Here is a 288,358-nt window from a genome sequence, read left to right on the forward strand (position 1 = left end):
GATGCCCTTTCTTAATCCAATTGAAAAGTCTATGGTGGGAAAATGTCAGTGAGTATTAAAATACTTGCCTGCAGTTTCCCTTGAGCAGTATTGCAGTCAAGTCAGTTTCTCTTTAAAGAGTCTGTGGGCTGGCAAGCTTCCTGACGGACATATCTTCCCAAATCACCAGGTAAATCACTCTTTGGTGTGTACTCAAGGTCATTCTGCCCTTCAGCTCTGCTATCATCCATGTTCCATTTATAATTTATCATCTGGAGAAATCCCTGGAAGATATCAGAAAAATGATCCTAGCAGTAACAGAGGTTAAAAGCAAATAGATAAGTATATATCTCCCTCACAAGAGTGTAAGATTAAAACTGATTTTCCCCAGACACAGAAATGAACTTGTGTTTTACATTTCTTAATTGACATTTGCTGATATGAATCAAATGATTGAACAGCCATGTGAGCCAAATCGTGTTTAAAGCTTTGGATAAAATAGCCATGAATGGAATAGATGCTGTTCCTACCTTTGAGAGCTTACACTCCGGTGGGGCCGTGCAGCGGCTATTTACCATACCTCTCTGACTGCCCAGCACCCTCTCAGTGCTTCTCCAGTGTTTGCAAATTTTCCACCTAAGCAAACCTACCTCCCCAAGGAAGATCCCCCAAACTCAATATGCTAGTCTCTCTTGCAATGAAATCACAGGCCTACGACTATAGCTCTGCTGATCACATACACAGTTGATATTAAATACAAAAGAAAATGCCATGAAGATAAAGTCAAACACAGAACTTACTTTTTCTGAGGGTGGCATAAACATTGCAAAGTCATCCAGGCCAGAAAAGGATCATTAATATAATATTTGGTGCCCAAGGTGTAGAGTCAGTTAACCAGCCTCATGGTATCATTCAGGTATTTTCTATATTTGTGAGATCCAATATGGTAGCCAATGGCCATCTGTATCTATCGGATCTTTGTACTGTGGCTAGTGCAACTGATAAACTACCTTTTTAAATTAAAATTTCAAAACAGCTGTTTCATTCACTTATTGGAAAACTTTTAAGTATATTTGGAACAACTTTGTTATGTATATTTACTTTTTCAACTGGAAATTTTATGAAGTCAAAAATCAGATCAGGTTTTCTGATGGAAATTTAGTACACAAATTGAGATGGATTGTTATATAAAATACACACAAGATTTTGAAGACTTCAAATAAAAAGTAATGTAAAATATCTCATTAATGATATCTTCATTACATGTTCTACTTATATTTTTGAGTGATCAAGGTAAATACAATATATCCTTAAATTAATTTCACTTCTTTCATTGTACTTTCTAAACGTGGCTATGGAAAATTTTACATATGTGGCTCATGTTATATTTTTGTTGGACAGCAATTTTCTAGACCAGTGGTCCTCAAATTTTAATATACATACAACTTAACTCAAAGGCATGTTAATTAGTGTTTTAATTGACAGGAACAGAGGGTGAATCAAGGAAGGAGTCTGAAGAAATAACCTTTCAGGTGAAGTCTGAAGGTGAAGGTGTGGGGAGAAAGCTGCTACAGAGTGAGGGACTAGCATGAGCTAGGATTCTGACTCAGGAAACTGACCGGTACTTCTGGGAAGATCCAAGAGGCTCTTCAGCAAATCACAGTGAGAAAGAATGAAAAGGTGGTAAGAAGTGAGAAAAGCAGGTGGGGACCAACTGGTGTGTGGTTCTGCAGGTGTTGGTAAGGAATCTGAATTTTATTCAAAGTGCAAAGGAAACAGATGAAATACTTTCAGAGGGATCTGATACAATTTCTAAAAGATTACTCAGGCCAGTGTCCGAAAAACTGATTGTATATGAGTCAAGTGGAAATGAAGAGGCCAGTACAAGGGCTATGAGAACAATAAGGCGAGGTCTAAGTAAAATATGCCAAACTCAGCTAATGGAATTCTAAATGGTTACTGACAGCAATGATGATGAAGACTGTACAAATACTAAAAATAGTTTAGGATACAATGTTAACTGAAAAGAGAAGAATATAACATGGAACAGATATTATGATTCACCTATGTGAGGTTTTGTGTGCATACAAAGACTTAAATGAGACTACACCCCAACTACCTCAAAAAAGAAAAATAAACAGTGGAAATATGGACAATTTTTTTCTTTTTTATTGATATTTTCCTCAAAAACTTTAAAATAATGTAATATTATTTTACAACATAAATTGGGAAATTTTATTTAGTTAATTGAAAGATTTCTCTTGCTTTTTCTCTTGGTAGGGTGACATATTTTTATCAGCCCAGAAGATAAAATTGTTGACAATATAAGTCACATTTGCATTTGTGTTTATCACTGAAGAGTGAGTTTCAGTTTATTTTTTTAATACAAAGAGGCATTCTATTAGTTTTTCTATATCATTCTTTGCATTGCAAGCACAAAAAAGATATCTGCTTGAAGAATTTCTAATTATGTTAAAATAAATGCATCAGATCTCCAACTGGAAAACGATGGTGGCTATCTGATTTCCAACCTCCCCATATAATATCTCAGCAACAACAACAAAAAAAACATATCTTCCAAATCGTTAAATAGTTAAATGCTTAATGATTTTTGCATGCTAAATCTATATCCTGTTACCTTTTATCATACAAAAAGAGCTCTAAATGTATAGAAACTATACAAGTATTATTATTAAAAGTGAATTTCTCTATAACCTTGAATAAGGAAAAAGGCTTTCTAATGATGACTCCCAAATCCAGATCTGAAATCTATCTTCTTCACTGATTTTTTTTGTCTCTCTCCCTCAACTAGAAGGTAAACTCCATAAGATCAGTTGGACTCTCATTCGTTTTCTTCATTATTAACTACTGGTTTATAGTAGATGTTCAATAAATGTCTGATGAGGAAAGGGGAAAAAATCCAATTACCAAAAAATAAAATTTAAAAATCTGACTTCTGACAAATTAAAATCATTTGCACAGCATAAGCACATAGCAAAGTCAGAAGGGAAACGAAAAACTGGGAGAAAATAATTGCAATATATATCACTTTTTTGAAAAAGCCAGCTTAAATCTCAACATTCAAAAAACCTAGATCATGGCATCTGAGCCCATCATTTCATTGCAAATAGATGGGGAAAAAGTGGAAGCAGTGACATGTTTTTTCTTGGTTTCCAAAGTCACTGCCGATGATGACTGCAGCCATGAAATTAAAAGACGCTTGCTCCTTGGAAGGAAAGCTATGACAAACCTAGACAGCATATTAGAAAGCAGAGACATCACTTTGCTGACAAAGGTCGCATAGTCAAAACTATGGTTTTTCCAGTGAAACGTGAAAGTGTAAGTTACTCAGCAGTGTCCAACTTTTTGTGACCCCATCGATTGTAGCACACCAGGCTCCTCTGTTCATGGAATTCTCCAGGCAAGATTACTGGGGTGTAGCCATTCCCTTCTCCAGGGAATCTCCCCGACCCAAGGAATAAACCCGGGTCTCCTGCATTGCAGGAGAATTCTTTACTGTCTGAACCACCCAGTGTCTGAAGCCCAGTGTTTTTTCCAGTAGTCATGTACGGATGTGAGAGTTGGACCATAAATAAAGAAGATGGCTGAGTGCCAAAGAATTGATGTTTCTGCATTGTGGTGCTGGAGAAGACTCTTGAGAGTCCTTTGGACTGCAAGGAGATCACACCAGTTAATCCCAAAGGAAATCAACCCCAAATACTCATTGGAAGGACTGATGCTGAAACTGAAGCTCCAAAACTTTGACCACCTAGTGTGAAGAGCAGATTCACTGAAAAAGACCTGATGCTGGGAAAGACCTGAGGGCAGGATGAGAAGGGGGCAACAGAGGATGAGATGGTTATATAGCATCACTGATTCAATGTACACAATTTTGAGCAAACTCTGGAAATCAGTGAAGGACAGAGTGTAAGATACATTTTGGGCTGAGACAGAAAAGGAGAGACGACTTCAACAGAGGTAGGTTACCTTTGTTTAGCCAAGGAGAGGCGACAGTCAGCCTAACCAGGCTGAGCATGAGAAGGATCAGGGAGGCTTCATATTGTATACCTGTGGTGGATTCATTTTGATATTTGGCAAAACTAATACAATTATGTAAAGTTTAAAAATAAAATTAAAAAAAATTAAAAAAAAAAAAAGAAAGAAAGGGAGGTTTGTGGAAGCGATAAGGAAACGTTAGTCAGGCGGAACATTTTAGGTAATCTTTAGATGAGATGGCATTTGTAGTTGAACAGTGGGTGGGAGGTTTCTGGGCAGGGGGTGATAAGTCCCAGGTAGATGCCACTGGTCCGGAGCATCAGGGCAGGACTTAAAGTTCGGTTTTGTTTTCCCGGAAGTTAGATGATTCAGCAAGGGCCTTTGAGACCATTGTTTTCTTTTCTAGGCCCCAGGACTCCTTCATTCCAGACCCTGAAATCATAAAAAATGGGGAAAAGGGCACTGTATCTCTCTGGCTACTTCCTGCTGGATAGGGGCGACATTCTGGGTCTGGAAAGGAGGATCATCCTAGGGCCCAGGGTCTCCTTTTCCTGAGGTCAGGGTGAGGCTCTCAAGAAGAATAATGGTCTTGACCTGGTCTCAAGAGATGGCCCAAATCCGTTCTTGGAGAAATCTTTAAAAGAGTGAAGAGACAGGGTCCAAATAAGAGAAATAAAGTGATAAGTACCAACGGTCCCAAGAAAGGGAGCAACCAAGGGAGGGCCTGTTGGAACAGGTTTTGGGGACTGTAAAGGTTTTGTAACTCTTTTTCGGCATTCAATTCTGTCTAAGTTCTTTGACTCTGCCCTGGACTATGCCTGTTTCATTAACAAAAGAGCAGCAGTCCTCTCCTAGGAAAAGGCGGGTCCCTCCTTTTTCTGGGGTGAGAAGGTCCAGGGCTCGCCTACTTTGTAGGGCCACAGAAGCTAATGAGTTAATTCTTTGAACCGAAACGAAGGACTCCACTACCTGCTCCATATCCTCATGAAATTCTTGGGACAGCTTGTAGTAGAAATGAGCCAAGGTCGAGATGCCCCCAGTCCCGGTGCCTAGGGCTGCTGCTATGCTGGTCCCAATCAGGAGTGTGGCTACGACAGCTCGTTTTTGTTTGTTTGTTTTTGGTGGGAAAGTTCCCTTTGTGGGTAGACTATTTGTTCTATCTCTTCTTCTTTGAGGAATGTTAGACCTGGGGTCAGGAAGACCAAGATGCAAGGTCCAGGGGAGTCAAAGGGGAGACATGAATATGCGTAGGTCCTGCAGAGAATGAAGATTCCCAGGTTGGTGCAATTATTTGTGTTGTGAACAACACAAATAGAGTAGCTGATACAGGTTAGGTTTGAAAAGGCTGAGAGAAGGACACTGTCAGAGACTGGCCCAGTGAGTTGTGTGGGGGAGGGGAGGTTTTTGTAGGGGAGGGGAGGTATAGTTGCCCTGTGACAACCAGGTTGAGGGTAAGGGAATTGCTATGTGTGGTGAGGGAGACAGTGACATGCATATCCAACACTGGGATGTGTTGTGTGTACTGGAAGAATTGGAAAGGAGAGTTGAGAAGGCCGGTAAGGTGTTGGTTGTCAGAGGGAGGTTTTAGGAGAGGCTGTAATTGGGGAAAGAGGTCTGTAAGGCTCAAGGTTGCCTGTAACTGGGAAATTATGTTCTTTATGACTTGTTCTTGTTTCTTTTCCCTATATTGATCTAGTACCCACCGCCCCATCTGAGTACCTGCAGTGAGTAATGGGATGGAAACATGTTTCTTCCATTTGGCTTATGACAGATGCTCATGAAACTCCTTCTCTTTTGTACTTTAATAGTGAGTAGGGATTTAGACTCCCACCACCCCCACCCCGCCCCGAGGTTCATGGTCCATGGTCTTGGAGCCGTGTTGTAACATGAGGAATGAACATAGGAATAAATGTCTGAGCAGGGGCAGGGACTAGCCAGAAGGCAGGGGAATGCAGCAAGGACTAGGAACAGGGGAGTCATGGATCTGTCCGTTAGTGCAGAGGAAATAGCACCCTAGGAGTAGAACACAGCTAACAGCGTAGGTGATACCAACGAAGAGATGAAGGAGAGGTGACCAGTCCTGAGGGGAGACAGTTACTAGCCGTATAGCAAGGACTAAGGTTAAGAGTATAGTTATAGTTAGAGAGACAGGGAGATGCCAGTCAGGGCGAGGGGTGGAAGGCCCCAAGTTAGTGGTTGCTTGAATCTGAGGAGCAAGTGTTCATTAGGATGTAGAATGATGTAGAGAATGAGAGTACAGAAATCAATTTCATCTGGACTTAGGTTGTAGAGGAGCCACGGATGAGACACCAGCATGGTCAGATCTTTGAAGGAGGTTCCTATTGGGGCGCTGGTCCAGAGATCTTGTAGTAATTGGGGCAGGAACAGTTGTAGGTTGAGGAGTGTCCAGGTCATTCAGTGTCCTCTCAGATGGTTGACAGGAGATGTCACTGGGTGATTTTTAAGGAGGTGGTCCCTGAGAGGGAGACCTGATCAGTGTCAGTTAAGGAGGGCAGCCCAGGATCCGAGGTGACCCGTTTTAGCCAAGAGAGGTGTACCCAGGAGGTGACCTTCTTGAGTTTAGCTGCAGTCAGGGTAAGGAGGATGATTTTGAATGGTGCCTGCCATTTAAGTCATCCTGGGGATTATCAGACAGATAGAGCATGTACCAAATTTGTAAAGGGGGTAAGGGGGCTTGGGGGTCAGGGGTGGGCAAGTTGTGGTTGACGTATTTCCAGAGGGCATTGCAGAGTTCTGCCAGCAGAGAGGCATGTAGGAAGCTTGGTATGGGAGGAGATTCACGGGGAGTCCAGAAGGGAGCATGGGCCTTCTGTACATCACGCCAAAGGGGCTCAGCCCCAGGATGAGGGATGAAAGAGTGAGTGTAGATAAGAGAGAATTTCTCTGGTGGTGGGAGGGTTGGATGGAGTCAGGGCTAAGATGACAGGGGACTGGAGGAAGGGAAGGGACAGGGCTATCTCCTTTGCCTTCTGGTCTGCGGCATTGTTATATAGGTTGGTATGAGACTTCCCTTTTGATGTCCCCTAGAGTGGAGGATGGTGGCTTTGTTTGGTAAGAATGCTGCCTCTAGAAGTTTGTGGATCAGGTCTGAATTAATAATGGGGATCCCTTTTGGGTTAGGAAACCTCTTTCTCTCCATATTAGGATGTTTGAGTGAAGTATGTTATAGGCATATATGGAGTCTGTGTGGATATTAACCCTTAGATTTTTAGCCAGAGTCAAAGCTCTAGTGAGAGCTATCAGTTCTGCCTGTTGGAAGGTGGTGTGAGGTGGCAAAGGTGGAGCTTTTGATTGTGACGAGGTCCCCCTGGATGATGGCATATCCTGCCATAAAGGGTGGGGATTCTTGAGAGCTGCCGTCAATGAACCAGTGTGGGCTGTCTGGGACTAGGATGGGCTGATCTGTTAAATGTTGGAAGGGGTTTGGGTAAGATCTACTGTTAGGCTGCAGCTATGTAGGAGGGGGTCTGTTGTAGAGGACATGGGTAATAAGCTGGAGGGGTTAAGGAGAGAGCAGGGGGAGAATGAGAGCAGAGGGTCGAGAAGAAAGACATGTGGGACCTGTACCCTGGAAGGGGGAAGAGAAAGGAAAGCCCGATGTGATAGTAAGTCTTGGAAGGTGTGTGGAGAACAGACTGTTAAAGGGGCATGTTAGAGAGTTTATTTGCTTTGGGCACGAGGGCTGCGATAGGAGCCATGGCCTGTATGCAGGGAGGCCACCCTTTGGTCACCATGTCAAGCTGTTTTGACAGATAGGCTACGGGAGCCCAGGTGTCCCCGGCCCACTGACACAGAAGTCCCAGGGCCTGTCCTTGGTTGGAATGGGCAAAGAGAAAGAATGGTCTGGTGTGATCTGTCAGGTAGAGAGTTGGCACTCGGAGGAGGCTCTGGGTGAGCTGGCAAAGAAGATTGGCCAGCGAGGAGGGGTTAAAGAGGAGCTCATCCAGACATCTTTTAGTTGCCTCATAGAGCGGCTTTGCATGAGGCAGAAGTTAGGAATCCAGATACGGAACAAGTTGAGGAGGCCAAGGATAGACAGGAGCTCCCTTTTCATTTTTGGAAGTGGACAGTTAATTAAGGCCTGGATTCTATCTGGGGCAATAGTTCTTTGTTGGTGGGATATGGAAAGCCCCAGGAAGGTGACATTTGTCTGGGCTATTTGGGCCTTAGATTGGGATGCCGGATAACCGCAGGATCCCAGGGCCCTGGGGAGTTTGGCAGTATGTTGGAGGCAGAGTTTTTGGGTTGGGCTACAAAGGAGGAGGTCATCTATGTATTGGAAGAGATGACTCGAGGCTAGGTTGAGTGTCTGTAGGTCCTTTTGTAAAGCCTGTCCAAAAAAGTGGGGGCTGTCTCTGAACCCCTGGGGGAGAACTGTCCATGTTAGTTGTTGGCAAACATGAGTCTCTGGGTCTTGCCAGGTGAAGGTGAAAAGGGGTTGGGAGAGGGGGTTGAAGGGGATGGTGGAAAAGGCGTCTTTGAGATCTAATACGGTGAAGTGGGTTGCAGTCACGGGTATGGCAGACAGAAGGGTGTAAGTGTTAGGGACTACTGGGAATGTCGATGTGATGTCCTCATTGATTTTACGCAGATCCTGGACCAGTGTCCAAGAGTTTGGTCCCTTCCTTACTGCCAGAATAGGCGTGTTGTGTGGTGAATGGGTAGGAATTAAGATGGAGGCTTGAAGAAGATGGTCTATGATAGGCTTAAGTCCCTTGTGGGCCTCCAGGGTGAGAGAGTACTGTTGTTGGGTGATTATAGTCGAGGGGTCTTTTAGGGTAATGTGGACTGGGGGATGATGTTTGGCTATGGATGGGTGATCAGTGTCCCTTACTTGGGAGTCTAAGGCGGGTAGATCCAAGGGAAGGCCAGGGGTGGAGGGAGAGGGACAGTCCAGGGGCCATCTGCATGGAGAATATAGAGAGTGTATCGAGGGAAGGTATGGTAATAAAGGCCCCCAAATTGGATAACAAATCTCTCCCTAGGAGTGCCATTGGGCACTGAGGGATTATGAGGAATGAGTGTATGAGGGTTGATTTTCCAAATTGACAGAGTAATGGAGGGCTGAATTTTGGCCTTAAGGGAACTCTAGAGACCCCCCTTGATTGTGAGTTCTGACTCTTGAGTTGGGCCAGAGCAGGAAGTTAACAGAGAGAAAGCATCTCCAGTGTCTACTATAAAGGAGGTCTTTTTCCTGGCCGCTACGCAGTCTACCCCTAAGTTCTGAGCTTGTGTCCAGGACATGGGCCGGGGGGCTGGAACCCGGGTACCATCATTGGAACAACTCTTGTAGGGTTGGGCTGGGGTTCTGGGGAGAAGTGAGGATCTCTCCAAGGGTGCCAGGGCATTTCTGTGGACATTCCACTCTCCAGGTCTGGGAAGTGGGGACCTCCCCAGGGGTGCCAGGGCATCCCTGGGGACAGTCCATCTTCCAGTGTCCCCATTGACCACAGATTGGGCATGCTTTTGTGGCTGTGGGTTCAGGCACTCCTTTGCCCAGTGTCTTGATTGGTTGCATTGGAAGCAGGGTCCAGTGGGTGGGGGAGCAGTCTTAAGCCCCGGTCTGGGATGACTTGGGCCGGGCTGATCTCTTCCCTTAATCGCTGCCACCAAAAAGGCATATTTAGCTTTCCTCTCACAGTCTTTTTCTCTCTTAGCCTCCTCCTCTCTATTATTGAACACTTTGAAGGCTACTTCTTGAAGGCCTCTTTGGGGGGTCTCAGGGCCTTTCTCTAGTTGTTGAAGCTTGCGTCTAATGTCAGGGGCGGACTGGCTGATGAACTGAACATGAAGGTAGAGTAACCCAGCAGGGGTGGTGATATCTAGGTTGGTCTACTTCTGGACTGCCTCTGTGGGGCATGCCAAGAATAAGGCTGGATTTTCGTCTGCCCCTTGGGTGATTTCTCTGACTTTATCATAATTGACATGAATATGAGTATTTTTCGGCATTCCTTCTAGAATGCAGGTAATCATATGATTGAATCTCCTGATACCTGGGTCACCAGGATGGTATGTCCAGTGGGGATCTAACTGAGGCACCGCTTCATCAGTAACTGGGCTATCCCGCTCTTGGTTATGCAAGTGGTCGGCATGCACTTTCACCGCTTGCCAGATACGGTCTTCTTCATCTGGGATGAGAGTGGCATTTAGGATATACTATACGTGACTCCATGTGAGGTTACAGGCCTGGAAGAGTCTCAGGAATTCTTTTCTGTATCTGGTAGGATTTTCAGAAAATGATCCTAACTTTTCCTCTATCTGGCTCATGTCTGACAATGAAAATGGCACGTGGACTCGGGGGCCCTCTGGTCCTGCCACCTCTCTAAGGGAAACATGTATTGGGTAGGTGACCGTGTGGCAGGGGTGGAGGGGGAGTCAAGAGAGGTTTCGGGGCCAGGAGGTGAGTTGGATGAGGGGGAAGGAGAGGATTGGCAGGGTGGCGAGTAGGGTCGAACTCCAGGGGCGTGGAAGGTCATGGTCTGCGGTTAGTTGAAGAAGAAGAGCCCTTTTGCTTGGGAGGCAAGGTGCATAGAAGGACCTTGTGCATGGAGCAGGCCTTGCATAGGGAGGGCCTACTCCAAAGGGCCCAAAAGTCTTGGGCCTATGGGACCTCCGACCACTTGCCATTCCATTTAAAGAAGTCGGTGAGATTTTGAAGAATGTTCAAGTCAAATGTGCTGAACTCAGGTCAGCGGTCTTGATTGTCCAATTGGTATTGAGGCCAGATCTGTATACACAGTTGTTTTAAGCAGTTAACTTTGAGTTCAGTGAGTAAGAGTGGGTTGAGATTTTTGAGAACACAGGCCAGAGGGGAATCCTTTGGGACAGATTGGCCAGACCCAATAATGAAAAGGCAACAGAGGCTCCTATTGGGAGTTCGAGTCATCACCCGTACTCACAATAGGGGTTATAAGAAGAGAGCTCTGTGTCGAGGTGAAGTGTCCCCCACCATCACTTACAGGGTGGCCTTAGGCCGGGGGTTCCTGGGATCTGGAGAGGACTGTTTTAGGGCACCTCTAGAACACCGTCTGGATCTTACCTTACTCTAGGGGCCAGCTTGAGTGGAGTGTTGCACATAGAGTGGTCGAATGGCAAGAATTCTCTATTCTGGAGGTCGTCAGAGAGAAAGAGAGGGAAAGGGGGTAGACCTGGAGGCCTGGGGGTACCCAAAGCACCAATAAAGCCTTAACACAAGGCTTGCACTGCTCACGAAGGCACTAGGAATCCCCAAGGGGAACTTATGAGCCCTGGCAGAAAGGGAGCTCGGTGGGTGTTCACGTTCCCAGATTCCAGGCAAAGGGAAAATAATGAGAAGGAGAAAAAGCAAGAGCGAGAGAGAGAGACATGAGTGCCTCGCCCTCCCCTGGGTTTCGGCACCAAGAATGTAAGGTATAGTTCAGGCCCAGGCAGAAAAGCAGGAGAGATGACCTCAGTGGAGGTAGGTCACCTTTATTTAGGCAAGGAGGGGAGACAGTCAGCCTAACGACCAGGCTGAGCTCTAGAGGAGGCTTCATATTGAAAGGGAGATTTGTGGAAGCGATAAGGGAAACGTTAGTCAGGCAGAACGTTTTGGGTAATCTTTAGTTGAGATGGCATTTTTAGTTGAACCGGGGGCGATAAGTCCTGGGCAGATGTAGGGGGTGAGAGGTTTCTGGGCAGGGGGTGTTAAGTCCCAGGTAGATACAACCGGCCCAGAGCATCAGGGCAGGACTTAAAGTTCGGTTTTATTTTCCTGAAGTTAGATAATTCAGCAAGGGCCTTTGAGACCACTGTTTTCTTTTCTAGGCCCAAGAACTCCTTCACAGAGGAGCCTGGAGTGCTGCAGTCTGTGGGGTTGCAAAGAGTTGGACATGACTTAGTGATTGAAAAACAGCAACATAACTTTAAAAGATCTCATATATTGTACACAAAAACTTTTAATTGAAAAAACAAAACCACCAAAATCCTACAGATTTGAACATATAATTCACAGAAAGATGAAAAATTATAGCTTATGAGTAGATGTTCAATTTCATGATAAGAGAAATGCAAGAGATACTTCCTGTCCCATCAAATTTGAGAGGGGCTTCCCTCATAGCTGTTGGTAAAAAATCTGCCTGCAATGCAAGAGACCTGGGTTCAATCCCTCGGTTGGGATGATCCCCTGGAGAAGGAAATGGCAACCCATTCCAGTATTCTTGTCTGAGAACCCCATGGACACAGGAGCCTGGCAGGCTACAGTCCATGGGGTCTCAAGAGCTGACTCTCACAACTTAGTAACTAAACCACCACCATCAAATTGACAAAACAGATAAAAATCAAATACTTGACAATATGTTTTGTTGGTAGAGATGTGGGAAGCAGGCATTAACATGCACTTCTGGTGGGAGTCCACAGTGGTATATTCCCTTTATAAGAGAATTTGACAGTATTTAACAACCTAGCAATTTCATTTCTTCTAATTTACCCTGAAATTACAGTGCCAACAATACATATTCTCAATCTATCACCCCAGATTTCTCCCTTTCCATATGCAATTCAACAGTCCTATAATACATCTAAAATTTCTTTGCCCACTACAAAAAAGAAACTGCTCCTCTTTGCTAACAAAAAGAAACACTCAAGAGACAAACTAGGAAAAAATGAAGCTGGTTCCATTCAAGGCATGGGGAGACTGGGATGAAAAGCATATGGGAAGGATCAACCTTCTCTGAATATATCTTTCTGTTTGTTTTTGACTTCGAGAAGCTCTACATATTCAAAAAACAAAATTAAATCAACAAAGATGGGGGAGGGGAACCCAAAACAACAGGGACAACAATAACAACCTCAAAAAACTAACACTGGAAACAAGTGACAATAAATGAATCCAACTACACAATTAAAGTTGGGGCTGGAGAGGGAAAGTTTGACTAATTCAAGTATATTGCGTGCAAAGTCACCTCAGTTGTGTCCAATTCTGCTGAAAAGCAGGATGTTTGTGAGATTTGACATATTCCCACAGATTGCATATTTGTAGAGAAGGAAAAAACAGCAACTGTATAATAGAAATTTCCAATAAATGGACCTACACAATGAAGTCTTTAGGGAGAGAGGGATATGGTATGTGCAAATTTCAATGGTTCAGAAAAACAATAATGCACACTCATATATAGGAAAAGAGCAAATGATAAATGGGGCAAAATGTTAACAATTGGTGAATCTGGGTAAAGGGTACATGGATGTTTTTGTGCTACTCTTACAAATTTTCTGTTTGACATTATTTCCAAATAGAAAACAAAACAAAAACTAAATTGTACACAAATGCCACTTTTCCACCATCCTCTGAGTAAATGCAAGTGCCACAAATGATAAACAGAAAAATATCCAAACAGCAACGTTTCCATCTTTCTTTAATTGGGGGCAGATCCTTGGGTATTTTACACAAACTTAAAGAAACGATGAAACATCTTATTTAAATAGTTAAATAAAATAGGTACATTATGTACTTAGTAGCAATACTAGTATATTTCCTCTAAAATGTGAATTTCTTACAGTGCAGTCTTTTAAGAACCAAGCATTTAATGCCACACAAGATAGATTATAAGAATAAAATTACTTCCTAATGGATACACTTTTAAGACTAAATTGATATTTCAAAGCATATGGCTATTACATGAATTTCTCCCAAATTTCTTTTGAAAAGCTGGTATGGTCATATTGAGAGGGGAAAAATTCATCAAACTCAAATCTCACTTTTAATCAGAAATTCTTGTGAGGCAAGAAAATGAGAATGTTTAAAAGTTGATTTGTAGGGCTGCTAATAATCAACCATGGTGAAAAGGAGAAGATGAGAAAGAATAGTATCTTAAAATGGGCATGAGAGCTAGAAAACAGAAACCTGGATTTAAAGCCTGCTTCTTCCTCTTAGAAGTCACTTAAGGCAAAGGGCGAAATTCTCTAAGTTAGGATTTTCTAAATCAGTAGTTTGGTTCTCATTGTGGTACCTGACCAACACCATCCTCATTAACCAGGAACTTGTTATAAATGCAAATTCTCAGGTACCACCCATAACCTATGGAGTTGAGGTATATCTACTGACCTGTGTTTTTAAAAGGCCCTGCAAGTTTTTCTGATACTTAACTTTTCGGAACCATAAGTCTAAACTACAATGAAATCATAGTAATAAAAAACCAACAATAGTAATAGAGTCCATCCTAGGATTATGATGATGATTAGATGACATATTACGCATGAGGAAGTGATTTCTAAACTGTTACAAAAACTCTCATCATTAATGGCAGATTATTACTGTGTGACATAAAATTGTGGGAGAAAATCTTAAAACCAATAGTACTTTGGGCTTTTATCAAACTGCCCTTTTGCAAAGCTTCAAAAAAGCTTAATTCCCTAAAACTTCCTACACTTGGTGCTAGGTCTTGCACAGACGATTGCTCATTAAGCTTTATTGATGCTAACTGAAATAAGTCCAGTTGAAAAAGGTCATTGGCAAGAATTTTATCTCTTGTTTTTGACATGGTCAAACTGGGAATTTTAAACTTCACCAAATCAACCAAGTTATTAATTTTGAAAGACAATTTAGCTTCTGTGTTTAGAAGCACATGTTGTCTTTGGAGTTATGCTATTGGGTACCACTCACTGCTGTGTGATTTTGGCAAAGCTAATTACTCACACTGGGCCTCCTGACTTTGCTCATAGGACAAGAGTGATAATAATAATATTCCCCTCATTGGGGCTTTGAGAGTCTTAATTAAAATTTTAAAGAACTTAAAAATGGCCTAGTACACAACAATAAAGATTATTCCTGTACCCTGAATGCCACACTTATTTCATTCCCTTTTTATTTCATTTTTTCCCAACTCGCTTTCTTCAGAGTTTTATGCCCCACTGCCTAAACACTTTCTCTTCTTGGTATCTGCACATTTTTTAATGAAGATGAAGACAGGCACATATATCAATAGACATCTTAAATGTTTTTTATTTATGAATGAGTAACTATTTGAGATTCATTATACTGTTCTGCTTGACCATATAGTGAAATAAATTATTTTAAGAAAGTGTGGATCAGGAGAACTCCAAGATAACCATCCTCAAATTCAGGCCTACTCTACGGTATCAGGGCTTCCCTGGTGCCTCAGACAGTAAAGAATCTGCCTGCAATGCAGGAGACCCAGATTCAATCCCTGGGTTAGGAAGATCCCCTGGAGAAAACAAGCTACCCATTCCAGAATTCCATGGACAGAGAAGCCTAGTGGGCTACATACCATCCATGGAGTTGCAAAGAGTGGGACATGACTGAGAGACTAACACTTTCATTTTTTTCCTACCATATCAGAGCAAAATCTAACATGTGATCTCTCAGCATGGGAACCTACCTTGCCTCTAGCTGACTTGATAATTTGGCCTTAGCTTTCTCAGCTATGTAACTGGGAAGTTGATCTAGACAATCCATGAAGTCCTGTCCTATACTAACTCTTTGGTCCTAAATAAAACTAAAAGGTAAAATTACTCAACTGTCATATATCACCTATTGCTTTGTTTTTTTTTTTAATCATCTTCAGGCATTTAAAATGTAGGCGTAGGGACTTCCCTGGTAGTCCAGTGATTAAGCATCTGCCTTCCAATGTAGAGAATGCAAGTTTGATCCCTGCTCTGGGAACTAGATTCCATCCCAGCAGGTCATCTAAGCCCATGCGCCACCAATGAAAGATCCTGCATGCATCAGAATTACAACTAAAATTCGACACAGCCAAATAAATAAATGTTTTAAAAATAAAATGTAGATGTATACATGATCCTAAGTAGAACTATAAATACACACAACACCAAATTATACACAAGGTACTCATTAATGCCCATTGATGAACATGTATCTTCAAATTTCAGAAATTAGGCTGAATTAATATACCTCCAAAAGTGAAACCATTCAATTTTCAAAATGCAATAGTATTTAAAAGTTTTCATATTAATTGTTGGCAAATGTCCACTCTAATTGGCATGATCAGACCAAAAGATTAAAAAAAAAATTATTCTAATTATAAAGCAATATGGCTTTTCTGTAAAATATCTGAAAAATGTATAAACAAGCATAAAGAAGTACTGTGTATTTACTAAATTAGGATCTTAAATACAATTTTACTTCCTCTTAGAGAGAACAAGAGCATTTTCCTGTATTTTTAAATATTTTCCAGACATGAGTTAATGACAGAATGATACTGTAAATGATGGACTTACCGTTGCTTTAAAACTAGCATTTATCATATTTTAAGAGCTATGTAGAGCAATATGTGACTATTTGGGGAAATTATGAAATAACCAGTAGTTAAAATTTCAGTAGTCAAAAGTAGCTTTTTAAAAAGCATGTATATGCTCTTATCCCCCATTATGAAGTAGCAAAGCTTTTGAAAAACCAACTTCTCTGAGGTAAAATTTACATACACTAAAACATACACATTTTAAGTGTACCATTAAGTGTACACTTCCATGACTTCTGCACATGTGTACACCTGTAGAAGAGCAACCATTATCAAGATATAGATGTCCATCACCCCCCAAAAGTTCCCTCTTAACCTTCTGCCATCAATTTCCTCTTCCTGCTGCCGCTAAGTCACTTCAGTCGTGTCCGACTCGGTGCAACCCCATAGACGGCAGCCCACCAGGCTCCCCCGTCCCTGGGATTCTCCAGGCAAGAACACTGGAGTGGGTTGCCATTTCCTTCTCCAATGCATGAAAGTGAAAAGTGAAAGTGAAGTCGCTCAGTCGTGTCCGACTCTTAGCGACCCCATGGACTGCAGCCTACCAGGCTCCTCCATCCATGGGATTTTCCAGGCAAGAGTACTGGAGTGGGGTGCCATTGCCTTCTCCGTTCCTCTTCCTACCGCCAGGCAATCTTTGATCTGCCTTCTGTCACTAGGATTAATCATGCCTTTCTAGAATTTCATATAAACAAAATAAAACAGTGATATATTTGTGCCTGGCTTCTTTGCTCAGCATTTTCTTAACAGACATTTATCCATGTTGTTGCATATACTTCAAACTTTCCTTTGTTGCTGAGGAATATTTCATTGTATGGATAGATACAGTACAATTTGCTTATCCATGGATTACTTCCAGTTTTCCTTTTCCAGTTTTCAACTATAAATCTTATGGATTTTTCCCATCATTTTAAAGTTTGGCTATAACATGCACATATCCTCATTTATTTAAATGTTCTACCTCTGTTGGACATGCAAGCACTTTACCATGTTTTAAAATAATAACAAACACTGTTATAAATATCTTCATAAATTCAAATATTAACAGAATCTGATCTGGGAATAAGATTCTTTTAATCTTTTAATGGTTTGGAAATATTTTCACTTTTTTTTTTAGATTTCAAGGGTACAAATAAGAAGTTTGATGTCTGCCTGCTTCTTTTTCTTTTAAAAAATCTTTTAAAAGTAAGATCTTTTTAAAATTATATTTAAAAATTTATATGATTTTAAATTTATGCAAGTTCAAATATATCTCTGGGATATGTATGGGACATGATTCTTTTTTAAAAAAAAGTTCTTGGAACCTGCTCACCATTTAAAACTTTTTTTATTGGAGTATAATTGCTTTATAATGTTGTGTTACTTTTTGCTGTACAATGAGGTGAATCAGCTATATGTAAACATGTAGCCCTTTCCTCTTGAACTTCCCTCCCTCCCCACCCCATTCATCTAGTCATCATGGAGCACACAGCTGAGCTCCCTGTGCTGTAGAGTAGGTTCCCACTAGCTACCTATTTTACACAGGATGGAAGTTCCTTAGAAAACCAAAAATAGAACTACCATATGACCCAGTAAACCCACTCTTGGCCATATAGCATGAGAAAATCATGATTTAAAAAGACACATACCCCAGTGTTCATTGCAGCACTATCTACAATAGCCAGGACAAGACGGCAACTTAAACGCCCACCGACAGATGAATGGATAAAGAAGATGTACATATACATAATGGAATATTACTCAGCCATGAAAGAGAACAAAATTGGGTCATTTGTAGAGATGTGAATGGATGTAAAGTCTGTCTTATAGAGTAAAGTAAGTCAGAAAGAGAAAAACAAACACCATACATTGAAACACATGCCAAATCTAGAAAAATGGTGCAGATGAACCAATTCACAGGGCAGGAATAGAGATGCAGACATAGAGAACAGATATGTGGACATGGGGTCAGGGGAGCATGAGATGAACTGGGAGATTAAGACTACATATACACACTCTCCATTTTAAATCTGAAAATTCAAATATTATAGCTCGGAATTTTTAAAAAAAATCTCTTTACTGTTTGTTTCTTCTAAAACTGCTTTGAGCCTGCATATTATTCTCATATTGGACCTCCTCGATGTGCATTGATATTTTAAAATATTTTTATTCATGATTTCCATATCTTTGTATTCATTCTCTATACTACCAATATGTTCTCTATTGATTGAATGGTCTAAGCTGTTTTTGAAAGTGAGCATTTTATAATTTTTATGTGATTAAAAAAAAAATCTCAAGCCAAATTTCCAGGAACTCTTCTATGCCTTCCAATGCCATGCTCTTAAGGTTTCTTATTTCATATAAATTTGTGTATCCATGTATATATATATATATATATATATATATCTACTTTTAAAGTTTTTCCTTCAAATCCTTTTTTTAAGCTACTACATTTCTTTAAATGGCTTGATATCACTCTTTATCTTTGAATGTCAATTGAGTAGAGCCTCCTAAGCACCTGAGTATTTTAAGGCAGAATTTCTTTTGCAGTAGTAAACCAGTTGCTGCTGCTGCTAAGTTGCTTCAGTCGTGTCCAACTCTGTGTGACCCCATAGATGGCAGCCCACCAGGCTCCCCCATCCCTGGGATTCTCCAGGCAAGACACTGGAGTGGGTTGCCATTTCCTTCTCCAATGCATGAAAGTGAAAAGTGAAAGTGAAGTCACTCAGTCATGCCCGACTCTTCGCGACCCCATGGACTGCAGCCTACCAGGCTCCTCTGCCCATGGGATTTTGCAGGCAAGAGTACTGGAGAGGGGTGCCATAAGCATTATTTGGTCAATTGGTTGAACTGTATGAGGAGAAAGCTCTTTCTTCTCAAAAGTAAGCTGGGAAAGGCTATTCTGACCTTCTGGCTGCAATGCAAAACCAGCCCCTTCCAGAGCTGTATGCAGCAACCAGGCAGGAGTAGGTGCCTCTTACATCACCAGCTGCCCATTCCCACTCCAGAGCTCTGGGTCAGCCTCATCTGCAGAATTAAGCATCTTTCAATTTCAGGAATCCTCATACCATCTCCAACTCTGCAAGCACTGACATACACCTGTATTTTCTTTTATTAGAACTCGACATCTTGTATATCTGGATTTCCTCTAGGCTCCAACCATTCATCCAGTTTTAAATATTGTGCTCTTTGGCAGAATGTTGAGACCAGGTAGACCCCTATTTGACCAAGAGATGAAGTTTCTCAAAAACCAGGGACTAAATGTTTGGATTTTAACTTAAGGGCAACAGGAATCCACTGAATTTTAAACAGGTGAATGAATGTGATTAAATCTGTAGTTTAAGAAGAAATAATCTAGATTCAGTCTGTTCATATCCCTGGGGGCAGGAAGAGTGGCTATAATGGAGACTATAAGAGCCTAGATTAGGGCAGAAATGGAGGCTTAAATACAAATACAGCTGAGTGGGGATTTAGGTGTACAGTCAGTGGTACCTGGTTGTAGACTGGTTATTGGGGCTGATGGAAAAGGAGACGTTGACCAGGTTTTTTGGTGAACCTGGTGGATGATTAACTCTGCAATGATGCACAAAACACAGCGGGCCATATTTATTTTGGAGATGATGTATCCTTGCATCCTCTAATACCCATGTAGCAGTATATTTATAAATTCCTAGAGGACTGACTAAAGAGTGTGTGCATTTGAATTTTGATACATATGGCTACAGTGATCTCCTTTACATCCCTCTGGGTGGTCCCAGTGCACCAGCCCCAGGCATCCTGTGTCCTGCATCGAACCTGGACTGGAGATTTGATTCCTATATGATATTATACATGTTTCAATGGCAGATTCATGTTGATGTATGGCAAAACCAATACAATATTGTAAAGTAATTTATCTCCAATTAAACTAAATAAACTTAAATTAAAAAAAATAAAAATAAAACAGAGATAATCACAAAAATAAAAAAAGATTTTAAACATGATTAAATTATGACAGAGTAATCATACAACTAGATAAATTATTTATGTTTACATAAATCATTGTTGTTGTTTTTTAGTTGCTAAGTCAAAAAAAAAAACTGATTTGGGGGTGGAGGTTACCTAACACATGAAAAATGATGACTTGCTGTCAGTTTGATTTTTACTTTTTTAAAAATTTTTTGAGAGTAAGAATGGACCTCTTCTAAATGTTTGGAAGACTAGAAGACAGTTATCCATTAATCTCCCTGCTCAATTTTCTATTGGTGGTTTTCTTTTCCTTATAATTTCTAAAAGCTTTTTATCTAGTGAGGACATCAGGTCTCTGTGGCCTAAGCATTGCAAATAGTTTTATCAGTTATCAACAGAATGTTTTGTTATCTACAGAATGTTTTAATTCTTATGTAATCAAATTGCTCAATTTTTTCTTCTGTGATTTCTGAGTTTTTAAATAATGTTTAGAAAATCTTTCTCTATTCCATAGTTATTTAAATGTCCTCCTCTCATTCTTTTACCTAGTATTTTCATAATTGTATCTTTAAGCTTAAATATTTAATTCATATAGAACTGATTTTGATGAAAGGAGATAAGACTCCACACATGCCTACTCATGACCCTAAAACATTCACTGAATAACCCATAATTTCCTCCTTAATTATTTTAAAATAATACTTTTTTTTAAAGCCATGAATTAAATTTCTGCATGTATATCTTTATTTTTGAAATCTCCATTCTGATCCATTGAACCTATAGATTTTTGTGTTGATCAAAACTGTTTCAGTTATTGTGATGTTATATTTATTATCTATTGAGGCTTATTCCATTCACCGCTCTTGAGAAACCTATATGCAGGTCAGGAAGCAACACTTAGAACTGGACATAGAGCAACAGACTGGTGCCAAATAAGAAAAGGAGTACGTCAAGGCTATATATTGTCACGCTGCTTATTTAACTTATATGCAGAGTACATCATGAGAGACGCTGGGCTGGAAGAAGCACAAGCTGGAATCAAGATTGTGGGGAGAAATATCAATAACTTCAGATATGCAGACGACATCACCCTTATGGCAAAAAGTGAAGAGGAACTAAAAAGCCTCTAGATGAAAGTGAAAGAGGAGAGTGAGAAAGTTGGCTTAAAGCTCAACATTCAGAAAACGAAGATCATGGCATCTGGTCCCATCACTTCATGGGAAATAGATAGGGAAACAGTGGAAACAGTGTTAGACTTTATTTTTGGGGGCTCCAAAATCACTGCAGATGGTGATTGCAGCCATGAAATTAAAAGACGCTTACTCCTTGGAAGGAAAGTTATGACCAACCTAGATAGCAATATTGAAAAGCAGAGATATACTTTGCCAACAAAGGTCCGTCTAGCCAAGGCCATGGTTTTTCCAGTGGTCATGTATGGATGTGAGAGTTGGACTGTGAAGAAAGCTGAGTGCCGAAGAATTGATGCTTTTGAACTGTGGTGTTGGAGAAGACTCTTAAGAGTCCCTTGGACTGCAAGGAGATCCAACCAGTCCATTCTAAAGGAATCAGTCCTGGGTGTTCACTGGAAGGACTGATGCTGAAGCCGAAACTCCAATACTTTGGCCACCTCATGCAAAGAGTTGACTCATTGGAAAAGACCCTGATGCTGGGAGAGATTGGGGGCAGGAGGAGAAGGGGACGACAGAAGATGAAATGGTTGGGTGGCATCACCGACTCGATGGATGTGAGTCTGAGTGAACTCCGGGAGTTGGTGATGGACAGGGAGGCCTGGCATGCTGTGGTTCATGGGGTCACAGAGTCGGACAGGACTGAGCGACTGAACTGAACTGAACTGAACTTTTATTTTAATTGATAGTCTTACTTGGTTATTTTCTAAATAGACTATAATTAGACTGTTTTGAAAAAAAATTTGATATTTATATTAAGTGAAAGTGAAAGTTGCTCAGTCCTGTCTGACTCCTTGGGATGCCCGACTGTTTGTGACCCCATGGTCTTCAGCTCACCAGGCTTCTGTGTCCATGAGATTTTCCAGGCCAGGATACTAGAGTGGGTTGCCATTTCCTTCTCCAATGGACTATATAGTCCATGGAATTTTCCAGGCCAGAATACTGGAGTGGGTAGCCAGTTTCCTTCTCCAGGGGATCTTCCCAACCCAGGGATCTGATCCAGATCTCCCACATTGTAAGCAGATTCTTTACCAGCTGAACCACCAATTTAATTTCCAGATTTATAGATTAATTTGGGAGGAAATTCTTACCTTTATTATGTTTAATTTTCTTAGTCAAAAGAATCTCTATTCACTTATTTGTGTCTTTTCTTCTCCTTTGTGTATAAAATTGATAACTTTCTGATTTTTATTTGCATGAGAAAAAACTATTAATTGTTTAGTCACCTCTAGTTAAGAGCTTTATAAGTGACTGTCTTTGACTTTCCACATATAAAACCATATTATTTGCAAATGATAATTTTCCTTCCAATTTTTATGATTTTTCCCCTCTCTTATCTAATTGCATAGGCCAGTAACTCCAGAACAGTATCAAATAATCGTGATGACAGTATGCAATCTTGTTTTGTTTTCTCTGACTTTACTGGAAATGCTTTAGATGTTTAACAAATAAGAAAAGTTTTACCAGCTTTCGGCAGAAAAAACCATACCCTGTTTCTGTACTTTCCAGTTCTCCTAAGGTTTTCCTTGTTGGCTTTCGTCTAACATCTTCAAAGTTGGAAACTCCGGCCATTTGTGTAAAGATAAATTACAAAGTATTGGGAGCATCCATTACTCCAAAGGAAAAACTGTGGAGTGTGGACAGTCAGAGCAAAAGGTTAGGAAAAGTTCCTTTAGGACAGGGCCAAGCTCTGAGAGTCACTTGATAGAAGGAAGAACTGGAGCGTGGGGAGGAGTCGGGGCCACCCCCGCCCCCAGCCTCGCGTAGGTGCCACCCGCGGAGATGAAATGTGAGCCCGGGTGGCCGAGGACGCTGGATCTGCTGCTCAGCCTGCCGCCAGACAGTCCCGGGGACAAAGAGACCTCGGCTACAACGGAGCCCCGCGCGGCCGCCCAGGCTCCCCACGAAAGCTCCCAGAGCTATGGCCTGGTCACCGCGCCACCCCGCTTTCCAGAGCGCTACCCGCTCCATCTGATCGCCCTCCGGCGCCCCCATCCTCTCCCGGTGCTGGAGTCGCCTTTGGCTCCCAGCCTTCTCTACAGACCGGTTCTGCTTGTCCTTCTGTCCTGGCGCGCCACCTCCGGCCACCGGTTTGGATGGACGCGCGGAGGGTGCCCGGGTGTCCAGGGGTCTTGCTTCCGAAGTTGGTCCTACTCTTTGTCTGCGCAGGTCGGTGACCTAGGGCCGCGGGAGCGGGGGGACTGGGGCTCCGGGCGGCGCTGGAGTCACTGTCCGGGTAGCGCGGGTTGAGCGGGGCGCGGTGGGAGGTCAGAGGCCGGGTGGTCCCCGCCGGCAGGGGAGAACCCCGCGCGCGCCCGCCCGGGGCTCGACCTCCACGCGGTTCTGTTTTGTCCTTTTCCTTCCACGTGTCCTTTTCTCTCTCTCTCTCTCTCTTTTCCTTTCTCTCCGTGGAACAGATATTAATAACCCCAACCCCAAATTTAAGGGATTTTCTTTTTATTTTCTGGATAGGGTGAGAGTGGAGACAGCAGTGGAAGGAAAGCATTTTTTTTTTTCTTTAAGCACCTGAAGTTCAGAGATATCACTAAGATTTTCAGATAAACTGGCGACTTTTCAGTAAAGGCTACCGCTGCCTTGTACCACCTTCACATGCTGAATATTCCAGATTTTTCTTTTCAGAAACCAACCCAAAAAAAGCCATAGACTGGTGTTTTCGTTCTTTAGAAGATGATTCTCAAGTGTGGTGAACAGGGCAACTGGAAGCTTTGAGTTGAAATATACAGTTTTCAAGAGGCATAAATTCACCCAGAGTCTAATTTGTTTTTGTTGAGCTTGTTAAGCCCTTGTTTATAGATGAAGAGTATATCATTTCCCTCATCCTAATTTTTCTTGGCTAGAATTGCTAGCTAATATTTGATATAGCGAAGCGGTTTTTTTGTTTTGTGACTGATGTGAAGCCCAAAATGGTCTTTCCTTAGTTATTCAAGTATAAAGTTAATTGCACATGCAGTTTTCCATCTGCTTCATATTTTTAAAAAACAGGATAAAAGCAGAGTTTTTGTAAAATTTTTCATGTCTCTGACTTCCTATAATAAAAGCCACAGGCTTACCTATGACCTTGCAATACTAAATTTATATATAGTACTGTGATTTACCTTTTGATATTTGCAAAAATAATGGCACCTGAAATGAAGATGGTCTTCAGTATTCCTACCTGAACATCAACAGAATTGAATTTCTCATTCAACCTTGGGAGAAATGAGTCATGATGATAACTCCTATATAAATTTACACTCTATTTTTAAAAAATGTAAATTAGTGGCCATCTGTGAGTTGTTCCAAAGATATTTTATTGTAGGGAAAATGCTGACCTTCGAATACAAAATGCATAAAATAGGGAAAGTACTTTCTATTTAATGAGAGTCCACATCGTAATGTGTTTCCAGCACTTACTTCTTTTACTTAAGTCCTATAAAGTTTGCAGAATTTGATAGTCTAACAGAATCAATTGCATTAATATCCATTTTATATTAAAATCTTTTCACTAAGTGATTCGGAGCGATGACAATTCACTTCCACTGTTTACCAAAAGAAAACAAAAATGAGAAAATAGAATACAGCAAGTGAAATTTTAATATCTTCACTCATCTTCAACCACATCATTGAACAACTTTTTCTTGTTCTTTTGTCTATTTTATTCTCTTTGGTGAGCTGAAACTTCTGATTTTCCTTCCCTTCTTCCTGTTCCCCCAATGTTAAGTGTACACCCCAACCCCCCATCCCCCAGGATTCAGGGAGCCCAAGCAGCTGGCCAGCAGGGAGCTTGATCAGTGTAGAAGTTTTTACTCCATTCAGTCCTTCTCCATCTGCATCCCTCCTCAGTACATTACAAAATCATAACTCACCAGAGCTAGGTCAGCTTATCACCTTTGATAAATGATTAGCTAATGCATTTCTGATATTAATTCCTGAGCTCTTTATTTCAGAGGCTTCTTTATGCTTGCAGCATTTACTCAACTACTGTTTATTGAATGAGGTATGCTGAGTGATGCCTAGGTCATACTTTGAGTCTTGTCTGGAAGATAAACTATACCCGTTACTCGACATTATAAAAAGCTGTATTATGGAAGAGAGACAACAGTGTACTTTAGGTATTCAAAGGAGGAGACTTTACTGCTGACTTAGGAGTATATGCTCCGTAAAAATGATGCCTGTTTCGTTTAGCATAATATTCTCAGAGACTAACAAAATGCCTGGCCCATAAGAGGAGCACAATAAATATTTGCTCAGAGAATTTGAATTGAGGAGGGTTTTTAGGACCTAAACCTTTGAAGTATAGCGAAGCCTTGGACATAAGATGAAGTAGGATAATGTGTAAACAAAGGCAGAAATCATGAGAAGTGTAAAAACAGACAATACAGTTGGGTTGGAAGTAAGAGATAAGGCTGGAAGTGAGGATAGGGATGAGATGAGGGAACACTACAGAAATAGAATTAATCCAGAAGTGAAGCGAAGTTGCTCAGACGTGTCCAACTCTGGGCCCCCATGAACTGTAACCTACCGGGCTCCTCTGTCCATGGCATTTTCCAGGCAAGAATACTGGAGTGGGTTGCTATTTCCTTCTCCAGGAGATCTTCCCGACCCAGGGATTGAACCCAGGTCTCCCGTATTGTAGGCAGACACTTTACCGTCTGAGCCACCAGGGAAGTCCGGAATTAATCCAGACACCCTGTTAAATGGATTGCGAGCTTTAATGGGACAAAAACCTGTTGATGCACTGTCCGTGTGTGTGTGTGTGTGTGTGTGTGTGTGCGCGTGCGTGCACGCGTGCGCACACATACTCAGTTATGTCCACCTCTTTGCGACTCCATGGACTGTAGCCTGCCAGTCTCCACTGTCCATAGAGTTTTCCAGATAAGAAAACTGGAATGGGTTGCCATTTCCTTCTCCAGGGGATTTTCCCGACCCAGGAATCAGACCCATGTCTCTTAAGTCTCTGACATTGACACGCAGATTCTTTACTGCTGAGCCACCTGGGAAGCAGTCCATAACCTGAATTATTTTCCCCAGAGAAAATATATTAATACAGGATCCATTTGTTAGCGAAATAAAAGCAAGGTTTCTATACCTGAAGCATTGTGTTTGACTTTGGAGTCACTTTTGGAAAGAAATCCAACGGAGTGTTTATATTATTATCTAACTCCCACTGCAGGCTACAAAGACAGGATTTGGCCAAGGTTTTAACCTTCCTGGCCTGTGCCAATGATTTCTGTCCCCTCCCTTTCCTTCCTTTCTGATCCTTAGCTGTGGATTACAAGAGCCAATTCTGAGCAAGTGCTTGGAGCCAGATGCTTTCCTGTTCTACACATTCCTTGAGAAGGGAGTGGGGAGGCTTCTTCCAGATCCTGCCTTAAAGTCACTGAAGAAAATTGGAGCTGGCTAATTTTCAGGAATATTAACTTGAGTATTAGTAGTAATATTATTTATCTTCTGAGGGCCATTGGGATGTTCCATGCTTTCGCAAGTGAGAAGTTGTCTCCGTATTGTCCAAACTGTGATCTTTATAGGAGTATTTTCAAATGAACCGGAGAAAGCAACTAACCTCTCAAGAGAAGTTTGAGGTGTGATTGACATCCAGGTTTGGAAATGTTGTGATAGTGAGTGTATTTGTCATGCTAGTAAAACTTCCCTTTTCAGTTATTTTAGATCCCTGGGTCAGGAGGATCCCCTGCAGAAGGAAATGGCATTCCACTCCAGTATTCTTGCCTGGAGAATTCCATGGACAGGGGAGCCTGGCGGGCTACAGTCCATGGGGTCGCAAAGAGTTAGACACAACTGAGCAATTAACACACACTTTCAGTTGTTTAATTCTGGGAAGCAGAAAAAAGTGCTGGAAAATGCCATAAAAATAATAAATAGTGTGTGACAGGATCTAGATATTTGCTGCAGGTATAATCCGGCTTCTTGGCGACAAGACTTGGGGTTTGGTTTCCTGAAACGTTGGTTCAAAATATTTTGATAACACTGTGACCTTATAATAATAGTAATTGAATCTTTGATAATCTTGGAGAGCTTAATAAGATGTCACTGTCTTGGGTGTTGTTCAAAAAGGATCCTGAGAAGCTACTGAAACATTACTTGTCCTGCTCCACCAGAGTAAGGCGGGGTGTCGGCTCTCCCACTATCTGAATGGCTTTTAAGTGCACAAAGCAGAACATCCCAGCTAAGTGCTTGAGATAACTGAGCAGTCTAAATATTTGAATTAAACAGTACTAAAAATGAGAGCTATGGAAATTCCCTGGGAAAATGGTAAAATAAATTGCAAAAAGCATACACAGACTATTAATGCAAAAAGCATTAATGTCAATAAATCATTAGATCACGTTTCTGTCTTCAGAATTTTAAAGTGGATTTAAGTAGAGTTACTGAATCTTACAAAGGTAATTATTTTCCCTTTTCATGCCTTCTTACCACATCCTTGAAGAAAACATTAAGGTTTTTTCATTTGTGAAGTAGAAATAAAATTGAGGGAAAGAAAACATGAACTTTTCACTTGTTCCACAAAGGTCATGCATTATTGATAGAGGTGAATGAACTTTGCTAGTTTTGTGATCACATCAATTTGTAAAGAATTATTTTGTCAGGGAGGTGATTTAAAAGCCAAATCTATATTTTCCTCTCTAGACAAATCAATTACATGGACCTGCAGGCATAAATATAACATTTACACGTTTATATTATGACTTTGACAGGAAAACAAAAGTCTTATATAATTTTGATAAGAATTATTGCCTTCAGAGATTGAGTTGGAAATGACCTATTTTGTGATTCTTCAATGTGTAACTCAAATTATCAGACTACACTTACACATGTTTTCTTACATGTACGTGAAACTCACATATCCATTATAATTTATACCACTGATTATCACTGATTGTAACTAAAAGATAGGGCTTCCCAGGTGGTGCTAGTGGTCAAGAACCCACTTGCCAATGCAGGAGACATAAGAGACTCAGTTTTGATCCCTGGGTCAGGAAATCCCCTGGAGAAGGAAATGGCAACCCACTCCAGTATTCTTGCCTGGAGAATCCCAGGGGCAGAAAAGCCTGGTGGGCTACAGTCCGTGGAGTTGCAAAGAGTTGGACATGACTGAAGTGACTTAGCACACACATAACTAAAAGATAGCCTTCACTTGTTAAACATAAATCATTTAGATGAAATAAAGAATTTTTTTGACAGGTAGGGTAACTTTTATTCAACATTTGGTATACTTTTCCTTGCCAAAAACATGGAAAAAAGAATAATTTGGTTTTGTCAGCTCTGGTATGTCCTTTTTAATCAGAAAATACTTTCTCCCTTCACATAGTGCTGTTTCATAGCTTATTGATTCTTAAATCTGACATTAAATAAACTCTTAATTATTCACCAGTTAATTATCTATAGAAACTTTTTCCCACAGCTGACTCCAAATGGATTGACAGGATGTGCAGACTCATATGTGTTACCTTATGTATGCACGCTGTAATTATGAAGGCAAAAATGGTAGAGAAAAGCATATAATGCACTGTCATGAACAACATTCATTATTTTAAAATGATTTCCAGTTGTTATTATTCATGCCAACACTTTCCGCCAAATATATTTAGGATTAACACTCTGAAGTCAAAAGACTTTATCATTTAAAATTTATTGTAAGAACTCTGTTGACAAAATGAATGTCTGATTGTTTGGATCATTCATTCCTCCCTTCATTGTCTCTTTCAACCCACTCTGACTACCCATTATGGTGCTTGATGCAGGAGGTTCCAAGAATGGTCTTTACCTTTTCTAGATTTATGTTTGATAAAGAGGAAGAGAGCTTCCCAAGTGACTTCGTGGTAAAAAAATCTACCCACCAGTACAGGAGACTTGGGTTCGATCCGTGAGTCAGGAAGATCCTCTGGAGAAGGAAATGGCAACCTCCTCCAGTATTCTTGCCTGGGGAATCCCATGGACAGAGGAGCCTGGCAGGCTACAGTCCATGGGGTCACAAAAGATTCAGACAGGACTTAGCAACTACAGAACAACAAGGAAGCAAGACTAGTTTAAATGTTTACAAATGTTTTAGAATTCTGAGCACTTTGAAAATCTAAATGCACTAAAGAGTGGTCATTGATCAATTAAGATCTAAATTAATTTTTTTGTAAAGCTGCGATTTTAGAATAGTAACTATGTGGATGTGGTTTTTATTTTGTAGAGGATTGCCTTGCTCAGTGTGGCAAAGACTGCAAATCTTACTGCTGTGATGGAACCACACCTTACTGTTGCTCCTACTATGCCTATATTGGGAATATTCTTTCGTGAGTATTAATCACATTTGGCAATATTGGTACTCTTTCCTTTGCCCAGTTATGTTTTGAAAAAGTGCTGAGTTATCTTTTGAGTAGGAAATTTTTAAGATTGGCTGTTGATATAAAATCCTTACTGGAGATTCTAAACACTCATGACAGTCTAATGTGTCATATTTTTTTCACTAAATGTGTAAATTAATATACAACATAAATTGCTTTTATTAGAAGTTTAAAAGATATTCTTTTATTGCTTAGTTTGTATTTATGATAATAGTAATAATAATGTCCTAAGTAGATCATATGCATAGTATCAATCCATATTTTAACATTGTAAATGATATATTTTTGTCTGCTTTGTTAAAAGATTAGAGTTTGTCATTTAATGATAGCCAGTTTATTTTGCTACCCATGTATATGTCAGACTCATCCAGTAGACCTCAGGGGAAAGAAACTTTATAAATAAAAAGCAATTGAGACATGAAAGGTCAGTTTTTACCTAAGCAACTTCAGGCAACAAGATTAGAGCCTAAGAAAAGCTAGGTGGCAACAGTGTAACCTGATAACCAACTACAAAATCAGTGAAACATAACACAGAGAATATGTCAAGCATTTGTCTATAACTAATTAATTTATTTTAGAAATGCTTCTGGGCAAGGGAAATGGACAAGCAGAAGCTGCCTGCAGGGTTGTATGTCTGAGAACTGTGCAACTCTGTCCTTCTACACACACCTTCAAGTTGAGAAATAGAAGTCAGAAAATTAAGAACATATGAATTTCACCCATGGGTGACCATCACTCAAGGCTTTCAGGAGTCTGCTTCTGTTCTCCTTACTTTGTATTTTTCAAGTGACAATCAGGATGATTTGAAAACTGTTCTGTTGTGACTCTGTGTTCTATGAAGGCTTAAGTAGAGCCAGGAAAGATTCCTCACTGAGTGATACATGCCTGTCCATTTTAGGCAGCTGTCCATTGAGAAGGTCTGTAAATCATCCTCTGTTTCCTGAGAACAGAAAACCTGGCGTAGCATACACTTTCTAGACGCAAAGTGGGGTTGATCTTTAGAGGTTATGTCTTGCTGAATAAGGCCAGAAAGAATGAATCAGAGTTCAGGATATTTTTGAAGATTGTCGTGGCGATGGAAGAAATGTCACATTGTCATAAATACTGATGAATAGGATTTAAACAGTCTTTGAGATACGTATAAATTCTAAATAAAATGTTTGAATTTTTCCTCATTGAAGACTTTGTAGAAAAACGTTAAGTCCCCTTACATTTAGAGAAAAGTAAGAATCAGTTCAGAATACCTTAAGTAAAAAGACAAATAATGATGTTTTGCATTTGTATATCATTTCGTGCTTTTTAAGTAAATTAAAGTACTTGATTACTAAATTCAGATTTTATTTTTGGGTGGTCTTCACACTCCAGAGGCTGCTTGTTCCAGGCAGATGTGAGTGGGCCTCATAGGTGGTATAGGTTGGAGCAACCTGGGGTCAGAATGCCTCTGTGACTCTTTGGTCCTCTGGCACCTGGCCCAGGTCTCTGCCCACTAACTGCATCATAGCATGCATTGTACTCCTGTTTCTCACCTCGTAGATACCTCCACCCTGATCAATATATATAGAAGACATAAATACTTATTAATCAAAGTACTTAAATATTTTTAAATTTACCATTGGGCTTTACATGTTTTATATCTACCATCAGATTGTTCTCTCTTTTTTTTTAATGGTACCTGTCCTTTGAACTGATTTCATCACTTGGTAAAGAATTCATTGAGTTATATATTTATCTATGTTTTTAGGGCCATGTACTTGTTATGTTTGAAAAACAGAATTGTGTTCTGTGGATGGCGGAAATAAACACAGATGGCATAATATTTCAGGCAGTTAAACTGAATTTTCTCTTCAAAATAGAAGCCACCAAGTAATTCCCTTGCTAAACAATTCTTAGAGAAAAAAAGAGCTTTAAAGTGTTTTCCCCACTGGATAAAGAATACATTTTCAGGATTTCCAGTTATTGTTTAAGATTTGAAAAGAGTTAACTCCACCCAAAGCTTTCCTTTTTTTTTTTTTTTTTTTTTTTTGAATTAAGGTGGGAGGAATAGAAAAAGAGCAAATAATTCCGAGAATGCTTACAAAAGTTCTTTCATGCACATGTTTTCAAATATTACTATTTTGGAACTCATAAACTCTGCTTCCTCTCTTGCAAGCATCTAGGCACAGTCTTAGTAAAATCATTTTAATCATCCTAACAAAAAATTTAATCTTTGTGGTCATCAGTAAGGTAATAGGCAAGAAAGCAGTAAACATACTGGAATGTTATATACCCTAACTGAATAATTTTATAAATTGGTTTTAATTTGGTTTCTAGTCTTATTTATTTTTAAAATAGAAAATGTCTTGGCTTAGCTTAAAATGAGCTAAAGAGAATATAAACTACAATTTGGGCCATTGAAGACCGTGTATAAATTGGTAAGGTAAGGCACACTTGATCCTTCTTGCTGAGTCCTCTCTCCAAAATAATCAGAGTAGAAATATTTAGCCCTTAATTCTGCTTATTTCAGCTACCCTTTCTAAACTTTTTAAAATTAATCATTAAGAATTGTTTTCAAATAGATCCCAAAAGCTAGCATTCAATTTACCTTTTAGTTTGAAAGTATTATTTGACTTAGATCTCTCCCTTTTACATATTTTATATTCTAAATATGAGTTAATTTTGACAAATAAATTCAGATCTACCCCCTTTTTCAGTTAGAAAATTTTAAATTCATATCTTGTGAGAACAATTTAAAAATTAAACTTTAAAAAATAATTTTAACAATAAAAATATAATTGATATGTAACATTATACTGATTTCAGACATACAACATAATGATTTAATATTTGTATATACTACAAAATGATCACTACAATAAGTCTATTTGACATAAATCTATTTAAAATGTCATGCCTGCTTTTGCTCATTATGGTCACGGATATTCACTTCCATATAAAAAACTAACTATTAGTTTTTAGAATTTAAGGATAATTTTTGCAAAAGTCAACATATACTGTGCAATCAATTATTTACAGATATATATTGCATGTCTGTTACCATAGCAGCATAAGATCCAAAGATGAATAAATGATGTGCCCTGACCTTTATGATCTCTCAATCTAATAAGAGAAAAAGATGTACACAAATAATTCTAATTCAGTGAATTAATTTATGAAGTGTTATTGAAGGGCCGAGAAGAGAGAAAGCAATTAAGTGTGTGTATGTGTGTGTGTGTGTCTAGAAAGAAATGTTTAGAAAAAGCCTCATAAATATGAAATTTGAACAGTTTTAAAGAAAGTAGATTTTTACATAAGTGAACAGTGAAGAAAAGGAAGTGCATTCCAGACAGAGTCTCCTCTATAAACGCAGAGATTTAATAAAGGAAATGGTCAGTTTGGGAAAACCCATGTTGGTCAGTGTTGCTAGAAAAGGAAGGTTAAACTTTAGGTAAGACAAAAGGTAGATACTTACTTTTATAGACTTTTATTGGTAGATTACATAATCTTATTGGTCATGTTTAACAAAACTAAAATAAAATAATTTGGTATTTTTCTGGAAATAAGATAGCTGGTTTCATGTAGAAAGGACACATTCTTAGATCTCACTAAGTGAAAGTGTTAGTTGCTCAGTTGTGTCTGACTCTTTGTGACCCCATGGACTGTAGCCCACAGGGCTCCTCTGTCCACAGAGTTTTCCAGGCAAGAATACCGAAGTGGGTTGCCATTGCCTTCTCCAGGGTATCTTCATGACCCAGGGATTGAACTGGGTTTCCAGCATCGCAGGCAGATTCTTTACCGTATGAACCACCAGGGAAGCCCCTTAGATACCACTAACATGAGGGACAAAGGTGAGAAGCCACCAAATGAAGATTATTATTTATTCCATAGAAAACAGACTTAGACTGAACACTTTGAGGTATTACACTTTTTAGTACCGTTTATGATAGAATGTATGACTTGGGAACTATTGGTCCATTTTTGACATTTTTTTTTAATTTATTTACTTTTTATTGAAGGATGCTTTACAGAATTTTGTTGTTTCATGTCAAACCTCAACATGAATCAGCCATAGGTATATAGATATCCCCTCCCTTTTGAACCTCCCTCCCGAATCCCTCCCCAACCCCGTACCTCTAGGTTGATACAGAGCCCTTGTTTGAGTTTCCTGAGCCATACAGCAAATGCCCATTGGCTACCTGTTTTACATATGGTAATGTAAGTTTCCATGTTACTCTTTCCACGCATCTCACCCTCTCCTCCCCTCTCCCCATGTCCACAAGTCTGTTCTCTATGTCTGTTTCTCCACTGTTGCCCTGCAAATAAATTCTTCAGTACCATTTTTCTATATTCTGTATATGCGGGTTATAATATAATGTTTATCTTTCTCTTTCTAATTTACTTCACTCTATATAATAAGTTCTGGGTTCATCCACCTCATTAGAACTGACTCAAATGTGTTCCTTTTTATGGCTGAGTAATATTCCATTGTGTATATGTACCACAACTTATTTATCCTTTCATCTGTTGATGGACATCTAGGTTGCTTCCATGTTACAGCTATTGTAAATAGTACTGCAACGAACAATGGGATACATGTGTCTCTTTCAATTTTGGTTTCCTCAAGGGATATGCATAGGAGTCAGATTGCTGGGTCATATGGTGGTTTTATTCCTATTTTTTTAAGGAATCGCCATTGCAGCCATGAAATTAAAAGACGCTTACTCCTTGGAAGAAAAGTTATGACCAACCTAGAGAGCATATTCAAAAGCAGAGACATTACTTTGCCAACAAAGGTCCGTCTAGTCAAGGCTATGGTTTTTCCAGTGGTCATGTATGGATGTGAGAGTTGGACTGTGAAGAAAGCTGAGTGCCGAAGAATTGATGCTTTTGAACTGTGGTGTTGGAGAAGACTCTTGAGTGTCCTTTCGACTGCAAAGAGATCCAACCAGTCTATTCTGAAGGAGATCAGCCCTAGGTGTTCTTTGGAAGGAATCATGCTAAAGCTGAAACTCCAATACTTTGGCCACCTCAAGCAAAGAGTTGACTCATTGGAAAAGACTCTGATGCTGGGAGGGATTGGGGGCAGGAGGAAAAGGGGACGACAGAGGATGAGATGGCTGGATGGCATCACCGACTCGATGGACGTGAGTTTGCGTGACCTCCGGGAGTTGGTGATGGACAGGGAGGCCTGGCATGCTGCTATTCATGGGGTCGCAAAGAGTTGGACATGACTGAGCGACTGAACTGAACTGAACTGATAACCATCTTCCATAGTGGCTGTGTCAATTTACATTCCCACAAACAGTGCAAAAGCATTCCCTTTTCTCCATAACCTCTCCAGCATGTATTGTTTGTAGTTTTTGATGATGGCCATTCTGACCGCTGTGAGGTGATATCCCATTGTAGATTTGATTTACATTTCTCTGATAATGAATGATGTTGAGCATCTTTTCATGCGTTTGTTAGCCATCTGTATGTCTTCTTTGGAGAAATGTCTGTTTAGGTCTTTTTCCCACTTTTTGATTGGGTTGTTTGTTTTTCTGGTATTCAGTTGTATGAGCTGCTTGTATATTTTGGAAATGAATCTTTTGTCAGTTGTTTCATTTGCTATTATTTTCTCCCATTCTGAGGATTGTCTTTTCACCTTGCTTATAGTGTCCTTTGCTATGCAAAAGCCTTTAAGTTTAATCAGGCCCCACTTGTTTACTTTTGTTTTTATTTCCATTACTTTAGGAGGTAGGTCATAGAGGATCTTCTTTGATTTATGTCATTGAGTGTTCTGCCTATGCTTTCCTCTAAGAGTTTTATAGTTTCCGGTCTTACAGTTAGGTCTTTAATTCATTTTGAGTTTATCTTTGTGTATGGTGTTAGGAAGTGTTCTAATTTCATCCTTTTAGTGTAGCTGTCCAGTTTTCCCAGCACCATTTATTGAAGAGGCTGTCTTTGCCGCATTGTATATTCTTTCCTCCTTTGTCAAAAATAAGGTACCTATAGGGGCATGGGTTTATTTCTGGGATTTCTATCTTGTTCCATTAGTCTTTATTTCTGTTTTTGTGCCAGTACAATACTGTTGATGACTGTAGCTTTGTAGTATATAGTCTGAAGTCAGGAAGGTTGATTCTTCCAGTTCCATTCTTCTTTCTCAAGACTGCTTTGGCTATTCAGGGTCTTTTGTGTTTCCATATGAATTGTGAGGTTTTTGTTCTGGTTCTGTGAAAAATGCCATTGGTAATTTGATAGGGATAGCATTGAATCTGTAGATTGCATTTGGTAGTATAGTCATTTTCACAATATTGATTCTCCCTACCCAGGAACATGGAGCATCTCTCCATCTGTTTATGTCGTCTTTGATTTCTTTCATTAGTGTCTTATAATTTTCTATGTACAGTTCTTTTGCCTCCTTAGGTAAGTTTATTCCTAGATATTTAATTCTTTTTGTTGCAATGGTAAATGGGATTGATTCCTTAATTTCTCTTTCTGATTTTTCATTGTTAAATACATAGAAATTCAAGTGATTTCTGTGTATTGATTTTGTATGCTGCAACTTTGCTAAATTCACTGATTAGCTCTAGTAACTTTCTGATACTATCTTTAGGGTTTTCTATGTACAGTATCATGTCATCTGCAAACAGTGAGAGCTTTACTTCTTCTTTTCTAACCTGGATTTATTTTATTTCTTTTTTTTCTCTGATTGCTGTACTTAGGACTTCCAGAACTATGTTGAATAATAGTGGTAAGAGTGGACACCCTTGTCTTGTTCCTGATCTTAGAGGGAAAGCTTTCAGTTTTTCACCATTGAGAGTAATGTTTGCTGTAGGCCATGTCAAGGCAGGTTCCTTTGATGTCCATTTTTTGAAGTTTTAATCATAAATGGGTGCTGAATTTTGTCAAAGGCTTTTTCTGCATCTATTGAGATTATCATATGGTTTTTATCTTTCAATTTGTTAATATGGTGTATCACATTGATTTGTGTATATTGAAGAATTCTTGCATCCCTGGAATAAACCCAACTTGATCATGGTGTATGAGCCTTTTGATGTGTTGCTGAATTCTGTTTGCTAAAATTTTGTTGAGGATTTTTGCATCCATGTTCATCAGTGATGTTGGCCTGTAGTTTTCTTTTTTGTGTGTTGTCTTTGTCTGGTTTTGGTATCAGGGTTATGGTGGCTTTATAGAATGAGTTTGGAAGTGTTCCTAACTCTGCAATTTTTTGAAAGAGTTTTAGAAGGATAGGCATTAGCTCTTCTCTAAATGTTCGATAGAATTCTCCTGTGATGCCATCTGGTCCTGGGTTTTTGTTTTTGGGGAGATTTTTGATCACAGCTTCAATTTCAGTGCTTGTAATTGGGTTGTTCATGATTTCTAGTTCTTCCTGGTTCAGTCTTGGAAGATTGAACTTTTCTAAGAATCTGTCCATTTCTTTCAGATTATCTATTTTATTGCCATATAGTTGTTCATAATAGTCTCCTATAATCCTTTGTATTTCTGCATTGTCTATTATAACATCTCCTTTTTCATTTCTGATTTTGTTGATTTGTTTCTTCTTTTTTCCTTGATGAGTCTGGATAAATGTTTGTCAATTTTGTTTGTCTTCTCAAAGAACCAGCTTTTAGTTTTATTCATCTTTACTATTGTTTATTTCATTTCTTTTCCATTTATTTCTGCTCAGATCTTTATAATTTATTTCTTCTAATAATTGTGTGGGGTTTTTTTCCCTTTTTCCTGTTGTTTTAGGTGTAAAGTTAGGTTGTCTATTCAATATTTTTCTTGTTTCTTGATATAGATTGTATTGCTACAAACTTCCCTCTTAGGAGTCCTTTTGCTGTATCCCATAGGCTCTGAGTTATTGTGTTTTCATTGTTATTTGTTTCTAGAATTTTTTTGATTTTTATTTTGACTTCTTCAGTAACCTGTTGGCTATTTGGAAAGGTGTTGTTTAATCTCCATGTGTTTGTGTTTCTTACAGTTTTTTTTCTTGTAATTGATATCTAGTCTCATAACATTGTGATTGGAGAAGATGCTTGAAACAATTGCAATTTTCTTAAATTTACTGAGGTTTGATTTGTGACCCAAGATGTGGTTTGTCCTGGAGAATGTTCCATGTGCACTCTAGAAGAAGGTGTATTATTCTTCATTTGGATGGAATGTCCTGAAGATATCAATGAGATCCATCTCATCTAATGTATCATTTAAGACTTGTGTTTCCTTATTAATTTTCTGTTTTGATGATCTGTCCATTGGTGTGAGTGGGATGTTAAAGTCTCCTACTATTATTGTGTTACTGTCAATTTCTCCTTTTATGTCTGTTAGTATTTGTCTTATGTATTGAGGTGCTCCTATGTTGGGTGTCTAGATATTTACAATTGTTATGGCTTCCTCTTGGTAATCCATTGATCATTATGTACTGTGCTTCTTCATGTCTTGCAATCTTCTTTATTTTAAGATCTGTTTTGTCTGATACTAGGATTGCTACTACAGTTTTCTTTTGCTTCCTATTTGTATGGAATATATTTTTCCATCCTCTCAATTTCAGTCTATGTGTGTCTTTAGGTCTGAAGTGGGTTTCTTGTAGACAACATATATATGGGTCTTCTTTTTGTATCCGTTCAGCCAATCTGTGTCTTTTGGTTGGAGCATTTAATCCATTTACATTTAAAGTAATTATTAATATATATATATAGGTTCCCTTTGCCATTTTCTTAATTGTTTGGGGTTGATTTTGTAGATCCTTCTTCTCTTGTATTTCTTGACTATATAAGTCCCTTTAACATTTGTTGTAAAGCTGGTTTTGCGGTACTGAATTCTCTTAACTTTTGCTTGTCTGAAAAGCTTTTTATTTCTCCAACAATTTTGAATGAGATCCTTGCTGGGTACAGTAATCTTGGTTGTAGATTTTTCCCTTTCAGTACTTTAAATATATCCTGCCATTCCCTTCTGGCCTGAAGAGTTTCTGCTGAAAGATCAGCTGTTAAGCATATGGGATTTCCCTTGTATTTGTGTTTAGTCTTCGTTAGTTTGATTAGTATGTGTCTTGGTGTGTTTCTTCTTGGGTTTATCCTGAATGGGACTCTCTGTGCCTCTTGGACTTGATTGACTATTTCCTTTTCCATGTTGGGGAAAGTTTCAACTATAATCTCTTCAAAAATTTTCTCATACCCTTTCTTTTTCTCTTCTTCTTCTGGGACCCCTATAATTCAAATATTCATGTGTTTGATATTGTCCCAGAGGTCTCTGAGACTGTCCTCAGTTCTTTTAATTCTTTTTACTTTATTCTGCTCTTCAGAAGTTATTTCCACCATTTTATCTTCCAGCCCACTGATTCATTCTTCTGCTTCAGATATTCTGCTATTGATTCCTTCTAGATTTTTAATCTCAGTAATTGTGTTGTTTGTCTCTGTATGTGTATTCTTTCGTTCTTCTAAGTCATTGTTAATTGATTCTTGCATTTTCTCCATTTTGTTTTCAAGGCTTTTGATCTTTACTATCATTATTCTGAATTCTGTTTTAAATAGTTTGCCTGTTTCCTCTTCATTTATTTGGACTTCTGTGTTTCTAGTTTGTTCCTTCATTTGTGTAATATTTCTCTGCTTTTTCTTTTCTTTTTTTTTTTTTTTTTACTTACTGTGTTTGAGGTCTCCCTTTCCCAGGCTTCAAGGAAAGTTGAATTCTTTCCTTGAAGAAGGTTGAATTCTTTCTTCCTTTTGGTTTCTGCCCTCATAAGGTTGGTCCAGTGGTTTGTGTAAGCTTCTTATAGGGTGAGATTTATGCTGAGTTTTGTTTGTTTGTTTGTTTGTTTGTTTTTCCTCTAATGGGCAAAGCCAAGTGAGGTGGTAATCCTGTCTGCTGATGATTGGGCTTGTATTTTTGTTTTGTTTGTTGTTTAGATGAGGCATCCTACACAGGGTGCTACTGGTGGTTGGGTGATGCCAGGTCTTGTATTCAGGTGGTTTCCTTTGTGTGAGTTCTCACTATTTGATACTCTCTAGGGTTAGTTCTCTGGTAGTCTAGGGTCTTGGAGGCAGTGCTCCCACTCCAAAGGCTCAGGGCTTGATCTCCTGGACAGGAACACTGGTCCACTGGAAGGCACATGGCTGGGAGCTGGAGTTTAGGGATTGTGGAGCAATCCCAGGGCAAGGACTGCTGTTGACGATTTTTGCATGGTTCTATATATTCTTTTCCACTGGTCAGGTACTCCTGTCCATTCTCAGCTGGTGTTCTTCATGCACTTCTGTACCTGAGGGTGAATTCTTGATGTCTCCATGGAGAGAGATGTACTCCACATCCACCTACTCCTCCAACATCTTGTTCTCCCATTCCTACCTCCATTTGTGACATTTTTGATCAGGGAGTTAAGTACTTGACAGTTAGAAACCTCACTGTGTTTCAAAATGAGAACTGGGCCAATTTACAAAGTAAACAATTTCTCATCATACTTGACTCTCAAACATTTCATCCAGCCACTTTTCTCCATGGAAAATAAACATTCTGTGATGAATATGGAAAGCAGTGTTTCAATTTTGCTGTTGATGAAATTGGACTGACATTTCCTGGAGATAGAATCCAACATAAAGATGTGGTTTATTGAGTGTTACTTAAAATTAGTAGAATTTGAAGGATCAGAGGATGCAAGTGAGTAGCTAATTACTGTTAATAATGAGGCAGACTAAAAGCAGGACTGTATTGAAAATAAAGGAAAACTGCTATGTGAGTAAGAGGATAACTGTATGATATTGAACATAAACCAAATGACTGGATTAGACAATGGGTTAGACATAGTGAGCCAGGTGGTAGAAGATGGAGGAAGAACTAATCATGGAGATCCTGGTGGGATTCAGTTTCTTTTCTTCTCAATGAAATGTGAAAGATGTATTGCCCCAAGTTTTGCAAAGACAGCTAATAAATATCAAAGCTGTGGTTTTAGAAAAGGCAGAGGAACCAGAGACCAAATTGCCAACATCTGCTGGATCATGGAAAAAGCAAGAGAGTTCCAGAAAAACATCAATTTCTGCTTTATTGACTATGCCAAAGCCTTTGACTGTGTGGATCACAATAAACTGTGGAAAATTCTGAAAGAGATGGGAATACCAGAACACCTGATCTGCCTCTTGAGAAATCTGTATGCAGGTCAGGAAGCAACAGTTAGAACTGGACATGAAACAACAGACTGGTTCCAAATAGGAAAAGGAGTACGTCAAGGCTGTATATTGTCACCCTGTTTATTTAACTTCTATGCAGAGTACATCATGAGAAACGCTGGACTGGAAGAAACACAAACTGGAATCAAGATTGCCGGGAGAAATATCAATAACCTCAGATATGCAGATGACACCACCCTTATGGCAGAAAGTGAAGAGGAACTAAAAAGCCTCTTGATGAAAGTGAAAGTGGAGAGTGAAAAAGTTGGCTTAAAGCTCAACATTCAGAAAACGAAGATCATGGCATCCAGTCCCATCACCTCATGGGAAATAGATGGGATAACAGTGGAAACAGTGTCAGACTTTATTTTGGGGGGCTCCCAAATCACTGCAGATGGTGACTGCAGCCATGAAATTAAAAGACGCTTACTCCTTGGAAGGAAAGTTATGACCAACCTAGATAGCATAGTCAAAAGCAGAGACATTACTTTGCCAACAAAGGTCCGTCTAGTCAAGGCTATGGTTTTTTCCCGTGGTCATGTATGGATGTGAGAGTTGGACTGTGAAGAAGGCTGAGTGCCGAAGAATTGATGCTTTTGAACTGTGGTGTTGGAGAAGACTCTTGAGAGTCCCTTGGACTGCAAGGAGATCCAACCAGTCCGTTCTAAAGGAGATCAGCCCTGGGATTTCTTTGGAAGGACTGATGCTAAAGCTGAAATTCCAGTACTTTGGCCACCTCATGCGAAGAGTTGACTCGTTGGCAAAGACTCTGATGCTGGGGGGATTGGGGGCAGAAGGAGAAGGGGACGACAGAGGATGAGATGGTGGATGGCATCACTGACTCAATGGACATGAGTCTGAGTGGACTCTGGGAGTTAGTGGTGGACAGGGAGGCCTGGCATGCTGAGATTCATGGGGTCGCAAAGAGTCGGACATGACTGATCGACTGATCTGATCTGATCTGTGGTGTTATAGCCATGTTATGCATGAAAGCAAAACTGAGTTAAAAGATAGAGGTTTCACATTTCCAAATGGCATTTGAGGTCCTGTACTCAACGAGTAGCTGAGCATTCTGAATAAAACACTTGAGGCTGTTCAAATACGGACAGAAACATAATACAGCTTGAAACCCCTTTGTCATTGGCAAGAACATCATTTGAATTAAATGAATCAAAATGTTCTGAGCACTTAGATATGAAAGAAAAAAAACCACCTATGAAAAGTACATACTGAGCAAATCAAAGCCCGTAGGAGTCTTGTTTTTGTTTTAATGATGATAGAAAGCTAAATAACTAATATAATGTTAAAATAAATATAAACTTGATTTTCATGTTAAGGAGGTGACTTTTGGAAAGCACTTGAGGGTGGGGGCTGGTTGTCAGGAAAACCAACCCTATGATTAGGGAGTTGGAACTTTCAGTCCCAAACCCTGAACCTGTCAGGAGGAAAGAGGGAATGGAGACTGAGCTCAGTATCAATGACCGGTGATTTAATCAGTCATGCCTTTCTAATGAAACGTCCATGAAAATGCAAAAGAACAGGCTTTGGAGAGCTCCCAGGTCAGTGAACACGTGGAGATTTGCAGAGAATGTCATGCTCAGAGAACGGTTTTTTGTTTAGTTTAAGTAATTGGATTTTTTTTTTTTTTTAGTGTAGTAACAAATTATGTTTGGCCTTCCCAGGTGACACAGTAGTAAAGAATCTGCCTGCCAATGCAGGAAAACCAGGTTCAATCTCTTGGTCAGGAAGATCCCCTGGGGGAGGAAATGGCAACCCACTCCATCGTTCTTGCCTGGAAAATCCCTTGGACAGAGGAGCCTGGCAAGCTACAGTCCACAGGATCTCAAAGAGTCAGTCAAGACTGAGTACACACACAGAAAATAATGTTTGCTGTAAGAAGGTAGCCATTGTTTCTCAGAAGACCTGTGTTATATGTTTTACATAAGCACATTTTATGTATTATTAAGAGCAAATATAAATATGCAGATATCTAAAACTTCTTTGAGTCAACTCTATTCAATCATACTTGCCTATGTAAATTAAGCTTCATTATAAAAAACATTGTTTTTATGAAGGGCTACATAAAGTTTTTAGAACATGTTCCCAGCAATTTATTTTTATAATATGTACAGAGATATTCTGTCTTCTATACCAGGTACTAGAGGACATAGCTGTGAATCAAACACAGTTCCTGCTCCTGAATGGCTTCTAAGCTACTGGGAAACGCATTTTTTACGTGTGTGCATGCTTATGTCTGACTCTTTGAGACCCCATGGACTGTAGTCCATCAGGCTCCTCTATGCATAGGATTCTCCAGGCAAGAATACTGGAGTGGGTTGCCATTTCCTCCTCCAGGGGATCTTCCCAACCCAGAGATCAAACCCATGTCTTCTGGGGCTCCTGCATTGGCATGCAAATTCTTTACCACTGTGCCACCTGGGAAGACCCTTGAGGAACATAGTTTTTAATTTAATAGGCTGTGGAAAGGATTCAACACAGTTAAATCAGAGAGGAGTTTTAGTCCAAACTTAGGGTGCTAAGAAGACTTCCTGAAGGAGAGTAATTCTAAGATGATCCTTGAAGGAAACAGCAATCAATGAAATCCATCACTCAGAGTTAAAAAAAAAAACTTAGACTAGAAATAGAGAGGAAAATTTCCTATCCGAATAAAGATCTCAGGAAAAAACAAATGCACATAAAACCCTACCTCAGACACCATACTCGATTCTATGATGTTATAACCCTTCCCTTTAAAGGCAACTGTAAGATAAGCTAGCATCTTTGCAATCCCATGGACTATAGCCTGCCAGGTTCCTCTGTCCATGGGACTCTCCAGGCAAGAATACTGGAGTGGGTTGCCATTTCCTCCTCCAGGGGATCTTCCCGACCGATGGATCAAACTCCTGTCTCCTGAAGCTCCTGCACTGGCAGGCAGATTCTTTATCTCTGAGCTACTGGGAAAGCCCAAGCTGGCATCCAACACCTCTCTATTCAGCATCCTGCTGTCTTGGTCAACAAGACAAATGAAAAAGAGATGATACAAATTGGAAAGGAAGGAACTAAACTGTTATTATTCACAAGTGATGTGATTACCTATATTCCTCAGACTATAAAAGTGAATGAGAAAGTTCATTAAGATGGCAGGACATAAGATCAATATATGAAACTTAGTGCATCCCTGTACATCAACAACACTCAGAAAATGTGATAAGCGTGTGTGTGTACACAAATCTCATTTACAACACCAAAGACTGAGTACCTATTAAGAAATCCACTAATTTATGCATGGCACTTATGGAGTAATATAAATATATAAAAGTTTCAAGAGATGAAAGGGAGACGTATAGAAATTGAGATATACCAAATTGCAGATGGGGGAGTACAAGGATGTCAATAATTGGATATGTCAGTTCTTCCTGAACTATGTATAAATTTGGTGAAATTCTAATCAAAACCCACAAGACCATTTTTTTTTGTTGAGTTTGACCGTTCACAGATAAACTGATAGGATATAGAGCTTAGAAATTGACTCATGTATCTGTGGGACTTGTTAGGTGACAGAGATGGCATTACAAACCAGTAGAGGTGGATATATTATTTAATAAATGCTTCCCTGGTGGCTCAGAGGTTAAAGCCTCTGCTTGCAATGCGGGAGACCTGGGTTCAATCCCTGGGTCAGAAAGATCCCCTGGAGAAGAAAATGGCAACCCACTCCAGTGTTCTTGCCTGGAGAATCCCATGGACGGAGGAGCCTGGTGGGCTACAGTCCACGGGGTTGCAAAGAGTCGGACATGACTGAGTGACTTCACTTAATGCTGAGAAAGTAACTGTGTGGATAAATATCAAACTAGCCCATCACACTTCACCCAAAATGGACTAATTACAGAAAGACAAGAAGCAAACATTAACAACATTTAAAAAAGAGGTAGAATGTCACGATCATATCAGGACAGGAAAGATTTCTAAAATAAAAGATGAAATGCACAAATAGCAAAAGAAGAGATATACTAAATCACTGAACTCTGTACTTTAAAATGATGAATTTTATGGTATATGAATTATATTTCAATCTTTAAAAATGTCCTTTTGAATATGTGCATACACGCTCAGTTGCTCAGTCATGTCCGACACTTTGAACCCCATGAACTGTATGTAGTCCACCAGATTCCTCTGCCTATGGAATTTTCCCAGTAAGAATACTGGAGTGGGTTGCCATTTCCTACTACAGGGGATCTTCTTGACCCAGGGATCGAACCTGCATCCCTTGTGTCTTCTGCATTGGCAGATGGAGTCTTTACCGCTAGTGCCACCTGGGTATCTGTTTTTTAATTGTGCAAGGCAATAATTCCATAGGCAAATTTCCCACTTGTAGAATTGCAATTCATATGATTCACAAAAGATTAGTGTCCAGAATGCCTCACAAGGAAAATGGACAACGTTCGCTCAAAAGGAATAACGGAGCAGAAAACCTGAAGGGCAATACACATATGGGAGATGCTGCCCCTAGCTAGCCAAAGCAGGGAAGTGCAGTTTAAGACAGCACAAGACAGTCCAGAGCTGTCAGGCTGTCAACACTCTGTAATTCTGATAGCACTGAGCATTGTGGACAGCGTGAAAGGGAACTCACACTGCTGGTGGGGAAACACAAACCATTATCAACACTTGAGGAACAATCTGACCACATGCAGAAAAGATGAAGGTGGGCATCTTTTATGACGCAGCAATACCCCTCCTACCTATCTCCCCTAGAAAACTCCCAAATACACCCAAATACATACCAGGAGACATTTTAACACTGGTTGGCATATTAATTAAAATAACAAAACATTGGGAGCAACATAAATTCCTTTCAGAGGAGAATGGATAAGTAAACTGGAGTATATTCATACAGTAGAATGGTATATAGCAATTAAATCCAAGCATGTTAGTGTATCATTATAGTAAATCTCAAAATGGTAACGCTTTGTGAAAGACAGTGAACAGAAAAAGAATGTGCCAAACATGCTACTGTTTGTGTAAAGTTAAATGCAGAGAATACTTCTGTTTATCAAGAAACATGCATATGTGGTAAATATGGCAGAAGCCCAACAACACTGGAGTAGGTAGCCTATCCCTTCTCCAGGGGATCTTCCCTATCCAGGAATCGAACTGGGGTCTCCTGCATTGCAGGCAGATGCTTTACCAACTGAGCTATCAGGGAAGCCCCTGCAGAGGGGTGTTGAGAAAAGTATTAAAAGATGCTTGCTCTTGCTCCTTGGAAGAAAAGTTATGACCAACCTAGACAGGATATTAAAAAGCAGAGACTTTACTTTGCTGACAAAGGTCCATCTAGTGAGAGCTATGGTTTTTCCAGTAGTCATGTATGGATGTGAGAGTTGGACCATAAAGAAAGCTGAGCGCCAAAGAATTGATGCTTTTGAACTGTGGTGTTGGAGAAGACTCTTGAGAGTCCCTTGGACTGCAAGATCAAACCAGTCAGTCCTAAAGGAAATAAATCCTGAATGTTCAATGGGAGGACTGATGCTGAGGATGAAGCTCCAATCCTTTGGCCACCTGATATGAAGAAGTGACTCATTTGAAAAGACCCTGATGCTGGGAAAGATTGAGGGCAGGAGGAAAAGGGGACAACAGAGGATGAGATGGTTGGATGACATCACTGACTTGATGGACATGAGTTTGAGCAAGCTCCAGGATTTGGTGATGGACCATGCCAGGGAAGCCTGGCATGCTGTAGTTCATGGGGTCACAAAGAGTCAGACGTGACTGAGCAACTGAACTGAACTGAACTGAGACAAGTACAGATGATTTTTGGGATTGCCCAGAAGGGAGGGGTTTCCTGGGTGTGAGACTTTCAGTGCTACAGTTGGGAAAGTCCAGGGACAAGTCGGTCACCTCAGGCAGAAGAGTAGGTTGGCCTTCAACTCTAATATTTTATCACTCTAATAAAGTATGCAATTTATTAAAAATTACAAATCTGAAATGTGTTATAAATTATTAACATGTAATAAGTGTATATAGTGAGTATGTAGGTTTTTTATGTTAGTATCTGTAATTCTTTTATTTTATTTTATTTTTATTTTATTTTATTTTTAAACTTTACATAACTGTATTAGTTTTGCCAAATATCAAAATGAATCTGCCACAGGTATACATGTGTTCCCCATCCTGAACCCTCCTCCCTCCTCCCTCCCCATTCCATCCCTCTGGGTCGTCCCAGTGCACCAGCCCGAAGCATCCAGTATCGTGCATCGAACCTGGACTGGCAACTCGTTTTATACATGATATTTTACATGTTTCAATGCCATTCTCCCAAATCTTCCCGCCCTCTCCCTCTCCAACAGAGTCCATAAGACTGTTCTATACATCAGTGTCTCTTTTGCTGTCTCGTACACAGGGCTATTATTACCATCTTTCTAAATTCCATATATATGCATTAGTATACTGTATTGGTGTTTTTCTTTCTGGCTTACTTCACTCTGTATAATAGGCTCCAGTTTCATCCACCTCATTAGAACTGATTCAAATGTATTCTTTTTAATGGCTGAATAATACTCCATTGTGTATATGTACCACAGCTTTCTTATCCATTCATCTGCTGATGGACATCTAGGTTGCTTCCATGTCCTGGCTATTATAAACAGTGCTGCGATGAACATTGGGGTACACGTGTCTCTTTCCCTTCTGGTTTCCTCAGTGTGTATGCCCAGCAGTGGGATTGCTGGATCATAAGGCAGGTCTATTTCCAGTTTTTTAAGGAATCTCCACACTGTTCTCCATAGTGGCTGTACTAGTTTGCTTTCCCACCAACAGTGTAAGAGGGTTCCCTTTTCTCCACACCCTCTCCAGCATTTATTACTTGTAGACTTTTGAATCGCAGCCATTCTGACTGGTGTGAAATGGTATGAGGCCACCATCACCCTAATACCAAAACCTGACAAAGATCCCACAAAAAAAAAAAAAACTACAGGCCAATATCACTGATGAACATAGATGCAAAAATCCTTAACAAAATTCTAGCAATCAGAATCCAACAGCACATTAAAAAGATCATACACCATGACCAAGTGGGCTTTATCCCAGGGATGCAAGGATTCTTCAATATCCGCAAATCAATCAATGTAATACACCACATTAACAAATTGAAAAATAAAAGCCATATGATTATCTCAATAGATGCAGAGAAAGCCTTTGACAAAATTCAACATCCATTTATGATAAAAACTCTCCAGAAAGCAGGAATAGAAGGAACATACCTCAACATAATAAAAGCTATATATGACAAACCCACAGCAAACATTATCCTCATTGGTGAAAAATTGAAAGCATTTCCTCTAAAGTCAGGAACAAGACAAGGGTGCCCACTTTCACCATTACTATTCAACATAGTTTTGGAAGTTTTGGCCACAGCAATCAGAACAGAAAAAGAAATAAAAGGAATCCAAATTGGAAAAGAAGAAGTAAAGCTCTCACTATTTGCAGATGACATGATCCTCTACATAGAAAACCCTAAAGACTCCACCAGAAAATTACTAGAACTAATCAATGACTATAGTAAAGTTGCAGGATATAAAATCAACACCCAGAAATCCCTTGCATTCCTATACACTAATAATGAGAAAACAGAAAGAGAAATTAAGGAAACAATTCCATTCACCATTGCAACGGAAAGAATAAAATACTTAGGAATATATCTACCTAAAGAAACTAATTCTTTTATTTTTAAAAATCTTTATGATTAAAAGAAGGAAAGCAAGGACAAAGTTTGATGAGAACAGTAAGAGATTGCCTGTGCTTAGTTGTTCAGTCGTGTCCAACTCTTTGCAATCCCATGGACTAGCACACCAGGCTCCTCTGTCCATGGGGATTCTCCAGAATCCTGGAAGAAAACTGAGGGGGTTGCCATGCCCTCCTCCAGAGGATCATCCCAACCCAGAAATCAAACCCAGTCTCCCACATTGCAGGTAGATTCTTTACCACCTGAGCCACCAGGGAAGCCCAAGAATTCTGGAGTGAGTAGCTGCCTGCAATTTCAAGACCAATTCCATGGTGTGGGTTTTCCAACACCACAAGCAGTTAACTCAGTTCTGACACTGTGGACCTTGGGACAGGATCAGATCCACAGGTTAAGTGTCCAGTCCTACATGACTGTTCCCCCATTCCCCAGTTTTAGCCACCAATTGCAAGTCCAGGTTGTCACCTAAGGTTCTGAACTGTAGATTAGAGGTTCCAATGACCCTTGGATTTGATTAATTTTCTGGAGTACTCACAGAACTCAGAGAAACAGTTTACTTACTGGAATTAAACAATGTAACTCAGAAATGGGCTTCCCAGGTGGCTTAGTAGTAAAGAATCTGCTGCAATGCAGGAGACTGGTTCAATCCCTGTGTTAGGAAGATCCCTTGGAGAAGGAAATGGCAACCCAACCCTCTCCAGTATTCTTGCCTGGAAAATCTCATGGGCAGAGGAGCCTGGGGGGCTATAGTTCATGGAGTTGCAAAGAGTCGAACATGACAACGCAACTGAACACACACAACACAACTCAGGAGCAGTCAGATGAAAGAGCTACATAGGACAAGGTGCAGAGAAAGGGACAGAAGCTTCCATACCCTCTTCAGGTGTGTTCTTCTCCCCAAATCTTCAACCCATGTAGCTCTCCAAACCCTATCCTTTTGGGGTTTTATAAAGGCTTCATTAGACAGACATGATTGATTAAATCACTGACCATAGATGATTGAACTCAACCTCCAGCTCCTCTCCTCTCCCTGGAGAAAGAGAACAGCAAACCAACCCATGAAAATTCAGGAATACACTGCATTTCTCCCCTTTTACATTCCATTAGCCTCCTGAAAAGCATTCTACATCTATTTCAGGTTCCCTAAAAGTGTTCTTCATCCCTTCAAAACTCCTTCACTACCAGAATTGATATGTCCTTCATCAACCTGAACTCACCTTCCATGGTGGTGGGACAGTGAATACCTTAATTTTCTTTTATGTTCTTTTTCTGTTTTATATTATGTAAAAGATAGGATTTGTGATATCTCAGTTCATCCTGAATTGAATATATTGCCATAACAAAGCAGTTTATGTGAGGATGCATCTTTATTTTTTCATCCATGGGAATGTGCTGAAAACAAATCACAGCTGGTCATATATTCCAAGTAGGGGCCACTTTCACTAGATAGAAATCAAAGTTGTATTTTATAAGAGAAAGAGTGTTTTGTGGTGGGAGAAATTACTAGAGTGAAAGGAACTATCATTTATTTAATGCAATCTCTGTCCCAGACGCTTAAAATATATTAGTTTATTAATATTCAGAATAGCCCTCATGGCCTGGGTTCCTGTCTATACAGATGAAGGCGTTGAGACTCAGAGTTAAGTAATTTATCTAATTTCACACAGCTAGCTGGCATTTAAAACTACCTGTGAGAGCATTTAAGTCTTTAATCCATTTTGAGTTTATTTTTGTGTATGATGTTAGGAAGTGTTCTAGTTTCATTCTTTTACATGTAGTTGTCCAGTTTTCACAGCATGACTTGTTGAAGAGTCTCTCTTTTCTTCATTGTATATTCTTGCCTCCTCTAAGTTCCTATAGGTGTATGTTTATCATTGGACTGTCTATCTTGTTCCATTGGTCTATATTTATGTTTTTGTACCAGTACCATCTTGTCTTGATGACTGTAGCTTTGTAGTATAGTCTGAAGTCAGGAAGGTTGATTCCTCCAGCTCCAATGATATATTAATATGTATATATGGAATCTAGAAAAATGGTACTGATGAACCTATTTGAAGGGAAGGAATGGAGAAGAAAATGTAGAGAACAGACTTGGGGATACAGTAGGGGAAAGAGAGGGTGCAATGAATGTATACACTATCATGTGCAAAATAGATAGCTGATGGGAAGCCGCTGCGTAATGCAGGGAACCCAACCTGGCACTCTGTGATGACCTAGAGGGGTGAAATGGGGACAGGGAAAGGAGGCTCAAGAGGGAGGGCATTTGTACATATAAATATGACTGATTCACAAATCCCTTATGATTATGTAGTGGAAGTGACAAATAGATTAAGGGATTAGATCTGATAGAGTGCCTGAAGAACTATGGACAGAGGTTCATGACATTCTACAGGAGGCACTTACGGAGACCATTCTCAAGAAAAAGAAATGCGAAAAGACAAAATGATTGTCTAAGGAGGCCTTACAAATAGCTAAGTAAAAAAGAGAAGCTAAAAGCAAAAGAGAAAAGGAAAGATATACCCATCTGAATGCACAGTTCCAAAGAATAGCAAGGAGAGCTAAGAATGCCTTCCTCAGATCAATGCAAAGAAATAGAGGAAAACAATAGAATGGGAAAGACTAGAGATCTCTTCAAGAAAATTAGAGATACCAAGGGAAAATTTCATGCAAGTATGACCACAATAAAGGACAGAAATGGTATGGACCTAAAAGAGGTGGCAAGAATGCACAGAAGAACTATACAATAAAGATCTTCATGACCCAGATAACCACAATGGTGTGATCACTCACCTAGAGGCAGACATCCTGGAATGTGAAGTCAAGTGGGCCTTAGGAAGCATCACTGTGAACAAAGCTAGTGGAGGTGATAGAATTCCAGATGAGCTATTTCAAGTAATAAAAGATGCTGTTGAAGTGCTGCACTCAATATGCCAGCAAATTTGGAAAACTCAGCAGTGGCCACAGGACTGGGAAAGGTCAGTTTTCATTCCAACCCCAAAGAAAGGCAATGCTAAAGAATGTTCAAACTACCACACAATTGACTCATCTCACACGCTAGCAAAGTAATGCTCAAAATTCTCCAAGCTGGGCTTCAAAAGTATGTGAACTGAGAACTTCCTGATGTTCAAACTGGATTTAGAAAAGGCAGAGAAACCAGAGATCAAATTGCCAACATCCGTTGGATCAGAAAAAGCAAGAGAGTTCCAGAAAAACATCTATTTCTGCTTTATTGACTATGCCAAAGCCTTTGACTTTGGGGATCACAACAGACTGGAAAATTTCTTAAAGAGATTGGAATACCAGACCACCTGACCTTCCTCCTGAGAAATCTGTGTGCAGGTCAAGAAGCAACAGTTAGAACCGGACATGGAACAATGCACTGGTTCCAAATTGGGAAAGGAGCACTTCAAGGCTGTATATTGTCACCCTGCCTATTTAACTTATATGCAGAGTATATCATGCAAAATGCCAGGCTGGATGAAGCACAAGCTGGAATCAAAATTGCCAGGAGAAATATCAATAACCTCAGATACACAGATGAGACCACCTTCATGGCAGAAAGGGAAGAGAAACTGAAGAGCTTCTTGATGAAGGTGAAAGAGGAGAGTGAAAAAGCTGGCTTAAAACTCAACATTCAAAAAAAACGAAGATCATGGCATCTGGTCCCATCACTTCATGGCAAACAGATGGGGAAACAATGGATACAGTGAGAGACTTTATTTCCTTGGGCTCCAAAACCACTGCAGATGGTGACTGCAGCCATGAAATTAACAGATGCTTGCTCCTTGGAAGAAAAGCTATGACAAACCTCGATAGCATATTAAAAAGCAGAGACATTATTTTACAGACAAAGGTCCATCTAGTTAAAGCTATGGTTTTTCCAGTAGTCATGTATGGATGTGAGAGTTGGACCATAAAGAAAGCTGAGCACTGAAAAATTGATGCTTTTGAACTGTCGTGTTGGAGAAGACTCTTGAAAGTCCCTTGGACTGCAAAGACATCAAGCCAATCAAAGCTGAAGGAAATCAATCCTGAATATTCATTGGAAGGACTGATGCTGAAGCTGAAACTGCAATACTTTTGCCACCTGATGTGAAGAACTGACTTGTTGGAAAACACCCTGATGCTGGGAAAGATTGAAGGCGGGAGGAGAAGGGGACAACAGAGGATGAGATGGTTGGACAGCATCACCGACTCGATGGAAATGAGTTTGAGTAAGCTCCCGGAGTTGATGATGGACAGGGAGGCCTGGCATGCTGCAGTCCATGGGGTCGCAAAGAGTCAGACACAACTGAGTGACTGAACTGAACTGATGGAAGAAACCATCACAGCATTGTAAAGCAATTTTCCTCCAAATAAAAATATATAAAAAGAACTACCTGTACCTGACATTTTTCAACTACTTCCCATTGGTTGGTGCAGAACTGAGGATTTCAAGATGGAATAAATGAAAATTACTCATTACTATGAGATCTAATGAAAATCTAAATATCATATTTTGGTGGGAGTCTTTTCCTATCCTCAATCTGGATTAAATTCCCTCCAATATGCTGCCATAATTGTATCCTTTCTTTACCTTGCTATTATTTATCACTGCATTCAAGTTCCTAAATGAACTGTTTGCTCTTCCACACTCTAGACTCCAAAAGGACAGGAAGTTGGCCAATCAACCACTGAAGGTACAGGGCCTGACCAACTAATGATCTGGAGTGGATCATTGTGGACACAAGTTATCCTCCACTGAAGCATGAAAAAGCTGATATTATGTGAATTCTAAATAAATATTTTTAGATAAATATTTTCTTAGAAGAATCCGATCATAATTCAAATATGTTATTGATTTCATAGAATTTCTTTCATGGAGAACAAATCAGCTATCAGTACAAAATAAAAGGAGTGATTCTAGGAAGTTGGCCATTACCCTTATCACACTGTTTATGATAAATTATAATCAGATGATAGGAATTAGAACTCAAAAGCCAATTTGATTAGAGTGATTTAACTTCTTGTCATGTTTCATTGTTCAGTCGCTCAGTCGTGTCCACCTCTGTGACCCCATGAGCCACAGCACGCCAGGCCTCCCTGTTCATCACCAACTCCCGGAGTTTACCCAAACCCATGTCCATCGAGTCGGTGATGCCATCCAACCATCTCATCCTCTGTCATCCCCTTCTTCTCCTGCCCTCAATCTTTCCCGGCATCAGGGTCTTTTCAAATGAGTCAGTTCTTCGCATCAGGTGGCCAAAGTATTGGAGTTTCAGCTTTAACATCAGTCCTTCCAATGAACACCCAGGACTGATCTCCTTTAGGATGCACTGGATGGATCTCCTTGCAGTCCAAAGGACTCTCAAGAGTGTTCTCCAACACCACAGTTCAAAAGCATCAATTCTTCAGCACTCGGCTTTCTTTATAGTCCGGTTCTCACATCCATACATGACCACTGGGTTTCATTGTAGAGCACATATTTTAATGTGCTCTATCAATGCTCAGTGCTTCGATGGAAAAAATTGAAAAATGACTCCACTGCAAAATGTCTGGAACCCAAAGGTAGAAGGTGCTTTGCTCTAAATGCTGACTCAAGCATATAATAGGAGGTCTAGCTTTGGTCCTACCTACCTCCCGTCCAGATCTGCTTTGGCACAATTCACGTATTTGAATGTGTTCTATCTATCCATGAGACAGTATGATCTGTCAGTCTGTGACTTTAAAGGCAACAGGCTCCTGTACAACTCTTCACTTGCATAATTGTTGGAGACAGAATGTTTAATGATAAAATTGAGGAGGCAAGAATTATGCATACACAGTGATTTTTATTCCCTTATATTGGAAGAATTCCGGCGGGCAGCTGCTGGCCTGAGCACACTATCTTTCAGCTGTCTCTCCATTGCCAAATGTTAGGATGAACACACCCATAACTAATGAAAATTTCAGAGGCAGATGATAACCTCATAAAGTGTAATAGGATTCCAGCAGAAAGTGCCATGGGTGAAAGCCTTGGGAATTTAACCCCCAGTAACTCAGGGATAAATAGAATTTGTAGTTTAGATATTCATTCTTAAGGAAAGAGAAAAAAGAAAGTCTTACAGTAACAAGAAAAATGCTTTTCTATCTATGCCTTTGCACAAATCTGACTGAAATAGAGAAAAACATGACAAATTACTTCAAACATACTCAGTAGGAATTCATACTGTCAAAAAGGTAAACAGACTATCTTTTTGTGCTTCATTTTGCAAAAAAATAAGTGCTACCATGGTTGCAAAGGACCAACCATACATGTGATACAACACTTTTCCTTTAAAAACACCAGGAACAATACAAGGTCAACTTCCAACATATTGCATGTAGGGAAATATTTGAATTTATATTATCAAATACATGGTGAGGACTCTTCTTTCCAGTTTCAATCTCAAGCTGTACCCAGCCTATATTAAGTAAATTGACTTTCTTGCCCTCTGTCAGGTGAAATTAAACAGGAAACAACTCTCCATGATTCTGTTATTAATTAATAGTAGTTTTAAAAATAAGGGGTGTAGAAGAACAGCTGAGAAAGTTTGGATTCACCAAATTGGGTTTGAGCTCCTCTTCTTTCATGCTGTGTAAATTTTATTCTTCTAATATCATTGAACCTCTGTTAATTTGTAAAGAGGGAATAATAGTAACAACTTGCCTATCTCGCAGAATTAGATGGAAGGATATATTTGCACATAAAAGTACTTAGAAGAGCTTTGAATTATGCTCCTGTCATTAATGAAAACACTGCTTTGAAAACATTGGGTGTGTGGGGAAAAAGGGAGAAGACGGGAAACAAAATGACTTCTCCAAGGTCATTCAGTAAGCTCGTGGCTGAGTTGCAGAGGGACCCTTCACGTGTGAGGCCATCTTCCTGGTCCTCTCGGCTAAAATATGGGCATCTCTCCTCAGGAGAGCTTTCTCAGCTTCGAGTGAAATAAACAGCCGTCTTAATCAAATGTGATTGCAGTCGGATAACTGCAAAGGCAGCTAATTAAGTACTCTCTCCTGCTGCCCAGCAGTTGCTGTAAGCAACAGACAGCCCCAAAGTCATGTGCGTTAAGTAGCGAATATGCCATGTTACCCCAGGCTGACCTGAGAATTAGAGAAGCTGACCCAAAACAGGGTAATCAGATTTAAATAAAAATATATAAATCAGGTTTATGAAAATACCATATATGTAATGTCAAAATCAGAGGGCAATGATTTTGCTCTACAAAAGGATTCGTTACAGAGTTCCAGTTAATTTCCTTTGCATAATTTACTTTATTGGGGTGAGTGAAAAGTGTTAGTCGCTCAGTCCTGTCCAACTCTTTGCGACCCCATGGACTGTAGCCCACCCCACTCCTTTGCCCATGGGATTTCTCAGGTAAGACTACGAGAGTGGGTAGCCATTTCCTTATCCAGGGGATCTTCCTGACCCAGGGATCGAACCTGAGTCCCCTGCATTGCAGGCAGATTCTTTATTATCTGAACCACCAGGGAAGCCCCATTTTATTCATAACTTTTCAGGAATATATATAGCACATGTGACTGTCTCATCTCTATTGTTGTTGTTCAGTCTAAGTCACGTTCAACTCTGCAATCCCATGCACTGCAGCACGCCAAGATTCCCTGTCCTTCACTGTCTCCCTGAGTTTGCTCAAACTATGTCCATTGAGTCAGTGATGCCACCCAACCATCTCATCCTCTGTCATCCTCGTCTCTTTCCCTCAATCTTTCTCAACATCAGGGTCTTTTCCCATCATCTCTATTGATAACATGTCAATAATTAATGCACAAAACAGTATCCTAACTGACAGCCATTTCAGTGGACTGGTCACAGTAGTCTCTAGATTTGAGAATGCCTTTTCATGTAAAATGGAGAAGGAAATGGCAACCTACTCCAGTAATCTTGCCTGGGAAATTTCATAGACAGAGGAGCCTGGGGGGCTACAGTCCATAGTGTCACAAAGAGTCGGATATGACTGAGCAACTAACAACAATATCTCATGCAAAAATTTACACTTGCCCTGATTAGACATTTTTTTAAATTGTTAATCAGTAATTCTGTCAATATGTCAGTGCTTATAAAATATATAAGAATGAAAAGGGCAATAACTTATCTCTGATGGTATTGTACATAACCTACATTTTGTAACAATTGCCAGACTGAAAGTATTTTCAGTGCTAGCAAATAAATGCCAGATGGCATGCTGAATACAAAGTCATTGATCATAGCAAGGATCAGCTGAGGTCTATCAGTTCTAAAATGAGTTTCCTTTTATTCAGCTTGTTGGCTTTAAACAACTTAAGCTTATTATACATTTGCTCTGTGTTCATGGTAAAATTGTTTTTGTCTCATTACCTTTCACTGGGAACAATGGTTCCAGTTCTGGTCCACACAGAGAGCACACTCCACTCTCTGCCTCCCACTGAATGCAGCTCTAGAACTTGGATATAATGTAGGGAAAAGGTATTTCAGGTAGATGAAGAACCATAGCATATGAAGATTAAGGAACAAAACCAAAATTCAAAGTGATAGCAAACTAGCTATGAGTTTACCAGGTTGTTCCCCCACCCCGCTCTGGCTTCCCTGGTGGCTCAGCAGTAAAGAATCCACCTGCCAATGCAGGGGGACACAGGTTTGTCCCCTGGGTCAGGAAGATCCCCTGGAGAAGGAAATGGTAACCCACTCCAATATTCTTGCTTGGGAAATCCCATAGACAGAGGGGCCTGGAGGGCTACAGTCTATGGGGTTGCAGAGTCGGACACGACTGAACAACTAAAGAACAGCAACAAACATAGCCCAGAGTACATAAGTAGGCTTCAAGACATGGACAGAGAGAGATACAAGGAATCTCTCTGGTTCTAGCAAAAGAAGCTAGGTCTCTTTATGGTCACAGACGGTGGTGGAAGTCTCCCAGTGTTTTTCTTTGTTCTCTTGAGCGGTTTCTAAGTGATCTTCTGGTTGCTGGAGCAATGGCAGGAACAGGACCTGACAGGAGCCTACCAGTCTAAGCATAGAAGGCTTCCTTCCTGATCAGAACGATGTAATACCAGGAGGGCAGGGTGAATCCCCATTGCTTTTTTTTTTCTTTCCCTTCCTACTGTTCAACCCTGGAAATGAGCCCATTTGTGTAAGTATGCAAAAAAGCAGAGTAAATACAGTCCATCTTTCTGACCAGAAGACCACAAAATATGGCCCCAGGGAACCAGAGAAGAACTCACAGACATGACCCCTAAAGTTGCTTGTGAACCCCTGGGCTCATCTCAGATTGCACATGAATGGAGCGGATCCTAAACAGTACACCACTGACCTGAAGAATGGAATACAGGATATACAGCTGCCCAAGACCTAGATTGACAGTTGAGGGGTGTACACATGGAACAGGTCCAGACATGCCCACAGAGGCTTTGGAAATGAAATTCGCATTGAAACCGCAGCCCACAGAAGGCATAAAAGTCAAAAGGAGAGATTAAAAATGTTGATATTTGGTTTTTATAAGTAGCAATAAAAAAAACTAATTTTCTTTGTTGAAACTAACCTCCAAGGGAAGAATAACAATATGTGTACATTGATTTACATGGATGGTTAAGTGAAATTATTTACATTTTATTTTTCTTCATTTTTCATTATGAGTCATGTCAGTGAATTACAGACAATAGCTTGGAAGCTTATATTTACTCTATTCTAATTTTAAACCAATCTGGAACTTGACAGTCCGTGGCATTTTTATGTGTAAACACCTCAACTAGGAAAAGAGATCTTTAAGGAAATGGCCCACACAAATGGCACCAAAAAGCCACTGCAGTGATGGTAGGAATACTGATTTAACTTGCAGGAAGGAGAGTGTGCCCTGTAGGTGACAGAGAATAAAGACAAAGTTAGGAGCAACAGAAAATTTGTAGATAATTAAATATTGTGATCAAACTTACTAAAATAATTAATCTCAACTTAGATTTATTAAGACAAATATATTGTCTCTTAAAATGTGGAAAAGAATTTGGAAAGGGAAAGGAATGTAATATTAAACTTGAGACCCTTTCATCACTAGCAGGCTTTTCCAACTATGCTTATACATTTTTAAAAATTCATTGAGGTTTTCAAAAGAATGATCCTGGCTTTTTTCTTCTAATCTAAATATTTATGAGAAGGGAGAGCTTAGTCAGAATGCAAGACCCCAAAATTCGCTCCTTTCTGGGTGCAGACAGGAAGTCGTTCACAAGGGAAAAGAGCTTACCCTGAAACGGTTAATCCAAAGCCAGTAAAATCTGTTCTGCTTTTCAGATTATGTTAAGACAGCTAACCGCCCAGGTGTTTCAATTAATCGATGATCTGATTTAAAGATCTGCCAAATCTTGTAGTTTTTTTTTTCTTCCTGTACTGCATCATTTGTTTCAAATACCGCTTTTAAGCCTACATTAGCATACAAGAAACAAAAGCATATTTATTCATTTCTTAAATCACATTCAAACTTTTAAATATCTTGCGATTATAAGTATCAGACATTAGTTATGTTTGATTACTGGAAAGTAGAGATTTCACAGCATTTAAATTACTTTAAATTAGGGGTTTCCAAACTTTATACGCATTATAATCACCCAGGAGTGCTTGCCAAAAATCCATTTTCTCAGAATATAATCTATAAATTCGGGTACAGTTGGTCCAAATAGGGGCAGTAAACATATTTTTTTAACCACCTCCCACTAGGAAATTCTAGAACAAATGGCCCACGGACCACACTAGTCTAAATAAACCATGCCCCAAAAAATTTTTCCTTTTTGAACTCTTATTATTCTATTTTTGCGTGTGCTAAGTTGCTTCAGTCATGTCCAACACTATGCAACCCTATGGACTGTAGCCCGCCAGGCTCCTCTGTCCATGAGATTCTCCAGGCAAGAATACTGGAGTGGGTTGCCATGACCTCCTCCAGGGAATTTTTCTGACCCACGGATCAAACCCACCTCTGCTATGTCTCCTGCATTGGCAGGCGGGTTCTTTACTGCTAGTGCCACCTGGAAAGCCTCACCTATTATCCTGTTTAGTAATCAAATTAAGAGGTATAACTGTAATTTCATAAGCTATAAATTTTTCATACATACATAGACATATAAAGGGTGATTTCATGTGACTGTGGTGAATATATTTAGGAGTCTTAAAGTCCTATAAAATTTATGTTTGATCAAAGTAATTGAATATGGGGGGAGATCAATGAGTTCTCAGTGAGCCATGGATGGTCAAATTTACAAAGCTTTTAGCATAACCAAAAATAGAGTGGTAAAAGGATGAGACCATTAGAATCTGCCCCATAAGTGGCTATAGAAAATAAATTAGTTAATACTTAGGAACCATTTTAGAACAATAGCTGGTGCTCAGTAGTTACTGCATGTGTGCATGCAAGCTCAGTCACTAAATTGCGTCTGACTCTTTGCGACCCTATGTAACCCATCAGGCTCCCCTGGCCATGGGATTTTCCAGGTAAGAACACTGGAATGGGTTGCCATGCCCTCCTCCAGGGGATCTTCTCCACCCAGGGATTAAACTGGCATCTCCTGCTAGGCGGGCAGTTTCTTTTCCACTGAGCCAAAGTGAAGCCCCAGTAGTTATCGGCTACCATCTACTCTTCTCCAGTGTGTGCTTCCATCACATCAGTTATCTCATATGTGATAGGCAAATCAGGCATGGTATTAATGCAACAGGGAAGCTCTGTTGGTTGACACATGATTTTTCCATTGGCAGAGGTAGTCCAAAAAAAGTCAGAATAGAATTACAGTCTTCAGCCGGAAAGGATAAGACCCTTAGTTTAGATGCTGCACAGGCTGGATCCTTTCTTGTGCTATTTTAAGAAAAATAAAAATGAGCGCTCACACTTGAGGCTCCTTAACCCCCAAAATTGCACCCTCAGCCTTACTCAGCTTTTGACACCTGCAGGTTACCCTACCGTCTGCCTTGTCTCCACACTGGGAAGTGGCATTTCCACTAGATTGTATTTGTGCCTTTTTAATATCCTCTGAGGCAGCCTCAGGCCACAATGAGCTTCCTCCTGGAGCTGAACAAGTTATTTCCTGAGTACTCATCCATAATCATTGCTGGACTACTCTACACACAGTAGAATCTATTGTGATGTTAATGAAGCTTTCTCCTCTGGACTCTTATCTTGCAGGGCCCCTACATTGTATCTAAGAGGTGCACTCACATGGTCCTGCTTTTTTGTAACACAAAGTATGATATTTTGACTGCCTCTTTTAAAACCACAATCTCTTTCCCCTTCAGTTTCTTCACCATCAGGGACTTTGGAATAGCTGTACCATTTGGGGATTCTAGATTGGAGAAATGGAACTGAGGATGCGTTTAGTCTAAGTTAGTGTATATTTTAGGTGATTCCTAGTCATATCCATGTGTAGCTAAATTAATGCAAGCCAATGTCTTTCTCTCACTTATTTCTCTAAGCAGAATACCCTCTAGGTCCATCCATGTTGTTGCAAATGGCAACATTCATTTTTATGGCTGAGTAATATTCCAGGATTTATAGTAGAGAAATTTTGTTATTTAACATGTTCTGGGACATTTAATCTGTCCTGAAATGATTTTTGTGTTTAAACTATTCTTTATGCTATTTTTAAAGTGTAGTTTATTCTCTAAGTATTCAAACTCAAGAGCATTCACATCTCTGTAAAGTAAAAAAATATAGATAGAATTTTGTGTTTTAATTATAAATGTATCCTTTAAATTTATTTAAATAATGTTAAACAATTTTAATAAAATTATCTTTCTGATATTATCATTAATTAGTGTGTCCTAAGCATCACCAGAGTAACTCAAAATGTCTACTCACCAAAACTGTCATTAGAGAAGGACCACGGGCTTCCCTGGTGGCTCAGATGGTAAAGAATCCGCCTGCAATGTGGGGAACCTGGGTTCAATCCCTGGCTTGAGAAGATTCCCTGGAGAAGGGAACGGCTTTCCAGTATTCTGGCCTGGAGAATTCCATGGACAGAGGAGCCTGGCAGGCTACAGGCCAGGGAATCCCAAAGAGTCAGACATGGCTGAGCAACTTTCACTTTGATGAGTTTATAAAATTTAGTTTTGTAAGTCAGGAAAGAGATTTATAAACATGGCATTCTTATGATAGACATTTTGCTAATAAATCCTAAATAAGTCTTGATTTATAAATTCTTTTATTGCCGTTAGGATTCAAGTGACTGATTTATGAGTCAGTATGCTAAAATCTACTGTTTGATCAGGCACAAATCTTATTTCTGTTTTGACATGTAATTCATAAATCCTGGTCAGTGTAGGTTTTTAGTTTTCTAAGTGCTCTGCCATTTAGCAGTGGGTCTTGTAAGTATGTATTTTTGGATGTCAATTAATGATTGATAATTTGTACATAACTCACTTAAAAACTGCAGCTAAGGAGAACTTTGTTTGAACTCTAGCGGGTGCATTGGTAGACGTGAGCACTACACTTATTGGTGATTTTAAACTTTAAGAACAGTAAAAAGTTTTCCTCTGGTTTCCTGGACTAAAAGCAGCCTCTGAAGGAGGAATCACTCTTTTCTCAATTTGAAGCAACATCAAGTGTATAAAAAGTATACTCCCTGGCCAGATCAAGAGGGCATCTCCCAAGCTGGTTCTGTGAACATCAGGAACTTTCAAACATGATACAGGTACCTCTGCTGGCCGGGAGACTATACCAGCTGTGGGAGAACAAAAGCAGTGGACGGCAGCTTGACTAGCTGGGGCCAGTGGCAAGAGGAGACTTGAGTGGGTGTGCTTTCATCAAGAAAGAGCAGAGGGAACAGAAATAGTTCAGAAGTCGAGCAAAGGGAACTTAATGTGGCTCTTAAGACACCCTGGGTGGGGGTGGGGTCTTCCCTGGTGGCCCAGTGGTAAAGAATCCACCTGCCAATGCAGGGGACATAGGTTCAATCCCTGGCCGGGGAAGACCCCCCCCCCCACCATACCCTCTGCAACTAATCCAGTGCGCCATAGCTATTGTGGCTGTGTGCTAGAGCCCCGGGAACCCCGGGAACCGCAACCACGTGCTCTACAGCCTGCACTCCGCAACAAGAGACGTCACCGCAATGGGAAGCCCAGGTACCACAGGGAAGGGTAACCCCCGCTCCCCGCAGGTGGAGAAAGCCTGTGCCCAGCAACGAAGACCCAGTGCAACCAAATACATACATAAGTAAATAATTAAAAAAAAAAAAAAAAAGGAAAAAGACATCCTGGGAACCAACGAATGAGCTGGTTATAAATCTAATGCAGAGTGAAGCAAGTCAGAAAGAGAAAAACAAATATCACGTATTAACACATACATGTGGAATCTGAAAAAATGCCGTGGACCACGATCTTATTTAGAATGCAGAAACAGAGACACGGACTTAGAGAAACAAATGTATGGATACCAAGGTGGAAAGGGGTTGATAATGGGATGAATGGGGAGCCTGGGGTTGACATATATACACTACTGATACTGTACATAAAATAGGTTTCAAATAGATAACTAGTGAGAAGTGACTGTATAGCACAGGGAACTCTATTCAGTGCTCTGTGGTGACCTAAATGGGAAGGCAATCCAAAAAAAGAGAATATATGTATCTGTATAGTTGATTCACTTTGCTGTACAGTAGAAACTAACACAACATTGTAAAGCAACTCTACTCCAATAAAAGTTTTAAAAATATATACTAATGCTTCTCTTTTTAATAAAAGTTTAATCTGTCTTGAAAAAAAGAAGAGTAAAATATTGTAATTGCAATGATTATTGACGGTTGCTGCCAGCTTGGGACTGGGTACATCAAAACCCACTAGCTGTCTTCTAATATTCAATCTGTCTTTTGCTATAAAAATAAAAATTATTATTTAATTTTCATGGAGCACCATGTCTGCCCAAGATAAACGCTACTTTTGGCAGCCTTCCTTGCAGCTGTGTGACCACGTGACTAACACAGCTCATGGTGTGTGAGCACAGGCTAGAAGCATGACCTCAGTACATATGCTCTGGCTGCAATGCATAAGTAGCTTAGTTCCAGAGGGGGAAGGAAGGAGTGTGACCTTTGACATGAGGGTACCATCCTTTGATCTCTGATCAACTTATACCATGACAGATAGATGAGGGAGAAAACAACTTCTCATATTTAAGATGTCAGTTTAAATCTCTGTTATAGCAGACAAACGTTCTTTCATTTTTCAACACATTTTATTAAATGTGTTCCTTGGCAGGAACTCTGCTAGTTGCTGTGGAAACAGAGGTAAACGTGATTCAGTTCTTGCCTTTGTTAAATGCATTCTTAAGTAGTCATTTGTTTCTTAACGCTTGAATACATAAGAATTGTTTTTAATTTTGTTTTCTGTTTGCAGCTAGTATATAAATATAATTGGTATTGTGTATAAATCCTTGTGCAATCTTGCTAATTCACTTAGTACTCCTATTAATTATTTCATAAATTAGTTAGGATTTTCTGGGTAAAACAACGTCATCTTCTAATAGAGTTATACTTCTTCCTTTCTGATCTGTGTGTCTTTTATTTCTTTTTCTTACTTTATTTCCCTGTAAATATTGAATATGAGTAATTAAAGTAGACATTTTTGCTTCATTCTGGAACTTAGGAGTAAAAATATTCCATTAAGTTATCATAAACATGATTTTTTTGGTTGACACTCTTTGTCAGAATGAGAAAGTTCTGCACTGTTCCTAATCATTGGGGATTGAATTTCATCAAACACCTTTTTTTTAAACATCTATTAAAATGATCATATGTTTAATTCTCTTGTAACATGAATTATATTGACTGATTTTCCAATTTTATGCTACCCTTGAAGTCCTGGAAGAATTCATATTTAGTAAATGATGTTTTAATTTCTAAAATATATTTCTGAATTTAATTTGGTAAGATTTTATTATGGATTTTTACATTTATGTTTGTGAGTGATCTTGGTCTATAATTTTACTTCCTTGTAGATGTTTTCAATTTTGTTCTCAGTTACACTAACTTCATACAACAGCCAATGAAGTGCTCTTTTTCCCTCTCTTTTCTGAAAGAAAATGTGAAATTGATTTATTTCTTCCTTAAATGCTGGTTGGAATTCATCAATGAAGTTTTCTGGGTTTGGAGTCCTTTTGAGGGAAATATTTTTGATAATGACTTTAATTTTAAATAGGTATGAAACTATTTAGATTTTCTATTCCCACTTCTATATTTTTCAAAAAAATTTTTCATTCCACTATGTCTTCAAACTTAATTTTACCAAGTTTGCAACATTCCCTTATTATTCTTTAATATCTTAGGATCTATAGTGATAAATCCTCTTTTATTCGCAATATTGCTAATTTGTATTCTTGTTCATTCATCCTCTCTTTCTTTTTTAATGTTTACCTTATCTAGAGGTTTCTTGATTTTATAAATAGTTTCAAAGAAGCAACTTTGGGCTTTGTTGATGTTATCTATTGTTTGTTTTCTAAGTCACTGATACCTATCTGTTCTTTGTTATTTCCTCCTATTTATTTTATATTTGTACTATTCTTCTTTTCCTCTTCTTAAAATAGGAGCTTAGATCATTTAATGTCAGATCTTCTCTAATATAATCATTTAAAGGTGTAAGTTTTCCTGTAAGCCGTGTGTATAGTTACATCCCGCAAATACTGCTATGAACTTTTATAATCATTGATGTGAAAATCTGTTCTGATTTCCTTTATGATTCCTTTTTTGATTCATCATTTCATTTATTTAGAAGTATGTTTCTTAAATTTCAACTATTTGGAGTTTTACTCAGTATCTTATTATTGATTTCTAATTTAGTTCTGTTTTGGTAGAAGAACATGCTCCAGAATATTTCAAATTTTGGACTGTAATGAGATTTGTGTTTGGCCTAACATATGGCCTGTTTGGTGAATATATGGGTGCACTTGAAAAGAATGTGCCTTCTCTGTTCCTTAGATGTAGTGTTCGATATATGTCAGGTCGACGAGGTGGTTGACAGTGTTGTTCAGATGGTCTTAATCCTGACTTTATATGTAGTTGCTGTATTAATTGCCAAGAGAGGTTGTTAAAATTCCAACCATAACTGTGGATTTGTTACTTCATCTCTTTAATTCTACCAATTTTTGTCTCACGGATTTTGAAACTCTTTTTGTTCCTAAGTATGAACACATTTGTGAATGTTAAGTCTTCCTGTTGAATTAATCTTTAACATTATGGAAATACTTATGTATTTTCTTTACAGCCTTTCAGTGAGTCTTTGAATTCAAAATGAATCTACCTGAATTTTTGTATTTAAAGTATCTCCCATGTAGACAGCATATATTTCGTGCCCTTTAAGCTCTTCTAACCGTCCCTGCCTTTTTATTGGAGTGTTTACTCTCCATTTGACTTTAAGTATTGATGTAGTTGAATTTAGGTTTATCAGCTTTCTCTTTGTTTTCTATTTGTCCATCATTTTTGTCTGTGTTCCTCTATCCTCTTCTCCTTCATTTTGAATTAATTGAAATTATTTTTAGAATTTGATTTATTGTTATCTCTTTTTATTATAATTTTAATGGTGTTCTAAAGATTACAATGTACATATTTGATTTTCAGTCTGCTGGGAGTTAATGTCATTAAATATAATAACTTTGCAATCTTTTAGGGTTTTTTTTTTTAATTGGAATCTTACAGGTTTTTTACTGTCTATAATTTGTGCTATAGATTTCATGTTTGTTACATAAGATGCAATGCATGCATCATTTCACTTTAAAAGATCATAAATAGTTTTGCTGTTGCTGCATCACTTCAGTCGTGTCCAACTCTGTGCGACCCCACGGACTGCAGCCTACCAGGCTTCTCCGTCCATGGGATTCTCCAGGCAAGAAAACTGGAGTGGGTTGCCATTTCCTTCTCCAATGCATGAAAGTGGAAAGTGAAAGTGAAGTCACTCAGTCATGTCTGACTCTTAGCAACCCCATGGACTGCAGCCTACCAGGCTCTTCCATCCATGGGATTTTCCAGGCAAGAGTACTGGAGTGGGTTGCCATTGTCTTCTCCCCATAAATAGTTTAGAGAAGTTAAAATCTGAATTTTTACCTGAAATCATTTCCCTTTGACTTAATGAACTTCCTTTAGCTTTTCTCTTAAGGAAGGTCTGCTGGAGAATTATCTTTCATTTGAAAATGCCTTTATTCCACCTTTATCCCTCAAAGTTATTTTTGCTACAGAGAGAATTCTGGGTTGACAATTTGTTTTCATTTGGCACTTTAAAGATGCTATATCATTGTATTCTGGCCTCCAAACTTTCTGCTGAGATGTCACCGGTAACTTGTATTTTGTTTCTGTGTATATAGTGTGCTTTTCTCCTCTGGATGCTTTTAAGATTGTTTTTCACATTTCCAAGGTGGATTTTTTTTTCTAGTTATACTATGTAGAATTCCCTGAATTTTTTTAATCTGTAAAATTTTGCCCATTCTCTCTTCAGATGTTGGGTTTACTCAGTTCTGGCTCTCATTTTCTAAAACTCTGTCTATATTTGACCTTTTGATATAGCCTTGCAGATCACTGAGAATCTATTTTTTCCCCTGACTTTCTTTTTCTCTATTCCCCACACTGTATAGTTTCGACTGAGTTATCTTCAAGTCAATGACTTTTCTTTTACTTGCAATACGCTATTAAGCTCATCCAGTGAATTTTTTGTTTTGGATATTGTAGTTTTCTGTTTGTTTGTTTCTAGAATTTCTATTTGGTTCTTTTTTTTATAAAAAAATTTCTCTCTGCTGAGATTTTCTGTTTATTCATTCATTACAAATATATTTTCCTTTGTATCCTCCTTGGTCATAGTTAACATTAAAACCCTTGTTAGCTGATTCTACCATCTGGGTCATCTGAGGATTAATGTCTTTAATTGTCTTTCTTCTTGACTTATGTATCTAGTAATCTGAGATGTATCTGGAACATTGTGAAAAATCATGGTGGAAATTGGATTCTGTTATTCCCTTGTGCTGATTTTTGTTTGTTTGTTTTGTTTATTTGTTTTATCAGATAGTTAACATGGCAAGACTTAGGTCTCAGTCTTTGTCCCCAGTGCACTGGGTAGCTGCTATCATCTCTGCTCAGTTCTTTTAGCTATGGCTGGACTGCTGTTAGTTTGAACCATGCGTGTGTGATTCAGATACGATCCTGAGATTTTCTCACAATTTATGTGCAAAATTTAATGTCTTTGTTACCCGCATAGTTTCTCCTTTCCCTGATTTCTCCCTCACTTTCCATCTACTTTTATAGTACTAAATTCTGTCTTCTGGTTCTTCAAATCAGTACACTACAAGGGTTTCTATCTAAAAATTAGCTCGTTTGCTTAATCTGATTGGGGCATGCCCTTGAACAAAAGGTTTTATCCTCAGGAAACACCCAACCCCATTTCCTTCTTGCAAGTTTTGACTGTCTTCCAACTTATGCCTGTGTTTAGTTTCTCTCTAATGACTTCAGGAAGTTGCTTTTTGTATTCTGTTAAGCATTCATAGCTGTTATCTGTGGTAAGGTTGGACCCATAGGAAATACTCCAGTTGACCGTTCTACTGGAAGTAGAAACTCTCCACTCTGGTTGTTGACTTTGAGGAGCTCATATTCTAGTGTCTTAAGCAGAAAGGCTAAGAGCATCTGGAGAGAGTCTAAGAAAATGTCTTTAAAGAAATGATTTTCTTAAAACACGGAGGAGATATCTTCTTAAAGTGGCTTTGCATATCAACCTTGTTTTCTCACTTACTTTTATATTAAATCAGAAAGAAGGAGATACGCTCTTATGAGAGGAGAAAAAAAAAAGATGTGGATCCCAGACATAATAAAATGCTATTTATGAATGCATCAAAGATTCTGATAATACAGCATTGAATGCAAATGTCTATTTCCTCCTGAAACCTCACAAAGCAATGACAGTAAAGAAATTAAGAAGGAAAAAAAAAAAAAAAAAAAAAAACCTCACAAGGACAAAAAGAAGACAGCAGACAACAAAGTAACATTTTTGAAATCTGGGGAATTGTCTAACTACTGATAACTGCTTATACTAGAGAAAGCAATGACCTGAATCTGTTGAGGCAGAAAGCCAAAAGCCAGTCATTTCCACACAAAACTACAGAAATCCTCAGGGATTGGAAACAACTAGTGCTTGAAAGGCAGGTGTGCAAAAAAAAGAGAGAGACACAAAACTGGGGAGTGGACTGAATATCTTTAAAAGAGAAGGTTGATCCCCATATCCCCTCTCCACCCCTGCTTCAACAGGAGAAAACTTGGGGTCAGTTTTTGGAGAGGTTTCATCTGCAGCCTCTGGGTTTGGAGATAGCCAGTATAGTTGAGATTGGAGGATGAGTTACTGTGCTGAAACAGAAGGATTATGGGAAAATCTTCCCACTGCAAAGAGATTTGTTCTTCACCTGGCTCCTGAAAAGCATACTACCAGGTCTGCATACTTGAGGTTAGAGATTCTTCTTCAAAAAAAAAAAAGTGATACCAAAATAAAAACCTCCTGTAAGAATTTTTAACCAGAGGGTCTATGAACATGAATGACAACAGTAATTTATTTTTGGTTTCCCCAACCTCTGAGAGTTAGCATTTCTGTCATTTCTGAGTGTGGCCAAGAAACCCTTGGAGTATTAGCAGTACCTGTGACTTCATCACAAACAGGAACCACAGTTATTTTCTTATCACATAATTCACTGCATATATCTTGAAAGAGTATTTACACCCATCATTATTTCAACAGTTATTAGACATAACTCTAAAGCTTTTTGCATGATGCATTAATAAAGAAGCACATAGTACTATATCAAGTACATGCCATTCTATCTGATGAACTCTCCCTAGACCTCTTCCTGTACTCCTCCCTTAACTAATTAACTGTGTTCACCCATCCCAATTCTCTCCAACATCACTTCCCAAATCCAGATACCATGTAAGGTCCCCAAGCTTTATGCTCCTACACATTGTATTTTTGCCTCACAATATTTACAATGAACCTGAGCTTACGGTTACTTTTTTTTTCTTTTTTGTAATTTTGCCACGCTGGGTGTTAGTTGCAGCATGTGGGAGTCTTCATTGCACCCTGTGGGATCTTTGGTTGCATCATGTGGAATCTAGTTCCCTACCCAGGAATCGAACCCAGGCCCCCTGCCTTGGGAGTGCAGAGTCTTAACCATTAGACCCTCAGGGAAGTCCCTGCTCTTACAAATTCTTGGCTCTTTTGCTTGACTTCATGAGTGCAGTGTCTCTGTCTGGGTCTAGCACATAATAGGTGCTCAGCAGAATGAGAAAGCACATTTAAGTAGCATCCAGAAATCTGGGAATAAGTCTGTAGAATACAGAAATTATGTGGTGTGGGGAAAATGCAGAAATAAAGATCAAGGCGCTGATGAAAATAGAACCAGTTCAAGGCCTGCAATTTAGTGGTGCCCTGGTGACATCAAGAAGAAGATCCATTTCCATTCTGGTGTCTCAGGGCTGCTAGTGTTATAAAAATAGTGGCAAAAAATCAAAGGGAAAAAGTTATCATTTTCTTTCTACCTAAGTATTGAATTTTAAAAGCAAAGCTTGAGGCCCTTTCTAGTCACATTAGAGTGACTCCTGCCATGCTTTTCTGAAATGAAAATCTCTGAAGTATGGAGAAAATGGTGCTTAAAATGTACTAAGGTGACTTACACTTCCCAAAAAAAGTCTTAAGTTCCTGTCATACCCAATTTCGAAATGTTATAATTTGACATTACCTCCTTTTGATAATGTACATAATTTCTTAATTCACAAAGACTATACATATACCCATTTGTTAAAAGCATAATAGCCAAGCAGGGCTTAACACCCACAGTGCTTTCAAGAATATATCACTTCTGCCTTTTTCTTCATGTTTCTCTGGTAACTGAAGTCTTGTGTGGCAAAGGAGATATACCAACCCACCAGTGGTCTATTGGATAAGCAAGTTACAAACAAGCCCCTCAGTGAAGGTGCCTCAGAGTTCACTCAACTCTTGAGCCTGATGGAGAAACTGAGGCAGCCCTTGGAGGGCAGGATCTGAGAGTGACTACTGACTCACCATGGCAGCACATGCAGAGAAAAGAACCCTTGCAACACAGCCACTGCGGACAAAACAAATGAAATTATTAGCATCTCCTGGATTTTAGAGTCGGCTGTAACAAAACCTAGTTGGAAACTCACTGACCTCACTCCACAGCCATCGAGCGAGGTACTGTAGAAGTTTCATGAGTCTGTCCCCTCTCCATCCAAATGAATAGAAGAAACAAAACTTCAACAGAACTGATCTTTATTAGAGCAAAATTATTCTGACCTGAAATGCCTCCTTTCCTCTCATAGCTTCCCTCCTCCCTCTTTTTGTCCCCACTCAGCAAAGAGCCCCTTTCAACTGTCTTATTCTTTTATCCAGCAGAGACAGCGCCTCTGGGCCAGGCTGTCTCTGGGCTCCCCTGCTCTGACAGGCGCTACACCTCAGCAGTTGCATTGTCAGCAGACAAACGTCCCATAATTTATTGGAAAACAAAAAGGGAATGGATGAAAGTAATAAAAGTTACAGGTAGGATGTGTTTCTATTACAGCTATTTTGTAAAATGGGAATAGTCTCAGTTTCTTTGCAAGTGTGTGGAATAAAATTAATTACATAAGACCTATATGGTTTTTCTAGTAATCATGTATGGATGTGAGAGTTGGCCTATAAAGAAAGCTGAGCACTGAAGAATTGATGCTTTTGAACTGTGGTGTTGGAGAAGACTCATGAGAGTCCCTTGGACTGCAAGGAGATCCAACCAGTCTGTCCTAAAGGAAATCAGTCCTGAATATTCATTGGAAGGACTGATGCTGAAGCTGAAACTCCAATACTTTGACCACCTGATGCAAAGAACTGACTCATTGGAAAAGACCCTGAGGCTGGGAAATATTGAAGGCAGGAAGAGAAGGGGATGACAGAGGATGAGATGGCTGGATGGCATCACCGACTCAAAGGACAAGAATTTGAGTAAGCTCTGGGAGTTGGTGATGGACAGCGAGGCCTGGAGTGCTGCAGTCCATGGGGTTGCAAAGAGTCAGACTCAACTGAGTGACTGAACTGAACTGATGCAAGCAGCTGGTACCAGACAAGTTCCCAGAAGAAGACAAACAGCACATGCAAACTGGAAACTGAAGAGAGTTTAATAGAATTATCTTCTATAAAGGTGCAAGCAAGGACTGGAGAAACCAAGAAAAGTTGGTTCAGGATTATGGACTGTCAGCAGCAGAGAGTCTGTACCATCCCTAAGCAGAAAGTGACAGAGGAGGGAGCAGTTACCAAAATCCAGAGAGGGTAGCTCCCACCAGAACTATGGCTGTCTATGGAAGGCAACCAACTGGTAACTGACTGGATGAGAAGCCAGAACATCGTGGCTCTTTTTTTTTTTTTTCCATCGTGGCTCTTATCCTCACTCTCCTCTCAGCCTCCAGGCTCCTGCATCAGGCTTCCATTGGCCAAACCCAAACAGAAGGCAGAGGGCGCATTGATCGCCTATGCAGTCACTGTGGGTCCGCCTTCCTGGTTACTGAGCAGGATGGAAGAGGGTGGCGACATGACTCAGAGACACACAAAGATAGTATCTGGCACATTGACACGTGCTAAAGACTCAGTGTATGGCCACTGATGCTGAGGCTCAGAAGTGAGAATCTATTCACGCATATCACATTAACCCTTTATGAAGACCTTATGTAAAGGAACACCTCTAATTCTTGTGAATACAAAGTAAGATAGCACTTCCGCCTTGAAAGAGTGTAATGGAGAGATCAGATATGTAAACGGGCAAATGACAGTACATCATGGTGATATTGGTGAAATTATTTGCAAAGTCTTCTTCAAAGGTCATTATTTTGAGATTCTGGTTGACTAGTTGGTTAAACTGATTTGAAATAAACATTGACACAGTGCCAGAAATACTGGTGAACGGCATGCCGTGTGTGCCTGTATGGCAGTTAGAGGTTGGTCCTGAATTTTATATCATTAGAATTGACCTTAAAGCAAATACATCTTAACAATAACAAAAGCTTCTAGGCCTTTTGCCATGAAAGAATAAGTGGTCTTGGCTGGCTATGTTACGTACAGCAGGGTTTCCTGACATTCACTTTTACAAGTCTTTTCACTCTCAGAACCACAACCAAGCACTGAACACAAGCACATACACACACACAACACACACACACACCCCACCACCACAAACAACAACAATGGTAATAGCAACAGCCTAGTCAATACTTTGTGATGAATGTGCTGCCTATAGTGTGGCCAAAATAAGAGGTTATCAACTTTTGTGTGTCCAGTGCGTGCTCAACCACTCAGTTGTATCTGACTCTTTGTGATCCCATGGACTTTCAGTCTGCCAGGAATATGATATTGTATTATTGTATGTATATATATATATATATGTATCATATATATATAATATGTATATTATATATCTATTTTATAGCATTATTTTATAATGTTTTATTATATATTTATTTCTATTATCCATTTTAAGCTATTCTGTAAAATGAGAATAGTCTTATTTTCTTTGCGAGTGTGTGGAATAAAATTAATTACATAAGATCTATGCAAGCAGCTGGTACCTGATAAGTTCCCAGAAGGAGATAGATACCACTTTCAAATTGGAAATTGGAGAGAGTTTAATAGAAGGACCTCCTTCTGTCCATGGAATTTTCCAGGCAAGAATACTGGAGTGGGTAGCCATTCCATTCTCCAGGGGATCTTCTCAATCCAGGGATCAAACCCATGTTTCTTGCATTAACAGCTGGATTCTTAACCACTGTGCAACCTGGGAAGCACACTCAACTTTTAGACACCAGTAAAATTTCTCCATTAAGAAAACACAATTATTATGAAATAAGCGTGCAGGCTGTTTTGACCTGCTGGATTCCAAAAGCAGTTTTCCAACTTCAGTGACTTCCATAACACATATATAGAAGCAAAGTGACTAACACATCTGAGCATCACAGCCTATCCCAAATCCTAGTTTGGGTTTGCTCTAGTCTCTGATGGAAGAACTGATTATTTACTTACCACAGCTATGGCCTTGCTCACTGACATTAACAAGTCAGCATTCCTATTGATAAATATTAGTGTTGCTTGAAAATGTGACACGATAATATAAAATTGTTAGCAAGCTTTCAAAGATCCTTTGTTTCCTTCATTTTAATGATCTGCTGTTACCAAATGTCTAACAGCTAACTCCTTAGCTACTCCAGATACAACTTTGCCCCTCTATCATTTGAGCAAACAAATTTAAGTGCTTAGTAAGATAAAATCCAATACTGTTGAACCACAGTGATGTCTATCAAAAACAAGCCAGCTATGGTTGAGAATGTTAAATTCAGTGAAACAGAGACTAATGATGTTGTTCATGACTGTGCAGCCCACATTCCCCCGTGCCTTCAGGATCTGTGTGTGGATGTGCAGGACTACTATTCTTTCCATCCTCCAAGTCTGCAATCCTGTGCCCTTATTCCCTAATCATGCTAACAGCTGCTGTTAGTTCCAGCAAAACCATGTTTTATATAAATTTAGTCCATTTTAGGCAAACCCAAGAGGGACTATTTGTATTTAAAACATACGTTTGGCTGTGATTTTGTTCAGTCGCACACTTGTGTCATGTCCATTTGCGATCCAATGGACTGAGGCACACGCCAGGCTTCCCTGTCCTTTACCATCTCCCGGAGCTTGCTCAAACTCATGTCCATTGAGTCAGTGATGCCATACAACCATCTCATCCTTTATCGTCCCCTTCTCCTCCTGTCTTCAATATTTCCCAACATCAGGGTCTTTTCCAGTGAGTCAGTTCGTCATAGCAGGTGGCCAAAGGATTGGAGCTTCAGCTTCAGCATCAGTCCCTCCAATGAATATTCAAGGTTGATTTCCTTTGGTTTGATCTCCTTGCAGTCCAAGGGACTCTCAGGAATCTTCTCCAACACCACAGTTCAAAAGCATCAATTCTTCGGCGCTTAGCTTTCTTTACAGTCCAACTCTCACATCCATACATGACCACTGAAAAAACCATAGCCTTAACTAGACAGACCTTTGTTGGCAAAGTAACGTCTCTGCTTTTTAATATGTTGTCTAGGTTGGTCATAACTTTCCTTTCAAGGAGTAAGCGTCTTTTATTTCATGGCTGCAATCACCATCTGCAGTGATTTTGGAGCCCCCAAAAATAAAGTCAGCCACTGTTTCCACTGTTTCCCCCATCTATTTGCCATGAAGTGATGGGACCGGATGCCATGATCTTCGTTTTCTGAATGTTGAGATTTGAGCCAAATTTTTCACTCTCCCCTTTCACTTTCACCAAGAGGCTCTTTAGTTCCTCTTCACTTTCTGCCATAAGGGTTGTGTCATCTGCATATCTGAGGTTATTGACATTTCTCCCAGCAATCTTAATTCCAGCCTGTGCTTCATCCAGCCCAGCATTTTTCATGTTGTATTCTGCATATAAGTTAAATACGCTTGGTGGCAATATATACAGCCTTGATGTACTCCTTTCCCAATTTGGAACCAGTCCATTGTTCCATGTCCAATTCTGACTGTTGCTTCTTGACCTGCAGACAGATTTTTCAGGATGCAGGTAAAGTGGTCTGGTACTCCCATCCTTTGAAGAAATTTTCCACAATTTTTTGTGATCCACACAGTCAAAGGCTTTGGCATAGTCAGTGAAGCTGAAGTAGATGTTTTGTTTGGAACTCTCTTCCTTTTTTCAATGATCCAACAGATGCTGGCAGTTTGATCTCTGCCTTTTCTAAATCCAGCTGGAACATCTGGGAGTTCTCAGTTCATGTACTGTTGAAGCCTAGCTTGGAGAATTGTTAAATACATATTTTAAATACAAAGAATATTTAACCTATATAAGTTATTATATGGGTTTCCCCAGTGATTCAGCAGGTAAAGAGTCCACCTGTAATGTAGGAGACACAGGAGATGCAGGTTCAGCCCTGGGGTCAAAAAGATCCCCTGGAGAAGGAAATGGCAACCCACTCCTGTTTTCTTACCTGGGAAATTCCATAACAGAGGAGCCTGGTTGGCCACAGTCCGTGGGATCACAAGAGAGTCAGACATGACTGAGCACACACACACACTTGTTAACATATGGCCCAATTTATATAGGTGGTTTACATTCAGTTTATTAGAAACTCAATTATTTCATCAAACTCAGTATATCTTGTTAAAAATATGCAAAGGTAAACATATGTAAGAAAATCTGATATGATAGACACATGATCGGTTTTGGATTAAGCCAATAGAATTTGAATATTTCCATTCAAATTGGCAAAAAGAGTATTGCCACCTCTGCCACTTATTAGCCAGATGACTTTGGGCAAGTTAGTAAGTCCCTCTGAGCCTTACTTTTAGGTTAAGTGATAATCACAATACACATCTATTGGATTGTTGTGAGAAATATGTAATATATGTGAAATGTCTTAGTAAGGTGTCTCTGAGAAAGACTTGATCATTTCACCTATGTGCCTGTGTTTGCTCTTAATGATGAACAAGGTGTGTGTGCAATAGATACTAAACCAGTGAAACTCTAGTGTTATCTTCCCTGCTCCAGAAATCCTTTGTTGAAAAAAATCATCAGAGACTCATTTGAATGTTCTTTTTTCTCTTGCACATTTCCTCCTCCCATGGCCACATGTAATCAGTAACCAAGCACCTCAATAACCGTAGGTCAAATTGATTTCCGATCAGGAAATTACTTCTCTCTGAGTATATGAATAATGATACCATCCCAACAGATTGAACTGAATCTTAAGATTTTACTTTCACTTTTTCCCTCATTTTAAGTTCTTTCCAAAACTGCATCAACAAACTTTTGGAAAATATTATTTAACAAGAATGTCTGAAAAAAAAAAAAGGTTTTTAAATGTCAACCTTTTACTCTAAAAGCAGAAATTTAGCTATTAATCAAAATGATAGTATTCTGGCATAAAATATTCCTATTTCTATTATATCAAAATGTTTTTTCTGTAATGATATTTGTTTCTTTTTGATTGACAGTTGACTGTATTTCTAACACAGCATTTCTAGATTTTTACTCACTTAAAGTTTTGCTGAATTTTTCCTTTATCCTTTCTTTACAGAATTTCTAGAATTTATTTCTTGAACATTCTATGTGCTGTTTTTATAAAACAGTTCACTCTTTAATTTGAGCTTTCTTTTAAAAAAAAAAAAAAGATAATAATGCCTTAACCTTCATTACTTCTGATTTAGAGTATTGTATTTCTGGAGGCCCAGCAGGTGAACAGAACTTCTGATCACTGGGCTATTATATTATTTGAACAAAATATTCTCCTGGGACCTATAAAAGATTCTGATACCTCAAACCTGAATTTAGCTTTGAAGTTGACATCAGAACTCTTTGTAAAATAGCAGTGTTCTGAAGGAGCTGAGCTTTCTTTGTATATGATGCATCTGGCCATATTCATGCAAAACAAAAGAAATGTACAGAATCAGTAATCAAACAGAGTATACTCATTCCAGCATAGGCCATTTTTACTGGATGATGAAAACAGATCTATTCAACAATCCAGTGATTATTATAGAATGAAAGATTCCTAAATTTAGGGAGAATATAAAAAGCTACTTATTAGATCTTCTTTTGCAGTTGGCTTTCTAAACTTCGAGGTTTATACACCATTCACTGAGAAAAAGTAGAAGTGATTTGACTTTATGTGGTTATGTAAGTTGGATTATTTTACATAATTAAAATATGCTGAGTTTACAGAATTTTATGCCTGCAAAATCAGAGAAAGTCATAATATTTCAGAAATTTGGTTAATTCTAAATTCTAAACTGTGGTTTGATGACAGGACTAGCATGGTAGCATTTTGGCCTATGGAGAAGGAAAAGAGAAAAGCCAGCAGTGTTTCTGGCCTTTACTTTGGTTCTAACTTGCTCCAAATGTCCACATGTCCTATGGTACGTCTCCTGGACAGAAGAGAGTTCACAGCAGCCATGCCCTGACACTGATCCTTCATGTTATGAATACCCTGGTATATTTGCAAGGAAAAAACTGAAAGAGTCCAAAGCCTCTTCACCATTAGGATCAACTTAGTTTATTGTCTAATTCATTATGAGTGATTGTCCAATTCATTATGAGTGATTGTCCTGAACCCTTGGTTTCTTTTATACAGGGATAAGAATGCTTTATCTCAGGCAGATTTTGAGAATTAGGAAAGCTATTGTGTTTGGAGAACACATGATATATTCTTAAGTGGGGTTCCTGGATTTTAAAATGTGTTCACCTTTCTTGTTTTCTTTAATACCTAGAACTCTGAAGTAAGAACTGGAAGTATTCTACTACATCAAATATAAAAACAAATAAAAACCAAGAATTGAAGAGGTCCCTTAGCTAATAGAAAGTTATGAAAGTGAAAGTTGCTCAGTCACCAACTTTGACTTTTTGTGACCTCATAGAATATACAGTCCATGGAATTCTCCAGGCCAGAATACTGGAGTGGGTAGCCATTCCCTTCTCCAGGGGAGTCTTCCCAACCCAGGGATCGAACTCAGGTCTCCTGCATTGAAGGCAGATTCTTTACCAGCTGAGCCACAAGGGAAGCCCAAGAATACTGGAGTGGGTAGCCTATCCCTTCTCCAGCAGATCTTCCTGACCCAGGAATCGAACTCGGATCTCCTGCATTGCAGGCAGATCCTTTGCTAGAGGAGCTACATGGGAAGCCCAATAGGAAGTTATAGTAGTGTTCAAAAACAAGATAAATATCTCCATGGACAAAAAAAGGGATACATGCTCATAGGTATTAGTCAGGGCTGAAGCTGCTGGAAAGGGAGCAGGCAAGGATAGCTAGATTGCTGATCTGAGATGGAAACTTAGTTTTCTGAACCTTACACTAGGAATCCAAGGTGGAATATGTTTATGGAATCCTGAAGTTGGAACTGGATTTTTTTTTAATTTTGAGATATTTGTAAATTATTTCAAATATAATCAGAATTATCATATTCATCAAATAGATTATAAATTAAAAATAACTGTCCTGATCTTAAGATGGAGGTAGCTTCTACATTACAATAAGAGGTTCAAATGTAACTTTTATAAAAGAGTTTACCAGTAAACTAGCTACTGCCTATACTTAACTTTCATCAAGCTAAAAAATACCTATAAAATTAGCAGAGTAAAATGGTTTTAAACTATAGGCAATGATTATAGAGATTAATGGGGGTCAGACAGCCTAGAATAGCTTTAACGAATAAGTAGATCTCTTTAAGAAAAAATGTTTCCACTTAATATATTGCTATAAATGCTCTCATTAAATGGTTCATATACACATTAGAAAAACATTTTTTTTTAATTTAAATGTTGTTATAGGGCTCAGAAACAGAATAAATAGCTCTATGGGTGAAAAATGAATAGAAACACACAGATGTTAGTCAGGGCTGGAAACTTTCAGAAGAGAAGCAGGCACGGATGTCTGGGAATTTCTTTTCCCAAAATTCTGCACTCATTGTGGCAGTTACAGGACTGGGACTGAAACCACTCTCTGCTTAAACCTGCGGGGGCTTATGGGGGTGAAATAAGCTTACCCACCTTTCAGAGAGGCTAAAATCGTTGCAGTAAAATAACATGGCAGAGCCATTGAAAATAGTTCAGAATAAATGTTTCTTAGAGTCTCAATAATATAAAGGAAGAAGGCCATTTAAAATTTTGGAAGGGCAACAAAGAAAAACAAACAGGAAAAAAATGTGAGGAAGGTGAAAAAGGAGGAGAAAGAGGAAGAGACCCTGGTGGGTAGGGGAAAGAAGAAATAATTGTCTTATGGACTCTGTGGGAGAGGGAGAGGGTGGGAAGATTTGGAAGAATGGCATTGAAACATGTAAAATATCATGTATGAAATGAGTTGCCAGTCCAGGTTCGATGCACGATACTGGATGCTTGGGGCTGGTGCACTGGGACGACCCAGAGGGATGGAATGGGGAGGGAGGAGGGAGGAGGGTTCAGGATGGGGAACACATGTATACCTGTGGTGGATTGTGTAAAGTTTAAAAATAAAATAAAATTAAAAAAAATAAAATAAAATAAAAAAATAAAAATAAAAATATTAAAAAAAAAAAAAAAGAAATAATTGAAATCCTGCAAGTTAAAAATGTGGCCTGGAGATTAAAGGAAAATTTCACAGAAAAAGATCTGTGTATGGTTGAAGAGAGATTTAGTTAAGTGGAAAATTGCTTTGAGAAAGTTATAAGGGACACCAGAAAGGAGATGACAGATGGAATATTCTAAAATGTTCCCATGTCAGTTATCAATTTATTGCCTCTCAGCTCCAGATTCACCCTTCAGCATATTCCCTGAGAAGACAGATGGAATTCCATTAAACTTTGCTCTTATATAATGAGCATGATGCTACGCTTTCTCGGTAGAGGGCACTGAAGCACAGGAAGTACCAGGAAGTGGGAGAAAGTCAGAGTGTGGATGTGAAGACACCAGGTGGAGCTCTGCTCCAGCCACCCACCCAGAACACAAGATCTCAGTAACTTTGCAGCTTTGGCCTGACACTAACCTTTCTCTGGGACCCTTTAACCATGGAATCCAGAGCCCTGAGAGCTTTCTGCCTCACCAAGGGAAACCCCAACTTGAAAATGGAGTACAAATGTGTGTGCTTTTACTTGTCTTCCTGTCAAATCTGGACCTTAGACCTAAGATACTAATTCACAAAGTTTTCACCAACATTCACTGCTTTGAGTCCCTGCTAGCCAAAATGACAAGTGGTAATGAAAACTTTGTGTGTTGTTATCTTAATCAGCTTGAGCTTTGATAACAAAATATCATAGCTCAGTCACTTAAACAACAAACATTATTTCTCACAGTTCTGAAGGTTGGAAATCCAGCATCAAGGTGCTAAGCAGATTTGGTTCTTGGTGAGGACACTCTTTCTGTTTTGCAGAGGGCTGCCTTCCCATTGTATCCTCACAACAGAGAGAGCAGCTCTGTTGTCTCTTCCTCTTCTTATACGAACACTAATTCCATCATGAAGACCCCACCCTCCAGACCTCATCTAAACCTAATTACTTCCCAAAGGTCCTTCCTCCAAATACCATTGCACTGGGGGTTAGGGTTTCAACATATAAATTTTGGAACATGAGCATTTAGTCTGTAATGATTGGATATTTTCGTGTGAACGGTGATTATACTAGAATCTTAGAGAGTTTTTCTTTTTATTTGAGTAAGACACAGGGTTTTAATTGGTTTTTGTAAAATGAGTGGCCACTTACAATGAAGTCAAGTTGAGGAGGTGGTAGAGCTTTGCATTTCCCATTTGAAAGTATGTTAGTTCCACAAATATTTACCAGCTCTTTTTGCAATGGTGGAAATGTTCTCTCTCTGCTCTGTCCAATATGATAACCACATGTGGCTCTTGAGCACTTGAAATGCTGCTGGTGCAAATGAGGGATGGAATTTTTAATTGTGTCTAATTTTAATTAATTTAAACTCATAGTTGAACCGCCACAGGTAGCTGATGATTACTGGATTGGACAGCACCGTGCTAGACGTGCGGCCAGAAACGGAACATGAAACAATTCAGTCAAGATACCCTGCTTGTTATGGAGCATGCATGAGTGGGGGCAACAGGGGGAGAAAGGTAGAGATATCAAACATGCAAACGATATGTCGTTGTTGCCTTGTTGCGTGGGTGTGTGCTCAATCCTGTCAAAGTCTTTGCAACACCATGGACTGTAGCCTGCCAGGCGCCTCTGTCCATGGAATTTCCCAGACAATGATCCTGGAGTGGGTTGCCATTTCCTACTCCAGGGGAGTCTTCCCGGACCCAGGGATCAAACCCACATCTCCTGCATTGGCAGGCAGATTCTTTTCCAATTGCGCCACCTGGGAAGCCCCCGCACATGCTGCACAATGCATCTATTAAAGGCAGAACACAATGATGAGACTGGAAGCTTCCTTAGAATGAGGAGTCAGCCAGGCTTTTCTGACAAGAGAATATTTGGTCTGGAACGTGGAAAGTGAGCCATGGGGGAAAGGAGCAGAGCATTTCGGGGAGAGGACAGGCAGAGAAGAATGTGGAGTGGTCCTGGAATGGGAAGAACATGGCTGTGGCTGCAGCATCCTTACCCAATACAGGTCCTAGGGACTGAGAAGGAGATGCAGAGCCCATGGACCCAATCACACAGGGCCTGGAAGACCACAGTCAGACGTTTAGGTGTGACTCCTAAGCGTAATGGGCATTTTCGACAAGGGAATTAAATGATTCGATCTAAATTTAATTTTAAAGGTCATTTGCTGCTGTGTGGAGAATTGTGAAGGACAAGAGAGAGCAGAAACATAAACTTGGAGCTATCTCAGGGGATCAGGAGAGAGAGAATGGGGGCGTCTCCTCAGCTGATGATGTGGGAATAAAGAGAAGGGGACAGATTCTGAATGTGTTTTAGAGGTAGAATCAATGTAATCGGATGGAGGAAGTTAGAAAAAGAAAAGTTCTAGACCACAGGTTTGCTGGACTTCTGAGTAAAAGAGGAACAATTGTATTTTTTTTATTAATGTAACAAATTATCTTTTTTTCTAGCAGCTTCCTATTTTCTTTTCACTTTTATTTATTAAACTATAATTGATTTACAATAGTTAGTTTCAGGTCTACAGCTTCAGATTCTTTTCCATTATAGGTTATTATAAGATATTAAGAATAGTTCCAAAATCACTACAATATTGTAAAGTAATAGCCTCCAATTAAAATAAAGTTTTTTAAAAAAAGAATAGTTCCACATGCTATATAGTAAATTCTTGTTGTTTATCTATTTTATATATAGTGCTGTGTATCTATTCATCTCATATTCCTAATTTAACCCTTTCCCACACTTTTGTTTTCTTTGTCTATGAGTCTGTTCTAGGGCCCTTTCCCTTTCTTGAAGTAGTCGATTGGTGAGGAAGTACATTGAACCATTGGTTTATGTATTGGTAGGCTAAGCTTTAGGCAGATATCCTCTGGGAGCATCATGAAGTGTGGAGTTACAAGGAATAAAGCAGCATAATCTCTGCAGAGATAAAAGCAGTAGCTTCAGGAAGTTAGTATCCTGGACAACAGTGTCAGGGGTCTAAGTTTGGATCTCAGGTGGTTGCAGGCACTTCGGTGCTGATTTCTGCTTTTGTGACCCAGAGCCTGTCTTGGCATTGCCCTCCCAACATTTTAAGTCAACCCTTCCTTTATAAGGATCAGTGTCTTCATCAAGGCTGTGTAGGTACTGAGACACAAAGATTCGGTGATATCGTTGGCCAAAACCACAAAGCCATGCGAGAGGAACACTGATACACCTTCAAGTCGTGGTCTGTTCAGGCTGCTATAGCAGCCATAGACTGGGTGGCTAAAGCAACCATTTATTTCACACATTTCTAGAAACTGGGAAGTCAAAGACCAGTCAGCATGGTTGGGCACTTAGTGAGGACTCTTCCTGGCTTACAGTCAGCTGCTTTCTTGCTGGCATGATGAAGGGGGAGGCAGAGAGCAAACCAGCTCTCTGGTCTCTTTTTGAAAAGGGTACTAATCCCATCTTCACCCTCCTGACCTCATCTAGGCCTGATTACTTACCAAAGGGCCCAACTCTGAATAACATCACATTGGGATTAGGGGTTCAACATCTGAATCTTAAGGGGACACAAATATTTGCCCACACTCAGTCCCCAAGGAATTACCTGTGTGTACTGTTTGAAAATCTTTGGTCTCTTAGATGTTTAATGAAGAATTGCCTGGACTCCCCCTACCCCACACCCCCAACCTTCTACCTTTGCCAATATACCCTATTCCTCATCTGAATCTTCTTATTTAAGACAAAAGTATAAAGAGAAAAATATTTTATATAAACTAAATGTACTTCATGGATGAATACATTTTCTGCTACATTTTTCTTCCAGTTACAAGCCACTTCTGGAAAATAATTAGGTTTATCTGACAGCAGTACTTGAAAGATTAGAACTAATACCATATTAAAGCTGCATATAATAACATGAAAAGTAAAAAAAAAAAAGATTCTAGAAGAAATAGGTTCAGATAATCCTAGTACAGGGTATTCTATTTCTTCCTTGTAATTCGCTTTATTGATAGGTACATATTTTTAGCCTTGATCATAGTCAAAATTATAATTGGATAGATTATCCTAGTGAATTCTTAAATCTTGGCTAAACATTTCTTTTATTATTCCCTAAAATTCTTTCATTACTTACTTGTTGAATAATTTTAACAGTAAGTTAAGCAAAACATTTTGAAGCAAATATTCCCTTGAATATATAACATATTCTAGAGGCCAGTAAGTGGCTTTATAGTTAACCATTATCATATATGATATACATAGCTCCTATTGTCTATTTGCAGAGATAATTAAAACTAACTATACTTAGGGAAGCCTCTGTAAACCTACGAAAGACTAGAGAACTTATCATCCAGCAGTATATTAGTTTGGTATTCTACCATCAATATTTTTAAGGTGCAGTTTTCAGAAGAATGTATTACATACTCTTGGCCTCAATAATGGTGAATTTTCTTGTAGTTGCTGTAAATTCAAGATTATTTCTTAATAATCTAGCACCCTTTGGTTATCCATTAATAAATGCACTGTGTGTGCTTAGTCGCTCAGTCGTCTCTGACTCTTCACAACCCCTTGGACTATAGCCCGCCAGGCTCCTCTGTCCATGGGATTTTTTTCAGCAAGAATGCTGGAGTGGGTTGCCATTTCATCCTCCAGGGGATCTTCCTGACCCAAGGATCGCAGTCAGAGTCTCTTGCATTGCAGGCGGATTCTTTACCACTGAGTCATTGGGGAAGCCCTAAAATAAATGCACTAATATTTATCAAATGAGATGAATATGTCCTAAGTATAAGTTTTGCCCTCTAATCCAACTGGCTGTCAAAAGGCCCTTGTGAGCTATCAGCATGTCACAATGATGTAAATTATGTAATAAAAGAAATTATGCAGTTATTTATGTAGAACTTCTTGGAAGAATATGTGATTGTAAGATACAATCAATCAATTTCATTAAAGACTTTGAAAAACAGATTGTATACCAATAAGCCTGCACATACTATTGGTAGTAGAAAGTATTTTTAGACTCATATCCTCACATTGACTTTGCAAGTGGTATAAAACAAAGTCTACTATAAACCCATAGTTTACTTTCAATACTAACTTTTATGTCCATTTCATACAACTGCTCATTGTACAGAATTCCAGTGACCAGAAAGATTATATTAGCTAGAAGGAACCAAGTCAAAAATAAGGGGGCAAAGGAAAGTTCTGAAAGGAATATCGCTGACACAGAGGAGCCTAAGAATGTGAAGTTTCATTTACACATTATTCATTAGTACTTATATATTTTTAAATCACCTCTTTTGTATAACTAACACTATCAGACAATGTGGGGGATAAAAAGATTTTATCAACTCTGAAGTTCATAGAATTTATAGTAGGCACACAAGTATTACTTCAGATCAAATATAGAACAATGTAAATGGTATGGATGGAAATGCTTTAAGAGTAGGGAAGAGAGTGTGAGAGACCATTTCTGAATAAAGAGATCAAGGCAGGTTTTATTAGGGAGATAACATTTAACATAGAGGCATAAGGTGTGCAATGGTTGATTGGAAGACAGTAGATAGCCCAGGAGGATTGAGCAAAATATAATAATCCTGGAAAGGAAATTTATACTAGTCTGTGAAAGTCAGAAGGCCAGAAATCCAGAGCAACCAGAAACCTAGAGCAATCAATATGTTCTTAAATTCGTTTATGTGCCTGTTGGTACGTGGGACACAGAATCCATGAGTTGTGAGTTCAATGGGCTAGCAGTAAAAGAGACAAAACCTGCCTAACCTACCAGGAAAAAAAAAAAATGAGAAAAAATGGGGGAAAAGATTAGTACTATCACACTTACTTACTACATTGAATTGTAAAAAAGACTGTACTTTCATAATTTTTCTATCTTTACTGTACATTTAGTAAATATTTATTTGAGAACTACATTGAATTGTAAAAAAGACTGTCCTTTCATAATTTTTCTATCTTTACTGTACATTTAGTAAATATTTATTTGAGAGGCATGACATAGTGGTGGGGACCAAGGGGAACTGATTTGGTTTCGTTTAGACCGGCCTTCAGATCTCAGGAGCACTAATTGCTTATTGTCTTTCTGAACCACAGTTTCCTCATCTGTAAAATGGGGATAATGCTGTTTCCTTGCAGAGCTCCAGTGTATGTCAAATGAGGTATTATAAGTAAAAGACTTACTGTCACAGGGTCAGGGGTGGACTTACTGCTCAAGAGAAGTTCTCTCCAACTGGGTCTTTTCCAGGGCTCTGATCCTTCTCTTTCTGTGTTTCTTGTCTTCCCCCATAGGTAGGGTCACTTAATCCTTCTGTATAGGCTTTTCTGCCCTCTAAACCTAAGCAAGAATCATGGAAAGAACCCCTGCCGAATATCTGGGACTCCTACCATCCTCTTGGTAGGAGTTCAGCTCTGATCTTGAGTGTTTTTATGTCTTTGACCTTTGGCCCCGTCTCCTCTTCAGAACTTCAGTCTTTCTAAGACCCAGTCTCTATTTTCTTGCCAAATTCCACAGCCTGCACTGTATCCCCTTTTCTCTTGGCTCTGTTGCCCTGGGCCCTGTTCTGGTTAACTGAATCTTGCTGCTTACAACGTTTGCCAACCATGTTTGGGGCCTGACAGGTCTTCAGCTTGAGATCATCTGGTTCTGCATTGAGTCCTAGGCTTGTGCCCTTCAAAGCACTTGTTTGTTTTTTATGGAACTGAGCCACCCCTCCCCACAGAAGCTTTATTAGAGCACTAACCTGGGTCTTTTGCCACACCACTGGAATTTCCCCTGGGCCCCTGCCACTGTGAGGAAGTACGTGATTGCGTGTGCACTCAGTCTGGTGTGGTTCCTGGCACTAGTCCCTCGGTCTACAGGGATCTATCTGTACCAGGCCTGTTAACATCCGCACTGTTCTTCAGGGTACAAGGATGAGTACGACAAGTCCTGTACTTAAGGATCACATAACAAAGCAGAGGAAATGAGGCAGGTACATGACTAGGCACACAATACTTAGACCACGGTAAGCGTGTCAGAGAAGCAAGAATTCTTAGAAGAAATCACATTAGGTTGACACATTTCTGAACTGCCTTGTTGAAAATGACATTTGAGGTGGGCTCTGAGTGTTGGGCTTCCCAGGTGGCTCAGCAGTAAAGAACCTTCCTGCCAATGCAGGAGATGTGGATTTGAAGGCTGGGGTCAGGAAGGTCCCCTGGAGAAGGAAATGGCAACCTACTCCAATATTCTTGCTTGTGGAATCCCATGGACAGAGGAGGCTGGTGGGCTAAAGTCAGTGAGGTCGCAAAGAGTCAGACAAGTCTTAGTGACTGAAAAACAAAACAAAAAAATTGAGTGTTAGATATCAGTTGACAGATAAAGAGAAGCACACAGCTAGAAGCAACATAGACAGAAACGGGGTACCAAGGAAAGAGTAGTGATGTGAATGTGAGAGAGAATCTGGTTTAGGCTACATTATGGAAACTCTTGAGTGCCTCGTCAGGGAAAAAGCACTTAATATGATAAGTAGTAGAAATCAGGGCTGAAGTATAGAGGCACGTCAGCTATTCACTGCTTAAGTCCACGAGATCCATTTCTTACATGTGGCGAGTTGACAAACTTTCTGTTTTATCTGGCCAGACAGGAAAGATTTTAGGCTTTGCAGGCCATGGAGTCTTTGTTGTAACTGCTCAACTCTGCCTTCATAACTCAAGAAGTCACAGACAATATGCAAACAAATGAGCCTGGATGTGTTTTTATAAAAGTTTATTTATGGACATTGAAATTTGAATTTCACAAGATTATTCTTTTGATTTTTTTCAACCATTTCAAAATGTGAAAAAAAAAATTCTTAGTTAATAGCTATACAAAAATAGACAGCAGACCAGATTTGGCCCTCAGCATATAGTTTGCCAACTCTGAGATTCAATGTGAAGGATACTCCTGGGACAGTAAAACAAATGTTTTTCTAGATTCCATGTATATGTTTTAATATACCATATTTATTTTTCTCTGTCTGACTTACTTTGCCCTGTATGACAGGCTCTAGGTCCATCTATATCACTACAGATGATCCAATTTCATTTCTTTTTATGGCTGAGTAATTAATATTCCATTATATATATATATATATATATATATATATATATATGTATGTATATATTCACTCACATCTTCTCTATCCATTCATCTATCAGTGGACATTAACATGCTTCTGTTTGCAGATAGTTGTCAATAGTTCTAGAAAAGCAGTACAGAAAACCTATTTGCAGGTCAAGAATAGAGACAGACTTAGAGAACAGACATGTGACCCAGAGGGGAAGAGGGAGTGAGATGAATTGGGAGAGTAGAATTTACATATATACACTGCTGCTCCTGCTAAGTCGTTTCAGTCATGTCCGACTCTGTGCGACCCCATAGAGGGCAGCCTACCAGGCTCCCCCGTCCCTGGGATTCTCCAGGCAAGAATACTGGAGTGGGTTGCCATTTCCTTCTCCAATGCATGAAAGTGAAAAGTGAAAGTGAAGACGCTCAGTCATATCTGACTCTTAGCGACCCCATGGACTGCAGCCTACCAGGCTCCTCCATGCATGGGATTTTCCAGGCAAGAGTACTGGAGTGGAGTGCCATTGCCTTCTCCGACACATATACACTACCATGTGTAAAATAGATAACTGGTGGGAAGCTGCTGTATAACACAGGGAGCTTAGCTTGGTGCTCTGTGACAACGTGGAAGCGTGGAATATGGAGTGGGAGGGACTCTGTAGGGGGAGGGGATATATGTATACATATGGAAAACAGAAGGGGGAAAGCAATGACAGATTTTATTTTCTTGTGCTCCAAAATCATTGCAGACCATGACTGCTGCCATGAAATTAAAAGACACTTGTTCCTTGGAAGGAAAGCTATGACAAACCTAGAGAGCATATTAAAATGAAGAGACATTCTCCCAAATCTTCCCACCCTCTCCCTCTCCCACAGAGTCCATAAGACTATTCTATACATCAGTGTCTCTTTTGCTGTCTCGTACACAGGGTTACTGTTACCATCTTTCTAAATTCATTGAAACATGTAAAATATCATGTATGAAACGAGTTGCCAGTCCAAGTTCGATGCACGGTACTGGATGCTTGGGGATAGTGCACTGGGACGACCCAGAGGGATGGTATGGGGAAGGAGGAGGGAGGAGGGTTCAGGATGGGGAACACATGTATACCTGTGGCGGATTCATTTTGATATTTGGCAAAACTAATGCAATCTTGTAAAGTTTAAAAATAAAATAAATTTAAAATAAAATAAAATGAAGAGACATCACTTGGCCAACATAGCTATAGTCAAAGCTAAGGTTTTTCCGGCAGTAGTGTACAAATGTGAGAATTGGACCACAAAGAAGGCTGAGCACCAAAGAATTGAGGCTTTTGAACTGTGGTGCTGGAGAAGACTCTTGAGAGTTACTTGGACTTCAAGGTGATCAAGCCAGTCACTCTTAAAGGAAATCAACCCTGAATATTCAATAGAAGGACTGATGCTGAAGCTGAAGCCTCAATACTTTGGCCACCTGATGCGAAGAGTTAACTCATTGGAAAAGACCCTGATGCTGGGAAAGACTGAAGGCAGGAGGAATAGGGGATGACAGAGGATGAGGTGATTAGATAACATTACTGACTCAATGGACATGAATTTACGCAAACTCCAGGAGACAGTGGAAGACAGAGGAGGCTTGTGTGCTACAGTCCATGGGGTCTCAAAGAGTCAGACATGACATAGTGACTGAACAACAACAACAATAGCTGATTCACTTTGTCGTACAGCAGAAATTAGCACAACATGATAAAGCAATTATCAGTTCAGTTCAGTTCAGTCGCTCAGTCGTGTCCAACTCTTTGCAACCCCATGAATCGCAGCACGCCAGGCCTCCCTGTCCATCACCAACTCCCAGAGTTTACCCAAACTCATGTCCATCGAGTCGATGAGGCCATCCAGCCATCTCATCCTCTGTTGTCCCCTTCTCCTCCTGCCCTCAATCTTCAGCTTCAGGGTCTTTTCCAATGAGTCAACTCTTCGCATCCAGTGGCCAAAGTATTGGAGTTTCAGCTGCAGCATCAGTCCTTCCAATGAACACCCAGGACTGATCTCCTTTAGGATGGACTGGTTGGATCTCCTTGCAGTCCAAGGGACTCTCAAGAGTCTTCTCCAGCACCACAGTTCAAAAGCATCAATTCTTCGGCGTTCAGCTTTCTTTACAGTACAACTCTCACATCCATATATGACCATTGGGAAAACCATAGCCTTGACTAGGTGGACCTTTGTTGGCAAAGTAATGTCTCTGGTTTTGAATATGCTGTCTAGGTTGGTCATAACTTTCCTTCCAAGGAGTAAGTGTCTTTTAATTTCATGGCTACAATCACCATCTGCAGTAATTTTGGAGCCCCCCCCAAAATAAAGTCTGACACTGTTTCCACTGTTTCCCCATCTATTTCCAATGAAGTGAAGGGACCAGATGCCATGATCTTAGTTTTTTGAATGTTGAGCTTTAAGGCAACTTTTTCACTGTCCTGTTTCACTTTCATCAAGAGGCTCTTTCGTTCTTCTTCACTTTCTGCCATAAGGGTGGTGTCATCTGCATATCTGAGGTTATTGATGTTTCTCCCGGCAAACTTCATTCCAGCTTGTGCTTCTTCCAGCCCAGCGTTTCTCATGATGTACTCTGCATATAAGTTAAATAAGCGATTATACTCCACCCCTAAAAAAAGACATGGATGATATTGTCAAAGCTAGATAAGAAACAGAATTGTGGCAAAGAGATGTGAGATAGGAGGCCAATTCTTCCTTTTCTTCTTCTTCTTTTTTTTTTTTTTTTTTTGAGAAGGCCAGTTCTGAGGCTCCAGTCATAATTCCAGCTGTGTGTATGTGTGTGTGCATGCACGTGCGCTATTTTTGACACATTTTTTGAACTGCCATGTAGAAAGCGACATTTGACCTAGACTTTCTTTTTCTTCACTCTCTATTCCAAAACGACTATACAGTGTGTGACCATCAACCTGACACTGTGATAAGCTCCCTGAATGTCTTTTATAAAAGAGAATAGCAGAAGTGTCTAAAGAGAATAAGAAAAGCAGTCATTCTCAATGTTGTAACAGTAGGGGAAGAGAGCACCCAAACCCTTGAGTCAAAGCAGTTGTATAAGCTGTCAGCCAGAAGAAACAAAGGAGCATTCAGCTTTAACGATAACCTGGTTCTGTTTTATCACGACATCACAAAAAGCATGTTACAAAATTCACTGCTTTCTGTTGCTCTCCATTTGAAAAGCCAGCACTTGGGCAGGTGTCGGAAATCTTGGTTCAGTGACCTTCTGCTTCAGAAAGCTTTATCGCATGGTGGACGTGCTGTCGGCATTCTAGCACATGGCTGTGGATATCTATTTGTGGCCGGCCTATTGGATCCGTCTTCTGTTGTTTATCACAGCAGAGTTTTGTGGGCCAGTCACTAGGGCAGAAAAGCTCCATGACGAGGTTCAATTAGGAAACTGTCCTAGCGATGGTTTTTAATGTTAGTTACAAAAGCACTGCAGATGGTGATTGCAGCCATGACATTAAAAGATGCTTACTCCTTGGAAGGAAAGTTATGACCAACCTAGACAGCATATTCAAAAGCAGAGACATTACTTTGTCAACAAAGGTCTGTCTAGTCAAAGCTATGGTTTTTCCAGCAGTCATGTATGGATGTGAGAGTTGGACTATAAAGAAAGCTGAGTGCAGAAGAATTGATGCTTTTGAACTGTTGTGTTAGAGAAGACTCTAGAGAGTCCCTTGGACTGCAAGGAGATCCAAACAGTCCATCCTAAAGGAGATCAGTCCTGGGTGTTCATCGGAAGGACTGATGTTGAAGCTGAAACTCCAATACTTTGGCCACCTGATGTAGAGAGCTGACTCGTTTGAAAAGACCCTGATTCTGGGAAAGATTGAGGGCAGGAGGAGAAGGGGACGACAGAGGATGAGATGGCTGGATGGCATCACCGACTCCATGGACATGAGTTTGGGTAGACTCCAGCAGTTGGTGATGGTCAGTGAGGCCTGGCATCCTGAGGTTCATGGGGTCACAAAGAGTCAGACATAACTGAACAACTGAACTGAACTGACCTGAACCCTAATACTGACTGGTTTATGGTCTTTAATATTTCAGACTAGCAGTCTATGATAATCAAAAAATAGTAAAGATATTCCTAATGTTTATTATCTGTGTGTACAGTCCTGTTACTAACAGCAGTAATGGATGGAGGTCAAACCTAAGCAAATATTTGATCAATATGGGACATACTTTTCTATCAGAGATATATACAAGTGGAATGAACCTTCTTGTAGAAAGTGAATAAGATGCTAAGTTAATAAGAAGTTCTCCTTACAGACAATTTGGTAGGATACTGAAATACTTGACTTGGACTGCTCCTATCCTAATGTTGTAGGATTCCACTAAGTTTTCCAGAGAACCCAAAGCATATTTTAATAGTCGAACCCACATCTTTGAGTATTTTGCATTTAATATGTTTAAAAGATGACAGTTGCTATTTTCAACATTTCTTTGAATATAAGAAATGGACAAATAGAATATCATGACTAACATTACAAACATTTTATCGTCAACAACAAGCTTGAGGTACTAGCAAAATAATTGTGTATAAATTCAGTATCTTTTTGAAGTCTGAGAATACATGTACTCATTAAGTATCCAAATCTATAAAAATCTACTAAAAGATTTTGATAAATCTTTAAGTACATTCCAGGGAGATTTTTCAAATAGCTAATAGTCAGTCAGTATTTCACCTTCTCCTAAATATGCATCAAACCTTGCAGCCTAGACTTGATGTTGTCACCCTGTAACTGAACCAGGAGAACACCCTCTGGGAACAGAGCATAAGACACCACACAAACTGCCAATTTGGATTAATTCAGTCTTGATGACACAAAAGTGATAACACAAAGGCATCTCCAGGCTCCAATAACTCATGCTTTTGTAATCTTTAATATTTGATATATATCTGAATTTCCTTGCATTTTTTTCATACCCCCTCAATGCTAATATACAAACAGCTCCTTACTTCACTGCTTAGATGTCACAGCTGTTAAACCAGAAGGTCTGGAAATGATACCATTCTCTATGGCTTTAACAGTGGGATAACTTTATCAATGTTGATGTAAAATAGCATAATTCATTTTATCTCACCCAGGCAGGTTTTCTGAGTTTCATACTGCATTATTTATGTACACTACTTGCATTTGAATGGTATCCTAAATTTGGCAAGTCTCTTTGCAGACGTTTATGTTAGTGAGTCCCAAACCCCTCTGAAATAAGCAGGATATGTATTATTTACCTAATTTTGTGGCTCTGAAAACAGAGTCCCAAGAGATGACATCTGACTTAGTCCAAATGGTTCAACTGCGGCTTCTGCTCAGCCCTGATGAATCCTACCCCCACGTTGTCTCTGTCACATCACCCTGCATCTTAACCTCATTCCAAAATCAGCTACAGTGGCAACTCTAAGGAGTGCCCAACAATATCCTGCTTATCTGTCCTCCCAGAGCCCTTAGAAGACTACACTCCCCTGACAGCCCTCTTGTAGTCAGTGGACTTCGGAACGGCTCTGTTCACTGGACCATGAACAGAAATGTGTGTCGCTTTTGTATGGCTTTATTAAAGCTTCGATAGGACCTTCCAGCTGTCTCTCCTCCCCTTTGGTGGCAAGTATGGAGGCCACACGTGGGGCCAGTGGTGCCATAAAATACTGAGAGCCTGAATTACTTAGTCACTCACTGCATAGAGGAGAGCTGTCCTGCTGAGTCATCTGACTTAAGCAGGTTTCCACTGAGGAACAGATAAACTTTGCCATTTAAGCCACTGAAATTGGGGGCTTGTTTGTCACAATAGCATAAGCTCAGCATATCCTAACATAACTCATCTAGATCTTTTCTGCAGCTCCTAGCAACACTTTACCATTCCATCCCCATGTGCCATGATCTCCAATTAAGATGTTTAAAGAAGGTACAAAAACTCCTCTTGGTTGCTATGGAGACAATAAGGCAAGAGAAGGTGACAGGGATTGGTTCAGGCCCCAGTGCCTTTAGATGTTACACTGAGTTGTCATGGAAAGACTCACTTAAGAGATAAAATTTGACCAATGATTTGAAGCCATGTAGAAATCTTCTGAAAATTGCACTCTCAGCAAAAAGAGAATATTCGGTCATCTGATGTTTTAAGACAACAGCCCCAACCTATCTGGCATCAGGGACTGGTTTCATGGACTACAGTTTTTCCCTGGGCTGGGCAAAGATGGGGGTTTGTAAATGTACAGATGGTAATGCAAGCAGAGGGAAGCGATGTGAGGTGGCAGAGAAGCTTCGCTCACTCACCCTCTACTCATCTCCTGCTATTCGGCAGCCTCAGGGGTTGGGGACCCCTGTTTTAGGAGAAGCAAAGAGGCCAATGTAGCTGAAATACAGCGACCAGAGGAGGAGAGTAATGAGAAATGAAATTAGAGGGGAAAAGAGAGAAAAACACATTATGCAGGACATGGTGGGCTGTTATAAAGACTTTGGTTCTTACTCTTAGTGAAACTGGAAGCTATTAGAAACTGTGGTGCAGTGTAGTGACATGATTTGGTTTATATTTATTAAGAATTGTCTTCTAAAAGCTTGTTTATGACACTAAAAAGTTATTTACAATGGATGCTGTTGTTGCAATATAATCCCGGCTTCACTCGTGGGCCATTATGATCCTGGAATAATTCTCACCAATCCAATAATGATCGTGTTCACATACAGTGCAAACTGTATCGATGACGATCAGACTTCCCTCTTAGGGTCCCAATAATACACTAGGCCGCAGCACCCCAATTTGAATCACTGCCATAAAGCTATCAAAGAAATCTTTGCAAGAGTCTTTAATCTCCTGAATCTCCACTGCAAATTGTCAAAAAGAGTTGGATATCGTTTCATAACATATGAAACCAGCACTTGGAGTATCCTAGATGGTGAATATGTTGACCCCACAAACTATTTTGTCAATTCCACCTGGATCTCCAAAAGGAATCTTTGGCTCAAAAAAACAAACAAACCCAAAAAACAAAAACCTACTGCCACATAGCTCAAGTTAGAAACCTAAAGATTGATAACCATTTCTAAAACTTCTTTCTTCCATACACCTTTCCAATACACCATTTTACCTTTCTTCCTCAGTTCAGTTCAGTTCAGTTGCTCAGTCATGTCCGACTCTTTGCGACCCCATGGACTGCAGCACGCCAGGCTTCCCTGTCCATCACCAGCTCCTGGAGCTTGCTCAAACTCATGTCCATCGAGTCAGTGATGCCATCCAACCATCTCATTCTTTGTTGTCCCCTTCTCCTGCCTTCAATCTTTCCCAGAATCAGGGTCTTTTCCAGTGAGTCAGTTCTTCGCATCAGGTGGCCAAAGTATTCTTCCTCAGACACACCTTCACATCTAGCCCTCAGTCCTTCTCATGTGAACTGCTGAATCAGCCTCTAATGCATCTCTCAGGCTCCATCCTCTCATTGCACACTGCTGAGCATCTTTCTAAAACACAAATCCGGTTGTGGCACCATTCTCCATGTAAAGAATGAACTAAACTGGGATTTCCCTGACAGTCCAGTGGTTGGGATTTTACCTTCCAATTCAGGAGATGCAGGTTCGATCCCTGGTTAGGGAGTTGAGATTCCACATGTCTTGAGGCCAAAAAGCAAAACATAAAATAGAAGCAATATTCTAACAAATTCAGTTAAAGACTTAAAATGGTCCACATCAAAAAAAAAAAAAAAGAATGAGCTAAACCCCTTTGGACTTAAAAGATTCCTGACCATCAAGTTTCTGCCTGCATTTTTAGCTACATCTCTTGTCACAGTTTTTGCAGCAACCACACACATCTGCTTATTGTTTTCCAGACATCTGTGACTTTGCATATGCCCTCTGCTGGAATATTTCTTCACCTTGTCTAACTGCAAAATTGCTCCTGCTTTCAGCCTCTGCTTATATGCTATACCATTTGTGAAATCTTCCCTGATCTCCCCTCCAGGGCCTCGCATATGTAACTATCTCAATGGTGACTTTGAGCTTACCTCTGTTGCGCCCACAAGACAACTCTGTGCCTGCCAAGCCCCTAAGACAGAGGCAGAGTAGATACATAGTAGGTGCTCAGTCCAAGCTGAGTGAATTAATACTCCAAAATGCCAGTCCAGCTCTACTGCCTGGCATCAACATAATGAAGAGGATGTCATGTCTTTATTCCAATATCCTATAATGTTCAGTGGGTAGAGGGGCTTCCCTGGTGGCTCAGATGGTAAAGAATCCACCTGCAATGCAAGAGACCCAGGTTCCATCCCTGTGTCAGGAAGATCCCCTGGAGAAGGAAATGGGCTACCCACTCCAAAATTCTTGCCTGGAGAATTCCATGGACAGAGGAGGTTGGTGGGCTGCAGTCCATGGGTCACAGAGTCAGACACTTTTTCAATGGGTAGAAAGTGGCATTATGTTGTTACATTCTTTGAGGAAAATATGGTAATTTCTTTCAGCAGTTTGTTGGGTAAGTTGAACACAAACAACATTTTAAATTTGAACCTGTCCTTACTTAGGGCTTTTTTCCCCCTAGCATTTTATTGTTTCAGACTGATTTGTCTTTGTAAATTTTGGCTTGCAGCCGCTGTTATTAAATGATTACCATTCTTCTTGGGGCTGACCTCATTTTCTTGTTCACTGGATACTTTGTCTATGAAAGGGAAACCTGTTGAGAAAAATCAGCCTCTGGTTTCTTGGTTCATATGCAGATCTGAATTCTGAAATTTGTGTAAAAATAGATTTTATTTAAGAGCAACTATTTTAAAATTAATCAAATAATGGAAATTTTAAAGATGCCTGATTCTTAAAGAAAGTACGTTTCAGTGATACAGCATTGTTTAGTATTTGTATTTGGCTCTTATTTTTTCTTATTTATTACAGAACAGCATATGTTCTGAGTTGGGACATTGTTGTTTTTGCCTCATCAACTTGAAACCCCTCTCTAGTCAGCCTAAGGCATGTTTGGTTGAATACCACAATAATATGCCGTTATAACGGATAGCTGAGTCATCGGTTTTTATAGGATTGGTACTGTAAAAAGCTGAGTCATATGTCTTGTGTCAAAATTGAGTGTGAGTTTTAAAGCTAAAGTAAAATGAACCCTTGAACATACTCAAGTGAAAAATCATAGCAACCTGTGGGCTGAAGGCTTTCATAGCTACTATTTGATATTTTTTTCCAAGCTGCATCATTATACTCTGTATTTTCATGCAGCAAGTGGAAAAATCCAAGCTCAGAGCTCACTATTCCTGTTATGAAAAGGATGATATTGGAAATGATGCTAGTTTCTCTGTGATCAGCTCTAAATCTTGACCATCAGCTTATCACGACCTTCATTTGCTTGAAGTTTCCAGTGACCAAGTGCTCAAATGAGGAACCAGGGTCATTTTAGCACATAGGCAACCAGTGAGTTTGGGTAGCGAGCCCTAGAGGTCTCAGAGCTTTTTTTTTTCACATTAATATCCAGAAGTTGAATTGCTGGGTAATAGGTAGTTCTAGGGCTTCCCAGGTGATCTTGTGATAAAGAATCCATCTGCCAGTGCAGGAATAAGAGACGTGGATTCAATCCCTAAGTTAGGAAGATCCCCTGGAGGAGGGCATGGCAACCCACTCCACTATTCTTGCCTGGAGAATCTCACAGACAGAGGAGCCTGGCCATAGTCCATAGGGGTTGCAGAGAGTTAGACATGACTGAAGTGATTTAACACACACACACACACAAACACACACGGGCAGTAGTTCTATTTTTAATTTTTTGAGATGCCTCATACTGTTTTCCATAGTGGCTGCACCAATTTATAATCCTACCAATCACACACAAGTGTTGCCTTTCCTCTACATTTTCATCAGCTTTTGTTATCTCCTCTTTTTGATGCCAGCCATTCTAACAGACATGAGGTGACATGTCATTATAGTTGTGGTTTGTGTATCCTTGATGATTTGGAATGTTGCACACCTTTTCTTGTGGTAGTGGTGGTGGTTTAGTCATAAGTCCTGTTTGGACTCTTGTGACTCCATGGACTATAGCCCACCAGGTTCTTGTGTCCGTGGGCTTTGAAGAAGCCTGTATATATATATATGCTTACATATATATGCCGTGCTATGCTTAGCCGCTCAGTCGTGTTTGATTTTTTGCGACCCCATGGACTGCAGCCTGCCAGGCTCCTCAGTCTATGGGGATTCTCCAGGCAAGAATACTGGAGTGGGTTGCCATGCCCTTCTCCAGGGGATCTTCCCAACCCAGGTATCGAAACCAGGTCTCCCGCATTGCAGGTGGATTCTTTATAAACTGAGCCACCAGGGAAGTCCAAGAACACTTGAGTGGGTGGCCTATCCCTTCTCCAGGGGATCTTCCCATTCCAGGAATTGAATCAGGGTCTCCTGCATTGCAGGCAGATTCTTTACCAGCTGAGTTCCCAGGGAAGCCCATATATATGTACATATATATAGCTATTGAGTTGTTTGAGTACTTTATATATTTTGGACATTAATCTGTTGTCAGATAGATGATTTGCAAATATTTTTGTCTGATTCCATAGGTTTTCTTTTCATTTTGTTGATTTTTTTGTTGATGTGGAATTCTTATAGCTGCATTTAGTGTTTCTGTTATTGTTAACTTTTTCCGCAGTTGTCCTTATGCCATTTCATTGAACTTGCTATTTTTTTAAAATAGCGATAAAAGGACTTTTGTCCTTTGGGCTAAAAAGAATGTTACTAGACAAACAAAGCTTAAAATACAGATATTAGAGCCTTTTAGAATAATTTTGAAAATTAAAATGGATAAGCAATGACGGGGGGCCGTGAAAGGCTCTCTTAAAAAAAAAAATTGAAGATTTACTTTTTTTGTCCCACCTGCCTTTGGCATGGATTTGTAAAATTTAGAATTTTCCCAAGGTTTTTTTTGTTTGTTTTTTCCCCTACTTTGCACCCTATACTTTTATGACCACGTGAATGGGTAGTACCCAGACAAATGTTTATTGTGACCTTAAAAAAAAAGTCAGTTGATGGGGAGCAAGCTAAAGATTTCTGTCAGCTCCTCATTAGAAGTCTTAAATCTCCAAGAGGCCAGGGCAGTGAATGTTCTTCAAGAGTGGTCTCCAGGCAACAGGATTCCAGGCAGATACTTCAGAGGACACAAAAGTGAACAGAAACAAGATGAGACACTGAGTTTGGAAAAAGGAAGAATTCACAAAAAAATGTAGATGCATTTGAGAGATACATGTCAGAACATTCTCGTGTCTTGGAGAGAGGAGTTAAAAGGTGGCATTTTAACCCATAATTAATTTCTTAGAATATGAGATTTTTAAATTATTTATTCAGGACTTTAATAACATTTGAATTTTTGTCAGTAGAATGGAAAGCTTATTGCTGTTGTTGTTCAGCTGCTCAGTCACGTCTGACTCTCTGTGACCCCACGGACTGCAGTGTGCCAGGCCTCCTTGTCCTTCACTATCTCTCAGAATTTGCTCAAACTCATGTCCATTGAGTAGGTGATGCCATCCAACCATCTCATCCTCTGTCACCTCCTTCTCCTCCTACCCTCAATCTTTGCCAGCATCAGGGCCTATTCCAAAGTCAGTTCTTTGCATCAGGTGGCCAAAGTGAAAGGTTAACATACCCTTAAATAATTTTGGCTCAATTTTGATCACAGACCTCAAATTACTATTTTCTTTTTTAAAGAATGAAATCGGTGATTAGGAAAGCAGGACTTAAATATTTAAAGTGTATCTCACCACTCAGGAAGATACTCTAAATTATCTCACTAATCTCCTAAATAAATGAGGCCCCTGAATATTCTTTTCATTATAATAGTACCTCCCAGTACTTTTAATGGTGATGAAATTACCCTACTGAAATTAAAATTAATATCATAGAGACTTTTTTGTGGACTCCGGTGCAGCTCTAAAATTGAACTTTGTGAAAAAAGTAAAGTCTATTATGTGTTCCACCTACTCTTATTTTCCTTGTCCCACCTGCCTCCAGAATCAAGTATAAAATAGACACTGTTGACTACAGTATATACACTCAGACCATATCACTAGGGAAGAACATCAACATTTGGGCAAAAATAAACAAGCACATGGGAATAAGGAATAAAAAGAAAAAAGTCATCATCAAAAATACTCATCTACAGGAACAGAGCACCACCTGTTTCACACATGTTTTTAAAGACAAGAAATTAAATAAAACGTCTTAGCTTTACCATTAACAACAGCTCACTGGTGTATTACAACATAACAATATGAAATAGAAAATATATTTGGAATTAAATATATTATAAATAGACTTAGACACCTGTTTTGTGTATACAAGGAATCAAAAGAGCCTTCTAAAAGGAAAAAAAGAGACACTAATATAATACCTTGTCCATGTAGATACAAAGACCAAGAGAAAGTGAAAGGCCCGAGATAATGTAACAATTCTCTATATGCTGGAAGGGTTACAGCCTGAAATAATTAGTATACAGGAAGGAAACAGTGACTTTAACTTTCTTTTAAAATGTTTAATTTCATAAATAACTTGTTCTCTTATTGCCTTACAAATGTTTCTTACCTTTCTTGTCAAACTTGCTATGCATTTTCATCGGCTCTCTGAATATCCTCCAAAGCAAGCCACATTCATATATCCTATTCATCTCTTTTAGCAAGACCGGGAAAAAAAATGCAGTTATCAAATTTACACACAGCGAATGAATTCTGCCCATGCTGCATTTTGAATTGGGGAGGAACGTGTTCTTGATCGCATTGCCTTGGCTTGATTTCTGAACATTTCTGTCCTTTGTCCTTTGACTCTCTATACAGACTATTCTAAATTTCCAAGACATGTTGCTTGATTTCATTACATCCTGGATGCATACATCAGTGCTTTATTTTAAAAATCCAGCTGGATTTCTTAGGTTGCAAAGCACATTTTATTGTGAATGCGTTTATTGTCTTGGAATGTCAGGTTTTGTTATTGCTTTTACTTTTCTACTCAGAAGTTATGTATATTCCTTTCTACCCTAAGGCATTGAAGTATTAGGGCTGGTAAGCCAAGATCCTTTGATGGGTGGGTTTTTTTTTCCACATTCATTAAAATATACTTATCTGTTGACACTTTTAATAGTACTCATCAGCTTTCTCTCAGGATGTGCTGTTTGTCTTCAATACATTTTCCCAGCCATCATTAATTCTTACAACACTTCAGAGAGGCACATAGGTGAGCATCAGTTGTCGGATTTTCATGCAGTCTAACTGTGGGAAACCTTCCATCAAGATAACAAAATGACATTGGGACCCATTATCTCCACTGTACAGATGAAGAAAATGAGCACAGAAGATGAAGTGGTGAAGCAAGGGAACAGAACGAGAGGCTGTGTGAACAGAGTGCAAACACTTTTCCAATCCCAGCTCTCAAACCCTGGCTCGTTTGTATTTGATCTTCTTACAGATCTCTCTCTCGACTGCAGAAAAAGAGACCTAACTGGATGGCGTGCTTTAGAAACTTCTGAATAAAACTTTCCCTAAGAATTATTAAGTGATACCATTAAAGAAAGGCTTTCCAGGTGGCGCTAACAGTAAAGAACCCGCCTGCCAATGCAGTTAGACATAAGAGACACAGGTTCGATCCCTGGGTTGGGAAGATCCCCTGCAAGAGGGCATGGCAACCACTCCAGTATTCTTGCCTGGAGAATCCCTTGGACAGAGGAACATGGCTGGCTGCAGTCCATAGGGTCACAAAGAGTCAGACACGACTGAAGTGACTTAGCATGCACTCATGCAGCACATAGTTAAAGAAAACCAATAATCACACCATGGTTTGTGATCCTCAGTTGAGCACTAGGCATTGGGTAGCATCTATTCAGAATGGGGCTTTGCCACCTGACTGATTTGGTTCTCAGGGAAAAATCATTTACTAGGATTTCTCTGGGGCTTCCCAGGTGGCTCGGTGGTAAAGGATCCACCTGCCTAGCAGGATACTTGGGTTTGATCCCTGGGTCAGAAAGACCCCCTGGAGGAGGGCATGGTGACCCACTCCAGTATTCTTGCCTGGGAAATCCCATGGACGGAGGACTTGGTGGGCTACCGTTCATCGGGTTGCAAAGAGTCAGACACGACTTAGCGACAAAACTCGAGGTATAGTCGCTAGAGCTTTCTCTCTCTGCCGTGTGAAAGGTAGTCATCTGGAAGACAGGAAGAGGGCACCTTGGTCTTGGACTTCCCAGCCTCCAGAGTTGTTTGCTGTGTTGTTTAAGTCACCCAGTCTATGGTATTTCTTAAAGCAGCCTGAGCTAAGACACTGCCTTGTGTTTAGCTGGGATATAAATTCCCCAGACCCATCCCTTTAGCTCTCCTTCCCTGTATTGCCGTAGACCTCTCCTCTGGCCAGAAAATACTGCTTTCTGTTCATTTTTCCTCCCTTTCCAGTTTTCCTTCAAATTACTCAAGACCATAATTCCTCCCCTTCAGCCAGTCTGGTACCTTTACTGATATTTGGCATTCTGTGTGCATCAAGACCCAGCAGTTTTTCACTAATACAACCTCCTGCCTGTCTGCCCAACTTCATTTCCAGTTTCACTCATGATTGCCCTTAGTTTCTGCTCCCAAATGCCCTGTGTTCTCTCTCTCCTCCTGTATCTGTTTCTTGCTTTGCTATATTCATTTTTAGTAGCTGCCATAACAAATTACCAAAAACTGTAGTTTAAACAATAGAAATTTGTTCCATAGTTCTGTGGTCAGAAGTCCCAAATCGAGGTGTCAGCAGGGCTATGTTCCCTCTGGAGGCCCTAGAGAAGAAATTTTTCTCACCTTGTCCAGTGTCCAGTGTTTGCTGACATTCCTTGGCTTGTGCTCAAACTTCTGCCTCCGTTGCTTTGCATTCTGCTCTTCTGTCAAACTCTCCAGTGTGCCCTTCATAAGATACTTCACACTGCAGTTAGAGTCTACCCAGGTAATCTAAGCCAGTTAGAGTCCACCAGGGTCTTCCTTGGGGGCTCAGATGGTATCGAGTACGCCAGGAATGCAAAAGACCCAGGCTCGATCCCTGGGTCAGGAAGATCCCCTGGAGAAGGGAAGGGCAACCCACTCCAATATTCTTGCCTGGAGAATCCCCTGGACAGACAAAGCTAGCGGGCTATAGTCCATGGAGTTGCAAAGATTCAGACATGACTGAGCAACTAACATTTTCACTCTCACACTTTCCTGGGTAATCTAGGATGATCCCTTGATCTCAAGATCAAAGAGATCTTTTGAGATCATTTCATTTACAAATGAAACATAAATTTCATTACATTACATCTGCAAAGGTCCTTTTCAAATAAGGTAATGTCCACAGATTCCGGGAATTAGAACATGGACATGTCTGTTGGAGGAATGCCATTGAACCCACTATGCTTGGCAGTGCCTTTTCTTACCTCCCTGTCGGAATCCCCGTCTACACTCTTGTTTCAGGCAATCTCTTTTGTCATTATATCCATATCCCCCTGAAACACAATTGTCTTGTTACTTACACCCTTACTTTATGCTCTCCCTTTTACCAGGGTTTTCAGAGCATGAAAACCTTTCATTTATTTCATTCATTTCAACCTTATTGCTAGTTAGCTCCTCAAGCCCACCTGCAACTATTAGTCAAATACCTTCCTGCCATCAAAGCTGTACACAGCGCTTGCTTTACTGATCTTTCTCTTTTAAAATATCCCTTCTCTCTTCCGATTTCCCATAGGTTGTTTTCTCTTCCTGAATCCTTTGTTTCCTTCCTTGACTAATTCACCTTTCAAATCTCATTTTAATCACCACTTCTTAATATTTCTAAATATTATCTATTATGTTCTAACTTATTATCCATCTTTCTTCCATGGTAGAGGCCCATGGACGGAGGAGCCTGGTAGGCTGCCGTCCATGGGGTCGCGAAGAGTCGGACACGACTGAGGGACTTCCCTTTCACTTTCATGCATTGGAGAAGGCAATGGCAAACCACTCCAGTGTTCTTGCCCGGAGAATCCCAGGGATAGGAGCCTGGTGGGCTGCCATCTATAGGGTCGCACAGAGTCAGACATGACTGAAGTGATTTAGCAGCAGTAGCAGCAGAGGCCAAGGCAGATGCTTTCTGGATCACTGTTGTGTCCTCAGCTCCTAAGCAAACACCTGAATAGGTATTTCATCACAACTGATGAATATATGAAGACATGTGTTCTTCACTCTCTTTTCAATATCTTATCAAGTACAAGAAATGGAAATCTTCTCAAACTCATGCCAAATTTAGCTGCTTGGAGCTTAAAACCAAATGAAAATATATGATATGGATGAAATGGGAACTCAACTTGAGATCCAGTTTTTGTGTGTGTGTGCTTAGTCACTCAGTTGTGTCTGACTCTTTGTGACCCCATGGACTGTAGGCCACCAGGCTCCTCTGTCCATGGGGATTCTCCAGGCAAGAAAGCTAGAGTGGGTTGTCATGCCTTCCTCCAGTGGATTTTCCCAACCCAGGGATCAAACCCAGGTCTCCCACATTGCAGGGGGATTCTTTACCGATTGAGCCATCAGGGAAGCCCAAGATCCAGTTTAGATATTATAATTCAGTTGTGTGTGCTCCATTGCTCAGTCGTGTCTGACTCTTTGTGACCCTTTGCACTGAGCCTGACAGGCTCTTCTGTCCATGGAATTTTTCAGGCAAGAATACTGGAGTGGGTTGCCATTTCCTCCTCTCAAGGACCCAAGGATCCTTCCTGACCCAAGGATCTAACCCACGTCTCTTATGTCTCCTGAATTACAGGTGGATTCTTTACCACTGAGCTATCAGAGAAGCCCTTTTAATTCAGCGGACAGCATAGAATCAGTACTTACATGTGGGTTTCCTAAAAGACTCATGTTTTGATTGTCTTTCAGTGTAGAAAAAAAAATGTGTGTTTCTAAGGTATTTTGAAGCATAACATTTAGGAGCCTTGATTTTAAATTGATTTCCCGCAAAGCAATTAGTTTCACATTATCACAGTATTATCAGAGACAGGATATATGATGCTTTCTGAGGTTGGACACTTCACTGAGTTCAAGGCATTTTAATAACTTGAGCTTAAAATAGTAAAAGACCAAATTGTATTTCTTAGCCCCATGTGATGCTAGACCTTCCTTTAGGGAATATTATAAGAAGCAAATTAGTAGCAGAAGGGAAAAATAAAAGTCAAGATTTATAGAATAGAACCCAAAGGTTCTGCGACTATTTTTCTTTATAGGTATGCTTCTCATAGCCCTCTTGCTAGCTGATTTTCTTTTAAAAAATGACCTTGTCTTTCCTATAAAATCAAATCCAAATTCTTGCTAAAGGGTCTATTTTATGTTCTTTGACCTGAGTAATACAAGATTGATGAAACAGTCTTTGAAATCATGAACTCCTGAATTGATTGACATAATCCCAAACTGTGTACATAAAATGTTATTGGTGTTGTTCACTGGAATTTTTATGATTTAGATTTCCTGATAAGGGTAGATGGTGGGAAAGGGCTCATTTGCAAAATGTGGTTGATATTGTTCAGTTCCTAAGTCACATCTGACTCTTTTTGATCCCGTGGACTGCAGCACACCAGGCTCCCCTGTCCTCCACTGTCTCCCAGATTTTTGCTCAAATTCATGTTCACTGAGTCAGTGATGCTATCTAACCATCTCATCTTCTGCCACCCCCTTCTCCTTTTGCCTTCAATCCTTCATGATTTGCAAATTAAATCTGAGCAAATGTGAGAACGTTTTAAGGACCAGTCAAAATTATTAAGATTGTTGGCTTTGATTTCAAATAAAGAATAATAATTTAAAAAAAACTTGATGCCAGTGACACTTGGTGAACCTAAATTGAGTACTTTTAGCAACCTTCTTACATCATCAAAACCAAGTAATTAATATGTTAGTGTCCAATAAGTGCCTTTCATTATCAGAAGATGCTTTCAAGTTTGTCATTCCACTGGACCTCAACCGTGCAAAAACAGTTAAGAGAAATTTGAAGAATAGTTAAAAATGACTAAAGGAAATTAACGTACACATTTCCATTAAGAGTCCCTCACATCCACTAGATAATTGATCTTTCTTGCTGAATGTGGGTTAGGTTAGCAATAGAACAGTACATTGGATGAATAGGGATCTGTACAAATTGGCAGTTTCTGAACGAATAGTTGCTGAACTAAATTTCCTCCCTATTTCAGAAACACTGATATGCCTATTTCCATGGAGCCAAACGTATCAGTTATTCAGTTTCTTTATGTCTGTAACATTTTGTTAATGTTTGCTAGTTTTTTATATTACGCCTCAGAAACATTTTTCTATGTTGAATATTCACAGCTGAATATTCACTGTGTAAACTATGGTACCTTCCCATATCTTAAATGCATTTAGTAGTTTAAGAATATGAAATAGAATGAGGACTGAACAGAAAATAACAGTAATATTCATAATAATATTTATCCATTTCTGTAATTTCTGTAAATAGAAATGTTTTGACTTAAATCATTATCTTTTTTTTGTTGAGCAATTGTTTCCACATATCTGAGTCCACTTGGTGTTTCTTTTCTCTGAGCCCCATCCTTCACCTCCTGAACCAATTTCAACTGAGACTGAAAGCTTCTAGGCAGCTTTAGATCTCTTTGTTACTCCAATTCATTGATTCCTAACTCTCGCTCTATATTAGCACCATCAGGGTAATTTTAAAAATATAATAATATCTGCATATCATCCCCAGAGGTTCTGGCTTCATTGAGTTGTATTTGGACCCAGGTATCAATATTTGTAACCACAGTTAGTCCAACTTGAGTGAAATGCCTGTCCTCAGATCTGTTCCATGTAACACATGGGGGAAATACCACTGTTCTTGTTCAGTTGCTTAGTCATGTCCGACTCTTTGCAACCCCATGGACTATAGCTTGCCAGGCTCCTCTGTCCACTGGATTCTCCAGATAAGAATACTGGAATGGGTTGCCATTTCCCCCTCCAGGGAATCTTCCCAACCCAGGGATCAACTTGAGTCTCCTGCATTGGCAGGTGGATTCTTTACCACTGCCACCTGGGTGTGACTGAATTTAAATCTAACATGAAGACAGATCTGAGGACCAGTCTTCACTCTGAGGCAAAATGGGATTGGGTCTCATATTCTTTACCAAATCAGGCACCCTATGGGGCCTGATAGAAGTTTCATCTTGGAAGCTTCATCAAGTTTTAGGATGTAATATTTCCAGGGGCCCACACTAGCTGGACTTAAATTCTGTTTCCTGAGTTGAAACCACTTATGACATCTCATTCTGATAACAGAATTCTTGCCCCAAACTGAAACTCAGAGACATGAGTGGTACGAACCAGATTTACACACTGGTGTGTTGAATCCACATCCTGTGCTCTGAGTCATGGCACTGATGCATTAGACAGGACAGCTAGGCTGTGCTGCAGAAACAGATAAACCCTGAAATCTCAGTGGCTCAACCCAATGCCATATTACTTCTTGATCATATCAGCAGCTCACTTGTGTGGCTCTCCTTGAAGCCATGATCAGGGACTCCGCCTCCTTCCATATTGTGGGCTCACCATCCCAGAATCCTTTGCTTCCATCCACCTAGGCTGGGCTAGTGTTAACAAAGTTCATGTTCATGGGCACGGGGAGGCCAAACAAACTGAAACTTCATGGAGTTTGGAGCAAAGGAAGGTTTATGGCAAGGCCTTGCAAGGAAACAAAGTGACTCAAGCCCTAAAATGTCTTGAGCTCCCTTAAGTTTCAGCATTTTTAAAATCCAGGTGAGGGAGGGGGGTGTCGAAGGTACCTGATCAGACCTGCACAATTTTTGTATTAATAGGAAGAATAGGTTGGTGTCTGAGAGGTTAACATGATCTGTCCTTAGGCCCTAAGATGCCCAGGGCTATGTGCTTATTGTCACCAAGTTCTTATATTGCATTTGGTGGGGGGTTTTCATGTCTGCAAAACAACTCAGGCAATTTCCATCCAATACTGTTATTGGTCCGTCTAGTCAAAGCTATGGTTTTTCTAGTAGTCATGTGTGGATGTGAGAGTTGCACTGTAAAGAAGGCTGAGCACTGAACAATTGATGCTTTTGAACTGCGGTGTTGGAGAAGACTCCTTGAAGAGCAAGCCAACCAGCCCATCCTAAAGGAGATCAGTCCTGAATATTCATTGGAAGGACTGATGCTGAAGCTGAAACTCTAATACTCTGGCCAGCTGATGTGAAGAACTGACTCATTTGAAAAGACCCTGATGCTGGGAATGACTGAAGGAGGGAGGAGAAGAGGATGACAGAGGATGAGATGGTTGGATGGCATCACCAACTCAATGGACATGAGTTTGAGTAAACTCCGGGAGTTGGTGATGGACAGGGAGGCCTGTTGTGCTGTAGGTCATGGGGTTGCAAAGAGTCAGACACGATTGAGCAACTGAACTGACCAACTGTTATCTAGGTGCTTCAGAGAGAAGCTAAAGCAGAGGATATGGAGGAAGGCCTGACCCCAGGCCTCATAGGGTCCAGCTTGGTTACAGTAGTGAAAGGTGGTAAGGAAGGAACACCAGCTATCAGCTGATCTTGACAGGAAGCAATGCACCTTTTCCTTTAATATTCTGTTGGGGAGAATCAGTCACATAGCCCCTCCCTTCCCAGATGCAAGGAAAGCTGGGAAATATAGAGGAGGAGCAGGTAACTCTTACTATCGCCATAGCAACCTGCTGCCAGCACTCATCTGCCCTAGATGGATCTGCAGAACTAAAGACTGGTTTAGTGGCTTAGTCGCTAAGTCCCGTCTGGCTCTTGAGACCCCCATGGACTGTAGCCCTCTAGGTTTCTCTGTCCATGGAATTTTCCAGGCAAGAATTCTGGAGCAGGTTGCTGTTTCCTCCTCCAGAGGATCTTCCAAACCCAGGGATGGAACCAATGCCTCCTGCATTGTAGGCAACCTCTGCATTGGCGGGTGGATTCTTTACTGCTGAGCCACCAGGGATTTTCTATTGCTGTGTTTCTTCTTGTTGGACCCACCTCTCTGCTCAACCTGCATTGAAGTGATCAGAAGAATCTTTGTGTTTTGTTGATGATTCATTACTTGCTGTTCTGCCCATCCACACAGGCAATATAAGTTACTTAAATAACCTACTGTTTGCCTCATCTTGCTAGACTACATAGCTTATGTTGGCTAACAGCTTTTTCCCCAGTAAGAGAGCTGTTATTTTTTTGGGCTACTCTTCCAATTTGACTGTGCTACTAGATAGAAAAGGATGAAATCTGCCTAGTTTAAGAGACATACAAATAAGAGACAAAACTGATGTTATACCACTCTGGTGGTTCAAATCAGGCAAAATGCCCTCCCTGTATATTGCATGGCTGTCAGAGTAGTATCCTAGCCCATTGGAATGTCAGAGAATAGAGTGAGACATCCAAGCACATTATAATAGCTGCTTCTAAAATTGCACTGAATCCATCTGATTTTTAAATCTTTTATTCTCTCTATTTTTAAAAAAAATCATATAAAATATCTTCCACACCAACTGTTGTATTATAGTATGGCTATATTTGACAAGATCTTTGAGGTAAAACCATGACTTTCCAAAGTAGAAATAATAAAGAGCTGTCTTGATACTATGCATGTGTACATACAGTTATAATTACTTATGTAAAATACTGAATACTACCTTGATGATTTTTACATCTTCACAGACTTGAGGCTGTTGCTCATATTGACGATAAATGAGATAAGATTACTGAGAAGAGATAGTCTCTTTCCATCTTAGAAATGGAGATGATGTTTGGAAGAGATTTGTGTGCCTAAATAGAGCATAAATTACAATGAGCCAATATTCATTTTCTTGGACTGTAATTAATTATCACACTGAAGTTTAACTCTTCTAATCTTTCTTCTGTGTTCATTAGGTTGCGATTTCCACCTCTGTTCTGCTTTCCTTTCTTGACCTGCAGCAGCTGTATAATTAAAGTGGAATTTCTGCTAATTAGTTGTGGTACTGGGGAGCTAGAGGGGACCTGGGGCATCATCTGATCCAATTAGATTCTAACTGCACAAAGACTTGGATCAGAAGATCAGACTGCAGAAACAATCTAAGAATAACTCAAAGACTACTATTTTTAATTTATGTTTTACAGAGGTTTAAGGACATTGGTTTCAGAGAAGGGCAATTAAGAGTTCACTGATTATACAAATAAAGCAAACTTCCTATCTATGCATGCTCATTATGCTAAAAGTTTATGTAATACAATATTAAAGGGTACATATGCTTTTCCATAAACATACGCATCTCTGGAAAACACACTTGGTTGAAATGAGACCAGCGGGCAGCAAGGGTGAGCAGTTTATCTTCTGCTCTCTGACATCTGATTCTGATACTTCTCTTCTTTCCTATGAAAACTCCGAGCTTTCTCTCTGCAGAGGTCCCTTCTGTGAGAGAGATAAGAGATCTGGTGAACTAAATCCATTGAAGTGTCACATACTTACAAGGAATTATTCACTAATGAAAAAGATGCCTCTGGATATTGTGACTTTCAAGTGCTGGGAGTGTCCAAAGACTTTGGGGGCCTAGGGATAGCACAAAGTTAAACAGTCCTTTAGGAGTTAGAATTTGATGACCTGAAGACGCTGTTAACTTCATGTTCTATGTTCTATTGTCTGTGTTTTTGAACTCCCTCCTCCCCACCTCTGCCCCATTTTCATGGTCAAGTTCAGTCTTTCACCATGTTTTGCCCAGAGAATGACAATGGCCTTTCATTAGGACTACTTGGGTACAGCCTGGTACCCATCAAATCCACTCTTCACATTACCCTTAGATTGATCCATGCTGTAGCTTTTCACTTGTTTTTCCGTTATCCTCAATACAAAAGGTCAAGTTCTTTACAGTGTTATTGAAGACCCTCCTAATATCCCCCCCAACCCCCTGCTTATTCTTCTGTCTCATCTCCCTCTTTTCTGTTTCAGCAGCTCTCAACTTTTCATGGTCCTTTAACCACATCACAGTCTTTCATCCCTATGACATTTATATTTTGCTCTTCTGATCTCAAATGTGCTTCTGCTCTAATCCCCTCAATCCGCTTTGATTAATTCCTCATCTTCCTTTAAGATTCAGGAGAGGTTACCTCCTTCGGGAATCTATCCATCCACAAGGACTGCCCTCCAAAAACATGCATATACACCTCCATCTTCTTTCAATGATAAACCTTCTCTCACACACCCCATGTCCACTCCCCCACACACACTCACACATTTGTCCTCTGCTGTCGTAGAACCTTCTCCATGCTTATCCTATCTGCATTCAGTGCTGTGTGTTGTAATTACATACGTGTGAACGTGTCTTCCTCAGGCTCTGTCTTCCTTGAAACTCCAAACATATTTTGGGAATGTGCAAATATGATTAGAGTTATATAGTTTAAGATTCTTTAGGCACCTCCCTGGGTGACCCAGTGGCTAAGACTCCATGCTCCCAATGCAGGACGCCTGGGTTCAGTCCTTGATTGGGGAACTAGTCCCACATGCCACCAAAAAAAAAGATCCTATGTGCTGCAACTAAGACCCAATGCAGACAAATAAATAAATGAATAACTTTAAAAATATTCTTTGAAATATGGTCTTTCAAAACAGATGGCCACTAGAAAGCCTTGTAGTCTCACACCTCTGTATTTGTCTGAAGTTATCATTCTGATTTTGTGGTACCACATATATATTTAGATGAAGGATGAACAGAACTGAGATTTGGAGGCATTTGCCTTTGTCTGTCCTTCAATTTTTTTACAATCCTAGCTTACATCCATGAACTTGGGCTTGGAATCCTAATGTCAACTATATAAAGTTATTGTGCCTGTGAATTGTCTCTGTTATTGTTTGCCAAACTCCTGTCACTGCTTTGGAATTAATCACCTCTGTAAAGAATCTGCCTGCAATGCATTCATTCCCTGGGTCAGAAAGATCCCCTGGGGAAGGAAATGGCAACCCACTCCAGTATTCTTGCCTGGAGAACCCCGTGGACAGAGGAGCCTGGTGGGCTACAGTCCATGGGGTTGCAAAGAGTTGGACATGACTGACTGACTAAACAAGAGCAGTGATGTTTCCCCGGTGTGTTTCTGCATTGGTTACATGTAACAGATCTGAGGACAGGCATTTCCCTCAAGTTGGCCTAACTGTGGTATTCCGGGCCTTGGACCACCTGAGCCAATCACATTCCTCCTCTGGGACTGAAACTCCTGTACAGTAAGTCCCCCACATATGAATGAGTTCCATTCTGAGAGTGCATTCGTAAGTCCAGTTTGTTTGTAAGTCCAACAAAGTTAGCCTGGGTATCTAATTAACACAACCAGCTATGAAGTACTATACTAAGTTTATAAGTTTTCACACAAATAATATGTAAAAACAAACACACAAAATAAAGAAAACAGTATAATCTTGCACTACAGTTCCTTGAAAATTACAGTAGAACAGTACAACAGGGCTTCCAATGCGGGAGATGCAGGTTCAATCCCTAGGTTGGGAAGATCCCCTGGAGAAAGTAATGGCAAGCCACTCCAGTATTCTTGCCTGGAAAGTCCCATGGACAGAGGAGCCTGGTGGGCTACAGACCATGGGGTTGCAAAGAGTCAGACATGAGTGAGCAACTAACAAACGATACAACAGCTCGCATACAGGGGCTGGCATCGAATGAACAAGGCAGGAAGAGTTACATATCTAGGCATCTCATCATCCATCTGCATCTTTGAAAGTTCACAGCTTGAAGCTTCTTATGTAGTGGATTTACCATAATGAGACATGGTTGAAATCAGTTTTCCTCTCATGGCATAAGACTCAAACTGTATGGAGCTACGTAGAGGCAGCCGTCTACATTGAGAGAATGACACTGATGCTGTGATGAGGATGTATTGTTTGTGCATGATCTTAAGAATCATTTAAGTGAGTATGAGGCTACATCCTATAAAGAAGCAAAGCGGGACAGCTCTGATCTACCACATTAGGCTGGTGCAGGTGAGATTGAGAACAAGACTTCCAGAGAGGTGAGAGCAGGCAGCCTGTCTTGGGGCCTGGGCAGCCCTGAGCTGCGGGAGCTGTGTGCAGATAATAAACGTCAGAACCGAGCAAATCCCTGGTGGGCCTAGAATGGAGACCACCCCAGCAGATGGTGCTCAGTCACAGGTTTGTCTCAACCGAGGATGGGGACTTGCTAGGGTCCGCAAAGAGGACCACAAGTGTTTGGGTGGGCTGGGTGCCTTGTAATGTGTATAGTCTAGCAGTTGACAGAGCTACCTGTGAAAATACTGCATTTGGTGGCACATGGGCTCATGGCCCAGTGGTCCATTACATCATCAAGGTCTGTTAGGTTTAGAAGGCAGAAGGCAGGGAAACCTGTGTGCAGTGGCTGTGTCTACTTAAATCTGGTTCATGACTGCATGTCTTATATATTCTTCACTTTAAGACATCTTTATGAACTGTATATCGTATAGCAAGGGGCAGTCATCCTCATGGGAAATGCTCCACACTCTTGTCTCTCATGTACCACCCGATTCAATCTGTCATCAGGCTTCCCAGGTGGCTCAGACGGTAAAGAATCTGCCTGCAATGCAGGAAACCCAGGTTCAATCCCCAGATCAGGAAGATCTCCTGGAAAAGGAAATGGCAACCCACTCCAGTATTCTTGCCTAAGGACAGAGGAGCCTGGCGGGTCACAAAGGGTTGCAAAGAGTCGGACATGACTGAGTGACTAATGCTCAATCAGTCATCAGGTCTCAGGGCTTCCATTTCCCAGATATTCCAGGAATCTCTTCTCCCCTCTTCTTTGCTTCCTAAAGAGACTTTGTTCCTCTTTATCTGTCTATTGTTCATGCGAGTATCTGGCATAGCAGAAAGACTCCATAAACATGTGGGGAATGGTTGAAAGAATAAGAGCAAGGCAGTCCACTGCCATATAAACAGCTCTGGGATGAAAATTAGGACTGCTTGGCTTTGTTCCTTACAGCAAAACTAGCTGCTGCTGCTGCTAAGTCACTTCAGTCGTGTCTGACTCTGTGCGACCCCATAGACGGCAGCCCACCAGGCTCCCCCGTCCCTGGGATTCTCCAGGCAAGAACACTGGAATGGGTTGCCATTTCCTTCTCCAATGCACGAAAGTGAAAAGTGAAAGTGAAGTCGCTCAGTCATGTCCGACTCTTAGTGACCCCATGAACTGCGACCTACCAGGCTCCTCCGTCCATGGGATTTTCCAGGCAAAAGTACTGGAGTGGGGTGCCATTGCCTTCTCCAAAACTAGCTAGAAGGTAGTTACTTTTGACTCTCAAGGATTTGATTTTTTTCATCTACAAAAAGTGAGTTGGCTTTTATTTCACAAAAACACTCTCTAGGTCAAAAAACTCTTATATGCATCTAAGAAGTAGTAAAAAATCATTACTATTCTCTTGAATTGATTGTATTCATTAAAAAAAAAGAACGGTTCTCTTTTGCTGAGTATGATCAAATTCTTTGATTATTTTATTGTCTTTAGTCTTCTATGCCTGGAGACAGTTGACCTTCAAAATCTCTCTTTTAAATTAATTTTGATTGGAGTATCATTGATTTACGATGTTGTGTGAGTTTCTGCTATATAGCAAAGTGAATCAGCTATACGTGTACATACATCCCCTCTTTTTTTTTAATTTCCTTTTCATTTAGATCACCACAGAGCACTGAGTAGAGTTCCCTTAGCCATACAGTAGGTTTTCATCAAAATCTCTTTTTGTTTATTATCCCATACGTGCCTCTAAAATCCTTGGAGGCAGATACCACGTATCCCTCAATTTTGCATCCTGGCACCCAGAATAGTCCAGTACATGGTGATAACCTATATATATATTTCCTGAATAAAGCAATGACTGTTCATTATGTAGCAATTGCACTTCAAAATTACATAGGGACTTACCTGGTGCCAAAGTGGATAATAATTGCTTGCCAATGCAGGGGACAGGGGCTTGATCCCTGGTCTGGGAAGATTCCACATGCCAGGGGAGCAACTAAGCCCTTGTGCTACAGCTACTGAGCTGTAGAGCCTAAAAGCCACAACTACTGAAACCTGCGCACCTAGAGCCTGTGCTCCGCAACAGGAGAAGCCACTGAAATGAGAAACCTGTGCCCTGCCACGAGGAGCAGCTCCCACCCACTGCAGCTAGAGAAAGCCCAGGCAAACCAGTTAAGATCCTTGCAGCCACAATAAATAAATAAAAATTTAAAAGTAAGGCATTAATTGATTTGAGAGAATAGCATTGAAACATGTATATTACCATATGTGAAACAGATCACCAGTCCAAGTTCAATGCATGAAGCAGGGTACTCAAAGCGGGTGCCCTGGGACAACCCAGAGGGATGGGATGCGGAGGGAGGTGTGAGGGGGGTTCAGGATGGGGGACACATGTACACCCATGGCTGATTCATGTCAATGAATGGCAAAACCACTACAATATTGTAAAGTAATTAGCCTCCAATTAAAATAAATTAATCATTTTTTTAAGTAATACATTAAAGAAAACATTTCATGTCTATAAATAAAATAAAATTGCAGGCATAATGACTGAGGAATAAATCAAACATTTCAAGACCATGACTGGAAATTTCAACCAACTTGAAATTCTATTTTTTTCAGTTCTATTTTTCCAAATATTACTGCTAAATAAACAATGAAATGAATCACATTTGTGAATATTGCACAGAAGTGTTCTGGTAACTTCTGTAATTATGAATGACTGTGTTTAAATTTTGACTGACAGTGTATTCTGCTGTGCTGTCTCAGAGCTAGACTGACAATGAGTCAGATCATGGCATTGGGAATGTACACGGTGTACAGAATGTCAAGTAGTTCTTCACTCAGATTCCTATTTTTCTAAATTAAAGTTAAATATGTTCATGTGTTCACATGCTCAGTCATGTCTGACTCTTTTGCAATCCCATGGACTCTAGCCCACCAGGCTCCTCTGTCCTTGGAATTCTCCTGGCGAGAATACTGGAGTGGGTTGCCATTTCCTCCTCCGGGAATCTTTCCAACCTAGGGATGGAACCTGAGTCTCCTGCATTGGCAGGCGGATTCTTTACCACTAGCGCCACCTGGGAAGCCCAATATGTTCATATATGATCATATATATGTGGTCAAACAATTAATTGATATTATTAATATTATTTTATTATATGGATTTGGTCTTCACTGAACTCACTTTACAAATCTAACATGGGAATTGGGCACTTGTTCAGAAAATTTGGTCAGTGGAGATAAATGCAAACCAAACAATTCTCAAAGGGTACTTTTTGACTTGAGTTATTCTTGCTTTCCTCATCAATCAAATCAAGAGATCATTCAGGTCACTCTGCCATTCACAACACATCCAAGACCATTTTTTATTCTCATTTTGTATATATCTTTGATGTATAGTCAATGAAGGGATTCTTTCAAAGGTCTCTCACTGAGTCATAAAAGTTTAATTCTACATAAGATGGAAGATGAATAATCTCACTTTAGTAGAAGGGAATGCAGACTCATGCGTTCTTGGTTCTGTGGTTTTATGGAACATTTTCCCAGCAATCTCAGAGTGCCTGTGTGCTCCTAGGAACTGCTATTTGCACATTACGTATTTCTTTTTGTTTACCCAGTGAGCTTATTGTGGCAAAAGAGTAGTATTAGGTAAGATTAGGTCGAGTAGTATCTCTCTCTCTCTCTCTCTCTCTCACACACACACAACTTTAAAATAAGAGAGGTTTTAATAATTTTTTAAATAGTTTGCTTCTGTCTCATGTAAAGGAAATCTAGAGATAGGCAATTGGGAGTGATATAACATCTTCATGTAGTTATTAGAGATGCCTACTTCATTAAATTCATACCTCCCCCATCTCTAGGTGAACTAGCCTCATGGTGCTACATGACATCACACCCACATTATAGAAAACAAGATGGCAGGTAAGATAAGGAAGAAGGGGCAAAAAACCCAACCTAGCCACCTTTAAGGAGGTTTCTTGTGTGATTTCACAAAACATTTTACTTACAACGTTTTTCCAGAACTTTACCACATAAAAAGAGTATTTTTAAGAGTATCTGGAAAAAAAAGTATTTATTCCAGCATGTACCCAGTTAACTTATATCAAGAGTTCTTGATATAAGAACTATCTATCAAGATATAAATATCTATCTATCAAGAATAGATATTGAGGTAGACAATTGTCTACCACAGGGACTGAGACAGTAAATGAAGTGAATTTAAAACATTTAGGGGAAAAAATTAGTTTCTAATTTTATTATTCTGAGGACAACAGAGAAGTTACCTGTAAAACCCCAAGAAAGAGGATAAGTTCAATGATGTTATTAGAGAGAGGGACTAAACTGAAAAAAAAAGGCAACATAAATAGCTTTGTCATGTCTGAATTTTACAGGATTTTTTTTTTGAAAGTTATATGGACTTATTGGGTAAATCATATGGACTGATGTTTCTGCTCTTCATAAGCATTTTATACATTGAATGGTAGCAATATTTAGCAATAACTTGCTGAAATTATAGCCATCTTATTATCTATATATGTATATATAGATAAATAGATACAGATATAGATATATTTAGTTCTGGAGTCCTACTGTTTTTAATAAAAGGGACAGAACTAAATACTCTTCATATTGAAAACCGTACTCGATTGAGCATGTTTTTCAATTCTAACTCTTCTATACTGATTTATCAAAGCAACAAAGAGGAAAATGTACATTTTTAAATTAAGCAAGTTTTGCTGAAGTTATATGCCTTACAAACTGTAGATAGGAGTAAAATAAAATATGAGTTTTGAAGATTTTGAGCATGAAAATTTGTATTACATATTTTATTTATTTTTTTAAATTTTATTTTATTTTTAAACTTTACAATATTGTATTGGCTTTGCCAAACATCGAAATGAATCTGCCACAGGTATACACGTGTTCCCCATCCTGAACCCCCCTCCCTCCTCCCTCCCCACACCCTCCCTCTGAGTCGTCCCAGTGCACCAGCCCCAAGCATCCAGCATCGTGCATCGAACCTGGACTGGCAACTTGTTTCATACCTGATAGTATACATGTTTCAATGCCATTCTCCCAAATATTCCCACCCTCTCCCTCTCCCACAGAGTCCATAAGACTGTTCTATACATCAGTGTCTCTTTTGCTGTCTCGTATACAGGGTTATTGTTACCATCTTTCTAAATTCCATATATATGTGTTAGTATACTGTATTGGTGTTTTTCTTTCTGGCTTACTTCACTCTGTATAATAGGCTCCAGTTTCATCCACCTAACTAGAACTGATTCAAATGCATTCTTTTTAATAACTGAGTAATACTCCATTGTGTATATGTACCATAGCTTTCTTATCCATTCATCTGCTGATGGACATCTAGGTTGCTTCCATGTCCTGGCTATTATGTGTATTACATATTTTAATGCACTGGCCAAAAGAGTAATTATCGAGCAAATAAATGAGTCAGAAGAAAAATTTTACCAAGTTTTATCTTTCTCATGTGTGCTTTTTACTTTCAGCCCAGGAGTTGGAATGATTTTTTTTTTTTCATAATTTAATTAATCACTTTGTGCATTAGTTCCCTGGTGGCTCAGTGGTAAAGAATTTGCCTGCCATTGCAGGAGATGCTGGTTTGACCCCTGGGTCAGGAAGATCCCCCAGAGAAGGGAATGGCAACCTGCCCCAATATTCTTGCCTGGGAAATCCCAGAGAAGCCTTGTGGGCTATAGTCCATATGGTTGCAAAGAGTCAAACACAACTTAGTAACTAAAAAAACAAAAAGCAAATTAATCACTTATGGATTATTATAAATAAATAAGATTATTTAATATTTCCTTCTTTAATAGAAAGACAAAATGCTTTTGCTGCATTTATGACTTATTTTTCATTATAATAGGAAATTAACTCATCTTAAGTTTATTCTTTTGAAGTTGTAGTTATTCCAGAAAAATCTCTTCTAGAAGTTTTCTCTCTCACTTAATGTACTTCTTAAAATCTCTTATGTTCATTTGAAAAGTTTCTCCTAATAGAAATATTTTATAATTCTGCCTGCATCTTTTACAGGCATCAAATATCTCTGCAGCTTTTTTTTTTCTATTTAATAGGCCATGACACGAGTTAGTTGGTTTCCCTGGTGGCTCAGACAATGAAGAATCTGCCTGCAATGCAGGAAACCTGGATTTGATCCCTAGTTTGGGAAAACCTGTGGAGACGGGAATGGCAACCCACGCCAGTAATCCTTGCCTGGAGAATTCCATGGTCAGAGGAGTCTGGCGGGCTACAGTCAATAGGATCCCAAAGAGCGGACACAGTTGAGAGACTAGTCGCTCAGTCGTGTCCTGTAGCCCGCATTGCGTGGAACCTGGGTCTCCCACTCTGCAAGCAGATTCTTTACCGTCTGAGCCACCAGGGAAGTGAAAGTGAAGGTGAAAGTCGCTTGGTACTGTCCGACTCTTTGTTATCCCATGGACTATAGTCCATGGAATTCTCCAGGCCAGAATACTAGAGTGGGTAACCTTTCCCTTCTCCAGGGGATCTGCCCAATCCAGGGATGGAACCCAGGTCTCCCTCATTGAAGGCAGATTCTTTACCAGCTGAGCCATCAGGCAAGCCCAAGAATACCAGAATGGGTAGCCTATCCCTTCTCTAGCAGATCTTCCCGACCCAGGAATTGAACCAGGGTCTCTTGCACTGCAGGCTAATTCTTTATCAACTGAGCTATCAAGAAAGCCCCAAGTCACCAGGGAAGCCCCTATTTAATAGAGACTGATGTAATTAAATTATCACATGGTATATTCATAAGTCTTTCATATTATGCTATTTTATAAAATGAATTTGTATGTCAGAGAAAGAAGTGAAATAACCTAATGGCATTCTTTTCATATTTACTATTACCGTAAACATTAATTAATAGCAAAACCATGTCAAGATATATATTTTTTTAAGTTGGTGTATAGCGGTACTGAGGTTTAAATGTGTTGCAAATATTATTGTAACAATCGCAACATTATCAGTATCCTTTTTACTTATGAAAAGCTACTTGTGGAATAAAATATATTAACTCTGAGCCTTGTTATAAACCCCCATCTCCCATCAGAGCTACTACAAGTACATTAAGTCTGACCCTGTTCCCACTGTTTCCCCATCTATTTGCCATGAAGTGATGGGACCAGATGCCATGATCTTAGTTTTCTGAATGTTGAGGTTTAAGCCCACTTTTTCACTCTCCTCTTTCACTTTCATTAAGAGGCTTTTTAGTTCCTCTTCACTTTCTGCCATAAGGGTGGTGTCATCTGCATATCTGAGATTATTGATATTTCTCCCGGCAATCTTGATTCCAGCTTGTGCTTCTTCCAGTCCAGCGTTTCTCATGATGTACTCTGCATATAAGTTAAATAAACAGGGTGACAATATACAGCCTTGATGTACTCCTTTTCCTATTTGGAAAATGCTTTACTTGCCATTTATTACCAGTTGATTATAAAGGATACAACTCATGAACAGTCAAAAGGGAGGAATATGATGCATAGAGCAAAGCATTTAGGAGGGGAAGTGGACTTGCAGAGCTGCTGTGCCCCCTCCAGGCCCACCACCATCCCAGCACCTTGTGTTCACCAACCTGGAAGCTCTCTGAACCCCCATAAAAAGGGGGATTTTAATGGAGGTTTCCTTTGTGGGCATGATAGATGACGTTGTTGTTGTTCAGTCACTCAGTCATGTCGGACTCTTTGCAATCCCATGGACTGCATGCAGCACACCAGGCTTCCCTGTCCTTCACTATCTCCTGGAGTTTGCTCAGACTCGTTTCCATTGAGTCGATGATGCCACCAACTGTCTCATCCTCTATCCCCGTCTCCTCTTGCCCTCAGTCTTTCATAGCATCAGGGTCTTTTCAGTGTGTCGGCTCTTCGAATCAGGTGGCCAAAGTATTGGAGCTTCAGCTTCAGCATCAGTCCTTCCAATGAATATTGAGGGTTGCTTTCCTTTAGGATGGACTGAAGTTTGATCTCCTTGCAGTTCAAGGACTCTGAAGGGTCTTCTCCATTCGTAGAGACGTGGATGGACCTAGAGAGTGTCATACAGAGTGAAGTAAGTCAGACAAACAAATGTTGGGTACTAATGCATATATGTGGAATCTAGAAAATGGTATAGATGATTCTATTTGCAAAGGAGAAATAGAGACACAGACATGGAGGACAAGCATATAGGTACCAAGAGGGACAGGAAGGGTGGGAGGAACTGAGAGACTGGGATCAACACATACACACTATTGATACTATTTTAAAAATAGATCACTGATGAGAACATACTGTATAGCACAGGGAACTCGACTTAGTTCACTGTGGTGACCTGGACTGTGGGTCCAAAAGGCAGGGGATATATGTATATGTATATGTATATGTATAGCTGACTAATTTTGCTTTACAGAATAAATTAACACAACATTGTAAAGCAGCTATACTCCAATAAAAATTAATTCAAAAAGAAAAAAAAACGTTATTTACCACTGGTGGTTAACTCAGTCTCTAGCCTCTCATCCCTTTTCTGGAGGTCAGAAGTGGGACTGAACGTTCCAACCCTCTAATTATGCTTTGGTCTTTCTGGAGACCAGACCCCCTGTTTAAGGTTTCTAGGGGCCACCAGGGATCTCTTTGGCATACAAAAGACACTTCAGTCACTTCAGAGATTCTGAAGGTTTTATTTATTATACCACGGTGTTAGTCGTCACCACTCATGCTCTGTGGTGAAATGAGGCTTCCCTGGTGGCTCAGACAGTAAAGAATCCGCCTGTAACGGGAAAGACTTGGGTTCAGTCCCTGGGTTGGGAAGAGCCCCTGGAGAAGGGAATGGCAACCCACTCCAATATTCTTGCCTGGAGAATTCTATGGACAGACGAGCCTGGAGGGCTACAGAATGTGGGGTTGCACAGAGTCTAACACTTTCACTTTTCAGTACAAATTGTCTTGCCTATGCTGCTGCTGCTGCCGCTAAGTCGCTTCAGTCGTGTCCGACTCTGTGCGACCCCAAAGACGGCAGCCCACCAGGCTCCGCCGTCCCTGGGATATGCTAGTGCTTGCTTTGCTACCATTTTGTTACTGCCATGTTTCACAAAACATCATCTAGGGAAAGGCAGCATTAATTTATTCACAAGTGAATTAAATCAGAGCCCCATACACTTATTCTATAAAGCACAGGATGGTAAATATTTTAGGCTTTGTGCCCATGTGGTCTCTGTCGCAACTGCTCTGCTTTGCCATTCTAGCATCAGAACAGTCAAACAACAGGTCAACAAATGATTTGGCTTTGCTCCAATCAAACTTTATTTACTGAAACAGCCAGTGGGCCCCGTTTGGTTCATGGCCATAGTTCACCTTCCCTTAGACTAAACTGAGTAAAAAAGTCATTCGCTATAATAAATAACTATAATGGATGTTTAAAAGAAGAATTTATTCACAAACCTTTGATATTTTGCCTGGTGAACTAACTGCTTTTGTTTAGTACCAAGCTCATGTGAAATTATGAAAAGCACGAAAGCATAATTACTTGTGAAACTGTAGAATTCATAAAAGGTGTTGCAGTAGTCCCCTGAAAATAGAAATTTCTCTTTGCATATATAAATATTTACATGAATTATGCTTTATAATCCAAAAAGTCATCAATTAAAATTAAAAAGAACAACACCAAAAAGAAGTTATATTTCTTTCTTTTCCCAAGAAAAATGCCCTTTCAGGTTTGATCTGAATAAGGGATTAACAGGTGCCTTTAGGAAATACTTTCATTACAGAGAAAGAATTTTGTGTATTAGTCCCTAATAGTTTAATAAGTCGGAGAAGGCAATGGCACCCCACTCCAGTACTCTTGCCTGGAAAATCCCATGGATGGAGGGGCCTGGTAGGCTGCAGTCCATGGGGTCGCTAAGAGTCGGACACGACTGAGCGATTTCACTTTCACTTTTCACTTTCCTGCATTGGAGAAGGAAATGGCAACCCACTCCAGTGTTCTTGCCTGGAGAATCCCAGGGACAGGGGAGCCTGGTGGGCTGCCGTCTATGGGGTTGCACAGAGTCGGACACGACTGAAGCGACTTGGCAGCAGCAGCAGCAGTTTAATAAGTGTGGGTAAGGTTAGGGGCTTCCCTTATGGCTTAGCAGGTAAAGAATCTGCCTGCAATGCAAGAGACAGAGGAGACAAGGGTTTGATCCCTGGGTCAGGAAGATCCCCTGGAGGAGGAAATGACTACCCATTCCAGTATTCTTGCGTGGAGAATCCCATGAACAGAGGAGACTTGGAATGCTTCAATCAAAGGGTCGAAAAGAGTCAAACATGACTGAGTGACCAAGCACAAAAGTTTAGCTTAATTTGTGTATTAAAAATTTTGGACCAGTTTTAATATGTATATCTTCCCTGGTGGCTCAGACGGTAAAGCGTCTGCCTACAGTGTGGGAGACCTGGGTTCGATCCCTGGGTCAGGAAGATCCTCTGGAGAAGGAAATGGCACCCCACTCCAGTACTCTTGCCTGGAAAATCCCATGGACGGAGGAGCATAGTAGGCTACAGTCCATGGGGTCACAAAGAGTCGGACACAACTGAGCGACTTCATTTCACTTCACTTTAATATGTATAGGAAAAGCTCAAAATCATAGGAGATATATATATATAATATAAATGACACAGTTTTTCCCTAAAAACACAAGTAATATTGAAAACTATGTTTTTAAGGTTATTCATTCATTTTTAATCTCTTCCATAAGGATGTTTTTATATTGTACTTTAAAAAATCACTTTACAGTTTAAACAACACCATATATTGCAATATTTTGGTTTTTTTAGAGTAGATGCACATTTACTTATTCCTCCCTCTGAGTACTTTAAAACCCTTGATATTACATATAAAACAAACAAGAAAATTCTGAAAGGTGAAGAAAAGAAGGCAGAGCAGCCAGGAACCCCATGGGCTGAAGACCAACACAATAGTGAGCTCCCTGGGTTTTCTTTTCACCTCATTTCTCCCAGGTTTATAGGTGAAGAAACTGACAACCCATAGATAGCAATGGAAGCAGATAATAAAAACCCCAACAAAAGCCTGATCTCTTCAGTCAAAGGACCCAGAAAGAAACAGTCTAGCAAAACAGAAAATTCTTAGACAGTAACAACTGGGCTAACTTAACTATAGCCAAACACCATAAGGGAAAAAAAACAAACCGCTCCATCCAAGTGCCTATCAGGAAAGGTCAAGTGTGAAGTCTAGACAGAACAGAAAAGCTGCAAAATGTATGGAGCAAAACACATAAAAGAGAAACACAGAAACCCAAAATTATAGTTGGAAACTTCAACATCCTTCACCAACAATTAGTAGAACCAGACAGAAACAAGGATATAGAATTGATTAACAAGGATATAGAAGAACTGAACAATATCATCAACCAACAAAATCTAATCAACATTTATAAAATACCCTATCCAGCAACAAGAAAATATACAGAGCCCAAAAACACACCCAAAGAGCAAGCCAACTGATTTTTGACAAAGGTGTAAAAGCAGGGCAATGGAAGAAGGATAGTGTCTTCAATAAATCATGCCACAGTAGTTGGATATCAATGGGCAAAATAAATGAAGCTCAATCTAAATCTGACACCATGTACAAAATTAAGTCAAAATGGATCATAGATTTAAACATCAAACATAAAACTACAATGAAACATAAGAGAATCTTCAGAAACTAGGGCTTGGTGAAGAGTTCTTAGACATGACAATAAAAGCACAGTTCATAAAAAAAAATTGATAAATTGGATTTCATTAAAATGAAAAACTTTCACTTTTGCCAAAGACTCTATAAAGAAGATGAAAAGGCAAGCTGCAACCTGGGAGAAAATACTTACAATTTACTTATCTGAGAAGGGACTCATATCCAGAATATCCAAAGAACTCTCAAAAATTCAACAGTAAAAACACAAACAATCCGATAAGAACGTGAGCAAAAGAGGAAACATTTCACTGAAGAAGATATAGAAATGGCAAATCTGTTCATTAAAAAATGTTCAGCTTCACTAACTAAAGGGAAATGTAAATTAAGGTCACAATGAGATATCACTGCACACCTACTAAAATAGCTAAAATAAAAAATAATGGCAATGTCAAATGTTGGCAAGGATGTATAGAAACTGGATCTCTCCTACGCTGCTAGTGGAAATGTAAAATAGTACTGTCAGTCTGGAAAATAGTTGGCAGTTTCTTTTAAAATAGAATATATGCTTGTATATCCTAGCAGTCCTACTTGTGAGCATTTATTCTGGAGAACTGAATACTTATGTCCACATAAAAACCAGTATGTAATTGTTCATAGCAGTTTTATAAATGGAAAAGGCAAAACTAGATATAACCAAAATGTCCTATAATAAGTAACGGCTTAATAAACTAGGTTATAGCCATACTATTCTCAGTGAACTCCGGGAGTTAGTGAGGGACAGGGAGGCCTGGCGTGCTGTGATTCATGGGGTCGCAAGGAGTCGGACACGACTGAGTGACTGATCTGATCTGATCTGATGGAATATTACACAGTAATAAAAAGGAATGTATTGCTATACATGAAAGTCAAGATGGCTTCTAAGGACATCATACTGAATGAAGAAGACTGTTTTAGAAAGTCACATGCTATGTGATTCCATTTGTATAACACTCTTGAAATGGCAAAATTATAGAAATAGAGGACAGATTAGTGGTAGGGGTTATTGATGGTGGTAGGTGTGTGTATGACTATAAAGAAGGAGCACAAGGAAATATTTTGTGGTAATGGAAGAGTACCTTGCTTACTGAATTGGTTGCATAAATCTATGCATGTGTTAAAATGACATAGAACCAACCATGAAAGTGAAAGTCACTCAGTCATGTTCAACTCTTTGTGACCCCATGGATTACACACTCCATGGAATTCTCCAGGCCAGAATACTGTAGTGGGTAGCTGTTCCCTTCTCCAGGGGATCTTTCCAACCCAGGGATCTAATCCAGGTCTCCTGCATTGCAGACAGATTCTTTACCAGCTGAGCTACCAGGGAAGCCCAAGAGTACTGGAGTGGGTAGCCTATCTCTTCTCTAGGGGATCTTCCCAAGCCAGGAATTGAACCGGGATCTCCTGTATTGCAGGCGGATTCTTTACCAGCTGAGCTACCAGGGAAGCCCTACACACACTTTATACCAATTGCAAGTTTCTAGTTTTAATGTTGTACTTGGGCTATCTAGGGCTTCCCTGGTGGCTCAGAGGGTAAAGAATCCACCTGCAATGCCAGAGACTTGGGTTCGATCCCTGGGTTGGGAAGATCCCCTGGAGAAGGGAATGGCGACCCACTCCAGTATTCTGTCCTGGTGAATTCCATGGATAGAAAAGCCTGGCAGGCTACACGACTAAAAGCAACTTGTACTTTTCACTTTGACTACCTAAGATGTACCTTTGGGGAAAACGTGGTGAAGGATACACATGACCTCTCTGCACGACTTTTGCAACTTCCTGGGAATCTATAATTATTTCAAATTAGAAGTTTAGAAAAGAAAAAATATGCAAACCTTGTAATGCTTTCTTTCAAAAAAATACATTCCCTAAATTTTTTCAAGGATTTTATGATGTCAAATTTCTCAACTTAGACTGTCTTTCCAACAAATGACTAAACCAAATATTTTATATACTGGAAGGTTACTGTTTATTTTTTAATTTAATAACTGAGTAAATAATGCTATAAATTTTATACTTGCCGTGTTTTAAATAACTAACTTATAATTACTAATGGGTATCAAAGTATCAAGGACATGAAAATCATGATTTAATCAAAAAACCTCTTAACACATTAATTACAACCTCATTATTGACCTCAAGAGCAGACACTTTTGCTGGAGCTGCTGACAAGAAAATAAAATGTGACTGATTTTCTACTTTTTTATATTTAAAGAGGAATTAATGAATATAAATATGCCTCAATTTGATGTCTTAGCTTCCGTAGCACACACTTTGGAAACTCTACGCCTAAATAATTGGGCCATTGATTATTTCTGGGACATGAATTAAGCCCTCCAATTTAATCTTATTTAGACCTAAAAATTACAATGAAAAAGAGGTTTCCAGATCACTTTTTTTTTTTAATTTCACGTTATCTCCTTTGATAAATCTTTTTCCTTGAAAGGATTTATTTACTGAACTGCTAGACTCTGTCATTCTTTAATTGCTAATAGCCCATCCAAATATCTCATGTTCTACTTTCATAATTTACTAACAGAGTTAAAATTGTGTAGGAATACTTTAAAGGAGTCTATTGGAATGCAAATGAAGTATTCTGTTTGTTTTTTTTAAGTGAGTGGGTGAAAGTCATAAAGAGAAGATTTCTACTGCAAAGCGTATATACAGATAGGTCCACAGTTCCTTATCTGCAATTCTGAAATCCTTAAAAAAAAAAAAAACAACCTGAAAAGTAAAGGTTTTATACAGTACAATTGGTGGCAAGCCTGGACCTGAATGAACCTGGGATTTTTTATAGCTTCCATGTAATCTAAGTGTTAATATTCAGAAATGTTCATGTGTTATGCCCCAGATGCTGGCTGTGGGAATATTATACAATATACAGTATATGTATATTCCCTTTCCAAAATCTGAACATTCCTGGCTTATGAACATACCTAGACCCAAGGACTTGGGATGGGAGATCATGGACCTGTCCTAGAAAAGTACAGGATAGCTGTTTATATAGCACTTGAGAATAGGACCTTATTGACGTGACCAATGAATCCAGGAGCACAGTTATTTCATGACATTGAATTCTAGAGGAGAGTCAGAAAAGCACCAAGCTGACCTTTATTTCATTAATAAGCAAACTGGGGCATTGAGCAGCTTGCCCAAGGTTACCCAAGGCTACAGTTGGAATCATGGCAGTCTGGCTTTAGAAGTCATGCTTTTAAAGCACAGATTTCGTTACTAAAGACTTATCCTGAAAGCCTCCCCCGTCACGGCAGAATGAGACTGAGTCTCTGAGATGAAAGCCCAAGGATTTTTTTAAAGTTCATACTCTTATGGATAAAACTCTAGGCTCCAGGAAACTGGCAGCCAGCCCAGTTCATGTTCCCCAAGTATGAAACTGGAGGATCCTTTTAAGGAGTAAAATCTACAATCCAAAGAAAAACAAAACATGAGAACTAACCTCAGTTGACCCCCTACTGTGGGGTTCATCTGTCCAGTACTGACTTTGCACGCTGAAATACCAACCCACAAATTTTAACATAGGAGTAGATTCAGGAATCATTGAGCAAGCTCTGGCAGATATTGGAGGACAGAAGAGCCTGGAGTGCTGCAGTCCATGGGGTTCCAAAAAGTCAGACACAACTTTGTGACTGAACAACAACCACAGTAGACATTTAAGGAAAATGTTAAACAGATCAAAGTAAACAATCAACAAAAAGGAGCCTAGGCAGGACAGAGGAAATAGGAAAAAATAGTCTCAAAAAATATATTATCATGAGTACGTTAGAGATTAATAGAAGAAATTGCATCCATAAAAGTAAAAAAAGGACATTATGAAAAAACGGAAGTGAAATAAAGGATAAGATAGAGCACCTGGAAACAAAAAATACGATCGCTGAAATTCTAGAATTCAGTAAAATTTTAGAAGATAAAGTCAATGAAATTCCCCACAAAGTAATTCAAGCAAATAGGGATAAGAAAAATCAGAGAAGTTATCCAGGAGACTAAGAGGCTTATTTCAGAATAGGTTTCCAGGAAGAGAAGCAGAGAAAATGCTAGAAAGGAAATTATTAATTTATGGAATGGTTTCAAGAACTGAAAAACTTAATTTTTTTTTTAACATTATTCTTAAGAACTTTCCTAAAAGGGCACTTTTCATATATTCATGGAATTGTATTTGAAAGGCTGAGGAATCCCTATGAGTCTTTTAAATAAATGTAATTTTGCTTTTCTTTTTTAGGGGCACAGCAATTGCTGGCATAGTATTTGGAATCGTGTTCATCATGGGGGTCATTGCTGGAATTGCCATATGCATCTGCATGTGCATGAAAAACAACCGTGGGACCCGGGTGGGTGTCATCAGGACCACCCACATCAATGCCATCTCCTCTTACCCTGGTAAGCAATACTGCTTACTCATTCTGAAGGAGGAGTCAGATTTGTTAGTTATGCTCTGGTTCTGGGAGAGAAGAATCATTAAAGATTCTCACTGGAATAATCCCCAAGTATGTAGGATGCTTCTTAGTTAATGTAGATTGAAGCTCTAACTTTTAGTGGAGGTTACTTAGATCTGCATTATAATATCTACCTTGGACTGCAAGGAGATCCCAGTCCATTCTGAAGGAGATCAGCCCTGGGATTTCTTTGGAAAGAATGATGCTAAAGCTGAAACTCCAGTACTTTGCCCACCTCATGCGAAGAGTTGACTCATTGGAAAAGACTCTGATGCTGGGAGGGATTGGGGGCAGGAGGAGAAGGGGACGACAGAGGATGAGATGGCTGGATGGCATCACTGACTCGATGGACGTGAGTCTCAGTGAACTCCAGGAGTTGGTGATGGACAGGGAGGCCTGGCGTGCTGGGATTCATGGGGTTGCAAAGAGTCGGACACGACTGAGTGACTGATCTGATCTGATCTGAGGATATTCATATGTTCAATGATTGTCTTATTGACTACAATTGCCAACCTGCCATAGTTAAGAGAAATAGACAATTCACACCTACTGTGTCTATCTGCCAGTGAGTTTTGACAAATAATTATCCAGAAAGAACAAGTTACATGTCTGACTAAACTGGCATCTGATTCAACAGGTATGTATGTCTAGAAAAAAAGTATTGAAGAAAGTTTTTATGTGTCCTCTTTACGCAAGAAAACGGTTTTAACATAACACTAAAATTATCAGCAAAGAGAAAACATAATTTTTAGTAATTTGACAAGTATTTGTTGAGAATCTTCCAGAAATTCCACACATAAATATATTGTACACATATGTATTCATAAACAAAGTGCTATGTTTCACTTTCAATATAGTATTTTTAAGTCTATATGTAGATAGCTCAACTGGTAAAGAATCTGCCTGCAATGTAGGAGACCCCGGTTCGATCCCTGAGTCGGGAAGATCCCCTGGAGAAGGGATAGGCTACCCACTCCAGTATTCTTGCCTGGAGAATTCCATGGACAGAGGAGACTGATGGGCCCCAGTCCATGGGGCCGCAAAAAGTTGAACATAACTGAGTGACTTTCACTTAAATATATATACATATATATATTTAGACATATATATATACACATATATATGTATACACACACACACACACACATATAGGGATTCCCTGGTGGCTTAGACGGTAAAGAGTCTGCCCTCAATGTGGGAGACCTGGATTCAATCCCTGGGTCAGGAAGATCCCCTGGAGAAGGAAATGGCAACCCACTCCAGTATTCTTGCCTGGAAAATCCCATGGATGGAGGAGCCTGGTGGACTACAGTCCATGAGGTCTGAAAGAGTCTGACATGACTGAGCGACTTCACTTTCACTTTTCATACACTCATGTCCTCTCTCTCACCCCTTACAGCAAAGGAAGAAGGTAGTTTCTACATCTGGTCTGCCCTGTGTATCAATTCCCTAACAACGTCTCTCCTTTCTTAATCTTTTACCTATCACAGTCACCTTGAGGGAGCAAATTTCAGATGAACGTCAGCATGATCGTTTCCTCTGTCATCTTTTGTTAGTTCTCCCCCTTCTCCAGTATCTCCGAGTTAGAGTGCCTCAAGTCTCACTCTTGTGTCTTCTATCCTGTATCCAGACTTACTTCTTTAGTTGTATCAATTGGCCTCATGGTATTAAGGACTAAGTATATGATAAATACCTCCCAGAGTTACGTTTCTCCAGTCTAAACCTCCTTCCTGAATTTCACACTCATTTGACCCCACTGCCTGTTGAACTATCCACTTGGATGTCTAACAGATAGATCTCAAACGTAACATGTCTGAATCTGTACTTCTGATCATCCCCCTAGAGACTCCTCCACTCATCCTTTACCATCTTAACTGATGGCATTGCCAGCTGTCCAGTGGCTCAGGCCAAAAACCTTGGCGTCATCCTGGACTCCTCTCTTTCCCTGACATCTGCATGCAGTCTACCAGGAAAACTTCTCAGCTCCACCTTCAGAATGTAAACACTATATATGACTACTTCTCACCATTTCTTCTCTGGTGGGAGCCACCATCAACTCTCATTTCCATGACTGTGATATCCTAGCTGCTCTGCCAGCATCCACTCGTGCCCCCTAGAGGTCTATTCTAAACACAGTAGCAGACTGAACCCATTTAAGATGATTAAATGTCAGATCATATCACTTCTCTGCTCAGAATCTTTCAGTGGCTCCCTATGTCCCCAGAGGAAGAGTCAAAGTCAGTGGTTTCTCCTTTTATCCAAAAAGTCGATTCTTTACCAGAGCCCTCAAGGCAGTGCTTGAACTGGCTCCTCTTTTTTATTTCTCTGACTTCACTTCCTTCTCCCTCTTGCCACCTGGCTCCACTCACACTTTTTCTTGCTGTTCTGTGAACACACGGGGCACACTCTTAGGGTTTGCCTAGAACACTGTCTCTCTTACTTAATTCAGTTCAGTTCCTCAGTCATGTCCAACTATGCAATCCCATGGACCACAGCACGCCAGGCCTCCCTGTCCATCAACAACTCCTGGAGTTTACTCAAACTCATGTCTGTTGAGTCGGTCATGCCATCTAACTATCTCATCCTCTGTAGTCCCCTTCTCCTCCCGCCTTCAATCTTTCCCAGCATCAGGTTCTTTTCAAATGAGTCAGTTCTTCACATCAGGTGGCCAAAGTATTGGAGTTTCAGCATCAGTCCTTCCAATGAATATTCAGGACTGATTTCCTTTAGGATGGACTGATTGGATCTCCTTGCTGTCCCAGGGACTCTTAAGAGTCTTCTCCAACACCACATTTCAAAAGCATCAATGCTTTACTTAATTCAAGTCTTTGTTAAAGGTCACTTTACGAATGAGGTCTTCCTCAGTCACCCTCCTTAAGATTGTAAGGCGTCTCACCTCCCACATGATCCCATCCTTTTGCTCTACTCCTTGTCCAGAGTGCTTCATTTAACCTTCTAAGATATCATATAGTTCACCTAATGGTTATGTTTATTATTTATTGTTCTTCCCCTTTTTCTAGAACATTAGCTCCATGAGGCAGGCATTGTTGTCAATTTTATTTACGTCTCAATCCCAAGCGTACAAGACCAGAACTGGCATGTAACAGGCACTCAGTAGATATGGCTGAATGAATGAATGTCATGACAAAATCTGATTTAATTGTATTAATACCTAGACAATTAACCTTAAATTCCACCCTGGAATATACTATACTTTTTACTCACTACAAAAGCAATTCGCAATTCTGAAACTTCCCATTTACTAAGATTATGGTTAGGGTTAATATGACCATGTTAAAACTACGGTATAAGAAAAAAATAGGGGGGATTTTCTTTTTAATATTTCAAATCTCCCCGTTTTTACTGGTCAACCAACCCATAACCCAAAAGAAGAAGAGAGTCTGACAGAGACATTAAACCAAAGAAGATGAGAAACACCTTGTAGATAATATTCAAGATTCGCTTTCCTTGATTAAAAAAAAAAAGGGTCATTAAAATTAATTTTTAAAACATTTAAAAATATTCTTTATAAAATTAGACTAGAAAAAGTAAAATATTTTAATGTGATGTTTTGCATTCTTGGGTCTGAGATTTCTCTTCCACCCATGGAAATGTGTTTTTAAACACTTTATTCTACTGGCATTATTTATACTGGCAGATCACAGCACCATGTTGCCTTTTCAGTAAATGCTTTGTTCTGGGAACTAAATAATGCAGAAAACATAATAAGCCTTATGGTGGACGCATTTTCACTGTAAAAAGGCTAGGCCTTCAAAAACATAATTTGCTTGATTACTTCTCATTTCCTTCATAAAGTCACTAATTAAGCTTTCACTTAAAGGAGCAGGAAACAACACAGAGTAATATTGAATGCTTTTCAAAAATCTCTCATTCAGTGGATATAGACAATGATTTCACCCACAGTAATTAATTAACCCTGTGATAATTGAATAACCCCTCAAGTTATGACATAGTCCTACAGCTGGGAGGCCCCATAAATGAGTAGAAAATAATTTAGTCAAGGTTAGTGTCTCTCTTGTTGAAAGTACTTAGTGGGGATCCCTACAGTGAACATTATTATTCTGCACTGGGAGGAGATTTCCAAGGAAAAGTGATCTGCCACATCCAACCCTTTGTTGCACAGTGACCTTTGGAAATAGTTTTGTATTCCTGCCACCTTGCATGTCCTGAGCCTTGTTTAATTACAGCTATTTTAAAAACCATCAGTATGAAAATAAGAATTATTTATCAAGTCTTAAATTTCCATGACTTTTCCAAACCTCAGTATAAACAAAAGAAAGTGATTATGTTAACTTCCTTTTAAAAAATGGGTTTGGATGATACATACATGAAAGGAAATAATATGGATAAAACATAAGAAAAAGGCTTGTCAAAAATATAAAAATTAAATGCCAATGAAAGGAAAACTAGGGATTATAATGCTATCAAGAAAATGGAGATTTGAAGTATCAATACATTTTAAAGTCCCTAATGGTAGTTAGGTAGGTAGATTATTGATTCACTGATTGATTGATACATGGTAGATAGACAGATGGATGATAATGCTGGTGATGAAGTTAGATAGGTAGATAGATAGATAAATAATTTTTTTCACTGTGACTCATGTACTCAACAAAGGATTTGGTGATAAGAGGATGGTCTCTTCCAATTGTATATATTGTATCTTCCAATTGTATCTATCTAGTGAAATAAAAAGTAAGTTTTATGCTGAAAGTGATTTTGAGGAGTTTGTAATTAAGGAGAAAGAAAAAAAAAATCATGAAACAGTAGTCTCGGAGAATGGAGGGGTGGTGAGATGCCTAATGCACAATTTCAGAGCAATGCCAAGGGCCTCCACACTTAAGAATATAGTCATGCATTTAAAGTGAGATCAGTTGGCACAATTGTGCATTTTTCTCTAAGCATATTAAGCTCCTAGATACAGATGTAGGATAGCCAAAATGTTGGGTTGGAGTTTTGTCAAGCAGCAGGGAAAGAAGGAGATAAATTTGATGATAGATGCACAGAGATAATTTTATTGATGGACCATAAATCTAAGCTGAATGAAGAAAGACATGAAGACAAGAAGGTAGTGATGTCAGTTTAAATTAATCTGCTCAAGACCATCAGTAAATCAGAAATCCAGGTGAAAGTGAAAGTCGCTCAGTCGTGTCAGACTCTTTGCAATCTCATGGACTGTACAATCCATGGAATTCTCCAGGCCAGAATACTGGAGTGGGTAGCCTTTCCCTTCTCCAAGTGATCTTCCCAACCCAGGGATTGAACTCAGGTCTCCTGCATTGCAGGTGGATTCTTTACTAGCTGAGCCACAAGGGAAGTCCAAGATATATTGGGATGTATATTCTAGAAAGATAAGAAGTGTTGGTTAGATTACAATATGGTACCATCACTGATTACAATAAAAGTGAGAAAAAGAACTTTGAAGACAAAAGACCCAAAGGACTGAGAGACAGGATTGTTGTTGTTCAGTGGCCAAGTCATGTCAGACTCTTTATGACCCCATAGACTGCAGTACACCAGGCTTCCCTGTTCCTCACCATTTCCCAGTTTGCCCAAGTTCATGTCCATTGAATTGGTGATTCCATCCTTATATTAAAAACCGATTAAAGAAGACAATCTAGGTGATAACTTTATTTAACACTTTATAAATTGGAAGGTTTTCATGAGGAGAACAGTAAAATGGAAGAAAGGTAAGAAGCTTTTGTAGGATGAAGAATAAGAACAAAGAAAAGTAGAAACAGTCTGATTGGTTGGGGCCACTCAGTCAACCTTGTTTGAATGAAGAGGAACCAGGAATGTTGAGTATAGAGTTCAGAGTGGGCTTGGTGTTTGGAGATTTTATGACTGGATATACTGAGTTTCTGATATACCGATGTATACTAGGACATGGATTTAAGTTTGCTGATATGGGAGCTTGAGTAGGAGTGGTTAGAAACCCAGTGTTTTCTGGGGCTAGAAATTTATTTCAACAAAGGGGTGTTGAAATCACTGAGAGAATGATACTATTAATAGAAGCTGTGATGCAAAGAAAGGCAATGAGCCTGAAACTAAATCTTCAATAGATGAGATTGTGGAGTAGAGAGGACCACAGATATAGATAACAAGGTGGAGTAGAAAGTAGTATAATCTCTTAGAATGTGCTACAAAAGAGCTCAGGTTTTTAAAGACAGTTGTTACCTGTGGCGCATTCATTTTGATATTTGGCAAAACTAATACAATTATGTAAAGTTTAAAAATAAAATTAAAAAACAAAACAAAAAAAAAACAAAAACAAAAACAAACAAACAAAAAATAAAATAAAAATGGCTCTGAGAGGAATGGATTAAGATGCAGTATATATTTAAATGAAATAATTACTCAGCCATATAAAGGAATGAAATAGTGCCATTTGCAGAGACCTGGATGGACCTAGAGGCTGTCATATGGAGTGAAGTAACCCAGAAAAAGAAAAATAAATGTAATATTGCTTATATGTGGAGTCTGGAAAAATGGTACAGATGAACTTATTTACAAAGCAGAAATAGAGTCCCAGACATAGTGAACAAATGCATGGTTAGCAACGGGGGAAGGTGGATGGGATGAACTGAGAGGCTGGGATTGACATATGTATACTGCACGTGTGCGTGTTCAGTTGCTCAGTTGTGTCCAATTCTGTGATCCCATGGACTGTAGCCCACCAGGCTCCTCTGTTCACAAAATTCTCCAGGCAAGAATACTGTAGTGGGTTGCCACGCCCTCCTCCAGGGGATCTTCCCAAACCAGGGATTGAACCCAAGTCTTCTGCACTGGCAGGCAGTTTCTTTACCACTGAGCCACCAGGAAAGCCCATATCAATCTTTTTAACAACCTTCTTTTTAAATTAATTTAACAGGTGATAATCATGTTGCAATATATAAAAATAAGCAATGAAACTTCATCTATCCTACCAAATATTAATACCATTTAGAATCAATAATAACTAAAATTGGGTATTTGTGATTAAAAAATGATATGCCTTGGTCATTGAGACAGAATAAGTAGATTAAAATGTCTATGTGAAATTGCTATTAAAATTTCTACGTGAAAGTCTCTCAGTCGGATAGATGAAGTTTCATTGCTTATTTTTAAAAAATTAATATTTTCAATTGAGATATAATTGACTTAACATTGTGTAAGTTCAAGGTATACAATGTGTTGATTTGATAAATTTATATATTGCAACATGATTGTCACCTGTTAAATTAATTTAAAAAGAAGGTTGTTAAAAAGATTGATACGGGCTTCCCTGGTGGCTCAGTGGTAAAGAATCTGCCTGCCAATGCAAAAGACTTAGGTTCAATCCCTGGCTTGGGAAGATCCCCTGGAGGAGGGTGTGGCAACCCACTACAGTATTCTTGTTCATTGTGACTCCATGGACTGTACCTTACCAGGCTCCTTTGCCCATAGGATTTTGCAGGCAAGAATACTAGAGTGGGTTGACATTTCCTTCTCCAGGGGATCTTCCCAACCCAGGGATCAAACCTGTGTCTCCTGAATCTTTTGCATTGGCAATGGATTGTTTATTAAATTTTGGTGACAAAATCATGGATGATTTTACTCTGTTTCCAATTTTCTAAAATAATGTACAATTTTGATAACACCAGGCATCTTTCATTACATTTGCTTTAGGGATGTTGTCCTGGGTGGATTAAAAAAAAAAAAATGATTAACTTTCTGCTATGAATTTCTTAGCATCCCCTGAATTTTGTAAAATTCTAGACAACTATACTGACATACATGGTAATGGCATATTTTCACTGTTTAAAGAATTGGAATGATTGGTTATGAAACAATTTCAAAAGTGCATTTCCAGCTACATCCATGTATCTTTTAAAGATGTTTTGACTTTAAGAGAAAGGAAAAAAAAAACCCATTAGAGTTAATCAGAAATTCTAAAATTGATACCCTGAAAAGTTTATTTCCTGGTGAAACCTTTTTATCTGTAAGAAGGAAAGATAGCACAGTTCACAGTTACACCAGGATTATTTCGCAATGCCTTCCCATAGGTGGTACTGTAAAAGATGTGCCATGCTTATTTCATGATGGATATGGTCTTCAAATTCCTCAAAATACCATTCTTCAGCATTGTATTATCACTTTACCAAATTCAAAACCTATATGAATGGCTTCATATCTTAAATTCAAAACCTATATGAATGAAAGAACATGGCTTCGTATCTTAGATTTTCATGTTCAACATGAAGCTGTATAAACCAGAGGGAGTCTCACTGAAATGTCCTCCAGCAGTGTTTATGCAGATGACAAAATATAAATGCTTTGTTACCGAAGCATAAAGGCACACCATGGCTTAATGACCAAGAAAGATGCAGAGTCAATCTGTAGATTCACCTGGTGTATGCCCCTCAAGTGGGAGGCAGGGGAAAGCTTCAACATATAAACAACTTAGAACCACGTACTTACATGAAACAGTTCAATGGGAATCCAGCTGCAACTTTCTGTTTTACGTGGAGGGTGCATTGCTTAGCTTGGAGGAATTTTATTATACATCTCTCTGTCTCAGTCCTCCTGCATATAATGAAGCAAAGGAGTGGGTGTATGCAGAGGGAAGGTGTGTGTAGATTCAATGGGAGTTACTCCGTTTTCTTGTAGAAAACAAAGCTTGGAATAGCCCAGCCTCTGAGGGCCTAAAGCAGCCTTCTCCACAGAACTGTGTCCTCTGCTGTGAACCCTGGCCTGCTCAGCCCACAGGAGAGTTTCAGAGTCTTTCCTCACCAGGGTGTCTCTCAGAGGACAGCCCACTCAGTTCTGTGCCTCCATCTTTTTCTGTGTCCGGTGACTCAATTCTTTCCTAAGCATAGATAGATCAGTAAATGGTTCGAATCACCAAGCTCCTGGTAAAGCAAGCCAAGTTAAAGAGATGTAGATGGGAAAAGAATCTTTAAAAGAAGTGAGTATATGGATAATTGGGGCTTACCCAGATGGCTCAATGGTAAAGAATCTGCCTGCCAGTGCAGGAGACGCAAGAGACGCAGGTTCAATCCTTGGATCAGGAAGATCCCCTGGAAGAAGAAATGGCAACCCACTCCAGGCTTCTTGCGTGGAAAACCTCATGGACAGAGGAGTCTGGTGGGCTAAAGTTCATTCAGAAGCAAAGAATTGGACATGACTGAGCCACTGAACACAAGATATGTATAACTGATTCACTTTGCTGTACAGCAGAAACTAACACAACATTGTAAATCAACTATACTCCAATAGAAACTAATTTTAAAAATTTAAAACGCAAATACAAAATAAAGAGATGCTGAAGAAACAGTTTGTGTTTGCGTATAGGGTGAAGTCCTATGTTTATTAATACATGCATATTGATCAGAATACTATCATAGTCTCATCAGTAAGAGTACAATTGAGAAGACATGTTGAGGTTTGTTGAAATGTTGCTTGGTCTTCTGTGCCATTCTAAAAGTGAAAGCTTGGCTGTTTGTTCACATTATTATAGCACTAGTCTGTGGTTTAGGTCACATTCACAGGAAGCAATTAAGACATGTCAATTTCCAACTAGAATCGTGATCTTGATGATAAATCAAAACTACTGGCAAATCACCAGAAGGGTTGCTCAGATGTTTCCAAGTGATTCAGTTCTTGAGGACATGGAGTGCTCAAGGAGTACCTCTTTTCCAACCCTGTAGTTGGGATGGAGAGCACTACAAAATAGATGTCCATACATAATCATAACAAATGTGATTTTTTTATATTAAACGTGATTTTAAAACACACTGAAATATATTACAGTAAGTAAATTAAAGAAACTTTTTCTATGAGATTTGAAACAGTTTCTCCATCCTCATTTGCAAACCTGTTTGTCTTCCCTTTTGTTTGTTTCTTATTTCTATAATGACTCCATGACCCTGCAAGTTACAGGAGCCCAGTACCAGGCACCCAATACCTCCATATCTTCTTGCTCTTTACCTCTTTCCCAAACACTGAAGCTCTCAAATGCTCAAGAGCTTCTAATAATCCCCACCACCAACTTCCATGAGTCCTTTATAATCCCTCACATATGCTACTACATCACATCACATCTGATGTGATCACATCACATCACAACCCATCACATATGCTACTACTTTTCTTTGGTCCACCTGAATGCATATTGCTGACAGTCATCTTCCTAAAGCATACTCACTAGCACATTGAAAAAATCTCTAAAAACTGCATATTACACACACCTTTTGTGATAGTCCAAGACCACCATGATGGTGATACAATTAGATTCCTCAGTATCCTTTCCCATTTCTCTTTTCCATGTAGTTTTCGCTTTGAATCAAAGTTTTCTCCTCTTTCAGAACTTTTGCTCATCTTGAATTACCCTTTAGTACTTTCTCTGTCACTTTGACATCATCTTTTCAAGAAATTTGCCTTAAGCCATCAATTCTAAATACTTTGGCCGATAGCACCATTTTTTATAGCACTTGACTTTTCATACATGTGTATCCTCAGCCTGATAAAACTGATTATTGAAGGCAAAAATTATGTTGTTGTTGTTGTTCAGTCCTAAGTCATGTCCGACTCTTTGTGACCTCATGGACTGCAGCATGCCAGGCTCCCCTGTCCTTCACTATCTCCCAAAGTTTGCTCAAATTCATGTCTATTGAGTTGGTGATGCTATCTAACCATCATATCCTCTGCTGCCCTCTTCTCCTTTGGCCTTCAGTCTTTCCCTGGATCAGGGTCTTCTCCAATGAGTCAACTCTTTGAGTCAGGCCAAAGTATTGGAGCTTCTGCTTCAGCCTCAGTCCTTCCAATGAATATTCAAGGTTGAGTTCCTTTAGAATTGATTGATCTGATCTCCTTGCTGTCCAAGAGACTCTCAAGAGTCTTCTTTAGCACCACATTCAAAAGCATCAATCCTTTGGCTCCCAGCTTTCTTTATGGCCCAAACTTCACCTCCATACATGACTACTGAAAAAAAACATAGTTTTGACTATAGGAACCTTTGTAAAAATTATGTTCTCTCCCAAAGTACTCAGCTGAGTGTCTCAAATATAATGGACACTCTATCACTGCTAAATGCCTGATGCCCTTCTCGCTTTGTTTTTTTTTTTTTCCAGTGGCACCACCCCCCTATAATTATGACCATGAGATGGAATACTGTGCAGACTTGCCTCCTCCATACTCCCCGACCCCAGCACAGCGTTCTCCACCCCCTCCGTATCCTGGAAATTCGAGGAAGTAATCCTTCTCCTGGAGCAGAGTATGTGCCAATCAGCAATCTTGCCTAGAATAAAATGCCTTTACTCAGAAACAGACAGGAAAGGATTGCCCTAAGGAACACCCTTTTGGGTTGGACAATATGTCAAGTGGAATGTCCAGGCTAAGAGAAAAGACACAGGATTTCTGCCCTACTCAGAGCTGATCCCATCTGGGATATTATGTTGGGTTCACAGGGACCACATTTGAAGAGGTCTACTGATACAGAAGCACACTCAGAAAAGAGTAGTTCAGTTGAGTTCAGTTCAGTTCAGTCACTCAGCCGTGTGTGACTCTTTGGGACCCCATGAACCTCAGCACGCCAGGCCTCCCTGTCCATCACCAACTCCCGGAGTTCACCCAAACTCATGTCATTGAGTCGGTGATGCCATCCAGCCATCTCATCCTCTGTCGTCCCCTTCTCCTCCTGCCCTCAATCTTTCCCAGCATCAGGGTCTTTCCCAATGAGTCAGCTCTTCGCATCAGAAAAGAGTAACGCATAGACAAAACATCAGAAATTCGTGTCACTTAAGGAACAGATGAAGGAAATTGCAGTATTCACCCTGAAAAAGAGAAGATTTATGTGCGATACGAGGCTACCCTGGACTCCATAAGGAAACGACTATCTTCTGCAGCTTTACGAGTCAGAACGAGAACTCGAACTCGTCAGTCTCTTTGTTCATCCACAAATGCAGATCAAGTGCCTGAAAGCCTACTCTGTGCCTTACACTGTTGGAAACACTGGATGGAAGTTGCAGGAAGAGAACTCGGGTTTCAGCATAAGAAAGGGCTGTTGGGGTTTTCTTATTGACTAGATTGCTTTGTGAAGCTCCCTTCTCCAAGACTCCTAACAGACCCTAGCTGACTACCCAGTAGGGACATGCTCGAGAAGGGAGAGTGAAGTCAAATGGTAGATGAGTTCAGTGGGGCCCCAAAGCTCTGCTCATGTTTTAGATAGAAGTGAGGTGAATTTCTACATCACCAAGAGTGAAAACAACAGGGGTAGTTGAATCTATATAATTTGAGACTTAAAACATAATCCAAAGGACTCAACAGCCGCTTAAAGCCAAGCACTCTTCACTGCTAGCTATCGCCACCTAAAAATCATCTGACTTTTTGTAGTATATGATCATAATGGTAATTCCAACTGTGAAAAGAAATTCATAACAAGTTCCACAAGCAACAAATACTTCACTTCAGATTAAAAGATGAGAAGCCAGAATCCTATGGGATTTTATATCAGGGAGTAAAATTTAGAACTTGACCAGGAAGCTATATAGCAGTTTACAAAACGAAGAGGAGAAAATGAAGCTTGGATTCTGTTTTGTGTAATTCCACTCACATGCAACTTGAACAAATTTCTATGTCTCTTATAATGTTTTAATAATCTAGTCTCTTGAAAAGTTATACAGTTAATGGAAAAGTAAGATATGGATGTCAAACTGTTGCCTTTTGCCAAAACCCACATTTTATAAAGTGCCTACCTTTAGCTGTAAAAGTTTTTAATAAATAATTCTAATGTGCCATATTCATTGCTGCAGGTGATCTTAACATTTCTATTGTCATGTATTTAAAGTTGTACATTGAGAAAATATTGAGAATAATGAAATTTCTGTGTCTTTGCAATTAAATCTAAAATGTTTAAGCCAACATTATCAGCATAATTCAGTAAAATCCCAAAATGATGCTAAGAGTTTTGCTGAATAAAACAATCAAAAGAAATGTCTTAAAGTAAAAATCATAGTTAGGAAACTCAGTAACTCATATAAGTAGCATATTTTACTTTCAAAGACATTGACTGAACTGAAATACAGTCTAACTGCCAGTGAGATCTGAAAGCTAGATTTGTTTTGAATGACTAGCTTGATTTTCAGGCACTGTGATTTTCTTGCTTATGAAGATGGAAACCATTCAAGCATTCCAGCCTGTCCTACCTAGTAACTGAGATTTTAGCACAATTTTAACAGTACATATGCTTTAATTTATCTCTCTTCTGCAAGTGTGATCAGACCCAATTACCCAGTAGCTACACAATTCAAAGTGTTAGAGCTTCTGAGAAACTCAGAGTGATATTTCCCAATGCACCATATATTCCTTAAGAAAAAATGGAGAGGGCAAGTCCAGCAGTAATTGAATTCTCATCATCTTTGCTGTCAATAAATGTTGACTGCATACCTCCTATGTTCTGCCAACATTACTCGCATAGGAGCTACTACAATCCACACCATCTCTCTTCTCTGAGTTGTGTTAAGGCCTCCCTTAAGGCATATCACAAACCCATAGACCTCCAATAGATAAGCATTTTTACCATTTGTATTTAGTGTCACAATGGCGTAAATGTGCACAATGTCAGTATAGACTTTTGGAGTTCACTGATTATTTTCATAGATGACACATCTTGGGGGAAAATAGTATATGATGTGAAAGCTTTGAATTACAGTTATTTAAAAACTAATGTATTTGCTGTGGCCAAAGTGTTTACAATAAGCAATAAAATGAAATAACCCATTATAACAAGAGTTATATTTTAAATCATCTTGTGTGTATTCTGCTTCATCCTCCATTTCTGCAGATTTAGCCTCATTCATCTATACAGGAGACACAGGACTGGAGCCAGATAAACTTTATGTTGAATTCTGTCTCTTGCCTGAATGATTTGAGGTGTGCATGTGTGCTAAGTCACTTCAAACACGTCCGACTCTTTGCGACCCTATGGACTGTAGCCAGCCAGGCTCTTCTGTCCCTGGGATTCTCCAAGCAAGAATACCAGAGTGGGTTGGCAATCCTTTCTCCAGGGGATCTTCCAGACCCAGGGATCAACCCATGTCTCTTATGTCTCCTGCATTGGCAGGCAGGTTCTTCACCAGTAGCGGCACCTGGGCAGGCCACTTCATCTCTCTAAAATTCCAGTTTCTGCTCTGGGAAATGTATAATAGAATTGACTTCATCAGGTTTTGTGAAAATTGGATGAATGCACGCAACATTCTATATATTGTGCCTGGCACATAGAAAATGTTTTAGAAATATTACCCAGAAATAAATTAACAAAAGAATGACATAAGGACAACAGCTTCTAGAGCTGTGCACCCAACACATTAGCCACCAGCTACATGTGATTATTTCAGTTTAAATGAATGTTTACATTAAACTAAATGGGGGTCTTCCTTGATGGCCCAGTGGTTAGGATTCACCTTCCAATGCAGGGGGTGTAGGTTTGATCCCTTGTCGAGGAGCTAGGACCTCACATGCCTCCCAGCCAATGAGTGAAAACATAAAACAGAAGCAATATTGTAACACATTCAGTAAAGACTTAAATCCTAAATGAAAAATGGAATCCCTCAGTCTCACCAGCCACATTTCAAATGCTACAGAGTCTCATGTGCCCAACAGCTGCCTTACTGGGCAGTGCTGCTCTAGAAAATCCTTTTTGCAAAATGCAAAGAGGCAGCAAGAAGGAGCCAAAGTAAGAAAAAGCTGCTACAGTCATCTTATCCAGGAGAAACTGTAGTCTTTGTCAGTGAATTGTACTGTCCTTCACAACTGTGTCAGGCCGTTGCTATGGAAGTGAGGCTGTGATCTACAGGAGACCCATGAACAATGAGAGTCCCAGCGATGCTCTCATCAGGACCAGGGCTGATGGTGGAGGAGAGCCCCTGGACCTGGTCCAGGAGTTGATGACACAGGGCTATGGCCTGTTGGAGTCTAATCCATTCTGCAGCTGCCTTGCTCAGCTCTAGAAGCCATTACAGGGATCTCCAGGGCCACACACATGCAGATGCAGTACTGAAGTGGGTTCCTTCATTACTACATCATCTTGTTCTCACCACCGAATAAAAGCTGCACTCGCCACGCATCCACTTCTTCCCAACTTGTCCTTGTTTAGCCAAACCCATTTTGCCAATTTGGGGCTGTAGGTGAGAGAGGATCTGCCATATCAGACAAGCTTGAGACCATCAAATAATGGAATTCCGGGTGCTGTTCTTTTATTTTTTAACTTAAACCACCCAATACCAGCATGCTAAAACCGCGTGATGACCTTACTCATCACTGCAGAGGCGTCTAAGGACTACTGGATCCTCGATCAGAACCTACCTGAAACGTACAAGTTTTATTTTCTACTTATTAGTCCAAGTCACAAAGAATGAGGCTGCACTTGTATAAGTTCAGTGCTCTTATGGGGCAGCCCCGCAGTGTGGTATAGTCTGGCCCAAACTGTGTGGGAAAGGAAACGAACATAACTAGCTTGAAAAAAGATCTAGAGGTGATTCTGATTTCCACCCTAATCCCAACCCTACCACTGCCTCTTATGACTGGCTAATGTGAAAGAACAAGGACTCCAGGGTAAGATTTTAGTTTCTCTCATCTCTGTTACCTTCAAAGCTATGTGTCTGAGCGAAATAATTGAGTTTCTACAACCTAAGTTTTGTCCAAAACATGCCCACGCCACCCTTGCCAGGATGTTGTTTTTATACACCCTCTACATAAAAACAGTATATAAAATATGTCACAAATATTCGATCTGGTTAGTGACTCAGAAAGACACAAATATATGTACCTATTCTCTTTCCAATCTTTGTCCCCACTTCCAAACCTTACCACTTCTATGTGTATGTGTTAAGTCACTTCAGTTTTGTCCAGCTCTTCGCAGTTCCAAGGACTGTAGCCTGCCAGGCTCCTCTGTCCATGGGATTCTTCAGGCAAGGATACTGGAGCAAGTTGCCATCCCCTCCTCCAGGGGATTTTCCTAAACCAGGGATCAAATCCACATCTCTCATGTCTCCATTGGCAAGCAGGTTATTTACCACTGGTTCTACCTCCTATAAGCAGGTGAAATAGTTATCCATCTCTGTGTAACAAATTACTTCAAAATTTGGTACCTTGAAACAGCATCAATTATTATCTCAGTTTCTATAGGTCCAGAATCTGGGTGTAGTTTAGCTGGTCCTCCAGCTTGGGGATTCTCGCAGGCTACAGTCATCTTAATGTGCAACAGACAGAAAGATCTGCCTCCAAGCTCAGTCACCCACATGGTCACTGACAGGAGTCTGTTCCTTGCAGGCTTTTGGACTGAGGGCTTCATTCAGTCTCTGGTTGTTGGTTATCCCAGTTCCTTACCATGTGGGCCTCTCCACAGGGCAACTCAAAATATGTCAGCTTTCTTCCCCAGTGCAAGCCAGCAAGAAGAGCCATGGAGTGAAAGAACCTGCTAGCAAATCATAGTGCTAGCCAGAGGGAAGTCACACACTTAAAACCTAATCTCAGAAGTGATATCTCATCCCTTTTGAAATGTCCTGTTCCTTAGAATCCATGCCCTGGGTTCACTCTGCACAAAAGAGGAGGGGATTACAAGAAGATAAGAGCAGGGATATTTCAGCTCATTCCCTTTAAGTTCATTATTTGCAGTTTAGGCAATATTCCCTCTAACAGGAACCTGCCAACTCAACAGGCAAAAGAACACCAGGGCCATGCTTGGCTGTGATCAAGTTGCTCTTAGGGGCCCTGCAGGGGTAGAATGGAGCCAGCAGCATTCAGAGGCCCAAGCTCACTGGATAAGTGCTGCATTCCTGAGGAATACCAAAAGGAGGCACCACGTTTGCGTTTCCATGGACTTCGTTTACGAGTTGCACTAAAGCCCATCACATCTGACAGAGAATGAAATAAACACATACCTTGTACCTTATGAACAAGTCTTAACATGGTCCCAGCTTTAACCTCTGTTTTAACTTTGTTCCAAAATAGTTCATCTTCATCAAGAAAACACTTCCAAGACAAGTTTCCAGATGAGTGTACAGTGGATCAAGTTGCTACCTAACCTAATCCTGAATACCTTCACTAAAAATGGAAAACAAACCCAAAGAATGTTTGGAACTGCAGAAACATGTGTTGGGAATGTTTGCCTTCTCTGGGTACATTTAGGAATCACTGGTTTAAAACCATCAACAATGAAGCACAGAATCTTTTTCAACTCTTATTTCAGCTCTGTGCCCCCTCTTTTTTTTGGCCACACTGTGCAGCTTGTGGGGTCTTTGTCCCCACCCCCACCATGTGCACTCAGTCACGTCAGTCGTGTCCAACTCTTTGCGACTCCATGGACTGTAGCCCACCAGGCTCCTTTGTCCATGGGATTCTCCAGGCAAGAACACTGGAGTGGGTTGCCATTTCCTCTTCCAGGCGATCTTCCTGGGATCAAACCTGCATCTCCTACATTGCAGGCAGATTCTTTACCCACTGAGCCACCTGGGAAGCCCGCTTTGTTCCACTGCCAAGGGTCAACCCGGGGCCACGGCAGTGAAAGTGTGGAGTCCTAAGCACTGAACCACCAGGGAACTCCCTCTGCTCCCCCTCCGCTGCCCAAGTCATGAGCAGCTTTTCAGTATGTACCACCAGCCACTCCTTAGTGAAGAAGAGACAGAGGAGTAACTTTCTGAATGAAATCTGGTAGTAAGTAGTAGGTGAATAGGAGATCTCATACTGTTTCCATGGAGTGAAAGATGGATAATTTATTTTTTTCTGATTAAAGTCCACAGAGAACCAAGTGATCTGATTTTCCTATTTTTACATCTTGTAAGTCAGTGTCTTCATTTTCACACATCTTGTGTATTATTTTCTCTGTTGACTGGGAACAGCTTGAAAGCAGTTCAGTTGAAATAGTTGAACTTGAAATAGTTGAAGTTCAATTCCTTGTGTTTTACATGTGAAAACACATTTGGGGACCCATCATCTGAACATACAAACTCTCACACCTTCTTGCCTGGTAAAACCCCTGCTCATCTGTCCAGATGTAACCAAAGGGCATATACTTTGAGGTGAGGTCGGCTCTTTTCTCCAAGTCAGAATTAATTGATCCCCACCTCTGCCTCGTTTTGTACCTACCTTCATACTCCAAGAACTGTTTCTTGGACATCTGTAGTCCCCCGGTGGTGACTTTATGATATTTGAAATAAATGACTGAAGTATTATTAAGTCAGCAAATAACACACGGCAACAAAGAAAGTTCAGATAATGTTAAGAATGAAGGACAAGAGTTTATATTGAGCAACATGTTCTAAGGGGCTTCCCAGGTGGGACTGGTGGTAAAGAACCTGCCGGCCAATGCAGGAGACATAAGAGATGTGGGTTCAATCCCTAGGTCAGGAAGATCCCCTGGACAAGGAAATGGCAACCCACTCTAGTATTCCTGCCTGGAGAATCTCATGGACAGAGGAGCCTGGGGGGCTACAGCCCATAAGATTTCACAGAGTCGGACACAAGTGAAGCAACTTTAGCAGAGCATATTCTAAAAGGGGTCCATAACTCCAGATATGGCTCAGGAACTGGACAAAAGGCTACAGTTCTGTGGTTTTTAATTGATGGTTCAAGTCAATCCAGAAACAGCTGGATTGTGTTTTTAAGCACAAGTGAACACATGTTGGCTCAGGTAATTGCTCAGGCTCATCTTCACTGAAAACAAGACAACACGCCGACACGGGAGAGGCACTTTCATAATTCTTCACACTAAAAATGAGCTTCTCATTTTTTTATAGAAAAAGAATACCAATCAAATATCAGAAAAGAATGGTCTCATAAATCACATTTTTATAGAATGCATCTTAATATAATGTTGACTTCAGAAGCAGTGTCCCAAGGATGCACTGAAGGCAAGATGCCATAGTTTTGACGTTACCATTCCTTCAAGGTATGTTGAAAAACCACTGAATATTCTGAAATGAAATGAAAAAGGCCAAAACTTCTGGAAATGGGTAATTCAACGGCTATCAGCTTTTGTGCTATTACTATTTAATATAGAGAGAGAGCAATAGAGTGTTTATCCAGATAATACCATTATGATAAAAGACTGTTTCTCAAAGGAATCTTTCCTAGAAATACCTTAAGTTAAATCATAATAATAATGATAGTTTGGGGTAAGTATAGGTGCCAAGCCCTGTGGTAGGCACTTTATATTTAATTACATTTAATCTTCCAGTCCCACAATGTAGGTATTATTATTATCCCCATTTTGCATAAACTGTAGATAGAGCAATTCATGATATCTTTCAGTGAGGATAAACTTTTAATGCTGCAACAAAATATATCCATATCTATTCTTTGCTTGTAAGAACTACCCACGGCTATCTTGGAGCTGATTGTAGAAACTGCATTTTCATGAGTTCCAAGTGGATGACTGTACATGTTTGAGCAATATTGATGACTCATATCCTTCACGTTGTCCTTCTCTTGCAATTCAGCACTTAGTCTCCATCAGTTCCAGCCCTTACAGTACACCATGGTTGAGACAGAGAGAGACAGGACTCTCGTTTCTGATAAGGCACCTGGTCTCAGCAGACATCTTCACTCATTTCTCTTTTAAGTCATGACTCTTCACCTGTACAGAAACCACTATGAATTTTCTGGGGATGCTCTGTATTTTCTTTTGACCAGTTCAAAGGAATGAGTCAATGAGGCATTGAGGGAGGTTGTTATTATTGCTGTTGTTTAGTCACTAAGTCATGTCCAACTCTTTTGAGACCCCACGGACTGTGGCCCACCAGGCTCCATTGTTTATGGAAATTCCCAGGCAAGAATACTGGAATGGGTTGCCATTTCCTACTTCAGAGGAGACTTCAGACCCAGAGATCAAACTCACATCTACTGCATTGGTTGGTGGGTTCTTTACCACTGAAACCCCAGGGAAACACATTAAGGGAGGGGACACCTGCAAACTGATGTGAACTTTTAATTAATTTTGAAGGATAGTCATAAATATTGGTAACAATGAATAAAAACTGTAAAAGTTGGTGTCTACATTGTACAGATCTAATGTTCCTATGGAATTGCTTCTTGATTTCCTGTTGTACACTTTCTTTTTTTCAGAAACTCAAGATCTCTGTAGAATTTTAAGAGAAAAAATACATATAAGCAAGAAAATATTGAATGACTAATAATATGTTAGCATAGTTAGGAAAGGATTTTTAAATGAGAAAAAAGCAATAATAATAACCTTCCAGATAATTTTGCATAAACAGAGTTCTATATTACTCAAGAAATAAAATAAGTTTTGCCCAGCACACTTCTATCTATGCCTGAATGTCAAAATTAAAATATTTATGAAGTCTGTGTTTCTCCAGGCCATAGTAATCTAATAAACTATATTTTTGCATCTTGGATCTCATTTGCTACTGTAGGACTTTCATACTCCTACAAAGTACAGCCTATAATTATATTTGGGAGTCCCCAGAGGATATGCCTTATGGCCTTTAAGTTACTAAGCTGTATCTTCCAGTTTCTTTTTCTCTAGGTTCCCTTTACTGCTGTTATTAGCTAGACATTTGCCAACCACTAGAGTTCATGAGGTCACGTGGCACTACCATGCTGTTCAAGACCCCTGTTAAGATCTGTGCATTGGTTTGCTGTGCCCAGACCCCAGGATTCCTATTATTTCAGGAGCTGCCAGGTGACAGTGTCACTGCCCACTATTGCAGTGACTGAGCTATCATGAAGAGTAACCCATGGGCTGTGTCTGCCTCCAGACGCTGTTGAAGGCTGTTGGCTCCAAACTCTCCATTAGAGTTTGGACAGACACACACCCTGAGGCCTGGGCCACTGAAAGGACTGATGCTGAAGCTGAAGCTCCAATACTTTGGCCACCTGATGCAAAGGAAAAGACCCTGATGCTGGGAAAGATTGAAGACAGGAGGAGAAGGGGATGATAGAGGATGAGATGGTTGGATGGCTTCATCAACTCAATGGACATGAGTTTGAGCAAGCTCCGGGAGTTGGCGATGAACAGGGAAGCCTGGTGTGCTGCAGTCCATGGGGTCGGACATGACTGAGTGACTGAACTGAACTGAATAAGAGACTACTGTGTCTTATAAGGGGCTGATAAATTGCTATGTGGCAGCTTTTAAGATGAACAAGCTAATAAAAAGAATTGCATAGACTCAGAGCTATAAGCCACCATAAGATTTTTATGTAATATCTTTATTTCTAAAGTGAGGAAATAGACACAGAAAAGAGAAGGGAAAAAAAGAAAAGAAAAGAGAAGAGACCTGTTCAAAATCACTGGTGATGAGCCAGCTTGGTGGTGGCAACTCATAGGATCCCAAAGTCTTTGCCTTACCCAGTGTACCAAGCCACTTCTCTACACAGCTGTTGGTTCTGGTTGTTATTACCATTCTCTTTCCAACCTCAGGGCCTTTGCACCTGCTGATCCTGTTTTTCTCATTGTTCAGATCTCAGTTTAAATATCAAACCATAATCCAAGGCTTCCCTGACAACCCGATCTAAGTAAGTCTCCAACTATCCCTTACCATTACTCTGAGTCACTAAGTCCTGTGTGTTACCTGCTCTACTCTCTTTCCGTACTCCCTGCCTTCATGAGCATGATCCACAATGAGGGGCAGTGGAAGAGGAAGCGGCAGGCCTGAGGCTACACCAGTTAACACAGATGAAGTAGATGAGATCTTCATCGAGGCATATCACAGGACCACTAAAGGGCAAATTATAGCTGTGTTTGCACTTTATCTAAGGTCAGGCTCACAGCTGACATCATTATCACCACCACTGAGGACCAGAGGTCTCTGGAACAACATGCAGATGCAATGCCTGCAATTGCATCAGTTGGTGCAATGCCTACAGAGATGCTACTGGCATTTAGTGTGGCACAAAAGACAGTCCTGAAAGGAACTAAATTGGGTCATTTGTAGAGAAGTGGATGGACCTAGAGACTGTCATACAGAGTGAAGTAAGTCAGAAAGACAAATCCTGTATATTAACACATGTATGTGGACTTTGAAAAAATTGGTATGGACGATCTTATTTACAAAGCAGAAAAAAAGACACAGGCATAGAGAACAAATATATTGATACCCAAGGGGAAAGAGGGATGGGATGAATTGGGAGACTAGAATTGACCTATTTACACTATTGATACTACGTATCCCAGAGGAGGACATGGCAACCCACTCCATTGTTCTTGCCTGGGGAAGCCCCTGGACGAGGGAGCCTGGTGGGCTGCAAGTCAATGGGGTCACAGGGACTCAGACACAACTGAAGTGACTTAGCACCCAGGCACGATACTATGTATAAAATAGATAGGGGGCTTCTCCGGTAGCTCAGCTGTAAAAAGTCTGCCTGCCAATGCAGGAGTCCCAGGTTCAATCCCTTGGATTGGGAAGATCCCCTGGAAGAGGGCATGGCAACCCACTCCAGTATTCTTGCTGGGATAATCCCATGGACAGAGCAGCCTAGTGGGCTATGGTCCTTGAGGTCGCAGACTCGAAGTGACGGATGTGACTATGCATGCATTCATAAAATAGGTAACTAGTGAGGACCTACTGTGTACCACAAGAAACACTACTTAATGCTCTGTGGTAACCTAAATGGGGAGGAAATCCAAAAAGGGGGATATATGTATGCATATAGCTGATTCATTTTGCTGTACACTACAAACTAACATCACAAACTAACATCACATTGGAAAGCAAAACAAAGAATTGACCCACCCCAACAGCAACAGGTGCCAATGTTTTACCCCAGATTTTCTTTCCTCGAGCACTTCAGAGTCAACCCAAAAGGTAAAAATCCACAATTACATATTGCATCATTAATTTTGAAATGTTTCCAAGAATTAATGACCGCAAGACATGCCATTAGCAGTGAACTGTTCCACTGACTGTGTTGGTCTGAGGAACAAGGGAGCATTAATAAATCTTCTACCTCCATTCTCTACTTCAAACTTCAAAGGCACGTGGTAAACACCAAGAATATTTCAAGGAGCTTTCTGGCCTCTCTGAGTGCAGTTTTGTCTTGACAGCTGTGTTTCGCTCAGGTCACCGACACATGTTGCTGCCTCTCAGCAATGGATGCAAATATCCACTGTTCAAAGCAGGATATATTTCTACCTGACAGCAAACTGCATTCTGTTCAGAGGGAAGCTGCTGTGTTTTATTGTTGAAGCGGCGAGTGGGAACTTGTGGAAGTATAAGTTGTTGGAGTATGAATAATTGATGTTGGAAATAAGTCCTTTATATGAACTCCATTCATTAAGGGAAATTCAATCAAGAAGCCCTGTTTTTATGATACCAGGCTTAAAGTAATGTCTTTGGATGCAAAAACATTGGCTTCTTACATACCCTGGGCTCAGGTTTAAGTAAATCAGGTCCTGTAACCATGAGATATGATGAAAATCAAAATGTTAGAGGCCACTTTTCTACTTATATAAGGAGAACAAAACAAAATTACTAAAATGGGTCCACTGATCTAATGATATCTGCAGGTCTAGGTTTAAAATAAAACAAAGTTGGTAGATTTCACAGGAAGGAGTGATACTTTTCCAGAAAGTTACCAAAAATCGTGGAACTGTGGTGCTGGAGAAGACTCTTGAGAGTCCCTTGGACAGCAAGCAGATCAAACCAGACAATCCTAAAGGAAATCAACCCTGAATATTCATTGGAAGGACTGATGCTGAAGCTCCGGTACTTTGGCTACCTGATGCAAAGAGCCTGGAAAAGAGCTTGGAAAAGACCCTGATGCTGGGAAAGATTGAAGACTGGAGGGGAAAGGGGACGACAGGGGATGAGATGGTTGGATGGCATCACCGACTCAGTGAACATGAGTTTGAGCAAACCCAGGGAGGTAGTGAAAGACAGGGAAGCCTGGCATGCTACAGTCCTTGGGGGTGGCAAAGAGTTTAACACAACTTGGTGACTGAAGAACAGCAAAAGCCTGGAACATTTTTGGACACCTTCTTTAAAAATCACTTTCATTCACTCATTCATTCATGAATTTGGGTATTTTTCTCTTTCTTTTTTTAATAATCACTTATTTATTTGGCTGGCTGGGTCTTAGTTGCAGCATGTGAGATCTTTAGTTGTGGCATGTGAACTGCTAGTTGCCACATGTGGGATCTAGTTCCCTGACCAAGGATTGAACCCAGGATCACTGCATTTGGCAGCTTGGAGTCTTAACCACTGGACCACCAAGGAAGTCCCTTTGGGCATTTTTTTTCAATCAATAGGATTATTTTTTTATAGCAAACCTATTTTGTGTCAGGCACTAAATTCTGGGTTGATAGCAATAAAGAAAATGGACAAGGTCTCTTGACTCACAGAGATTACAGCAGTCTCTATTTGCCCTACAGGAAAAATACCAGTCATGACAAAATCCATTTATCCACTCCAAATATAGGAAGTTCTGTGAAGACAAATCAGTCCAAGATGCAACCTTAGAAGTCATTAACCTTGACTCCATTATCTCAAAGATGGGAAGGATGAAGTGGAAGGGGAAGTGGCTTAGGTGAGCCTAGACAAAGGAAGAGGCATGCCTGAGGATCACACCAATTAGCACAGAAGAAGTAGAAGTGATTTTCATCTATGTAGAAGGCTAACAAGACCACCAATAGGCAAAATATAGCTGTATATGCACTTTAGTTCTAGTCAGGCTCATAACTCATGTCATCTAAAGTCTTCCTTAAGACCATTTGTCTTCTAAACCTGAGTTCTTTTTTTTTTTTTTTTTTTTGTTTTAATGTGACCAACACTTACTGCTTTTATTTAGTTTTGCTTAATATACCTAGATTTGTTTGTCCGTTAATTGGTTGGTTGGCTAGCTTCAGCAAGGCTTAACTACTTCACAGGTATAAACAGCTTTTTGTATCCTCCTTGGGAGTTTGGGCTTCCCTTGTGGCTCAGCGGTAAAGAATTTGCCTGCCAATGCAGGAGATGTGAGTTTGATCCCCTGGAGAAGGAAATGACAACTAATTCCAGTGTTCTTGCCTAGGAAATCCCATGGACAGAGGAACCTGGCGGGCTACAGTCCATGGAGTCACAAAGAGTCAGACATGACTTAATGACTAAACAACAACAAGATAAACAACATTTTCAGGATTGGGTCACTGCTTTGGCTCTTGAGGGGGCAGGGAGCAGAGTCAGGTTGTTGGGTAGCAGTTGGGAGTAGCTCATAGAGAGAATCTACTGGAATAAAATTAGGATCACTTCAAAGTGGGGAGCAAAGGTTCCCTGAAGTTTTTTTGATCCCTAAAATATCCCCTTATGCTTAGAGAATACTGGTCAAGCGCTAGTCAGCCCTTCCTAGCCTGCCCACCCGAGGCACATCCAGAATTAAAACTTTCAAGTACAAGATTAAGTGTCAAAATTTCATTTTCATTTGAAGAAGCCCTTAGGTCTTCAGTCTGAGATGTTCTATCACCCAATTTACAGTTTCCTGGACTGGAAAATCTGGTTGGTTGTGTGGTTCTGTCTATGCTTCTGACTGTTCGCCATCTCTATGATACCACACTAAAATACACAGCCAATTTCATTCTTTTTATGGACCATGAGTATGTACAAGAAAGGTTGTGTCAGATAATTAGAAACATAAGCAGTAAGCCCTTGATTCTTTATAAAATCTTACTTATTGGCTGTGCTGGGTCTTTGCAGGCTTTGCTCTAGCTGCAACGAGCGGGGGCTACTCTCTAGCTGCAGCGTGCAGGTTTCACATTGTGGTGGCTTCTCTTGTTGCTGACCACTGGGCTCTAGGGCGCATGGGCTTCAGTCGTTGAGGCGTGAGGGCTCAGTAGTTGCGGCTCTAGAGCACAGGCTCAATAGTTGTGGCACTTGGGCTTAGTTGTTCCACAGCATGTGGCATCTTCCCAGACCAGGGATCGAACTTGTGTCTCCTGCATTGGTAGGCAGATTCTTTACCACTGAGCCACCAGGGAAGCCCAGTCCTTGGTTCCTATGAATGTTCTTTTGCTTTACCATTTTTTTTTTTGCCAGAACTGCCATGTAACATGGGGTCTTTTACTTCCTAAAGGTATTGTAATTTATAAATACATTTAAAATCTTTTGTGCATGTTTTGGGCAGATAGGAAGCAAAAATGAGAAATATGATTTGACCATAAGTTCCCTCTAAAATGAATTTAAGGAGGCTGTATGCTTCTGAAAGTAGAAACTTTTAGTTTATTGCTATGAATATTTAATAGTCTTTGCATTTTCAATGATGAGTAATTTAGTGTGTGTCTCATGTTCACTTAAGCATTCATCATACCAGATAGATATGGAGGTGATGTTCAGAGAATCCATCATATATTTATGAATATGAATCATTTTTCATCCCCAAATTAGTCCATTACAAAATAAAATTTACAAACCATTCAAATGTTTCCTATATCAATTACCAGATTTTAATCCCTTACCTACATAAAACATTCAAAGGACGACTTCAAATTTGAAAATAACCACAGTGGTTCTCAATGTAAGATTAGCATTTCCCTTGAGTCAATAATTCATGGCATTTTCCAGTTTTCTCTGAAAGCTATCCTTATAACATGAGTCAAATGAAAGAACATAAATATGGACACTTAAAGAAAACTGCTGTCTCTGCCATCAAAACTCTTTTTTTTCCTGAAACAATGATGCTGCTTCCTGACTCAGAGCCAAAACATGACGATTTAGGGGTTGAATGATTATATTCTAATGAAGTAATGCCATTTGATTTCTGACTTGTTTAATTTCCCATTTTATATTTCTGAGTGGGCATTAAGGAATGCACAAGCTTCTCAATACATACAGAATAAAAATGAATCGACCTGCATATTGAAATTGCCAAAGCACTCAATGTCTTAAGAGGTAGCCGATCAAAAGCAGAATATTCTAATTTCCTTGAAAAGAGGGAAGAGGGTGAGGAATTTATAAAGCTCTAAAATGCTTTAATATGTGTGTGTATGTATCCTTTAGGTATGTATATATACCTATATACATATATATATATATATATTGGGCTTCCCTGGTGGCTAGTGGTAAAGAATCCGCCTGCCAATGCAGGAAACATGGGTTCAATCCCTGTGTTGGGAAGACCCCCTGAAAAAGGGAATGACAACCCATTGCAGTATTCTTGCCTGGGAAGTCCCATGGACAGAGGAGCCTGGATGGCTACAGTCCATGGCATCTCAAAAGAATCAGACTCAACTTATTGACTAAACAACAATAGTGAAATATACATACATATATATCCTATGGTTCTGTTTTCTGGAGAACAGGGACCAATATACTACCTCACGGTGTTGTTATAAAGATGCAAGGAGAAGTTCCATATGGTGCCAAAATACTGTAGGTGTTTAATAAATCTTGGTTTCTTGCCCCACTACTCCCCCACCCCTCCCCTCAAAAAAGTTTCAGCAAGTCCACACATAAGTTCGAAAGCAACTTGGCTTTGTCTTCTGGGCTTTATAGGCAAATTGGGGAAGGGGGCAGAGGGAGAGAAAGTCAAGAAGGATGGTCTCTCCCACAAGGGATGGAACTGCCCAGGACCCAAAAATTCGAGTCCAGTGTGTTATTAGCTGTCTCCTGGCCCAGATCCCAGTTCCAGCCCTGGACTGGGTGTCATTCCGCCAGAGGAGAATGTTCTATGCCCAGCTGGAGTCACTTTAAATGAGAGCTGTGGGCCTCATTTCTGGAAACCCTCTCACTTCAAACCCAGAACCAAACTGTGCTTTACCTGGGCTCTGGCATCTCAAAAGCAGATGGAGAAAAAGAATTCAAAAATAACTCCATCAGAAGAAACAGTATGAAATGAGGCTATGTTTTCCTCTGTCGCAGAATGTGATAAAAATAATGTAATACCTTAAATACCATCACTGTTCTTTATCAGAATTTCTAAGGCAGAAACTTAAACCAAAGTCAAGTAAGTTATAAAGTTGGTACTAGTCTCATAAGGTAAATTCATAGAGTCATATCTCTCAACAACCACACATATGATTCACTTTCATCTCTCTCTGGACTCCCAGACTAACTTCTACATTGGATTGAACTGATTTCTTCTGGGAAGATGTTGAATTTTATGGTTGTTGTTCAAGTAGACAAAATCACAAACTTTCACAGTCAAGCTAAGCCAGTTCAACACTTTAAACTTTGAGTGGTCTTCAAAATGCATTGAAAAAAAACTGTTTCCAAAGATATGTGTCAAATAAAGATGTAGGGTACAGGTAAACCCATACCCTATTAGAATGTAAATTGGACAGATCCTCCCGGAAAGCAGTCTGGCAACATACACCAAAAAGCAAAATGTGCATATGGTTTGATTTTATGTTTTCACTTTGAGGAAATAATCTAAAAGAAATAATAAGATAAACACACAGAGATGTATACATGAAAATTATAATTACAACGTTGATTATAAAGATAACATAATATCAGTATAATTATGATCCAAGAAGGTTAAATACATAATGATCATTCATACGGAAATATTCCACAACTACCACAAGTGAGTCACGCAGAGCTAATTTATATCTACATTATATTAGGCAGAAAAAGAAAGACTTAGAGTGTGCTGCCATGTTGCTTTTAACAAAAATACTATCTGTATATAAAGTCTAAAATATTATATACAAAAAATTAAAAATTGTTGTCTCTGGATTGCTGGGTGAAAGGGTAGTACTATTGTTCTTTTTTTCCTTTTACTTTCAAGAGAAAAAGCCCAATGAGTTTTATAATAAAAAAAGATAGTTATTTAAAATTTTAACTATTGAAGGTGGGAGGAGAAGGGGACAACAGAGGATGAGATGGTTGGATGGCATCACCAACTCAGTGGACATGAGTTTGAGTAAGCTCCGGGAGTTGGGTGATGGACAGGGAGGCCTGGCTTGCTTAGTCCATTGGGTCGCAAAGAATCGGACACGACTGAGCCACTGAACTGAACTGAACTGATAGATAGTACAAAATTTTGCTTTCACATATTTTAAGGAAGGTTTTTAATTTTTGAAGTTTCAGAAAACTGGTCAATAATTTTTAATGTAAGGCAGAAGCAGAAGTGAATTTTTTCAGATTCAAACAAAACAATTCTTTGAAAGCCAAGGAAAACACAAGAAAATATTTAAATGCTCAGTAATCCTGCAATTAAGAATGTAGGCTGAGATCCATGGTAATTATTGAAAAAATATGTTTGTCATTGTCTCTAAATTTGCAGAGAAGCAGAAGCAGCTTGTCAATAAATGACTCAGGTATCATGAGGATGAATTCCAAGCACTGTCTATCATTGATTCTATTATGAGCAAGTTGACAAAGCTTTTGTTATCTTCTCAGTTGGAGCGAGTTTTACATTGTAAGTTTACGTAGCAATTTCTCTCTGGGTATCTCTCCATTGATTCTCAAAACAAGTTCATCTTAAAACAAAACTCTAGCCAGAATAAGGTTTAACACATGTTCAGTGATAAAGGGAGAGCAATCATTTTTGAGGAGGGATGATGTGCATTTGTCTATCAAAACAACAAAATAAAGGGAGTAAACTGATCTTCTGTCCAAGGACTCTGTGAAAGACGCCAGACTCCTCAGTCCTCCATTATCTTCCAGACTTTGCTTAAATTCATATCCACTGAGTCAGTGCATGCATGCATGCCTGCTAAGTCGTTTTAGTCATGTCCAACTCTTTGCAACCCTATGGACTGTAGTCTGCCAGGCTCCATCTGTCCATGGGATTCTCCAGGCAATAATACTGGAATGAACTGCCATGCTCTTCTCCAGGAGATCTTCCTGACCCAGGGATCCAATCTGTGTCTCTTAAGTCTCCTGCAATGGCAGGCAGATTCTTTACTACAAGGGCCACCTGGGAAGACCCATTGAGTTGGTGATGCCATCTAACTGTCTCATCCTCTGCCACCCCCTTCTCCATTTGCCTTCAGTCTTTTCCAGCATCATGGTTTTCCTATGAGTCAGCTCTCTGCATCAGGTGGCCAAAGTATTGGAGCTTTAGCCTCAGTCCTTCAAATGAATTTTCAGGGCTGGTTTCCTTTAGGATTGACTGATTTGATCTCTTTGCAATCCAAGAGACTCTCAAGAATCTTCTCCAGCACCATGATCCAAAAGCCTCAATTCTTCTGCGCCCAGCCTTCTTTATGGTCCAATTCTCACATCCGTACATGACTACTGGAAAAACCATAGCTTTGACTATACAGACCTTTGTGGGCAAAGTGATGTCTTTGTTTTTTAATATGCTGTATAGACTTATCATAGCTTTCTTTTCAAGGAGCAAGGGTAGGGGCTTTAGAAATAGCTGAGGAAAGAATAACAGCCAAAGGCAAGGGAGAAAAAGAAAGATACATGCCTATTTAGCAACTAGTATAAAATTATTTCCATATTTCAATCATGCTGCATCCCCCTGGAATCTTTGGAAGCGGCTGGCATTGGGATTAGTTCTAGACATGATGCACTAAATCAGGGTTTCTCTACATGCACTCTCTTAAGCTAGCAGCTCTAAAAGATGGGCATTTTTGCTGCCCCCTCCCAGGACATTTGGCTACTTATGGGGACATTTTTAATTGTCACAACTGGGGGAGGGAGCTACAGCATTTAGCAGGTAGAGACTAGGAACAGTGCTGACCATTCTACAGCCCCATGATAAACAATTATCTGACCTGAAATGTCAATAGCGCCAAAGTCAAGAAACACTGCCTTAAGCATTGTATACAAAAGCTATAATAAAGTTTTTTAATAATATTCCTTGAATGGGTTCATTTAATACTTTCAAAATTTGGCACTTCTCAAAATGATGAGTAAAATGATGGCCATTTCAAATTATTTTTGCTCCTGGAAATTTTCAGCCATTTCTGGAATTCTATAATTCCAGACATGACATCATCTTTTAATGATTTTCATTCTCTAGATCTGCAGAAGGCAAATTCATGGAAAGATGTCAGTCTTTTAATACAGCAGGGGTCTAAATGAAAAATAAGGCATGAAACGGCAACTTTCAACATGAGCAAAAATTTGAAACTGCCTACCATGCATTTCTTCTACAAAAGCTTACAAGGTTGCACAACAATGTGAATGTACTTAATGCTATTGAATTGTACATTTAAAAATGGTTAAAGTGGTAAATAGAAATCATAGAAAACAAACGTATGGTTACCAAAGGGAAAAAAGGAGGATAAATTCGGTGTTTGGGATTAACATATTCATACTACTATATATATAATAGATAACCAACAAGGACTAAGCTATACACCTGAAATGGTAACACAGCATTGTTAATCAGCTATACTTAATTTTTTTTTTTTCAAAAAGGGCTCTTTCTTTCACCTTCTGAGATGGCCCACACTCTATATGTAAAGTGTATTTCTCTCTAAGTAAATCCAATTCTTACCTACCAAAAAAAAAAAAAAGAAAGAAAGAAAGAAATAATAAGAACCTACATTCCCTTTCTTCTTCTTTCTCAGGAATTCTTATTCTTGGGATTTTTTGTATTACCACCACTATTACTGGTCCACAGAAATATCTCTTCTGAATTACTGAAACATATTTATACAAATTATTCACTAATCATCTGTGATTATATGTGTGTATGTGTGTCTCTTCAATTTTTAATTTTTTTTTAATTTTAGAGAATTCCCTAGAAGTCCAGTGGTTAATATTCTGTGCTTCCAATGCAGTGGGCGCAAGTTTGACCCCTGGTCTAGGAACTATGGTCTTCCCAGAAAGCTCAGTTGATAAAGAATCTGCCTGCAGTGCAGGAGACTCAGGTTCAGTCCCTGGGTCTGGAAGATCCCCTGGAGAAGGAAACAGCAACCCACTCTAGGATTCTTGCCTGGAAAATCCCATGGACTGAGGAACCTGGTGACCTACAGTCCATGGGGTCTCAAGAGTAGGACACGATTAGCAACTAAACCACCGCCATCTGGGAACTAAGATCCCACAAGATGCATAGTATGGCCAAAAAAAAAAAAAAATACAACACAAAACAAAAAAAGTTAAATTTTAAGTTGTATATAGTTTACCACACACAAACACAAACGCCTACAAGGAAAGTCTAGTAGGACAGTAAGTCCATGGAATGAAAGTTCTCAAGATGAGTCTCTTTCTAGAATTATGTGAATGTATTAAAATCTGAATCCATGCTAGAATCTCAGTACCACCACCTCTCCTTAAGTCTGATGGACTGTGCACACTTATGCCAAAATGGTCAGTGTGTTGGACGTCTCTAGAGCCTTTTTTCCTGTCCTCTTGGCTCTACTGTTTTACTGTGGGTTGTTGTTCAGGAACCACTTTGGGTAGGCCCTCAGCCCCTCTCCGTAGCCATGCCACCACTTGTCACTTTCTGCCCTAGGGCTTCTCTGCTGCTACTGTACTGCCTGGGACACCATTCTGCCCCAGCCATCCTGACGCACGCACGATGTGCAAGTATGAGGGCATTAACATCACCTGGGAAATCAGGTAACTTTAAGGCACATTCTACATGACTGATTAGAAGGTCTCCAGCATACAGTCTATTTATATCTACATTGTTGTTGTTTAGTCACTAAGTTGTGTCCAACTCTTTTGCATCCTCATGAACAAGCCCACCAGGCTTTTCTGTCCATGGGATTTTTCAGGCAAGAATACTGGAGTGGGTTGCCATTTCCTTCTCCAGGGGATCGTCTCTGCCCAGGGGTCGAACCCACATCTCCTGCATTGGTAAGTGTATTCTTTACCACTGAGCCACCTTGTATATGCAGCATAAAGTCTCTCTGGAAGAATCCCTAAAGAACTACTGACAGGGATTTTCCTACAGCGGTTAGGACTTCCCGCCATCACTGCTGAGGGCTTGGGTTTGATCCCTGGTCAGGCAACTAAGATCTCACAAGCCACATGGTACAACCAAAAATAGAAATAAAAGAACGAGTGGCATTGCTGTTTTCAGGAAATGAAACTGGGTGGCTGAAGAAGGATGGGGTGAAGAGAGAATTTTCAGTGAACATTCTTTTATGTCTTTTGAATTTTGAATCATGTAAACATAGTGGCTATTTAAGAATAAAACAGAATCTAAATTTAAATAAAATCATTAATGTGAGAACATCTTATTTGATGTAAGAATAAGAAGACCTAAATATCCAGATTGATTCCAGTCCTATAGATTGGGGGAAAAAATAGATTAGTTGTGGCAAGGTTGTCACATTAAGAAATTACCTTAAAAAGTCAAGCCTGTCATAGATTATCTGCTCATAAACGGGGCTTTTATAGAGGAAATAGCACTTTTAGTTCAGAAAGCAATCATCATATTATGTTGGTCACGTTTTAGACAGTACATGTCAGAAATGTTGGAATGAAACTTCTGGTTAGAAGATATTTCTGGTGACTTCAAATTGATTATATATCAAAAGTAAAGGAAAGGTATGTACCATACATACATCAGACTACTAAACTAACTGACAAAGGCATTTTACTTTTCTGTGATATTTTAGCAATAACCTTGGTCTAGAAGCACATTCAGGTGAATCCAGACAAATTCTGTGAGATCATTTCAGAGGAAGAATTCCTTGATTTTGTCAGATTTCTCAAAATGGCCCCACCTGCTTCTAGTTATATCAAACTTAGGCTACAAAACAGATTTTCATATCAAAAAATCTGGAAACTTTGTGTACCCTCACTAAGTCTATTATAAACACAGTGACTTCCTTAAGTGATAGTTTTTGCTACATTTGAAACAAGCATGAGAGATAAAAAACCTGTTTTATAGGAAGATTAATCCATGACATTTCCTATAATCAGTTCACCTAGTGAATTTAATTTTCTATTCACATAATCTGGATTTACAATGAAAACTTTCAGGAATATTTTTGCGCATAATACATAGTTACGATACCAACCAGGGTTCTTGGTCTTCCCCAAGCAAGAGACATTGACTACAGGCCAGACTAGAAATTCAGGTAAGACATTACCGCGGCTGCTGCACCAGCTGCAGGAGGGAGCAAAAACAACTAATAGGGTCCCTTCTCACTCCCCCTTGTTGTTTAATCGCTAAGCTGTATTCAACTTTTTCTGACCCCGTGGACTGCAGCACACAAGGCTTCCCTGTCCTTCCCTGTCTCCCAGAGATTGCTCAAATTCATGTCCAGTGAGTCGGTGATGCTATCTAATCATCTCATCCTCTGTCTCCCTCTTCTTTTGCCGTCGATCTTTCCAGCATCAGGGTCTTTCCCAATGAGTCAGCTCTCCGCATCAGGTGGCCAAAGTATTGGAGATTCAGCTTCAGCATCAGTCCTTCCAATGAATATTCAGGGTTGATTTCCTTTAGGATGGACTGGTTGGATCTCCTTGCAGTCCAGGGGACTCTCAAGAGTCTTCTCCAGCACCACAGTTTGAAAGCACCACATCTTTTGGCACTCAGCCTTCTTTACGGTCTAACTCTCACATCGGTACATGACTACTTTCCCCTCTTGGTGTTTCTTATGTGAGGTGAGGAGAGGGGTGTATCCAAAAGGTCAGGCTGGTGGTTTAGGTAGCTTGCCCACACCTTTGTGGTGTTGAGTGCAGGGGTCAAGCATAGTACCCTGCTTTTGCTCCTATATTCAGTTTTTGTTCCTGGCTCTTCAGAAGTGGCAGCTGGATTTTTTTTTTTTTTTTTTTATCTTTTGGTCCAGAATCTGCCCCAACTGTGCTTGTTATTTTTAGTCCCGCAGCTTCTCTGTATTTTGTTGCCCAGGTGCAAGCATGGCAGCACTGCAGTGAAGCGTCCCACGTCCCAGCCTGTCTCAGTGATAGTATTTGATGCTACTTTAGATAATCTTGCTAACTCCAATTCTTCCATTTTCATACATGGGAAAACTGAGGCTAGAAGATGGATTTGGCTTGCCTTCCTCCCACAGTATGACAACACAAGAAAACACATACAGGTCCTCAACCTCTATTCTGTCTATGCAGAAACGGTGCTTCTCATTTGCACAGGGAAAAACTATGAGCTGTGTTCTCCCTACTTTCTTTCTGTGCTTCATTGACTACATAGGGATTTATTCTTGATAAGATTACAAAATCAAATATGAGTTGGATCAAACTAAGGAAAATGATAAAACTAGGTATTTTTAAGCATAACAGCAAAGCAAAGGAACTACTATGCAATGTGACTACTTTAAAAATTATTCTGTTGGTTGCCATCCCAATGTTTACTCACAATAATTCATGGGAATTACTATCACATGTTAGGAGAAAGTATAATTAAGTTTGCCTGCTAGCATTGCACTACATAATAATAATCTGTTTATTCAGAAGCTCCACTTTGTCTTCCAAAGGTTGATTCAGGAGCTTCTTAATCTGACAAGATATGTTTTATTATGCTTTCCTTTGTAATGAATATTGGAATAGTTAATACAGCGACTGATTTTTTATTGAAAACAATATATTACCGAGAAAAACTTTTACTCCTTCTGAGAAAGCAATCTTCCAGTTCCAGTGTGGGCATATTAACCATCTAAATTTGATCTTCTCATGAAACTAACTTTTAATTGTCTTTAACAATACATGCTAGGTCTTATACTAGAGAAAAAAATAAGGTGACTATTTTAAGCTAAATACTTATTAAGTAGCAAAAGCAATGAACTTCACTTAGTTTGTATTTAATAGGCCTTATATTTACTGAAGCCTGAAACTCTGGTTATTACTACTTATATAACACTGAACTTGGGGCTTGCATAAAGACATGATAGAGGTGACATTAACCAAATTAAATAGAGAAAACGTCTCATGAGAGATTATCTATTCATCATCAAGGGATATTTTAGAACTCCCTAGAGATTTTTAATATTAAGGTTAGCTTCTGGGGTAATTCAGAAAAACTTCCTTAGAATTTTGAAGATGAACCATTCAATTTTGAAACATCAATTTCCCTTCCTGTAACTGAGGTTATTATGGAAGAAGACATTTTTAGTCCCACATATGTAGCTTCCGGACCCTGTAACAAATGTTTTCTTTCTTTACCACTCAAAACATCCATAGTTTTCCTGGGAACAGTAAGTGATTTTTTTGTTTTTGTTTTTTATAAAAAAAATAATATATATTTTTAAATTCCAAAGTAGTCAAGGCATTGTTTGGGCAAAGAAATCAACCAGTTCAACCCAAATTAAATCAATGATAGCATGTAAACAAAAACAGAATCCTGGGTGATGATATTTAATTATTTAACCCATCATTTAATAACTTCATTGGTTTGAGTGCCAAAATATGAATCTATATTTTCAACTTGAACCCAGATCTAACTTATTCTCAATCCAACCTTGAACAGGGCCAGATTAAATACCAAAGGGCTATTTCAAGGCTAGTCCGCTAGTGTCCATTTTAAGGAGTGAAGAATCTGGACTGTTTTTTTCTCCCAAACTCACCTGAAGCATTTTTAAAGTATAAACACATCTTATCCATGAACTTGTTCAAAACATCCTTCTGCTTGTGCTTCTCAGCAGCAGACAATTCCCCCTGGAACTACTCTGAACATGTTCAACATGATGGACCTGCCAATACACGGAATGAAAAATGTCAGACTGACCCTCCAGTTGGAATCGATCTGTTCTTTTCAACTTTGAAGTTTGAAGAGTTCTTTGTCATTTTCACTCACTCTGCAGGTATGGAATTCTCTCGTAACAGTTTATGGGGTCGAAGCTTTGGTGGATGTGCAGTATTCGATTTCTCTTCCTACTTGCAGGAATGCAAGGCCTGAATATGACTTACAGCCGAGGCAGTGACCAAAATGACAACATGTAGGAAAGAGTAAATTGACTGACCCCGAAGCTAAGTATCTGTCTCAGAGATTTACGGTAGGGACTTTAAAGAGATACCCAGGAGCCAAGAAGTACTGCTGGATTTCTTGAACTCATGGTGTTCTTCCTTTCAACCTACCTAAGAAACTAGAATTAAACCACTGCCTCATATCCTCTTCTACTACAGAAATGGTGGCAATGGTATTTATGCCATTAGTTCTTCACATTAATAATTGTCATAGAAACATTACACCGATATCCTTAGACTTCTATGGTACATTTTACCAGAAACGTGTGAAGATGGTTGAAGAAATCTAACTAAAAGAAGAACCGCTAGCCTATGTGTGATAAAAGCTCACTTTTTTTAATCCATTTTATTGTGATATAATTGACACACAGCACTGTGTAAGTTTAAGGTGTATAGCATAAAGATTTGACCTTCATATATTGTGAAATGATGTCCACAAGAAATGTAGTTCACATCCATCATTTCATACAGACAAAAAAAGAGGCAAAAAATGTTATTTTGATCATAATGAGAGCCCTTTGGATCTTTTCTAAAGGCCCTTGACAAGAGGAAAAGGGAAGAATCTTTAGGTGATGCAGAAAAAAATTGATGAGGCCAAGCAAAGAATTTGGGCTCAAAAAAATTGCATGCCCTTTGGGAGCTATACAAACTTGAGTTATTCAAGTCTTTCTGGCTCTCAATTTTATCATTTACACAATGAAAAATTAAATGACATCTAATTTCCATCTCAATTTTAAAACTCAGATTCTATGATGAGATATGTCAGTAAAAAGTGAATATTAGTTACTTCCCAAAATTATTTTTTAAATTACCACATTTCAGAAAGTACTACATTAAACATTTTGCATAAGGATTTGTTTTTTCATATTTAACCCTAAGCAACACTTGAGGAGGCATTTGACCAAGACTATCAAACACATTTTTTCATAGGATGACCAGCAGTTAAAACAGGACTCTCAGTTTTGCAACTCAGAGGCCCGTGTCCCAGGAATCCCCTAGGGCACAGGTAAGCCAGATCACCCTATGTCATGATCACCCTATATTAGTCCCTCTTTTCCAACCCCTCTGCAGCTCCTTCCTCCTACAAGAATCAGTCTCTTCAATTGACAGATTCAGTCCCAACCACTTACTGATTCAGTCCCAGCCAAGAAAACCTTCTATAAGGAACTGTAATTGAGAATTGTCTTGGTTCTGTTTCTCAGGCCCCATTTAATAAGCCTGGGAGAGCCTTGGCCAGCTGCTTGCCTACTGAGAACTTATTCTTGTATTGGTGGGAAATCCTGCTATAATAATCTGACCTCTCATCCACAGCCTTGACAACTTGCCATGCCCTTCTCCCACTTCCATGTGGGAGCAGTACCTGCTCCCTTGATGCAGGTATACAGTACCTGTATGCCTTGATGAAGATCTGAGTCCTTTTTTTGAAGTGATTTAACTTTCCACCTAAGAGCTCCCCTGATGGCTCAGTGGTAAAGAACCTACCTGCAGTGCAGGAGACTCAGGTTTGACCCCTGCAAGATCCCCTGGAGAAGGAAATGGAAACCTACTCCACCCATTCCAGTATCCAGTATGGATGTGAGAGTTGGACTGAAGAAAGCTGAGCACTGAAGAATTGATGTCTTTGAACTGTGGTGTTGGAGAAGACTCTTGAGAGTCCCTTGGGCTGCAAGGAGATCCAACCAATCAATCCAAAAAGGAAATCAGTCCTGAATATTCATTGGAAGGACTGATGCTAAAGTTGAAACTCCAATACTTTGGCCACCTGTTGTGAAGAACTGACTCATTGAAAAGACCCTGATGCTGGGAAAGATTGAAGGTGGGAGGAGAAGGGGATGACAGAGGATGAAATGTTTGGATGGCATTACCAACTCAATGGACATGAGTTTGATCAAACACTGGGAGTTGGTGATGGACAGGGAAGCCTGGCATGCTGCAGTCCATGGGGTCTCAAAGAGTCAGACATGACTGAGGAACTGAACTGAACTGACCAGTATTCTTGCATGGAAAATCCCATAGAAAATCCTACTTTCTGGTAGTTGCTTGGCCTGTGGAAGCATCATTGCAAACTTCACATGCCATTCTCCCTGCGTGCATGGGACCAAATCCCCCCATTTCATAAGGTCACCAATTATATGAGATTATGGGCTGCCTTAATGACTTCATTTTAACTTATTACCTCTGTAAAGACCTTGTCTTCAAATAAGGTCACATTCTGAAAGACTACTAGGGTTAAGATTTCAACATATCTTTTTAGGGGGCACAATTTAATCCACAGCACATGGCTTGAACATTTGTCACAAGTCATAGAACTGTGCACTCAAAATGTGTGCCGTATACTATAAAGTCAATTGTAGAAAAGCTTGACATCGATGAAAATTTGTGTTGTTGTCATTGAGAGTTATGTTTTATTCAGTGGGAATTTGTAGGGCCTCAAACCCAGGAGGCAGCATCTCATGTAACCCTGAGAGACTGCTTCAAGGAGGTGAAGGGAACAGGAGTTTTGCAACAAAAGGCAGAGAGTCTGAACATCAAAAGATTATTGTTAATTAAAGAAGATCAGATATGTCAGGCTAAGAAATTTAGCGCTTTTCTATACATGGGAAGATGCAGAAGTCTGGGCTCACTGATATCATTTCTTTGATAAGCACCTCAGCTATCTGAAGTCAGTATCCTGTGTTTTCACATTGTGAGCATCCTCAGGGGAAATCTGACATGTAAAATGCATATTAGAGAAGAGAAATCGCCCTCTGTCTCTGAATACAATAGTGCATTATAAGGCAAATCTTGATTTTGTCCTGCATTTTCCCCAACTATATTAAACCCAGCATATTAAACTCAGCAAATAGATAACTCTTCTCCCATTCTTCCTCATGCAAGAAATTAACCAGCTCCTACTGAATGTTGCTTATACCTTACATAATTCAAGTGATTTCTTAATGAAGAACTGATTTTTTAAATATAAGGATATAAATACAGAGTGGCAAAAATTTAGGATTCCAAGTGATTTTAAAACTTCTTACTTTGGTCTTGTCAGTGGAGTGCAGTGTTGAAGAGTATATTTTTTCAGTGGGATGAAATCTCACACTGTAATAAATTGATATCAACTTTATAAACCAAAGACTTGTAAAGTGAAAAACTATCGTAAAGGTCAAAAAGAATACCCTCGTTTTTGGAGATATGGAGAGGTTTGTGCTGTGCCCAAGATCACACAGCTAGAGACTGGAAACCACATTTCCTGAAACTCAACTCAGAACCTTTCCAAGCTCCGGCTCTGTCTACACTCAGTTCTTGCTATTTTCCGTGTGAAATGCAAAAGAGAGAAAGAAGAGTCTAACACAACTACCACAGGAAAGGGAGGACAAAATTTCATGTCCAAGAAAGTAAAGCTCTAATTGCTTTGTTCATGGCAAATAGATGGGGAAACAGTGGATGACTTTATTTTGGGGGGCTCCAAAATCACTGCAGATGGTGATTGCAGCCATGAAATTAAAAGGGGCTTCCTCTTGGAAGGAGTTATGACCAACCTAGGCAGCATATTAAAAAGCAGAGACACTACTTTATCAACAAAGGTCTGTCTAGTCAAGGCTATGGTTTTTCCAGTGGTCATGTATGGATGTGAGAGTTGGGACTATAAAGAAAGCTGAGTGCTGAAGAATTGAGGCTTTTGAGCTGTGGTGTTGGAGAAGACTCTTGAGAGTCCCTTGGACTGCAAGAAGATCCAACCAGTCCATCCTAAAGGAGATCAGTCCTGGGTGTTCATTGGAAGGACTGATGCTGAAGCTGAAGTTCCAATATTTTGGCCACCTGATGTGAAGAGCTGACTCATTTGAAAAGACCCTGATGTTGGGAAAGACTGAAGGCAGGAGGAGAAGGGGACGACAGAGAATGAGATGGTTGGATGGCATCACCGACTCAAAGGACATGAGTTTGGGTAAACTCTAGGAGTAAACAGGGAGGCCTGGAGTGCTGCGGTTCATGGGGTGGCAAAGAGTCGACACGACTGAGCAACTGAACTGAACTGAATTGCTTTGTATGTTAAAAATGCAAGAATAAAAAAACCAAAATTCAATAAATTGTCTTATTATGTTTTTATTGTGGATATGCAGTTTTTCCCGAAATTTCTGTCATGAGGAGTTGATGTGTAAAGGCTTGAAAAATACAGATAATTCTGTCTTAAATGGTGCTACATCTACAATTTAAGTATATTTGTAAGAGTTCATACATGTACATGCATGCATGCCCAGTTGTGTGGGACTCTGTGACCCCATGGACTGTAGTCTGCCAGGCTTCTCTGTCCGCAGAATTTTCCAGGCAAGAATACTGGAGTGGTTGCCATTTCCTCCTCCAGGGAATCTTCCTGACCCAGGGACTGAACCCCTGTCTCCTGTGAGTCTCCTGCGTTTCAGACAGATTCTTTACTGGACTGGTTAATTAAAATACACTCTTATTTCTCTTAGAATGATAGAAAGTTTTTTGCTTTAAACCTAGTGAAGACATAGAGAAAGAATGTCATAATCATTTACTACTTAAAGCAAAGTGAAATTATTTTGCTTCATTAAATAATATTTTTAATCAAAGAGGCATAGTTACTGCAAAATAAATTATCTGAAGATCTAGTAATTTGAGATGTGATCTCTATGTGATTCATATATCACACACACACAGATATATTTGTATTCATTCTTTCATTTCTTAATTCATTTATTCAACAAAAATTTGTTGAGCACTTATTATGGGCCTGTCTCTCTACCACTAGGTTTAAAACATAAAAATACAAAATGTTCTTTCTGTTTCCTTATCAGAAATAGTTACTTAGACGGTAACAACTGTTAGAACAAGATAACTCCAGGCCATCTGTCAAATGTTTACCATTATCAAAAGTCTTCCTGGAGGGAGTTGCTACTTTGGCTCACCTTACCAGCAGTAATTTAATTTTTCCAAGTTTCAAAGTGTTCTAAATGCCTCAGACACAGCAGAGAAATAAAATAAGATCCCTGACTCTGGTAAGTTTACATGCCATTGGAAGAAACAAACAAACAAAAAAAACAAATAAATATATAACATAACATCAAGTAGTTCAGAGTTCAAGAAGAACAATGAGTGTAGTAGAAAGACAGGGAGAATGTGGTATGCTGGGGTGGAGGGGGGGGCGACTTGTCAGGGGGCACTGCTATTCAAATAAGATGGTCCAGAAAGTCCTTTCTGAATAGATGACATTTGTACAGAGACCCAAATAAAATAAAAGCAAGGCTGTATATATCTTGGGGGAAAGCTGTTTAGTCAAAGGAAACAGCAAAGGCAAAAATGTGATAGAAACATATTTAGTATATTAAAGCAAGGAGATGAGTTACAGCAAGGAGACCAGTGTGGCCAGCTTTCATGGAAAGGGGGAACGTGAGAGAAAATGACTAAGAAATGTAGACCTTTGTCTTTGCATTTTAGAGTCACTGTGATGTGAGTGTTCTGGAGGGTTCTGGAATAAGAAAGGGCACAATCTGATTGGCTTGCTTTGTTTTCTGTATGCAAATTAGGCTCTAGGAGAACAAGAGTAGGAGATGAGTTGTAAGGCTTTTTGGTGGCTGTCCAGGTGAAAGCTTGGACAAGGTTGATAATGATGAAGCATGGCTGAATTTTTGACATATTTTGGAAGTAGAGCTAAAGGATTTACTAGAGTATTCTGGGTATAAGGAAAAGAAATGTGACAGTTGGGGCTGAGTAACCGAGTAAATGGTGGTATCTATCACTGAAATGGGCAAAACTGGAAAGAGGAAGACATCAGGGTCCAGCTCAAGGGCATTGGTAAGTTTGAGATGCCCACTAGACATCTAAATGGAGATGTCAAATAGTTCCACACTTGAGTCTGGAGTTCAGGGAAAACTCACAGCTAGAAATAAAGATTCAGGAACCACCATCCTATTGACAATTTTTAAAACCACAGGATTGCATGAGAGCAACTAAGAAAGGCGTGTCAATTGGAAAAGAGGAGGGCCAAAGACTGAATCCTCAACATTTTATAGACCTGAAAGAGGAGGAGGAGTCTGACAAGGAATGGCCAAAGGAGAATCAGGAAACCTGGAGAATGTGGGATTCAGGAAAACAGCAGAAGAAAATGTATCAAGATGGAAAAAATGATCAATTGAGTCAAAAGTGTTGAGAGAACAAGGTAAGGACTAAACGCTGATCACATGGAGATGAAGATGGGGCTAAGACCTTGACAACTCAGCCGGTATTAGTGATCTCCATGAATACTAGCAGTGAATCCTGAATAAAGTAAGTGGGAGAGGGAACGGAAGGTAATGATAATGTAGCCAACACGTAGTAGAAATATTTGCCAAGAGTTGCTCAGGGGGGCGCCAGTAGTAAAGAACTGTCTGCCAATACAAGAGACATAAGAGATGTGGGTTCAATCCCTGGGTCAGGAAGATCTCCTGGAGGAGGGGATGGCAAATCACTTCAGTACTCTTGCCTGAAGAATCATCCCCAAACCATAGCCAGACCCATGGAAAAATTATCTTCCATGAAACCGGCCCTGGTGCCAAAAATGTTGGGGACCACTGCAAGAACAGAGATCGGTGGTAGGAACTAGAGGAGAAACCCTTTCATATAGTCAGATTTTCTAGTTATAACTATAAAATAGCTTCTGCCCTACAAACAATTTCATGTTGCTGGGAGTTTCTACATACACAGGCCTTTTCTTAAACTATAAATTTTAATTTTCTTATTGGCTATGGTAAAATAAATTTGAGTTCAGGATGCACTTTTGATATCTGCAAATGTTCAGCAGGAAAAACTGCTGAGAAATGTAAAGCAATATTTAGTTTCATTTAAGCCACCCAGCCAACTCCAGGAGTTGGTGATGGACAGGGAAGCCTGGTGTGCTGCAGTCCATGGGGTCACAAAGAGTTGGACACGACTGAGCAACTGAACTGAACTGAAAGCCACCCAGCATCTGAGAGTTCTTCTGAATTTCCCAGAGGATATAACCATGTACATGCACACCAAAACTCAATAAATACTAGTTAGATTGAATTTGACACCACCAAATTCAGAGAAATTAAGAGTTAAAGAAATACCAAAACAAAATAACTGAGGTTGCCTGCAGATGAAGATTCTGCCAAGAAATCTTAAAGACCACTTTCATAAAATGTGGTACAAAGTTGAAGCAATTATGTGGGCAATTTGGATAAGATACATCAAAATAAAATTTGGGAAAGCTAGATAAAGCTGGACAAATTAATCAAATCACCCAACTGAAAGAGCGATGGATGGGGGCAATTTCTCATATTCTTATTTTATCCCTTGTGTTTTATATAACAGAAATAAGGACTGAGCTCTTTCCAAAATGTTATATTAATTCTCCCTGTAATCATTAGAGATTTTTTTCCCCCTGAGTTGGGCAGTATTCACAAGATCATTTCCTTTAATTAGAATGATTTTGACTGTATGCTCTGGGTCAAACATCTCTTCACTGTGCACTCAAGACTCCATCCTCAGGAGAGGAGAGACAGCCTCATGTCTCCAGAGTGAGACCACCCCTCCCTGCCCTTCATACATGATTCAGGAGGCCTGAATTATGGGCTAATTATATGGGTCAACTCAAGAAGCTCTAACTCCTAAGTGACCTTCATTGCTTCTAACCACCCCCATCTTGTCATATCCCTGGCTCTGTTCCAGTCCCTGACTCTGTCCTGAAACTCTTCTGCGTGCCCTCTGGGACTCGAGCCAGACATACTCAAAACATCCAATCACTTCAACTCTCCTCTGGGGCTTTACTGCCCTTCCTAAAGAAAGAGAAAGAAAGAAAGAGAAGTTGCTCAGTCATGTCCGACTCTTTGCCACCCCATGGACTGTAGCTGACCAGGCTCCTCCACCCTTGGGATTTTCCAGACAAGAACACCGGAGTGGGTTGCCATTTCCTTCTCCAGGACTGCCCTTTCTAGTCCAACAGATAACTGGATTGCCCCAAGGGCAAGCTGACCCTCAAATCCCCTCAAGAGGTGGTGACTTTCTCCCCCCACCTCATACCCTGAGCAGGGAGCTAAAGAAAAGTCTTCCTGGGTTTTCACTTCTATGGCAGTCTATTCTTCTTAAAGACCTAGCTTTGCATTCCTCTTGTATCTCAAAAACCTTAGCATCCAGCTCACTGCCTTTCCCTCTCCATTTCTCTTTTTTTTAATATTTACTCATTTGTCTGAGTTGGTCTTAGTTACAGCATGTGGGATCTTTAGTTTCAGCATGTAGGATCTAGTCCCCTGACCAGGGATCAAACCCAGGCCCCCATGCCTTAGGAGTGTGGAGTCTTAGCCACTGGACCAGTAGGGAAGTCCTGGTCCCAATGATATCTTTATTCATATTAATGACGTTCCCAGTAGCCCAACTCTTCGCTCATGAAATGCCTCTCCGCCATAATCTTGATCTGAACAGTTGCTCAATCACAGACTCCCCTGGTCATAACACAGATCCTGTCAAAATGAATAAATGCAACTCCTCCTTAACCTCAATTTCAAAAATTCTATTCTCTAACAAACAACTATCCTGCTGCTCCAATAAAAAAAAAAAAACTTCATTCCTTTAACTCCGCCCCCTTTCCACTCACATTTCTCAGGTCTTCCTTTTCCCTTTGACCCAAACTTAAACACCATGTCAGTCATTGTAAACCCTCCCCAGTGAACACTCTCAATCTCTTGCTCCACTTGATCTCTGCAACTAAATGGGGCAAGAGTAAAATGCAGGGCGTGGGGAGGACATGCTGGTTGGTCTCATTTTAAATTCATGGCTTCCGATTTCAAGTGGTCTCTGTTCCTGCCCCCAAATTATGCCACATTCCCTTAGAACACCTACTCTGTCACTTACTAAATGACCATAAGATACCTTCTCCTCTATCCTGGACTTTCCTGGTCACTCAGATGGTAAAGAAGCTGCCAGCAATATAGGAAATGGGGGTTCGATTCCTGGGTTGGGAAGATCCCCTGGAGAAGGAAATGGCAACCTACTCTGGTATTCTTGCCTAGAGAATTCCATTTACAGAGGGTCCATGCGGTCACAAAGAGTCGGACATGACTGAAGCACCTAACACTTTCTTTCCTCTATCCTGAATCTTTGATGACATTGTTCCAACCTTTCATCACACTCTCAAATAATACACTTTCTTTTCACTTCACTGAGAATATTCAGATCATCAGATGAGAACTTCCTCAAGTTGACCTACCTACCTTCATTGGCCTCCACACACTATAATTTTCTCCTGTTACTATGATCAGTGATCCTGAGAGAGTGGTCCCCTGCACAGTAGGATCAGTATCACCTGGGATATTAGGAATGTAAATTCTCAGATGGACTCAGACCTACTGAATCAGAAACTCTGGAGGTGGAGCCTAGCAATCTGTATTTTACCAAGTCCTTGGAGTGACTTTGGCACATGCTAAAGCTTAAGAGCCATCTGGGAAACATTTTGCTTAAAAGTCCTCCCCCAGAAACTGTTTTTAAATTTTAGGGGATAAGAGATGGACAGCAGAAGGTGTAAAAACTCCTCTAAGTGATTCTAATGGGAAGTTTTGAAAATCACTGCTATGACTCAATGGTCAACACACATACCTAAGGACAACCTTTCAATATGATCAATAGCTTCCTCTACCCTTGCCTCCTCAAAGACTTTTCTCCAGCAATTTCTTCTTCTTTCTCTCTCTCTCTCTCGCATCTTTGATTTCTTTTCTCTGCTAGAGCATTCTTATCTCCCTAAAACACTCTATTCTACCTCTTGCTAAAAAAACAAAAAAATTCTCTTGACTTTATCTCCAGTTACTGCCCTATTTTTCTATTTATCTTTATAGCAAAACATTTTTTAGAATGGGATCTTTTTGACACTTTTTGATACAAAGCACTATTGAGAGACACCTATACTAATTATTTCCAATGCATATCTTTCCATTCCCATTCTTATTAAACTCAGTCTAATCAGCTTGTTGCCCCACTATCCTAGGAAATCTGGACTGGCCAAAGACAATAATTACCTCCATGTTACTCAAGCCAATGGTAAAGTCTCAATCCTCATTGCACTTGATTTATCAGCAGAAGCTGACACTGTTGAGCCTTCTCTCCCACTGGAAACACTTCCTTCATTCTGTTTTCAGGAAACCATCTCCTCTTCTTTTATCTTTTTCCTCCCTGTCTTGCTGGCAACTCCTTCTCTGTCTCCTTTGTTGATTTCTCCTTAGTGTTAGAGTCTCCAGACCCATCTTTGGTCCCCCTTTCCTGTCTTTCCACACTCACTCCCTTGGTGATCACATCTCATTTAATAAATTTAAAGACCATCCAACACTAACATCTACAAAATTGCTATCTCCCAGTAAGACCTTGCTTCTAAACTCAAGACTGATAAAGCCATCTATCTGTTTACCATGACACCTCAGACTTAAGTGAACTCAACTTCAGACTCAACTGAACTGAACAGACACCTCAGACTCAACATGTCCTAAACTGATTGCTAAGCTTTCCTCCAAACGTGCTGCTCCTTCCACAGTTTTCCCCATCTCAACCAATGGCCACTTTGTCCTTCCAGCAGAAGTCATCCTTTGTTCCTTGCCTTCTCTCTTTGGTTCACACACACATACCCTATTCAGTCTGCCAGCAAATCCTGTTTGCTCTACTTTTCAAATTTATTTGGAAATTCAGCATTTTTTATCACCTTCCCTGCATCCATCTATAAACTATCATCTTTCTTGCCTGAATTAGGCAACAGCATCCTCACTGGTCTCACGAGTCCATCCTTGTCTCATCACAGTCTATTATTAATTAGCCCAGCATCCAGAGAGGTGCCTTTAGGATATCTCAGCCCTGGTCACCTTTTCACACAGAGCTGTCCAACAGTAAGAGCGAAGGACTTGACATGTCCCAACAGTGCCATCCAGTTCACCTCCAATGTTTCTGGGAACAGAGCAGGGAAAGAGGGTCTGGGGTGGAAGTGGACTGAAGACATTTGGCGTGAGCTCTGAGGCCAGATCCTGGCTGACATGAAGAGGAATAACAAGGACGTCCCGGTGATTACGGAGGAGTGATTTTGAATACAAGGTTAACAGAACTTGAAAATCTTGCCCAGTTTTAGTAATGCAATCTGTTTAGCTTTATCCAAACCCAAGTGAATCTTTAGAGATTTAATTGAGTTTCACCACTGATGACTTAAGATTCCTATTCAAATAGGTAAAGTCTAGCAAGACAGAATGCCTTCACATCGCACATTTAAAGTGAATGTTATAAATGTTATAAAGCCTATAAATCATTTCAGTTGCTTAATTAGACATAAAGCCAGATCTCAGAAATGTATAGCAGAAACAACTTTAGTCTGAGATATGTGATTAGTCAGTGTTTTCTATCTGCTGGCAGTATACTGATCCTTCATTTTGTGAGTTTGTAGGCGAAAGTAATTTTAACTCAAGTAATTTTTCATGGATGAATTCTCAGCACGTCAGTGCCCTTATTCTTGGCATGTGGAAAAGCCCAAAGTCCTGCATTTCTCTCAGCCTTTGGATCTATAATTTGCTTTATAATTTTCTTGCTCCCTTAGTTCATCTTCCCCTCATTGAAATTAGAAAATTTTATTCTTTTGTGAATGAAGCCCTCTTGACACCAACTTACCCTAAATGCAGGTAGATAACCCATAAATAATTTAAAGTTAAAAGAGCTGTCACTCTGAGGATTTCACTTGAATCTTGTTCTTAGAAGCATCCTTTCATGTGAGGATCTGAGCACTTTTTTACCAACATTATTGGATGATGATACCTGACAGTCTTCCTGCAGGTACCTAGGCCTGCTTTGAAAGCCTCTACCTCTGCCTTAAGCCTGCCAAGAGGACTCCATTGTTTCCAGAGAAATAAAACGATGCTTTGTAAAGTTTTTCCATTGTGGTGGGTGATATCCTTCCATTGACCCGCTGGAATGTCTTTTATACTCTGGTAGAAAAGTAGGACACAATTAAAGTAGGCATTATCTAAAGTCGACTCCCATTTCACATACCAAAATCAAGTTTACAAATATAAACTGATGTGGCACAACAATTATTCTCCTTCAATTCACAGGAGGATCCATAACTCCGCAATTTATTATAATGGGATGTGTTTACTTGGTAGAGATCTGAATGTGACAATCTGAAATGGATATTTAATATGGACCTAATTGCTCCACAGGTAAAATTAGGTGCCATTCCCTTCTCCAGGGGACCTTCCCGACTCAGGGATCGAACCCAGGTCCCCTGCATTGCAGGCAGATTCTTTACCATCTGAACCATGAGAGAAGCCCTCATAATAACTTATATTTCTTTTCTGATTAAGAAGTCACTTTTTAAAATAATTTTTATTTTTGGCTGCACTGCCAAATCTTCATTACTGAATAGGCTTTTCTCTATTTGCAGTGAGCAGAAGCCACTCTCTAGTTGCAGTGCCCAGGCTTTGCATTGCAAAACGAGAGAAGCAAAAGCTTCTCTCGTTAAGAGCACGGGCTCTAGGGCACTTGCGTTTCAGGAGTTGCAACGTGTGGGCTCAGCAGTTTCGGCTCAATAGTCATGGCACTCGGGCTTAGTTGCTCCGTGGTATGTGGAATCTTCCCGGATCAGGGCTCAAACTCATGTCTCTTGCATTGGCAGGCATATTCTTTATCACTGAGCCACCGGGAAATCCCAGTCACGTTTATTTATTGTTAGAAATGTGGAATACATGTAAATGCAAACGAGTCCCACGTGGCAGTCATGGAGATGCATCACTCAGATGCCTGTTCGAAGAAGGAATCATTGCCCAACCTCCAGGAACGTGCCTGGCTGACCACCTCCAAATGTTATCTCCTTCGGTAGGCATCCACCTCAGGTTCCCAAATGAAGTCCTGCTTATCTCAGGGCAGCCCCCAAACAGGAACCAAGTAAGGCCATGGTGGCCAAATTTATGGCAACCAAAGTCAAGGAAATGGTTGTCACTCTGCCTTCCAATACAGGGGGCATGGGTTTGCTACCTGATCAGGGAACTAGATTTCACATGCTGCAACTGAAAACCCCATGAGCCACAACTAAATAAATATTTTAAAAATAATAAATTTTAAGAACTAACCACGGATTAGCCATCTCTGCCCAAAGCACCCCCTTCTAATGGGCTGTCTTTGCTCCTAAACTGCTGCTGGCCTGGGATAGACTGTCTACAACACAATCTGACAGTTCCCTTGCTTAATATTCCTTCCTCCCTTTTTTCCCCCACCAGTGTTAACCCCAATAATTCATTTTTTATTTGATTGAGGTCAAATAATACACATAACATAAAATTTACCTTATTAGCCCTTTTAAAGTATACAGTTAAGTATCACTCAAATTGTTGAGACTGAAATTCTGTACCCCTTTAACAACTTCCCATCCGACCCTCCCCTGACCCTGGCAAGCACGCTTCTGCTTTGTGTTTCTATGAATTCGACAACTTTAGAACAGTGTCCCCAACTTCTTGGTGCCAGGGATTGGTTTTGTGGAAGACAATTTTTCTATGGACCGAGGTAGGGGGTCGCAATGGTTTCGGGATGATTCGTACATGTTACATTTTTATGCATTTTATTTCTGTTATGATTACATCAGCTCCACCTCAAATCATTAGGCATTAGATTCTGGAAATTGGAGACCCATGTTCTAGATGACTTCATGTAAACAGAATCACACGATATTTGTCTTTTTGACAAATACAGAGTATAACATCCTCAAGGTTCAAGAATGTGTCACAATTTCAATCCTTTCTTAAGGCTGAATAATATTACATTGTATGTATTAACAATTTTGTTCATCCTTTCATTTGTTCATCCAACTCAGGTTGCTTACACCTTTTGCCTATTATAAATAAGATTGCTATAAGGGACTACCCCCAGTGGTCCAGTGGCTAACACTCCACCTTCCAATACAGGGGGCATGGGTTTGATACCTGATCAGGGAACTAGATTTCACATGCTGCAACTAAAGATCCCATGAGCCACTACTAAATAAATATTTTAAAAATAATTTTAAAATTAAATGAATAACACTGCTATGGACATGGGTACGTAAATACATCTTTGAGACATGCTTTCAATTCTTTTGGACATGTTTCTGGAAATGGAATAGCTAGATCATGTGGTAAAGATATTTTTAGGTTTCTGAGGAAATACCATATTGTTTTGCATTCCCCACGGCAAATGTTAAAGATTTTACTTCCTCCACATTCTCATCAACACTTGTTATCTTTTAATTTTATTTTTTGATAGCAGCCATCCTAATGGATTCAAGGTAGTATCATGCTGTGATTTTGATTTGCACTTCCTTAATGATTAATGATGTTGAGTACCTTTTCACATGCTTATTGGCCATTTGTACATCTTCTTTGGAGAAGTGTCTATTTAAGTCCTTTGTCCATTTTTTTTTAGTTGGATTATTTGGGGGGTTTGTGGTTGAGTTGTAGTTGTTTATATATTCTAGATATAAACCTCTTTTCAAATATAGAGTTGGGAAATATTTCCTCCCATTTCACCAGTTATCTTTTCACTTTGTTGACTGTGTCCTTTGATGCACACATGTTTTTAATTTTGATACAGTCCGATTAATCTATTTTCATTTTTGTTGGCTGTGCTTTTGGTGTTGTATCCAGGAAATCATTGTCAAATCTGACGTTATCAAGCTTTTCCTCTTTTTTATTCTAAGAGTTTCATAGTTTTAAGTCTTATATTCAGGTCTTTGATCGTTTTGAGTTTAACCTTTTAGTGTGTGGTATGAGATAGGGGTCTAACTTCATTCTTTTGCATGTGGATATGAAGTATTCCTAACACCATTTGTTAAATCCTAATAGTCCTTCTGCACTCCCAACTTTGTCAGTGTCTGCTTCCCAGATAACCCAGTTAGCACATCCCTGTATCAGAGGTAGTGACTGCTAAGGTTCTGTATCTATCCTCCCAGTCCTTCACTATCTCTCCTCTTTCTCTCTCCCTACCACACACACACACACCCTCTTCATACTGCTGTATATACTGCTCTTTAAACACAATGATATGTATATGTTTCTGTTTTCATTAGATATTTTCAGCACCATTAAGTTTAAAAACTCTATAGTGACTCATTGTGTGGAGGCACCATTATATGCTTAAAGAAAGTGAAGTCGCTCAGTCGTGTCTGACTCTTTGCGACCCCATGGACTGTAGCTTACCAGGCTCCTCCTTCCATGGGATTTTCCAGGCAAGAGTACTGGAGTGTGTTGCCATTTCCTTCTCCAGGGAGTCTTTCTGACCCAGGAATCGAACTCGGGTCTCCCGCACTGTAGGCAGACGCTTTACCATCTGAGCCACCAGGGGAAGTCCTTATCTGCTTAAGCAATACATTATTTTAATGACCATATTTTAAAAGATTTCTTCTTTTTTTTTTTTGAAAACATCATGTTTCCTTTAAAAGATTGACCTGTGAAAAAGTATATGCTTGAATTCTAGAAAGAAAACTGTTCAAAACATATGACTATTGTTTCAATTATTATTTTCTTTCTTCCTTTACAGACTTTTGTGTAAAATCCATAAAAATGAATATCTAGGCTTCCATACCTTAACTAAAAATAGAATTCACTACAACCTTCCTATCATAAACCAGGAGATCTAAAAATGAACTTCATCCAGTCTGGTTGGAACTGATGGGATTTTAATTCCTTGACGCACAAGATGCCCTGGGATGGCCAAGCTACTTAGTGCTTCTTTTTTTTTTTTTAACTTATTATTTTTTTTAATTTTATTTTATTTTTAAACTTTACATAATTGTATTAGTTTTGCCAAATATCAAAATGAATCCGCCACAGGTATACATGTGTTCCCCATCCTGAACCCTCCTCCCTCCTCCCTCCCCATACCATCCCTCTGGGTCATCCCAGTGCACCAGCCCCAAGCATCCAGTATCGTGCATCGAACCTGGACTGGCAGTGCTTCTTAGTGCTTCTTTTATTGTATTTGACCTCAAGTCTGACCAATGCTAAGATACCCATTCTCCAGCAATCTCCAAGCTCTCTTTGTCTTGGATCTCCTTGGTCTAACTCCAAGAGTTTACTGACTTCACTGGCGGCTAAAACTCTGAAAGGTTCCTGTTAATAACAGCAGGGCAGAAGTAACTATAGGCAGAGCGACGCCATGGAAGACAGGAAACCAAGTTGCCTCCTGGCCTTCCACTAGCTCTGTAACTCTAGTTACATCACTAACACATTCTCAGCTGTGTTTTCCCCATCTCTAAGTTAGCAATTGTAATCACCTTCTGCTCAAAATTGTTATGAGCTGCAAATAAGGTAATAAGGGAAGTAACTCATAGAGGATATGATAAATTTTTTCATTGTTTTTCTTAATAATTAACGAGTGTGGAGCAAGTGTGTAACCAGCAAGTTCAGTTCCCTGGGCTTCTTGAGGAAACGAGGGCAGGCAAATCTCAGTGTTCACAGGTACCAAGCAACTTCACTCATCACAGCTTGCTACATGTTTGTCAAGCTGAGTCAAGGCTTCCAAACACTACTCACTGATGAGCTGATCTGCAGGTTTCAGTCAACCGCAGCTTTCTAACCACCACTGAGTATCTGCAACAACGAGCAATGAAGATTTTGTTGAGTCCTCAGACATTCAGGGGTGCCCTGCAGGTCTAAGTCCTTCTCATGGAAATAGAGGTTCCAGGGAGGGTTGGCAATCCCCTGGAGGAACAAGAAAATTCCATTTGTTCCAGGCCATTTGATACTGTCTAAGAGAGATGTCACTAAAACTCAGAAGTGAAGGAAGTGCAGACTGCCTTCCTGACTCTCGGGAAAAGTTAGCTCCACCATAAAAGTACCAAAGGGCAGAGCCAACCTGGAATTCTACATCCTCCAGCATCTTCAGTCTCTGAGGTATAAAAAACAACTCCATCTGAGGACGTTTCCACATCCATTTGACTCCTCTTCACTCCCTCCCCCACCCACCTCCATTGCAATCAAATGCTTCTGAAATTAATGGACTCCAATGGATTTTGAATACAGAGATGAAGAGAACGTTCACTATGGTCCCTTTCTGTGATTATAAGTGCCCATGACTCTACTTTAGTCAAGAAAGGAAGAAGCTGTTTTCTGCTTCCTGTATTGAAACACCTGAAATATGACCCTGTTTAATCTTTCAATCAAAAGGAACTAAAACTGGAATCAAGGATTCAGTCTGCTTCTGAGGGAAGGATCAAGACTTCAGCAAATAGAAAAATCGGTTTGACATTGTTGAGAATTCAGGATACATCCCTGTGTTAAGCAGGCACCCTAATTCAGTTCAGAATCTTCCCCTGGCAGCATGGTGGCAGGGACTGTTCACACAGGCTCACTGAAAGAAAAACATTTACCAGTGGTGAATTAAAATCAGAATTTCTGTTCTCTAAGCTCCTGTGCTTCAGTAGGTAGAAAGAGGCAAAGAGGGAATAAAAAGAGAAAAAATATTTTATACTTAAAAGAGTTAACAGTATCCATGTAGGTTGCATGTCTGAATAAAGCTAGAAGGGGATATACAAATAACATCTCTCCTCATACACATATTTGAAAGAAGTCAAAAGTCTACTACTTAAGTCTCTCAGAATAATTCTTCAAGAATAATCATTCCACTATCATATGTAAAGTAGGTAGTTAGTGGGAAGCTCCTGTATGGCACAGGGAGCTCAGATTGGTGCTCTGTGATGATCTAGAGGGGTGAGATGGGGTGGGTGGAAAGGAGGCTCAAGAGAAAGGGGAATATATGTATTCAGTTCTGTTCAGTCACTCAGTCATGTCTGACTCTTTGCAACCCCATGAACCGCAGCACTCCAGGCCTCCCTGTCCATCACCAACTCCCAGAGTCCACCCAAACCCATATCCATTGAGTCAGTGATGCCATCCAACCATCTCATCATCTGTCATCCCCTTCTCCTCCCACCTTCAACCTTTCCCAGCATCAGGGTCTTTCAAATGAGTCAGCTCTTCACATCAGGTGGCCAAAGTATTGGAGTTTCAGCTTCAGTATCAGTCCTTCCAATGAACACCCAGGACTGATCTCCTTTAGTATGGACTTGTTGCATCTCCTTGCAGTCCAAGGGACTCTCAAGAGTCTTCTCCAACACCACAGTTCAAAAACATCAATTCTTCAGCGCTCATCTTTCTTTATAGTCCAACTCTCACATCCATACATAACTACTGGAAAAACCATAGCCTTGACTAGATGGACCTTTGTTGACAAAGTAATGTCTCTGCTTTTTAATATGCTGTCTAGGTTGGTCATAACTTTCCTTCCAAGGAGTAAGCATCTTAATTTCACAGCTGCATCACCATCTGCAGTGATTTTGGAGCCCAAAAAATAGCTTATTCACACTGTTGCACAGCAGAAGCCAACACAATATTGTAAAGCTACCAGGGAAGTTGTAAAGCTATTACCTCCAAATTAAAAATGTATTTTAATTAAAAAAAATATTCCATCATTTCCATGGAGTCAGTCCCCTCTCCCAAGTCCTTCCCATCTAGCTCTAACCACCATCCCATACCTCCTTCAGCCTCTACCTTGGCTGTTCCAATCCTATGAAAAAGTTCTCTAAATTTCTATTCCCTCAACTCTAAGATGAGGCTAATTATACTTTTATTGGAGGCTTGTGCAGAGAATTGAGTGAAATACTATGTAAGTAGCTCTTGAACAATGCTTGGCACATAAAATGTCCTCAGTAAATAAACCATTAATGTTCATCTATCATTAAAAATTCTGATTATTTTATTTTCCTGTTTATAATCCTAAAATTACATTCCAGAGCACCCAGAATAAGTTCAGACTTCTAAGTTTAGTTTCTATGAACTTTATAATCTGCCTACTTTTAGCCTCATCTCCTTAATCATCTCAAATGCCACATCTTCCCTAGACATGTGGGACAACTGTGGTTTTCAGCACATACCATAGTAGGCCCTCAGCATATCCACATGGCTGTCATCTCTCTTGAATTCCTTTATTCTTTTTATGAGCTAGAAGATTCCTATGCATCTTTTAAAACACAGATCTCATCTCAGAATCGGATGGAAAATGTCCTCTTTCCCCACAATTGTACCTACATCTTTGAGTCAGGACATCAAAGCTTTTGTCATCTTGTTCTATTTGTGCTTCTTAACTTGATTCTCTATACCTACCCCATCAACCCAGTACCATAACTTCTATCGGGACAAGGGTCTTGTCTATGTCTTCACGTCACAGCCAGTGTTCAATGCAGATAGATGAAGGAAGGATAGAAGGAAAGAAAGGAGGGAGGGGTAAGAGAGGAGCAAACAGGAAGATAAAAGTTAATGGATGAAAAATGGAAAACTAACTCTATTTCTTACTATGTTAGTGTTCCTTGGTATTGGTTGTTCAGCTCCCAAAAGCTCACAGACCTTCATTTTCCTGCATCAGGAGATGTTACAATCCCCTATATGGACAGTTCTGGTCTTCGTCTTCCTGCAGACAGTCTCCCAGGCGGCTTTCATTCTGTACTCTCTATTCCACCGAATCCTTGCCACCAGCCTTTTTTTTTTCCTAACCCACTGTGATCTGCTGATCTTCATCCTAACAAATGATCTTTTATGAATTCTGGAGAGATTTATCCCTTTGACTTTTTACAGTGCCCTTTCAATGATGGGAACAAACGGACAGCCTGTGACAAGAGCTGGAGGGAGAAGTTTGTGCTTTCCCAGTATTACTTCCCAGTAACTCGGGGATTCACTGAACAAAGATAATTGAGCGCCTGCTCTTTGTCTGACAGTGCATGATGCACAAGAAGTACAAAAGCTGATAAGTGGTGGTCCTAGTTTGGGAAGAGCTCCCAGATGAATGAATTCTTTCCGCTGACATTGTTTTGAGTTCCTCCTGTGTATCAGGCACTGTACTTGCTGCTGGGGAAACAACAGTGAACAACAGAAAAAGTCCCCCTTTTCAAGGCAGTGACACCCTAGAAAGGAAAGCAGACCATAAACATTCAGGATGCTCTGAGGATAAATGAATGAAGCGGAACAAAGGTGAGCACTGGGAGATCAATTATCCACTGGAAGTTGACCAATCAAGAGGTGACTGTACACTTCTTAGAGTAGGGTGGTAATGGTGGTTAAAAACAAACAAAAACTACTAAATTCTATAGAGTCAACTGAATCTGCTGACAGATTGTTTTATTTCTTTTTATTTTAAAAAATTCTGGCTGTGCTGGGTCTTCGTTATGGCACATGGGCTCTAAAACTTGTGAGCTCAGTAATTGCAGTGCAAGGGCTTAGTTGCCCCACAGCATGCAGATCTCAGTTCCTTGACCAGGGATCAAACCCATGTCCCGCTGGACCACTAGGGAAGTTCCCATGCTGACAGATTAAATGCAAGTTATTAAAGCGAAACATGAGTCTCCCTAACGTAGGTATTTTGGATTATGTATCTGAGAGAAAAAGAGCTGTCTTTACTTGAGTTGGAAAAGTCAGCAAGATGAGTAGGTTTTTTCAGTGAATCAGGAAGCAAGATCATGATCAGAGAGTAAAGAATAGAGAGGAAATGTGGAGAAGAGAGGCGAACTGGTTGTCTGGGAGAGTATTTAATTGCCTATTCCCTCTGAGGTTTGAAGTTTAGAGGAAGATGAATGATAAAATGTTCAACATTATGCAGTATGCTTGAGATGCCTAGAAAGAATAACAGCATTTTTATATAATCACTGTGAGATGTAATCACGAAAAGACATACGGTGTACATTTCAATAAGGATGTGTTGTGTTGGTGGAACTGTAATAGTGATATAACTTATCACAATAGGGCTTCAGGCCATTATTCTCCTGTATTAGAGTTAAGACGGGAACATTTTGTATTTTAGGAAAGAACTGTTTTATTCTTCATGAATTAAGATAAAGGACCACCAATCCTTTAAGAATATGATGCTTCTTTACAGCAGGAGAACTTATAGATCATGAGTAATGGCTTATGTTACAGAAATAAATGAATATTCACCAACAGCAGAAAAGAGCATGGTTAACTCCTCTTTGCAAGGACATTAACTTCTTGCATGTCCAGCTTTACTAAATATTAACTGCAGTTGAAAACCTGTGAAAAGCAAAACCTTCAGTCCATACATTAGAAGAATTAGAATGCATCTCAAAGTTTATCATCTGTATTTTGACCAAGGAACACTGGGTGGATTTTGCTAGTGCTTTATGTAGGATGTATTGAGTTCTTATATTTCAATAAATAGAATTTATCCCCTGTTTACATGATAAAAAAAAGTGTTTTAAGATGGAATAAATGATGAACGGTGGCAAATTTTACTGTTGGTCAAAATAAAATAAAGGCCGAGGTTTACCTTTGAAGTTGACCGTTTTAGAGTCATTGGTGACCATGACAAGAGCAGATTTTGAGAAGTAGGGGGGAAGAGAGCCTGATAAGAGGAGGTTTCAGAGAGGATAAAAGGAGAATAACTGGAAATATAAATATAAATAAGCCCCTCCTCTAAAGGGTTCTCTCAAAGAAGAACAGAAAGATAGAGTCATAGCTGCAAGAGCATATAGGACAAGGGTGGGTTGTTTAAATGGAAGATCCCATGGTTCCTTTGAAAGCTAACAGAAATGACACAGTGTGAGTAGAAGGGATAGTGCAGGAAGAGAGAAGTCATTGAGAAGTAGAGGGAAAATGGAAACTAATGATGAAATAGAGGAATTGGCTCTAGATAAAAGGAGGGAGAACAGATCAACCATGGTCACTGGAGATAAGGCAAAGAAAAGATGTATTAGATCTACTAAGGGAACATATCAAGTTCTTTTTTGGATTTTTTTTTTTTTTTTCAGGGAAATACAAAGCAAAGTTGAGACTGAGAAATGGGGAGATAGTGGAGGTTTGGGAGAAAGCAGAGGTATAAACTAGTTAGTCTCCTGGGACAATTTTTAATTGTCTGTCCTCTCTGTAAACAAAATAAAAAACAAAATATTTTATTTTGTTTAAAATGCTGGTTTTGACCGACTAAATTGATTTTCTAACACATCGCTGGATCACTATTCACAGTGTCAAAATTCCACCCTGAGGCAACTCTGCCCTATAGAAAAGTGGGCAAAACATCAGTATGACATATTCGGAGCTACTGGGAGGTTTTAAACATTAGCAGTGACTGGAAAGATTGTTGCATTGGTAGTGTACAGAATGGATTAGAACTGTGAGGCTGGAGGTGGAGAAGAGTGCTAGAAGATTATCACCATAGTCTTAACAAGAGATTATGAGTACAGGAACTGGGCATTAAATTTGTGGATTGGCAGCAGGAAAGATTTAAGAGATAAGTAAATAGAATTAGTGGGATTTGCTCATGATTCTATCTGGATGTTTGGTGTTGATGAAAGAGGTGAAATGACTGAGAGAGAAGATTCAAGAATATTTTCCAAGCTGTCCGTTTTATTTGCATGTAGTTGCTGATAGTAGTCTCTTATGATCCTTTGTATTTCTGTGTTGTCTGTTGTGATCTATCCATTTTCATTTCTGATTCTGTTGATTTGATTTTTCTCCTTTTGTTTCTTGATGAGTCTGGCTAATGGTTTGTCAATTTTATTTATCTTCTCAAAGAACAAGCTTTTGGCTTTGTTGATTTTTGCTATGGTCTCTTTTGTTTCTTTAGCATTTATTTCTGCCCTAATTTTTAAGATTTATTTCCTTCTACTAACCCTGGGGTTCTTCATTTCTTCCTTTTCTAGTTGCTTTTGGTGTAGAGTTAGGTTATTTATTTGACTTTTTTCTTGTTTCTTGAGGTAAGCCTGTATTGCTATGAACCTTCTCCTTAGCACTGCTTTTACAGTGTCCCATAGGTTTTGGGTTGTTGTGTTTTCATTTTTATTTGTTTCTATGCAATTTTAATTTCTTTTTTTATTTCTTCTGTGATTTGTTGGTTATTAAGCAGCCTGTTGTTCAGCCTCCATATGTTGGAATTTTTAATAGTTTTTCTCCTGTAATTGACATCTAATCTTATTGCATTGTGGTCAGAAAAAAAAGCTTGGAATGATTTCCATTTTTTTGAATTTACCAAGGCTAGATTTATGGCCCAGGATGTGATCTATCCTGGAGAAGGTTTCATGTGCACTTCAGAAAAAGGTGAAATTCATTGTTTTGGGGTGAAATGTCCTATAGATATCAATTAGGTCTAACTGGTCTATTGTATAATTTAAAGTTTGTGTTTCCTTGTTAATTTTCTGTTTAGTTGATCTATCCATAGGTGTGAGTGGGGTATTAAAGTCTCCCACTATTATTGTGTTATTGTTAATTTCCCCTTTCATACTTGTTAGCATGTGTCTCACATATTGCAGTGCTCCTATGTTGGGTGCATATATATTTATAATTGTTATATCTCCTTCTTGGGTTGATCCTTTGATCGTTATATAGTGCCCATCTTTGTCTCTTTTCACAGCCTTTGTTTTAAAGTCTATTTTATCTGATATGAGTATTGCTACTCCTGCTTTCTTTTGGTCCCTATTTGCATGGAATATCTTTTTCTAGCCCTTCACTTTCAGTCTGTATGTGTCCCTTGTTTCGAGGTGGGTCTCTTGTAGACAACATATATAGGGATCTTGTTTTTGTATCCATTCAGCCAGTCTTTGTCTTTTGGTTGGGGCATTCAACCCATTTATATTTAAGGTAATTATTGATAAGTATGATCCCATTGCCATTTACTTTATTGTTTTGGGTTTGAGTTTATACATCCTTTCTGTGTTTCCCGTTTAGAGAAGATCCTTTAGCATTTGTTGGAGAGCTGGTTTGGTGGTGCTGAATTCTCTCAGCTTTTGCTTGTCTGTAAAGCTTTTGATTTCTCCTTCATATTTGAATGAGATCCTTGGAAGGAATGGATAAATTCTTAGAAAAGTACAACTTTCCAAAACTGAACCAGGAAGAAATAGAAAATCTTAACAGGCCCATCACAAGCACGGAAATTGAAACTGTAATCAGAAAACTTCCAACAAACAAAAGCCCAGGACCAAATGGCTTCACAGCTGAATTCTACCAAAAATTTAGAGAAGAGCTAACACTTATTCTACTCAAACTCTTCCAGAAAATTGCAGAGGAAGGTAAACTTCCAAACTCATTCTATGAGGCCACCATCACCCTAATACCAAAGCCTTACAAAGATGCCACAGAAAAAGAAAACCACAGGCCAATATCACTGATGAGCACAGATGCAAAAATCCTTAACAAAATTCTAGCAAACAGAATCCAACAGCATATTAAAAAGATCATACATCATGACTAAGTAGACTTTATCCCAGGGATGCAAGGATTCTTCAATATCTGCAAATCAATCAATGTAATACACCACATTAACAAATTGAAATATAAAAACCATATGATTATCTCAATAGATGCAGAGGAAGCCTTTGACAAAATTCAACATCCATTTATGATAAAAACCCTCCAGAAAGCAGGAATAGAAGGAACATACCTCAACATAATAAAAAAAAAAAAGGTTTAAAAAAAAAGGGTTTATATATGACAAACCCTCAGCAAACGTTATCTTCAATGGTAAAAATTTGAAAGCATTTCCCCTAAAGTCAGGAACAAGACAAGGGTGCCCACTCTCACCACTACTATTTGACATAGTTTTGGAAGTTTTGGCCACAGCAATCAGAGTAGAAAAATAAAAGGAATCCAGATTGGAAAAGAAGTAAAACTCTCATTGTTTGCAGATGACATGATCCTCTACATAGAAAACCCTAAGGATTCCACCAGAAAATTACTAGAGCTAATCAATGAATATAGTAAAGTTGCAGGATATAAAATCAACACACAGAAATCCCTTTACACTAACAATGAGAAAACAGAAAGAGAAATTAAGGAAACAATTCCATTCTCCATTGCAATGAAAAGAATAAAATACTTAGGAATATATCTACCATGAGGTGGATGAAACTGGAGCCTATTATACAGAGTGAAGTAAGCCAGAAAGGAAAACATCGATACAGTATACTAACACATATATATGGAATTTAGAAAGATGGTAACAATAACCCTGTATACGAGACAGCAAAAGAGACACTGATGTATAGAACAGTCTTTTGGACTCTGTGGGAGAGGGAGAGGGCGGGATGATTTGGGAGAATGGCATTGAAACATGTATAATATAATGTATGAAACAAGTCGCCAGTCCAGGTTTGATGCACAATACTGGATGCTTGGGGCTGGTGCAATGGGATGACCCAGAGGTATGGTATAGGGAGGGAGGAGGGAGAAGGGTTCAGGATGGGGAAAACATGTATACCTGTGGCAGATTCATTTCGATATTTGGCAAAACCAATACAATATTGTACAGTTTAAAAATAAAATAAAAATTTAAAAAAAAGAAACAAAAGACCTATATATAGAAAACTATAAAATACTGGTGAAAGAATCAAAGAGAATGCAAATAGATGGAGAAATATACTGTGTTCATGGATCAGAAGAATCGATATAGTGAAAATGAGTATATGCCAGCAAATTTGGAAAACTCAGCAGTGCCCATGGGACTGGAAAAGGTCAGTTTTCATTCGAATCCTAAAGAAAGGCAATGCCAAAGAATGATCAAGCTACTGCACAATTGCACTCATCTCACACGCTAGTAAAGTAATGCTCAAAATTCTCCAAGCCAGGCTTCAGCAATACATGAACCGTGAACTTCCTGATGTTCAAGCTGGTTTTAGAAAAGGCAGAGGAACCAGAGATCACATTGCCAACATCCGCTGGATCATGGAAAAGGCAAGAGAGTTCCAGAAAAACATCTATTTCTGCTTTATTGACTATGCCAAAGCCTTTGACTGTGTGGATCACAAGAAACTGTGGAAACTTCTGAAAGAGATGGGAATACCAGACCACCTGACCTGCATCTTGAGAAATCTATATGCAGGTCAGGAAGCAACAGTTCGAACTGGACATGGAACAACAAACTGGTTCCAAATAGGAAAAGAAGTACGTCAAGGCTGTATATTGTCGCCCTGCTTATTTAACTTATATGCAGAGTACATCATGAGAAACGCTGGGCTGGAAGAAGCACAAGCTGGAATCAAGATTGCTGGGAGAAATATAAACAACCTCAGATATGCAGATGACATCACCCTTATGGCCAAAAGTGAAGAGGAACTATAAAGCCTCTTGATGAAAGTGAAAGTGGAGAGTGAAAAAGTTGGCTTAAAGCTCAACATTCAGAAAACTAAGATCATGGCATCTGGTCCCATCACTTCATGGCAAATAGATAGGGAAACAGTGGAAACAGTGTCAGACTTTCTTTTGGGGGGCTCCAAAATCACTGCAGATGGTGATTGCAGCCATGAAATTAAAAGATGCTTACTCCTTGGAAGGAAAGTTATGACCAACCTAGATACCATATTGAAAAGCAGAGACATTACTTTGCCAACAAAGGTCCATCTAGTCAAGGCTAAGGTTTTTCCAGTGGTCATGTATGGATGTGAGAGTTGGACTGTGAAGAAAGCTGAGTGCCGAAGAATTGATGCTTTTGAACTGTGGTGTTGGAGAAGACTCTTGAGAGTCCCTTGGAGTGCAAGGAGGTCCAACCAGTCCATTCTAAAGGAGATCAGTCCTGGGTGTTCATTGGAAGGACTGATGCTAAAGCTGAAACTCCAATACTTTGGCCACCTCATGTGAAGAGTTAACTCATTGGAAAAGACTCTGAAGCTGGGAGGGATTGGGGGCAGGAGGAGAAGGGGATGACAGAGGATGAGATGGCTGGATGGCATCACTGACTTGATGGACATGGATTTGAGTGGACTCCAGGAGTTGGTAATGAACAGAGAGGCCTGGCGTGCTGCGATTCATGGGGTCACAAAGAGTCGGATATAACTGAGCGACTGAACCGAACTGTCCTCTCTGTGGAATATTTCCTGCAGAACACCACCCCCACCCCACCGCCATCAAATCCATGAGAGCCTTTATCATGGTTACAGATGGTGATGGAGAGGGGACCTCTCATTCTAAATCTGGTTAATTCCATCTTCTCTAAGACCTCAACCTTCTGGATAAGCCTAGGAATGAGGACCTCACACAAAATAGATGAATACTGATTCCTTCCATGGGAGTTTTGGCCCTGGAGATGAATGAGTCCATCTCCTTCTAGAAAGTCTTGATTGGTGGAAATGCAAATCCTATTTCATGTCATGGGAAAATGAGAAGCACATCTGTGGGGGTGAGGCTGGGGAAAAATAAAACATATGTGCATAAATCACAAAGTGAGAGAATCCTGAGTGCCTTGTTAACCCTAATTCTAGGCATTCCTGAATCCTAGTCCTTCGATTGCAAGAGGATCCTTAATAGCTCTTGTTATTGTTCAGTTACTAAGTTGAGTCTGATTCTTTTGAGACCCTATGGAATATAGCCCTCCAGACTCCTCTATCCATGGGATTTCCCAGGCAAGAATAATGGAGTGGGTTGCCATTTTCTTTTCCAGGGGATTTTCCTAACCCAAGGATAGAACCCGAGTCTCCTGCTTTGGCAGGTCGATTCTTCACCACTAAGCCACGGGGAAGCCCCCTTAATAGTTTATCATACCCCTTTTGGCTTGACATACTTTGACTTTGGTTTCTATCACATGCAACTGGAAGATTCCAAAGTAAGCCATGCTCCATCATGGCCAATATTGTGAATAAGCAGAATAGGCACTAAGGGTATATAATGTGATAGATTCAGGAATGTGAAACTTCTTGGGCAAAGCATCTTCCCCCAACTCACCAACTGTGATTTATGAAATTCCACGATAAGGGTGAAAGGGAATTACCATTTACAGAGCATTTCAGGAGTCTAACCCTAAGCCAGGTGTCTTAAAAATATTATCTCATTAAGATATTAATATTATCTCATTAAGTCCTTTGGCACTGGAGAAAAGCTTATTCTTCCAGAGCCCATGGAAGAAATATCTCTTCCTAAAATGCATACATATGTGTCTAAAATATTATTGCATATGCTATTATTCTAACTTAAGGTGAAAGTACATTAATTGTGATATTTATAAATATTGTTTTTGTTGTTCAGTCACTAAATCATGTCCAATTCTTTGTGACCCCATGGACTGCAACATGCCAGGCTTCCTTGTCCTTCACCATCTCCCAGAGTTTGCTCAAACTCATGTCCATTGAGTTAACCATCTCATCCTTTGTACCCCACGCCCTTCTCCTCCTGCCTTCAATCTTTCCTAGCATCAGAGTCTTTGCACCAGAGTATTGGAGGACTTTAGCATCAGTCCTTCCAATGAGTATTCAGCGTTGATTTTCTTTAGGATTGCCTGGTTTGATCTCCTTGCAGTCCAAGGCACTCTCAAGAGCCTTCTCCAGCACCGCAGTTCAAAAGAATCAATTATTTGGCACTCAGCCTTCTTTACAGTCCAACTCTCACATCTGTACATGACTACTGGAAAAAAACACAGCTTTGACTATACGGACCTTTGTTGGCAAAGTGATATCTCTGCTTTTTAATATGCTGTCCAGGTTTGTCATAGTAAATTATGATTAAATGATAAGAATCAGAGAGGTAAAATGTGAATTCTTGAGCTAGAGACCAAGACATTGAAAATAAGATTACAGTAGACAGAGGGCTGGAAGTGTAGTGGCAGCCATAAAGAACACAAGAGCAGACAGAGGTAAATCAAGCATAAAATGAAAAGCTGTAGGCAGTTGCTGAAAGAAACACATCCAGACATATAAAAAAGTATCTGGGAAGGAGAGAGACTGGTGTGTGGCAATGCCTATTACTGGAATCAGTTATTGAGCAGTATGTCAGGTGAGCATTCTCCACTGGATTATAAGGTTGGAAGGGATTACACAAAAAGGAATGTCCTTAGTTATCAGAAGTTCAAAAGAGAAACATCCGCCTGGATTCAGACTGAAAGCCAGCCATGGAAGAAATATGTGGTACAAAGAATAAATGTCCATAAAAGCCAACTCTATCTCATGGAAAGCTTTTTATTTTCAGTTAGAATAAATAACAGGATGTTGTACTTACTGAAATTTAGCCACCAAACAGAAAGATATCCAATGTATATACATTTATATATACATGAGATAGATACATGAGATATATACATGAGATAGATATTGGATATCTCTTTGATTTGATAGTGAAATTAAAATGTAAAAATATGAATATAAGTAAATATGTGTATTTATGTGTGATACTTTATAAATATTATTATTATTATTAAGGAAGAATTCCTGGGAAGGATTCAATGTCAAAGGGGCAAGGCTGTCATTTGAAATGCATAAATTCTTTAACAATGAGTTCCCTGCAGAGAAAAAGGTCAATAGTAAAATCCTTACACTCACCCCAGGTTTGGAACTAGGAAATCTACCCATTTAAACTACTTATTGGATAGTTTAAATCTTTGTTCTAGAATTTTGCTTTTCCCAGCATTCAGGCCGTGCTGAAGGAGAGCTGTTTATAATCTGAGAATGTGTGTGCTAAGCCACTTCAGTCCTGTCTGACTGTTTGTGATCCCATGGACTGTAGCCCACCAGGCTCCTCTGTCCATGGGATTCTCCAGGTAAGAATATTGGAGTGGGTTGCCATGCCCTTCTCCAGGGGATCTTGCCAACCTAGATATTGAGCCTGCGACTACATCTCCTGCATTGGCAGGCAGGTTCTTTACCACTAGCACCACCTGGGAAGCCACAATCTTGGAATGGTTCATCCAACTATTCGAGGCTCAGTTCTCCCTTCCCAATTTTCTTTTCCCATCTGAGTCTCATTTGAGAGACTTGTCCTTAAGCAGTTCTCTAATCAAGGTGTAGAAAAAATATTTCTGAACAAAAGGAATTATAATGCTTTTCAAAATGGCATATTCAAATGTAATTTGAAAGGAATAATCTGAAAAGTTAACATTTTGCCCATTATCACAGAGACAGAGAATGCTAGATCTGAAAAGGAATTTAGGAGCCACTTCATACAAAATGCTTATTTCATTCATAGGTAAACTAAGGCCCAGATAGCCAAAAAGACAGGACCACTGTTCACAGTGACCTAACCGAACAATTAGAAGGAGATCAGAGATGTTCCACAGCACCAATTTCTTCTGAAACACACCTTCTAGGACTTTTTAAGAACTTTCATAAACTCCTGATATCATTTGAATCTACACATTAATAGCCAACATAAAAAAGATCACTAAAAGATGATTAACTAATTAAAAAATCTCAACAGCACATACCCTTTGTGAATGAAACTAAACAATTCATTAAAATTGGAAGTGGGCAAACTGTATATCATAAAAGTAATGCTTTATTGTTAAATGTATCCATGTACTACATAGATGATCACCATAAAGTTACCCCCCGGATCCTATTTATTATAGAGTGACCAAAAATGGCTCTGGAAAAAAAAAATAGCAGTACCCTAGAAGGAGTGGTTACTAACAAAGAATATCCAACTACTGGTCTTTTTTCCATCAAGAGCACTGGCAGCAGAGCACAACAACAGATCTTCATCCAAGAAGATAGCTGACAAAATATAGACTAGCTGGACAGGGACAGCAGAACCAGGAATTTTATTAAATTCAGGAACTGTTCTGAACAGAAAATGTTTGTTAAAACATAAGAATGAAGGCACTGATTAAATAGTCAAATAGGCTAGATTTTGCTGAAGTGTTCCCTTCCCTCAGATGGGGTGGGATGCAGAGATAGAAGATGTCAACCAACTAGACAGGTGTCCAGAAACTCAGACAAGGTCTTTTTCAGGGCAGTTAAGGAAGGATGGAAAGAGAGGAACCTCAGGAAGAAAGGTATGAGATGAACTCTGCAGAAATGTGAGGAATACGGGAATAAAGTTGAGGCAGGCACCAACAGAGAGATCATCAAGAACACAGATTGGGTGAGTATGTTACTGGGTCATGATCAGACCTACCCAGTGGACAAGAGATGCTGTCAGGTTCAGCTGGCCAGGTCATTCTGTCTTAACAGACCCTCTGATGAGGCAACCTGGGGCCTTAGCCTAGCCCAGTGACCATGAATCATGTGCTTCAACACTAAGCTATTTTAACATAATGCCAAATGGAAGTGAAGAAAATAGGGTGCCTGCCCAAAGGAGCAGAAATAATGGGCCAGCTCTCCCTTTGGTGCATTAACCTTCAGGGGAGAAAAGAGCTTTAAGGACAGAGGATGCAGCAGCTTCTCGGGCATTAAGAAGATTAAGGGAAATAGTATTGGACCGAAGCAGAGAGGAAATGGTCTGCCCGTCTCAGAGAGGACATTTCTGTTGCTATTGCCCCTATTAACCACCTTCACCCTCGGTTCCAAATCGGGCAGGGCCAATGGGATTTGTTAAGCCAATATATCAAATTAGTCCTGCTGAGGAGACTCTGGAGGAAGGCCTGGAGCCAAAGAGTGCTGTGAAATTTATCTAAGTGACAGGACACTTACAGGTGAAAATGGAGTTTCTAGCTGCCACTGTAAACAACAAGGCTAAAATGATGCTAATTAGAAAGCCTGCACCTTTAGCTCCAGGAAGAAAGAAAGATTCAGAGAGCAGACCAATGTCCACCTAAAGTCTTTATTACCAGGCTGGAACTTGGGTGAAAATGTCTTGAACACAATCAGAAATTCAGAGATTTCCAGCACCGTTAGGAGGACATGAGGGCTACAATGATGCACTCCTTCCACATTCACTGGATTAAGAATGATCAAGGTCACACAAATATTGCAAAAGCAAATAAATTGTCTACTTAGCTTTAAAGCAAGCGGATGTGGGAAGATATTCAGCAGCTAAGTAAACCCTGAGAGGCCCTGAGGGGCCCCCTTCAGCATGGAAAGCTTCCCTTCCATCATCCTCAGGATGTAGGAGGTATAAATTGTGCTTAGCAAAGCCATAAGAGTCATCCAAACTTCTCACTGCAATGTGGTCACCTTCAACAGACCACAGCCAAACACATTCTACTGATTTATGCTCTTGAGGGTTCACAGCAAGTTCATCTTCTTCATGTGGACCAGCTAAGCCCTCCCTCTCCCCAACCAAACTTCTCTGTCTCAAGTACGCTTTCTCAGGAAGCAGGCTGTAAGAGTTTAATGTGCAGAATGTTTACCTAAGAGAGGCTTAAGTTTCAACACTGGGGCAAAGATGGAAAAGAAGCAAGATCGGCCAAAGTTGAGTCATGACGCAGATCTATGACAACCTCAGTCAATGTCATGGCAGTTCTGATGTAAGATGTGTCTTCAGAGTTGTCCTGAGCTGGGCCAAGATGGCCAGAACTTTAAACCCTCCCTGATCAGTCACTGGATGTGGGCTACTCCAGGAAAGGGTACAATCAACAGGCAGGGCAGCTTATTGTGACTCAGCAGTCTCTGAGGAGCTGACAGCTGAAGGCTGGTATTGACAGCATCCCAGTAGCTAGAGCAGTAGATTGTTCCTTAAAGGCAGATCTGGATATGGCACATCACATTGTCCATCACATGCTGTCCACGTGTTTCCTAAATTCCCACACAACTCCAGGAAGCAAACATGAATTGAAGTTTGAACCTCCCCAACCTTTTTAAAAGCAGAAACCATAGGAGGAAAAGAAAAAATGCCAAGCACGAAAAATGTTTTGATGCCAAGCACCTTGAAGAATTAAAGTAACAGCCTCTGGTGTTGCAATTATGAGACAAAGATTGAAAGGTGGCTTTGCTTTAAATCAATGATGGCATCACCGATGAAAGGGACATGAGTTTGAGTAGGCTCCAAGAGTTGGTGATGGACAGGGAAGCTGGTCCCATTGCTGTCGTCCATGGGGCTCAAAGAGTCAGACAAGACTGAGCGACTGGACTGAACTGAACTGAATGTCTTCCCATTGTGCCCCTTCTGTGAAATGTTCACAAGTTTCACTCAATCAGTGACTTCCTGTTAAGGGTCTGCTATGTGATCAGCATTGCACTAGATCCAGCTGCGGGAGATGCTAGAGAAACACTCAAGAGGATCTCTTAACTTTGAGGACATTTTGGTCTATATGGGAAGAGAGCATAAACACACAAGGGCATAGGAGAACATCTTTTTGCTCAACTACAAGCTCTTGGCAGGTTGAGAGAGCATAGTATAACGTGGAATAGCAAATTTTTACTTAATTACAGTATGAACTTGGTCACATTATTGAAGTGACATTGATCAAGGCAGTTACATCTCTAAGGACCAGTTTCCTTTTTTATATTGAAGTATTTGTTGGTCATAATATACAAATTACAGGTGTACAATGTAATGATTCACATTTTTAAAAGGTTATACTCCATTATAGTTATTTTAGAATATTGGCTATATTCCCTAATGTTATACAGTATATCCTTGTAGCTTATTTTATACATAATAGCTTGTACCTCTTTTCCTCCTACCCCTAGACTGCCGCCCCCAACCCCCATCTAGCGTACTTAGCTTACCAGTGTGTTGTGAATAAATAATTCAAAGGTTGTAAGCATGCTTTGTAAGTTATGAGAGGCAATGCAGACATTTGCTGCTCCTTTCATGCCCCACTCTTAGTGAATCAGAGAAGGAAGAGAAAAACCGCTGAGCTGGAAGAGTTAAGAGATTTCAGAGGAGAGTCAAACATTCGAGCAAGGGCTGCGAACTGGCTTGCTTCTGTGATGTATTCTTGGTGACGTTAGTCCTGTCTCTTCTGAACACCTTTAGAAGGGGGGAATCTTTCTAAACATGTTCCAGCTTCAAGCCAGACTCATCCTTCCCACTGTCTGTAAAGCCCACTGATGAACAAGCACTGGGAACAGAGCAGGGTCAAAGAGTTAGTTTCTTACTGAACTTATTGTAGCAGCACGGAGCGCATGTGGGAGGAACTTCCTACGGAAGTGGCCTGTGTGGGCGGAGTCAGAGAAGGACGGAACCGGAAGCCGGGGTGGGCTGGAGGATTTGGTGGTGGGTATTTTCATGACTGATTAGCTTATTACGCTTTATTGAGGAGGCGGGAGGGTTAAATTGAGGTTTAGAGTTGTCATGGGTAAACAGTAGAGTGGGGAGGGGAGGAGGCTTAGTTACTCCTGTATGGGTAGCGTGGCCCTGTCTTGTCCCAAATGTGGTCACAGTGCAGCTCTGTCTGAACACTGTATCTATTCTGTGAACAGGTTTATGATCCTCCAGAAATGTCACAGCCTTGCTGGCAGCAAAGCCATTTTCTTTATTTCTCATATCTTCCATACCACATGTACACATCTGTACAACTCGCTGGGTTTCTTTAGATACCTGAATTTGCTACTCTTATGGGCAGAATTGTGTCCCCCCAAAATGCATATGCTGAAACCCTAATCAAAGTATGTTAGACTGTGACTGTATTTGGAGATGGGCCCTTTAGAGAGGTGATCATGTTAAATGAGGTCATTAGGATGGACTCTAATCCATCCTGACCGCATCCTTATAAGAAGAGGAGAGAAGAACACACAGAGAGACATCACTGATGGACCACACAGAGGAAGGACCTCGTGAGGACACAGGAAGAAGATAGTCATCTGCACTCCAAGCAGAGAGGCCTCAGAAGAAACCAAGCCTGCCAAAACTTTGATCTTGAACTTCCAGCCTCCAGAACTGTGAGGAAAAAATTTCTGTTTAAGCCCTTCAGTCTGTAGTACTTTATTATGGCAGCCCTAGAAAACAAATACAGTTACCCTCCCTTCATTGAAATAGGACATCTTGTGAGTGACAATCCAGGCTGAGAGAAGACTAACTCTGCCAGGAGAAAGCTTTAGAGGAACTGGTATGAAGAATGGTCCTGCTCCTTGGAAGAAAAGCTATGATAAATCTAGACAGCATATCAAAAAGCAGAGATACCACTTTGCTAGCAAAGGTCCTTATAGTCAAAGCTATGGTGTTTCCAGTAGTCAGATATGGATGTGAAAGTTGGACCATAAAGAATACTAAGCACCAAAGAATTGATGCTTTCATGTTGTGCTAGAGAAGACTCTCAAGAGCTCATTGGAATGCAAGGAGATCAAACCAATCAATCCTAAAAGAAATTAACCCTGATTATTCATTGGAAGGACTGATGATGAAGCTAAAGTTTCAATACTTTGGCTACTTGATGCGGAGAGCTGACTCATTGAAAAAGACCCTAATGCTGGGAAAGATTGAGGCCAGGAGGAGAAGGAGATGACAGAGGATGAGATGGTTAGATAACACAAATGACTCAAAGGATATGAATTGAGCAAACTCCAGGAGATAGTAAAGGATAGGGAAGCCAGGCATGCTGCAGTCCATGGGGTCACAAAGAGTTGGACACGACTTAGTGACTGGAAAACAACAACTTGAAGCATGAATTAGAATGTGGCCGGCAGAGAAGGAGGAAAAAGCATGCCTGTGGCACAGAATCTGGAAGTGTGGTCCCTACACCAGTAGCATCAGCTTCGTGTGGGAACTTGTTAAAAATGCAAATTCTCACCCCCCTTCAGATCAGATCAGATCAGTCGCTCATCCGTGTCTGACTCTTTGCGACCCCATGAATCGCAGCACGCCAGGCCTCCCTGTCCATCACCAACTCCCGGAGTTCACTCAGACTCACGTCCATCGAGTCAGTGATGCCATCCAGCCATCTCATCCTCTGTCGTCCCCTTCGCCTCCTGCCCCCCAATCCCTCCCAGCATCAGAGTCTTTTCCAATGAGTCAACTCTTCGCATGAGGTGGCCAAAGTACTGGAGTTTCAGCTTTAGCATCATTCCTTCCAAAGAAATCCCAGAGCTGATCTCCTTTAGAATGGACTAGTTGGATCTCCTTGCAGTCCAAGGGACTCTCAAGAGTCTTCTCCAACACCACAGTTCAAAAGCATCAATTCTTCGGCACTCAGCCTTCTTCACAGTCCAACTCTCACATCCATACATGACCACTGGAAAAACCATAGCCTTGACTAGACGAACCTTTGTTGGCAAAGTAGTGTCTCTGCTTTTGAATATGCTATCTAGGTTGGTCATAACTTTCCAAGGAGTAAGCGTCTTTTAATTTCATGGCTGCAGTCACCATCTGCAGTGATCTTGGAGCCCAGAAAAATAAAGTCTGACACTGTTTCCCCTGTTTCCCCATCTATTTCCCATGAAGTGATGGCACCGGATGCCATGATCTTCGTTTTCTGAATGTTGAGCTTTAAGCCAACTTTTTCACTCTCCACTTTCACTTTCATCAAGAGGCTCTTTAGTTCCTCTTCACTTTCTGCCATAAGGGTGATGTCATCTGCATATCTGAGGTTATTGATATTTCTCCCGGCAATCTTGATTCCAGCTTGTGTTTCTTCCAGTCCAGCGTTTATCATGATGTACTCTGCATATAAGTTAAATAAACAGGGTGACAATATACAGCCTTAACATACTCCTTTTCCTCTTTGGAACCAGTCTGTTGTTCCATGTCCAGTTCGAACTGTTGCTTCCTGACCTGCATACAAATTTCTCAAGAGGCAGGTCAGGTGGTCTGGTATTCCCATCTCTTTCAGAATTTTCCACAGTTTCTTGTGATCCACACAGTCAAAGGCTTTGGCATAGTCAATAAAGCAGAAATAGATGCTTTTCTGGACCTCTCTTGCTTTTTCCATGATCCAGCGGATGTTGGCAATTTGATCTCTGGTTCCTCTGCCTTTTCTAAAACCAGCTTGAACATCAGGAAGTTTACAGTTCACATATTGCTGAAGCCTGGCTTGGAGAATTTTGAGCATTACTTTACTAGCGTGTGGGATGAGTGCAATTGTGCGGTAGTTTGAGCAGTCTTTGGCATTGCCTTTCTTTGGAATTGGAATGAAAACTGACTTTTTCCAGTCCTGTGGCCACTGCTGAGTTTTCCAAATTTGCTGGCATATTGAGTGCAGCACTTTCACAGCATCATCTTTCAGGATTTGGAATAGCTCAACTGGAATTCCGTCACCTCCACTAGCTTTGTTCGTAGTGATGCTTTCTAAGGCCCACTTGACTTCACATTCCAGGATGTCTGGCTCTAGGTCAGTGATCACACCATCGTGATTATCTGGGTCATGAAGATCTTTTTTGTATAGTTCTTCTGTGTATTCTTGCCATCTCTTCTTAATATCTTCTGCTTCTGTTAGGTCCATACCATTTCTGTCCTTTATCGAGCCCATCTTTGCATGAAATGTTCCTCTGGCATCTCTGATTTTTTGAAGAGATCTCTAGTCTTTCCCATTCTGTTGTTTTCCTCTATTTCTTTGCATTGATCGCTGAAGAAGGCTTTCTTATCTCTTCTTGCTATTCTTTGGAACTCTGCATTCAGATGCTTATATCTTTCCTTTTCTCCTTTGCTTTTCGCTTCTCTTCTTTTCACAGCGATTTGTAAGGCCTCCCCAGACAGCCATTTTGCTTTTTTGTATTTCTTTTCCATGGGGATGGTCTTGATCCCTGTCTCCTGTACAATGTCACGAACCTCATTCCATAGCTCATCAGGCACTCTATCTATCAGATCTAGGCCCTTAAATCTATTTCTCACTTCCACTGTATAATCATAAGGAATTTGATTTAGGTCATACCTGAATGGTCTAGTGGTTTTCCCTACTTTCTTCCATTTAAGTCTGAATTTGGCAATAAGGAGTTCATGGTCTGAGCCAGTCGGCTCCTGGTCTTGTTTTTGCTGACTGTATAGAGCTTCTCCATTTTTTGGCTGCAAAGAATATAATCAATCTGATTTTGGTGTTGACCATCTGGTGATGTCCATGTATAGAGTCTCCTCTTGTGTTGTTGGAAGAGGGTGTTTGCTATGACCAGTGCATTCTCTTGGCAAAACTCTATTAGTCTTTGCCCTGCTTCATTCCATATTCCAAGGCCAAATTTGCCTGTTACTCCAGGTGTTTCTTGACTTCCTACTTTTGCATTCCAGTCCCCTATAATGAAAAGGACATCTTTTTTGGGTGTTAGTTCTAAAAGGTCTTGTAGGTCTTCATAGAACCGTTTAACTTCAGCTTCTTCAGCTTAACTGGTTGGGGCATAGACTTGGATTACTGTGATATTGAATGGTTTGCCTTGGAAACGAACAGAGATCATTCTGTTGTTTTTGAGATTGCATCCAAGTACTGCATTTCAGACTCTTTTTTGACCATGACGGCTACTCCATTTTTTCTGAGGGATTCCTGCCCGCAGTAGAAGATATAATGGTCATCTGAGTTAAATTCACCCATTCCAGTTCATTTCAGTTCACTGATTCCTAGAATGTCAACATTCACTCTTGCCATCTCTTGTTTGACCACTTCCAATTTGCCTTGATTCATGGACCTGACATTCCAGGTTCCTATGCAATATTGCTCTTTACAGCAAGGCAAAATGATAGGATACTGAAAGAGAAACTCCCCAGGTCAGTAGGTGCCCAATATGCTACTGGAGATCAGTGGAGAAATAACTCCAGAATGAAGGGATGGAGCCAAAGCAAAAACAATACCCCCCTTCTTACACAGACTATATCAGAATCTCTGGGGTAGGGCTCAGCCATCTGTATTCAACAAGTGCTCCAAGTGATGCTGTTGCTGGCCAGGGTTTAAAAACCACAGCCCTATGGTAGATGAGAGGGTTCCCAAGTGCAATCATGAGTAGTTCAGTGTAGCTAATAAATACTAGCATGACTCAGAAAGGTTTAAAGAGAGAAGTGAGCATAGATTGAGGCCTTGAAAGAGGTAGAAGGTGGATGGTATGAGGAAGAGGAGAGGCAGTCGGGGATACAGAAATAAGGAGTGGAAGCTCCTGCCTCTGGGTTAATCCTTGGCTTAGGACTTGAGGTCTAAACACTGCAGTGCCCTAAGGTGAACATGACCCTAAAATTAAGATGCTTAGAACCAAGGGCACATTATTCTAGATTTTCTACCATGAAAAAGACTTAATGAAGAAGTTCTTCAACATTCATTTGAAGTGGTGAAAAACACATAAAACAGTCTATCCAAAAAAGTTAAAAGTTCTCAGGCTGAGAATTATGGTCATTGGAAGAGATATTTTAAAGCCAAATTGAAGAGGATGTAAAAGTTGCATTAATCGTCCAGAAAGCATCCTTTGTGTGGAATGCAACCTCGGCTTATAGGCTTTTAGTGAAATTAAATCTCTTCACACCTCGCCAAACTTGTGACTTTCCCGTATGAGGGAATTGGAGCCCACCTTCCGGAAAAGGGTTGCCGCAGTGCTCATCTGCCAACGTTTTACTGGCGAGGGGTGGGGAGGGGGTAATTGATGCAGCAGCCGAAGAACAAAAACCATGAGCCCAGTGGAGAAAGACAATCTCCATCATGATACTTTGGACTTAATGAAATGTGCTGTTAGCAAATTGAGTCTTTCAAATCTAAGATTGGAAGGTTGTAATCAGTCTTTCATTCAGGCTGGGTTGTTTCTGTTCTTTTGTGTTTACAGAATCGATCTGAGTTGCTTTTGCTTTCCCATGCCACACGAATGCCTCTGAACAATTATTCATCCTTTCTGCCCTCCTGACGGGGATGAGTTTGTGTGCTGTAAATCATCGTCCCATTCAGTGTATTTGCTTGGAACTTGAACTTCTGTGTTGACAGCGAGTGACTAATTTGCGTGCTTCTGTCTCCTCCCTTGCTCCATACCTTGCACAGATGTGATCATTTACGCTTTAGCTTTTTTGCATCCGTTTATAGCATGAACCCGTTTCTTCATGTTCATTTAACTGCACCCTGAGAAATTATCTATCCACATACTTGGTGGCAAAAGGCAAGAGCAGATGGCTCCAAAACTGAAATGGGAGTTCTTCTGAAAACTCAAAGGGAAAGATTGTGTTCAGGGACTGGGTTATGTGTATTTTGCATTTTTTAGTTCACATAAAAAAGTTGACTTCCTCAAATCAGATATAGATTTGATGAAACCATTTATTCAGCAATGGCTTTTTTGCCCTTCTTTAACAGTGACATAAAATATTTGAGCATTTTCTTTCCTCACTGATAACAAAACTATTCAAATGCACTGCCATAATATTTATTTAATTAGTTTCCTGAAATCTTTCTATGGAGAAATAAATTCAACTTTACTCTTTCTTTTTTAGACATAAAATGAAGCTGACTTCTAGTGCTACAATATTTTACTGTGATCTGAGCCTCCCAAAGATGAAACCTGGAAAATACAAATTTAAAAGGCGCCTCATATAAACTGTACTGTTAGTTTAATCAGCACTTCTATTCACTTTCTTTTTCTTTTTTTATTTACCAGCTTTCCTTCTGATTGTATCATAATAACTGTCTAGACACTGTTCCCAACTGTGATGGATTTTAAGAGACTGTACAAATGAGGCCAGAAAAAAAAATAAATTAGCAGTACTGTGCACTAAAGTGCCTCAGTTTAAAGCATTATGAATAGAGAAAGCACTGACCACTTACATATCAGCTAAGATAGCCTACTATCTATTCATTTTCTTCAAGGTTGTGATTAGAAAGTTCTTATCCAACTTGCTGGCCAAAGGTATAATAAATAATGACTTACAACTGTATGTTTCTAGGTTCTCATTTAACTTTTTGTTTTATACTAGATGCCTGGGAATCTAGATTTGAAGGTTAAGTTACAACTTGAGTTATAATGGTCTTAGAGATTGATCTTAGGAGTTTCTGACTTCTTCAGTCACTTGCAGGACTGTCATCAGATTCAAAGCCACAGTTACTAAGGTTTTACTTGAAGCAACATAACAATAACAATGACAATAAATAATATCAGAAACAGTTCTCCCAGTCGATACTTAATAAGTAGGAACTGGTCTAATCATAATGAAAGATTTTTCAGCAGGTTGAAAACCATCTTATACCTTAAGCATCCCCTAATCCAGGGTCTTACCACTCCTCTTCTACAGCCTCAGTCCCTTCTCTTAATGACCTGACACCTAAGGTTTAACACCTGGCCAAGTAGGGCAACTCCATTCATGCTACGTTCTGGTTGGCCATTACTGATTGATAAGCAAATATGCAATAAGTATTTTTCATGTCATTCCTGATTAAACTTTATCATTTACCATCTCAGCTATTGTTAGTATCCAGTACAATCAGATGAAAAGGGGTCTCAGAACAATTCCAACGTGTGTGAAACAAAAAGGAGCTAGAGGAAGTCATGAAGGGGGAATAAAAGAGGATGCATTGGGAGAGGATTTCTGATGTAAAACTTCAAAAAGACTTCTGTATTTGCAAGCAAATCTCTATTTTAGCATTCTCTTTCAGGTCAACTTATCTTTGCCAATTGCCTAATTGCTCTGTAGGATTTTCTCAGAGATAGGATGACTTGCTGTGTTCTGCAGTATGTCACAAGATATATTCAGTCCCCAAGGTTAGAATTTGGGAATATTTGTAGGTGGGCAAGATTCTACCTACAAGCTTATATGGATTCAGTAAATGGTCCCCCAACTGGACCTCCTTTACTGAGCCAGGGCACCCATCCCCCAGCAGCTGGTGTTAGTTTCTTCTAGTGATTCACAGACGCCCCCTCTTAGAGGTAATTGTGTCAGCCATGGAGAACACCCATGCCTAGAGATGCTTAGAATATGTTTTTCCACCACCACCGGAATATCTTGCTCCCAAGGACAGATTCTGGGCATGCCAGGTGGCTCAACAGGTAAAAAAATCCACCTGCAATGCAGGAGATGCAAGTTTGAACTCCAGGTAGGGAAGATTCCCTGGAAGAGGGCATGGCAACCCACTCCAGTATTCTTGCCTGGAGAATTCCATGGACAGAGGAGCTTGGTGGGCTATAGTCCAGAGGGTTGCAAAGAGTCAGACATGACTGAAGTGACTGAACACACACAAGGATACAGTCTCCCCTTGCAGGACAATTCTCTGGTGCCATTATGCTCCAGAGCCCATCATGGAATCAGGCTGAGCTAGATACCACGCTTTCGTTTAGCTTCTTCTGCACTACCCTGCTGTCTTTGTGTGCTTGAAGACTTGTCCTAAATCACTCTCTGAAAGAATCCCTGTGTCAGTCCCCACTTTTAGACAACCCAATATGACTCTTTTTCTTGGAGGCAGAATTAAAGACTTTTTTCCTAAATATAAATATTTAGGAATATATATATATATATATATATATAAATATATATAAAAATATATATATTTTTAGACTTTTACCAAGTCTAATTTTTAGACTTTTATCAAATTTGAGGGACATTAATAATGTTTAATATTGATTTTCTACCAATTATACTATGACAAATTTAAAATAGAACATAGTTCTGGGTTTTATTCTGTTGCAATACTTGGTTTTCTTTTTGTGGGACTTTCATATCTGAAACTCATGTTTTCCCTGTTTCTGATTATCCTGCATATACAGACATAAAGGAAAGTGTCAATACTTTGTAGATTACAGTTAACACCTTAGTTAGTAGAAAAGGCATCTAGGTAGTTTTGGCTTGCACCCCGCATCCACTATCCACCCTTCTCCATCCTGCTGTGAGCCCCAAGACTTTAACTTCTGACGACTTCACCATCATTCTTCTTTGCCATCCAACTTTCAGTTCAGCCAATGGAAGGCATTCGTCAGGAAATTGAAGGATTAGTGAAGAATTAAAAAAAGCATCTTTATTCCAACAGCAACCTTCCTGCCAGGTCATTACAGGCAGACTCTAACCCTCTACCCAAGGCCCCCCTTTCTACAGGGCAGCCCTTTTCATTGAGCTATTGTGTGTTCCAGTAACTTAACTGCTCCCCACCCAGACCCCACAAAACCCCTGCTTTTGCTGGCCCTAAGGATTGCCCTATCCTTTGTTGCTTAACCCTGCCCACTTCATTGTACATGCTCTCATTAAACTCCCTTCAGTGGTCCCTTTGAGAGTGTGATATTATGCCTGGGCACTGGGTGAAGCAATAGGATAGCCTAACTTGGCTAACACTGGAATGGAAAATATTTCCTACTAGGAAAAAAAAAAAAAAACGAATCTGGTAAAAATACGTAAGTCATTCCTAGGGTATCTGATTACTCAGGAACTCCAATACTCATTGTTACCGATTGATGTTTTGGGTTATAGTCATTCAATCATTCCTGTTTTCGTTTATTCCATAACCAGGTATTGATCACCAACTAAGACTGATGCTCTGTGAGCTACGGTAACCATGCAAGGCACAGAACCACAGTGTCATGCACAACATCATAAATTTCTCCCTGTGAATGATGCCCAGGTGACCTTTGAACAGTGACTGTAGGTGAAAGAAAATGCTAAAGAATGGAAGCAAACATTCTGACCCCTGTTTGGTGCTGAAATGAGAAAGCCCAGGGATTAAAGGAATGAAAGTGATGTGTAAGACAATTGCTTTTAGAATAAGCAACTGGAGTACCGCTCTGGAGAGGTTTCAGCAGATGAAGAAGTGATCAACCCTTTGTACGGAAAAGTCGGCACCCTAGAAGATGCCTGGTAGCTAAGTGAATAATCTTCAAGCTGAGCTGAGAATTGAGGTGAAAAAAGCTGTGAGTCCCAAATACTTTGGAAACGATTTCCCAGGCTGTCTTACCTAAGGGGCACGTCGTTCAACAGGGACTAAACAGTCAATTTGGTGAAAGTCAGTCAAATAAACTGTTTTATATTCTCAGGACTAAAAAACGAATTGTGTGACTGAGTTTTCATTTTTCAAGGCAGTCATTGTAGAAAGGATGTAAATTTTTCAGATGATTGCTTTTAGAATAACACTGATGTTTAATCTCCGAGTTCTTTCCACTACAGACATCTTGAAACAGAGGAAATAAATGCTGCAGAGTCAAAAACAAGTCTTCAGGGCAAAAACCTGGCTTAGAGTATCACTTATAAAACATCTCTGCATTTTGCTGCATGTTCTATATTGCTGAATCATAGCTAAATATTTCTCCCCCAAAATGTATTTCTTTAAATGAAAAGAGCTAGAGAAATGCTGATATAATCAAGAAAAGGTATTGAATTTAGCAAAAGCATGGAGGGTGGCCTTCATTCTTAACCCCTACCATTTGATCAGGTTTCTGGCACTTTTGATCATGCCAAGCAGATTGTTTTATGACTAAAAACAACAGAAGTTACTTGTAGATGGCAATAATTCCATCTATGTATAAGAAGATGAAGAGGTATCTGACAAAGATATTGACCAGTGTAGCAAATATTTGAGAGCTGGCCAATCCATGTCATGTAAACTTACTTGAAATTACATTACGTGTAGATATGTAAGTCCATGTTGAAATATAAAGATTGGCTGATATTTTTGTGAAATACAGTCATTTCTAGTCTACACTCATATTCATCACACATGCTATATATATTCTGAAGACATTGATGGCAAATGGAAAGCATTACATGCCCAGATACAAACTGATCTTCAAGAGTGGGACTAATTAATCAACACTCTTTTGGCTAAAACAGTCAACTATGGCACACCATTGGTTGGCTGATCACTGTCAAATACAAGGGTTCCCTCATACGATAAGAAATTTGGGAGTGAAGCAGGTTGTCAACACAGGGTTTCTGAGTGCCTTGGGAGTCCAACTGTATGCCATTTATCTTGATAGTTCAAAACCTAGGTCAGTGTTTGGTATACACTAGACACAGTATATAAACACTGGTTATTAACGTTTGTGGGGTGAGTCAGTGTGTTTTGAGTTTTAGCAAAGAGTAACATTCACTGCACCTCTCCAGGGCATGAAAGTGTCAAAACAATAAATGACCTCGTTTGGCAGGATAGGAAACAGATAGGCCCACAATTTGACATGGAGTAACTTCGCGAGAAATAAACATAGCGGGCATGATGTATTTGTCTTCCTAGAAAACCAATGGCTTCCCTTTATATCCAACCCAAAGGGTTCCATTCTTTATACATAGTCCTCAGTGGCCATCTGTGGTAGAGATGAATTTGGTCCACACTAAGTGAGAGAAATATCACATTTTTGTTTTCTTAAATCAACTTAGTTCAACTGTGACCCATCTTTGAATTCCCACCCATGCTTGACCCCAGCCTCCAGTGCCCACTCCCCCAAGTGTGCACGAACATGTGTGCAAACGTGCATACACACACGGATGAGGCTCTGATGAGGCAAAAATAAGAATAAAACCAAGTTCTCACCTTTGGAAAGGTCCTTCTAAGATCCTTCAATTTACTCTCTACTTTCGAGGATGCTTAATATGGTCCTTTGTGTCTTGTAACCTGCCCTGGGTCACACTTAGGGTGTACGGATTTGGGTGGGCCCGCAGAAACGGAGCCCCTCATTTCTGAGGGCACTTCACTCTGCTGGTGCTGTCAGACTGAAGGGCTTGAGTCCTTAACACCAGCAGCCTGTGGTCCTTTCTCCCCTTTTCATTCTGACTTAGCTGTTTCCCTGCTTCCAATCCTCTCCCTCGTTCCTCACCAGCTCTGGCACTCCATTATTTCTAAAGGCTGAGATTTTTTATATAAAACAAAAAAGACGCTTTGGGTTTACTATGGCTTGTGTTTTCTGCCAGGCTAACATCATCCATGCAGCAACAAATTTCAAAGCCTGGATTCTGCCTTGAAACACAGCAAAGAAAAGGCAGAAGTAAAACAAATATGATTGACTGTCTTAAATGTTGTGTGCTGTAAAACAAAGCCAAAGTGTTTTTGGTGAAGTTTTAGGGAATGGTAGATGGATATTTGCAATAACTAAAGTTAGCTAAAAATATAGGTTCATGAAAGATGAATTTTTAAACTGTATTTTAATTAGTCTTTATGATTTTGAAAGAGTCCCTTTAAATCGACATTTTTTACTCATCTCACCTGAAATTCTAGTGGATGATCTAGTGGTAGGCTTGTGGTGGAATTGTACTCAGTGTGATTTGTGAGGTGTGCATCTGTGTGTGTTTCCTTATAAACTCTTACCTGGCAGTATAATTTTTCTCCCCTAGCAGCTTAGCTGCTTTGAGAAATAAATTTAGAACTCAGGTGAGATATCTGCTAAATACAACCACAGAAAGCTTGGAAAACAATTTTTTCTAATACTGGAATCTATCTACAGTTGGCAGGATTTATCATCATTCTATTTTTAACATGACCCAACCTCTCTATACATCTATACATATTTTTCATATGTGGCATGCTTTAACAAATATATTAAACACAAAGAAAGTTTCTTTGTTAAAAAAAACAAACACATATATTAAATCTTTTTCCTAACTGAGATGTTAGTCTAAAGCAATGTTTAAAATTTATGTCTAATTTTTATTCTTTTTACAAGATCACTAAGACTTCTCCTTGCCTTGCAATAAAAAAGGACCATTTATAGTAAGTAGGAAAGTGGATTGATAGATGTATTTAATTAGGAAAGAACAATAAATATTTAAGACCCATAGCCATATCACTGTGCTAGGCTAAGTAGTTTGTGTGGAGGACATTTTCCTTAAAATTTGACTACTTTTTTTTCTTGAGAAAAAAAAAAAAAAAATGCCCAGGTAATGTAGTCACTAAGCAATCAATTGGATACCTGTTTTCAAGGACAGTCACCCATATACACATACACTATGTTTGCAAGGATTTACCAAGTGTTTCCAAAACACCTTGAAACCCAAACACACTCTAGGAATTAGCACTGCTTTCAAATGCATCAAGCGCTCTGCAGTTGCCAGTAAGAATCTGGATCACAGGCCACTGCGCATCCCCAGCTGGGCTCAACATCTGCTCTGAATATGTATTTAAGAATTCAGAGGCTAATCTAGAAGGACTAGATCAATTTGACCTCTGTTTTAATGTTCCTGTGTTTAATGTGATTTGTATTTGAACTCTTTGCTGACTCTGCACTTTTTCTTGAAGTTCCTGTCTAGTATTGAAGAGAAAAACTGTGTGGGAATCTCTTTTTAATTATTTGTCTCATTTGGTTAACAAATGCAGTTTGAGAAAGAGTAACAAGTCTTCACGGGTGAGAAGGATCTCCACTGTGGGCTCTTTTCCTGACTCTATAAACTTCATTACTGTTCCTAAAATGGACTCCCAAACTATTCTAGACAAATCTACTTCACTGCATGACTGATGGAAATGTTGGCTGTCTTTGGGGCATGTATTTGGCTAATTTGACTGGTTATTAAAATAGAAATCCCTGGGTACCCTTAGAATTATTCTAAATCCCCCTCCCTCACCATCCCTTCCACCACCTCCCCTCTACTCCAGCTCTGTAACTGTGTCTGCTTTGGTTGCTTTGTGGCCATCCCATCTTGCTGTTGGGCTTCCCTGGTGGCTCAGACAGTCAAAGACTCTGCCTGCAATGCAGGAGACGTGGGTTCAATCCCTGGGTTGGGAAGATCCCCTGGAGAAGGGAATGGCTGCCCACTCCAGTATTCTGGCCTGGAGAATTTCATGGACTGTATAGTCCATGGGGTTGCAAAGAGTCAGACAAGACTGAGTGACTTTCACTTATCTTGCTGGTAAATATTTTTCACATTATCTAAGTTCTCAATTATATTTGTTCTTATGTGCTTAGATATTATGAGCCAAATTGATGGTAGGGTTACCAGAGGGTAATCTCACTCTTCATTGAGTGAGCTGCTTTCCATGATGAAGTGAATCTTTTAATCCAAGCAGTGCATTACTTTGAAGACCCTGGTAATGTTATCATCAGGACAGAGAGGAAGTAGAAATTAGATCATTTACCTAATACTCTTCCACCCCCAGATTCTCATGATGGGCCATGGAGCCAGCACTCTCTGCTCTGGTGGGAAACGTGTATGTCTTCTTTCCATCCATCTTCATATTCCTCACTTTCAAATTGGTTTTCTTCATTCAGCTTGCCCTACCTAGGACACCCCATATGTTCACCTTCACAAATCCTTCCCACCCTTTTATACAGTTCCTCCATCCATATGGCTCTGTGCTCATCCTTAGGACTCTGCCTTGGGCATTCAAAGGAATTTATTAGCTAAAACCTCACTGCTGTTATGATCTTTACCACTATCATGAGCAGAAAAGGCTGGTACCTAGTAAGCTGTCTTTTGACTGTGACATTCTGGGGTCCTCACCCATCTTTATTAGCCAACCCAAAAGACAGTCTCCAATGGTGAGTCCCACAGGCCTGGGAGGGATGCGGACTCATAAGAAGCTGGCTGAACCTTGTGGGGCCACCATTACTCATGTCTCCTTCCCATCTGTGCAGTCTTTTTCCAGGAGAAGGAGCATTTTCCAAAATTGTACTGATATAGCCTGAATGCAGCAGAACTTTTTACACCATTAGTCAGTGAGTTTGGGAGGCTGCTCACATTGCCTGCTTGCATGGGGCAAGCAAGGAAGCATGAATCAGCCTGCTTTGGTTTTTCAGAATGGTTGGATTGGGTCTCAGATCATCAAGTTGTTACAGCACCTTCATTTTGCTTTGGCTCTGTAGTTACTGCTGGGGAACAGTCTTTAACCCAATTACCCTTCTCTCCAGTCCTCTGAAGTCCAATAAGGATAAACATTATTCAATGGCATATTACTTTTAAAAATGGGTCCAAACAGCACAAACTTTAGACTCCATTTCTACTAGCACGATCCATTAGTCACATCTCAATGCTTAGTGCTGTGTGTGTGTGTGTGTGTGTGTGCGCGCGTGTGCATGCTATCACTTCAGTCGTGTCCAACTCTTTGCAACCCTATGGACCATAACCCACCAGGCTTCTCTTTCTGTGGGATTCTCCAGCAAGAATATTGGAGTGGGTTGCTGTGCCCTCCTCTAGGGGATCTTCCTGACCCAGGGATCAAACTTTCATCTCTTACATCTCCTGCATTGGCAGGCAGGTTCTTTACCACTAGCACCACCTGGGAAGTCCCAGTACTTCATACCTCAAATAATTAAAATCTGCTCACTATTTGCTCATCTTAATTCATTTAGGAACCCATCATCCCAAACAAAATTTATCCCAGCTTATGGGTTTTTCCATGAGAGAGCCCTGTATTCTGCCTCTGTCTGTATTCTAGACAGGTAGTTATACAGTGCAGGGTTCCTGTTCTGAAATTTAAATCATCAGAATATACAGGTTTTCTAAAAATGACCCAAAGCACTTGAAGGGGAAACAGTAGCCAAGAGCGTGGGGGTGGAAATGGCAAAGATGTTGCTGGTTTGCAGAAATATCAAGACCATCTGCTATGTCAACAACGTTTCTGCCACAGTCGAAACCATCTGGTAAGAATAAAGGCTGGGCAGGATGGCAGACCCCAGGATGAGAGAAGTTGGCCATCCTGACAGGGAAAGCCTGTTTCAGAAGGGGCTTGACGGTTAGGGGAGACAGCCAGTGGGAAGTGGCAGGCCCCAACAAGGTCTACGTTTGCAAACAAAGCATAGCTCATACCACACTGATGAGGGCCACTCTGTTTTGGACTTGTCTCAAGAATGCCTTAGTCACATACGGCATCTATAGAAGTGAGGCGTCAAGTTAGTGGAACGCCTCGTCCACACCTTAACTGGAGACGTTATGGCACATCAGTAAACGTGCTTCTCTACTCTTCTTGCAGTTGTCCTGGGAGAATACAAGAAAGCAGGAAACGAAGGCTGGCCATTGTAGGGTGAAAGGTTGTCTTACTATTATTTTGAGCCATGGTGCATTTGCCTATATGAAGAAGTGGCAGTTCAGGTGACTCCCTAGGGGAAGTGAAGAATACTCTCCACGAAAACATTCCCTAAACTATGTCTGCACAGAAAACATTCTTATCATCATTTATTTCCTCCTGGTCCCAAATATCCATCCACTTGTCATCAGAAGCTTGTGATAAGGGTTTAATCTAATGGCTTCATAAAGAATGCCAATCATCATTTCAAGGTAGACAGAATGTAATGTGATAGAAGTTAAAACAAACATCTGCATTAGATCACGTGTATTATTGGTGGTGGTTGGTGATTTACGATCTGATCAAGTGGAAAAGACGCAATTCATATGTACTTTGGTTTTGACTCTGTAGAATGCTAGCATTGTTATGATCTTGCCATTTATGGGTCTAATCTTTTACATTATAATAGTAGTTACCCTTATCTTCTTTCAAATCTGTATAAAGACAATAATTAAGAATATACTGTACAGCCTTTACATGTGTGTGTATATGTTCGCAAACACTCCTCTGGCTTTCAATCTAACTGTTGACAAAGCTGTTTTGTTGTATTGTCCTATGTCAATGATTTCTCAAGAAAATTAAGCAAGTGATAATCACCATTTAGTACATTTTAGATAATCTCCTAAAAACTAACATGGCTTTTCCTACGTAAACACACAATGGCCTACCCTCCCAATTTGACTTTATTTATACAGGGAATTCTCAGAATCACCACACCAGCCAGTCCCTAAAAAGCTCCCTCAAATAATCTATATGATCACTTTTACTGCAGCCACATTTACTGTAGTCCAAATGTGAATCTTGCAAAGATATTTTTTTCATGGCAGTTCATAAATATTCTATTTCCCTTTTAGCTAGACTTGTCACTAACAAAGCATTTACAGTCAACATTTGCAAGGTGGCTATCAAAACTGAATTCTGTTCCTCTGTACTAAAGACATTTATGTACTTATAAAAAAAAACAACTACTCAGATTCATTAAGTACCGCTATAAATCTTTCTCCCGAAATGATGATTCTGCTGTCTTCAAGTCTCTGCGGTAGCACAGTGCTCACTTTGCTACAGGAAGACTTTAGCCTGCAGGTAGACTGCTACTGAGACGGCACCGCCTGGTAGATAGAGGGTGAAAAGAATCCACCCACCTCATTCTGCCCCGAGGTCCCAGGCAACCTTGAGCAAGTCATTTGGGCTTTTCTTTGCATTTCAGAGTTTCTTTTCACAATGATGGAAAAATCTTCACATCTTCTGTCTTTGCAGGGACCATTCTAACATGGCCTTCATTTCTTCCCATTATATACATTTTTATTACTGTTTTCCTGTTTAAAATCCCTTATGATATGACCATCCAGCATTCCTGGGTATCTATGTGATTATATCAGAGAATAAACTACACCCCAGGGAGTGCTCATGGTAAAGAATCTGCCTGCCAATGCACGAGAAGCAGGAGACATGGGTTTGATCCCTGGATCGGGAAGATCCACTGGAGGAGGGCATGACAACCAACTCCAGTATTCTTGCCTGAAGAATCCCATGGACAGAGAAGCCTGGCAGGCTATAGTTAATGGGGTCACAAAGCATTGGACACGACTGAAATGACTTAGCATGCATGCATGCCCTCCTCCAGGGGATCTTCCCAATCCAGAGATCAAAACAGTGTCTCTTATGTCTCCTGCATTGGCAGGCAGATTCTGGGCCAATGATTCTCCTGGGAAACCCAAAACGTTATGTTTCAGTTTCAGTTCAGTTGCTCAGTCATGTCTGACACTTTGCAACCCCATGGACTGCAGTACGCCAGGCTTCCCTGTCCATAACCAACTCCTGGAGTTTGCTCAAACTTGTGTCCATTGAGCTGGTGATGCCACCCAACCATCTAACCCTCTGTCATCCCCTTCTCCTCCTGCCTTCAATCTTTCTCAGCATCAGGGTCTTTTCCATTGAGTCAGTTGTTTGCATCAGGTGGCCAAAGTACTGGAGTTTCAGCTTCAGTCCTTCCAATAAACACCCAGGACTGATTTCCTTTAGGATGGACTGGTTGGATCTCCTTGCAGTCCAAGGGACTCTCAAGAGTCTTCTCCAACACCACAGTTCACAAGCATCAATTCTTCAGCACTCAGCTTTCTTTATAGTTCAACTCTCACATCCATACATAACTACTGGAAAAACCATAGCTTTGACTAGACAGACCTTTGTTGGCAAAGTAATGTCTCTGGTGTTTAATGTGCTGTCTAGGTTGGTCATAGCTTTTCTTCCAAGGAGCAAGTGTCTTTTAATTTGGTGGCTGCAGTCACCCTCTGCAGTGATTTTGGAGCCCCCCAAAATAAAGTCTGTCACTGTTTCCATTGTTTCTCTATCTATTTGCCATGAAGTGATGGGACCGGATGCCATGATCTTCGTTTTCTGAATGTTGAGTTTTAAGCCAACTTTTTCACTCTCCTCTTTCACTTTCATCAAGAGGCTCTTTAGTTCTTCTTTGCTTTCTGCCATAAGGGTGGTGTCATCTGCATAATCTGAGGTAATTGATATTTCTCCTGGCAATCTTGATTCCAGCTTATGCTTCATCCAGTCCAGCGTTTCTCATGATGTACTCTGCATAGAAGTTAAATAAGCAGGGTAACAATATACAGCCTTAACATACTCCTTTCCCGATTCAGAACCAGTCTGTTGTTCCATGTCCAGTTCTAACTGTTGCTTCTTGATCTGCATACAGATTTCTCAGGGGAGTGCTCCCATGGAAATGTTATGTACCACAGACTATATTCTCTTCATGGACTTCTTTTTTTCATATCTGCTCCATGCCCTTTCCCCAGTCTTTGATACAGTCCAAATTTGTTTTTAATATTTCAAAGTTCCTAAATAAAAGAAAGGGCTACCTATTGCTGAGTTCTGGCATATGGGAGATGATTTATTCATTTAGCAAGCATGCAATCCATAACAGAGTTGAAGGACTGTTGGACAAAGGAGAGTTTCAATGAGACAAATTTTGATTCAGCATAGCATCAGTGTTTTTCTTCCCATGGAGACTTGCTTACATGTGAGATATGTAGGATACAGAGCACTGCATTGCTAGAAGAAAGCTATGTGCTGAAAAGGAAAGGTATTCTGGGTACAAATACAAGCTACATACAGCTACCCTAGATGCACAGGCTGATCCAGCAGAATTACTGGTTTTCCAATACAATTGTCAGAACAGGAATGATAGGATCAAGAGGTGATACCAGTGGGCCCTGTTCAGCTATTGGGAAGGAGGTTCCTGGGCTATGATGTTAAGTCAGATTTCAAAGTCTCAGAATATTAGCCCATTCTCAGCAGCACCCTAAGCAGTGGTTAGAGAACCACATCGCCACCATTGCCCTCAGTCTCAGTAAAACAGAGGGCTTCCCTGGTGGCCCTAGGTAAGGAATCTACCTGCCAATGCAGAAGATGCAAGAGGTGCAGGTTCAATCCCTGGGTCAGGAAGATACCCTGGAGTAGGAAATGGCAACACATTCCAGTATTCTTTCCTGGAAAATTCCATGGACAGAGAATGGGCTACAGTCCAGTTCAACTCAGTTCAGTCACTCAGTCTTGTCCGACTCTTTGTAACCCCATGGACTGCAGCACGCCAGGCTTCCCTGTCCATCACCAACTCCTGGAGCTTGCTCAAACTCATGTCCATCGAGTCGGTGATGCCATCCAACCATCTCATCCTCTGTTGTCCCCTTCTCCTCCTGCCCTCAATCTTTCCCAGCATCAGGGTCTTTTCCAATGAGTCAGTTCTTTGCATCAGGTGGCCAAAGTATTGGAGCTTCAGCTTCAGCATCAGTCTTTGCAATGAATATTTAGGACTGATTTCCTTTAGGATTGACTGGTTTGATCTTCTTGCAATCCAAGGGACTCTCAGAGTCTTCTCCAACAGTTCAAAAGCATCAGTTCTTCAGTGCTCAGCTTTCTTTATGGTCCAACTCTCACATCCATACATGACCACTGGAAAAATCATAGCCTTGACTAGACGGACCTTTGTCTGCAAAGTAATGTCTCTGCTTTTTAATATACTGTCTAGGTTGGTCATAACTTTCCTTCCAAGGACCAAGCATCTTTTGATTTCATGGTTGCAGTCACCATCTGCAGTGACCATCTGCAGTGGTTCAGCCCATGGGGTCACAAAAAGTCGGACATGACTGAGCACACACAAGATCTGTAAAAAGTGTGCCTAGAAATGAGGATAGTATTTGCCCTAGCATAGCTGGGTTTTGGTCCTGTCCTAGGTTTAGAAAGAAACTGAGATTCTGGGCAGAATAACCATGCAGACTACTGAGAAAATAAAAAGAAATAAGAAGCTGAGCCTAACATCCAGAGGGTGACCTTGCACACATAGTCAGATCCTGTTATTTTCCTACTGGACATCAACAATCTCACAGAATACCAATTTCATACAAAGTTACTCTGAGGCCAAGACAAGTGAGACAAAACAAGCCTACTTCATAATCTTGTCTAAGCACAGATATAATTGAGGTTACTCTATCACCCATAAAATACCAAACACCTTCTTTCTTTGCCAAAATGAATGGCTGCCATTTCTTTACTATTCTGCCATCTCTATGGATAAGATTTCTTGATAACTGATTATAAAATTCGCCCTGCTTTTTGACAGCATCCGATCTAGAGTGAACTCTTGCTTTCTTAAATCCTCCTTCAGATCACTCAAAGCCCAGATCCTCTCAGGGGACCTTCCTAATGCCCTCTTACAGAGACAGCCCATGGTTTCCTATGGGGTGTGTTCCCTCTCACCGAAACAAGTGATAAAGCCAGCTTGTCCAATGACAGCTGTGCTCCTGGAGGTCTGGCTGGAGGGGTTGACACTGCAAGTTTGGGTTAAAGACAGAAGCCCAGTTCTAAGGAATCTGCCAACATTTAGAGGATGGACATTATTAAAGCTGTAACACATTTGGAGTTACACAAGCAACTGAAGTTGGCCTCAGGGCCCTGGATCTTGCAACTCGTTCTCACCACAGGTGAATTCCAAACCACTCCAGAAAGTAGAGCTCGTGTCAGAGTCCTGGCTGGAAGTGGGCTCTCTAGGGTAACAAGAAACACTACTTGGACCTGCAGTAGGGAGTTCAGAAAAGAAGCAGAGAGGGAAGGAAGAGGCACTTAATGAGCTGAGCTGTGTACTTGAAAAGCTGTGAAATGTTATAGACCAGGGCCATTATAATCAGAAGTGTCAAATCCGTCAACCATCCAGAGATACATTGAAGAAAAGCAAAGATAATGATAATTCCGTTGCTAGAATCTAGGAAAACCTTTTTTTAAAAGTGTAGCTATGAGGCCATTTATACCGCATCCTTTTAGTTTGTGCTGCCTTGCTTTCACTCTCTTTCACACACACACACACACACACACCTCGTTATCAATGTATCTTTATTTTTTTCCATTTCAAGCCTTTTAAACTTATGCCCAAGGCTAAACGTTCTAACTTGTTTTATTCTCTGCTTAAAGCAGTAGCTCTTGACTTTGGCGGCTATACATTAAAATCCCCTGGGAAGCGTCAAAAAAAAAAAACAAAAAACAAAAAAAACAACTTGTGTCCAAGGACATACCCTAGACTAATCCAGTTAGAATTTCTGGAGTAAAACTCTGATATAAGTGTGGTGTTTTGTTTTGTTGGCTTTTTCCTTATGGACAGTGAAAGTGAAGTCGCTCAGTCATGTCTGACTCTGTGACCCCATGGACTGTAGCCTACCAGGCTCCTCCATCCATGGTATTTTCCAGGCAAGAATACTGGAGTGGGTTGCCATTTCCTCCTCCAGGAGATCTTCCCAACCCAGGGATTGAACCCGGGGCTCCCGCATTTTAGGCAGACGCTTTACCGTCTGAGCCAGCAGGGAAGTACTATGGACAAGTGACTCCAATGTGCCAAGATTGAGACCCAGTCTTGAGAGTTTCTGGTTGACAGTTTCTGCCTTAGTTTGCTAAGAGTTTCATTTTTTAACTGGTGAGTTTCTTTCCAATGAATACACCATATCTTCAGCCATATTCCTCTAACACAACTGTTCTTGACCTGCCTAGATCCCACCTATGTGGTTAAATTGAGAGTATAGGCTCAGGCTTCCCAGGTAGTGCTAGTGGTAAAGAACCTGCTTGCAAATCAATGCTGGAGACATAAGAAATGTGGGTTCAATCCCTGGATTGGTAAGATTCCCTGGAGGTGGGCATGGCAACCCACTCCAGTATTCTTGCCTGGAGAATCCCATGGACAGAAAAGCCTGGTGAGACAGAAGAGCCATAAAGTCGCAAAGGATCAAACATGACTGAAGTAACTTAGTACTCAGGCATGCAGGACAGGCTCAGTCACCTGTATTGATTCTAAAGAATAATGGAAATTTGACAACCATGGAACTTGCACCTACTGCACAGGTGGAGAGGGGATATTTAAAATGAGTTCACATGAACCACTCAGAATAGGCAATGGCAGTTGTGCTGGGGGGGTGGGGTCTGTGGGAGGAGGGTCAAAAAGATCTCCAAATGTGCCAGATATCATCTTAATTGCTGGATGTAGGTGGGGCACAAGGGATCCTAAGAAGGGGTCTGGACAGTAAAGGGTAATTTATGGAAACTGCAAGCTTGACCATCTACTGGTAAAGAAGTATTTTCATGCCTCTGGGGCAGGCTTTCCTGTGAGTACCACCAGAACATCAGCCTCCATGAGCTGCAGCTAGACCAGCACCCATCCCTCTTGTGTAGCACCTAGATATTTGCTATTTGAAATATCATATGCTTAACAGATTCCTGATGAATGAATAAATGAACTTTATCTAATGCAGGAAGTCCTTTCATTCTTTCTCACAATCCTTAAAAATATTGTTTTTCTTTTAGACCATAGCCACCATCTTAGTGTCTTTATAACTGTAAAGAACTTTCATTATTGCCTTTTTCAATATTGAGCATAGTGTGCTGTTAACATGGTTTGGGTATTATAAGGGGCTTCCCAGGTGGTGACAGCGGTAAAGAACCCTCCGGTAAATGCAGGAGACCTAAGAGATGCAGGTTCGATCCCTGGGTCCAGAAGATCCCCTGGAGAAGGAAATGGCAACCCACTCCAGTTAATCTTGCCTGGAAAATTCCATGGACAGAGGAGCCTGGTGGGCTACAGTTCTGGGGGCCGCAAAGAGTTGGACAGGACTGAGCAACACAGCACCAAGAGTAAGATGAGATTTCTGAATTCCAGGTGCTTATGGATACCAGGTTGTACTCTGGGGACATTTCATCCATGATCCTACCAGGTCCTATGGAATCATCACCTAGAGGGAGTATCTACAATGACAGCGTCTTAGGTCCCATGGCTGGCTAGTGGGGAAGGACACTAGTGGCTAGGAACATGTAGATTTTCCTTTTATCCTATTCCTTATAAATAACTTCCATTCATTGACACAAGAGATGAAATTCCTTGATCTATATAAGCTATATGTTGCTTGATATACATTGTTTTAAGAGACATTTCTTGATCCAATTACTTAAAATAACAATGGAAGCCACAGTCAAAACATTCAACCATTCTAATTCCAGAAGGGCATTAGTTTATGTTATTTTTCACATCTCCCTCTTGAAGAATATTAAAGCAAAGCCACCAGGCAAAAGGTAAAAAATCAAAAATAACTAAATTTTATTCTATAGACAGAGTTCATAGTGAGCATGTATGTATACAATGAGCATACATCACTTTAGCATTTTAGAAGTCTTAAAGTGATTTATTGATTCTAAAAATGTCCTAATTTCAAATGAATTTTAATTGTACTTTAAAATATATGGTTTATATATTTGATTTGGTTTAAATATATGACATCCCCACAATGATTCATATGACACACACATTTTAATCAGTTTTCAGAATTAACAATGATTATGATTATACTTGTTACTATGAGATATCCACCCAAAGATGCTCTCATGGGCATACAGTGTCCAGAACAAGTGTGATCCTTGACTAGGACCCTAACTTTAAGGATTACTTTCCTGGTCTTTCTCCAAACAGTGGCTCCATAGATAGGATGATTTTGGTGCAGGGCGTTTTCTCTTTATCTTGGAGTGTTTCTTTGCTCTAGTGGCATTAAAATTTTTTTTACAATTACTGACTATTCAGTACAGATCCATGAAGATAAATACTGGTCTGTCCTATCAATGAGCACAATAAATTAGTTTTCCACTGCATAGGAATAGTCTGTTTTCATGTTGGTGTCAGGAAATACATTGAATGACAATAATTTAATCATATCACTACAATGTATGCTTGTATGAAGTTCTTATTATTCAGGGACTTAACTTGATGGTTGGCATTCTTTAGGATAAACCTCTGCATAATACTAGGTTTTGCTCCAATTATTTGAATACCCAATGGAACCCTGACATTCTATTAAGGTCAATTTTCTGAAAATTAGCTGTGAGTTAAAAAAATTTTTAATGTATTCTATCTTTGTATCTCTTTGCATTTCAGTTTTGTGAACACATGTTTCCACAGTACACAGATGTATGAATTTGCAGCTGGAATAATACATAAGCAGGAAAATATGCTGAGAATTCATATGAAGAGATAAAGCTTCAAAAGAAAGGCCCAGCTAGCACTGAAGCAGTTGAAGTTGAGAAATCGTACTCACAGAAGAACTGGCTCCCTGCAGGAGAAAAGCCTTTATATGTAAATAGGATGTAAATCATATGTAAATAGTATGGAGAGTAAACTCAAGCCCATTCCTGGCCAGCTCCACTGTTGAAAGGATGGGAACTGAGGAAGTAGGATGGAATGAGGCACAGGGACTTGTCTGCAATGCTATCAACAAAAGTGAGTATATATGTACTTATCTTCAAGGAAGTGGTGGAGCAACTGCTGAGCTTCTGCAGAGGTCTGTCCATGTTTTATAAAGATTAGATGTGATGGTATATTCGGGAAAAAAAAAATCCCCTCAACGTGGATAGGGAAAAGTTCAATAGTCTGCAGAAAATGTTACAATCTGCTTAGAAGTCCTATTATTACCCATCTACTATCTTCAAATATGTGTAACTCCTTTCTTCTAAAGATTTATATATGTATCTTCAAACTCCCCTGTTATACTAATCTCACTGAGCTATGAAATTATGATTCTCAGCAAGATCATCAGAATTCACTGCAGCTTCCTTGCCAAGATCAATACTCTCTTTCACCTGCCATTGACCAGAAGGCTTTCACCTACATGGCTGTGTGAAGCTCTGTCAATTTAATTACCCTCATTTTACCCTCATCTCTTCCAAATTACAGAGACTTCTCTGCTCTCCTTTAAAACACTTCTTATTGTATACTGTGTTTAGTCACTCAGTTGTGCCCAACTCTTTGTGACCCCATGGACTGTAGCCCTCCAGGCTCCTCTGTCCTTGAGGATTCTCCAGGCAAAAATACTGAAGTGGGTTGTCATGCCCTCCTCCAGGGGATCTTCCCAACCCAGGGATTGAATCTCCCACATTGCAAGTGGATTCTTTACTGTCTGAGCCACGAGGGAAGCCCATTATTGTATATTATGGTCAACCATTTAGGTGTCTGTTTCTCAACTAAACAACAAGTTCTTCAAGAGCAAATATCAGGTCTTATTTATATCAAAAAGAATCTTGCCAAGGGCCAAACACCTACAATAAGTTGAATAACTAATTCTTAAGTGGAAAATCTATTAATATATGAAGTTATTTAATTTTGGGTGCATGCTAATGCTAAAAAAACAAACAAAAAAAAAACCTGACTATTTAGTTCTACCTTCAGTTCAGTTCAGTTCAGTCACTCAGTCGTGTCCAACTCTTTGTGACCCCATGAATTGCAGCACACCAAGCCTCCCTGTCCATCACCAACTCCTGGAGTTCACCCAAACCCATGTCCATCCAGTTGGTGATGCCATCCAGCCATCTCATCCTCTGTCATCCCCTTCTCCTCCTGCCCCCAATCCCTCCCAGCATCAGAGTCTTTTCCAATAAGTCAACTCTTCACATCCGGTGGCCAAAGTATTGGAGTTTCAGCTTTAGCATCATTCTTTCCAAAGAACACGCAGGATGGATCTCCTTTAGAATGGACTGGTTGGATCTCCTTGCAGTCCAAGGGACTCTCAAGAGTCTTCTCCAACACCACAGTTCAAAAGCATCAATTCTTCAGCATTCAGCTTTCTTCACAGTCCAACTCTCACATCCATACATGACTACTGGAAAAACCATAGCGTTGACTAGACGGACCTTTGTTGGCAAAGTAATGTCTCTGCTTTTGAATATGCTATCTAGGTTGGTCATAACTTTCCTTCCAAGGAGTAAGCGTCTTTTAGTTTCATGGCTACAATCACCATCTGCAGTGATTTTGGAGTCCACAAAAATAAAGTCTAACACTGTTTCCACTGTTTCCCCATCTATTTCCCATGAAGTGATGGGACCAGATGCCATGATCTTCGTCTTCTGAATGTTGAGCTTTAAACCAACTTTTTCACTCTCCTCTTTCACTTTCATCAAGAGGCTTTTTAGTTCCTCTTCACTTTCTGCCATAAGGGTTGTGTCATCTGCATATCTGAGGTTACTGATATTTCTCCCGGCTACCTTCAAGAAAGTAAATAAATAGGATAAAATTCTATTTTAGAAATTTTTAAAAGAGACCTACAACCAAAAATATTTCATTGCAGAAATAGAGATGCAATCACAGGCTTTGACATTATTGGTTAAACTTCATTGGCACCAAGAATAGCACAAGTGATCAAAAGTTGCCAAAAAAGCACAATGTGTAATTCATATTTGAGTCACTATTCTTAAAGTCAAAACATTTCTTTTCTAGTTTACCAAACAGATATATGTGCTACATACATATGCTACACACACACATATGCTGCTGCTGCTGCTAAGTCACTTCAATCTTGTCCGACTCTGTGCGATCCCATAGACGGCAGCCCATCAAGCTCCCCTGTCCCTAGGATTCTCCAGGCAAGAACACTGGAGTGGGTTGCCATTTCCTTCTCCAATGCATGAAAGTAAAAAGTGAAAGTGAAGTCACTCAGTTGTGTCCAACCCTCAGCGACCCCATGGACTGCAGCCCACAAGGCTCCTCCATCCATGGGATCCTAAATCCAAGTCTAGCCTTCACGTTAGTTACAAAAATTAAACCCAACTATCCCAAGTCACTTTGGGAAGAAAAATAATTGACTACATTGGTGAAAAAACTCACCATTTTAATAGCCAACTGAATCTGGTCAATTTGTTAAGAACAAGTGATCAATTATAGGCATATCTTGGAAATATTGGAGGGTCTATTCCAGATCACCTCAATAAAGCAAATATAGAAATAAAGCCAGTCACACAGGTTTTTTCTTTGGTTTCATAGCACATATAACAGTGTGTGTGTGTGTGTGTGTGTGTGTGCGTGCGCGCTCTATATCACAGTCATTTCAGACTCTTTGCAACCCCATGGACTGAAACCTGCCAGACTCCTCTGTCCATGGGATTTCTCAGGCAAGAATACTGGAGTGAGGTGCCATGCCCTCCTCAAGGGGATCTTCCCGACCCAGGGAATGAACTCACGTCTCTTGGGTCTCCTGTGACACTGCGGGATTCCTGACTGCTGAGTCACCAGGGAAGCCCTGTTTACACTATCCTGGAGTCTACTATAGCATTATGTCTTAAAAATGTACATACCTTAATTTTAAAATATTTTATTGCTAAAAAATGCTAACCATTATCTAAGCACCAGCCAGCCATCACCTTTTTGCTGGTGAAGGGTTCTGCCTCCATGTTGATGGCTGTTGACTGAGCAGGGTGGTGGTTGCTAAAGTTTGGAGTGGTTGTGGCCATTTTTAAAAATAAGACAAATTTGCTGCATTGATGACTCTTCAGGAACAATATCTCTGTAACGTGCAATGCTGTTTGGCAGCATTTTACACACAGAACTTCTTTCAAAATTGAACTAAATCTCTTCAAACCCTGCTGTTGCCTTATCAGTCAAGTTATGTAATTGTCTAAATCCTTTGTTGTCATTTCAATGAACCAGCAGTAGTTTCCATCTCAAGAAACCATTTTTTTATAAGAAACAACTCTTCATCCATTAAGTTTTATTTTGAGATTGCAGCAATTCAGACACATTTTCCAGTTCTACTGCTAATTCTAGTTCTCTTGCTGTTTCCACCACATCTGCAGTTACTTCCTCCACCAAAGTCTTGAGCCCCTCAAAGTCATCCATGAGGGGGAAATCAACTTCTTCCAAACTCCTCACACGGTTGATATTTTGACCTCTTCACATGAATCACAAAATGTTCTTAATGAAATCTAGAATAACAAATCCTTCCCAGAAGATTTTAAATTTATTTTTCCCAGATCCACCAAAGCAATCAGTATCTATGGCAACTATAGCCTTATGAAGAGAAGGCAATGGACCCCACTCCAGTACTCTTGCCTGGAAAATCCCATGGATGGAGGAGCCTGGTAGGCTGCAGTCCATGGGGTCACTAAGAGTCAGACACAACTGAGCGACTTCACTTTCACTTCTCACTTTCATGCATTGGAGAAGGAAATGGCAACCCACTTCAGTGTTCTTGCCTGGAGAATCCCGGGGACGGGGGAGCCTGGTGGGCTGCCGTCTATGGGGTCACACAGAGTCGGACACGACTGAAGCGACTTACCAGCAGGAGCATAGCCTTATGAAAAGTAGTTACATTTTTTATTAGTGACATAAAATTGATGTTCAATATTATGCTACTTTCAGATGTATTATGTACTGATTTGACATTTGCATACATTATGAAATGATTATCACAAAAGTCTAGTAAACATGTTACCATGCAGAATTATTGCAATATTATTGACCATACATTCCTTATGTTGTATATTATACCCCAATTACTTATTTATTTCATAACTGAAGATTTGTACCATTCACTTATCTTATCCCCCCACCCCCTTCCTCTGGCAATTACCTGTTTGTTTTTTGTATCTATGAGTCTGTTTTCATTTTGGTTTTTATTTTGCTTTGTAGATTCCACATATAAGTGAGATCATAATGGCATTTGTCTAACATTTCATTTAGCATAATAGCTTCTAGATCCATCCATATTATCTAAAAAGGTAAGATTTCACTTTTGGCTTAATAATATTCCACTTATTGGTTGTCCAATAATATATATCATCACATCTTTATCCATTATATACATATATATTACATCTTTATCCATTCATATCATGAGGATGGTATATCTTTCTGTTTGTTTGTGTAGCTTGAAAAGATTAGGTATTAACTCCTCTTTAAATGTTTGGTAGAATTCTCTGTAAAGGCATTTGGTCCTTGACTTTTGTTGATTGGAGTTTTGGGGTTTTTTATTACAAATTCGACTTCACTTCTAGTGATTGGTCTATTCAAATCGTCTGTTTCTTCTGACTAAGTCTTGGTCAGTCAGTCAGTTCAGTTCAGTTTCTCAGTCATGTCTGACTCTTTGAGACCCCATGAATCACAGCACACCAGGCCTCCCTGTCCATCACCAACTCCCGGAGTTCATCCAAACTCATGTGCATCGAGTCGGTGATGCCATCCAGCCATCTCACGCTCTGTCATCCCTTTCTCCTCCTGCTTCCAATCCCTCCCAGCATCAAGGTCTATTCCAATGAGTCAACTCTTCGCATGAGGTGGCCAAAGTATTGGAGTTTCAGCCTCAGCATCAGTCCTTCCAATGAATACCCAGGACCGATCTTCTTTAGAATGGCCTGGTTGGATCTCCCTGCTGTCCAAGGGACTGGCAAGAGTTTTCTCCAACACCACAGTTCAAAAGCATCAATTCTTCGGTGCTCAGCTTTCTTCATAGTCCAACTCTCACATCCATACATGACCACTGGAAAAACCATAGCATTGACTAGACAGTCTTGGTAGGCTGTATGTTTCTAAAAATTTGCCCATTTCTCTAGATTGTCCAATTTTTAGGCATATAATGGCTTGCAGTAATCTCTTATGATCCTTTACATCTCTGTGGTGTTGATTATAATTTCTTTTGTTTCTGATTTATTTCTTTGGTCCCTCCTTTTTTTCTTGATGAAACTGCCTATAAGTTTATCATTTTGTTTAGCTTTCAAAGAAACTCCTTGTATTGTCATTGATCTTTTCTATTATTTTTTCAATCTCTCCTTCATTTATTTCTAGTCAGGGCTGTTATTTTCTTCCTCTTACTAATTTTAGGCTTTGTTATCTTTTTTCTAGTTCCTTTAGGTGTAAAGGTCTCTTGCATTGCAGGTGAATTCTTCACCATCTGAGCCACCAGGGAACAAATCTGAAGTGAGTCCCATAGGACAGCATATTTATGGACTTTTTTTTCTATACCATCATTCTATGTCTTCTGATTTGAGCATTTAGTCTACTTACATTAAAATAATTAATGATTATTTATTACTGACATGTTGTTCATTGTTTCCTGATTGTGTAGTTCTTTTGTTTTTTTCCCTCTTCTTTTGTTCTCTTCCCTTGTGATTTGATGATTTTATTTAGTGTCACATTTGTACAATTTCTCTTTCTGTTTTATAGATCTGTTACAGATTTTTTTATCTGAGGTTAGCATAAGTTTTACATATAGCAGTCTATGTGTATAGCAGTCTATTTTATGTTGAAAATCACTTAAGTTTGAGCACATTCTAAAAACACTACATTTTTATCCCCCCAACCTTTTGTTTTTGATGCCATATTTTGTATCTTTTTATTTGTGTATTACTTAACTAATTGTTTTAAACATATATTATTTTACCACTTTTGACCATTAACTTTCATACTAGCTTTAAAGTGGTTGACCCTTTACCTTTATTATGTGTTTGCCTTTACCAGTGAGATTTTTTTCTTTCAAAATTTTGTTTCTAGTTATATCTTTTTCTTTTCCACTAAAAGAAATCCCTTTAATATTTCTTGCTTGACCAATTTAGTAGTGATGAACTCCTTTAGTTTTTGCTTGTCTGAGAAACATTTTATTTTTCCTTCAGTTTGAAATGATAATCTTGCTGGGTATTCTTGGCTGTAAGTTTTTTTCCTTTTAACACTTTGAGTGTATTGAGTCAATCTTTTCTGTCCTGTACACTTTTTGCTGAGAAATTAGCTAATACTTTTATAAAGATTCCCTTGTACACAGTATCTCTTTTCCTCTTATCTTTTAAGATTCTCTCTTTGACTTTTCACATTTTAACTATGTGTATTGATGTGGATCTTTTGGAGTTCATGTTGTCTGTAATTCTGCACTTTCTGGACTTCTACGTCTATTTTCTTCACCAAGTTAGGAAAGTTTTCAGCCACTATTTCTTCAAATAGATTTTCCATCCTTTTCTCTTTCTTTTCTCCTTCTGAGACTCCTATAATGAAAATGTTAGCATGCTTAATTTACCAGAGGTCTTTTAAAGTACTCTTATTTTTTTTTTTCCCTTGGTGTTCTTCCATTTAGGTGATTTCTGCTACCCTGTCTTCCAACGCGCTGATCTGTTCTTCTGCATCCTCTAATCTCCTGGAGATGAACTCCTGTGTGTTTTTCATTTCAATTGTTGTATTCTTCAGTTCTGATTGATTCCCCCGCCCCCATCTCTTTGTTGAAGTTCTCACTGAGTATGTTCTTTCTTCTCCTGAGTACAATGATCTTTATGACCATTACTTGGAACTCTTTGTCTGGTAAATTGCCTATCTCTGTTTTGTTTAGTTCTTTCTGGGGTTTTGTCTTGGTTTTTTGTTTAGAAGGTGTTCCTCTGTCTTCTCTTTTTGCCTGACACATTGTGCTTGTATTAGATATATCATGTATTAGATATATCAGCTTCATCTCCCAGTGTTGAAAGAGTGGCCTTACGTAGACGGTGTTCTGTGGGGCCCAGGAGTGTAAACACTTGGTCATGAGAGCTAGGTGCTCCAGGTGTATCCCCTGTGTGGGCTGTCATGCACCCTCCTGTTGTGTTTCGGTTCTGATGGCCGTAGGCTCGCAGGTTTGAGGGCTTGGCCCCCAGAAGCAGAAGTAGCTTTAGGGAGGTACCAGTATGACCAGGGACTTCCCATCATGTGCAATAGTATGAAATGGGTGGAGCTTAATTTAATTTAAAAATGGCATACTTAAGTTACAAATAGAAATATAAAGTACTCTTAATGAATATTACTATTTTAAAAGATACATTTATAAAATGTAACTGTTTATGGAGATGACCCACTTAAATATATTCTCCTATAAGGTAGGCTGCAGTCCATGGAGCGACTTCACTTTCACTTTTCACTTTCATGCATTGGAAAAGGCAATGGCAACCCACTCCAGTGTTCTTGCCTGGAGAATCCCAGGGATGGGGGAGCCTAGTGGGCTGCCGTCTATGGGGTCGCACAGAGTCAGACACAACTGAGGCAACTTAGCAGCAGCAGCAGCAGCAAAGCCCAGCTAGATATTCTAAGTATGACATATGCTAAAATGCTCATGTATATTTAATACAAAAATAAGCTTGACCAATGCAAAAAAATTGGAACCAAGAATATAACTATTCAAAACCAAGAAGAGGGTCACTTCAGGCTGACAGATTTTATATAAAAGCAGATATTTTAAGGCACATATCATGAGACTTTGAAATACATTATAAGAGAAAATTAAATTCTTTCCCAGAGTTAAGGGTGTTCTCAGTCAGGTACAAGATAGCTTTCCCTATTTTCAAAGAATTACTAATATGTATCTGCATTTGGGTCCACATGTAGAACTTTCATGTTGAATGTATTTCTCTTTTATAGTCCACTTAGCAAAACTTGAACTGGGGGTGGTGCCACCTCCTGACTTGTTTTTCTCTTCCATAGCTCTTGCTAGAATGAATCATTGAGGCAGTAGGAAGCTTTTGTCTTGGTATTTGGGCTCCTTCATATGATTATGACCAATTCCATTGCTTTTGGACTGATATTCTTGCTTCTCTTTTTTTAAAGGAATAATTATGTTCAATGCATTCTTTTGGGAGAGACTTTCCCTCCCCAGAACACTTCATTTCCAACAACTTTCCTGGGAGCTTGAGAATTCATAAGAAGTCTGCTTTCTTAGTAGCCTAATCACAGCCTGGAAAGAAATATGCTAATGTTTTCACCATTCTTCATCAGTTACACACATCAGTATACAGACTGATTTTTAGGATGAAAATCACATCACCCACCAAACGGAGTTGGAAATGGGGTTAGGAAAACAAGTAGGTTTTTCTTCACTCTAATGTCTTCACTGGTATGATCCAGCCAAATAAAAAAGAAGATGTAGAGAAACATTAAATGTCTCTTAATATTTAGTGAATACTCCTGGCTTGAAACAATTCTAGTATTCACACTTTAGAATTTTTGTTAATAATTAATAGTATTATATCTTGCATTTACCAAGTATATTGTATTATTTCAATTTAATATCTTGATAGATTCTCTGTATAACCTACTGAAAAAACTAAGTGAAATATTTCTATTTATGTTTATAAATTAGAAGTTGAAACAACAATTTGAGTTCATTCAAGTTCATTTTAGAATAGAACTAGAATCTGAGCCATGATTCTTGAAATATTTATTCTACACTACAAAGATTCATTGTTATTTGGACAAATATTCAACTTATATTAACTTATCATCTCCAGAGAAAACCAAAGAATATGCAGTAGCTGTAAACAGTATTTTGAAAATGTGCATGTTCATATACTTATCCTTCTGTGATACCTTTAAAGTCTTGGAGATTCATTTTTCTCTTATGACATAAAACCCACCAACAAGCCATATAGATGGTAAACACACATTTTTTTTTGAAGATTGCACAAGGCTTCATGAAAATATTATCATACATAATACTTCAGTTCAGTCACTCAGTTGTGTCCGACTCTTTGCGACCACATGGACTGCAGCACACCAGGCCTCCCTGTCCATCACCAACTCTTGGAGTCCACCCAAATCCATGTCCATCGAGTTGGTGATGCCATCCAACTATCTCATCCTCTGTCGTCCCCTTCTCCTCTTGCCCTCAATATGTCCCAGCATCAGGGTCTTTTCAAATGAGTCAGCTCTTCGTGTCAGGTAGCCAAAGTATTGGAGTTTGAGCTTCAACAACAGTCCTTCCAATGAACACCCAGGACTGATTTCCTTTAGGATGGACTGGCTGGATCTCCTTGCAGTCCAAGGGACTCTCAAGAGTTTTCTCCAACACCACAGTTCAAATGAATCAATTCTTCAGCACTCAGTTTTCTTCACAGTCCAACTCTCACATCATACATGACCACTGGAAAAACCATAGCCTTGACTAGATGGACCTTTGTTAACAAAGTAATGTCTCTGCTTTTTAATATGCTGTCTAGGTTTGTCATAACTTTCCTTTCAAGGAGCAAGCGTCTTTTAATTTCATGGCTTCAATCACCATCTGCAGTGATTTTGGAGCCCAGAAAAATAAAGTCTGACACTGTTTCCGCATCTATTTGCCATGGAGTAATGGGACAGGATGTCATTATCTTAGTTTTCTGAATGTTGAGCTTTAAGCCAACTTTTTCACTTTCATCAGAGGCTCTTTAGTTCTTCTTCACTTTCTGCCATAAGGGTGGTGTCATCTGCATATCTGAGGTTAGTCATATTTCTCCCGGCAGTCTTGATTCCAGCTTGTGCTTCTTCCAGCCCAGCGTTTCTCATGATATACTCTGCATATAAGTTAAATAAGCAGGGTGCCAATATACAGCCTTGATATACTCCTTTTCCTATTTGGAACCAGTTGTTGTTCCATGTCCAGTTCTAGCTGTTGTTTCCTGACCTGCATACAGGTTTCTCAAGAGGCAGATCAAGTGGTCTGGTATTCCCATCTCTTTCAGAATTTTCCACAGTTTATTGTGATCCACACGGTCAAAGGCTTTGGCATAGTCAATAAAGCAGAAATAGATGTTTTTCTGGAACTCTCATGCTTTTTCCATGATCCAGCGGATGTTGGCAATTTGATCTCTGGTTCCTCTGCCTTTTCTAAAACCAGCTTGAACATCTGGAAGTTCACGGTTCACATATTGCTGAAGCCTGACTTGAAGGATTTTAAGCATCATTTTACCAGCGTGTGAGATGAGTGCAATTGTGTGGTAGTTTGAGCATTCTTTGGCATTGTCTTTCTTTGGGATTGGAATGAAAACTGACCTTCTCCGGTCCTGTGGCCACTGCTGAGTTTTCCAAATTTGCTGGCATATTGAGTGCAGCACTTTCACAGCATCATCTTCCAGGATTTGAAATAGCTCAACTGGAATTCCATCACCTCCACTAGCTTTGTTTGTAGTGATGCTTTCTAAGGCCTACTTGACTTCACATTCCAGGATGTCTGGCTCTAGGTGAGTGATCACACCATCTTGTTTATGTTGGTCGTGAAGATGTTTTTGTACAGTTCTTCTGTGTATTGTTGCCGCCTCTTCTTAATATCTTCTGCTTCTGTTAATTCCCTACCATTTCTGTCCTTTGTTGAGCCCATCTTTGCAGGAAATGTTCCCTTGGTATCTCTAATTTTCTTGAAGAGATCTCTAGCCTTTCCCATTCTGTTGTTTTCCTCTATTTCTTTGCATTGATCTCTGAGGAAAGCTTTCTTATCTCTCCTTGCTATTCTTTGGAACTCTGTATTCAAATGGATATATCTTTCCCTTTCTCCTTTGCTTTTCACTTCTCTTCTTTTCACAGGTATTTGTAAGGCCTCCTCAGACAGCCATTTTGCTTTTTTGCATTTCTTTTTCTTGGGGATGGTCTTGATTCCTGCCTCCTGTACAATGTCACGAACTTCTGTCCATAGTTCATCAGGCACTCTGTCTATCAGATCTAGTCCTTTCAAATACATAACACATATTCAAAAGAACAAATTCAGAGAAATGTATTACATTAAATCTAATGGTAAAGCTAATAGTAGAATTTGAATTGTAGAATAAGGAAGAAAGAGGAAGGAGAGAAGGAGAATATCTAATCTACTGGACTTTTTCCAAATCCTACACATAGAGAAAGTTGAATTCTGAATTCAACTCAGTCTGGAATGGATGAATGGAAGATTATACTGGTTAAATGCATTATACTGTGAATAGCAAAAAAAGGAAAAATTATTGCAGTTTAAGTAATTCATTTTCATCTCACAGGAAAAAAAAAAAAATCCAAAAGGAGATGGTCCAGGGCTTGTGTGTTTGTTAAACAATGTTGTCAAGGAACTAGGCTCCTTCTGTATGTCAGCTCTGCCATCTTTAGCGTGTGGCTGGATTCTTTAGGGTCACAAAGTGATTTCTGGACCTACAATATCATTTGCACATTCCAAGGAGGAAGAGGATGGGGAAGAGAAAGCAAACTGCTTCTCTTAGCAGTACTTTCCTCTTTGGTTCATTGGTCCCCACTCTATCACATGGTCACTTATAGCTGCAGGGGAAACAGGGTGTGTAAGTATTCTTCCTTGAGGTCTCTATATACAGAAATGTAGGGGAGGCGGGTGCTGTTGAGCACCCATAGTGTCTGCTACAGAAAACTAGACTTCAGGGTCTTCAAGGTCTTTCTAGAAGAAAAGAGCCTTAAAACAAATCCTGAAAAATAAGTCCAGAATGCAGCAAGAGAAGGGAAGTCAAAACAGAGAAAAGAACAAATTGAAAATTCTGCAGGGTGACTGTTGTTTTTCTTTCTGACATGGTAAAGCATTATAAGTGAAAATGTACCCGAGTGATATTCAAAGGCAGGAAGTTTCTAAGAAACTCATTAGTGCATATTGTGTCCTTGATAAATAAATGGATGAATTCTAGCCTTGTTTCTACTTCTGCAAATGTTGATTGCTTATTGAATCTAAGACTTTTGTTCTGGTATTCATGTTTGAAAGTAAAGTCTTGGAGTCCAGCTCATACCGTGAAAGGTAAAAACTTGACATTATGGTCACATTACTGATCACTAGAACATAAGGCATTAATTTTAGCATTTGAAGTCTAGGGAGAAATACAATATTTGCTTGTTTTACTCCCTGATGAAACATTTCTAGAAAATATTTTGCCACAAAATCTCCATTGCTTTCATCATGCTTCTTACTTTTAATCTCCTTTAAAATAAACAAAACAGTAATTTAATAATGTATCAAATAAAAAAGCAAGATTGAGATTCACTCATTTCACAGAAAAAAATTACAGATTTTGATTCAAGTAATAATCAGAACAAGATGGAAAATTTTCTTGAGATGGAAAAAAATAAGTTAAAGAAATTCTGAGTACATAATAAGATTTAGTTCTCAAAACGAAGAAAAAGCCAACCAACTACATAATGTTCTCTATGTCAAGAAACTGTTGTCCCAGAAGACAGATTTTGAATGCTGAACAGGAAAATGTAATGATTAGATTCCATGCAGTCTGCATCTCTTGGGTCTCCACTTTGTGGCTACAAATTTTCATAAGCCCGGAGGAAAAAAGACATGAAACTGCATGGCCTCTGTCTTTACATGATTTATAATCTCATGAGGAAGGCAGATATAAACAACAAACATACAAACTGCAGAATACTATAATGGCTTTTCATGGAGGCACTGAAAGAATAAACATATTGTCTTTTACCTAGGGGAGATGAGAGAAGATCACAGAAAATTTGATGGCTCCAACCATCTGGCGTTCTTGATATTTTCTAGGAGGGTAGGTTTTAAGTTTCCTCAGCACAAAAAGAAAGAGAGAGTGAGACAGAGAGACAGAGACATGGAGGGAGGGAAGCACAAGGGAAAGTGGGAGGAAAGGAGGAAGAAAATGGTAACTATGTGAGGTTATGGTAACAGCTTGGTGGTAGTGGTCATTTCACAGTGAATACATATATCAAAATATCAAGCTGTACTCCTTAAATATACACAGCTCCTGTATCTCAATGATACCTCAATTAAGGTGTAAACAATACCATGTTCTTAAGACCAACCTGTGTGTTAGGATAGAGTTCCCTGCCCACATCAATCTTACAGTTGAATAGGGTAAAGTCAATTTATAGAAGAATGGGATCAAATAGAAAATGTAGAATAACTCTATGTAAAACAAGAAAACCTTTTGGTATACACAGTTGAGATCCAGTCGGGAGATTTACCACTGAACCAAAGGCTGAATGATGTTGATAATAACTGAAGGTTGATACTTACTGAAGGTTTACTACTGTTATAAGTAATGAAAGTATCCATAACCAACAGTTACTGTGTAGAAAATTTGGTTAAGCACAAGGAGACCCTTTCCTCAAGGATATTTTTAGAGGCACTATAAAACAATTATATCACCTCACTTTTCTCTTCCACAGAGATTCTCAGGGAAAACTCCCTCTGTAAAGGGAAGGTATGATTTTTGTCACCTTTCCACTGGGAATTCTCAGCATCCTTATTTGTATTTCACAAGATGCTTTAAGTTACCAGGTGGGAAAGTGTTGTGAAATTACTATTATTATTCAGCTTCTGTTTTCATCTGTACTTATTTCTCTGTTAAGTCCTATTCATGGTTTCTGTAAAAGCCAATCACAAAATGTTCCCTTGGGGTGTTAATGGGCCATTAAAAATCACCTAGAATTGCTTCTGAAGTGAAAGTAAAGTAGAGAAAAAAAAAAAAAAAAAAAACACTGAAAAAGAAAGTCAGAATGAATACACTGATTATGGAAGGATAAACATTCCTTTAACTGTCTCCCAAGATGTTCTTAAATAATGGACTAATGACCTAATTCATCACCTTGATGGTGAGGCTCTATCAAAACCCACTTTATTTTGGCCACACCAGTCTTGTAGAGTAACTACGCATAGAGTCAGCACCAGCCCCCTGAGGTACCTGGATCCCAGCAGCAAGGTTTATTATCAGTGTAAGTTCCTCACCCGCTCCTCCACGCAACCGCACACTGTTTCACACCTTAGTATAGCACTTATAATTTTGCATTGTGATTGACTATGTTCTTTTCTGTTTTACCAGCTTTTCCTTAAATTTATCCAAGTAATTAACTACATTTTATTCATTTTGAATCACTATTGTCCCTAGCAGAGAAGCAAATGGTCTTATGCTAAATTACTCAACTGATCAGTTCTATCTGAAGATCAGTGCAATTGCTTAACAAAAGGTAGCTTTTTCATTTAAAGCCAGCTTTCTAAACTATGAAGGCAAACGTCAAAATTAAGGTAAGAAATGCTAAGCAGAAAACAGGCTGAGAGGGGAGTCCCTTGAATATGTTAAAGGGAACCTGAAACCCACTGGTGGGTCACAAGCTCCCTCCTGAAATTACCTCTATGTCAGTACAGTCCTTGTTACATCACATATGTTCATTTGTGAGGCAGTATATTAAAAATTTCTTGTGCCTTATTCATCTTTGTACCCCCAGTGCCAAGCACAGTGCCTGGTATAAGGTAAATGTCAAAAAAAATTAAAACTATTAAAACGTTGAGTCCTGAGTCTTAACTTTCTGGGAAAAAATAAAGCTCTTAACACTAAAATGGATATTGACATTTTTTGACTCATCTTTAAAGAATTAACTTTGCTTCTGCACTCCTCTTGAGCATTATAAACTCATTCAACTTTCTATTCAATTCTCACCTGACCCCAAAAGGTTTTCCCTTGACTACTTGATCTGAAGTAACTCCCCCTTGGTACCTCTCTACACTTTCCCTGTATTTCTACCTTTTTGTTGAAATGAGCATTAAATGAATCTGTTTATGGCCGTGAATTTGTCTAAGCCATTTGTTTATGGTCCTCCTTTTTCACTCCAGAACATGTTTCCTTATCATCTTCCTGGTTTGCCCTGTATCTGGTATCTAGAAGAATGCTGCTCAAACTTGCTCTACATTGGAAACACAGGGAGCTTTTAAACAGATAGATGCCCGGGTCCAATCCAGGACAATTAAACCAGACTTTCTGGAGCAAGAAAATCATGCATCGCTATTCCACCTTGTTTTAAGATTAACGAGTAAATGTAATTGGCAGTCAAGTCAAAGAACCACTGACCTAGAACATAATGGACGATTACTAAGCACAAATGAATGAACTGACTAGAACTCGGTACTCTTTGTTCGGTATCAGATATTTATGTAGGATAGACCCCTTTGCTTTTTAAAATCACAGCTGGAACCCTAAATAGCTCTCATGGATATAATGGCTTTTAATTTAAGCATCCTCTCTTTACTGCAACTGGAAAAGCTACTTGTAATGAGTCAGTAGCAGCTTCTCTGTTTATGAAAAGTAGTGCATTATGGAACAAGAATAAGTAAATGGAACCCTCAAAAATTCTAAGGATAAACAATCCTGTACATGACAAATGGATGGATGTGATGAGGGAATTTATTAGCACAAACCAAGCCATACGCAGATTTTGAAAAACAGGAGATGTCCGCCATCTAGACAAAGCAAGTACACAAAATCCAAAATCACTATAATGTGAATTCATTTAAAAATATTCTTGAAAATATTTGTCTTATTCTGCCTTCTCCCAATCATTACACTCTTCATTCTGTCTGCAGAGGGGAAACAGTCATGATTATATATTGCACGTTGGTGAGCTTCTTGGACTAGATGGCTTTATTTCTGCATTTTGTATGTTATTCCATCACCCATTCATACTCTGCTTCAGTCAATAGTAGAGAAAACATTAAAAATCCTATCAACTGCGACACTCTAAAAGACATTGATGATTATCCTTTTAGTTAAGCCACATTTTTCTTTAGTCTTCCCTGTGAACCATGGAATAGCCAAAATAATAAGCTGGTTGAAAAATTTTACCCAGCTTACCAGAGGGAAAACTTATTTTCTTCACAAAATTCTTGCTCCTTCCATCCTGGCTACAAGTGCCATATGGAATTTGACAAGGATCATATTATCTGATTCTAATTTAAAATGCTGCAAGTGACAACTAGGGACACCAGTTATTAATATTTTATAGAACCAATAATTCTTCAGGTGGATACAGGCATAGAATTGCCTTTGGGTAAATATCATTGGTTAAACTCCCTCTCAAGTGAGGATGATTTATTTGACTCTAGGTAATAAGAAAATAAAGAAGACAGAAAGGAAATCCATATTATAAAAGAGATACCAACCATTGGCACTGTACACATCTTATTTAGGACCCAATTAAAATAAAGGGAAAAATAATTTTTAATTTCTATAAGACAGTTGAGCAAATGTGAACACTGAAAACAGATTTGATGATATCAAAGAAATATTAAATGTTTATAATGGTATTATAAATGTATTAGATTTAAAAATCCTTTCCTTATAGAGAAAAATACTGAAATATTTACAATAAGACTTATCAGTCTGGGAATTGCTTTCAAACAATTTAGAAGTGGGAATGGATGGGAGTATTGATGAAACAAGAATGGCCAAATATTATTATAATAAGTGCTGAAACTATATAATTAGCATATAGGGTTTATTTTACTTCTCTCTCTTCGTATAGATATATATGTATATATGTGTGTATACATATATAAATATACATATATATGTATACCTTTTATTATGGGAATTTTCAAATTCCCATAATAAAACATATATGTGTGTGTATACTAAATATGTATGTATATATTTGAAACGTTCCATAATAAAAAGTTATTTTAATGGAATTTTTATGGAAATTATGGAAGTTTTCAAATATATATACATATATATTTGAAAGTATATGTATATATTTGGATACATATGTTGTTGTTCAGTCGCTAAGTTGTGTCCGGCTCTTTGTGACCCCATGGACTGCAGCACAGTAAGCTCCTCTGTCCTCCTAGAGTTTGCTCAAATTTATGCCCATTGAGTTGGCGATGCTAACTAACCATCTCATCCTCTGCTGCACCCTTCTCCTTTTGCCTTCAATCTTTCCCAGCATCAGGGTCTTTTCCAAGAGTCAGCTCTTCATAGCAGGGGCCAAAACATTGGAGTTTCAGCTTCAGCAACAATCCTTACACTGAATATTCAGGGTTGATTTCCTTTAGGATTGACTAGTTTGATCTCCATGCAGTCCAAGGGACTCTCAAGAGGATTCTCTAGCACCACAATTCTAAAGCATCAATTCTGTGGCTCTCATTAATCTTTATGGACCAACTCATATCCGTACATGACTACTGGAAAAACCCTAGCTTTGACTATATGGACCATTGTCTGCAAAGCTATATATATATTCATATATATGAAAATATATGTGTATATGTACACATATATATATATATTTGAAAACTCCCATAACAAAAAGGTAAACAACTAAAAACTGTTAAGACAATAGTAAGGGCAATGATTACAACAATCTGATATTTCTTGGTATGATAATGCCAAACAATAATAAATGGAAAAATGTGTAAACAAAATTTGATATACTTAGGCCCCCTTTTCATATCATTGAATGAAGAACAGATTTCAGTTCTGGAACTCAATCCAAACACATTTATTATGATAGTAAAAAAACACTTACTATATTAGTAAGTCCTCCACATGGATTATAGAGTAAGGCAAGTAGTCTAAGGAACTCTCTTTAAATCTTATGCTGTCCTGTTTAAATAGATTTTTCTTTACCATTTAGTCCTTCAATAAATGTTCTCCATCATAGGTTATGTCCTTGGGACTGTTCCAAGTACTGGGGAAATAGTGATGAACTATATGGTCTCTGTCCTGAAAGAGTTTACTGGCTATATGATAAAAGCTATTGAATAAACAATCAAATATACAATTAGATTTGTGATAAGCACTGTAAAATAAAAATTACAAGATAATTATTTTAGAGATATTTGTTATATGTAAACATATAACAAGGCCACCTGATCTTCTCTGGGGGGTGGTGATGAGTAGCAAGAATTTATAGGGAAAGACTTTCCTGAGTCTTGCTTCTAAAAGAAATGGGAAGCCTTTGCAGAGTTTTAAGTAGATATGATATGATCAGTTTTTCATTTTTATTAACAACTAAAGTATGCCAGTAGAACATAGATGATAAGTACAGAAGTCCCAATTTTGCCACTTACTAGCTGTCATCTTCCCTGTTCACATCTTTGAAGTCATAAAACTGTAATTCTGCCTCTGAGGGTTGTATTGATATTAAAAATTAAATGAGATAATCCACAGCAAATTCTCAGAACTATTGCCAAGTTTTAATACACCACAGAAAGAAGATGGGAACTTGGACCAATCAGTCAAACTCCAAGGGTTTGATTTGATGGTGAAAGAAAAACACATTTTCTTTCTACTAAGTATGCCTTTTCTAAAATCAATAGTTGGCTTTTAGAGGTCTTTAAAATTATAGCCAATTTTTCAAAATAAAAATAGTCAATTTCCAAACTGGTGATTAATGTAGAATACTCTCATGTTAAAAGATTAATAACATTTCTGTAAAACCTATTTTATGTTCATATGCTATGCTCATTTCTCATTTACAAGAATATCAATTCATCTAAAGTGCATTAATAACATCGAAGTATTCAACCACAGCAACATTTTCCTAGCTTTATCATTGCTGCTGCTGCTAAGTTGCTTCAGTCGTGTCCGACTCTGTGCGACCCCACGGACTGCAGCCTACCAGGCTTCTCCGTCCATGGGATTCTCCAGGCAAGAACACTGGAGTGGGCTGCCATTTCCTTCTCCAATGCATGAAAGTGGAAAGTGAAAGTGAAGTCGCTCAGTCATGTCTGACTCTTAGCGACCCCATGGACTGTAGCCCACCAGGCTCCTCCATCCATGGGATTTTCCGGGCAACAGTACTGGAGTGGGGTGCCATTGCCTTCTCCCAGCTTTATCATTAGGTTCTGTCATATCCATAGTCATGAAAATTATAGCTTGGCCAAGTTAGGAATTAGCTGTGTCTCCTACTTAAATATCTCATTGTGTAACATTCAATCAATTACATATTTTTTCTAAATCCCCAGATTTTTTTTATTCTATCCTCATTACCATTGTAGAAAATAAAGACACACAAGTTTACTATTCTTTGTTCATCAATTTTAGCTACTGTGACCTTCATAACAAGATAAAGAATTATTGTACTTCTTTGTTTTTTTAAAAAAAAGTTTGACAAAGGATAAAATTGCCCTTCTCATAGATATGTTTAGAATTTTGTTTCCTGAATTTTGCTTTTCTCTTGCAACAGATTTCAGTGTTGGTCTGTTCACACACATCTAAAATCCACAACAAAGATGAAATGTCTGGTCACTACATCTGCCACTTTCACTGATAGAGCATCACCTCAACAGCACAGGCTTAGAGAGGAAGAAAGTGAAGGAAGGGGTGCCCAGAAGTGAAGGAAGTTGACTTTTGGGACTCTGCAATTGATAGTTGTGTGACTTTGGTAAACCTTTCACTGATGATGGGACTCTGAGCCTATTATCGAAGGAGCCTGACTAGATTAGGGGTAACAAATTTGACACCTATGGACAGGTTTCATTGCAAGCCAAATCCATTGTTTTCTGTCAGCCTTCAAAATGCCAGATAGGCAGAACATTCACTTTCTAGTATATCATAGCCCTACTCCTTTATCAGAAAACAGCAAAATTCTGTAAAGTAATTATCCTTCAATAAAAATAATAAATTTTAAAAAAGAAAAGAATATCTTTTCTAAATTCATCGACATCATTTTTGAATAGTCTTGTATTTACTGAAAAATTGACCAGATACCAGGAATAGATTGGATCTATTCCTTTAGGTCTAATCTTTGTGTTCTGTGGCCTGTACTTAATCATGCTGGCTCTGCCCCTTTTGTTATATTGCCTATAGCCTGAAATATACAGAGTAGCCCATTCTCAAGGCTATGACCTTTAAAAGTATAACGCTTTTCCATTTATATAGAGATAAAAAGCTGCAGAATGGAAAATAACATTTGTCTTGCTGGAGGTTTATGGTACATTGTGACCAAACATAGATGCAAGAACCTAGGTGCAAGAACAAACGATTCCTGCACCCAGAAATTTGCAACAGTCAGCCACACCCCCTCCCCCTTTTAGTATAAAAAAGCCTTAATTCTAACTCAGGTAAGACAGTTCTTTGGGACACTACTTCACCATCTTCTTGGTCTTCTGTTTTTCCAAATAAAGTCACTACCCCCTGCCCCAACAACTCATTCCTCAGTGTATTGGCTTGCTGTGCTGTGAGCAGTACAAGTTTAGACTCAGTAAGACTTCTTCTGTTCTGGAATCCCATCCATGATACTACATTTCATTTAGTCATCATGTCTCCTGGGGCTCCTCTGGGCTGTAACATTTTTGCATACTTTACCTTGTTTTTGATGACCATGACAGGTTTGAGGAATTCTGGAAGGGTATTTTGTAGGATGCTAATCTATAGAAATTTGTTTGATGTTTTTCTCATAAATAGACTGGAGTTGTAAGTTTGGGGGAGGAAGATCACAGAAGTAAAGCACCATTCTCATGACATCATATCAACAGTACCTGCTGTCAACATGATTTATGACTGCTGATATTGATCTGATCACCTGGCTGAAGTAGAGTTTGTTAGGTTATCCACTATAAAGGTACTTTTTCTTCCTTTCCACACTATATACTTTAGAAGGAAGTAACTATGTGCAACCCACATTTAAGGAGTGGGGAGTTATGCTCTTGCCCCTTCATGTGCAATATCTCTACAAATTACTTGGATTTTTTTCTGCATGGGAGATTTGTGTCTTTTCTCCTTTTAATATTTATTTCCATCACTTATTCCAATATGAACTCATGGATGTTTATTTTATACTTTGTGGACTGTCCTAGCATTTGCTTTCTGAAGCTTTTTCAGTTGGATTCTATTCTTTGACACACTCCTATCAATATGGGTCTGAACCTTTTTTCAAGCTCTTTCTTACTTTCTGATACTATAAGATGCTCAAGATTCATGTTTTATGTTTTCTTCCCCAGTCCTAGAATCATCCATTTCTCCAGGAGCCTTGGTTCCTTTTATTAGAGAAAGGTATTAAAAACCAAGATCTGGGTGGTGGGTATGCTCATTGCTACTAGGGTGTTGTTTCTTTTCGGTCCTTTCAGCTCACAGAGCCTCCTTTTAATTTTACACCTGACCTAAGTCAGATATTTGATTACTAGTCTGGGTATTGAAGATATATGAGTTTTCTTGACTCAAGATCTAAATTACCTCTAAGTTTCCTTCCAATTGTTATAGCATTGTTAGTATTCCCTCAGTTAAGAAAAAATTGCCAATTTTGGTCCCAAATTGACATGTAAGGAATGAAAATGGAAAAATTTCAGAACCAACTTTTTATGGGCTCTACTCTACCAGGCACACACTCCCATGGGTTCATTGTTTGCAATGACTCTAATATATACTGATTCTTTTATTGACATTTCACCCTTTCCAAATCTACCTCATTTCCACTGAACTTTCCAATGCAAGGTTTCTCAAACTTAACGCTATTGACAATTTGAGCTGGATCATTGTTTTGGGCTTCCCTGGTGGCTCAGACACCAATGTCTGCAACATCTGCCACGTACGAGACCTGGGCTTGATCCCTGGGTTAGGAAGATTCCCCTGGAGAAGGGAGCGGCTACCCACTCCAGTATTCTTGCCTGAAGAATCCCATGGACAGAGGAGCCTGACGGGCTACAGTCCATGGGGTCACAAAGAGTTGAACAAGACTGAAGTGACTTAGCACAACACACGACACATTCTTTGTCGTGAGGGGCTGTCCCATGCACTGTGTACCCATGGTGTCTACCTACTAAGTACCAACAGTACCACCTCCCATGTTGGTGTGACAACCAAAATAATTTCCTGACATTGCCAAATCCTCCTGAGGAGGCCAAATTACCCTGGGTTGAGAACCACTGTCCTAGTATGGAAACTTAAATTTTCAGCACCTACCCCTAAATCCTTCTGACATCACGGTTCATCTACCTGCCTGGACAGACATGTTCCTTTGGGAATGGAGCCTGTACTACAATGAGTGCTGCACTAAACTTGTCCCAATTGTCTGCCTTGCCCCTGAGATCTCAGGGTTCTCATTTTCTTCCACTATCCCAGCCAACTATTTTAAGAGCCCTGGCTATGAACAACTCATTGTCTCTATCCATTTGGCATTTGCTATTATCTCTTCATGTCAATGTGTCTATCTCTACTTTTAACCTGCAAATACTTCAAAGTCAATGACTGAAATTTGAGCTCCTCTTTATCTCAGACATGTCTAGAAATGGCTACAATGTATAATTGTTGGTTCACTGATCATTTTTCAACTCACTACATTAAGGAATTTCAGTGTATCAAAAGAATTTTTGAAAAAAATAATCAATACTAATTGGGAACAAGAGTAAAGCAAGTTTAAGTTATCTTCTTTGCCAAGTTAACAATGTAACTTTAATGGAGCAATAAATTTTTATTGTTCTGGATTTCTATTCAAAGGTTTATAAGAAGCACTGAGGGAATTATTTTTCCCAAAATTTATTTCTGTGCTCTCTGCAGTCCCTTTACTGTGGCAAAGATTTTTGTGTAACTATGGGACTTGGGAAAAGTTAAACGAAGATGGGAAAGTTCACCTTTTTAATTTTTCTTTATATCATGGCCTACTCCCTTTCAGTGACTTCATTTCTGTACATGGAGGGCATGTTTTCTGGTCTTCCCTGTGCCTGTAGCTATTTCTATCAATACTGTCTCCTGCCTTCCTTGAGGTAAACAAACTTTCCCCACTTAAGACATGATTATGGTCAAGCTAGAATCTCAGTCTCCTACTTTTAACCATGTAGAGTGGATATTTGGGTAGGGTCAATCAGTCATGTTATTGTTAAGTACAAGTTCCTTCTAACAAATCACTCACCAGGGACGCTCAGAACTACTTCCTGCAGAGAAGTCCTTCTTTTTGTTCCTAACAAGGAGAATGTAAACGCAGGGCTGCTGTTTACTTCATCCTGCTTTCCATAGTTGGCAGAAGCAGATGGTTAAAGTGGTGCCCCTGGTTCTAGGTGTGTGCCCATCTTCAATGATCCATCTCAACATCTATTGAGATTTTAGTACTGTTCACAATGATACGTGGCCCTCTCTGAAAGAGGACTCTATATCCCTAGCTTGGTCTTGTCACTTGCTCTGTCTCCCTGTAGGAGGTGATATTTCTCTCACCCTTTGTCATCAGCCTTGGCCACTTGGCTTGCTTTAGCTGATAGAATATATGCAAAAGGAGTATGATACATACAAGCAAAAATATTAAGAACCATAACTTGGTCCTACAATTATTTCAGGGGTGCTTCTTCAGCCCAGTTCCCAGAAGGAGAATGTATGTGTACCAGAGACACAATCAGACTGTAACATGAACAAGAAATAAAGCTTTGCTACTGTACAACAAAAACTCCTTTTAATATATCAATCTTTCTCTCTCTCTCGTCTCTCCCATAAGATGATTCCACCAGGTTTTTATCTTATAACTGGAAGCATTCTGACTAATTATCTTGTGACTAATATATATTCCTTGTTCCATGACTAATACATACAACTTAGCAACACATTTACAAAGCAAATTACCCAGGTCCCAACATGCATGAACAAGCATACATCTAACTAGTCTATCCTAGAAATGGCTATTTTAATGTCAAAGAAGAAATTATCTTCAACATTAAACATATGCTCAGAGATGCTAAACAAGTTTTCAGAGTAGCACTAATTTGTTCTCTCTAACACTCATATTTACATTATAACTAATGTTTAAGTCTCTCATCAAATACAAAAATTATAATTTCAACTTCTTTTAAAAATTCTCTCAATGTATTTTTCACTGCTTTTTTTATTTTTTTTTTAATTTTATTTTATTTTTAAACTTTACATAATTGTATTAGTTTTGCCAAATATCAAAATGAATCCGCCACAGGTATACATGTGTTCCCCATCCTGAACCCTCCTCCCTCCTCCCTCCCCATACCATGTAGTGCTTTTTATACTTTAAAATTTTAGTTTTTAAGAGTCATTAAATTTACTTTGAACATGGAATATTATTTGTTTCATGTTGAAATTAAAACATACTAACATTTTCATATATGTTTAGACATACGAAGTATAGTAAAATTTTGAAATTTCTCTATTTCCATTAGCTAATGTATTACAAAAATGAGCTTCCCAGGTGGCTCAGTGGTAAAGAATCTGCCTGCCAATGCACGAAACACATTTTCAATCCCTGGTCCAGGAAGTTCCCCTAGAGAAGAAAACAGCAACCCACTCCAATATTCTTGCCTGGAGAACCCCACGGACAGAGTAGCCTGGTGAGCTGCCGTCTACGGGGTCACACAGAGTTGAACACGACTGAAGCTACTTAGCAGCAGCAGCAGCAGCAGTGCATATCCACATCTGATTCTCCTTTCCTTCTTATGAACCCAAGAAGACCATTTTTTTTCAACAATCTTGCAGTTAGAGCTAAATGACTAGTTCTAGTTCAGTGGTTTTCAATCGAGAGTAATTTTCCCCCTCACCTCTCCACCCAACTCCACCAGGGGAGATTTAGCAATGTCTGGAGACATGTTTGGTTATCACAGCTGTAGAAGGTGCTCTGACATCTAGTACAAAGAGCCCAGGGGTGCTGCTGCACACCCTACCAAGTACGAGACAGTCTGACAACAACAACGGATCATTCAGCCCCAATGCCGATAGGGCCAAGGTTGATAAACCCTGTTCTAGGAAATGAAACTGAAGGGGAAGTAATTTAGGTCACCTCCAAACTATGGCTTTCAAAGGCCTCTCTTCTGTTTAAGAAGCACCCTTGGAGGCTATGTGTTGAAATGGAAGAACCAGACTGGGTTCCTGAGTCATCACACAGAAAGAAGCTGCCCTGGAGAGTTGCCTGAACCTCAAGAGTCTGTGTAATCATTACATAAATCTCTTCTTGTATCTAACCTTTATTGTGTGTTTTAAGCCAGATTTCAGAGCTAGTTTGTTACTGCCGCATAATTCATCCTATCCTTACTAACACCACTGTTGTTGATCGGTCACTAATCTTTGTGACCCCATGGACCGCAGCATGCCAGGCTTCCCTGTCCTTCACTATCTCCCAGAGTTTAATCAAAGTCATGTTCATTGATTCAGTGATGCCATCCAACCATCACATTCTCTGTCAGCCCCTTCTCCTCCTGCCCTCAATCTTTCCCAGCATCAGGGTCTTTTCCAATGAGTCTGCTCTTCACATCAGGTGGCCAAAGTATTGGAGCTTCAGCTTCATCATCAATCTTCCTAATGAATATTCAGGGTTGATTTCCTTTAGAATTGACTGATTTGATCTTGCTGCCCATGGGCTCTCAAGAGTCTTCTCCAGCACTACAGTTCAAAGACATCAATTCTTCAGCGCTCAGCCTTCTTTATGCTCCAACTTTCACATCCATACATGACTACTGGAAAAACCATAGCTTTGACTAGTCGTACCTTTGTCTGCAAAGTAATGTCTCTGCTTTTTAATATGCTGTCTAGGTTTGTCATACCTTTTCTTCCAAGTAGCAAGCATCTTAATTTCATGGCTGCAATCACCATCTGCAGTGATTCTGGAGCCCAATAAAATAAAATCTGTCACTGTTTCCACATTTTACCCATCTATTTGCCATGAAGTGATGGGACCAGATGCCCTTATCTTAGTTTTTTTTATTATCGCTAGCTTCACAAAATTTCACTTATGTGAATATCAATATACTACATTTTTAAAATGCCAGCTTATATCATATGCACTGCTTCAAGTAACATTCAATTATTATATAACTCATTTTTAGGCAAATATTGTTCATTATTTCAGCCATGAACACATGCTGAAGATAGAGATGACATTATTCAAGCATGAGCAGGATTTGAAGAATATATTTGAAAGACCAGTTGGCAGTACACTCAATAATCTTCAGAATGTAGAACATAATTGTGTGAGTGTGAAAAGAATAGATCACCCAGGTCTGATAATGAAACTGAGAAACTGTAACTTCCACGCGGTGCAGAATGTCCTTGTGCACAAGTCATAGGAATATAAAATAAGAGATTTGAAAATGAAATTTTTCCTCAGCAGAGTGGATACCACGCTGCATTTCTCAGCTGCCTGGCTATGGCAAGTGATGTATGTTCATAACACAGTGGATGGTGGCTTAGGAAGGGGATCCAGTAAAGTCTGTGCTGGAGCCAAGAACACAATCCAAGGAAAATGCCTCTAGTTAATCATCATAATCACTCCCTCTGTGTGCCAGAGAAGGGCTCACTTTCTAACTCAGTCTTACTATAGATGATTTAAATTAGCCAAGAGCAGAGGTACAAGGCTAAGGTTCCCCAAATTTTAACTCAAAGGCAAGAGTTACCTGGGTTTTCATACTTTCTACTTTTTTTTTCCTTTCTCAGTGAAAGGCATAATAATAATTTGTAAAGCTTTCAATTCATGCTTCCAAGTCCTTAACAACAATCTTATTATGAGACATAAAGTTGTTTGAAAAGGGACAGAAAAGGAATAAGAAACGTGTGCCCTACTGTAATGACGCCAGTGTGCAAAATAAAACCCAGTTCCAAAATGGTGATATTTGCAGAAGCTGTATATTTAATCAGATTTTTCTGACAGAAACATTTTATTGCCATTGCCAAAGAAGCAATAAAAATCAGAATTCATATGCATCTTTTTTTAATAAAAAATTAATTCTATGTGAGCATATCTCATGGCTAGCTAAAGACCATTTTGATATAATCAAGGAAAAACAAGTACTTTTTCTTGATAAATAACTTTGACCCTGTGATGGTGCTTGTCTTTCTAATATAATCTTATGGAAGTGACACTGTATAATGTTCTGGAAGGTGGACCTAGCTGGTAGTTTGGGGATTCAAATTCTGATACTAAAGAACTTCCAAAATTCTGTAAAATATTGCTGAGGCTCAGACAGTTTCCAACACAAAATACTAGGACTTCCTTTGAAGAGGGGAAGAGGGAAACTTCACATTTGGGACTACTGAATACTCAACTTTGTGTAGGAGTAACCAAGTACCCAACAAATTAATAAATTTTGTTCAAGGTCACTTCAAGAAATCAGCTTGGTTCACACAGGCATGACTGCTCAGGAAGGTCTAATCCAAAGGGTGGAATGAACTAACAGGAGCAAAAGTGACAAGAGTAATTATTTTCTGATGATGCTCAGAGAAAGATGCCAACCACGTAGCTGATAGTACAGGAAGGATGATACAGCACCACATGGGAAACACCAGGGCCTTGGCCTCATAGACTGGAATTCCAATTGGGTCACAAGCAAAACACTATAGGAAAGAGGAGCTAAAGACGTAGTGGGAAACTCAAGTCCATGACCCAAGTCCACCTGTGGCCTCAATAGTAGAATGCCCAGCCTATCCAAGCAAAAAAATTACCAAGAATGTATCTATAAAATGATATCACCTACTACTTCCTGGTGGAACTAAAAACTCCCAACTTACTCCCAGTCCTAGTCAGAACTAGTGTTAAGACCAGAAAGGGTGTGTCTTGCTACTCACTCTAGAGTCAGGGAAAGGCACTGGCTGAAAAATACAAAGAAGGACTAAATTTAGCTCCTGAGATTTCTTTTATCTTACAGTTTAAAACTGCTTCTGTACTCTCCTTGGAAGTACAAATGTCATCTCATATTCCGAATGCTATTCAGTATATAAGCACTCTAGCAACGACGATAAATGGCATCAGTATTGCAATTTCCCATGAAGAGTATATAAGAAATTAGAAATTCAAGAGTAAATACTCAGTTTTTGAGAATATTTGTCACATAGTTAGGAACCAAAATAAGTACTGAAATCAGTTTACTCAATGTATAACATAAACATTGTATGAAACATGTTAAATTGTACGACTTTTATTTTCTGAATGCACTTAATTATATCCATTGATGCCAGACTAAGATGAATACTTTTATTTCTCTTTATAACTCTTCCAGTTTCATGACTCATAGTAGGTACTCCTTTGATTAATGTTCTTCAAAGCAATACGTTCAAACCATGGCTATGACATCAGCTTTATGACCACAACTTCAACATTAGGTTTCACTTCAGTTCAGTTCAGTTCAGTCGCTCAGTCATGTCCGACTCTTTGCGACCCCATGAATCGCAGCATGCCAGGCCTCCCTGTCCATCACCAACTCCCAGAGTTCACTCAAACTCACGTCCATCAAGTCGGTGATGCCATCCAGCCATCTCATCTGCTGTCGTCCCCTTCTCCTGCCCTCAATCCCTCCCAGCATCAGAGTCTTTTCCAATGAGTCAACTCTTCGCATGAGGTGGCCAAAGTACTGGAGTTTCAGCTTTAGCATCATTCCTTCCAAAGAACACCCAGGACTGATCTCCTTTAGAATGAACTGGTTGGATCTCCTTGCAGTCCAAGGGACTCTCAAGAGTCTTCTCCAACACCACAGTTCAAAAGTATCAATTCTTCGGCACTCAGCTTTCTTCACAGTCCAACTCTCACACTCATACTTGACTACTGGAAAAACCATAGCCTTGACTAGACGGACCTTTGTTGGCAAAGTAATGTCTCTGCTTTTTATATGCTATCTCGGTTGGTCATAACTTTCCTTCCAAGGAGTAAGCGTCTTTTAATTTCATGGCTGCAATCACCATCTGCAGTGATTTTGGAGCCCCCCCCAAAAAAAACTGTACTGAAACTGTAGCTGTTCTACCCATATGGTTGATCAATAAAGCAAAAATAATTTTAAGAAGTACAAACCTCCCTGGGGTTTCATGAATTCAGTTCTAATTTTGTCGATAGGGAAAGTGATGATGATTATAGCTCTAAAATACAATTATTTATTAAATTGCAATGATATGCCTTTATGCAATTTATTAGAGCTAGGTATTAATAAAGGTATGCACCTAAAAGAAGCAGAAGATATTAAGAAGAGGTGGCAAGGATACACAGAAGAACTATACAAAAATGATCTTCATGACCCAGATAACCACAATGGTGTCATCACTCACCTAGAGCCAAACATCCTGGAATGCAAAGTCAAGTGGGTCTTAGGAAGCATCACTATGAACAAAGCTAGTGGAGGTGATGGAATTCCAGTTGAGCTATTTCAAATCCTGAAAGATGATGCTGTGAAAGTGCTGCACTCAATATGCCAGCAGATTTGGAAAACTCTCCAGTGGCCACAGGACTGGGAAAGTTCAATTTTCATTCCAATCCCAAAGAAAGGCAATGCCAAAGAATGCTCAAACTACTGCACAATTGCACTCATCTCACATGCTAGCAAAGTAATGCTCAAAATTCTCCAAGCCAGGCTTCAACAGTACATGAACCGTGAACTTCCAGATGTTCAAGCTGGACTTAGAAAAGGCAGAGGAACCAGAGATCAAATTGCCAACATCCGCTGGATCATCAAAAAATCAAGAGAGTTCCAGAAAAACATCTACTTCTGCATTATTGACTATGTCAAAGCCTTTGACTGTGCAGATCACAACAAACTGTAGAAAATTCTTAAAGATATGGGAATACCAGACCACCTGACCTCTCTCTTGAGAAATTTGTTTGCAGGTCAAGAAGCAACAGTTAGAACTGGATATGAAACAACAGACTGGTTCCCAATCGGGAAAAGTGTACGTCAGGCTGTATATTATCATCCTGTTTATTTAACTTATATGCAGAGTACATCATGAGAAATTCTGGGTTGGATAAGCACAAGCTCAAATAAAGATTACTGGGAGAAATATCAACAACCTCAGATATGCAGATGACACCACACTTATGGTAGAAAGTGAAGAACTAAAGAGCCTCTTGATGAAAGTGAAAGAGGAGAGTGAAAAAGTTGGCTTAAAACTCAACATTTAGAAAAGTAAGATCATGGCATTTAGTCCCATCACCTCATGGCAAATAGATGGGGAAACAATGGAAAGAGTGAGAGATTTTATTTTTTTGGACTCCAAAATCACTGCAGATGGTGACTGCAGCCATGAAATTAAAAGACGCTTGCTCCTTGGAAGAAAAGCTGTGACCAACCTAGACAGCATGTTAAAAGGCAGATACATTATTTTTCCAACAAAGGTCCATCTAGTCAAAGCTTTGGTTTTTCCAGTGGTCATGTATGGATGTGAGAGGTGGACTATAAAGAAAGCTGAACGCAGAAGAATTGATGCTTTTGAATTGTGGTGTTGGAGAAGACACTTGAGAGTCCCTTGGACTGCAAGGAGATCCAACCAGTCCATCCTAAAGGAAATCAGTCCTGAATATTCATTGGAAGTACTGATGCTGAAGCTGAAACGCCAATGCTTTGGCCACCTGATGCAAATAACTGACTCATTTGAAAACACCTGAAGCTAGGAAAGATTGAAGGCAGGAGGAGAAAGGGGTGACAGAGGATGAGATGGTTGGATGGCATCACTGACTCAATGGACATGAGTTTGACTAAGCTCCAGAAGTTGGTGATAGACTGGGAAGCCTGGCATACTGCAGGCCATGGGGTCGCAAAGATTTGGACACAACCGAGGGACTCAACTGAACTTAATTGAGGTATTAACAATAACTACCCCTCTAGGAGATCAGTCCTGGGTGTTCTTTGGAAGGAATGATGTTACTTTGGCCACCTCATGCAAAGAGTTGACTCATTGGTAAAGACTCTGATGCTGGGAGGGATTGGAGGCAGGAGGAGAAGGGGATGACAGAGGATGAGATGGCTGGATGGCATCACTGACTCGATGGATGTGAGTCTGAGTGAACTCCGGGAGTTGGTGATGGACAGGGAGGCCTGGCGTGCTGCGATTCATGGAGTTGCAAAGAGTTGGACACAACTGAGCGACTGAACTGAACTGAACCCCTCTAACCAAGCACAAATACTCTGGTTTCTCGTAGTTACAGCCACTTCTTGACTCTGAGGTCTGTGCTATTTGTTATATGTCACTCAGTTTGAGTTGTTAAACTCAGCCCACCCAATCCCTGTAGGCATTTGAGTTTGCCCCTGTTTTTTAGCCTTGACCAAAAGAAGATTCTGCATTATCTGATAAGTGTCCTCACCTGCTCTTCATCTCTCTCTTATCTCTTGCAAAGCTGGGAAAAGACACATGGAAATACAATGAAAGCAGAAGTCACTCATTGACAACCAGACCAACAGCCTCAATCCATGATATCAGTGGGAACAACTATTATACTTAAGATCATTCTTTCTTTCTGGTTGATATGCAAATACACATGGGGTCAATATGTTACTGTGAAATTCCCCATTAGAGTGATTTCCATTGACCATGTATTTTTTAAATGCTAACTATGAAGGTAATGGCACCCCACTCCAGTACTCTTGCCTGGAAAATCCCATGGATGGAGGAGCCTGGTAGGCTACAGTCCATGGGGTCGCGAAAAGTCGGACACAACTGAGCGACTTCACTTTCACTTTTCACTTTCCTGCATTGGAGAAGGAAATGGCAACCCACTCCAGTGTTCTTGCCTGGAGAATCCCAGAGACGGGGGAGCCTGGTGGCTGCTGTCTATGGGGTCACACAGAGTCGGACACGACAGAAGTGACTTAGCAGCAGTAGCAGCATGAAAGTGTTATTGTTAGTCGGTCAGTCGTGTCTGACTCTTTGTAACCCCATGGACTGTAGCCCACCAGGCTCCTCTGCACGTGGAATTCTCCAGGCAAGAACGTGGAATTCTCCAGGCAACCTGGAGTGGGTTGCCATGCTCTTCTCCAGGGGATCTTCCTAACCCAGGAATCAAACCCAGATCTCCTGCATTGCAGGTGGATTCTTTACCATCTGAGCCATCACGGAAGCCCAACAACATCAAGAACCAGTTTTTCTGTTGTTTTATATCTTAACATTTTCAATTTTTAAAAAATATTTATTTATTTATTTGACTGCACTAAATGTTATCTTTTAGTTACAGCATGTGGGATCTTTAGTTGTGCCATGCAAACTGTTATTTACAGTATGTGGGATCTAGTTCCCTGACCAGGGATTGAACCCCGGCCCCCTGCATTGGGACCCTGGAGACTTATCCACTGGACCACTAGGGAAGTCCCCTAACATTTTTTAAAGGCAAAAATTAAGAAAGTTTTCTTGGTATCATGATAGTCTCATCATTTATTATAACTTCACAGACTGACTAGGTATATAATTGTCCAACAAAACTCAAAGATGAGGTCCTTATAAAATCAAGAAAGATAACAGGCCATGTAGAACATATTATTTTGCTGAAAGTCCTTAGTCATCCACTAGGTTCATTTTTCTGAATGCCCACTTTTCTCCTTCAGTGGTTTTGATTAAAATTCTGGAAATAGATGCAACTCTCTGGTAATACAGCAGGCAAAATGGAAAGCAGACCATATTAATCTGTCACTAAACCTTAAATATTCCTTCTCTTCTCTTGTCTCATACAAAATGAGCCTCGTCTACTATGTATTTTCATTCCACTGCCCCTTTCAGATTATTGATCTTTGTATTATTTCTGCACGCACATGGAAAGGTTTTATTATGTGTCTGAATTAAATCTATGATGCATACAGGCTGCTTGACTCAGCCAAATGAGTCTTTAATACACTTCAAAGTGAATCTTTAAAAAAATTTTTTTCATTAAGAAATGATTCCCATTACAACTTCTAAAGTTACTTGATAGGCTTATGCAGTTTTACAGCATGTACTAAATATAAATGAAGAGCAAATAAAAATAAATATTACACATCAGGAGTGCTCATAAAACCACTGGGTAATTGTTCTGTCCTCTAACCAAGCTCAAGAAAGTAGCACCCAAAATCCTATTTTTAATGTTCTACACTTTCTATTTAAACCTTATGACTGCGCCCGAGATAAGACCATATGCCTAAGCCAACATTAGGCAATTTCTCTTTTTCTCCAATTAAAACAACAAAACAACACACAAAAATTCCAGAAGCTAAGCAAATTTAGCTTCAGCTTCTTAGGATCAACATTTTTAATTAGGAAGATAAAGCATTTTAATCTTAAAAGCAAATTATTTATTCCTCGGGGGTTTATTTTCCCATAATATATAATACTAAATGTTTTGAACACATTATTTAAAATAATAGATGAGTGTCTTGGCCCCAGGGCATAAATACACATGTGATACACTAACAGTTTATTCTCTTAATTATTTACAATGGTTGTGTTCTCTAATAACATTTATGATGTGTTAAGAAAATAAATCAAGAACAATTTAAAAGTAGAAGTCACAAAATATAGCTGAATGAAAATTGGAAACTTGAGTAGTTGAGTAATTGGAAACTTAAGATCGGCTCTAACACTGATCTTGTGTATCTAACATTGTAAATCACTTCTTCTCTAATTACTATTTTTATAATACTATTGCTATAATATTAATTCTTAAATAATGTAATTAAAGTGAGTTAATATTTAATTAATAATCAACATATAGGAATATATAACTTATATACCCATCCATTGCCTATTCTATTAGCAGAGAATATAACAATAGCATCTGGGGGACTAAAGATAGGAAAACTGAAGAACTAGAGTCCAAATCCATAATGTATAGAGACACAAAGTACAAGTTTTAAAGCTCTCTGGGAATAAATCAGTACACAAAAAAATTAAATTCTGCCCATGAAGGAATGACTATTTCTGCCCCTAATTTCCTCAAGTTCACATAGAAAGGTAACTGCAAATAAAGAAGTGGGGTGGATCTAAGGGGCAAAAAGCTTGTAAAGCTCTGTCTGCCTGGCTTACTTCACTTAGTATGACAATCTCCAGGTCCATCCATGTTACTGCAAATGGCATTATTTCATTCTTTTTTATTGGTCGAGTTAACAGTCCATCATATAAATGTACCACATCTCCTTTATCCATCCTTTATCCATTCATCTGTGGATGGACATTTTGGTTGCTTCCAGCTCTTGGCTACTGTAAATAGTGCTGCAATGAACATCGGGGTGCATTATCCTTTCCAACTATGGTTTTCTCCAGATAGATGCCCAGGAGTGGGACTCCTAGATCATATTGTTGTTGTTGTTCAGTCGCCCAGTCGTGCCCGACACTTTGCGACTCATGGACTGCAGCATGCCAGGCCTCCCTGTCCCTCACCATCTCCCAGAGTTTGCCCAAGTTCATGTTCATTGCGTTGGTGATGCCGTCCAGCCATCTCATGCTCTGATGCCCTCTTCTCCTTCTGTCCTCAATCTTTCCCAGCATCAAGGACTTTTTCAACGAGTTGTCTGTTCTCATCAGATGACCAAAATACTGGAGCTTCAGCTTCAGCATCAGTCCTTCCAGTGAATATTCAGGGTTGATCTCCCTTAAGATTGACTGGTTTGATCTCCTTGCTGTCCAAGGGACTTTCAGGGGTCTTCTCCAGCACCACAGTTCAAAGGCATCAATTCTTTGGCATTCTACCTTCTTTATGGTCCAGCTCTCACAACCGTACATGATCACTGGGAAGAACATAGCCTTGACTATATGGACCTTTATCGGCAGAGTAATGTCTCTGCTGTTCAACACAATGTCTAAGTTTGTCGTTGCTTTCCTGCCAAGAAGCAATCGTCTTCTGATTTTATTGCTGCGGTCACCATCGGTAATGATTTTGGAGTCCAAGAAGAGGAAATCTGTCACTACTTCCACCTTTTCCCCTTTTTTGCCATGCAGTAATGAGGCCAGATGCCATGATCTTAGTTTTTTTAATATTTACTTTAAAGTGGCTCTTTCACTCTCCTCCTTCACCCTCATCAAAAAGCTCTTTAGTTCCTCTTCACTTTCTGCTAGTAGAGTGGTATCACCTGCATATCTGAGGTTGTTGATGTTTCTCCTGTCTATTTCAAATCCAGATTGTAACTCATCCAGCCCAGCATTTCTCATGATGTGCTCAGCATAAAGGTTAAACAAGCAGGGTGACAGCAGACAGCCCTGTTGTACTCCTTTCTTGATCTTGAACCAATCAGTTGTTCCATACAGGGTTCTAACTGTCGCTTCTTGATCCTTCTTCTACAGGTTTCTCAGGAGACAGGTAAGATGGTCTGGTATCCCCATCTCTCTAGGAGCTTTCCACAGCTTGTCATGATCTACACATTCAAAGGCTTTAGTGTAGTTGATGAAACATAGGTATTTTTCTGAAATTCCCTTGTTTTTTCTATGATCCAGCAAATGTTTGCAATTTGATCTCTAGCTCCTCTTCCTTTTCTAAACCCAGTGTGGACATCTGGAAGTTCTTGGTTCGCATAATGCTGAAGCTTAGCAGGCAAGATTTTAAGCATGATCTTCCCAGCATGGGAGATGAGTGCAATTGTCCCATGCTTAGTGCATTCTTTGGTACTACCCTTCTTGGGAACTGGGATGAGGAGTGACTTTTTCCAGTCCTGTCACCACTGCTGGGTCTTCCAGATTTGCTGACACATTGAATGTAAAACCTTGATGGCATCCTCCTTTAGGGATCTGAATTGTTCTGCTGGAATTTCATCGCATCCACTAGCTTTATTAACAGCTTCTTAGAGCCCACTCGACTTCACACTCCAGAATGTCTGGCTCTGAGTGAGTAACCACATCATGGTGGTAATCCAATTCATTAAGATCTTTTTTAATACAGTTCTTCCATGTTATCTTTCATTCTCTTCAGCATCTACTAGTTTTCTACCATTTTTATCCTTTATTATGTCCATCTTTGGCCAGAATACTCCCTTGAGTTTCCAGTTTTCCTGAGTAGATCTCTAGTCTTTCCCTTTTGTTGCTTTCTTCTATTATTAAACACTGTTCATTGAAGAAGGCCTTCTTGTCTCTTCTAGCTATCCTTTGAAACCTGCATTGAATTGGATGTACTTTTCGCTCTCTCCCTTGCTTTTTGCTTTTCTTCGTTCTTCCAGTATTCATAAAGCCTCCTCAAATAACCATGATCTCCTTCTGGTATGCTGGAAACATTCTGTATTCTCATCTGGGTGGTGGTTACAATTAAACAATGTGTGTGTGTGTGTGTGTGTAGAAATTCAAAACACATTAGTATATAAATATACATATAAAAATTTAGCACTTGAGACTTGTATGCCTTGTAGGGTGTATGCTATATACTGCAACAAAAAAACTAATAACCAAGTATTTTACATCTTGGCAGCAGAAGTAGGTGAAAGTTTTCTCCAAGTTCTCTTTTCAGTGGAGAAGTAAGAGATGAACTTCCTGGTGGTTTCTCTCCTTCCTCATTGTCCAGCATGAAGAACCAAAAAGGGGTCACTTTCATTCTCTTTAACATATTGGTCTCTTCCTATATGATGTATATATTGATTTCCTGAGACTGTCAAAAGTAAATTACTGCAGATTTAATGGCTTAAAAGAACAGAAATTTATTCTGTCCAAGTTCTGGAGATGAGAAAGGAAGATCGAAATGTCGACAGGACTGTACGTCCCCCTAGGGAAGGATCCTTCCTTGCCTCTTCCTCTTCAGTGGCCCCAAGTGGCCCCTGAGTTGCAGCCATATCTCTCCAAGTTCTGCCTCTGTCCTCACATGGCCTTCTCTGAGTCTCAGAGTTTCTGTGTCATTTCTTCTGATACAAGAACACTTGTCACTGGATTTAGGGCACACCCAGATAATCTCATCTAGACTCAGAGTGATCTCATCAGAGACCTTTTATCTTTTTGACAGGATGGCTCAGACAGTAAAGAATCCACCTGCAATGCGAGAGACCCTGGTTCGATCCCTGGGTCAGGAAGACTCACTGGAGAAGGGAAGGGCTACCCACTCCAATATTCTTGCCTGGAAAATCACATGGACAGAGGAGCCTGGTAGGCTACAGTTCATGGGGTCACACATAGTCAGACATGACTGAGCAACTAACACTGTCACTTTTCAAAGACCTTTAACTTAGTTAAATCTGCAGACTTTGTTTTTTTTTTTACCAAATAAGGCCACATTCACAGGTTCTTGGTATTAGGATATGGACATATTTTGGGGGAGAGGCACCATTCAATCCACTAAAATGTGTATAGACTAAAATGAATGCAACTGTCTATTATAATAAAGTTAATATAATGTACATTCTTTGGTCAGTTAAAAACAATGAAATGTATATTTGATTTGTGTGTTTTCCAGATGTAAGAGCAGCTTTGTTTACCTGATCTGACCTTCATAATCAGACTCCCTATAATAAAAAAAGAGATTTGCTGTGGTAACCAGAATATGCAGTTGACACTTCAACAAGGCAGGGCCGAAAATCTCCGTTTAACTTAAAAATTACAGTCAGCCTTTTGTATTCACAATTGCTCCGTATTTGCAGCTTCAACAAAGCACAGATCATGTAGTATTGTAGTATTTACTGTTGGGAAAAAAAGCCAGTGCAAACTTGTGTTGTTCAAGGGCCAACCACATTTATTTATCACCTACTCATTTATTTAACCAATTGGAACCCTACCAGCAGGAGGCAGTGTTGAAAGTTTTAGCTCAAAATACAGAATGAGTTCAAGCCCATTTCAAAGAAAGGAAACATGGCCTTTAACTTCTAACTCACCGAGGAAAGGGTTCAAAATAACTTCAACAGTAACCCCTATGTAAAATGATGGTGTGTGATAAAGGCCAAAATTCTTCAGGTAAAACTTCCCAAAAAACAAGTTGAAACTTTCCAAGTAACAAGTTGAACAAACATAGAAATGTTTGACTAAAAATATAAAATTAGTCCTTAACTAAAGTTAAGAAACTCTGTTTTCTTCTTTTATGGTGGCTAACTTTTGCCCAGCTTAAGAGATAACAATATGTTATTTTTTATAAATCAATACAACTACTTTCCAAGTATCAAACGTTATGTCTACAAGTTTAGAAATAGCTGAGTCCTTCACAAACATGCATTTTTTTCTTTTCTTTCCCAAATTACCTTATAATAAATATGTATATTTGATTTGTGTACTTTATATTTACTTTTTATGTATATGATATATATTCCTTTTTAAAACAAACCACTATTGTAATTAAGTATCTGAATTTTATTGGTGAATATTGAGCAATTATTTATGTAAAACAAATATTTTACTAACAAAAAGTCTTGTAAGTAATTTATGGGTATTGTATATTTAATACTGTATATTTATGGGTATTGTATATTATAATTCCATTTACAAAAATTTGATTCCTGTACAACTACTATCTCTGAATAAAAAGAGACTCATCTCTGCTACTTATTTAAAATGCAACAGTTATCACATAAAAAACACCTTTGGCTTTCACCAACAGGGCAAGCGATGATCACAAAGCAAATATCCTTCACTGTTCTTTTGTCTTCTCAGTCTTAAAAAGAGGATTTAAATTTGTCAAATAGCTGCACAAAAATGGAGAACTGCCTTTCATTATTGTGCAAAAGACATGATTCCATGAAAACTGCTAAGAAGCATTTCCCTGCAAAGCATATCATAATGTGTGGACTTAAAAAGACTTTTGTATTGCCAGTATTATAATTGGGCAGATGTCTGCTGCAAATATCCATGTCTGCATTTAAGAGGCAGATTTTCCTAAGAGTGAACTGTCGGAAGTACTTTGGATTATAGCACAAAATACTCTTTGATTATTTTGCAAATGAACATTCTAGTTCCTCTGACAATTTTATAGGTGTTTTAGAAGATGGCCTGGAAAATGAAAAGCATGGGCAGTGGGACAAGATGTAGCACCAGACGTAAGAACACAAGGCAGAAGAGCAGAGGCTGAGAGCTAGACCTTGGACAGAAGCCAGTAGCTGTATCCTATCGAGCCGGCATCTTCCTCAAGGCATGCTGGGATTGCAAATGGGGGAGGGTGCCAAATAATTAAACTACACAGATACTATGTATAAAATGACTAATGAGAACCTACTGTGTAGCACAGGGAACTCTACTCAATGCTCTGTGGTAACCTAAAGGGGGAAAAGAAATCCAAGAAAAGAGGGGATACATGTATACATACAGCTGATTCACTTTGCTATACAGCAGAAATTAATACAACCTTGTAAAACAATTACACTCCAATAAAAATTTTAAAAATAAATAAATAAAAGGGTCACTGCTGCTGCTAAGTCGCTTCAGTCGTGTCCAACCCTGTGAGACCCCATAGACAGCAGCCCACCAGGTTCCCCCGTCCCTGGGATTCTCCAGGCAAGAACACTGGAGTGGGTTGCCATTTCCTTCTCCAGTGCATGAAAGTGAAAAGTGAAAGTGAAGTCGCTCAGTCGTGTCGACTCTTCGCAACCCCATGGACTGCAGCCTACCAGGCTCCTGCATCCATGGGATTTTCCAGGCAAGAGTACTAAAAGGGTTAAGAACATGCAAAAAAAAAAAAAAAAAGAAACTATGCATGGTTGAGAGCTGTGTGAAAGAAACTAACAAGCATGAGTTAGGGAAATAATAGTAGAGAGTAGATATTTTAGAGTATAATCTGGAAAGACTTCTTTGAAGAGGTGGTCTTTCTTCCAGACTTCATAACTGGACCACAGTCAAGGTAAATTCTGTTTCATGATCAGAATCTCAACATTTCAGCTCTATGGTACAGTGCAAAAATGACCAACTTATTCAAAATAAACCTAAGTTACATGCCTCGTGTCCCTCTTAAAGCATGACAATCACTTGGACACCAAAAAGTTGATGTAAAAAGAAGATAATGAGTAGACTCCGATGATTTGTCTTCTAGTTTTATGAAATTCCAAACTCACTGTAAACAGCTTACAGAAGTAAGCAGCTCATTAGGTTCAGTCCATAGCAAGATAGTACACAGCACTTAATCCTCACCAGGGTATTCCCGGTACATTCAAGTCTACAAAAGAAATAAATTTCAGCACTCAATTACCAACTCTAGTCACACTGAATAGAAACAGGGAAAGATGTACTTACCGAATGTGAGAATAACCTGAATGCTAAGGCAGGCTAGCTACTTTGGTGTTAATAAATTACTGTGTACTTTAACCAACGGAGTAGCCAAATGTATGTAATATATATATATATATATATATATATATATATATATATATATAGTTCTAAGCTTTCAACAAATTTTAGCCTGTTCTATTAATAGTTTAGAAATTTTGCTTTATTAAATAGGCCATAGGTTTTCTTGAAGAAAGATCATAAAATGTAGAAAAGAAGGGGAGAAAAGAAAGAAAAAAAATAGTACCTCTGTGGTAGATCAAAGGTAATAAATAATGGCCTCAGTCTGCCATTCTTCCCTGTATCTATAACCTTTGTCTGCAATTCTATAGCAATCTCCCATCCTGTGCTCAGACATTTGAACTCATTTTAGGCCGGGAAGATTGTGGTGCGTGTGACACAAACAAACACGTGGAAGGTACTTGCGTGAGAGCCTGCTTCTGTCGCTGTCATAAGAAAGGCACGCCCCGGGTAGCCCTCTTGTGCCAGGGAATGAGAAAGAACAAGAACCAGAGCTGAGTTGCCCCAGTCATCCTAGCAAGGCTATCCTAGAAGCCTCCCAGACCCGGAAGAGAGCCTAGCTAAGCTCAGCAGAGCCCCTACCCAACCTCCAGCTGACTGCAAACATGTGAAAATGAAAAGTGAAAGTATTACTTGCTCAATCGTGTCCAACTCCTTGTGACCCCAAGGACTGCAGCCTGCCAGGCTACTCTGTTCATGCATTCTCCAAGCAAGAATACTGGAGTGGGTTACCATTTCCTTCTCCAAGAGATCTTCCCGACCCAGGGGAACACCTGAGATGAACCCAATCCAGTCCTGATTGGTTGAACCTGCAGACTCAGAAGCTAAATAAACACATATTGCTATATCCCACTGAAGATTGCTGTTGTTCATTAAAGAGAATTATTACAACACTCAATTTCTGATATACACACTTCCTGAAACAGAACAGTTTAACATTGCTTTAATTTTGCTTCAGCTTTTTGTCCAGTTTATGAACTTTCTAAAGGATAAACATAGCTATCTACATTAGCATAGAGCACTATGAGTTCTAGTTTCTTAGATTTAATCATCACACTAAGCTAATAGAGACACCAGGAGAGAAAAATCCAACTGTGGTTCTGATAACAAAAGTTCCCTGCAGTAAAACAGAGAGATTTCTGAGTTGCCATACAGGCAACCAGCAAGGAAAAATTCTAGGCTAGGGGGTGGGGGTAGGGTGGAGAGCAGACTATCCCATCAAGTCAAGAAAGTAACATGTGTTAGATGTAGGGAGTCAAGTTGGAAATAAGAGTTGGGTTGGAGGAAGGCATTCCAAATGGAAAGAACAGCCTGACACTTCTCTGGCTAACTCAGGTAAACAAAAGAACTTACTGGAAAGCTTCTAGGTAGCTCGCAGAATCAGAAGCAAAGCCAACCCTGCAAGCTTAAGTAAGGATAAGTAAGGGTACCCTGAGAGACTTCAGTAGCAGTAACAGGTCTCTTCTGGATGTTTTCCTTAGAACAAGTCAGTGTCGACCAACTTTAAGCCTAAACTGTGACTCTGTTCAAAGTTAGAGACCTGGCAAAGATTATCCAAATGTGCCAGGGTTAGAGACACTCCCTTCACCCACTCCCTAAGCAGGGGAAGGAACGCAGACCACTGTGATTGACAGCTCTCCCAGACCCATGACCTGAGCAGGAGGGGAGATCTCTAAAGTAAAGGGGACATGTTTCAGGGCGGGCAAAAACAATACGTGTCTACTAGAAACAAGAAGAGCAAGTGAGCAAGAATTCTAGCTTATGTGAGACAATAAAGAAGGATAAACCACCTACTTTAGATTGGATTCCAGCTGAGAAGGGAAATGGGCTGTGTGCATAAAAAAAAAAAACTGATGTCTCTAAGAAAGTCTCTCCATTTTAGCAAGGGCTCCTCTTCTCTTACCCTAAAGGAGTTTAGCAGCTGGGAGTTCGATCTGGTCATGAAAATGTGATTGTTTCCCAGCATGGCTCCCACTGGCCCACAGGATACTGGAAAACGACCCAGTAAAAATAGCTACTCCAAAGCCTGTGCATCAGAGCATGGGCAAGGAGGATCATATGACTGACTCCAGTGGGTGAAATGAATATGACCATAACTCCTAAGGAGGAAGTCTCTAGGACCCATTATCTTTTTCTGAAGCAAGTAAACTGAAGTGTAATATGAAACAATTAAATTTAAGGATTTCAGTTGGGAGAAATTTTACGAAGTGAACCTGTGCCCTCTAAAATTGTACTACTGAATTTATCCAGAAATGATTCAACAGGGGGAAATGGTCAGCTACAGTCCCCTGCCACATTTGCAGGACTCAACACAATAGTACAAACCAGAACCCCTATTCTATTTTTAAATATTTAAAGTTAATACACTGTTAAATGAAATAGGTTCTCTACTCTTATGCCTTGGCAAATACTCCTGCAGAACAACCTGGGAGGCCTGGTTCAAATGTACAATTCTCTGACCTTTGGGGGTACTTCGCTAGAGCATGAAGTGCATGAAGAGCCAGTCCCCAGCCTTAGGCCTGATCCTGTTTCATTTTCCTTCCTACGCCAGCTCCATCCCACATCTCAAAGGCCTTCATACACACACATGTAGAAATCCCAGCTCAAGAATTGAAGCTCACCCCCAGTGCCCCACGCCCTGCCATCAGCCTCTCCTTGGCCACACTTGGTGGCAGGGTATGTGTATCAGAGAACTTATATCCTCTTGTGAGGACAGACTCTTAGGAAGGGGTCTGCTGAAGTGAGCCCTATAATGTGACACCAAACCCCCTTCAATGAAAGACTTGTTGCCCGATCCTACAGGATCACTGCAGGCAGGTAGATCATTGCTCATTATTAGTCCCATTAAGGACTGCTCAGCTGTCTCACCCAAGGTCATGCTTATTCCAGGGGCATCCCATATTCAATGACTGACTGATGAGAGACTACACAGGCCTGCCCAATCTGGCCCAATTCTAGGTCCCGAGCTCCCAAGCAGTCAGCTAAGACTTTTGCTGGACCTGTGTGCATGCATGGTCAGTTGCTAAGTCACGTCCTACTCTTTGTGACCCCATGGGCTATAGTCCACCAGGCTCCTCCATCCTTGGGATTTTTCCAGGCAAGAATACTGGAGTGGGTAGCCATTCCCATCTCCAGGGGATCTTCCTGACCCAGGGATTGAACCTGCATCTCTTGGGTCTCCTTCATCAGCAAGCGGATTCTTTACCACTAACTGCCACCTGGGAAGCTCTGCAACACAGCTCAACTTAACCCTCTGCCCAATCCCGCTTCCTTCCCTGAGCTTCTCCGGGTCTCCATCTCAAGACCACTTCTTTCTAAACAGGCTGCGTGCTAAGCTCCTCAGAAACCGCTTCCTGAGGAATCCAACCCGAGAGCTGGCAGAGACCCTGGCAGCTGGCTCAGTGCTATGTGAGCAGGAATTCCCGGATGCTGCGGTCCAAAGAGACAGAACACAGGTTCGGTGGGGCACATTCCCTTGGTCCCCTGAACCCAGCGACGATCATCTGAACGATGAGAGATGGGAACATTATTCCAGTGGCTCCTCCCGTTGGACATCCATCCTCCTTCAGCCCTGCACCTTTGGGTTCCCCAGTGTGACCCAGCTGGGGGACGCATGCATTGACGAAGGCTCTGGGGAGGACTGCAGAGAGATGATGCAAGTGCTTGCAGCAAAATCCTGGCAGGAAGAAAAGAATCTGAGCTTGCATGCTCTGTCTATCACAGCTGTGGTTAAAATCAGAAGAGACCTGAGTAAATGCAACAGTGCCCCGAGGGTCTCTATTTCAGACGAGGACAGCAAAGGACACAGCAGGGGTATGCTATTTACAACTGACTCTCACTTAATGAAGATTTCTTCATCTTGACATACGGCTTAAAAGCAATAATAATTCCTAACATTTATATAGCATACTCATACATATTTATATGTCCCAACTTCCACCAAGGTAACTATTACCATTACTTTTCAAGGGTTAAAGGAAGGAAAGGAAAATGAATATGTCTTACAGAGCACTGATGTAAGAAATACATCTTATGTATCAGCGATCTTTGACTATCAGAGACAAAGATAAAAATAATTAAAACAATCGGAGGCAGTTTTGCCCAGCATTGTTTTTAGCATTATATTCTGAAGAGTACATGAGAATACAATGAGACAGCACCCTTGTGACAGGGAGAAACTGACATACTTCTTCCAGAAGGAAAGTTGAAAATATGTACCAAACATTATTTTTAAATAGCTATTTATATGGAATACTACTCAGCCATAAAAAAGAATGAAATTTTGTCTCTTGAACAACAAGGATGAACTTGGAGGGCATTATGCTAAGCTCAGACAGTAAAGCATCTGCCTGCGATGTGGGAGACCCAGCTTCAATCCCTGGGTCAGGAAGATTCCCTGGAGAAGGAAATGGCAACCCCCTCCAGTATTCTTGCCTAGAAAATCCCATGGACGGAGGATCCTGGTAGGCTACAGTCCATGGGGTCACAAAGAGTTGGACATGACTGAGCAACTTCACTTCACTATGCTAAGTGAAATAAGACAGACAAAAAAAGACAAATTCAGTATGACATCACTTTCATGTGGACTCTAAAATATACAACAAAGTAGTGAATATAACAGAAAAGAAGCAGACTTACAAATATAGAGAGAAACTAGTGGTCATCTTTGAGGAGATGGAAGGGCAAGGGGCGATGTGGGGGTAGTGGATTCACAAACTAGTAGGTATAAAATGAGCTATAAGGTTATACTGTACAACATGGAGAATATAGCCAATATTTTATTATAAATGTAAGTGGAATATAACCTTTAAAAATTATGAACTACTATATTGTACACCAACTATACTTCATTTAAAAAAAAGTAAAAATAATCACTCATGACATTTGATCCAGACATCCTCAAAGGTGAGTAGAAAGTTGATATACAAAAGTATTCACTGTAGTCTTATTTTTAATAACAGATAATTGGAAACATCTGAAATGCCCCCAAATATAGGATAGTAAAATAAAATATGGTGCATCCATATGTTCTTATCTTCTGGATTTCTCAACATTCGTGTTTTTGAAGAACAGTCAATGACAAATTAAGTGACAAAGGATCATTTAAAACTATCCAGCATATGACAAATTTGGTTTAGGTATAAACATCTTCACATACACCACATACAAGTATGGTAGTATAAATTTACATATGCATTAATATGTCTGAACAGAGGAAGTAGAAAAATATGTTAATGATGGATAATTCTGAGTAATTACCAGCATAGTTACCTGAGTTGTTGTTTAGTTACTAAGTCATATCCAGCTCTCTTGTGACCCCACGGACTATCGCCCGCCAGGCTCCTCTGTCCATGGGATTCCCCAGGCAAGATTACTGGAGTGGGTTGACATTTCCTTCTCCAGGGAATCTTCCTGACCCCAGGGATCAAACTTGTGACTCCTGAATTGGCAGGCATGTTCTTTACCACTGTGCCACCAGGGAAGTCCAGTTACATAAGTTGCTGCTGCTAAGTCGCTTCAGTCGTGTCCGACTCTGTGCGACCCCATAGACGGCGGCCCACCAGGCTCCCCCATCCCTGGGATTCTCCAGGCAAGAACACCGGAGTGGGTTGCCATTTCCTTCTCCAGTTACATAAGTAGTAGTAGATAATTCAAGGCATTTTAAGTTTTTGCTTTTATACTGTTCAATATGTCTTAAATTTTTAAATATAAATTCAGAAATGTGTTTTTCTTTAAATAAATAAAGGAAGTAATACCACTTTTTTTCCAAAATGGATAACCTAAGAGGAAAATCAAGATAAAATTACCATAACTTTCAGATCAGTTCAGTTCAGTTCAGTCGCTCAGTCGTGTCCGACTCATATCCTAAAAACAGTTTCAGAAGTTTAAACATACGTTACTTCTTAATCTCAATGATTCTTTGTTTAAAGAAAGAGGATTGATAAATGTTCTGAAGATGAATAAGATGCCAAATAATCCCCATTCCTTTAATTTGTACTCCTGACATTTTTCATTAACTAACTGTATTTGGGAAGGCTAAGGACTAACCTCTCTCTTCTAAAACTAGAATTTTAAGTAAATCAATGTGAAGGAGGTACAGTGGTCTACTGAGTCCTTTTAGGGGAAGAACTATAGATTATATTGATTGTGAAAACTCTTAAGGGCAAATGAAAAGCAAGGCAGCAAACTTTATATTGAATACCAACTCTCGCCCCTGGCTATAATATAGAGTTAACCAAGCTACTTCGCTTCAGCAAGATCACAGGGTATTTTGTCCACAAAATGCTTCTAAGGTTCAGGCAGGGTCACTGATTCAGTTCAAGTTATAGAATAAGAGACAGGCTCAGGTAAAACTGGAAAACCAACACAGTTTGTCTTCGGCACTGTATGAGCCACATGTTTGTGCAGAAATGTATCCTTCTTTGGAATTCCTCCTTCCACTCTATGCCTGCAAAATCCCTGTCCTTTATCTGAACACATCCTCAGTCTCGCTCCAGTTTTCAAGGTTGACCCATAATAGATGATGCGTCCTTCCTAGAAGCAGCCTGACTATGTGACACTCCTACTCCTGTCTGTCCGTCCCTTCAGTTCAGTTCAGTCGCTCAGTCGTGTCCGACTCTTTGCGACCCCATAAACCACAGCATGCCAGGCCTCCCTGTCCATCACCAGCTCTCGGAGTTCACTCAGACTCACGTCCATCGAGTCAGTGATGCCATCCAGCCATCTCATCCTCTGTCGTCCCCTTCTCCTCCTGCCCTCAATCTTCCCCAGCATCAGGGTCTTTTCAAATGAGTCAGCTCTTTGGATCAGGTGGCCAAACTATTGGAGTTTCATCTTCAACATCAGTCCTTCCAACGAACACCCGGGACTGATCTCCTTTAGGATGGACTGGTTGGATCTCCTTGCAGTCCAGGGGACTCCCAAGAGTCTTCTCCAACACCAGAGTTCAAAAGCATCAATTCTTCGGTGCTCACCTTTCTTTATAGTCCAGCTCTCACATCCATACATGACCACTGGACTAGACGGACCTTTGTTGACAAAGTAATGTCTCTGCTTTTTAATATGCTGTCTAGGTTGGTCATAACTTTCCTTTCAAGGAGTCAGCATCTTTTAATTTCATGGTTGCAATCACCATCTGCAGTCTCCAACAAATAAGGAGCACTACTTTGCACTTAAAAAAAAAATTAATGGCTGATGAGGCATGAAAATTAGTTATGGGGTTTCCTTCTTTCAAGAGATAGACACAGATGAATAAGGTCCTTCCAGAGGTCATGATTAAGACAAAGAATGGCTGTACAGGGAGAACTGGAAACACTCGGATGAGAGAAACACCCTGGGGTAGGCAAGTCTTTTGGGTCACCTTCCCAACAGTCCCCCATCCTGGTAGTGCCAAGCCCTGATTGACAGAGCAGTGTTAGCAAACCTTTTCACAGCATTTTGTTGGAGTTAGTGGAAGCAGAAAAAATGAAAGAGAAGAGAGACAAGAAATGGGGTAAAAGCTTAGAATTTGAGTTGATGAAATTGCCCAAGAGACTCCACAGAAACAGAAAGTTGAATATTCAACTCAATAGATCATCTGGTCTAGAGTTGCCCTTTCCGTTACCTGTGGCTTCAGTAAAGCTGCTACTGCTACTGCTAAGTCACTTCAGTCGTGTCCGACTCTGTGTGACCCCATAGACGGCAGCCCACCAGGCTCTCCCGTCCCTGGGATTCTCCAGGCAAGAACACTGGAGTGGGTTGCCATTTCCTTCTCCAATGCATGAAAGTGAAAAGTCAAAGTGAAGTCGCTCGGTCGTGTCCGACTCCTAGTGACCCCATGGACTGCAGCCCACCAGACTCCTCCATCCATGGGATTTGCCAGGCAAGAGTGCTGGAGCGGGGTGCCATTGCCTTCTCCCTCAGTAAAGTTGGTAACACACAAACGCCTGGGTGCTTAATGGTCCTCATTGGGAACGACTAGAGGAGGAAAAGGATAAGAACTCTCAAAAATGATTAACTGAGTCATTTCCTGAATTTCTTTTCTCTCTAAGACAAGAAGATTAGGAAAAATGTTAGCCATGTTTCTCCCTGGGAGCCTTCTGTGCTGTTCAAGTTTCCTGCTCTTCAAATACCAGGGGGGTGGGGGGTGGGGGGGGTTAGCCAATTTCATGTGATTCTCAAAGGTCAAGCTGTCTCAAATGACATGTGAGCTACAGAGGCTAAGCCAAAACACATATGACAGCTGCGCCATCCCACAGTGTCACATAATCTCAGAACATGGCCAAAATAATAAGTCCTCATTGGAGCAGAGATTTCCTATGAAAGTTTCTGAACAAAAGCTATCAGGTCATGATAGCTTTTCTTTTCTGTCATTTCACTTAGGTTTTCTGGACTAGAAGTTCTTCTAAGACATATCTGAGCAAGTCTCTAAGAAGTGATGAACCCAGGGCAAGCTGATTCGTACTGGTTGTCATGGATACCTGTAGATAATCTGAATGTACAGCTGGTCATTATGTTGCTTCTTGGTGGTCTTAATGAAGCTACAGGAAACAGTTACTTAGTCTGTCTGCTAGCTGGCTGATTCAAACAAACAGCATTAGATGGAAGCACACCAATATTTTTAACCGTTTCCTAGCTATTAATACTTCCCAGGTGGTGCTAGAACCCCCCTGACAATGCAGGAGACGAAAGAGATGCAGGTTCAATCCCTGGGTAAGGAAGAGCCCCTGGGGAAGGAAATGGCAACCCACTTCAGTATTCTTGCCTGGAGAACCCCATGGATGGAGGAGCCTGGAGGGCTACAGTCCATAGGGTCGCAGAGAGTTGGACACAACTAAAGACTTAGCTTAGGCATTAATAGCTGCCTTTCTTCTGTCTCCCCTCAACCCAAATAAAATGGATCATTTGCCTGAATCTCCTTAACTCACTAATGACTCACTAGCAACCTAAGTCAACAGAGCTTATATACCCGTCTCCCCTATTTCTCCAAAATAGCTTGTTAGGTCAAGGATATGAATTTTACACTTGACATTGAGTTTGGCATTTAGGAAATGTTTATAATATTTGTTGAATAAACAAAAGGTCCTTTCCCCCTTCTGGGGGTTGCCCTTCCCTTGGAATTCTTCTTCCGTGACTTTTTTAAATGTGTAGCACAATCATGTGACTTTTTTAAACGTGTAGCACAATCATATACTTAGGTCTTTGACTAATTGTAACTTTTTATTGACTCATTACTTTCTCTAAATCGACCTCTCTCTGATTAATTTCTTAGGCATCACCTTGTTGATCTTTGTTTCACAGGAATCATCACAACCTGTAATTACCTCATTTCTTCCTGTACTCTTTCATTGATACCTCTTTTATAACTTATCTGAGAAAAGGAGCCTTGGGTGTAGTGTTTACAGCTTTCTCCTCAACATTCAAAACATAGAGGGCATCAAATTGCTATCAAGAGGATGAACACAAGGTCTGGGTTGACAGAGGAGTTCTGTAGCGGTGCTTTCTGCCAAGGACACAAACTAAGAAATGACTAGATACCCAGGCAGCAGTTTCTGAGTGTAATTTTTGTCACTTCTGCCCTAGGTTCGCATTTACTTGCTAGGTCTATGAAGTGTGACACTTGATACAGGAGTTTGAATCTTACCTATCTGTGCAGATGTCTGAACACAGAGCAGCCTTGCCAATGGAAGCCCATTGGCTGATGTCCAAATTCACAGAGCTCTTCACAGCTGCACAAGGATGCTAGAGGTTTCCTTTAACACACATGTAAAATCTTTGTGATCTTTGACATTATTTTGTCCCCAAAATCCAACCTTTATCGTTTCCCTTTTTTTAAGGGGGAGAGGATTTGGTTGTTCAATCAAAATGTTTCCACATCTTAAAATAAATTTAATCTGTTCCAAACTTCCACAAAACAGTGATATTTTTGGAATGAAACATATTTACATATGAGGGTTACTTACCATCTTAAGTATTTGAATAAATTTTCCTCTAAGCTCTACATGTATACACAAAGGCTTTCAAGTATCTATTGAAGCATGTAAATTTTTTTTTTCTTTTTGGAAACTTCGATTTATCTTGTTCTAAATGCTTTGATTTACTAACATGGCAAATCTTCTTTTAATGAGGTAATTAAAATTCTGGGTAATGTCATCATGGGAGAACTGGCATTCTTCAAATTCTCTTTAGGACAAAGTTATGGTTTTGGAACATATGTTCACTTCCCTTAAGAGTTTAATATTTCTTGATGAAGAGAATTTTTTTCCATGAAAATAAATATCTTACCTCAACTCTGCATATAGTTGTTGAATACTCCATATCAGTCTGCTGTCAAAAGCTAATGTGGAAAAATATTGTGTTGTGACCAAACACTTTAATTTGTGTTACTTTTCATGTATAAATGTCACAGAATGGGTCAGTCAGGAAAAGTAAATTTGTGAGTATTTTTAAAATAAGCCTTGATCTGCTAGAAAGTAGAAAGTGAATTATAGTGTGTGGGGGGGGGGGGGGGCGGTGGGTACTGAAAAATCAGGTAGTCCAATATAAAATAAGATTTCCTATAAACCTTTATCAGTAAACATCCCACATCATGTAGATATTTTTGATATATTTTTGTTACTCAAGCTCAGTATTTTTATCAGAACCAATTTTTAAGTGTCAGCCAGCCTTCTTTCTATGTCTCTTCTTTCCAATAAAGCAAGGACCCTTCAGCCTGGCTTCCAGGGTCTTCACAGTCCACTGCTTGGGTTTTCTTTCACCTCTTTCCTACACTCAATTTTTCAGGCACTCTGAAGAGGATTCTCCAACCTCAAAAAACAGACATAAAGATTCAGACTTCTGTACTTTTCTGTATGATGTTTCCTCTTTATTCTTCCCAGCTATACAGACTGCATAAATAATTAATTCCTCTGTGGTTCAACTTGATATATCTAGTTATCAAATTAATTGTTCATAAATGTGTCTCCTCATCACTCCACCTCCTCAACTCCTCCAGAACAGAAATCATTCCTTCTTCACTTTGGTGTTCTTAGTACAGAGTATCACATGAGCACACTCTGGCCATGTAAACATGCAATTATTGTCTCAGCTTTGTCAGTTTTTAAAATCTGCTCGTATATTTTTCTGCTGTGCTTTAATTTTTCCAACTATTGCCAGAAAAAGAAGTTATTATATATAATATAAAATGTATATAAGAAGTTATTATATATATACATATACAAACATATTCAAGGAAATAGAGGAAAAACAAAAGAATGGGAAAGACTAGAGATCGCTTGAAGAAAATTGGAGATACCAAGGGAAAATTTCATGCAAGGGTGGGCACAGTAAAGGACAGAAACAGCAAGGACCTAACAGAAGCACAAGAGATTAAGAAGAGATGGCACGGATACACGGAAGACCTATTCAAGATAGGTTTTAATGACCCGGATAACCACAAAAGTCATTCTCCTATAGCCAGACATCCCGGTGTGAAGTCAAGTGGGCCTTAGGAAGCATTACTAAGAACAAACTCAGTGGAGGTGATGGAATTCCAGCTGAGCTATTCAAATCCTAACAGATGATGCTGTTAAAGTGCTGCACTCAATATGCCACCAAATCTATAAAACTCAGCAGTGGCCACAGGACAGGAAAAGGTCAGTTTTCATTCTAATCCCAAAGGAGGGCAATGCCAAAGAATGTTCAAACTACTGTACAATTGTGCTCATTTCACATGCTAGCAAGGTAACGCTCAAAATCCTTCAAGTTAGGCTTCAGCAGTACATGAACTGAAAACTTGCAGATGTACAAGTTGGATTTAGAAAAGGCAGAGGAAGCAGAAATCAAAGTGCCAACATCCACTGAATCAAAGATAAAGCCAGGGAATTAAAAAAATATACCTACTTCTGCTTTATTGATTACGGTAAAGCCTTTGATTTTAGTCAAAGTGAAAGTTGCTCAGTTGTGTCTGACTCTTTGTGACCCCATGGAGTATAGAGTCCATGGAATTCTCCAGGCCAGAATACTGGAGTGGGTAGCCTTTCCCTTCTCTAGGGGATCTTCCCAACCCAGGGATTGAACCCAGGTCTCCCACACTGCAGGTAGATTCTTTAACAGCTGAGCCACAAGGGAAATCCAAAAATACTGGAGTGGGTAGCCTATCCCTACTCCAGGGGATCTTCCCAACCCAGGAACTGAACCGAGGTCTCCTGCATTGAAGGCTGATTCTTTGCCAGATAAGCTATCAGGAAAACACTTTTGAGTGTGTGGATCACAACAACTGGAAAATTCTTAAAGAGATAGGAATACCAGGCCACCTTACCTGTCTCCTGAGAAACCTGTATGCAGGTCAAGAAGCAACAGTCAGACCCAGACAGGCAACAAAGAACTAGTCCCAAACTGAGAAAGGAGTTCATCAAGGCTGTATATCATCACCCTGCTTATTTAACTTCTAGGCAGAGTACATTATGTGACATGCCGGGTTGGATGAAGCACAAGCTGGAATCAAGATTGCCAGGAGAAATACCAATAACCTCAGATATGCAGATGATATCACTCTAATGGCATAAAGCAAAGAGGAACTAAAGAGCCTCTTGATGAAAGTGAAAGAGGAGAGTGAAAAAGTTGGCTTAAAACTCAGCATTCAGAAAACTAAGATCATGACATCCGGTCCCATCACTTCATGGCAAATAGATGGGGAAACAGTGGAAACAGTGACAGATTTTATTTTCTTGGGCTCCAAAATCACTATGTATGGTGACTACAGCCATGAAATTAAGACACTTGCTCCTGGAAGTAAAGCTATGATAAAGCTAGACAGTGTATTAAAAAGTAGAGACATTACTTTGCCAACAAAGGTCCATACAGTCAAAGCTATGGTTTTTCCAGTAGTCATGTACAGATGTGAGATTTGGACCATAAAGAAAGCTGAGCACTGAAGAACTGATGCTTTCAAACTGTGGTGCTGGTGCTGGAGAAGACTCTTGAGAGTCCCTTGGACTGCAAGGACATTAAACCAGTGAATCCTAAAGGAAATCAACCCCTAAATATTCATTGGAAGGACTGATGCTGAAGCTGAAGCTCCAATATTTTGTCTACCTGATGCGAACAGCTGACTCACTGGAAAAGACCCTGATGCTGGGAAAGATTGAAGGCATGAAGAGAAGTGAGTAACAGAGGATGAGATGGTTGGATGGCATCACCAATTCAATGGACATGAGTCTGAACAAACTCTGGGAGATAGTGAAGGACAGGGAAGTGCGCATGCTGCAGTCCATGGGGTCACAAAGAGTCGAACAGGACTGAGGGACTGAATAACAACAATATACATATACATGTGTGTGTATATATATATATATATATGCATACATGATATACATATAGATATGTATATATAAAACATAAAATGCCTTCTGTTAATATTTGGTGATTTAAATAATGATCAAAGGAACCCATAGAACCTGCATTCCTATGTATTTTTTGAAGAATTCTTACTCCTATATATTTCAAAAATATTACATTGACTGTCATGCAATATTACTGGGTGAGTTGTTCAACTGAATATCCACATCTTCCCTCTTTTCTTTAAAGCAGAGGGAAATTTACGTGCATTATTCTGTGGATGAGTTGGAAATATCAAGATTGTTTACTCCTTAATAATTCTTACTACTTTAAATAATTCATATCATATGAGTAAGTCACTGAGCCAGGAGTATATTGGGAAATCAAGTGAAGGAGAGCATATTTGCTGAAAGCCCTGATAAAAACTCTAGAAAGAGGGAAATCTATCCCAAGAAATGGTGTGTCTATTATTAGCAAACTGTGATTCATATGAAAACAAAATCATATATCAGATTAATTGTCTCTCTCAATCTGCTAACATAAAGTACTCTTCCATCTTTGTCTCTCTGGTACAATAGAAATCTGCCAGAAATTCAACTTCTTTTGTTGAAGTCAGATCTATTAATACATATAGAAGTGATATTTTATGGCCATAACTTCATCTTTGATTTCACTGGATTATAATAGACTGGTGAAAACACTGGGACTCGGGGTTTAGCAGTGTGTGCTAAGTGAGGTTCTGTGAAGCTGTGCAAACAGACTGTCTCTGCAGCCAGTACAACTATACGGAAGGTCAATCTAACTGAGGCTACCGTTGCTATGCATTTTCCAGCACTATAATATTTACTGAGCACATATTAGAACTACTAGAACGCCTATCTGTATACATAAGAATGTGTACCAAGATTTATTTTTCTAAATGCCTATTAAAATAGTAAGCTGCTAAAGTCCACCAATTTCTGGACACTCTCCTTCCATAGCATTGTGTCCATCCTTAAGATAAAAACAATCTTCAAAATTCCAACAAAGAATACACTAAAATAATTTAAGGGAGTTACTGGAAGAATAAGTTTGATGGTGGAAAAAATTCTGTTTCAGAAATCTTAATAAATCATTTTTAAATGCTACAAAGGGACAGGCTATAATTTTTTGTTTTGTTGGTATCTAGAAAGAGACAGGAATTCTATGAGGAATGGTTAAAGACAATTTACCTTCTCTCATCACAAAGCACACGGAGCATTTTCCCTTCCAAAGTCTGAATTACTATTAAGACATTCCACATCACGTATGAATTTTCAAATTATTTGAAGATTAAGTAGCTAACTATTTCAATTTTTTCTACTGCACAATAAGAAAAGTATACTTCTATAATGAGAAATGCCTTTTCAATATTCTGTAAGCAGCAAAGTCACTTTTTATTTTCAGAACATGGGAACATGAAATTATGTGATTTGCCTAGCCTTCTTTTCAGATCACTTTTACAGAAAATGACATTTGAAGAAGAGTGGGAAAGAAATAGACATCAAAGAATAAAATAACAATTCTGATAATTGGTGTACAGTAGTTCTTCAGCTCAAAACAATGGAATATTGTACAAGGAAAGATCACCTCTACAAAGAGATCATAATGATATGCAAAACACTGCCAACTTAGACTGTGCTCATTAAAGCTGTAAGACTGTAATCCTGTGACCTTTCTCTGAGGTGGCATTCAGCACTTGATGGTTGTTTCATGCTATTTGTATATGCATCTGTGTTTAAAGAGATCAGAGTGAAGCCAGAAAGTAATCGCAAAGTGTTAGAATCTACTAATGCCTAATGGGATTTTTTTCCCATTACGCAACCAACAAAAAATCCTTAACCTTATTTGAGAGTTACTTTGAGCAAAAATTATATACAGATATGTGTATCCACATACACACACACCTCATATAATCTATTGGCTTTCTTTTTTCTTATTAATGTAATAGTTTTATATTCTAAAGAGTCTCAGGATGAAAATACTATAATACTACTGCCCTCTCCTCTAGAAACCAGATAATACAACAGTTCAGACGATGGGTTCTGAAACCAAAATACTCAAAATCCTGCCTTTTCCACTCAAATTGTATGAACTTCAAAAATGCTCTCCATTTTTCAGTTTTCTTATCTAAAATGAGGATAATACCTACTTCACACAGTTGCTGAGAAGTATCACTTCACATATGGAAAAAGTAGAATATAAATATTGCCTGATAGTGTTGTAATAAAAGTAACACTTTCCTTCCTGCTCTAAAATATTGTTAGACATTAAATGGTAGACAAAATTTTTGTTCATAATTATGTAAAAAAAAAAGCAATAAACGGGTGATTTTCTTTTTCCAGAAACATTACAAGCATCATAAGCGATAGGTTTTCTGTGAACAAGGTTTTTTTTTTTTTTTTTACTCTTTATTTTATTATCATTTTTCTAAATTTATTTTGGCTGTGATAGGTCTTTGTTGCTGTGCATGGGCTCTCTCTAGTTGTGGCCAGCAGGGGCTACTCTGCATTGCAGAGTGGGCTTCTTACTGAGGTGGCTTCTTACTGCGGAGCACAGGCTCTAGGACACGGGCTCCAGTAGTTGCAAGTCGTGGGCTCTACAGCGTGGGCTTAGTATTTGTGGCACACGGAGTTAGTTGCTCCAGAGCAAGTGGAATCTTCCTGGACCAGGGATCGAACCCATGTTTCCTGCATTTGCAGGTGGATTCCTATCCACTGTACCAATAGGGAAGTCTTGTGAACAAGGTGTGATTTGTCACTTATTTTCTATGTTCAATGTTTGCTAATTCACTCATTTATTTAGTTATTTGGAGAGGGAAAAAAAAAACCTGAAAATAAATGTTTAATTTAATTTTATCCTCATAAATAAGCTCAATATTAAGAAATTTCTATTCTTCACACATGAAATTATTTTAAAATATAATTTATCATTTCTAAAATAGTTACATTATAATTACTTTAGACTTTAAAATAAAATATATATATATATTTCCTTAATAACTTATTAGGTATTAATATTTATATGTTGGGTAATGTCTTCCTGAGAAACAGAAGAGTTATAAGAATGGGTCTGCAACACATAGTTAAATCAAAAATATTGTTTTTCTTAAGAAATTTTTTTAGGGCCTATATGGTAGTAAGGTGTTGAAATTCCATTTGAGGTAGAAAAGATTAGTTTCAAGCAGACTATGAAAAGTCAAATATGTGTAACCTCTAGAGCAATCACTAAATCAACTATATAAAGAAATGTAGTAAAACATACAATCAGTTCAGTTCAGTTCAGTCGCTCAGTCGTGTCAGACTCTTTGCGACCCCATGAATTGCAGCACGCCAGGCCTCCCTGTCCATCACCAACTCCCGGAGTTCACATACAATAGACAAACTAAAAAGAAATACTAAAAACATTCAAAGAAAACAAAAGGAGGCAGGAAAAGAAAAACAGAGCAATACAAAGGAAGAAATAAGATAAATAACAAATGTTAAAATTAAACTCAAATTTATAAATAATCATATTAAGTATAAATGATCTAAGGACCCCAATTTAAAATACAAAAATAGTCAGAATGGATTTAATGACCTATCCATATTCTGTTTATAAAATACATATTCAAATGTAATGAACTTTGCAGTTTAAAAAGTAAAAAGGTAAAGATATACCACATAAACACGAATCAAGGTAAAACAGGGGTGGTAGACTTAATACAAAAGTAGACTTCAGAGCAAAGAAATTAACCAAAGCTAGAGGGGAAACCCGGAGAAGGCAATGGCACCCCACTCCAGTACTCTTGCCTGGAAAACCCCATGGACGGAGGAGCTTTGTAGGCTGCAGTCCATGAGGTCGCTAAGAGTCCGATAGGACTGAGTGACTTCACTTTCACTTTTCACTTTCATGCATTGGAGAAGGAAATGGCAACCCACTCCAGTGTTCTTGCCTGGAGAATCCCAGGGGCAGGGGAGCCTGGTGGGCTGCCGTCCATGGAGTCGCACAGAGTCGGACACGACTGAAGTGACTTAGCAGCACCAGCAGCAGAGGGGAAACCACATGATGATAAAAGAGTCAATTTACCAAAAGGAACAAAATAACCCTAAATCTGTATGTACCTAAGAACAGAGCTTCAAAATACATAAAGAAAAAGTGACAAAACTAAAAGAAGAAATAGACAAATATACAGGTATATTGCAAAACTTCTTTCTAAGCAGAATGCTGGTTGCCAGGGGCTGGGAGTCTGGAAAAATGGAGAAGTACTAGTCAAAGGGTATAAACTTCTAGTTATAAGATGAATAAGTTCTAGAGATCCAAGTTATAGCATGGTAACTACAGTTAACAGTACTACATACTTGAAAACTGATAAGAGAGTAAGTCTCAAATGCTCTATCACCAAAAGGAAAAAGTAATTATGTGAGGTGGTGGAGATGTCAACTAACTCTATTGTGGTAATCATTTCACAATATATGTGTATCAAATTTTCACATTACACACCTTAAACTTACATAATGTTATATGTCAGTTATATCTCAATGAAGACAGGAAAAACAAAAACTCTCCCCTCAATCAATAGAAATAGTAGAAAGTCAGAAAGGTTATATAAGAACTGTCCAACACAATCAATTATAATTAAGTGACATTTGTAAAACATTCCACCCAACAACACCAGAATAGACATTCTTAAAACTGCACCCGGAACAGATACAAAAATAGACTATATCTTGGATGAGAAAACAAACCTGAGAAAATTTAAAGAATTTAAATCACATAAATAATGTTCTCTGAAAATAATGAAATTAATCCAGAAATCAATAACAGAACTGTAACAGGGAAAATTCTACACACTTAGAAATTAAGAAACAAACTCCTACATAATCCATAGGTCAGAGGAAATCTCAAAGAAAATTATAAAGCAATTTAAAGTGAACAAAATAAAAACACCATGTATCAAAATGTGTAGCATACAGCTAAAACAGTGCTCAGAGAGACATTTCTGGCAATCATTGCTTATGTAGGCAGTTCTAGCTTTGAAGAGTTCCAACATATATGAATTTCAGTTACCACAGTTTAACTAAATAATATTAGTCCCTAATGACACTTCAAATTATAGTTACTAAAAACTATATTTTTAGTATATATTTACTGAAAATAATCACATAAAGTACAAACTTTGTTTCTAGCTTTTCGGTCCACACATCACTGTGTAAACAACAGATGAGCATCATGAGTGACCAATTACTTCTTTCAAAGTCTATCAGTAATCAGCCACCATAAATCCATTATTTAGTTCATGCACAGACACCAAAAGGTGTAGTTGTGTTGAATCCTTGTTTTCCAGTGATGAACCCATCTGACATTTTCTAAAATACATAATCAAAAGAGGAAACTGGCCAACAAAGAAGAATGTACTACAAAGAAGTGAGATGAAGTTTGAAGTCAACATACATGGAATCACAGAAGAAATAGCTGGCTGTGGAAATGCTGACAATATAACCATTCAGGAAGCTCTGGAGAAACCAGAGGAACTCAATGCAGATATATCTTTTGCAAGTATTCTCTCCCACTCTTTTTTTTTCCAGAAAAGTTTCCCTAAGGCAAGAGAACTTCAAACGTTTGCTCAATGTAAAAAATAAATAAATACTATCAAATTATGCCAATTTTCTTGTGTGGATATTGTACTACAGTTATATAAGGTATCACTCACCATAGGAAGCTGCGTGAAAGGTTCAAGGGATTCTATGTACTATTCTTGCAACTTCTTTTAAGTCTTCCCTGTTGGATCGGTCGGTAAAGAAATCTGCCTGCAATGCAGGAGACCCAGGTTAGATCTCTGGGTCAGGAAGATCCCCTGGAGCAGGAAATGGCAACCACTCCAGTATTCTTTCCTGGGAAACTCCATGGACAGAGGACCCTGGCAGGCTATAGTCCATGGGTTGCAAGCGTCAGCACGACCTAGCGACTAAACCATCACCATCACCACCACATAAGTCTATAATCATTTCAAAATAAAAGGTTAAAATAAATAAACTTTGTGACATCCAAATATTTGAAGGCTTTCCAGAGCTGAGGTATGTAAGTATGGAGAACTTACTTCGCCCTTTAATTAATCCTCTCTAAATACCACATCACAACTTAGAAACAGCTTTGGAAGAGAAAAGAAATCTCTTATGGAGGTTTGTGGGGAAAGGCATATCCAAGACCAACAAGAGTTCTTGGCCTTGGTGCCACTGAGTTAGTGGATCTCTTAGGAAAACTGTATTTGCAGTAATAGAGAAGCCAACACAAACTGGCTTAACTGAAATGCACTGGCTTACATAGTACACAGGACATTTAGGTTTCTGGTGTGGTTTGATAAGAACTCCAGTCTACAGACATACCTCATTTTTATGCACCTCACTTTATCACACTTTGCTGGTGCTGTCTTTTTTTGGAAACTGAGGGTTTGAGGAGACCATGAATGGAGCAAATCTACTGACATCATTTTTCCAACAGTGTTTTCTCACCTTGTATCTCTGCATCACATTTTGGTAATTCTCTAAATATTTCAAGCTTTTTCATTGTTGTATTTGTTACAGTAATCTGAGATCCATGATCTCTGATCACTCTTGCAAAAAAATTACAACTTATTAAAGCTTTATTTTTTTAGCAATAAACTGTTTTCTTAATTAAGGCATGTTCATTGTTTTTTAGACATAATGCTCTTGCTCACTTAGTAGACTATAGTATGAAAGTGAAAGTCACTCAGTCGTGTCCGACTCTTTGTGACCCCATGGACTATACAGTCCATGGAATTCTCCAGGCCAGAAACCTGGAGTGGGTAGCCTTTCCCTTCTCCAGGGTATCTTCCCAACCCAGGGATCGAACCCAGGTCTCCCACATTACAGGCATATTCTTTACCAGCTGAGCCACAAGGGGAGCCCCAGAATACTGGAATGGGTAGCCTATCCCTTCTCCAGGGGATCTTCCCAACCCAGGAATCGAACCAGGGTTTCCTGCATTGCATGTGGATTCTTTACCAACTGAGCTATCAGGGAAGCACAAAGTATACTATAGTGTAAACATAATTTCATGGAGCACCAAATAAATTTTGTACAATGCTTTATCATGATGTTTGCTTCATTGTGGTCATCTGGAATTGAACTCACAATCTCTCCAAGGTATGCTGCAATTCTCTGTCATTCACTGAGCTTTACCACCCAGGTGTGCCAGCTGTATCCCTAGACTGGCTTTCCTCATGGCAGGAAAGTAACAATAGCAGTTACAGGCCTCACATAAAGATGAGACACCATCCAGAAGGAGAGAGAACTGTTCTCTCAGGCTTTGAATAAATGCCATGGGCTTCACTCGGACTCCAACAACTCATTTGTTATGTGAACCAATATGAACCAATCACTATGAAGAGGGTGATGAAACTGCACTATGGGCTAAGCCAGTCAGAGTCCAGTTCTAAAGCTAGTTGTTCAGTTGCTACATTGTGTCCAACTCTTTTGAGACCCCATGGACTGTAGCCTGTCAGGCTCCTCTGTCCATGGGATTTCCGCAGCAAGAATACTGGAGTGGATTGCCATTTCCTTCCCCGGGGATCTTTGCAACCCAGGGATCAAAGCCACGTCTCCTGCAGTGCAGGCGAATTCTCTACCACTGAGCCACCAGGGAAGCCCAAAGCAAGAGCTCAGGCCAATTATCTGGACTAGTGGTTACTCTATTGTAAAGGAGGGATGGAATTGATGCTGAAGAAGCAACAGTAGTGTCCATTGCAGACAAAGTCACATTTAAACAGAGGCTGTGCCTGCCTAATAATCATTTAGATACCAATAACTGGAAAAGTCTTGTTCTTCATTCTAATAACAGAACTATGTAATCAAGTATGCAGGATGGAAGATATTTACTTATTTGGTCAACCAATCATTTAAAAAAATGATTAGAGCATTGAATCATTATTTCACTATTTAACAAGACACATTGATAGATCAAGTATCCAAAGACTGGTTAAATTTTTATATGGGTGTATATTCAATAGGTCTATTATTTTTCAAGAATTTTACTGGCAGTTTTAAAAATTAATTAAGGCAACAAGTAACATTCATTTTAACAAGTACTCAACAACTAAGTACTAATACCATTACGTTTTCTCTGTATAATGTAAATTCAACCCCTAGAGAATTTGAGGAGTTTTGAGGACTAGGCAAATAGTTTCTTTCTTCTGCAAGTTGACATATAACAGATTTATTACTGCTTTCTCCTCCACCCACAAATTTACTTGTAATTTTATCAGATCAACTGGTTGTTTTGGCACCATAAAGCCACAATATATATTCAAGCTGTTCACCCACTAAATGAACTACAATATTATGGAAGCATTTTCATATGCAAATGAAGTGCACCAAACAGAAAACCAACAGCAGTTTCCTCTAAAATTTGAAAATAACTTCTGAAATTGATCTTCTTTAACCATCTGGTCATAGCACTAAATGACATAGTAGAAAAACTGTCTCCCATTTTTATTGGCTTGAGAGAGGGTAAATGTCTGCTTTTAATACGTTTTGTTAATCTTGTATTCAAAGGAACCAGAGGAGAGCCACTGATATTAGTATATCTACTATAGAAAGTTCACATATCCACTGTGTACATAGTCTATTTTTGATCTACAATTGTTCTTTTCCACCTACTCCCACTTAATGTTTCACTGTTATTCTCTTCCACTCACATGGTTCTTTTTAAAGAAAAAAAAAAGTTTTATACATACAAAAAGATCTTTTCAGTTCTTTATTCTTTCGATTTATTTTCTTATCCTGACTGATTCATGGTTATCCCCCTCCTATATTTTAATTATACTGTGTCTTCCTCTACCTAATTTTCCTTAGCTAATTTAGAGCAAAGAATTATGCATATCCACTGAGTCTTTTATTCTTAAAATACATTATAAATGTTATTTCTTTGATGATTTCTAGATCGATATATTTTTAAATAATTGAATGTTCTTCACAAATTCACAGAAAGAAATTTTGCTTCTCTATTTTTTGCAACTGTAAGAACTGTTCACATGTAAGATTTTAGAAATTTCAAAACCACATACTTATCTTACTCTTGATATGACTATAGTTCTGTTCCAAATTATTAAAAATGCAAAATTAATTTCCTAAATCAATATAACGTTCTATAGCTGAAAAGATTAGAAATAGGCCCTCAAGAGGACAAATTTTCACAATCAAAGCTATTTCCTCTTTAATGCAAGGTGTCCTGAAACAAAAATATATTGATTCCTAATGACCTTTGATACACTGACACCTTTTCTTACTTGTATAAGTGAATCTTTAACTAGGAAGGAAGGGAGGAGATAGGAAGGGAGAGAGGGAAAAAAGAAAAGGAATGAAAAGAGTAAGAAAAGAAAGTCATTGTTTTGTAAGGACACCATTGTCTTATACTCTTGGGGAGACATATGCCAAGTAATTTAGTAATTATATAATCAAAGGAGTTTTCATGCTTTTTGCTCTACTACAATAACTAAGTAACCCAAAGGCAAAAGGTCCCAGAGAAGGCAAAGCTAATGGTCCTTCTGTTATAAATTCACCTTCGCAGCTGGTCAGAGAGGAAAGGACTCTGGCCACTGGTGTTCTGCACACACATCATCCAACCTCAACTGAACCTCAGGGGGATACCATACCAACCCACCCCACCACCTCCCCCACCCCCGGCACTGCAATGACATCACACTGACTTGTCTTCAGATCCCAACCTCTACTCCTGTCTCTTCTCACAATCTCTTGTGTTGTTTTCCTCCATATATAGAAAGGAGAAAATTATAGCACCAACCTCAGAACTGGTGTGAAAACTAAATGAGATAATATATTAAAAATATAAAACACATAGATTTTTCTTAAAAATAAATGTCCACTCTAACTCTCTTTAAAAGATCTAGAATAAAATTGTTTTTAAGTCTTTTCCTGATCCATAGGGGGAGGGTGGAGGAAAAATTTCACATGTCAACCATTCATGTCAATCAAAGATACTGCCTCATTATGATCAACATTATTTGTTTTTTCTTCCCACACAGCAAAAGATACACCTCCAGTATCAAAAAATGGTGCAATAATTTAATAAAGAGAAAGCTGGTTCCCTTGTATTTTTCTTAAAAAAAAAAAAAAAACACAACTAAGCATTATAATAGAAAACTTCTATAAAGTGCTTACTATATTCCATAGATATATATTAGTCATTCAATCCTTAAAACCCTTGTACTATTATTACTATACTCATTTTACAGATGAGAATATTGAGTAAGAGAGAACTTAGTTTTCCCAAGGGCACCAAGCAAAAGAATGGAGATGTGCTTTGAACCAAGAAGAAGCTATGCTTTTTAACTGCCATACGCTATCTCCCCATGGATGAGAGTCTTAATTGGTCCATCCTCTCATTAATGCCAAGCATTTGGTTCCTCCTGGATGTGAACCAGTTCTTTTCTAGGAGATGTTTGTGATGCCCCTCTTGAGATGGCAAGTTGCAATTTTCTGTCCAGAGGAGAAAACAGTACATATACAACACAGCTCTAGCCTCTAACAGTTTGGCCTTGAGCAGCAGGACAAAGGGCCTTGGAAACAAACATCTTTGATCATTTAAACTATATTTATGATTGTTAATAAAAAGTCATACAGAATGAATTCATTTTCCTCTTGCACTCACAATTAAGTAGGAGAATTGTTGCAAAATCTGCAGGAACTTGAAGCATCTTCCACAAATACTTCTGGAAATGGTTCAAATCTAACATTTCACTGCCATGTAATTAATCAGTATCACCCGGTGATGAGAACTAGCATGATGGTTCTTGAGCTGGATCATGGTGGGTTTTGAATGGCAATTTATTCCCTAAATGCTACCTTCATTATCTACATGTGATGACCCAGGTTTTATGGGCTCGTGGTGTTTCTTTTGGGCTTCCCAGAAGGCATTAATAGTAAAGAAACTGCCAGCCAGTGCAGGAGACATAAAAGACGCAGGTTCAATCCCTGAATCAGGAAGATCCCCTGGAAGAAGGCAACCCACTCCAGTATTCTTGCCTGAAGAATCCTCATGGACAGAAGAGCCTGGAGGGCTACAGTCTATAGGGTCGCAGATTTGGACACGACTGAGCAACATAGCACGCACACACGTTGTGTCCCTCAGCAGCTCAAAACAACCTTTTTATGGTAGATGCTGTAACATGCTCCCTCCAGAACGCTAATTGGGGCAACTAAAATAAGTTCCCTAGAAATGAACGCGTTTCATTCTGAGAGTGCATTTGTAAGTCAATTTGTTCTTAAGTCCAACAAAGTTAGCCTAGATACCCAACTAACACAGTCGGCTATATACTGCCACTTTTATTCCTGTGTCTGGACATCCTGGGCTTGAAATAAAGATACTGTTCTACTTACTGT

The 288,358-nt window shown here is 39.7% G+C and overlaps 1 protein-coding gene and 1 non-coding gene across 10 annotated transcripts; one reads left to right on the top strand and one right to left on the bottom strand.

The window, feature by feature from the left end:
• The first annotated feature begins 23,014 nt into the window (after positions 1 to 23,014).
• Positions 23,015 to 223,487, top strand: CYYR1 (cysteine and tyrosine rich 1). 9 transcript variants are annotated; one of them, XM_044939800.2, is made up of 5 exons: positions 23,294 to 23,512; positions 29,541 to 29,643; positions 128,637 to 128,794; positions 165,275 to 165,436; positions 223,465 to 223,487. In XM_044939800.2, the coding sequence occupies exons 1-5, from the start codon at positions 23,440 to 23,442 to the stop codon at positions 223,470 to 223,472; spliced, it is 504 nt and encodes a 167-aa protein (XP_044795735.2). In that variant the 5' UTR covers positions 23,294 to 23,439; the 3' UTR covers positions 223,473 to 223,487. The 9 variants fall into 9 exon arrangements, 8 of the variants coding, with proteins under 8 accessions (XP_045020953.1, XP_044795735.2, XP_044795725.2 ...); XM_044939790.2 differs by lacking the exon at positions 223,465 to 223,487 and adding an exon at positions 208,529 to 209,059; XM_045165019.1 differs by lacking the exon at positions 223,465 to 223,487 and adding an exon at positions 204,883 to 205,042.
• TRNAF-AAA lies at positions 220,790 to 220,861 on the bottom strand. The gene has a single exon. It is a non-coding gene; the product is annotated as a tRNA-Phe (tRNA).
• Positions 223,488 to 288,358: the final 64,871 nt, after the last annotated feature.

The sequence above is a fragment of the Bubalus bubalis genome, chromosome 1 (assembly GCF_019923935.1).
Source record: "Bubalus bubalis isolate 160015118507 breed Murrah chromosome 1, NDDB_SH_1, whole genome shotgun sequence".
NCBI lineage: Eukaryota > Metazoa > Chordata > Mammalia > Artiodactyla > Bovidae > Bubalus > Bubalus bubalis.

Excerpts from the sequence above, each read along its gene's own strand:
- CYYR1 (XM_045165018.1), top strand. The coding sequence starts at position 23,126 with ATGAAATGTGAGCCCGGGTGGCCGAGGACGCTGGATCTGCTGCTCAGC. Across the intron at positions 23,513-29,540 it reads CCTACTCTTTGTCTGCGCAG|AGGATTGCCTTGCTCAGTGT; the intron begins GTCGGTGACCTA and ends TTTATTTTGTAG. Across the intron at positions 29,644-139,961 it reads TATATTGGGAATATTCTTTC|TGGCACCACCCCCCTATAAT; the intron begins GTGAGTATTAAT and ends TTTTTTTTCCAG.